Source organism: Macrotis lagotis, chromosome 1, assembly GCF_037893015.1.
Source record: "Macrotis lagotis isolate mMagLag1 chromosome 1, bilby.v1.9.chrom.fasta, whole genome shotgun sequence".
In the NCBI taxonomy this organism is placed as follows: Eukaryota; Metazoa; Chordata; class Mammalia; order Peramelemorphia; family Peramelidae; genus Macrotis; species Macrotis lagotis.
In genome coordinates this window covers 247,481,750-247,770,107 of record NC_133658.1, presented here as the reverse complement: position 1 = coordinate 247,770,107, position 288,358 = coordinate 247,481,750, and the positions used below count along the sequence as shown (strand labels likewise).

Sequence of the window (288,358 nt, the reverse complement as noted above, 5' to 3'; positions counted from 1 at the left end):
GAAACAAGGTTAATGAAATAAATTCAGGAAGGAGAAGTGTCTAGAGGAAGGGATGAACAACTATGTCAAAAGCTGCAAAAAAGTCAAGAATGAGGATTAAAAAAACTCTTAAATTAGCAATTAAGATATCATTAGCAGACAGAGAAGTTTCAACTGAGTGGTGGGATAGGAAGTCAAATTTCAAAGAATTGATGAGTGAGTGGGTTGTTTAGGAAATGGAAACAGTGAAGCACATTCTTTCTAGAGATGAAGGGGAGAGAAATATAGATTGAAAATTTGAGGGTATAGGAGTATCAAGGGAAAATTTTGGAAGGTTGGGGAGAGATGTATGTAAATATATAGGTAATGGGGAAGGAATTAGCTGGTAGAAATTGAATATGAAAGAATGAAAACTGATTGATAGGATGTGCTTCTGGAGAAGGGAAGTGAGTGGGATAAAGTCTGAGATTTCTTCAGAAGAATATTATGGATTGGAGAATAGTTAACTATGTGCCCCTCCTCCCTTCACAAAGCAACTTCTGGGATATTGGTGAAGAGTCGACTGACCCCACCTTATCTGTTTAAGTCTGGATGACCTTTCAATTCCTGGGGCTGAAGAGACAATCCGGTTTCAGTTTTAATTTTATGCTCTTTTCCTTAGATTAGTTTAGGCATCTAGATTGTAAAACCACATTCCTCATAAACGAGGGTGGGTCACTGGGGTGGGGGGATCATGTTAGGATAAATGTGTTTCTTAGGTCTTTTGTTTTTGCCTCAATCTCTGTAATTGACTGGGGCCTGTTCCTGGAGGAAATGAATAAAGCTTTCTCTTTATAAATTGAGAGATCTCCGAAATTTATTTAAGTGGCAATTGTCCCACACAGAAGCAATGGGATCTAAAAGCACAAAATGTAGGAGTTGGGCTTGGAAAGAAGGGTATCTTCATTTCCTGAGACAGGATCAAAGAATGAAAAGATGATGTAAATCATTTTTGAAGTATGGAAAAAAGGAGAGGAAGTTCAAAAAGGATAGTATCATTTTCTCAGCAAAATAGGAGATGGGCATCTCTAGTGAGAGAAAGTGGGATAAAGATGGGGAAAGGGGTTTGAAGACAAAGGATGACGGGGAATCATGACTTGAATTGAAAAGTTCAGTGCCTCAGCAGGAGAATGAAAGAAGTAGGGTGAGTAGGTGAGGATGACTCAAGGCTGAAGCTTTTGAGGGAATCAACAAGGAAAGGACAAGGGGGTAAAGGATTCAGTGACAGAATATAATACCTTGTTGAGATGGTCAAATAGTTAGCAAAATTTTACAGGGAAGAAAATGAGTTCAGAATAGGAGTGATGTACTAGACAAATAGGATGATTATTGAGAGACTATAATGACAAGGATGGAAGAATAGATTTAAAACGAGTGAGTCAGTGGGAAAGGTGAAGGAGAAGAGTTTGTGATCAGAGAGGAAAATTTCAGAGTTTATGATTTGGAGGAAGAAAGGTTATGGTCTAAATACCTAATAGATGTTTGAGATAGAGTAGCCACTGAATTCATGAGAATGCAGAAGCTAAATTAAGTCAAATCATTAATCCTTTAACTTCCAGGCATTGTGCTAAGTAATGAGGAAACAAAGAAGGGAAAAAAACAGTCCTTGACCTCAAGAAGCTCACAGTCTAATGGAGTTGATGAAATGAGAGACATTGCTTCTAGGATAACATAGAAAGATAATTGTTTTGAATATTAAAGTCCCCCAAAATGAGAAAAGGAATTGTTGTTCTTTGTTCATGAAGAGGACTGTGACATTAGGGATGTGATGCCAAGACATGCAAGTGAGTTGGATTTAAGTGAGGAAAGGTTGTGCATTATCACCAGCTTCACTTTCTCCTCCAGAACCATCTGAGTTCAGATTAGTTTTTCACAGAATCACAGAATCTTGGAATTGGAAGGGTCAGAAGCAATTTAGTCTGATACTTAATACTTAATATCAATCAGTAATAATCTGAATAAGGTAAAATCTGAACAAAAAGACATAGGGAGAAAAAGATGAGAATAGGGACAAAATCAAATAACACTTTTTTACAGTCTAAAAATTTGTTACTATAATTCTTTGAAATTTATGGCTTTATATAACATCTGTATTTTTAAAGTCACAATGCTTAGTTTTGTTGGTAGCAGCAAAATTTATCATAAAACAACAAACAGGACGAGGGAAAGCGGAAAAGGAATACACACACACACACACACACACACACACACACACACACACACACACACACACACAAGCTGCCTTGGACAAGTCTTAGAGAGAGTTTATCAGCAAGGTGGAGAATTTAGCTGCTCCATTCATGTTTATAGAACATCAGAGAAATACAAAGAATGCGACTATAGAATTAGAACTTTGGATTCCTAGAATCACAGATTCTTATGGATAGAAGAGACCACAGAGATCAAAAAATTCAATCTCTGAGATTTTTCTACAAAAACCTTGATAAATAGTTATCCAGTTTCCAGTGGGTGACCATGACCAGTGATGAGGAACTCAGTACCATTGAGTGTATGCCTTTGTGGTGTCAGATAGCTCTAACTGGTTTTGTTGTTGTTGGGATTTGGGGTCACTAAATAAAGATAGAAATCAAGGATTACGGGGCAGCTAGGTGGCATAGTGGATAAAGCACTGGCCTTGGAGTCAGGAGTACCTGGGTTCAAATCTGGTCTCAGACACAATAATTACCTAGCTGTGTGGCCTTTGGGCAAGCCACTTAACCCCATTTGCCTTGCAAAAACCTAAAAAAAAAAAGAAATCAAGGATTACTGAGAGATAAAGGAATTCACATGCTCCCTGGGATTTTAAAACTGTTCAGAATCTTATTACAAATTAAACAGATTAAAACTAGAAAAGCAGTAAGCTGCTAGGCTAGGTGAAGTTTGAGTGAGAGTGAGATTGAGAGGGGGAGAGACAGAGACAGAGAAAGAGAGAGAGCCCATGGCCATGTGGCATGAGGGCCCATGGTGAACACCAGGGCCTGACATGGGAGCACATGGCCTAGGAAGGAAAGAGAGATGCAGACATCCTGCAGGATGGAAGGTAGAGTCAAGAAAACAAGAGCCCAAGAAGAGGTGGCACTTATTCTAAATTCACTTCTGTAGTAGGTTGGACAAGGGGTGGCATTTGGGGAATGATCTAGCCCTGGGCCAGGTATTCTCCAGTGGGAAGTGATGTACTGGTCCTTCCTGACCCAAGGTGTGTGACCTCTAAGTTCAACATGTCATTTCCTGTCACACCAGCATCAACGGGCACTAAGGGTAAAAAAAGGGAAATCCTTGCCCCCCTTTATGTGAACAAAACCAGGTAGAAGGTTGGGAATGAGGAGACAGGATACAAATTTTACATTTGACAATGAAACAATAGGAGTCAATTTACTTCTCAAGAGCAAAGAACCTTCCACCCTTTAACAAGATTTAACTGCATTAAAGATTCCAGAATTTGTTCCAATTTATGCATTTTCTACATCCATAATTCTCTGCATCACTTTGAAAAAATGTTCTGTATTCTGAGCAGAAATTTAGTTTCCTGTGATTTCCCTTATTATTTCTAGTTCTTCCCTCTGAGAATAAATAGAATATACCTAATCTCTTTTCTTCATAATAGACCTCCAGATACTTGGAAAGAGCTACCTATGGTTGTCTCTAATTCTTCTTCCAGTATGATTTGGAATCCTCTCTGATCCTAGCCTCCTCCTTAGACTTGACTGAAATTCCTACAAGATTCTAAGGCATGGAGACACAATTCTGCCCCATTGTTTGCACCTCCAGAGTGAGGTACAGAACTGAGGAGTTGATTACAGGAACACCATTGCTATCTGGAAGAGGACTTGAGTGAGTCTTAAAAATTAGGCTACTTCATAGCAATGGGACTGATTCTGAGTTCATCATAGCCTTGGTCAATTAATTTATCTCCCAGCCATTACTGTGAAAGATGCATCAATACTATTTTTTTTTTACCAGAAGACGTTATCTCATTCAGTAGCTCATACTGTAGTGGATCCCTAGAGAGGGAATCAAATAGGTGTGTGTGTGTGTGTGTGTGTGTGTGTGTGTGTGTGTGTGTGTGTGTGAGAGAGAGAGAGAGAGAGAGAGAGAGAGAGAGAAGATGGATGGAGAAAGGAGAGAATGGGAAATGAGAAAGGTGGAGAGAAAGATTGGATTGAGAAAGTTTAAATGAAAAGATAGGGAAAAATAGATGATAGCTGAAAAGATAGTGAGATAGATAGTGTGATAATTTATTAATGCTTATAACTTACTATGTTGAAGACACCTTGCTAAGTTCTAAGACTATAAATATAATCAAAAAAAAGGGACCCTTGGGGCAGCTAGGTGGCACAGTGAATAGAGCACCAGCTCTGGAGTCAAGAGGACCTGAGTTCAAATCCAGCCGCCTCAGACACTTAATAATTACCTAGCTGTATGGCCTTGGGCAAGTCACTTAACCCCCTTGCCTTGAAAAATCCTTAAAAAAGGGGGAACCATTAAGGTACATTATGATGGAGGAAATTAATACATTAAAAAGAGGCTGAAGATAGGGGAAGGGAAGGGTGGTGAGGTCCCTACTTGCAAAGAGGTATCAGGAGTCTGAAGTTCCATGAGTTGAAGCAGGTTTGGAATGAGAGTGGCTGTAACAAGTTGTGTTACTGGAGATATTATCACTTGCCCTTTCTGGACCTCAGTTTCTCAGTATGTCAAATGAGAAAGTCGGAGTAGATCATCTTCCCACTATGACTGGTCCTGTCATTCTATAGTTCAAGATCTCTTCTAGTCCTCATAATCTGTGTTCTAATATTCTTTTTTTTTTTGAAGACCTAGAATTTTATGAGCCTTATTCCTCAAATTCTTTTTACTCAAGTAAAAAGTAAAAGCTGGGAGTTGCAGTGAAAAAATCAAAAGTTTTCCCAGGAGAGTTACAAATGCATACTTTGGATGTCTTATAGGGCTAGAACCTTCATCCTGATGAGCACAGCATTTCTTACCAGACACTTTCTCCCTTCTGTCTCCCTCCTGTCTTTCTCTGGTTACCTGAGTGGAAAACTTAGCATACAAAAGAAGTCACCAGTCTTTTTCCATCAGGGTTATGGACAATAGCTAGAAAATGACCCTGAGACACCTAGTGGTGGAATAATGTCAGGAGAAATTTTTATCCTTCTATATTTTCTAGAATAAAGGAGGCCCACAATGAATCTATATTAGGTCTAAAATTGGAACTGTTGAAGACCAATTGCAGGAGGAGCCTGTCTCTTCTCAGCATTCTTTTTGCTCTCTGGTTCTGATCTAAAGTACAATATCTGATAACAATGCAATCAGTCTCTGAAAGATCCATAGTCATCTCAAACCTGGACTGAGCAGCTGTCTAAAGATGTCATATTTGGCCCAGATACAAATGAAGCTAAGGAAAACTAGGGAAATTTAGAATCAGATTTTTAAAACTGGAACAGACTTAAGAGACCATCTAACTACCTGGGCTTTGCCTCCATATTCCCTCACCTTCTCTACTTGGAAATTTCCTCTGACCCTTTAAACCTTTTTGCCTAATGGTGAGTTTTTCCCAGAATTTCCACTCTGAAAAAAGACCAGACCAAGGTGCAGCTAGGTGGTGTAGTGAATAGAGCACCAGGTCCAGATTCAGGAGGACCTGAGTTCAAATTCAGCCTCAGACACTTGGGCAAATGTGATCTTGGGCAAGTCAAGTCACTTAACCCCATTGCCTTGCAAAACTGAAAAAAAAAAAAGACCCAACCAAATATCCTTCATTCCTTTCTTTTCTGTATTTCTGACTCAGCACAAGTACATTTCCCCTTTCCTCTTTTCATCTATATTATCACTGTCTATTAGAATGTAAGTTCCTTGAGGGCAGAGACTTATCTTTTTGCTGTTATTTGTATTATCAGAAGTAAGCTAGTCTAGCAATTGATATATATGATAAACAATGTTTGTTTCTGGATCAAAGGTGTAAATTGACTCACAACTTAGTGTATTGAAGAGTCCTTCCTGACTGTAGTCAGGAGAGCCCTGAGGTCAGAATTGGTTTGGGAAGATGGTGGAATGTTCGGAAGCGGTGTGGTGACTTCCCATTCATAAACTCCTCCTAACAAATGCAGAAAATGCACAGACTCCTATAGTTTTTAATATCATAAAAAGTATCTATCTAAAACCAAAGGCAAATGTCATGTGCTTTGGTGATATTTATTACCTTTTCCAGTAAACATAATAGTGAAGCAAGGATACCCCTTCCCCAACTATTTTTCCATGTAGTTATGGAAATGCCAAAAATAGCAATAAAACAGGAGAAAGAACTTAAAGGGGTAAGATAAGTAAAGAGGAAATGAAGCTATTCCTATTTGTTAATTAGATAATTGGAAGTATAGTATAGTAAAGATGAAAAGTACAAGGCAATTAGCAAAGACATTAATTAAGGCACTCTCTGTAGCAAAGTTTCAGGCAACAAAACAAATCCTCAAAAACTAATAGCATTTCCATATAATAATAACTAAACACAAGAAGCAAAAATAGAAAGAGAAATTCCAGTCTAAATCACTACAAAATGCATAAAATATCTGGGGATCAACCAACCAAAGCACACAAAAGACTTGTGTAGTTTAAGGAATACAAAGTGCTCCTTAAAGAAATAAAGAACAATTTGAATAACTAAAGCATATTCAGGGCTCATGAGTAGGTCATGTCATTATAATGAAAATGCCAGTATTACCAAAGTTAATTTATACTGTTAATGTTATAACTATCAAATTACCAAAGGGATACTTTATAGAACTTGAAAAAAATAGGAAAACTCATTTGTAAAAGAAAAGGATGTAGAATATCTAGAAAAATGATTAAAAGAAATTGGAACAAAGGTGGAATAGTTCTTCTAGACCTCAAAGTAAATTCTAAAACTACAGCTATCAAAACCACCTGGTATTGGTTAAAAATCAGAGACAGATCAATGGAACATCCTAGAAAAGGATGAATCAGAAACAAAAAAATTCATTAACTCAGTGTTTGATAACACAGAAACTATCAATTTAAATTATCATTTAAAACAACCTCTTTACCTGAGAAAAGACTGTTGAGAAAATTGGAAAGCAGTCATGCAGAAATTAGGCTTAAAGCAACTCCATACACAATACTCCATTTTGTTATTGTTGTTCTTTAGTTGTTTCAGTCATGTCTGAGTCTTAGAGACCCCATTGGGATTTTCTTGGCAAAAAATACTAACATGGTTAGGCATTTCCTTCTCCAGCTCATTTGATAGATGAGGAAACTGAGTCAAACAGTTAAGTGACTTGCTCAGTATTACATAACCAGTAAAAGTCTGAGAAGTTGAGTTCAGAATTGGACTCATGAGGATGACCACTCCTAGCTCTCTATTCACTACACCACCTATCTGCCCAACCATACTCTACAACACCTCCCAAATGAATACATGACCTTACTATTAAATACCATACTATGAAAAAGAAGAGAAGCAAATCATATACATCTCACAGCTAATTGTAAGAGGTATATTCTTAAACAAACAAGAGATAGAGGCAATTTCAAAAGATAAAACATAATTTTTATTCCATGAATCTGAAAAATTTCTGCAGGAACAACATTAATGCATCTAGGAAATAGTTGAATGAGGAAAATATCTTTGTATCAAATTTTTCTGATAAAGGCTTCATATACAAAAGGTATAAATAATATAAAAATAAGTATGATCGTATGTAAACAATATAAATGTGTGTGTGTGTGTGACTAATCACCATTTCCCAACAAATAGTCAAAGGCTAAGAATAATTTTCAAAAGAGTTGCTAAGGGGCAGCTAGGTGGAGAAGAGGATAGAGCATGGCCTTGGAGTCAGAAGTACCTGAGTTCAAATCCCGCCTCAGATACTTAATAATTACCTAGCTGTATGGCCTTGGGCAAGTCACTTAACCCCATTGCCTTGCAAAAACATAAAAAAAGAGTTACTAAATGCTTACCACCGTAAGAAAGACTGCTCTAAATCTCTAATAAGAGAAATGAAAATCAAAACAACCCTGAAATTTTACCTCATCCTCTGCAAATTGATAAAAATGACAAACAATGACAACAGTCAATGTTGGAGGGATTACAGAATGATAAGCACACTAATATATTGTTGGCAGAGCTGTGAAATGGAATAAATATTTTGGAAAGCAATTTGGAATTATGCAAATAAAAGTCCCCATATACTCCAAAATATTTATGGAAACTCTTTTTGTGATAACTAAGAATAAGAAACAAAGTAGATGTCAATCAATTGGGGAATGGCTAAACAATTGTGTTACATTGACATAATATATTACTATTCGGAAGGAAATGATGTGTGTAATGAATGCATAGAAGCATGAAAAGATTCACATGAATTGACCCAGAACCAAACATACACATATATACATATGTGTGTATGTACATATATATTTACAGTAATTTATCGTTGTTTTTGTTTTTGCATTTTATTTTCAGATGAAATCTCAGGACATTAAGGTGAAGTTCTGACTTGCCCATGAATTGTATTTGTGAGCCAGTGCTGCATAAAATCGGTCTCACCCTCTCTTCCAAAGCTGTCAAGGTCCAGTGGCAAGACAAGTCAGGACAACTGACAATTGTCCATGCAGTAGATGACCTTGGAATCTTTGATGTCTGACCAAACTTTAAGTACTCCACAGAACCTGCCTGTTTCAGCTGCCTTCATAATTATTGGAACAAATTGTTTTCATCTGCCTATTCTACCAAGTGAAGGCTTCACATGATTAGGATAGCCACTCCCCTGTCATTGGGTTTGAGGTCTATTGGTTGTCTTCAGTCTGGTTTAGCCCATCTGCTGAGATGATTTTTCTAGGGTATATAGCCCCTATATATGCTATAGTTTTTGAAGTCACAGGTGAGAGTTGAATGAAGGTGGAGACCAAAGGTGGATGAGCAGCTCCTAAAGGGACTTAGAAAGTTGTCCCATCAGAGATGCTAGTTCTCCTTGAATACATCATACACCCCCAATTTCTCAGATATACATAAGATATTACAATTAAAAGTATATATATATACACATATGTACATGTATGTACAAATGATAGTGTACATATATAATCAAAAGCAATTCCTCAATGGACAATAAGGAAAAGGATGTGAATAGTTTTAAAGGAATTGCAAACTGTAATAAAAATATGAAAAAATATTCTAGATATCTAATAAGAGAAATACAAATCAAAACAACTTTGAAACTTCACCTCAAACACTAATTGGCCAGAATTACAAAAGATAGGAATAGTTAATTCTAAAGGGATTGTAGTTAAACAGGCACACTAATGCATTGTTTATGGAACCATGAATCAGTTCAACCATTTTGAAAAGTAAATTGGAATTATGCAAATTGACTAAAATGTTCATACCTTTTGTCTCAGAGAGTTCAGTACTAGGTTTATACCCTATGTAGGTAGGTCACTTGTAGGAAGAAAATTTTCATATATATCAAAATATTTAAAGCAACTTTTTATTAATAAGAAAGAATTGGAAATAAAATAAATACCCATTTATTGTGGTATATAAATGTAATATAAGATCAATATGCTATAAGAAATAATGAATGTAATAAGTACAAAGATGCATGGAAATATTTGCATGATATGATTCAGTAAACAGAACCAAGAAAATAATATATACAATGACTATAATGTAAATGAAAAGAATAACTGGAAAATAATCAAAAGTAAAAGTTGCAAAATTATAAAGAATAAGTACAAGAGAAAAGAGCACAAACCCACACACCTAGCCCTTTGCAAAGGTGGGAGATCCAAAGGAGTGGCACATTGTATATGTTTTCAGACTTTTTGATTTAATAACCAGTTTTGTTTATTTTTCTTAAAAACCTTATTTCTTACATGGGATGGCTCTCTAGGAGTGGGAAAGGAGAGGTTATACTGGGAGAAATTCTTTTGATATGAAACATACCAATAAAATATAATTTTAAAAAGAAAAAATTAAATGTGCATATTCTTTGACTCAGATGTCACACTGCTAAATTTATGCTTGGAAGAGATCAATGGAAGGTCTCATAAACACTAAAATATTTATGATAACACTTTTGTGGTCTCAGATAACTGAAAACAAAGTCAATTTGCAATTGAGTGAATCACTCAACATGAATATAATGCAATGATACACAAAGGCAATAGAATGTTACTGTACTGTAAGAAATAATGAATATGGTGAAGACAGAGACATATGATAAAACACATGAACTAATGCAAAGTGAGGAAAGCACTACCAAGCATAAAATATACACACCCACACATAATGACTACAACAATGTAAATGAGAAAAAGAATAATATAACAATTGAAGATGGATATTATGCTTGTCCCCAAAATAGATATAAAAATGTGCCTCTTTCCTATCTTTGTGAGGTAGTAGACCATGACTATTAGACGTTGCATATATTATCAAACTTGGTTGATGTTCTAGTTAGTTTTGTTGAATTTTTTTCATTCTTTATATAAAGGATGGCTCTGGGAGGGAAGAAGAGGTCTATATTGGGAAACTGAGGTGAGGTAAAAGCAGAACTCAACACTGAGCACAAGAGCAAATGGATATATTATATAACATATAGGATATAATCCTCGACCTAGTATTTCAACTCAAAGCTGAATATTTCAAAGCCTTCCCTTTGCTTCTCACCTTGGGTAGATTCACATTTAGTTCATCTTCTGAAATCAGACTTCTGTCAAAGCGACCAGGAATAAAGAGTTTATACATATCTTAGTGATATATTTCAGTGACTAATATCTGATGTACAAATACTTTAGAATTCCATTTGCTAAAAAGATTTTGGCACTAACATTAGAACTAACTAAATTCCAGCTTCAGGTTGGATAATCAAAACCCCTTATTTGACAGAAAGGGAAACTAGGACTCAGAGAAGGAAAGTGAGTCATCTAAGGTCACACAGATAATTAGTGGCAGAGTCAAGAATGGGATCTCATGATCCCTAGTTCAATCACAATAAATATTTATTAAGCATCTAAAGTATATAAAGACCCTGAGTGGAGTGCACAGTTCTAATAAGACATGATCCCTGTTCTCATGGACATTTTGATCTAGTAGAATGATAAAACATGAATGAAGTTGAGTATAATAAAACATATTATATAAGTACATTAAAGAGTTGAGAAATAAAGAGAAATTTGAAGGAAAGAGTTGCTACTCACAGGAGAAATCAGGAAAGATTTCTTTGAGGATGTAGGATTTGATCTGAACTTCAAAGGATAAGATGGAATTTGATAGGTAAAGAGGAGGTTGGAAGACATCACTGGCAGAGAGAATGATGGTGAACAATGACAAAGGAATAGGAGCATAGGCTGTATGTGGCAAAAAGAAATTATTCTAGTTTGACTGGAATACAAAGTATGTGAAAGGAATAAAGCTGAAGGGAGATGAAGCTGAAAAGATGAGGTAACAATAAATTATAGGTGGCCTTGGATGCCAGGGAGAGGGACACATTGAATGCCTTTGAGCAGAGGAGTAAAACAACTGTTTTGAGGCATAAGAAAGATTGCTTTCGCAGGACAGTTTCAAAGAGTGATGGCAGAAGAAACTCCAGATGAAATACCCCTATAGGAAACTCTTACACTAGTTCATAAGAGGCCAAGATGGCGACAAGAGTGGATCATGTCTTAGGCGCTCTCTCATAAATCTTCAAACTAAGGACTCTAAATTTTTGAGAGACAGAACCCACAGAGGGTCCCAGTGAGACAGTTCTCCTACTCAAGATAACCTGGAAAACAGCAGAAAGGCTCTGCTCCCCAGGGTTGGAGGGGCGGCCCACCAGAGCGGTTGGGGAGCACTGGGCACAAATTGAGGGAACAGCTGGGGGACCTCTGCCAGAGCGAGCATGTGATGTCCAGCCCTCAGGGCACACAGCAAGGAGCATGGCCAACACAGGCCAGATCCAGGAAACAGAAGCAGGCAGAGCCCATAAGCAGGAGCCCCCAGGGCATGAGTCCATTGAACCTAGGGAGGGGAGTGAAGAGAGACTGCAGAGCTCTGCACCTGGAACAGGACTCTGGGGCTCTGACCACATTCAGATCCTGATCGGAGTCTAGGCCCCCCATAGAACAGCAGCGCCCCCCCCCCACCTCAGCCCCATGGCAGAGGGGGGCGCATATGGTCATTCACAGACCAGGAGGGAGGGCAGAGCCTCACACACTGAGATCCTTGTGGGAGTGTCCCAAAAGCTCAGGAAACACCCCCAAAACAGGCTTAGGCTGGGAAAATTAGCAAGTACAGAAAAAAGAGGAACACCATTGAGAAATATTTTGCATATGAGCCCAAGAAGTATCAAAACACTCAGTCTGAACATGAGGAAGCACAAGCTCCTGCATCTAAAGACTCCAAGAAAAACAGAAATTGGGCTCAGGCTATGACAGAACTCAAAAAAGACTTTGAAAATCAAATGAGGGAGTTGGAAGAAAAACTGGGAAAAGAAAGGAGAGAGATGCAGGAAAAACATGAAAATGAAGTCAGCAGCCTAGTTAAGGAAAGCCAAAAAAATGCTGAAGAAAATAGCATGCTAAAAACCAGCTTAGGTCAAATGGATAAAACAGTTCAAAAAGTTATGAGAGAAGAATGCTTTAAAAAGCAAAATTGACCAGATGGAAAAAGAGATAAGAAAACTCTCTAAGGAAAACAAATCCTTCAGACAAAGAATAGAACTCAGGGAGATTGATGAATTCATGAGAAATCAAGGACTCAATACTTCAAAACCAAAAAAATGAAAAATTAGAAGAAAATGTGAAACATCTCATTGAAAAAAACAACTGATATGGAAAACAGATTTAGGAAAGATAATTTAAAAATTATTGGAATACCTGAAAGTCATGATCAGGAAAAGAGCCTTGACATCATTTTCAAAGAATTACTACAGGAAAATTGCCCTGATATTCTAGAAGCAGAGGGTAAAATAGAAATGGAGAGAGAATCCACCGATCCCCCCAAGAAAGAGTTCCCAAAAAACCAACTGCTAGGAATATTATAGCCAAGTTCCAGAACTCCCAAGTCAAAGAGAAAATATTACAAGCAGCCAGAAGGACACAATTCAAATATTGTGGAGCTGCAGTCAGGATCACACAGGACTTAGCAGCAACTATATTAAAAGCTCATAGGGCTTGGAATATAATATACCAGAAGGCAAAAGACCTTAGAATGCAACTGAGAATCAACTACCCAGCCAAACTGAATGTCCTCTTCCAGGGGAAAAGATGGACTTTCAATGAACCAGGGGAATTTCAAATGTTCCTGTTGGAATGGCCAGAGCTGAACAGAAGTTTTGATCTTCAAATACAGGACTCAGGTGAAGCATAGAGATTGGAGGAGAAGGGGAAAATATGAGGGACTTAATGATGATGAACTGCATGTATTCCTGCATAGAAAAATGACACTGATAATACTCATATGAACCTTCTCAGTTAATAGAGCAGGTAGAAGGAGCTTTTATAGTTGAAGCACAGGAGAAAGATGAATCTGAAGATAAAATATGGTGTAAAAATGGAGTCAATAGAAAAAAGGGAAATGTAATGGGAGAAAGAAAAAGGAGAGGGGGGAATAGGCCAAGATATTTCATATAAGATTTTTCTTTATTACAATGAGCTATTTCAATGATATGGAAAGGGGGAAGGCAAGGGGGAAATGAGGGAATCTTCGCTGTCATCAGAGGTAGGTAGGAGAGGAAACAGCATATATACTCAATGGGGTGTAGACATCTGGAGTAAGAAGGGGGGGGATGGGGAAGACGGGGATGTGAGTGATGGAGTAGAGGATGGACCATGCAGGGAGAGTGGTCAGATATAACACATTTTCTTTTTTACTTCTTGCAAGGGGCTGGGATTGGATGACCTGTCTGGGACCATAGGACCAGGTGGATGCTGGGCCTAAGGGGTGGTATGGGGGCTTGGGTTCTCATGGCCCCAGGGCCAGGGATCTGTCTGCTGTGCCACTCAGCTACCCTACAGCAGAGTCAGAGTGAAAGGAGAGAGAAAATATAGTACATGGTAGTGGAGAAATACGAAAGGAGGGAGTTGCGATCAGCAATGGCAACAGTGGAAAAATATGGAAGTAACTTTTGTGATGGACTTATCATAAAGAATGTGATCCACCCACAACAGAGTTGTTGGTGTTGGAACAAAGACTGAAGCACATTTTATTATTATTATTATTATTTTGGGTGGGTGCAGGGCAAATAGGGCTGGGTGGCTTGCCTGGGGCCACATAGAAGGTTGATCATTGGGTATCTGAGGCTGGATTTGGACCCAGGTGCTCCTGGCTCAAGGGCCAATGCTCTGTCCACCACCCAGCCACCCCTACTATTATTAGTATTTTATTTTGGGTCTTTTTTTTTCTTTTTCTTTTTGGTTTTTGCAGGGCAATGGGGTTGGGGTGGCTTGCATGTCACACAGCTGGGTGATTGTTGGGTGTACAGGGCCAGATATGGCCTCTGGTGCTCCTGGCTCCAGAGCTGGTGTTCCATCCATTGCGCCACCTGGCCATACCTACAATTATTACCATTATTTTTTTTATTTTAATTTTTTCTCTCCCCTTTACTTTATCACTCAGGTGAGTCTATATTTTGGGGGGGAGGGGGTATTTTGTTTACTCTTAAACAAGAATATTTTATTAATTTATAAGAAACATTATGTGTTCAAAATGAGAATAAATATTAAATATAAAAAGTAAAAAAATAGTTCATAAAAATGATAATGAAAGTCTTCACAAGAGTGATACCAATAGGGAAAGAGGATAGAGCTGAATGTGAGAGATTTTGGGGGGATAGAATTGAGAGGATTTAGTAAATGATTGAATATTATAGATCAAGGAAAAGGAAGAAGCAAAGATAACTCCAAAGTTGCAAACCTCAATGATAGGATGAATGATGGAGCCACTGATATCATTAGCTGTCAGAAGGAAGAAAGTTTTGAAGAAAGAAAGGTCTAGAGCTTTTTCCATTGCATTATTGTTGTGGGACAAGGACTGTTATTGTTTGTCCTTGGTTTTCAAAGAGGACCAATAATATCAGGAAGGTGAAGTCTTGACTTGCAAATTAACCCAAAGCTAAGTTAGGCATAGTTGTACATCAGCCTCACTCTCACCCTTAGAGCCATCTGAGTCCAGCTGCAAGAGATAGATAGTACAACTAGAGTTTTGCCTTAGAAGGAAATTTAGATTTATTATTTGCTTTGAAAGTCCAGATTCAGGTTTCTATTCCTTTTGCTGAAAAGGGTTTGGCACTAAGATTTGAATTGGCTGAATTGTGAAATCTGTGATGCCTCCTTTACCTTGTAGATATTCACTATCTAGACTGGCAGAGGCTTCAGTGTTTTCCTACTTGTTACTATGCAAGTATCAACATCAATATGTACCTCCTTGGAAAGGATACTGCTAAGTTAAGTGAACTTATTCACAGTACTCAAATCTTCTCCATTTGCTAGAGTCGACAGTTTCACATATGGATGGTGTGGTGGTGGCTGATGGAGCACCTGTGTTTACTTGGTGTTCATTGTTAGACCAAAATTAGCACAAACAGGAGAGAATTGATCCTTACTTTGTTGCATCTGAGCTTCAAAGGCTGCATTGCACAATCATTTGCAAACAGAAGAGCATGGGCCAACACTTCCTTGGTCTTTGGTCTCGGCTTTAGTCTTTTCAAGTTGAAGAATTGCCATGATTGTGGTAGATGACCTTGAGGCTATGTTCATCCTCAGTGGAGGCATTTGATAACATGGCTGAAAACATGCTCAGTATTTGGGAAGCTCCAAACGAAAGTGTGGGAGAGAAGTATTAGATTGACTACCAGACAGAAGATCTACAGTGCCGCTGTGTTGACCTCATTGCTATTTGCCTGTAAAACCTGGACAATCTACCAGCACCATGTCAGGAAACTGAATTGCTTCCATTTAAATTAGTTTAGGAAGATTCTGAAGATCACCTGGCAGGAGAAGATACCGGACACTGAGGTCCTTACTTGAGCTAAACTACCTAGCATTCCAACATTAATTACTACAGAGAGTACATCTACATTGGGCTGGTCATGTTTTTAGAATATCAGATGTAGGTTTGCCAAAAAAAAATTTTTTATGGAGAATTCACAGAGGGCAATTGCTCACAAGGGGCTCAGAAGAAGCCATACCAAGACACCTTGAGGATCTCTTTGAAGAACTTTAGAATTGATTGTACAGCATGGGAGACACTGGCACAGGACCACCCAGTATGGCATGCCCTCATCAGTAAAGGTGCTGTATTCTATGAGGAAGGCAGAATTGAAGCAGCTCAAAAGAAGCATGACATTTGTAAGTTTAGAGTACCCACCCCAGGTGTTCACATGTACTATTTGTGCCTGACCTGTGGTAGAGCATTCTGAGCTCATATTGGTCTGATCAGCCATAGCAGGACACACTGTAATTTGTCTCAAACATAGTGATGTCATTTTGGTTTTCGTTGATAATGAAGGACAACCAACTAACTAACTAAAAAACTCACTTCTAACTTTTCCATTGTTCTAATCATTTTTTTCTTGATTTTTTAAATTTAAATAGTTTTAACCTGCAATGGCTAATTGGACCACCCCTAGGACAAAATTATCTGAATTTCTTTAGTAAGCAATATTTGCCTTTGTGTATTTATCCAAGAAGATTCTACTCAGAAAATTGGAAGGAAAAACTTTCTAACTTCCTCCAACATGGTATATTGGAATGGGACCTGTATTGGTAATCATAAGCCTTAGATTTGGGATCCAGCTTTGACAATAACTTTATGACCTTGGGGGAAGTCTTGTGACTCTCATTTTCCTAATCTATGTGTAACAAGGATAGATCATGTGCAGAGCTCCTTCCTGCTTTCTGCTGACCATGTAATCCACGGTCAATTGGTGCATCTCCCCACCCTGTGGCAGACAGATGAATCCCAAGCATAACAATAAGCAACTATTCCTGGGCTTTAGGGCATTTACACTTGTGCTTAGTGGTCAGGCATATGATAGATAATAGATTTAACCTGGGGAAACCTGACCACCCAAAAGGAGGATAAGACTCTTTTGTCTTTGTCCAATTCTGGCAGGGGAATATTATTTGATGCTTAGTTTTGGATTATTTCTAGGGTCTCTCCAAAGAAGGTAGTAGAAAGTTAATCAATATACAATATTAATCAGGTATGGGATAGTTATTTCCTTCACACAAATGAAACATAAAACATTCTCACAAATATGCAGTAAAAGGACTTAAAACAAGTAGTAGTAGTAACTATTTTCCCAGGACTTTGAGACTTAAAAATGAGAACATCAACAGTTTGTAGAACTACTTACCAAAGAGGCATTTACCTCAGTTCTGCACAATTTCCTCCAAATCCATGTTTTCTAGTCAACTGGACCAGGTGATAAACCCTTTCTTTTAGAAGTTTTTTGATGCATAAACTCCCATAAGCTACTAGAAAGCTTCAACCAGGTTCAGGGTTCAGCTTGGCTAGTTGAATGCCTTAGGTGCCAGGAAGGAGCAGTTGCCATGTTGCTAAGGTAGAAAAAGTATATTACCTCTTTCCCACCTCTTCATGGGGTTGGAAGTGTGTATGGGGAGAGAGAGAGAGAGAGACCCAGAAGCTCTCTCTCCTTTTAAACTAACACAGTATCCCTTGGCACTTTCAAGGGAGGCCTAAGATATCAACTCAGATTTGCTGAACCATACCAAAGCACAAAAGTGCTTTTCAGCACAAAGTCACATATGGTCCACTGGAAGCAGCCTATATTCCCATTATGTATAGAATGAGAAGATTGGACTAATTGAGCAATATTCTATATCTTAAGATCACCCAGGACCATCTCCAGTTGTCCTGATTCATATCTGGCCACTGGACCCAGATGGTTCTGGAGATGAAAATGAGACTGGTGACTTAGGACAACATCCCCTCACTCAAATCCAATTCATGTGCTTGTCATGCTATCACCTACCTGATGTTATGATCTTCTAAAATGAAGGGCAAATATATTTTTTATATTTTAAGATTTTATATTTTATATATATATACATATATATTATATTTTAATATTCCTTCCATCTCTGATCTTATATCACAGGTTCTAAGGTACCTGCTAACTCCGCCCATGTCTGTTTTATCTCAAACTATAAATTATGCCAAGTGAATTTATCCTCAGCATCCTTCTCCTTCCCTTCTTGAACAACTGTATCTACCATTTTATATTGTTCTTTGGTTGTTGTCTTTCTCCTGTCTACCCTACTGCGTCATAAGACTTACAGATTCAGGATCCATGTCTTATGTTATACAGGCAAGTAACTCATGCCTCACCTTGGACCAGTCACTTCATCTTAATTCCCTCATTTGTTAAGTGGAGATAATATTTAAAACATCATCACATAGAGTTGTCATAGAAATAAAATGATATAATAATAACTCCCTTTTATAGAGTCTTTAAAATTTGCAAAGTGTTTTCCATTCATTATGTCATTTGATCCATGTAACAAGACTGTGAGGTGACTATTACAGGTATTATTAACACCATTTTTCTTTTTTTTTCAGCCTTTACTCTTTTTTTTAATTTATTTTTTATTCTCATTTTGTACAAATTTTTTTTACATTAATAAAATATTCTTGTTTACAAGTAAACAACATACCCCCCCATGAATATAGATAGACTTGTTTGGGTGAAAAAAGTAAAGGGGAGAGAAAAAAAAATTAAAATTAAAAAAAATAATAGTAATAATTGTAGGTATGGCCAGGTGGCACAATGGACAAAGCACCAGCCATGAGCACCCAATCCCATATCCAGCCTTGTAAACCCAACAATCACCCAACCGTGTGACATGCAAGCCACCCGATCCCCACTGCCCTGCAAAAACCAAAAAGAAGAAGAAAAAGAAAAAAAAAGACCCAAAATAAAATAAAATACTAATAATAGTAGGGGTGGTTGGGTGGCAGACAGAGCATTGGCCCTTGAGCCAGGAGCACTTGGGTCCAAATCTGGCCCCAGACACCCAAAGATCACCCTGCTATGTGGCCCCAGGCAGGCCACCCAGCCCCACTTGCCCTGCACCCTCCCCCAAATAATAATAACAAAAATGTGCTTGAGTCTTTGTTCCAACACCAACAACTCTGTCACGGGAGGATCACATTCTTTATGATAGGTCCATCACAAAAGTTACTTCCATATTTTTCCAATGTTGCCATTGCTGATCGCAACTCCCTCCTTTCTTATTTCTCCACTACCATGTACTATATTTTCTCTCTCCTTTCACTCTGACTCTGCTGTAGGGTCACTGAGTGGTACAGCAGACAGATCCCTGGTCCTGGGGCCAAGAAGCCCTGAGCCCTCATACCACCCCTTAGGCCCAGAATCCACCTGGCCCTATGGTCCTGGGCAGGCCTTCCAATCCCAGCCCCTTGCAAGAAGTAAAAAAAAATATGTTATATCTGACCACTCTCCCCCCATAGTCCATCCTCTCCTCCTTTATTCACATCCCCACCCCTTCCCCCTGCACCCCGGGGAGCACTGGCACAAAGTGGGGAAACAGCGGGGGACCTCTGCCAGAGTGAGCATGTGGAGCCCAGCCCTCAGGGCACACAGCAAGCAGCTTTGTCTTTCCACAGCCCAGACCACAGAAGCAGGCCCCCAGGGCATGAGCCCATTGAGCTGAGGGAGGGGAGTGAAGAGAGAGACTGCAGAGCTCTGTCCTCTGCCCCTGGAACAGGACTCTGGGGCTCTGACCACATTCAGATCCTGATTGCAGTCTAGCCGCCCCCCCCCATAGAACAACAGGGCCCCCCCACCTCGGCCCCATGGCAGAGGGGGGCGCTTATGGTCATTCACAGACCAGGAGGGAGGACAGAGCCTCACACACTGAGACCCTTGTGGGAGTGTCCCAAAAGCTCAGGAAGCACCCCAAAACCAGGCCCAGGCTGGGAAAATGAGAAAGCAGAGAAACAAAAAGAAGACTATTGAGAAATATTTTGCAAATGAGCCCAAGAAGGATCAAAATACTCAGTCTGAAGATGAGGAAGCACAAGCTCCTGCATCTAAAGACTCCAAGAAAAACAGAAATTGGGCTCAGGCTATGACAGAGCTCAAAAAAGACTTTGAAAATCAAATGAGGGAATTGGAAGAAAAACTGGGAAAAGAAAGGAGAGAGATGCAGGAAAAACATGAAAATGAAGTTAGCAGCTTAGTCAAGGAAATCCAAAAATGCTGAAGAAAATAGCATGCTAAAAACCAGCTTAGGTCAAATGGATAAAACAGTTCAAAAAGTTATTGAGGAGAAGAATGCTTTAAAAAGCAAAATTGGCCAGATGGAAAAAGAGATAAGAAAACTCTCTGAGGAGAACAAATCCTTCAGACAAAGAATAGAATTCAGGGAGATTGATGAATTTACCAGAAATCAGGAATCAATACTTCAAAACCAAAAAAATGAAAAAATTAGAAGAAAATGTGAAATATCTCATTGAAAAAACAACTGATATGGAAAACAGATTTAGGAAAGATAATTTAAAAATTATTGGAATACCTGAAAGTCATGATCAGGAAAAGAGCCTTGACATCATTTTCAAAGAATTACTACAGGAAAATTGCCCTGATATCCTAGAAGCAGAGGGCAAAATAGAAATGGAGAGAATCCACCGATCCGCCCCCCCGAGAAAGAGATCCCCAAAAAACCAACCCCTAGGAATATTATAGCCAAGTTCCAGAACTCCCAAGTCAAAGAGAAAATATTACAAGCAGCCAGAAGGACACAGTTCAAATATCGTGGAGCTGCAGTCAGGATCACACAGGACTTAGCAGCAACTACATTGGAAGCTCGCAGGGCTTAGAATATAATATACCGGAAGGCAAAAGAGCCTAGAATGCAGCCAAGAATGAGCTACCCAACAAGGCTGAATGTCCTCTTCCAGGGAAAAAGATGGAATTTCAATGAACCAGGGGAATTTCAAATGTTCTTTTTGGAATGGCCAGGGCTGAACAGAAGGTTTGATCTTCAGATACAGGACTCAGGTGAAGCATGGAGATTGGAGGAGAGGGGGGAAATCTGAGGGACTTAATGATGATGAACTGCATGTATTCCTGCATAGAAAAATGACACTGATAATACTCATATGAACCTTCTCAGTTAATAGAGCAGGTAGAGGGAGCTTTTATAGTTGAAGCACAGGAGAAAGTTGAATTCAAAGATAAAATATGGTGTAAAAATGGAGTCAATAGAAAAAAAGGGAAATGTAATGGGAGAAAGAAAAAGGAGAGGGGGAATAGTCCAAGATATTGCACATAATAATATTTTTTTTTATTACAATGAGCTATTGCAATTATATGGAAGGGGGGGAGGCAAGGGGCTGCCTCTGGGAGGCTGAAGTTCTTTCGCTCTGGCGGGCCACCCCTCTGGCAGGCCACCCCTCTGGCAGGCCACCCTTCCGACCCTGGGGAGCAGAGCCTTTCTGCTCTTTTCCAGGTTACCTTGAGTAGGAGAAGTGCCTCACTGGGTCCCTTTGTGGGTTCTGTCTCTTGAAAGTTTAATTAGAGTCCTTAGCTTATGAGTTTTATCAGAGAGCGCCTAAGAGTCGATCTCTTCTTGTCATCATTTTGGCTCTATCACCATTTTTCAGAGGAGAAAACTGAGGTTCTAGTCATATATCTACTAAGTGGAAGAGATAACTACATAAGATCCCATATTTAGAACTGGAGCTTAGAGATCATCAAGATTTTTCCCTCCTCCTCCATTTTTATAGATGGAAACATTAAGGCCTAAAGAATTAAATAGTATACCTCAAATAGTCAGAGGCAGCCAATATTTGGACTCCAGATCCCAGACTCTTTCCATTGCATCTCACTGCTCAAACCTGTCTCTTGACTCCCCGGATCTCTGAAATAGTCTGTCTGCTTCAAGTCCTCATCTAATCCATCCTCCATTCAGTCACTAAAGTGATTTCCTAAAGTTATTCTTAAATGTTATTCTCAAAAAATTCAATATTCTCCTAAGACTCCCTTTTCTCTCCAGAAGCAAATGCAAAATGCTGTTTGGCATCCAAAGTCCTTCAGAACCCAGTCTTCTCCTCCCTTTCTGGTTTTCTTACACCTTATTTCCTACCATATGTATGTATGTATACACATATATATATATGTATATATGTATATATATATACATATATATATATGTATATATATATTCTGTGATCCAGTGAAACTGGCCTCCTGGCTATTTCAGGAACAAGATGTTCCATCTTTTACCTCTGGGCATTTTCTCTGGCTTCCCCCATGCCTAGAATGTTCCCCCTCCCATCTCTACCTACTGCCTTCCCTGGATTCCTTTAAGTTCCAACTAACACCCCATATAGAAGCTTTTCCCAGTTTCTCTGAATTCTAGTACTGTCTCTCTGTTAGTTATTTTCTCTTATACTGTTTATAGATTATTTGTACATATTGTTTTCTTGTAGTGTCCCCCATTAATTTGAAAACTCCTTGAATACAAGTTTTTCCTCTTTTTATATCTCTAGCACAGTACTCATCAAATAAGTGACACTTAATATATGTTTATTGACTTAGACTGGAGATTGAACACCAAGTATATGAAGAACAACAAAGTGGGCCAGTATAGTTTTATGTAGTTTCCTAGAGAGTAATGTATACAAAGAAAGGTAGGAGGGATCTTTGCTTTAGCTTTCCTAATCAGATTTTATATCTGAACTTGGAGAAAATTATTGTTGCTCCTCTCTTGAAGAGGACCTATTACATCATGAGAGTGAGTATCTTGACTAGTGAATGAATTTATATCTAAACTTGGAGATAAATCGTTGTTGCTCCTCTCTCCTTTCTCTCTCCTCTCTCTCTCTCTCTCTCTCTCTCTCTCTCTCTGTTTTTGCAAGGCAATGGGGTTAAGTGACTTGCCCAAGGTCACACAGTTAGGTAATTAATTATTAAGTGTCTGAGTTACATTTGAACTAAGGTCCTCCTGACTCCAGGGCTGGTCCTCTATCCACTACACCAACTAGCTGCCCCTTGCTGCTTCTCTTTTGAAGAGGACCTATGACATCATGAGGGTGGTACCTTGACTTGCGAATGAATTAGATATAAGTGAAGCAGAATTGTTCAAAGTCATCAGCCTCACTCTTTCTCCAGTGGCAGGACAATGATCAAGATGACTGGGAATGGGAGCAGCTAGGTGGTGCAGTGGATAGAGCACCACCCTGGAGTCAGGAGTACCTGAGTTCAAATTCACCCTCAGATAATAATTATCTAGCTGTGTGGCCTTGGGCAAGCCACTTAACCCCATTGCCTTGCAAAAAAAAAACACTAAAAAAATGACATGTATTATATATATTTAATTTAAGAAAATAATTTATTAAAAGTCTATTATATGGCAGACATTGTAGTAGATATTGGATATACAAAGATAAAAATGAAACAACCTCTGCCCTCAAGGAGTTCACATTTTATTGGAATCTATGACAAACACATATAATACATGCATACAAACATATATATAATTAAATATGTAATTTATAAAACAACAAAAATTTGTTAATTTTTCTATGTAGGCACAATGGGAATAGAATAAAAGCAAAAATCCTTCACTTAAGTTAGTCCCATTTAATGGAGAAGACATGTAAATGACTACATATGTACAAGACATATATACATATATATGGCAGGTAAGTGGAGGGAAGGCACTAGTAATTTCTGGAACTGAAGAGCAACTTGAAAGAACAGGACAGGCTCTTTGGAGGAGGTGGCATTTGTGTTGACCCTTGAAAGGGTCCTATGAAACTGAAGTCAGTAAGAAGTACCTTCTTGCAGTGAGGAAAAAAGACATGGAGATAGGAATTGGCAAGTTATACATTGGCTGATCAGCAAGCAGTTCAATTGAGCTGGAATGTAGAGTATAGAAAATGTAAATGAGAGTAATGTGCCACAAGTGAATGATTGCTGTTATTTTATGTCACTCTTAACACAGTGCTCAGTCAATCCATAGATGTACAGACAATTCTGATAAAGATGGAGTATATTGGACAGAAATTTTATCTATTGGTGCCATCTTCTGGATCAAACTACAAATAACAGGTCTGCTTCCCTTTCCCTGTTTTTTCCCTCTCTTCTGCAGATATAGCTAAACCCAAACTAATGCTAGAACACTGGGTGGATGTGGCGGGAAAAAAAACATTAAGGAAAAAAGTGGTGAATGTTGGCAATGGTAATGAGGTAGTCAGGTGGTTCAGTGGGCTACATTTAGAGTCAGGAAGTCCTGAGTTCAAATCCTGTCTCACTCTGTGTGATCCTGCACAATTCATTTAACCTCTCTATGATTAATTTTCTTCTCCATAAAATGAGGTAATAATAGAATCTACCTCCAAATTTTGTTGTGAGGATCAAAATGAATTAACACAGGTAACATGCTCTGCAAATCTTAAAGTATCATATAAATACTAGTTTTTATTATAACACCTTATGTTTTAACACTGCTTCAAGATTTAGAAGCTAACATAATCTTATGTGGTATTTCAATAGGGGCATAAAGGCAAGCTCTCAAAGATATGGTAGTATCAGATCATCTTACTTTTCTCCTGTATGTAGCCAAGAAGCAACAGTTAGAGTTCAACTTGGAGAAACTGACAGATTGATCTAATATTGGAAAAGGAATATGACAAGGCTGTGTCTCATTATCTTATTTATTTAACTTATATGTAGAACACATCATGTGGAATGCCAAACTGGATGAATGAAAAGTCAGAATTAAGGTTGCTGGGGAAAATATCAACCACCTCAGAGAGGAAAACAACACCATTCTGATGACAGAAAGTGAAGAATTAAAGAAGTCTCTTGATGAGGGTGAAAAGAGGAAAAATGTAAAAAGCTGGCTTGAAGCTTAACATAAAAAATAAAAACTAAGATCTTGGCATCTGGTCCCATCATTTCTGACAAAAAAGAGGGAGAAGACATGGAAGCAGTAGGGAATTTTATTTTTAGGTTCAAAGATCACTTTCGACTGCAGCACAGATCAACAGACAACTGCAGCCATGAAATTAAAAAACTCTTGATTCTTGGAAGTAAAACTGGCAAATTTGGACTGCATTCTCAAAAGCAGAGAAAAGACATCACCTTATTGACAAAGGTCCATATAGTCAAAGCTATATTTTTTCCATAGCAATGTATGACTGTGAGAGTTGAATTATAAGGAAAGTTGGAGTACTGTAGATTCTTTGAAAATGTGATGCTGGAAAAAAAATTTTAAAAATGTGATGCGGGGGGAGGGGCGGCTAGGTGGCACAGTGGATAAAGCACCTTCCCTGGAGTCAGAAGTACCTGGGTTCAAATCTGACCTCAGACACTTAATAATTACCTGTGTGGCCTTGTGCAAGCCACTTACCCCATTTGCCTTGCAAAACTCTAAAAAACAACAAAAAAAGTGATGCTGGAGAAGATTTGAGAGTTCCTTGGACAGCAGAGAGATCAAATTAATCAGTACTTATAGAAGTTAATTCAGGGTATTCACTGTAAGATCAAATACTGATGATGAAGTTTACATTCTTTGACCACATAATGAGAAAATGGAACTCCTTAGTAAAGACCCTAATGTTGGGTAAGATGGAAGGTAAAAGGCAAAGGAGATAGTAAAAGATGAAATGGATAGATAATATCATGGAAACAATGAATCTGATCTTGGACAAATAGTGAAGGATAGAAGGGACTGGTATGTTATAGTCTATTGGGTCACAAAGAGTTGGACACAACTGAATGACTAAACAACAACAATGTCCAAAATGAGGGGATAGTCATATTGTCCCCTTCTCTGGTCAGGCCGTGTTTGAAATATCAAGTTCATTTTCAGGGAGGACATTAGCAACATGTAATACTTACAGAGGATGATAATCAGAATGGTGACTCTGCTATAAGAGCACTGAATCGAAGAAAGCGGAGAGGTTTAGTATTGGAGTGGTAGAAGCTTATCTAGAATGTGATAGTCATCTTTACGTATCTGAAGGGTTGTATATATGCAGAGGTATTATACTTCTGCTTAGCCTTAGAGGGAAGAACTGATAGAAGATGGACTTTAGTTTGATGCAAGGAACAAATGATTTTTAATGTAATATTTTATTTATTTGCAATTGCACATTAAAATGATTTTTAACATTTAAAAAAGGTTTCAGTTCCTAATTCTATCCCTCTCTCCCTGAGACAGTAAACAATTCATTATAGGTTGTACATGTGTAATCATGTAAAACATTTCCATAGTAGTCATTTTATACAAAAAGATGCAAAAAAGAAAGATTGAAAGTAAAAAATTACATATTTCAGCCTGCATTCAGACAATATTAGTTCTTTCTCTAGAGGCAGATAGTTTGGATTATTTTGGATTGTTGTATTGCTGAGAATAGCTAAATTATTCACAGTTCATCATGCAGTGTTGTTAGTATGTACAATTTTTTCCTGGTTCTGTTCACTTCACTTTGTATCAGTTCATAAAATTCTTCCCTAATTTTTCTGAATCACCTTGCTCATCATTTCTTATAGTATATTAATATTCTGTCATGATCATATACCACAACATATTCAGTCACTATCCAATTGATGATCATCGCCTCAATTTCCAATTCTTTGCCACTATAAAAGAGCTGCTGTAAATATTTTTATACAAATGGGTCCTTATCCTTTTGTAAAAAAAAAATTCTCTTTGGAAAATAGACATAGCAGTGGCATTGATGAATCAAAGGATATGCACAGATTTATAGCTCTTTGGGTATACTTCCAAATTATGTTCTAGAATGGTTGGATCAGTTCACAACTCCACCAATAATGCATTCCCTTCAACATTAATCACTATCCTTTTTTGAAATATTAGTCAATCTGATAGGCATGATGTGGTACCTCATATGATAATAGATAGCTTTAATTTCTTTGTCTAAAATCTTCCTGTTCATTTTCTTGGACCATTTATAATTGGGGAATGACTTGTATTCTTATGAATTTGACTCAGTTTTCTACATATTTGAGAAATACGATCTTTATTTTACTTTATTCTTTTAGGTTTTTGCAAGGCAAATGGGGTTAAGTGGCTTGCCCAAGGCCACACAGCTAGGTAATTATTAAGTGTCTGAGGTCACACTAGAACTCAGGTACTCCTGACTCCAGGGCAGGTGCTCTATCCACTGTGTCACCTAGCCGCCCTGAGAAATGAGATCTTTATCAGAAATATTTGTTATAGGGGCAGCTAGGTGGGGCAGTAGATAAAGCACCAGCCCTGGAGTCAGGAGTACCTGGGTTCAAATCCAGTCTCAGACACTTAATTACCTAGCTGTGTGGCCTTGGGCAAGCCACTTAACCCCATTTGCCTCGCAAAAACCTAAAAAAAAAGAAATATTTGTTATAAAAATTCACCCCCCCCTTGTTTTGACTTTCCTTTTAATTTTGGTTGCACTGGTTTTGTATGTGCAAAAATCTATTATTTTTACACAATCAAAATTATCTATTTTACATTTGTGTTGTTCTCTATCACTTTTTTGGCCCAAATTCTTCCCTTATCTAAAGATCTGATAGATAAATTATTCCATGCTCCCCTAATTTATGTATGGTATCCCTGATTATATGTAGATAAGGTTTCCATTTTTGAACTTATCTTGATATATGGAATAAGATGTTGGTCTATACCTAGTTTCTGTTTTCTAGTTTTCCCAATAAGTTTTGTCAAATAATGTGAGTTTTGTTCCAAAAGTTTGGATCTTTGGGTTTATCATATACTAAATGACTATGGTCATTTACTATAATGCAATTTGTACCTAATCTATTTCACTAATCCACCACTCTATTTCTTAGCCAGTACTAGATTGTTTTGATAATTATTGTTTTATAATATAGTTTTATATCTGGTACAACTAGACTACCTTCTTTCACTTTTTTAAAAATAGATTCCCTTGATATCCTTGATCTTTTGTTCTTCCAGAGAAATTTTGTTATTATTTTTTCTAGCACTATAAAATATTTTTGATAGTTTGATTGGTATGACACTAAATAAATACATTAATTTAGATGGAATTGCCATATTTATTGTATTAGCTCAACATATTTAGGAGCAATTAATATTTTTCCAATTTTTAGATCTGATTTTATTTGTGTGGAAAGCATTTTGTAATTGTGTTCATATAATTCCTGCTTTTGTCATGGGAGGTAGATTCCCAAGTATTTTATACTGTCTGTAGTTATTTTAATTGGAATTTCTCTTTTGCTGAAGGATCTTTTTTGGTAATATATAGAAACATTGATGATTTGTGTAGATTTATTTTATATCCTGCAACTTGGCTAAAATTGTTAATTATTTCCCCTAGTTTTTTAGTTGATTTTCTAGAATTCTTTAGGTATACCATCATTTCATCTGCAGAGAGTGATAGGTTTGTGTTTTTATTACTTATTCCTTCAATTTCTTTTTTCTTCTCTTATTGCTATCATTAATGGATACCATTGCTTCACCCCAACTGTATTTATCCCCAATACAGATAATGCTTGTTGATGGTTTTAGATAAATATTATTTATTATTTTAAGTTCCATTTATTCCTATTCCTAGTGTGTTTTTTTTTTAAATAGGAATGGGAGTTTTATTTTGTCAACAAATTTTTGAGATAATCATTTGATTTCTATGGTCAATTATCTGATAGTTTCCCCAATATTGAACTAGCCTGAACTCTTAGTATAAATCCCACCTGATCATAGTGTATGATCTTTGTGGTATATTGTTATAATCTCCTTGCTGTTATTTTATTTAAATTTTTTGTATCAATATTCATTTGGGAAATTGGTCCATAATTTTCTTTATCTGTTTTTGTTCTTCTTGGTTTAGGTATCAGGACTGTATTTGTACCATAAAAGGAACTTAGTAGTATTCTTTTTTTGCTAATTTTTCTAAATAGTTTCTATGGTATTGAGATTAATTATTCTTTAAATATTTGGTTGAATTTATTTGTGAATCCATCTAGTCCTGGGAATTTTTTCTTAGGAAGTTCAATAATGACTTGTTCAATTTCTTTTTCTAAAACTGAGCTACTTAAGTATTCTATTTCTTCTGTTAATCTGGAGAATTTATATTTTTGTCAATATTTGTCCATTTCATTAAGATTGTCAAATTTATTGGCACATAATTGGGCAAAAGAGTTCCTAAAAATTGTCTTAATTTTCTCTCCATTGGTGGTGAATTTATCCTTTAATTTTTGATACCTATAATTTGGTTTTTCTTCTTTCACAAGGAACAAATTCTTAACATTTTTTGATTGTTCAGTCATTCCAATCATGTCTGATCCTTTGTGACCTCTTTTGGGGTTTTCTTGCCAAATATACTGGACTGGTTTGCCATTTCCCTCTCCAGCTCATTTTTCTGAAGCAAACAGAATTAAATAACTTGGTCCAGAGTCATACAGCTAGTAAGTATCTGAGGTGGTTTTGAATTCATATCTGGATTTCTAAAAGTGAGATGCAAATTTGGTACTATATTAAAAAGCTGTTAAACTATGCATAGATTTTGACCCAGTTCATATCACTACTATGTCTATATCCCAATGAGAACAAAGAGGAAGGGAAGATCATATGTAAATATGTATATTTATATGTGTGTATATCTCTCTATCTCTATCTCTATCTATCAGTTTGTTTTTTTTTGTAGTGACAAAGACTTGGAAATTGAAAAAATAAATGAGGAATGATTAAATAAGTTGTATCAGATGAATGTGATGGAATAATATTGTACTTTAAGGAATAATTAAGGGGATGGTTTCAGAGAAAACTGAAAAGATTTCCAGATGATGCAGAGGGAACAAGTATAACCAGAACAATTATTACAATTACAACAGACTTTGAAAAACTTAGGAACACTGAAGAATGCAATGCCCAACCACATTTCCAGAGGATTCTTATCTCCAGATAAAGAGATGATTAACTCAGAGTACAGAGTGAGACTTCTTTTTTTTTCTTTTCTCTCCTGTACTTTTCTTCCTTCCTTCCTTCCTTTCTTTTCCTTTCCTTCTTTCTTTTACATAGTCAAAACAGGAGAGTTTTGCTCAACTGAACATTTTGTAAAGGTACTTTGTTTTTCTCTCTTAATGAGTGTTGGGGAAGGAGGAGGGGAGGTAAGTTTCTTTGCTGGGGAAAAATTATAAATAAAAAACAATGGTCTGCTTGAGTGAGTAGAAATGGGGCAGGAAATGAAAGGGAAGTGGATAGTGGAGGAGACATACTGAGGAAAGGTAATAAGCTCCTCATCTCTAGAGGTCTTCAAATAGAGATTGCATAGATTCTTGGTAAAATATTGTAGAAGGAATTTCTGTTTCCATAAGACTTGGACAAAATAACCTAAACCCTTTCAGAGTTTAAAAACTATAATTCTGTTTACAAAATACTTTTACATCTATGAACTGATTTAACCCTCACAAAAGCCCTATGATGCAGGAATGGCAGAGCAAGGATTATCATCCCCTTTATACAGAAAAAGAAACTGAGTCTCAGACAAAAGAAGGGATTTGGTCAATATCATACAAATAAGTAAGTGAAGAAGCAGAAATTTGACTCCTAGGCTAGAGTTCTTTCCTCTTAGTTTAAAAAAAATACAAGAATTTTTATTCAAGTCAACTTTCATTTATAAACTTTCCAGTGGATTGCTGAAGATTGACCACTTTCCATTGGGAAAAAAAAAGCAGTAAAAAAAACCTTTAGAAAAAGGTTCTGTGTATTTCCCAATATTTCCAATGTTCCTTCCAAACTCTAAAATCCTATGATCCTAATGTACTATAATCAATAAAATGCTGGACTTTGAGTCAAGAAAACCTTAGTTCAAATCCTACCTTAGACATATACTAGCTATGTGACCCTGGGCAAGTCACTTAAACTCTTTATTAAAGTATAAGATATCCTTGACTCTAGCCACATGTCCAGCTCACCTTTGTCTCTAATATATCTTTGTTGTCATTAAATCATAGCCCAAAATTTAATTTCATTTTCCTCCTAGCCAATCTCATTCCTATTTCTAACTATCTGGGGCAGCTAGGTGGCGCAGTAGAGCACCAGCCCTGGAGTCAGGAGTACCTGAGTTCAAATCCGGCCTCAGACACTTAGTAATTACCTAGCTGTGTGGCTTTGGGCAAGCCACTTAACCCCATTGCCTTGCAAAAACCTAAAAAATAAAAGAGAGAGAGACTCCTCTGAGCAAAAAAGGAAAGTTTATCTTGGAAAGGGCATAATCCAAGTCTCACAAAGGTAGTGAAGATCAAGGAGCTGCCTTGAGGTGACAGTCAAGGAAGATTATATGGCCTAGCACGATTCCCCCCCTCCCTAGTCCCCTCTCTTCCAACTTGATTGGTTAAGGTTTTCAGAGTTACAATCTTTACACAAAAAAATCTACCCAGCAACAAAGAGAAGAATAAAAGGTTTTCATAAAATATTACCTCACCATCTAGATGGCTAGGGTATCAGAAGAAGATTTCTAATGACCTTCTGGTAAATGAATTAATGTCTGAGCATGCAAGGTCTTCTTAGTTTAGCACTTATCAAACAAGAGAAGGCAGACTACTGTTCTCACAGCCCATTATCAAATAGGTGGCTAACTAAGACTGCAAGGTCTCTTTTCTGGAACTATTCAACTATTTCCCTCCCTAACAGAATCAATGCAAGGTCTTTCTGGAAATAGTCCACTGTTTCACTCCCTAGCAGAATCGGGATGGTGTCTGGCTAGGAATGCAAGGCCTCTTTCCCTCTTCTAAGAATAGTCTAAGGGTAATAGTCTGTCTTTGTTGTATTGATTTTTAACCCTGAGAGGACTTCACTGGGAATGTTAACTCTTAAGAGGGAATATTCCACTCAATATGTTTCCTAATTTATGGGCATCCCCATTCTTTGCCATTTCAAAAAACTATAAATATTTTTGTCTATCCTTATAGTTTATTTGCTTAGGGCTAATCTCTACTTTAATTTATTCTTCCTATAATTGCCCCTAACCTTCTCTTCTTTCCCTCCTATTTCTTTGTTGCATGAAATGTATTTTGGTATCCAACTCTGTGAGTGTGTGTGTGGGGGGTGGTGTTTGTGTGCATGAGTATACACATTCTTCTTCCTTTGGAAGCCCAATGATTCTTAAATTGTCTCTCCTAGTTCTGTTCTCAAGGTCAGTGGTTTTGCCAATGATGTATTTTACATTTTCTCCTATTTTTTTGATTTTTTTTGGTTTTGTTTAACACATCCTTGCTGTCTCATGAAGTCATTAGTTTCCATGGACACCATTCTTTGTTTTAGAGAAGAATTTTCTTCATTTACCTTTTAGAACTCCTTTTCCAACTGGTCAATTCTATTTTTGAAAGAGTTTTCCATTTGACCAATTGTAATTTTGAGAGAATTATTTTCTTTTTGCATTTGTCCAATTGTATTTTCCAAGGATTTCTTTTCTTGTTGCAAGGTGTTTTCTCTCCCAAATTTTACAATTGATTTTTAAATTCCTTCCTGATTTCTTCAAGGCAGTTTTTCTGGACTGGAAATCAATTCACATTCTCCTCAGAGATTCTAGATCTTTCTGAGTTAGGGTCTTTACCTTCTAGGTAGTTTTCTATGGATCTTCCTTTCCACTAGCTTTTCTTCATTTCCCTGAGATCTTGTGTTGGGGGAGGGGCTGGTTCACAAAAGTTTGGTATTGAGATCCCTAGAGGCTTTACTCAGGAAGTTTAATAACTCCAAGTGAGCTAGCCAGTAGGAGGTGCTAGAGGCTTTGCTCACTGAAGGGAGTGGGTGGCACTGCTGGATACTTTTATCCTTGAACAATGTGGGCTATGCCCCAGGTAAGGTAATTAATCTCCCTATACAGCTGAGGGAGCTCTGCTGCCCACACCTGAGCCTGGTTGGGGGGGGCTGTTACTGTGTTTGTTCTGAGAAGAGGTTTCAGCTGAAATGAAGGTGTGGAGTCTGAGGTCCTCCAGACCAGAGGAGACAAGTAGATTGATGTCTGCAGCTCTCAGAGCTGGAACTTGCCCTCTGGCCCTATCAAAGTAACTCAGTCCCACAGTCAATGACTCCGCACCCCACTTGGTTCTGCCATTGCTTATGGTTTAGACAAGACAGAGGGAGAGAAAAATATCCTTGTATTTGATCTGGGTGGTGGCACCTTCGATGTGTCCTTGCTCACCATTGACAATGGAGTATTTGAAGTAGTGCCCACAAATGGTGACACTCATTTGGGTGGAGAAGACTTTGATCAATGAGTAATGGAACACTTTATTAAGTTGTACAAAAAGAAAACTGGAAAAGATGTGAGGAAAGACAACAGAGATGTGCAGAAACTTCGATGGAAGGTTGAGAAGGCTAAACGGGCCTTTGTCTTCTCAACATCAGGTTAGAATTGAAATTGAATCTTTCTTTGAAGGGGAAGACTTCTCTGAGCCACTCACTCATGCCAAGTTTGAGGAGCTAAACATGGATTTGTTCCAATCTACTATGAAGCCTGTCCAGAAAGTACTAGAAGATTCAGACTTGAAGAAGTCTAATATTGATGAAATTGTTCTTGTTGGGGGCTCTACTCATATCCCTAAAATACAACTGTTAGTGAAAGAATTTTTCAGTGGCAAAGAGCCATCCCGGGGCATCAATCCAGATGAAGCTGTTGTCCAGGTGCTGCTGTCCAGGCTGGTGTATTGTCTGGTGACCAAGATACTGGTGATCTGGTGCTCCTTGATGTATGTCTTCTCACACTTGGCATTGAAACTGTTGGTTGTGTCATGACCAAATTGATCCCAAGAAATACTGTTGTACCCACCAAGAAATCCCAGATCTTTTCTACTGCTTCTGATAATCAGCCAACTGTCACTATCAAAGTCTATGAAGGTGAGTGACCTCTGACAAAGGATAATCACCTCCTGGAAACATTTGACCTAACCGGAATTCCTCCTGCTCCTCGTGGGGTCCCTCAGATTGAAGTAACCTTTGAAACAGATGTGAATGGTATTCTTTGGGTCACAGCTGAGGACAAAGGCACCGGGAACAAGAGCAAGATCACAATCACCAATGATCAAAACCACCTTACACCAGAAGAGATTAAGAGGATGGTAAATGATGCAGAGAAGTTCACAGAGGAGGACAAGAAGCTTAAGGAGCGTATTGATAGCAGGAATGAGCTGGAGAGTTATGCCTATTCAATAAAGAACCAGATTGGTGATAAAGAAAAACTGGGTGGAAAGCTCTCCTCTGAAGACAAGGAGATTGTGGAAAAAGCAGTAGAAGAAAAGATTGAGTGGCTTGAGAGTCACCAAGATGCAGAGATTGAAGATTCCAAAGCAAAAAAGAAGAAACTCGAAGAGATTGTCCAGCCTATTGTTAGCAAGCTCTATGGTGGTGCAGGCCCTCCCCCAGGGAGTGAAGAAACAGGAACCAGAGGGTAAAGTAGTTATTGAAAGAATACACCTGCGGCAGCTAGGTGACATAGTGGATAAAGCACTGACCCTGGAGTCAGGAGTACCTGGGTTCAAATCTGGTCTCAGACACTTAATAATTACCTAGCTGTGTGGCCTTGGGCAAGCCACTTAACCCCATGCAAAAAACCTAAAAAAAAATATTGAGTTTTAAATTCTTTGTTCTCTCCCTTTTTCTTGAGAAGGCAAGAGATTTGATACAAGATCACTTTGCTGATATACAAAATATATTTGCATATTAGCCATGTTGCAAAAGAAAACGCAGACATTCCCCCACCCCCAAAAAGAAAAATAGAAGATTTTTTTAAAAGAATGCTTCAATATGCATTCATACTTCATCAGTTCTTTTTCTAGAAATGAATGGCATTTTTCACAAGTCCTTCAGAATTGTCTTGGATCATTGTAATTGATAGATATCTATTCAATTTCCAATTCTTTGCCACCAAAAAAAAGAGCTGCTGTAAGTATTTTTGTACATATTGGTCCTTTTCCTTTATTTTTTTCCCCTTTAAATCTCTTTGAGATATAGACCTAGTAGTATTGCTGGATCAAAGGATATGCACAGTTTGGTATCCCTTAGGGGATAGATTCAAGTGGCTCTCCAGAATGGTTGGATAACTTTATAACTCTACCAACAGTGCATTAATATCCCAATTTTTCCACACCCAACAACATTATTTCATTTTCCTTTTCTGTGTTATTTACTCAATCTGGTAAGTGTGTCATAGTACCTCAGAATTGTTTTATTTGTATTTCTCTAATCAATTTAGAACATTCAAAAATATGACAATAGATAGCTTTGACTTCTGAAAACTTAGTTGTATCTTTTGACCATCAGTTGAACTACATGAATTCTTATAAATTTTTCTCCATTTTCTACATATTTGAGAAATGAGACCTTTATAGAGAAATTTGTTATTAAAAATTCCCCCTCCCCCCATTCCAACCACAGTTTTATTTTAATTTTATTCTTGTTTTCATTGGTTTTCTTTGTGTAAATCTTTTAAATTCAATGTAATTGAAATTCTCCACATTTATCATCCCATACTGCTTTCTTTCTCTTATTTGGTCACAAATTCTTCCCTTATCCATGGACCTAACAGGTAAAATATTTCATTCTTCTCTAATTTGCTTATGATATCACATTTTATGTCTAAATTATATGCCCAGTTTGCTCTTATCTTGCTAGTGTGAGATATTGTTTAGTTGGTCACTCATGACTGACACTTCATGACCCCACAGACCATAATATCCATGGTGTTTTCATGGCAAAGATCCTGGAGTGGTTTGCTATTTCCCTCTCTAGTGGAGAAAGGTAATCAGAGGTTTAGTGATGTGCCCAGGGATACATAGCTAGTGGTAAATGATCTGAGGCTGCATTTGAAGTCAAGTCTTTCTGACTCCAGGCTCAATGCTTTATTTATGGACCCTATTTATGCCAAACTGCTTTTCAGTTTTCCCATAAATTTTTATCAGATAGTAAGTTTTGGGGGCGGCTAGGTGGCAATGGGGCAGCTAGGTGGCATAATGGATAAAGCACCTGCCCTGGAGTCAGGAGTACCTGGGTTCAAATCCAGTCTCAGACACTTAATAATTACCTAGCTGTGTGGCCTTGGGCAAACTACTTCACCCCATTTGCCTTGCAAAAACCTAAAAGAAAAATAGTAAGTTTTTGTCCTCAAAACTTGGATATTTTGGTTTTAAAATACTAGATTATGGTCATTTACTACTGTGTTTTGTGTACTTAATGTATTCTATGATCCAATATTCTATTTCTTAACCAGTACCTGATTGTTTAGATGATAACTGCTTTGTAATATACTTTGAGATTTAGGTAGAATTGTCATTTTTATTTTATTGACTCAGACTGCTCATGAGCAATTAATATTTCTCCATTTGTTTAGATCTGACTCTGTGTGGAAAATGGTTTGTAACTGTGCTCATAAAGTTTCTGGGTTTAGCTTGACTGGACTGCCAAGTATTTTATATTGTCTAGTTATTTTATTTTTTAAAATTTCCTGAAATATAATTTCATTATTTTCCAGAAACATTTAAGTACATTCATTAAATATAGGAGTCAGTATTTTGTTACTATCTAGAAATTTTGCCTGACCCTTTTGAACAAATTGAAATTCATCTTTATAACTCATATATAAAGGGGCAGCTGGGTAGCACAATGATTAGAATACAAGAACATGAGTTCAAATTCAGCCTCCAGCAATAGTTGACATTTACTAGTTGTATGACCCTGGGCAACTCATCCAACCCTGATTGCCTCACAAAAAAAAAAATCAAATGTCTATTGTTATTTTTTCCTTTTTTGTTTTTGTTTTTTATTTTGGCAAGGCAATGAGGTTAAGTGACTTGCCTAAGGTCACACAGCTAGGTAATTATTAAGTGTCTGAGGTCACATTTGAACTCAGGTCCTCCTGACTCCAGGGCCAGGGCTCTATCCACTGGGATACCTAGCTGCCCCTTGTCTATTGTTATTTTAAAAGGAATTTCTCTAACTCTTGATGCTAGCTTTTTGTTGATGATTTCTGAGTTTATTTTAAATCCTGCAACTTTGCTGAAGTTAATTATTTCAGCTAACTTTTTAGTTGGTTCTCTAAATATATCTGCAAAAGTGATAGTTTTGTTTCCTCATTGACTTTTTTAATCTCTTCTTTTTCTTTTCTTTTTGTTATAGCTAGCATTTTTAGGAAAAAATATTGAATAAAAATGGGATAATGTGTATCTTTACTTCACTTTAATTTTATTGAGCTTTCTGGCACATCCCCTTATGATAGATACTACTTATTATTTTAAGGAAAGCTCCATTTATTCTTTTGTTTTCTAGTATTTTTTGATAGATATTCACATTGTCATCTCCTTACTTCTTTCTTATTAATTTTTGGTTAGATTTATACAGTTCTGAGTGGGAAAATTATGGTCCTCTCCTAGTATATAGTTTTATTATTTGCTCCAGTAATTCATATAAATTTTCCTTAAGAAGTTGAGCCAAGATGGCAGCATGAAGTCAGGAATTCCTAGAAACTCATCCTCCCAAAACTCCAAAAGCTGGCAAATTATGGCTCTAGCCAAAATTTAAAGGGGCAGAACCCACAGAAAACCCGAGTGATACAATTTCCCAGTCCAAGATAATTTAGAAGTACTGCAGGAAAGGTCTGTTTCACTGGAACACTGAGGGTTGGAAAGAGCCACAGTGCAGCCAGCCCACAGTGCAGCTAGCTCACAGTGCAGCCAGCCTGCAGCACAGTTAACCCGAGCAAACCACTTCCAGTGTCCAGGAACAGAGTCTGATGTGCCTGGGTCCTGAGAGTGCCTGGGTTGGTGGTAGAGGGGGCAGTCTCCAGAACTCTTGGCCTAGGGATTGCCAGGGACAGCTTGAAGGGATGGTAAGAGAACTCTGCCACACTAGAGTGAGCATGAAGCCCAAGCCAGCAACAGCCTCAGAGCAGCCCTGCAGTGGGCCTGGGGAGCCACCCAGCAGCTACTCCCAGATCACTGAACCCACAGACAGTAATAGCGTAGGGAGAGACTGCAGAGATCTCTCTGCTATCCCTGGTGCAGGACTCTGCTGTTTGCTTTGGTTTAGGTCACAGTTTTGGGCCCCCACTACCATAGTGGAACAGGGACCCTTCTCACAGCTCCAGGGCAGAGGGGAGTGCTTGTGGTTATACACAGACCAGAGCATAGGCAAGAGAGCAGTCAGAACCTTTCAGAAGATTTTGAAGGAATTGGGGTCTCAAGGGCAGGGGTAATCCTCAAAACCCGCATAAACTTTGGAAGTACAGTAAATCAGTCATAAGCTGAGGAAATGAGTGAACAACAGAAAAAGAACTAGATTATAGAAAATTATTTTGGTCCTGTGGAGGTTCAAAATACACACTCAGAAGATGACAAAGACGAAGCTCTATAACCAAAGCCTCCAAGAGAAATAGGAAATGGGCTCAGGTTATGAGCAAATTAAGAAAAGATTTTGAAAAACAAGTAAGGGAGGTAGAGGAAAAATTGGGAAGAGAAATGAGAGTGATGTACATAAATCATGAAAACCAAGTCAGCAGCTTGATCAAAGAAAAACAAACAACTACTGGAGAAAATAACCAAAAAACAGCTTTAGTCAAATGGAAAAAACAACCCAAAAGACCAATGAGGAGAATGCCCTAAAAAAGCAGAATTGGCCATTTGGAAAAAGAGATTTAAAAAAAGCTCTCTGAAGAAAATATCTCCTTCAAATGAAGAATGGAGCTAAAGGACACTGATGACTTTGCAAGAAAACTAGAAACAATAAAACAATGCTAAAAGAATGATAAATTAGAAGAAAATATGAAATATTGCATTAGAAAAACAACTGACCTGGAAAAACAGATCCAGAAGAGATAATTTAAAAATTATTGGGCTACCTGAAAGTCATGACCAGGAAAATAGCCTAGGCTTCATTTTTGAAGAAATAATAATACAGCAAAATTGCCCTGAGATCCTAAAAGCAGAGGGCAAAATAGAAATGAAGGGAATCCACTGGTCACCTGTAAGAGTGATTCCTGTAAGAGGTTCCCCCCTTAAAAAAAACCTCCCAGAAATATTATAGCCAAATTCCAAAACTCCCAAGTCAAAGAAAATACTACAAGCTGCCAGAAAGAAACAATTCAATCACCAATGGCTCTATAGTCAGGATTACACAGGATTTGGCAGATCTATATTAAGGGCTCGTAGGACTTGGAATATGATATTCCAGAAGGCAAGAGAGCATGGCTTACAACCAAGAATCAAGTACCCAGCAAAACTGAACATCCTCTTTCAGGGGAAAAGATGGATTTTCAATGAAACAAAGGTCTTTCAAACTTTCCTGTTGAAATGACCAAAGCTGATTAGAAAGTTTGATCTTCAGGTAGAAGACTCAGATGAAGCATTGAGAGCATGAATGGGAAGAGCAAATTATGAGGAATTTAAAGATGTTGAACAGTATTTATTCTTGTATAGGAAGATGATACTGATAGTTTATATGACCTTTCTCATTTATAAGAGCAGTTATAGACAAAGCACAGGAGGGAGTTGAATATAATGGCATAATATAGTACAAAGATGGAGTCAATGGGTGATTAAGGAAAGAGTGGGAGAAAAGGAAAGGAGAGGTAGAATGGGTTAAGATATTTCACATCAAAGAGTCAAGAAAAGAACTTTTGCAATAGAGTGGAAGGGGCGAAGTTGAGGGGGAATGAACGAGCCTTCATTCTCATCAGAAATGACTCAGTGAGAGGCAGCTAGGTGGCTCAGTGGATAAAGCACCAGCCCTGGAGTCAGGAGTACCTGGGTTCAAATACAGTCTCAGACACTTAATTACCTAGCTGTGTGGCCTTGGGCAAGCCACTTAACCCCATTTGCCTTGCAAAAACCTAAAAGAAAAAGAAAAGAAATGACTCAGTGAAGAAATAACACATGCATTCAATAGGGTATAGAAATCTATCTTAGCCTAGAGAAAAATGAGAGGAAAGGAATGAGATAAGGGGGATGGGAGGCAGGGGAGTAGGTGATAGAAGAGAGGGAAGATCATGAGATGAGTAGGGACTCAGATACAATGCACTTCTAAGGAGGGACAGGGTGAAGGAGAGAGAGAGAGAGAGAATAGAATAAATGTGAGTGGAGAGGAATAGAATGGAGGGAGATACAGCTAGTAATAGCTGTGGGAAAAGATATTGAAGCAACTTCTCTGATGGACTTGTGATATAGAAGGCAACCCATCCCAGAGACAGAGCTTATGGAGTCTAAACACAGACTGAAGTACATTATTTTTTTTCTCTCACTTCATTTCTCTTGAGGTTTATCTTTGGGGGAAGGGGTATGTTTACCTTCACAACAAAATTATTGTAATAATATGAAAATAAATAAATAAATAAGACAAGGCCTGAAATGAAGAAAGGGAGTTAGGGAGGAAGAAAGGAAGGAAGAATGAAAAGAAGGATGAAACATTTATAAATGTAGAGAAAAGACAGAAAGAAATTCAAAGGAAAACAAAGATAAGTGGGACAGCTTTTAGAGCTAACACTGAATTTAGCATATATTTAAAAAAAAATAATGGGGGAAGCTAGATGTTGCAGTGGATAGAGCAATGGCTCTGGTGTTAAGAGGACCTGAATTCAAATCCAGCCTCAGATACTTAATAATTACCTAGCTGTGTGACCTTGGGCAAGTCACTTATCCCATTGCCTTGCCTCCTCCCTAGAAAATAACCCAGGTTCTATGTAATTGAACTTGCAGTTTTATATACATTTTTCTATTATTTGTATATGACAATGGTTATGTTTGTCGGTGTTCAAAATACTAAAACATTTTTAAAGTAAAAAAAATTCCTTAAGAGTGTGGATGGTATGCATATATGCTTAGTATTAATATTACTTTATTGTCTATGGAACATGTTTTAGCAAAATGTGGTTTCCTTGCTTGTCCCTGGCTTTGTTTGAGATTATGATTGCAATCCTTGCCTTTTTTTTTTTAACTTCAGTTGGAAAAAAAAATTCTGCTCCAGACCTTTTACTTTGTGGATGTAAACTCTGCTTCAAGTATGCTTCTTTTCTTTTTTTATTCTCTCTCTTTTTTTGGCCAGGTAATGAGGTTAAGTGACTTGCCCAAGGTCACACAGCTAGGTAATTATTAAGTGTCTGAGGTAACATTTGAACTCAGGTCTTCCTGACTCCAGGGCCTGTTCTCTATCCACTGCTACACCTAGCTACCCCAAGTATATATTGTCATTTTCTTGTTTTTCATCTACTCTACTATCTGCTTCAATTTTGTGGCTGAATTCATGCCATTCACGTTCCCAGTTATGATTTTACTATGTATTTTCCTTCAGTCTCCTCGCTCCCATCCCAGTTTATCCTTCTCTTTCTTTTTTTTACTCTCTCCTTCCCTAAAAGTCTGTTTTGCTTCTGACTACCAACTTCCTCAATCAGCCCTCCTTCTACGAGCTCTGTCCTTTATCTTAAACCCTTCCTCTCTTACTTCCCTGCAAGATAGATTTCTTTTCATTGCATTTTTCTTTTAGGTTTTTACAAGGCAATGGGTTTAAGTGGCTTGCCCAAGGCCACACAGCTAGGTAATTATTAAGTGTCTGAGGCCAGATTTGAACTCAGGTACTCCTCACTCCAGGGCAGGTGCTCTATCCACTGTGCCACCTAGCCACCCACCGAAGATAGATTTCTATACTCAAATGAGTATATGTGTATGTCACTCCCTCTTTGAACCAATTCTGATGAGGGCAAAGTTCAAGTCACCACCCCTGTTTTTCCATCTTACCCATAAAAAGCTCTTCCTCTCACACCTCTTTTATGTGAGATGATTTTTCCCATTTAACCTCTCCCTTTCCACTTTGCTCAGTGTATTCCTCTTTCTCATCACTTAATTTTATTTTTACCTCATCCCATCACAGTCAGCTTGCACCCATGGTCTATATGGTTTAACAATATAGTCTAACTTCCCTAATAATGAGAAAGTTACAAATATCTTCTTCTCATATAGGGATGTAAACAGTTTAACCTTATTGAATACCTTATGATTTCTCCTTTATATTTACATTTTTATTATTTTATTGAGTCATATTTAAAAGTCAAGGTTTCTATTTAGCCATGGTCTTTTCATCAGGATTGCTTAAAAGTCTTCTGTTTCATTAAATATTCCTTTTTTTTTTACCCTATAGAATTACACTCAGTTTTTCTCAGTAGGGTGATTGTAATCCTAGTTTCCTATATCTTCTAAAATATCACAATCCAAAACTTTCAGTCCTTTTTCATAGAAGCAGCTAAATCTTGTATCATCATGTCTCTGGCTTCATAATATTTAAATTGTTTTTTTCTGCTTCTGGCAATATTTTCTCCTTGACCTGGAAGGTCTAGAATTTGGTTATAATATTCCCAGGCATTTTCTTTTGGGATATTTTTCAGGAGGTGATTGATGAGTTTTTTCAACTTCTATTTTTATCTTCTGATTATAGGATGTCAGGGCAGTTTTCCTTGATAATTTTTTTGAAATGTGATATCTGGGTTCTTTTTTTGATCATTGATTTCACGTAGTCCAATAATTCTTAAATTATCTTTCCTAGATCAGTTTTTCAGGTCTATTGTTTTTCCAATGAGATAGTTCACATCTTTTCTGTTTTTGTTCTTTTGAACAAAAACATTAGATTCTACTTGTCCCATTCTACTTTTTTTTTTTTCAGGTTTTTGTAAGGCAAATGGGGTTAAGTGGCTTGCCCAAGGCCATACAGCTAGGGAATTATTAAGTGTCTGAGGTGGAATTTGAATTCAGGTACTCCTGACCCTAGGGCCAGTGCTCTATCCACTGTGCCACCTAGCTGCCCCCCCCCATTGTACTTTTTAAGGAGTTGTTTTCTTTAATGAATTTTTGAATATATTTATCTATTTAGCTACTTTGACTTTTTAATGAGTTCTTCAATTCAGTGGACTTTTGTGCTTCTTTTTCCACTTGACTGATTCTGTTTTTTAAGGTATTATTTTCTTCATTACTTTTATGTTTCTTTTACCAAGCTGTTGACTCTTTTTTTCATGATTTTCTTTCATCACTCTCATTTCTTTTCCAATTTTTCCTCTAGCTCTCTTATTTAATTTTTAAAATCCATTTTCAGCTCTTTCATGAGATTTTTCTTTGGGGCTTTGAATGTAGCAGTTCTGAATTTGTTGTTTTCTTCTATGTTTATATTTTGATCTTCCCAGTTACCATAGTAATTTTTTGTGATCAGTTCTATTTTTTTACTGTTTACTCATTATTCCAGTCTCTTTCTTGATTTTTTAACTTTATGTCAAAGCTGATTCTGTTCCTGGGATGAAGGAAATACTTTCCCAAGCTTGAGAGTTTTGTGTGAGTGTGTGTATACACACACACACACACACACACACACACACACACACACACACAAACAAACAGCTGTTTACAGAGCTAGTTCTGGAGTGTCTGTAAGTTTTTAGTTCTTCCAAGGTGGTATGATCTAAGGAGAAATGTGGTCATTGCTCCCCTGTTCTGTGAGCAAATAGAAGTATTCTTCTTCTCTGCCCTGGAACTGTGACAAAGACCCCTGCTCCCCTGTGACCACAAGTGCTTCCTTTTTTATTCTTATATTTTATTTACTTTTCCAACTGCATACAGAGATAGTTTTCAGTAATCATTTTTTGTAAAGTTTTGAGTTTCGCATTTTCACCCTCCTTCCTTTCTTTCTCCCTTCCCCCAACAGAAAACACTCTAATAGGTTTATTTGGATAACTATGTTAGGCATATATACATATTAATCATATTGTGAAAGAAGAATCAAATCAAAAAGGGAAAATATGGAGAGGAAAAACCATAATATCTAAGACAGTTTTTAAACATTGAAGATCGAAAACTTTGGTCTGCATTTAACTTCATAGTTCCTTTTCTGGATATGGACAATATTTTCCATCATAGGTCTTTTAGAATTGTCTTTGAAATGCTACAAGTGCCCAAAGGGCATCGAAAATGTGTATACCCTTTGATCCAACTATACCACTACTGGGTCTATACCCTGAAGAGATGATGAAAAAGGGTAAAAACATCACTTGTACAAAAATATTCATAGCAGCTCTGTTTGTGGTGGCAAAGAATTGGAAATCAAGTAAATGTCCTTCAATTGGGGAATGGCTTAACAAACTATGTTATATGTATGTCACAGAACACTATTGGTCTATTAGAAACTAGGAGGGACGGGAATTCAGGGAAGCCTGGAGGGATTTGCATGAACTGATGCTGAGTGAGATGAGCAGAACCAGAAGAACATTGTACATCCTATCAGCAACATGGGGTGATGATCAGCCCTGATGGACATGCTCATTTCATCAGTGCAACAATCAGTGACAATTTGGGGCTGTCTGGGATGGAGAACACCATCTGTATCCAGAGAAAGAATTGTGGAGTTTGAATAAAGACCAAAAACTATTACCATTAATTTAGGGGGGGGGAAGTTATCTTATTTTGTAATTCTGCTATCTCTTATACTTTATTTTTCTTCCTTAAGGATATGATTTCTCTCTCATCACATTCAATTTGGATCAATGTATAACATGGAAACAATGTAAAGACTGACAATTTGCCTTCTGTGGGGGGTGGGGGGAGGGAAGCAAGATTAGGGGAAAATTGTAAAATTCAAAATAAATAAAATCTTTAAAAGAAAAAAATAAAATAAAGTTGTTTTGAAATCTCAGGTGAGTCCCTGGCTTTACTCTGCCAATTTGGTTCTGTTCCATGCTTCCTTCCCATTCCCCCTCCTCCATCTGAAATATCTTAAGCAAAAGTTAGAGACTGTTCATGTCTAGCGTCTTTCCAAAAAGAATCAACAGGGTCCTTTCTAGAAAGATACTCACTGTTCAAAGTTGTACAAAACTTATATAGGACAGCTATATAAAATCCTCTCCAAAAAAGAAGTGCATAAAACCCAATAGATTCATAAATTCACATTAACAAATATTTAAAATATGAAACAATTACTCATCACCTCTTTTGTACTCTCCCAGGAGGTAAAAACTCCTGGGAGACATGAACAATTGTTCAGGGTAGACATTCACTGGGGATTTGTATGGAATGAGCAGTTCATAATTTCTTGATATTCTGACCAGTCAGATAGGGCTTAGGTTTTCTTGGTTCTTTTACCTTTAGCAATCTTCTAGGTTTCAAGAAGTTGTTGAAACAGCATTTCCTACCAGACAACCAATCCTAACCTTTAGAACTCATGAGACTTTTAGGGCAGACAGGTGGTGCAGTGGATAGAACACCAGCCCTGGAGTCAGGAGGACCTGAGTTCAAATGAGACCTCAGACACACTTAGTTGTGTGACCTTGGGCAACTCACATAACCCCATTGCCTTGCAAAAAGCAAAAACAAAAACTAACCATAGAACTCATGAGCTAGCTACCAAGAATGCAATTTCTTTTTCTCAGAATAGTTGTTGGCAGGCTGTAGGGATGGAGAGCTGGGGATTGGGGTGAAGGGGGAAATGCACATGGAAAAAAACAAAATACAGAGTAGCAAAGGCAGTTAAGGACTTGAACATCCTCTGGGCTCACCTTGACAAGTTTGTGTTGAATGACACATGATAGGCTTATTGTAACCATCACTGCAACCAGGATCAGAATAGAAAACTATCTCCCTGCTTTTTATTGGAAGTTCATGAGAGAGCTGGTCTGGATGTCTCAAAAAGAGTACCAGTCAACAAAGGAAAGGAGTTGTTTCTTCTTTGCTTTTGTATCCTACTGAAGGGGCAGCTCCTTTTGGCTCAGTAACTCAGTTATTTTTGACACAGCCCTCAATCACTATAACACATGAGGACCAATTAGGAGATAATTGATATGCATATGCTTTAGAAAGGGGCTAGAGACCAGGTCCATACCCACTGCACATGGTCCCTATGATGCTCCTCCATATATATTAAATATTGCATACACTTATTTATGTACATATTGTCTCCCCAGTGGAATGTAAACTCCTTAAGGGTAGGGACTATGTCATTATTGGCTTTATATCCTCAGAGCATAAACTGTTTCTGACAGTAAAGGCATAAATTCATCATCAAAATTTACTTTCTTCATCGTCTCAATTCCCAGTTTGTAATATGTTACAGTCAAGGTTCACATCTATACTTTGCACCTTTCCATTTTTCTCTTGGTGATATTCATTTACATTGTTCATAGATTACAGTGGTTTATTCTTTAGAGGCAGAAGGGATGCTAGAAAAATATTGATATTAAAAATGGAGGACTTGAGAACTGAGTCAAATTTATAAGTATACAAGTCATTCTCCAATATTAAATGGACAAAGGATGTGAACAGGCAGTTTTCAAATGAAGAGATTAAATCTATTTATAGCTGTATGAAAATATGCCCTAAATCATTGGTTAAAAATGCATATTAAAACAGCTCTGAAGTCCTACCTCATATCTATTAGAACTAAAATGACCAAAAGGAAAATGATCAATGTTTGAGGGAATGTGGGAAAATTGGTACACTAATGTATGGTTGGTGAAATTATGAACTGATTCATAGTTATCTTTTGATCCTGCAAAACCACTGCTAGGTTTGTATCCCAGAGAGATCACAAGAAGGGGAAAGATCCAAAAGTACAAAAAAATATATAGATGCTGTTTTTATAGTGGCAAAGAATTGGAAATTGAGGGAATGTTCATCAACTGTGAAATGGCTGAACAAATTATGGTATATGAATGTGAGGAAGTACTATTGTTCTAAAAGAAATCATAAGTTGACAGATTTCAGAAAAGCTTGGAAAGACTTGCATGAACAGATGCTAAGTGAACAAACCAGGAGAACATTGTACACATTAACAGCAATATTGTATGATGATCAACTATGATGGAATTTGCTCCTCTCAGCAGGTCAGTGATCAAGGACAATCCTAAAATGCCAACCATATCCAGAGAAAAAAACTGTGGAGTCTAAATGCAGACCAAAATATACTATTTTCACTTTTTAAAATTTGTTTTATGCTTTTTTTCTTTCTCATTCCCCCCCTTTAATTCTGATTCTTCTTTCACAACATGACTAATTTAGAAATATATTAAACATGATTGTGTATATGTGAAATAAAAATCAACTACAAAAATCTTCAGAGACTCTAAGCAAAATGGAGGTTTTAATTACTTTGCTTGAGAAAAGGACAGATGCACAATTTTTTTTAGGTTTTTGCAAGGCAATGGGGTTAAGTGGCTTGCCCAAGGCCACACAGCTAGGTAATTATTAAGTGAGTGAGGCTGCATTTGAACTCAGGTACTCCTGACTCTAAGGCCAGTCTCTATCCACTGCACCACCTAGCTGCCTTCAGACTCACAATTTCACATCAAACAGTGAGAGTTTAGGATAGTCAAGTGAGATTATATGACCTAACACAATCCCCCTCCTTCCCTGGGCACTCCCCTTCAACTCAATGGTTTAGTTTTTCAGGGTTATATTCTATTAGAGAAAATCTACCCAGCAACAAAGGAAAGACTGAAAGGTTTTTGTAAAATATTACCTCACCATCCAGATGGTGAGAATACCAAAAAAAAAAATTTCAATGACCTTCATAACTATAACTATCTAAAATGAAGTAATGTCTAAGTCTAGTAATAATAGTCTTATCATAAAGCAGGTGGCTCATGAGCTTCTCATTTGGAATGCAAGGTCTTTCTAGGAATAGAATAATAATAGTTTGTTTTTCTTAATATTTCTTAACCCTGTGAGGACTTCACTAGGAAAATTAACTCTGTGAGGATTTTACTGGAAATATTCCACTCATACATGTATAATCTACATCAGATTTTTCTCTGTCATGTGGAGAGGGGAGGGGAGGGAGGGAGATAGAAAAATATGGAATTTAAAAGCTTATCAAAAGGTGAAAACTAAAAGCTATCTTTAAATGTAATAGGAAAACATTCAAAAAATAAAGTCACCATTTCCTAATGTTCCATTTTGATTTAAAAAAATTGTGGGCCTTTAATTCAGAGAGAAGTTTGGGGTCATTAAAAGAATTTTTCCATTTTCTAAACACAACACAACTCTCATTTTCATTTTTTTTTTTTAGTTTTTGCAAGGCAATGGGGTTAAATGGCTTGCCCAAGGCCACACAGCTAGGTAATTATTAAGTGCCTAAGGCCACATTTGAACTCAGGTACTCCTGACTCCAGGGCCAGTGCTCTATCCACTGCACCACCTAACTGCCCCTCATTTTCAATTTTTGACTAAAATTGTTGTCCAATTGTAGCAGTATGGTTCCAAGATATATATGCTAATAATGACCTCTTTAGGTCATTCTTCCAACTATATATCACTTAAGGATGAAACTAAAAGGAGACTTACAAACTGATGAAAGATAGAAAATAATTATGCAAAATTTTTATAAACAAACTCTTAGCATCAAGGACAATGGAATCATCATATTTGTACTCTAACATAATAGACTAAGTTTTACTTATAGAAGATAAAGAATGGCATAGAAGAAAACAAAGATGGGGAAAAACAACTGAATTAGATGGTATATACAGAGGAAGGTGTTCTGAAGGTGATGACAGTGAAGAATTTGAAGGACTAGTTTTTAAGGTAGCAGAGAAAGATATCAAAGGAGTAGAAAGACTTAAGTACATTACTATAAGAACAAAAAGGCCATTAAGAAAACATCAATATGGACTCACTTATTCCATCAGTGCAACAATCAGGGACAATTTGGGGCTGTCTACAATGAAGGATACCATCTGTATCCAGAGAAAAGAATTGTAGAGTTTGAACAAAGACCAAGGACTATTAACTTTAATTTAGGGAATAAAAACCTGATATCTTATTGTCTGATCTTGCTATCTCTTATACTTCATGTTTCTTCCTTAAGGATATGATTTCTCTTATCACATTCAATTTGGATCAATGTATACCATGGAAACAAGGTAAGACTGGCAAATAGCCTTCTGTGGGGGGTGGGGGAAGGGAAGTATGATTAGGGGGAAAATTGTAAAACTCAAAATAAATAAAATCTTTAAGTGGAATAAAAAAGAAAACATCAATAATTTCCAATCTTTATAAATAATTTCCTAACTATAAAAATTTTTATAAGAATAATCAATGCATGCCACACCTTAGGGCATCCATAATTAGATAGTTATAAGAAAAAAACTAGCTTTCACAAACAATATCCCACACTGTAGCATACCTATATTATCATATAATAGACTGAAAGATGTAGAGAATGTAAGATCTCAGAGTAATTATTGGTTTTTGACTATAAAAAAGCATTTGAATTTGTGGAGCACAGTGCCACATTCAAGGCATTTGAACAAATTATCTCCCATGCTTATGCAGGATTCCTTGAAAAAATCCAGTAACATGATATCCTAAGCGTAAAATGGAAATTGAGGGAATTCACCAATCTCCTTCTGAAAGAGATCCAAAAAAATAATCCCCCAGGAATATTATAGCTAAATTCCAGAACTCCCAAGTCAAAGAGAAAATGAAGCAGGCAGAAAGAAACAATTCAAATATCGTGGATTTATAATCCAGATTACACAGGATTTAGCAGCATCCACATTAAGGGCTCTTAGAGCTTGGAATATAATATTCTAGAACACAAAAAAGCTTGGAATGCAACCAAGAATTAACTACCCAGCATCCTCTTCCAGGGGAAAAGATGGACATTCATTGAAATAGGGAATTTTCAAATGTTCCTGTTGAAATGGCCAGAGCTGAACAGAAAGCTTGATCTCCAAGTACAGGACTAAGGCAAAAGAATAGAGAGGGTAGACAGGAAGGGTAAATTATGAGTAATTTAATGATATAGAACTGCTTGTATTTCTGCATGGGAAGATGATACTGATAACTCATATGAACCTTCTCATTTAATAGAGTAGTTAGAAGGAGCATATTTAGACAAGGCATAGGAGGGAGCAGAATATGAAGATATAATATATTGTAAAGATGGAGTCAGTGGGTGAAAAGGGGAACATACTGGGAGAAAGAGAAAAGAGAGGTAGAATGGGCTAAGGTATTGTAAAAGAATCAAGAAAAGGTTTTTGCAATTGGGCAGAAAGGAGGAGGTCAAGGGGGGGGGGATGAGTGAGCCTTCATTCTTATCGAAAATGGCTCAAAGAGAAAACAACATTTAAAAGACTATAGAAATCATTTACCCTAGATGAAAAAGGAGAGGAAGGGGATGGGAGAAAGGGGATAGGGGGAGTGGAGGGTGATGGAGGTAATTAGAGGAGAGGGTAGATCATGGGAGAGGGTAGTTAGATACAATATACTTTTTTTTTTGTTTTTTGCAAGGTGGTGGGGTTGGGTGGCCTGCCTAGGACCACATGACTGGATGGTTGCTAGGTATCTGGGGTGGGATGTGGGCTCGAGGCCTCCTGGTCCCAGGACCAATGCCTTGTCTGCTGTGTCACTCAGCTGCCCCCAGCATACTTTTGAAAAGGGACAGAGTAAAAGAAGAGAGAGAATAAAATAAATGGGAGTGGAGAGGAATGGATGGAGGAAATTACAATCAGCAAAAGCAACTGTGGGGAAAAATATGGAAATAATTTCTCTGATGAACTTATGATAAAGAATGTGATCCACCCCAGAGACAGAGCTGATGATATCTGAACACAGACTGAAGCACATTTTTTCCCTCTTTCTTTCACTTTATTTTTTCAAGAAGTTTTTATTTTTGTGGGGGGAGTAGGGGTTATGTTTACTCCTACAACAAGACTATTTTAGTCATGTGTAAATAAATAAAATTATGATTTATCATGTAAAAAAAAGAAAAATCTAGTAACAGATAATATTGTTTCATGAACCTTTGGTTATTATCTGGAGAAATATAAAACAGAATCATATGCTCCCTAAAGATACTTTATTGTCATGACTGAGATTCATTTGAGTTGGTGAGGAAAATCTTAAAGATGGTGATGGTCTGCTGAGAGATGGCATTGTGCTATTTACATGAAGATATAGACAATTTTTACCATTGTATGTAATTAGAAAGCAAATAAAATATTTATATAATTTTAAAAAGAACTTAATGTTGCAAATAAATATGATTTTGTTTAAGATAAAAAAATAGACAATTTAAAAATACTTGAAAGTATAGTTATAAATGGATTTGTCCTTTAAATGATAAGAAGTATCTACCTAAAACCATCAACATACATTATTTGTAATGGTGACAAGTCATAAGTCTTCCCAGTTAAGATTAGGAGGGAAACAAAGATACTCATTATTACCAATATTTTTCAATATCGTACTGAAAATGTTAGCAATAGCAGTGAAAAAAGAAAAAGAAGTTGAAGGAACCAGAACAGGAAATGAGATAACAAAACTCACCCTAGTTTTGCAGATGATATAATAATATTTTTTAAAAATCCTAGGCATTTAAATAAAAAGTTAGTTGGAAAAATTAATATTTTAGCAAGGTAGCAGGATAAAAAATAAACCCACATAAATCATCAATATTTCTATATAGCACAAATAAAACCCTATAAGAAGAAATAGTAACTGTAAATAACTATAAATAAGTAACTGTTTAAAATGCCTGTAGAATGTATAAAACACCTGAGGAAATACCTGCCAAGAAAAACCCAAGAACTACAGAAACATAACTATAAAACACTTTTTAAACAAATAAAGGCAGATTTAAATAATTGGAGAAATAGTAATTGTTCATGGGTAGGCAGAACCAATTTAATAAAAATGACAATTCTACCTAAACTAATCTACTTATTCAATGCCATACCAAATAACTACCAAAATAATTATTTTATTGAGCTAGAATACATAATAATAAAATTCACTTAGAAGAATAGGTAAGAAAATCAAAGGAATTAATGGATAAAATGTAAAGGATGTTTAGCAGTTCATAGATCTTAATCTATATTATTATAAGGCAATAGTTATCAGAACTAGTTGGTATTGGCTAAGAAATAGAAAGGTAGATCAGTAGAACGAGAAGGCATACAATACGTAGTACAAAATGATGATAGTAACCTTTTATTTGAGAAATGTAAAGTTTTAAGCTTTTGGGATAAGAATACATTATTTAGTAAATATAATTGGGAAAACTAGAAAGCAGTCTGGCAGAGATTTGTGCATAGTGATCTGATGTAGCTTATATTAAGACAAGGTCAAAATAGGTAAATGACTTAGATATAAAGGAAGATATAAGAAAACTAGAAGAACTTGAAACACATTATCAGATCTATGGATAAGAAAAGAATTCATGAATAAATAAGAAAAAGTATTGTGAGATGTAAAATGAATAATTTTGATTACATTAAGTTAAAATAAAGTTATTAGTGCACTAATAAAACCAATGTAGCTAAAATTAGAAAGAAAGCAGGAAGTTAGGAAAAAATTTTTATAGACAGTTTATTGGAGAAGGGGAACTTTGTCAAATTTTTAAGAATATGAATCCTTCCCCAATTGATAAATGGCCAAAGGATATGAACAGGCAGTTTTGTAACGAAGGAATCAAAATTCCATAGTCATATAAAAATGCTCTAAATAGAGAAATACAAATTAAAACAATTTTGAGGTATGATTTTATATCTATTGAATTGGCTAAAATGATAGAAGGGGAAAATGACAAATGTTGGAAGGAATGTGAAAAAAATGGGACATCAATACATTATTGTTGGTGGAAATGTGTGGAGAGCAATTTGGAATTTTGCCCAAATTATTATAAAAATGTATATACCCTTTGACACCGAAATAGACCAAGATGATCAGCGATAAAGAAAAAAAATCCTATATGTTCTAAAATAGCTATGGCTGTTCTCTTTATGGTGACAAAGAACTGAAAATTGAAGGCCCATTAATTGAGGAATGGCCAAACAAGTTGTGATAGATGATTGTTTTGGAAGACTACTGTGCTGTAAGAAATGATGAGCTGGTTGATTTTAGAAAAATATGGACATGCATGAAATAATGAAAAGTGAACAGAACCAAGAAAACCCTGAATACAATAAAAGCAATATTATTTGAAGAATAATTGTGAACAACTAAGTTATTCTGAGAATTATGAATACTCAAATCAACTACAAAGGAACTATGAAGGAAGATACTTCTCACCTTCAGAGAAAGAACTGAAGTATGTATACTAAGGTTTTACATATATTTATAAATCTATGTCAAATGGCAGCCTTCTGTAGTATGGACCTAGATCTTTACAGACCCTTCTAGGTAAGAATCATAGGCATTCAAAAGAGTTGTGTTGAGCTATTTACCTAGGAAAACATCAAATGAATAAAGAACACCTATTCTTCAGGTCACTAATAGTACACGTAAATAAAACAAAGATTTGCAGCATTCTTTATACACAGTATCTTTCTTATTAGATTAGAGGTAGGTGATCATTATCCTCATTAGGTAAAGGAAAATGAAAGTCAGAGAGGGAAGTTATTTGTCAAAAGATTCATCTTCGGTGAATTTGATGCATCTTAGATGAAATATGAACCTAGATCTTCCTGATGATACCAAGTCTATTATCAACTGGACTTGGACAAAATGTTCTGTAAGTTCCTTTTTTAGCTTCGAAATTCAAAGTTGTAAGGTCCCTTCTAGCTCTATCAATATATGAATATCATCTCAAAGACAATAGCAAGGCATTGAAGATTTTTATTTGGTGGAAGGAAAATAGACATTTAAAGTCCTATTTTAGGATGAGCAGTGACCAAGATAACAAGAGACCTAGATTCAAATTCCAGGTTACATAATTATTAACTTTGACCTTAGGGCAAGTCACAACTTCTAAGTCCTTTGCTTTATTTATAACAATTTATCCCACAACCCCTTAGTGAGAAAAGTGCTTAGTAAACTTTAAAGTGATAGAGAAATGTGAGTTTAAGAAAAATAAAGGAATATAAACTTCATTAACTGACTGCAAGTAGAGCAAGATCAAAGGGAGAGAACTCTGGCTTTCATCATCAATTCTCGGACATTACCAGTGATCCCTCAATTCCTAGAACTAATGGCCCTTTTGCAATTCTCATCCTTCCTGATTTCTCTGCATTTTGACATTGTCAATCACTCTCTTCTTCTTGATACTGTATTCTTTCTAGGTTTTTATGAACCCTGCTCTCTCCTGATTTTCCTTGTACCTGTCTGGCCATTCCTCATCTTTTGAAGAATTTCAACCTGGTCCCTCTTATTGTGGGTAGCCCCCAATGCCCTCTTATCCCTCTATATAATTTCACTGTGTGATCTCATCAGCTTTCCTAGATTAAATTATTTCTAAGATTTCTAAGATGATTCTCAGATTTATATATCTAATCCTAACTCTCCCCTACTGACAGTCTCACATTTCCAGTTGCCTGTGGAACATTTAGAACTAGACATACTCTGCATTATCTTTTACTCAAAACTTTCCCTTCTTCCAGGTGTCCAGGGCACCACTATTCTCTCTCAGACTCTCAACCCAAGTGTGTCATCTTCAACTCCTCACTCAGTCTGTCTACTCCATAAATATACATATATATGAAATCTTTTGGGGTGGCTAGGTGGTGTAGTGGTTAGAGCACTGACCCTGGAGTCAGGAGTACCTGGCCTCATACACTTAATAATTACCTAGCTGTGTGGCCTTGGGCAAGCCACTTAACTCCACTGCCTTGCAAAAAAAAAATCTTTTGACAAACCCTGTTGTTCTACCTTGATAACTTCTTTCCCATACGTCTTCTCTTCTCTGACGCTATCCTAGTTTAGGCCCTTATCACCTCATGCCTGGATCATTGCAATAGTCTTGTGCTTGGTCTCCCTGTCTCATTCTCCACATCTATTCATCTTGCAGTCAGTTATCAAAGTGATCTTCCTAAAGCGCAGGTGTGAGTGAGCATGTCACCTTAACTATTCAGTAAGTCTCAATGATTACTTATCTTCAAGATTAGCATATATGCCTATATCTACTATACATCTCTATATAATATATATTATATATTTTATATATATATATATATATATATATATATATATATATATATATATATATATATATAGTTTTCATTAGGTCCTTTACAACCTGACTTCTTCCTACCTCTCAAGTCTTTTTGCACTTTATTTCCCTGTATCCATTCTTTGATTCACTAATACTGGCTACAATACTATTGCTCAAACAAGACATTTCATCTTATTTCACTGTCTCCCATACCTGGAATTCCTTCTCTTTACTTTTTCACCTCCTGGCTTTCTTTAAGTATTAGTTCAAATTCCATTGCCTGCAAATATCAGACTTAATACTAATGCCTTTCTTATTTCCATTTTGTCCTGTATATAGCTACTTTGTACATAGTTGTTTGCATGTTGTCTCCCCCAATGATTGTGAATTACTTGAGGTCAAGGCCAGGATCCTCCCTTTGCCTTTCTTGGTATGCTCAGCACTGCCTGACAGGTAGGAAGTTTAGTAAATACTCATTGACTTGACTTAATCATCCAACTTCACTATGCTTCTTCAGGCTTGACTGGAACAGAATGTGTTCTCAAGAGAGAACAAGGTCATTAAGTGTTGTTTCCTGAGAGTCTTTCCCTTGCCTTCCTAAAATACCCTGCACGGTCCTGAATAAGTAAGCTAGTGAGGACCTGGGTCATAAAATACAGGTTTTATTTTAATTTAAATTTAAAATAGGAGTCTTTTTGTGATTTATAGAAATCACTGGTTTTGGATAATTAATCATTTTCCTACTTTGGGGCTTGTGTTACCCTTTTGTAAAATGCTGGCTCTGTTAAGATGCTTCCCAACTCTATGTTCGAAGGTAGTTTCCAGCTAGGATATTATAACAGCTAACAAATATATATGTCAGCTGCCTCTTCAGGGCCTAGTTAGTTTGGGGTTGGAATTTGTATGAATCTATGAGGGGGCTCAATGTGTGAAGCAGGCAGCGCCCCCTCCTCCCCATGAAGGCACAGCCTTTGGGCACGTGGAACTTCCATACGTAATGGTTTATGGTGGCGGAATTACTAAATTGCAAGTCACTTTAAACCGATTTCATTTTTATCCATGTAATGATCCTGTGAGACGGGCCCCATTCCATCTGTTTTGCAGAAGAGGAAACCGCGGCTGAGAAGCGGCGACATGGCTACTGTGTGCCTGGGGCAGGTTTCTACCCCGCCCCGGACTGTGCCCGCGGCCTCATGCTCTTGGGCCTCCTCTGGCCTGGCACCTCGGCTTCTGAGATCCTGCCAGGTCCAGCGGCTTGTGCCAAGGCCTGTCCCGGGCCTGGCGCGCTCCCTCCACCACGGGCTCCCACTGCATCCCTGAGGCTCGCGGCGCCCCCGGCCCCGCCGGCCTGCCCCGACACTGCACGTTCTCGGGTCCGGCACCGGGTCGGAGTGAAGAAGCCGGTGGGCAAGGCCCGCCCCTCCCCACCCGGCGGCAGGAGCCCCTCCGCCCCTTGGCGAGTCTTCCCCCCGCGCCGCCCCAGCCGCCTCCGCGGCCTTCCACAGCGCCCCTGCACTCGGGGCCGGGCGCCCCCGCGCGCCGCTCTCCGACCCAGGGGCCCAATGAGGAGGCAGAGGGGGAGGAGGCGGGGGGAGGGGGCGGGGCAAAGCCCCGTCCGAGCGGAAGCGGCGAGCGGAGCGGAAGTGGACCCGCCGCTGCTGCCGTTGCCGCTGCCGCACCCCGGGGACCCGCCGCAGCCGCCGCCGCTGCCTGAGCAGAGCTTTGAGGAGGAAGCGGTCACCGCGCCCCCAGCCTCGCCGGAAAGTGTGTGGCCGCCGCGCCGCCAGCTGCACGGTGAGTGAGGGCCCCTCGGGGGCCCGGCCCCGGCTGCCCGCCGGGGGCCGGGCCCATGCGGACGGGCGGGGTCCCCGAGGGCCCGGGGGCCCGTCCTTGGAGCCGCCGGAGCCGACTCCCTCGCCCCTGCCGCGCCCCGGCCCGGCCGGCCCCTCCCTGCTTCCGGCCTGGGCCCGCGCCTCCCGCCTGGGCCGCCCTCCGCCCCCACCCCCTTCCTCGGGGGCCCGCGCCTGGCCCCCTCCCCCGGCTGGCCGCCCACCCCCCATCCGCCCCCCATCCGCCCCTCCATCCCCCTTCCGGGGCGCCCCCGCCTCCAGCCACTCCCGCCCGGGCCTCCCTCTCCGGCCTGGCGCGGGCCCCGGGAACCCGCTGGGCCCCGAGGTCACGCCGCTTGCGGCTTGGTGCCTGCGGCCCACGTTTCCCGCATCGAAATCCATCTAATTGTTTAATAAAACACGGCTGTTTTCTTCATTTCCAGCTCGTAGCTTGGCCCACTGCTGGTGAGTAAGGGGTTTAACCTTGGGAAACGCAAACGGAAGTGAGCTCCCACCCCCCGCTTTGCAGTAAAGCCGTTTCATCGTTCAGTGATTACGGGGTTCGGCCGGCCGGAGCACTGGATGTCCTGCAAAGCTCATAATTACCATTGGAATTAAGAAAATGCAGATCTTTCAGCCGATTGGATCAAACGCATTTTCAGTCAAAATAATTAAGGAAAGAAAATGGAGCGTTTTTCTCTGAGGATCACTAATTTAAATAGCTAGAGAGTTTGGGGGGGGCGTACGGTTTGGGGTTGGAATTTGTTGAATCCACGAGAGAGGTCAATGTGTGAAGCAGGCAGCGTCCTCTCCTGTCCTCATCACCACTTTGCCCCCTCCTCCCCATGAAGGCACAGCCTTTGGGCAAATGGAATTTTAATATGTAATGGTTTATGGTGGCAGAATTACTAAGGTTATCAGCCCACCTGTAAAAACCTACACTACTCCTCCTTCTGGCCCTGATTGTACTTTCCCTTGTTAGGAATAGGTAGCATCAGGCTCTGATTTTACTTACTCTGTGTGGGTGGATGGAATTGAACCAGATTTTGAGAGTCTGGAAAGCCAGAGAAATAACTGCTGAACCCAAGAAGAGGAGGCAAATACACATATAAATCTATGAAACTTAAATGTAAAAACCATTCATGTACACATTATGAATACATGGCAACCTGGAGCTTGAAAGTTAGATTTTTCCTTTGTCTTTATGAATTTTGACCTTGTGTGTTATGATAGATTTCTCCCAGTTTTTGTATCCCACTGTGAGGAGATTTCCTCCAGGTCTTATCATTTTCTTTGAATTCCTGCTAAGGGTAGAATAGAAAAAGCTAAAGATAGAATCATATGAATTTTTTATTGGGTTTAAACTGGGATGTGAAGTCTGACCTCCAAACATGAAAGGCTAATTTACTACCTACCACTGGATTATAATTCTCAGCCCACCATGTGAGGTTAGACATATTAACCCATTCTACAGGATAAGAATTCATGAGAAATGTGATTTGGTCTGGATAACATATCAAGCCTTAAGGGTCCTTAAATCATCTCAGGAAGTATTATCCCCAGAATTATGGTTAAAATTGGTCCATTATACAATGGTTGTGGATATTGATATTATTTTAGAACTAGAACATTGTAGATCAGGTGAAATAACCTCCACAAAGCAGACTGGTTAAATTGCTAAGTAGTCAGCCTAAAAGAGTTTCAGAACTCAAGTCACTTTCATCAAAAGATGGAGGTTACATATCATTTGCCTTCAACTATAATCCAGCCCAGTTGTAAAGATGTTGTTTTCAACAGTGGTATGTATTAATACAACTATTTCTTCTACTTCTAATACCATATCTCTTTAGATAGGGACTGACTAGAGCCTGAAAAACCTGAGTTCAAGTACAGCCCCTAAAATTAGTTGTGTGACCCTGGGCGAGTTATTTAAATTCTCATTGTCCCACATGACCCTCTAAAATTGAAAAATTGCCCATCCATCATCAGCTTTGGTTGAGAGTTTCCTCCCTGGGAGTTCCCTGCACTGTGAAATCACAAGTCTGGATTTTAGAAAAATCCTAAACCCTTCCCTTATTGTTGATGTTAGCTAATCAGAGGGAAACTTCATTTTTGGATCTTTAATTTAACCAACACATCACATGGCCAAATTAGATAGATAACAGAAATAACATTTTTTTAAAATTTGTAGGGTTTTAAAAAAATCTACTGTTCTGAAAAAGGACAATATTTGCAATATCACTTTACCTTCTGGTATATATCATGTCATAAATGGTACAGAAAATAACATCTTCATGATCAGTCAGTGAGTTTCTGGGCTCAGGAAATTATACTTGTCCAGTCACTCACTTTTTATTAAATAAGACAAGGAAGCAGCGGGATAAGTACCTTAGTTCAATGCATTGTATAGTACTAAACAGTGAGCAGCAAATGCTTTTAGTCCTTACTGTGTTCTTGTATGCTGTTAAAATAAAGAATTGTGTTTGTGATTATGGAGACAAAATCTATGGGGGACATACGGTTTTCTCTTTCATAGGTGTTCCTGAAGGGTTCTGTTGTGTACTTGGAATGGGGTCTGGGGTGGTATCAACTAACAGTCAGTTTTTCAATACTGTAATTTTCTTTTTTTTGTTCTAAATTGTGTATGATAAAGCAGCAAGAAATTTGTCAGCTATTTTTTAGGTAATTCCTAGCTTATCAGAGTGATAGTTTATTTTCTCAGGTTCTTTTCTATTGAAATTTGAAGATATGAACTCTAAGCATCAGTTTTTCTGTACTGACTTAATATTTTTTCTCATGTAAAATTTCCTGCAAATTTTTCTGTTGTGGTAGATATCCTAATAAGTGTTGTCATTTAGTGGACCAAGAACACTGTGTTCTAGGATTTACTTAGCTTTGTGATCAGCTCATTTAGATTGAAAAATTGATTCCTTTACCTAAGAAAGGATGTAGTTTCTTATCCCCTACCTTCCTCAGGGAAAGAATGATTTATGTGACATACCATAAAAATCACAGAATATCAGATTGGAAGGCATCTTAAAGATCATCAGGTCACTTCTCATTTAAGGGTGCTCTGAGTGACTTAACCTGTTGTCACACAGTGACAGTAGGCAGTAAAAGTACTAGTATTCCTAACTTAGTCTTAACACTCTTTGCTTTACAAAGTCTTTTTTTTTCTTCTTTTTAGTTTTTGCAAGGCAATGGGGTTAAGTGGCTTGCCCAAGGCCACACAGCTGGGTAATTATAAAGCATCTGAGGCTGGATTTGAACTCAGGTACTCCTGACTCCCAGGCCAGTGCTCTATCCACTGCCCCACCTAGCCGCTCCCACTTTACACAAAGTCTTCAGCAGTATATCAACTTTTAGAGAAGTAACTAACATTTGAATAATCCTTAAAGTTCTTTTCATCTATTATCATTTAGTCCTAAGAACGCTTGAAAAGTAGGGATGGAGATGGTGATGGAGTGGGAACAAGCCTTAATAATGTTCCTACTGTGTTTCCAGCACTGTGCTAAAGCACTTTACAGCTATCTCATGATCCTTATTTTATAGTTGAAGAAATAGAGGTAGAAAAAAGTTAAGCAACTTGCCCCAGGTTACAGAGGTAGTAAGTGTCTGAGTTTATATTTGAACCAGTTCTTTCTGACTCTAGGCCCAGTACTTAACCTAATTAGTAAGGGATAGCTATATTAAGGAATTTCTTCAAGGTAACATAGTTAATAAATAGAGCCAGGACTTCAACTCAGATCTTCTGACTCCCAAGATCTTTGCTCTTTCTGTCTTTGCAGAACTTCCTCCCAAGCCAGACCACCAGGAAAATTTAGCCATATTTTTGACAACCTTCACTAATTGAACCTAAAATGATTTTTTAGTCTTAATTATGTCATCTGTGATCTATTTGGTAACCTATAATAGGAAATATATAATCTTTGTTAACTTGATTGTAAATGATGCTTTCCTTTATTTGTAACTGAGCAGGACTTAACTGCCTGTCCCCTTAGTGACTTTTGTGTTAAAAACTAATAATCTCACAGCTTTTTTCCCTAAAATGTCTTCTAATGTAGACACATATATCTAGTTCTAATACTTGGAAAGAAATGAAAAGGATCAATGACCTATTTAGCATCCAGAGAACAAGTCATTCCAAGCAGACTGCAGGTCAGTGAAGATGGCTTAGTTTTTTTTAGTTTTGCCGATTTTCTTTATATAATGTAAGTTTTCTTTTTTTTAAGCCCTGTGCTAGTTAACTAGTTTATTTATTGTGGGATTTTTTTTCTCCTTCACCAAGTTTCCACAGGGAAAACTTTTCTGAGATGTCTTGACTCCCTAAAGATTTTCAAAAGTAACTCTAAAAGCAGGTATGAAGCCTGTCAGATACTGGAGTTTGCCCCCGAATGGGTTGCTGTAAACTATTTTGCCTATATATAACATTTGTTGATCTTTTATTAGATTCTCAAGTCTTTTTATGTTAAGGCTAAAGAACTGCCTTTGCCTTTACTCTGTAGGAAGTAAACTTGTGTTGTGGAAATAAACTTTAGCTGGGAGTCAATAGATCTAATTCCAAGTTTTGGCTTTATTACTCATTAGATTTTAGACAATTCATTTCTCTCTTGGGCTTCAGTTTATCTGTCTTTAAAAAAAAAAGGAGCTTCCTTCTAAAGAAGAGACTTCAGGAAGATTTCCAAGGACACTTTGAAACTGTTTGAATCAGTAGAATCTAAGCCTCTTGAGGGTAGAGGCTATTTTTCTTTGTATCTGTACTTAGCAAAATGCTTTGCACAAAGATGCTTAATAAATACTAGTTGGATTGGATTGGATTGGATTTATGACATAGCAGTTGGTAACTAATTGATCCATCTGTCAAACAATATTTCATTACTTACAGTGGTCAAAGTCAAACAATCTCTGGAAGGTTTCGAGGGTCATCCAGTATATTTGGGTACACATGTTTGTTTTAGGGACTAAATCTTTGTCATGAAAAGTTATAAATGTTTGGGTAATATATGTAAATAAATTGTACATTGATATGCAAGAGAGCATGCCTGTGTTATGAAAATCTAAAAGAAAGTTGGATTTGAAATAAGGTAGGAAAGGGTCTCAAAAAAAAAGGCAGAGTTCCACTTCTGTCTTGGCTTTTTAGATTATCATAAACTTGGGAATTAGGTATGTGCTTACATGTGAATGTAATAAGAGACAGACAGAATCTTGCTCTTAGAGGCAACTTAGTGGAAAGAGTCAACATTTAATTAATTACTGTGTGCTCCTGGGTAACCATGGATAAGTCTCTTAATCTCTTTGGATATTAATTTCTTTGTCTGTAAAATGGAGCTAATCATACCTGTAATCCCTACCTCGAAGAGTTGTTAGGAGGAACAGATGAGAGAAAATGTGGGTAAAAAGGACTTTGTAATATTTAAAGTGCCATATCAGTGTCAATTATCATTATTGTTCTTCTAGATATTCTTTTCTTCCATTGCCTTCTATGGCCTTGCTCTCTTCTGGATTTTGTTTTTTGGTGTTTTTTTTCTTTTGATTGTTTTGTTTTGCTGGATCCTCCTCCTTAAGCATGGTTGTTTTCTGAGGCCCTGACTTGAACCCTTCTTTCTTTCAAAGTGATGGCAGTAATTTCCATAGGTTCAATTGTCTGTAAACAGATGACTCCTAAACTTAGGTATTAAGCCCACCTGTTTACTGAACATCAGATGTTCCTTTAGCATCTTATGGGGTTAAGTGACTTGCCTAAGGTCACATAGCTAGGTAATTATTAAGTGCCTGAGGTTGGATTTGAGCTCTGGTCTTCCTAACTCCAGGGCCAGTGCTTTCTCCACTGTACCACCTAGCTGCCCCTCATTATCTTATTTTAAACAAACTTGCATTCCTTCTAAATTCCCCCATTTTTATTGGTATTGCCATCATCCTTCTGGTCACATTCCCCAAATCCAACTGGATGCTAAGGCTTTTCATTCCATTTTCATTTCCACGGTTTCACATACACTTCCTTCTCTTTACATGGTTGTGCTGTCCTGTTGAGATCAGCATCACTTTTCACATAATTATCTCATAATTGATTTCACTCCTCCATCTTTTACTAGTTCATTTTCTACATAACTGCTAAATTCTAAGTTAATATAACTGAGACATAGGTGTGACTACTATGTTCTCTTGCTCACAAATCCTTCTTGGCTCCCTGATTTGTGGATGATTTACAAACTCTTCAGCCTAGCATTTAATTAACACTTTCCATATCTGAATCCAATCTGTTTCCATACTTTGACCTTTATGCATTCTGGTTAAACCAACTTTACAAACAGTTCCAAAAATTCATGCTATTTCTATATGTTTGCATAGGTTATCTCCCATTCCTGGAATACCTTCCTTCCTCACCTCAACCTCTTAATATCCTTAGCTCCTTTCAAAGTAGATTTTAGGTATCACTTTCATCAAACTTTATCTTACTTCTCAGTATTCTCTGTCTCCTCAGTTATCCTTATACATACATACATACATATACATATATATACATATATATATATATATATTCTAGTTTCTCAGTATAATGGAAGTTCCTTGAGGTCAGGGACTATTTTGCTTTTGTCTGTATCCGTGTTGCCCTGGAGGTAGAAGTTATCAATATGTATTTAATAAATCATTTTTAGCTATTATGCTCTCATGTTGGGCAAGCGTATTTGAGTTTGTGTTAAAACCTCTCTTAGGGGGCAGCTAGGTGGCGCAGTGGATAGAGCACTGGCCCTGGAGTCAGGAGTCCCTGAATTCTAATCTGACCTTGAACACTTAATAAAAATTACCTAGCTGTGTGACCTTGGGCAAGCTACTTAACCCCATTACTTTGGCCCCCCCCAAAAAAAACCGCTCTCTTAACAGTCTGTCAAATGTTTTTGTATGACTCACTCTTTGCAAGGCTGATGTATTTATTTACTCATTTTTTAGTAGATTTTTGCAAGGCAAATGGGGTTAAGTGGCTTGCCCAAGGCCACACAGCTAGGTAATTATTAAGTGTCTGAGACCGGATTTGAACCCAGGTACTCCTGACTCCCGGGCCAGTGCTTTATCCACTACACCACCTAGCCGCCCCTAGACAGTCAGCGGCCCAGTGGATAGAACGCTGGTCCTGGAGGCAGGAAGAGCTGAATTCAAATGCATCTGAGACACTTGACACAACTAGCTATGTGACCCTGGGCAAGTCACTTAATTTCAATTGCCTCTTCAAAAAATAAACTAATGGATTTAAAAAAATGACTGAAATTATTACCTAGTTAATCAGCAGATGGTATTTTAAAGAACTGCGTGTAGTCTCGATGGATAGAGCATTTAGTAGCATTTTATACCATTTAATACCAAATGGGTTTTATAACCGAGCAGATCATTTAACCCCTATCTTTTAAGTTAAATTTTTCTAATTGAACACACATTTAGTAATGATATTTATTTCCTGATGGAACATGGGCAAGTATTAGGAGACAGCTTCTTCCTTGCTGAGAAGAACTTCCTATATTCTCAGTGTTCATTGTGTATGGTGGTTAGAGAAACTCCCAGTACTAGGAACTTTGTATTTTAGATGACTAACTTCTGTTTCTAATAATGTTTCCAAAATTTGAATGAAGTAACAATCATTATTAAGTTCTTAATTTTGTGTGTAGAAAGGAACACAGACATTTTGAGAGTAGGTGTTTCTGATGAGTGATTTTTTTCCCAAGTAGCACACAAAAGAGCCAGAAATTCTTCAACTTTTTCTAACACCCACAAACCACCTGGTCTTTGAGACTCTTGTACCTTTGCAGTATCATGGCATTGGTTTTTCCTCAATGTCCTGAATTTTTTAGCTTTGTAATCTTTGCTTTATAATACTGTTGATAGTTGAGGACATTAATCATTTTAACTCATTATTTACTACTAATTGCCTTTCACCAGATTGATCTCATCAAAGATTTTAGACTCACCATCATTTTTCTTTCCTATCTCTTCCTCATAGTCCTTTAACCTTACAGTCCTGACTTATGTTCTCTTCATTCTGTAGTCTTGTTTATTATAAAGCATTGTATAAATATGTTGCTGAATTATTATTTTTTCACCATTTAACTGATAGAACCACAAAAGATCTTAGTACTGATATTCAGAAAACTGGGGGGATTCAGTGGAATGAGCCAATGATACAAGTATTTGGCTAGGAATGGAAAACATCCTGGTTTGTTTGATCTGTACTTGACTTGAGATAATGGATGCTCATTTGAATTAAGTTAATATATATTTCCTTTTTACCTACCCCTGAGGAACTGTCCCTGCTTGGATTTTTTTGTTCCTCAACTCTACCAAACTAGTATTTCTATACCATAGATCTCTGCCAAGATTTATCTCTTGTATGATGAAGCATTCTCAGGTTAACCTCAGATGTCCTTCACTCTCCACTGAGTTGAGTTCCTATGTATTAGCTACAAGTAAAGTCAATTCATATTCATTCTGTGTTAACTCTTCCTTTGGCCACTTGAAAAATGGATTGAACAAGATGTATCTTACTGTTTATGATTCTATATCTCACCAGGAAAATAATTCTCTGTTGAGGAACAGGAGAAAAGGAGAAATTTAACTTATGGGTAGGTACATTTTGCTTTATCCTTTGAACTAGGTTGTATTTCAAGGAAATCTTACTTACTGGACATCACTTGAACCAGGAGTTTTTGTTTTTCTCTGAAATATTTCAGTAGAATGGCTTCTCTTTTTTTAGATTTTTGCAAGGCAAATGGGGTTAAGTGGCTTGCCCAAGGCCACACAGCTAGGTGATTATTAAGTGTCTGAGGCTGGATTTGAACTCAGGTACTCCTGACTCCAGGGCCGGTGCTTTATCCACTGCGCCACCTAGCTGCCCCAATAGAATAACTTCTTGTAACATAGTTCCCAGCCCTTTTAAGACTCCTGTTGGTGCTTTTTTAATTGACATCTTTGGGATTTGATCCAGTAGTTAACCATCACATCTGTCATCTCCTGAAAGTTCATTTTGCAGTAGATAAACAGGATTAAGTTACAAATAGTCATCAATGTGAGCATCCATTTTGAAGAGGATTATCAGTTTTAAGTTTTTATGTCAAAGTGTTGGTGTAATAGATTAAGGTAAGCTCTTTCTTTTCCCAGTAGATCCAAACTCAAATTCTGTTGTTGTCTTAGGTAGCAGAAAGATAGAATATTAGTTAACCTGCATTCTCTTTATGCATTCATTACAAATAGTCTCTATGATCTGAGACAAGATTATTTGATAAACTTAGTGCCTATTATGTGTCCAGCATTGATTGGTCAGTGATACAGGGGAGTGTGGAAGAAATGTCAAGGAAAGTGACTTGCAGGTGGTGGACTTAAGCTTGATTTTTGGGTAGATATAATTCCTTCCAAATAGTAAATGTTCATTGAATTGAAATGGGGATGGGGATTCCATGTAAGAGAAATAAAAGTAAAAGGATAGAAGTTTCTATGAGTTTGGCAGGATCATGAAACTATGAGGAAGCCTGTCTGATTAGAAGAAAATGTGTTGGAGAGTGATGGGAGATGAGTTGGCTGATTGTATTGGAACCAGATGATGGAATCTTGAAATCAGTCAGAGCTTAGGTTTATATGAGACATTATGGTATTATAGAAAGAGCAGTGAAATTTTAAGTATATAGGTTGGGTCTGCCTTGGTATCTATCCCTAGACCCAGGATGCTTGGCAGTATCTTTATGATCCCAGTGCTAAGTTGAAAGACATGTAAAACACCATGAGACAGAAATTGCCATAAGTTTTTGTTAGTCAGGCTGTGATTTTTGAAATAACTTCTCTCACTATGTTTGGGGGGGGGTGATTAGGTGAGAATTAAATTATTCTTTCCTTGTAGCTTGAGAATAAATTCATTTTTATAATGAAGGACTTATGGATCTATCATTTGATTCCCACTTGTATTTTTGTTTTGATACTGCTTGATTCCCTTGTATTTTTATTTTGCTATTGTGCCTTAATTAAATGCTTGGCTTTGGGGGGCAGGGAGAAGGGAGGAGACCTGGGGTTTGGTCCTAGCTCTGTATGTGACCGTGGGCGAACTGCTTAACCTGTAAGAGCCCCAATTTCATCATTTCTGAAATGGTAGATGATCCTACATGATTCATGTACTTGTAAAGATCAATGAGATTATAGATATAAAGGTATGGTGTTCATTTTAAAGCATATACAAATGTAAAGAATGAAGGCAGTAGAGTTTTTGAGTAGAGAAGTGACAGAATGAAAATAACAGTTTAACAGCAACATGGGGGTGTTGACCAACCTTGATGGACTTGCTTATTTCATCAGTGCAAAAATCAGGGACAATTTTGGGGTATCTGCAATGGAGAATACCATCTGTATCCAGAGAAAGAATCGTGGAGTTTGAACAAAGACCTTTAATTTAGGGGAAAAAAACACAGTGTTATCTTATTATGTAATTCTGCTATCTCTTATACTTCATTTTTCTTCCTTAAGGATATGATTTCTCTCTCATCACATTCAACTTAGATCATTGTATACCATGGAAATAATGTAAAGGCTAACAGACTGCCTTTGGTGGTGGTTGGGGGGGAGATTAGGGGAAAAATTGTAAAACTCAAATAAGAATCTTAAGGGAAAAAAATAACAGTTTAGAGTGATTAATCTGGCATATTCTTATAGTGGAGCTTTATAAGAAAATTGGAATACAAGAGGAGTACATGTGTATGGAAAGAGTATAGTAATGTTTTTGAAGTATATAGCTGCATTGAGTTTTTGTTTTTGAAAGAAATGAGTTGTACTTTGCTATGAATGTTATAATTTGGTTCTTTCCATTTGAAATTTGTTCCAATTAATAGTAGCCTCCACTTTGTGTAAGTTGAGAAGCATTATGATTTTTGTGGATTGAGGGTTGGTTTTGAAATCAGGAAGATAAAACTGCATACAGAATTTAAGATTTAAAAGGGACCTTAGCAGCTATTCTAGTCCAACCCCAACCTGAAAAGGAGTCTCCATTGTAAATAACACATTTGACAAGTGTTCATCTAATCTCAGCTTAAAGGCCTTAAGTGAAGGGGAATCTATCTAACATCTTTCTAGGCAGCCTTTTATACTTTTGTAGATAGAGTTCTAATTACTAGAATGTTTTTCCTGACATTTAGCCGAAAGTTTCCTCTTTTGCGACTTTTACCCATTGATCCTAGTTCTGCTTACTGGGACCAGCAGAATAAGATTTATCCCTGGGTTAGATTTGATGGGCACTTTATTTGCATCCAGTTTTTTTCACCTGGATTTTAACCTTTTTTTAATTTATATTTTGTGATCCTGGATCTTTCACTTTGAACTTATTAGTGCTCTAGAAAACTTTATAAAACTATAAGGTGCAGACCAGTTACTGATATTGGTAGAAGGGGTTTTTTCTCATCAGGAGTTCTAGACTTCTAGAAATCAAAGATTTTCTCTTTTCACAGAAAAAAAGGAAGTAGAGCAGATAGTTAGAGCACTGACCCTCAAGTCAGGAGGACCAGAATTCAGATCTGACCTCAAACAATACTTAACTTAGCTGGGTGACCTTGGGCAAGTCACTTAACCCCATTGCCTTGTAAAAATCCCCCAAAAAGTAATTTAAAATGCTGCAATAATAGCTTTAACTATACTCTCTTGTTGCCTTGAATGCTGATAGATAACTTGATCATCCCGAGCAAAGTAGTCTAAATTTTTCAAGATTCCAGTGAGAATGGATGTTAAATTTTCAGAAATTACTTGAGAAATAGTCAAAAAATTATAGTATTTATCGATAAAATCTAAGTTGGGGGGTGTTTTTCCACTCCCCGTCTCCAGTCTATCATGATTTATGAGTTATTTCAGAATGACAAATTAAGATTACATTCATTTAAACAATGTCATAGTGATGCCCAGTTTCAAAACCTGATGATCCTCCAGGAGAGTTTGATATAGTAGAATTAGTTTGGGTGTTAGACCCTTTGCTTCAACTCTGCTGTTTACAGTTATATGACTTTAAACAACTCAACATCCCTTTTCTTGACCTCTGTAAGTATGAGGCTTTCACTGCTTGGAATGTATCTCAAATAGATTTTTAAACGTCCCTTTTACCAAAATGTTTATGTTGGAATTTGTAGTGGTAGAAAAGAAGAATCCTGAATTTAAAGTGAGTGTCCATTCATTGCAGGGCATTAAATGTAAGGGAATATTATCACCACAGTGATTATGAATGTGAGGAATGCAGAAAAACATAGACCACTGGACTAGATAATATCAGAAGTATTTCTTGCTCTGACGTTATATGGAATCCAGTGTCATTTGACATTTTACCAAGGGTTTTAACCCTAACTCTGACGTGTAAACTTTTGGTATGTCCCTTTTGGGGAACCATGATGAGAGGGCAGGAGACAGAAGTGGAATAGAGAGATTTTAAAAAACAAAGCAAAAAATCTGATACATCTCTACCACTTGGTTTGGGATCCAGGCTTACAGCATTCTTGAATTGAGTGATTTACTTGCTGGAAATAAACATTGAGAATAGCAATGTGTACAGAGTACAAAATATCCATTATGTTTTTCTTTCCTATCCCATGGTTTTCTTTTCCCTTAGACCTAATTCTTCACTCACAAAATGATTAATATGTAAACATAAATGTGCATGTACAAAGTTTACTAGACTGTTCACCACTGAGGGGAGTGGGGTGGGAAAGAGAGGGTAGAAGAAAGTTGTGTTAGCTTATAAATATCTAAGTGGATGAATATTGAAAAACTTTTCTTAACATGTAATTGGGAAAATAAAATATTAATCAAAAACAATATGTACAGAATGTTTTGTGTAAGGGAAGGAAAGCTGACACTTGTTACATCATTCTGAGTCTTTACAGAGTGCTTTATATATTGTCCTTTGGTTCTTAAAACATTCCATTTTATAGCTGGAGGAATTGAGTACAGAGAGATTATAATCTTTCTTTTTATCTTAGAATTTCTTTTTATTTGTCATTCAGTGGTGAAGTTAGTCAAATTCTCTTAAACGATAGCAATAAAACTACATAAATTGCAAATTTTCTTTTTTTTAGAAGACTTAAATGAAATGTAGAAATTCTAAAGAACAAAATACTGGTTTTTTAAAAGTAGATCTCTAAAAAGAAAAATCAACATTTTGAGTAATAGAAGATATCTTTTTGATTATGAGCTTTCCATAATTACACAACTCATAGTTATTAGAGTCAGGAGTCTAGCTTATATATATATATTTTTTTAATTTAAGGGGCAGTGGGGTTAAGTGACTTGCCCACGGTCACACAGCTAGGTAATTATTAAGGGTCTGAGGTCAGCCTTGAACTTGGGTCCTCCTGACTCCAGGGCCAGTGCTCTATCTACTACACTACCTAGCTTCCCCTAAGCTTATATCTTCTTAAACTCCAAGTCTTTTAAACCATAGTGATACAGTTAGAAATTTATCAAATTAAGTAAATCTACTGCTAGTGTATTGTATTTAGATGTAAACACTAGTCAACAGGTATTTTTTATTAAATGCTATAGCATTATATTATGATGTATAATTAAAAATATGTACCTGGTACTGTGCAAAGGATCAGATATCAGAAAAGGGAATCATAGTCCCTACCACATTTTGCAATTAATGTGGAAATATACTTTATGTAAAACTGTCCAGAGACAGCTTTATGTAGTGGGAAAAGCGTTAAGATATAGATGAGTCAGAAAAATCTGTCTTAGAGTTTTGGCTTTGACTGGATAAATCATTTAAACCATGAGCCTCACTTTTCTTATCTACGAAGATTGATCCTGAATGTTTTTGAAACCTACCTCATGAGGTGATTGTGGGGCAAGTACTTTGTAAACCAAAAGAATTGTAAGCTTCCTGAGGATAGGGAATATTTAATTTTTGTTTTTTGTATGTTCAAAGCTATCAGAGAGCAAAAAGATTCGGCTATTGCTAAATGGGTCATTTGGTCAGTTGCCAAAGAAATGCCTGACTGGATAATTCTAGTGTCTTGCTTTTGTCACTATCTGAGAAAGTTTGCATTAAAAAATGCTTAGAACTTTGGTTTTGATCCTGGTTTTGCCATTGACTTTGATCTTGGACCATGTTACTTTCATTGCCTTCCTCTAAAAAATCTAAATCTCTGAAGTTCTTTTGAGTTCCAAGATTTTATTCTAAATTTCCATCTAATATTAAAATTCTGTGTCTGAGGTTCTTAACTCTAATGAGCCATGTTCTTTGAATCAAAGTCCCTTCTAGCTTCATTATTCAATGATTTCTATTAGCCAAAGGTGTTCAAGTTGTTCCTTGTGGTGTCTGGTTATCTAACATTTATTCTTCTGTCTTTTTATTTTTAGGGAATGACAATGGATAAAAGTGAGCTTGTGCAGAAAGCGAAACTTGCTGAGCAGGCTGAACGTTATGATGATATGGCTGCTGCCATGAAGGCAGTCACCGAGCAAGGGCATGAACTGTCCAATGAAGAGAGGAACCTCCTCTCAGTAGCCTACAAGAATGTGGTAGGTGCCCGACGTTCTTCCTGGCGAGTGATCTCCAGCATTGAGCAAAAGACAGAGAGAAGTGAGAAGAAGCAGCAGATGGGCAGAGAGTACCGTGAGAAAATCGAAGCAGAATTGCAGGATATCTGCAATGATGTTCTGGTAATAATAATACCATTTAATGTCTTTATAGAGATTAAAAGTTTATAGAGTGCATTATTTCACAACAAAATTGGAGTAGTTATATCAGAACTGGGACTTGAACTCACATCTTCTGATTCTTCAGTCCATTATTTCAGGTACATCTTGCTGTCTCCAGTAGTAATGATTTTAATTACATTTAAGCAGTCAAGTTTGGAACCTTATCTTTTTCCCCAAAATGTTTACTACAAAGAGTACATTCGATTTTACACTTTGGATCTCTTTTTCCTTCCTACCTTAAACTTACCCATCAGAAAAAGTAACCTTTCATCATCATCTCTTCCCTCTCCAATAAAGAGTTAAACCAAATAGGAGTTGAGAGAGAAAAAAAAAATAACAGGCAGTTTCCTTATCAGACTGACATTGTTACCCCCAGTATGAAGTGAGAAGTTGAAATGCAAAAAAGCATTCAAAGCCAAATAAAATTGATGTGAGAAACCCCCTACTCATGGGGTTGTCTTTGTCTACTGTCTTGGTATAGGTAATTGAGCATCTGTTCAACATTTTATGTATCCACTGTGCAAAAAGTACTATGCTAGCAACTAAAGTGTTGTACCCAAAGAGCGAGATGGAGACCAGAATTTGATAAGATCATCTTTATTCCTGGGGACTATCTGGGGGTTGAGTACCCAAATCAGACAGTACCTAAGTGTTCAGGGGATAGGTTTTTTGTAGTGTTTTTTTGGGGGGGGGTACTGAGAGCAAGCAAAATACAGAAAAGCAAAGAAAGCAGTTAGATATATAGATAGATATATATATATATAGATATATATAGATAGATAGATATAGATATATATATATTGACATATACATACGTAAACATAGGGTTCCATATAGATAGGGGTAAGAAGGGGTCAGGGTCTTTGTGTAATGATTGAACATATTTTCTGAGATGGAGGGAGTCAGGAATTTACTAACTTATGGTTCCAGCTGCATCTGGGGAGGGGGAGGCAGTCCTGGAATTTCAGATACAGCAAGACAATTGGGCTAACAAGGGTGCTTTGTAAATCTTTAGACAATTTTATGGTATATCCATGACCCCTTGTGTTCTATCAGACTATTTTCAGACCCAAAGGCACCCAGCCAAAATTATATTTCTAAGGAATTTCTCAGGGCCCAGAAGGATGTCAGGGACCCCTTTCTATACAGGAATTTCATGAACATTGACATTGTACTTCAAAAGGAAATAGAAAGATGAATAAGATATTTTCTCTGTCCTTGTGATGCTTATGTCACACAAACTGTGTTGCTGTATATAATAAATAGAAAAGTGGTCTTATAGGCAGCACTGTCTTTGACAGAAGCATAAGACCTGAAAGAAATATGATCCCATATATCCAGGGAAAATAATTTTATGACGTGGGTTCTTCGGTCATCTTTGAAAATGGCTCCTAAAACGACATGTGTAGCTCTAATGTATTTTTTTGAACTTCCATCATACATACATCATCAACTGCCTGCTGGACAGCTCCACTGGAATATTCCATAGTATCTCTAACTCAGAATGTCCAAAATGAATAATTTTTACCACTAAACTTGCTTCTCTAAATCTCTCGTTTCTGTTGAGTCACTTCTCACCTTCCAGATACCCAGGTTTCCAACATTAGAGGGATGCTTGACTCTTCCATCATCATCTGTATCCATTCAGTTGTCAGATCTTGTCAAATTGATATCCATAACATCTCTCAAGTCTTCATTATCCTAGTTCAGAGTTTTATCACTTCCTACCCAGAGTATTGCAGTAGCCTTTTAAATTTATTATCCTTTTTCTAGTCTTTCTTCCCCCAGTCTATCCATGCAGATTAATATCCCTAAAACATAAATGATCATATCATTTTTGAAAAATATTTAGTGGCCCCATGTCCTGTAGAATAAAATAATAAATACTTCAGCCTGATATTTGAATTCCTTTAGTGACTTCCACCTACTTTTCCAGGCTTATATATCCCAGCCAAACCAACTTGTTAGCAGCTGACTGAACTTTGCATTCTGTCTCCCATCTTAATGTTTTTATTTGCACAGATGACTATCCTCCATGCCTGAAATGTGCTTTTATTCCCCCAACTCTGCCTCTTAGAATCTAGGTTGAGTTCAGGTGCCACCTCCTACACGAAGTCTTTCATAATCTTTTTTATGTTACCTTCTATTTACTTATCTGTAAATTCCTTGAGATCAGGAATTGTTTTGATTTTTGTCTTATTTTGGTTCCTTAGTTGATATTTGCTAAAGGATGAATTGAGGGTGAAATTTAGGTTCAAATGAACACAATAGGCAACCCTGAAGGGAAAAAAAGAAGTCATTAACTCCCCAGATGGTCCTATCTTACTGTCCAATTATGAGCAGGGCAAGGCCTCAAGGAATTGCCCCAGTTTATTGTACCCTGGGGGAACAGCTCAACCCCAAAGGCAATATTCTTTTTCTTTGCCTTCTGAGGTATTCTAATGTAAGTATGTATATGTGTGCATGTGTATATCTATATATACGTATAATGTATCTTCTATATGGGACATTAAATTTCCTGTTAAAATTTTGCATTTTGCCCTGGGATGAAAAATTCTTTGAAATTCAAAATTGGAAGGGACTTTAGAGGTCCTTTTTTAGATTTATAAATCCCTTGCTTGATACATGAATCCTCTATGATATTCTTAATTAATAGTGCTCTAGCCTGTTTTGTCCAAAAAAATGTATCTTTAAAATAAATCACTCTACATTAAAATAACCTCAATAAGATTTCAAATCCTTAATCTTGAATTTGGTTCTCTCTTTAGGAGCTTTTGGACAAGTACCTTATTCTTAATGCCACACAACCAGAAAGTAAGGTCTTCTACTTAAAGATGAAAGGTGATTACTTCAGATATCTTTCTGAGGTGGCTTCTGGAGATAATAAGCAAAGTAAGTAATGGTTTAAAGAAAAATAACCAAAATGGGAGATTCTTTGAATATATAATGTCTTTATCAAATAGATTACATTAGATTTTAGGGAAAAGTACATATTTGATTACAGAATTGGGGGGGGATGGAGGGGCCAAGTATAGCATATGAAATACCTTGTTGGTTTTTTAAATGTACTGATTTTTCTTTTTTTTTTTTAATTCTTCATTATTAGGGATGGCGATGTAAAAACAGAATTTGTTAGTACAAATAAACATACATACATAAATAGAATGTGGTTTGGTGGGGGAAATATTAAATTTGGAGTAGAAGAGACCAGAATTTATCCTACCCTTAGTCAAGTCAAAAATTTCTGTGTCTCAGTTTCCTAACTGTAAAATGGGGTTAAAAATATATGCGGGGGGCGGGGCAGCCAGGTGGTGCAGTGGATAGAGCACTGGCCCTGGAGTCAGGAGGACTTGAGTTCAAATCCGGCCTCAGACACTTAATAATTATCTAGCTGTGTGGCCTTGGGCAAGTCATTTAACCCCATTACTCTGTGTGTGTGTGTCTGTGTGTGTGTGTGTGTGTGTGTGTGTGTGTGTGTGTATGCATATGCGTGCATCACCTACTTCCCAGTGTTATTTAGAGGAAAGTTAGAATGAAAATTCCTTTGAAGGAAATGAAAACAATCTGTTTTAGTTTTGTCCTTGTATTCTATGTTTAGCAGAAACTCTGGCATAATTAGAAGATTAATAATTATCAATTGATTTAAATGCTTCATAAAATATAAAGCACTAAAAATCTGAGCTGCTATTATGACATTAATCATTTGTGTTGTTTAAATTTTCAAATGATTCTGAACATATGTCAGGAAGATACTCAAAACATTGAAGTTCCTGCTAAGATGGTTAAGCTTATCTACTTGTTGACTTTTCAGAAATAATGAAAGTTGATGAAAGATAAAATCTTTTAAAATTATTTTTTCTTAAATCTCATTTTCTGCCCTCTGGGGGAAAAAAGACAAAATTCTTAGAGTAAATATGCATAGTCATGTAAAACCAAATTCCTACATTGTCCATGTTCCAAAAGCGTATGTCTTACTCTATCAAATAGTTCTCTTATCTATTCCTTTGGAATATACCTCATTATCAGTTCTCTGTCCTTTTGGAATTGGACATTGATGATCAGAGTTCTTAAATCTTTCATAGCTATTTGTTTTTATGGTGATTTTATTGTATAAATTGTTCTGGTTTTGCTCACTTTATTCTTTTTTCATTTCACATAAATTTCTCCAGATTTCTCTGAAATAATCCATTTAATTATTTCTTTTAGCAAAATGGCATTTTGTCAACATTCATATACTAAAATTTCAGCTGTTAAAATCTAACTAGTAACACTGCTTTCATAAAATCTTGCCCTTGAATATTTGGGTGTATCTCTTCTTAGAAGTGGAGTTTCTATGTTTTTGTTTGTATTTTTGCTAGCTTGAAACCATCGATCATGGCTGAACTATTGACTTAGTCTGTTTTTAACTGGTAGTAATACTATGACCTTATTCTCTATGTCTGAGTTCATGCCTGCTACCTAAAGTTAATTGATTTGCTTCAGTCATTGTTGTACATAATGTGAGCAATGATCCATCAAATCGCATATATAGTTTCATGAGACTGGTACACATACAGTAAAGTGGTAATTGTGCAATACTACATATATCTCAAAATCCGTAAATATGCTTGAATTGTTTAAATATAATCCACAAAAATTAGAAGCCATCTTCAAATACTCGGCTGAAACTTTTAAGTTTAATTTTAATATAAATGATTAATCTCTTAAGGACTATCAAGAATGAAAATAGTATTCATATCATGGGAGTTGTGTTCTGTGATGGTATCCTGGACAGGGATGTGACTGGCCAGATGCAGCTAGATGACTTGGATGGAATCAGGAAGACCTGAATTTGAATCCTAACTCTTATTGGAGACACTTAGTTAACTTTGTGACTCTGGGCAAGTCACTTAACCTTCCTCAGCCTTGATTTCCTTTTCTGTAAAATGAAGATAATGGATAACATCTCATGCTATTGTTATAAAGTTCAAATGACAACCTGTAAATTTTTTGCAAGCTTTAAAGTATTTATAAGTGCTAGATGCTGTTACTATTATTATTAATGTTAAGTTGGGTCCTGCTTAAGCCAGCAAAAAGTTTTGCCATAGGTTCTGTAGCTTCTACATGTTTATCAGAAGTAAACTGCAAAGTTTACAAATTATGCTCTGAAAACATGACAGTGGCTCTGATCTTGGAAACTTGATTCCATTTTTTAAAATATTATATCAAGGCAGCAACTACAATCTAAGTTTTCTTGAATCCCTTATCCAGAAATACTCAGAAAGGAAGATAGAAGTGATTGTTCGACCCTCACCCCCTACCCCCCAAATGGCTGAGAAAGCTCCCTAAGGAACTGAAATGCTTATGTCCAGAATGAGTCCAGGTACTTAGCCATATAGAACACCACCATTGTTAAACATGCAGCAACAGTAATGACAGTAAAAGGAACCTTATAACTATTCTGGACACACTGAAGAAATGCAGTAGGCTACTGGGTGCTTAACACAAAGAATCCCAGAATTGATGGTCTTCTGTTGGTTGAAGATTTATCTTTACTTGTTTTTGTTTGTTTTTGATTTGGGTTTTTTTTTTAGGGAATAAATTTTTGTAGATCATTCTGATTGTTGATCCTCAGTCATGCTCATGCTTTGTACTGTTGGAAACCAGTAAGCCTTTCTTTCTTGATCTCTCTGATTTGGCCTTTCAGAAATACAAAGAATATCTCATGAATCTATAACTTAGACACTTACAGGCCCAGCAGTCAGCTGTCCTTTTTGAAAGGAATGTATAGCAGGGGGAGCTCTAGGCTTTCTAGTATAACTAGTTCTTCCATCACTAGGCTTTTTGGATTTTACTGGATAGCTACACTGGGGGGCAAACATGTCACCAACTTAGCTAAAGTAGTTTTGACAAATATCAGACTAAATGAGAACTTAAGTTATCATGCTTTTAACCCATGAATGAATGCAGTTTAAAAATTTTTTTTTAATCTTTTCCTAGCCACGGTATCAAACTCTCAACAGGCTTACCAGGAAGCATTTGAAATTAGTAAGAAAGAAATGCAACCCACACACCCAATTCGACTTGGCTTGGCTCTCAATTTCTCTGTCTTTTACTATGAGATACTAAATTCACCTGAGAAAGCTTGCAGTCTGGCAAAAACGGTGAGTGGACCCCTTTTGTCTCCCAATAGGTCACTGAACAGCAGGAAGGATTGTTTTAATACTTTTTTCCCCCCTACCTGAAGCTTGTTTGAGCTGTTCCCTGAGAACCAGTCCTTTGAGAAGAAAATGCAAACCTAAGGGCTCAGTATTGTAGCCATGTCATTGAATCCCCTTCTCTTTATTTTTACATCTTAGTGTCTTCTAGAGTCATTTGGGACTGTTGGGGTGGAAGCTCAAGTGGAGCAGCTTGACTGTTTTTCCTTTTTTATTGGACTTGGGGCTCAGTCAAAGGCATGATCTTTTTCATACCAAAAACTGAAGTCAAATTAAGCTAGTCTAACTAGTTTTTGCATCCTCACTTATGTTACCTGTTGTGTTCTGTTTTAAATAATCTGCTTTACATATAGTTGAGATGTTCTTCAAAAAAAATGCACTGCTTCAACTAAACAGAACTTGAAATTAAAATAAATCTTGAAAAATGTTTTGTAGCTCAGTTGTGAATTAGTCTTAGGAATAATAGCTTTATAATCACTGTTTCCTCTCCCTTTAATACTTAAAAGATTTTAATTTCATATCTTTTATCCATGCCTTTGAGCATTACATTATAAAATAAACTGAAAATATTTTGTATAACTCAGAAATTTAGTGGAACCAGAAGACTTAACATGATATTAGCAGTGGTTCTTACTGACCTGCAAGGAAGAAGCTAATTCTTGAAATATTGTCCTCTAGGAACTTTGTGATTTAGCGGTGTTTTTTACCTTTAGAGAAATGATAGTTGTAAATTACATAAGGGGACATTTGATAATGGTTAGTAAGCAGGATCAAGGGGGCACAGAGCATTAACCTGGAATCAGGAGGACCTGAGTTCAAATTCAGCCTCAGACACTTGACACCTTCCTAGTTGTGTGACTTTAGGCAAGTCATTTAACCCCAGTTGCCTTGGCAAGAAAAAAAAAAGCAAGATCATAAGCGAATCTAGAAGTGTGAATGGAGAACTATTTTCTTTATTGTTTTGGCTAAAGAGAAAAATGAATTTAACTAAGAGAATGAATGCCAAGGAATTCTGTGCTAAATTCTTGTAGTTTGTTTTAGGCCTTTGATGAAGCGATAGCTGAACTGGATACACTGAATGAGGAATCTTACAAAGATAGTACTCTGATCATGCAGTTACTCAGGGACAATCTCACTGTAAGTATTGGGTCTCTATGATTTTACTCATCTTTTCTGTGCTTTGGAACACTATACTCCCCAAATAACTGTTAACTTGTGGGGTTCTTTATCACCATTTTTTCCCTAGAGATAAGAATCCTATAACATTATTTATTTTGAGTTAGTAAGATCTGTTGAATTGAAGGATACCACCTTAAAATTTTTTCTAACTTTATATATATTCCTGCTTAAAACCTTTATTTTTCTTGCAGTTAAATAGGCAGTATTTAAAGTGGTTCGTTTTCATCATACAATTATAAAATAACTATATTGAATATACTGTTCTAGGTGCTATTAGAAATAAAATGTAAGATATAAATAAAAGATATATAATAAATGTCTTTATTAATATAACTGAGACATGCTCTTTGCCGGAAAGGAGTTTGCAGTTTAGTAGAGGGGAAAATGTACAGACTTAATACAACTTAAGAGTATGGTCATTGCATAAGTAAAGTATAAATATGCTAAACGATCAAATAATTTATTTCAGGGTGAGAGGGGGAGAATAATCTAGGAAAATTTTATGGAAAAAAATTGATCTTTGGGTTTTGAAGAATGATTAATATCTACAAGTAGATTGGTAGGAAGGACATTCTGGGTGGGGGGGAATGAAATGAACAGAAAGGTGTGGAAGTAGGAAACAATGAAGGCATATTCAAGAGACTAATTTTTATAGAATATAAGGGTTAGGAGTAGCAGAAGATAAGATTAGTAAACATAAGCTAAAGCTAGCTTGTAGGGGACCATGGATGCAAACTAATTATATAAGTGAGTGCAAACAACTTTCTTTTTTCTTGTTACAGTTATGGACATCAGAAAACCAGGGTGACGAAGGGGATGCTGGCGAGGGAGAGAACTAATGGCTATCACATTTCACTGTCTGTTCAATATCACTCTGTACCCTACACATATATCCCTTTGTGCGACAAAGAATCGTACGTCGACTTTTCACAACCTCAGCATAGCGAAAACAGTTCGTAGGGTGAACAGTTGGTGTTTGTTTCAAAAACTGAGATTGGTAAAACAGCGATGGCATTCTGGAGTTTGATTCTGATTAACATTGACAGTTAGGATTACTGAGTGTTTCTCTCTCTCTCTTTCTCTCTTTTTTTTAAACTGAACACTGTGATTATAGGGTTTTGTAACTTAGCAGAACTCTCTCTTACTGGTAGGGAAAAAAAAGTAGACCTGAATTATGTGTAACTTTTTTGAAAGTTTAATCTGATTTCCAAATAGTCAAAGTACAATTCTGTTGTAAAGTTGTACAGAAAGTTATAGAGATTATATTGTGACATGGACGAAGAATGAAACACCCATCTGGTAGTATTCCAGCTCATTGACACCTGAAAGTGATTCTTCCTGTTATTTGGGTCTTCAGACTCTTCATGGCTTTGGGCTGTTTTACAGTCCATAGCTGGTGAAAATCATTGTCACAGTTTCCTTCTCCTGTGGGGAAGATGAATCCCTGACCTCTAAATTTCTTTGTGACAGTCACTAGGATTTTGAAACTAAATAAGGTCCAATGCACATATAACCTAGAATCATAGAATCACAGAATTTCTGAGTTGGAAAGGACCACTAAGCAGCTATTGAGTACCCCTTTCCTGTACAAGGTTACCAATTTGCAGCTTATGCTTAAATAGTGGAATTATCCTTTCATTGTGACAAGTGAGCTGAAGCAAGAAAAGATGCATATTTTATGAATGGCCTTATTTGTTTGCTGGATATAACCTTTAGGAATAATGTACTTACAAGATTGCCTTTCTCTAGGAAAATTTAAAACAAAAAAACCTTTAGGGTATTCCCAATTTAGAACTCAAAATGCGGTCTCCAGTAATTATTTCCACACTGTCCTCTCCGCCTATTAATGTATTTTTTTCCTTCTGAGATCTCTTTCCTTCAGTCTCCTCTTACCTTTCTCTATTTTTCTTTGTGAATTCTGTCCTTCTGTATATTTTTGCTTCACTTTTTGTGAATACATGGGCAGGGGGGTGGGGGGGGAGGGGAGTTTTCCAGGAATTGTGGACAGGCCAGAACTGCAGGTGCCACCATTCAGTCTTCCTCCAGTTCTTTGACCGAATGCTGCTTTCTTAAGTCATACTGAAGATCTGGCTTAAGTCAGTATGTAACAGTTCCATTATTTCCTCCTGGAATGCAGCCCCAACACACTTGTTAATACCTGACATCAGGCGTGCCCAAATGAGACCCTGTAATTTACAGAATGTTGCATGAACCGTGCACAGGAAAGGACTCCAAGCATCCAGGCCTATCGTCTCACAGCACCGTCTCTCCACCTTTACATTCCACTGAGCTGTCAATACCATCTGTTTGTCCATTGTCTGCTAAAACAAGTAAAATTCATGCACTGATTAAAAGAAGAAAAAAAACAAAAAAAAAACAAAAACCCACAAAAAACACTCCCTACCCTTAGCTAAACCATTGTGCAGTTAGTCCTTGGCGCTTGATCAACGCAGTAGTGAATGTGGAACCGAGCCTGTCTGTATATCTGGTAGCTCTTTTTTTGCTTTGTTTTTACTGACCAGTATTCTGCCTAACGTTTGCTTCTGTGATGGGTATATTGCGTAGCACACACGTGGTTGTGAAAATAGTATAGCAAAAACAATCCCTGGTTATTGATGTATTAGATTTGTGTCTGTCTTTTAAACAGTTCTAGTTTCACCTTAATGGAATAATCAGGAAGAGTGTAAAAGAATTCAAAAGTGAAATAAAAAATTTTATCAGTTAAATCAGGCCTGTGAATAATTATTTTCTTCTCTTTCTGGTGGAAATCTGTATTCCACTGGAACTAGCTGGTTATTTTGAATATCCTGCCTTTGATTTCATAGAACCTGTTTTCTCTTTCTTCCACTGAGGGAATGGCTTTTTTAATTTATCCATAATGAATGTTGTCTTATGCTTGGGCATTATGGTTTGTATAGCTCTTAACTCCTGGATGTCAGGACCTCTAGGATGAAATTAGGTGTAGGCTATACCTAGACAGTTATGTTAAGTGATATTATGAACTGTTAGGCACCTTTGAAGTCATCTTGTCAGACCTTTTCATTTTTCATATGAAGAAAAGGAGGCCCAAATGCTTCTACTTAGCTCTATGACCTTTGACTAGATATTTTATTTTTGTTGACCCATTTTTTCATCTGCAAAATAGGTATTAACCATAGATGCCATCTATATACCTAGATGATCTCCAGGAAATCCCCTTGTAACTGAAAAACTGAAAATAGTCATTGCTAGAAACATCAAAAACTTGAGTAATGTGTAGCTTTGTCACATAGGCACACAGAAATCCTCAGGGCCTGAAAATTTCAGAAGTCATATAGTCCAGCCCATTTCCTTTTAATTCTGGTTTCCTTCTCTCTTACATGGCAGATATCTATCTTTACATGTCATCAGGAAAACATTAAATGGACAGTACTAAGGAAATGTGTAGTATCCTGGTAGACTGCAAACTAAAGCAGTATGATGTAGCCATAGAACTAACACTGAACCGAGTATGCATTAATAAGGGACAAGTTGTCCAAAATAAGTGGGAGTGACAGCCTTTCTGCCCCATGGCCTTGGTCTGAGCCCATTTGGACTCTTCAGTTTGAGGAAGACATTGATAGACTTGAATATGCCCAGAGGAGCCTAAGAAGTATGTGGGAAAGGAAATTAAAAGTGGAAATCATTTAGCTCTAAAGAGAAGTTCCCTCTTTGCTTCCTATCTACAATAGTAAGGACGTGCCAGAACCTCTGATGGCCTATTTGAGGTCACTGTCTAATCTGAACCTCTCGAATCCAGTTCACCTGCATGTTATGGCATCATCTCCCTGATGTCATGGTCTTCCAGAAATATGACTAACATCAATCAAATGAAGCTTGATGGGAAATGAGATGGCTGGCCTTGGGGCTTTACCGATAATAGAGATTTTTCCAGCTTTCATTCAAAGGTATACCTTGAGGGAATTATTAAATAGGAAGCAGTAGGCTTGCTACTCTTAGGAAGCAACAGTTGGGAACCCTGGGGACCTATGTTTCTAAAAGTCAGAGTCCCCCAGAATTTTTGGTAACTTGCCCCAAAACCTTACCAGATCTCATAGTCTCATAGTAAGGTAGATAGAGTAGTAGTGCTGGAGTCAAGACCTGATTTCAAATGTGATCCCAAACACTAACCCCAAACAAGTCACTTCAAAATAGGACCGGCCCAGGGTGGCTAGGTGGCACAGTGGATAGAGACCGGCCCTGGAGTCAAGAGGACCTGAGTTCAAATCCGGCCTCAGACACTTAATAATTACCTAGCTGTATGGCCTGGGGCAAGCCCCATTTGCCTTGCAAAAACCTAAAAATTAAAAATTAAAAAATATAAAAATAGGAACGTCCCTATCAGGCTTGTTGTGAGGTTCAAATGGGATGATTTCTAAAGTAGCAGAGGGCCTGGTACACAGTAGGTGCTTCATCAATCCTTCCTAACTTCGTGCATTTTTTCGGAAAACTGGGCTAAGAATCAGTAAGGAGGGGTTCGAATTCTGACCCCAAGAAGGAGCAAGAGGTCCCATGCAGCTAGTTAAGTGTCCACCTCAAAATGCCACTTCCACGAAGTATTAGCTTGGAGCCAGAACTCTGGGAGAGACCTTGCCTCTTGAAATTCCGGAGACTAAAGGTCTAATTATTTAATAGGCTTTAGCTCCAGAGAGCCGGGGGAGAGTTCAGCTAGGACAGATAAGATGTAGATGATATAGGTACCTCTGTGTATCCACGCGGTCCAAACCAAACAGCATGGGACCTGGCCAAGAGCATCTCGCTGGGCGGAGGCCTTGACCTTGAGGTCTTCCGGCCTCCTTCCACCCGCTTAACAGCCTAAGTGCCCCCAGCAGGGGCGGGAAGGGCGCGAAGGGCGCACCTGGGGGCCGCGCCTCCCGAGGCGCAGGTGAGCCCGGCTGCGCCGCCCGCAGGCCCTCCCGTCGGGGAGGCGGCCAGCGGCAACGCCCCCGGGCCGCCCGGCCCCGACCCGGGATTGGCCCGCCCCACCCCGGGGGCGTAAGGGAGGGGCGGGGGCCGCATCTCCAGAGGGGGCGGCCTCCGCCTCCGCCCCGCGTGGCCACTCGCCTCCGCGCTTGGCCGGGGAGCCCTGCGGCTGGGCCTGGGGGAGCGGGCGCGGGCCCGAGGGCTGAGACCCCGGGGCTCCGGGCGCTCCTCCTCGGGTGCCCTCGTGGCGCCCGCTCGGGCCTCCGCGCGCCAGGCCGGTGAGCCCCTGCGCCTCGCCTCGCACCATGAACGCCGCCGGCCCCAGCTACCCGCTGGCGTCCCTGTACGTGGGCGACCTGCACCCCGACGTGACGGAGGCCATGCTGTTCGAGAAGTTCTCGGCCGCGGGGCCCATCATGTCCATCCGCGTGTGCCGCGACGTGGCCACGCGCAGCTCGCTGGGCTACGCCTACATCAACTTCCAGCAGCCTGCGGACGGTGAGTGCGCCCCGGCCCCGGCCCCGGCCCCGGCCCGAACCTCCCGGGCTTACCGCCAAAATGCAGCGGAATGGAGCGGCGTCGGGGGTGGGGTGGCGCGCCGAGGTGCGAAGCTCCGGCCGCCCTGGCCCGCCCTGGCCCGCCCTCCGAGGCCCGAGGCGCCTCTTTGTGGATTGAGCGTGGCCGAGCCCCGCCGGGGCCACGCGGCCCGATCCGCACTCCCGCAGGCCCCAGCGCGCGGGGAGACTCGGCGGGGCGGCCGCCCCACACGCTCCCCTTCCCGGCCAGGCCCCCAGGGGGAGAGGCGCCGCGGGGGCCCGCAGAGCTCTATCAGCCCTCCTCATGCAGAAAGCGAGAGCTGCTCCTGCTTAAAGGCGCCATGCCCGGGGGGGGGCGCCATGCCCGGGGGGGGGGGAGTGCGCCATGCCCGGGGGGGGAGTGCGCCATGCCCGGGGGGGGAGCGCCATGCCGGGGGGGGGGGGAGTGGGAGTGCGCCATGCCCCGGGGGGGGGGGTGCGCCAGCGGGGGGGGGGGCGCCATGCCGGGGGGCGGGAGAGCGCCATGCCGGGGGGGGGGGAGTGCGCCATGCCCGGGGCGGGAGAGCGCCATGCCCGGGGGGGGGGAGAGCGCCATGCGCCATGCCCGGGGGGGGGGGAGTGGGAGAGCGCCATGCCCGGGGGGGGTGCGCCATGCCCGGGGGGGGGGCCAGTGCGCCATGCCCGGGGGGGGGAGTGGGAGAGCGCCATGCCCGGGGGGGAGAGCGCCATGCCCGGGGGGGGGGGGGTGGGAGTGCGCCATGTCTGGGGGGGGTGGGAGTGCGCCATGCCCGGGGGGGAGAGCGCCATGCCCCGGGGGGGTGGAGAGCGCCATGCGGGGGGGGAGTGGGAGTGCGCCATGCCCGGGGGGGGGAGTGCGCCATGCCCGGGGGGGGAGTGCGCCATGCCCGGGGCGGGAGTGGGAGTGCCATGCCCGGGGGGGAGAGTGCCATGCCCGGGGGGGGGGGGAGTGCGCCATGTCCGGGGGGGGAGTGCGCCATGTCGGGGGGGGGGGTCCGGGGGGGGAGAGCGCCATGCCCGGGGCGGGGGGAGCGCCATGCCCGGGGGGGGAGAGCGCCATGCCGGGGGGGGGGGCGCCAGTGGGAGTGCGCCATGCCCGGGGGGGGAGTGCGCCATGCCCGGGGGGGGTGGGAGTGCGCCATGCCCGGGGGGGAGAGCGCCATGTCCGGGGGGGGGAGTGCGCCATGTCCGGGGGGGGAGCGCCAGAGCGCCATGCCCGGGGGGGAGAGCGCCATGCCCGGGGGGGGAGTGTACGCCATGCCCGGGGGGGGGGGAGAGCGCCATGCCCGGGGGGGAGTGCGCCATTCCCGGGGGGGGGGGAGTACGCCATGCCCGGGGCGGCCCTGGGGGGGGGGGAGAGCGCCATGCCCGGGGGGGGGGGGAGTGCGCCATGCCCGGGGGGGGAGTGGGAGTGCGCCATGTCCGGGGGGGAGTGGGAGTGCGCCATGCCCGGGGGGGAGTGGGAGTGCGCCATGTCTGGGGGGGGAGTGGGAGTGCGCCATGTCGGGGGGGGGGGGGAGTGCGCCATGCCCGGGGGGGGGGGAGAGCGCCATGCCCGGGGCGGGAGTGCGCCATGCCCGGGGGGGGGGGAGTGCGCCATGCCCGGGGGGGGGAGTGCGCCATGTCCGGGGGGGGAGAGCGCCATGCCCTGGGGGGGGGGAGAGCGCCATGCCCGGGGGGGAGTGGGAGTGCGCCATGCCCGGGGGGGAGTGGGAGTGCGCCATGCCCGGGGGGGGAGTGGGGAGTGCGCCATGCCCGGGGGGGAGTGGGAGTGCGCCATGCCTGGGGGGGAGAGCGCCATGCCCGGGGGGGGGGAGTGCGCCATGTCCGGGGGGGGGGGGGAGAGCTCCATGCCCTGAGGGCGGTGGAGAGCGCCATGCCCTGGGGCGGGGAGAGCGCCATGCCCTGGGGGGGGGAGTGCGCCATGCCCGGGGGGGGTGTGCGCCATGCCCGGGGGGGGAGAGCGCCATGCCCGGGGCCCGGGCGCGCAGGCCTGCCGTGACCACCCGCAGCCGGAATAGCCCTTAGGTGCGTCTGCAGAGGAGACAAGATGGGGGGAAGGGGACGTGCTGCTGCACCCCAACTGCCCGCCCTCTGCTTGGACTAATTCAGAGTAAATGGGCAGCGGAGGGTCCAGGGGCCAAAGGCAGTTGTTCGTGGAGCCTGGATAGGCGTATGGGGCAGAGAGCCACAGCTGGCGCCGGCTCTGGCATCTGGCCGCTCCGCTGGGCATATAGTCTGGTTTTTTGGATAGGAAGAGGACTACGTGTTAGCACCCACTTCACAAGCTTGTTTTGAGAATCAAATGAGATAATACGCATTGTATAGCCCTTACCAGAGTGCCTGGCACATTTATTATTATCCTACCAAAGAGGAGTGAGGTGGAAATAGCATCTTGGTAGGGAATAGGCTGAGTTGAGACCAAATAGTGAAATGTGTATGGCAGCCCCCCAGTCTCCTTGTTTTTCTTATTTTAAGTATTTTTCCCCAATACCTACATGAGTATTTTTTCCATTCCCATTTAAATTCCCTTTCACTTTTGTAGTACCCACTTTCGTCTTTCACCTTATAGGTTTGCAAAACATTCTCCAAAACCCCTGGGTTTTACAGGTAACATTATTACTCCCATATTTCAGATGAGCACAGCAAGTCTTGCAGAACATGTGAAGCATCTGAGGCAGCATTCAAGCTCAGATCTTGACCCCTTGTGCTGGGTTCTTGCCCCACAGCCTTGCTAAGGCCAATGGAGACGTGATGATATGAAAAAACCTACCGGGCTTAGAACCACAGTTCCTTTCTTTCTCTGGGCCTCCATTTTCTCCTTTCTGAAGTCACAGTTTTAGATTAGATTACAGGTAGGAAACACCCTTGGGGCAGATTCAAAATTCAAGAAATCTAGTAGCTTTTATTTTATATTTTTATTTTTATTTATTTAGGTTTTTGCAAGGCAATGGGGTTAAGTAGCTTGCCCAAAGCCACATGGCTAGGTGTCTTGAGTATTAAGTATCTGAGGTCAGATTTGAACCCAGGTACTCCTGACTCCAAGGCTGGTGCTCTATTCACTGTGCCACCTAGCCACCCCCTCTAGTAGCTTTTTAGGGGTGAATTAATCAAATGTTTAACCAAATGTAGCAGGCTAATTTTTAAGTTGATCATTTTGTGTGACCCACAAATGATATAAATATCCAGGTGGTCCTTGGTAGAAGAAAGGTTCCCTACCCCTGAACTGAATGGTCTTTGAAATCTCTTCCATCATTTGTCTAGAGTGAATGTTAATGAGGCCTCTTGGACTTGAGAACTATGTCCTTCTGGGTCCCTCTGAGCCTAGTGGGTCTTGCCCCAGGCTGAGGGAGTATGTAAGTTCTCTGGAACTCAAACCCTTTTCTCTCTGTTTAGCTGAAAGAGCCTTGGACACCATGAACTTTGAGGTAATCAAAGGCAGGCCCATCCGTATCATGTGGTCCCAGCGGGATCCAGGACTCCGGAAATCAGGAATCGGCAACATTTTTATCAAAAACTTAGATGACTCCATTGATAACAAGGCCTTGTATGATACCTTCTCAGCTTTTGGGAACATCCTTTCTTGTAAGGTGGGTTCCAGGGTTCTAGGTTCTGATGACTAAATATTGCCCAGGCCATGTCTATGTCCCGGGAAGAACAAGCCCCTATAAGCAATAGTAGGTATGGATATCAAGAGTCACCAGCCATCCATGGAACTGCAGTCTTGGAAGGGGGAAACCTTAAGGGAAGTTGATTTTTGATCTGTGAGACGGGGTTAGACAAGTTGTACAGTAAAGATCTGATGGCCTGAGAACTTAACTTGTTCAGGAAATTAATCTGATCCTATAGCTAAAAGAGCAAGCAAGCCTTTTCCTCTCTGATTCAGTTTTCTCTTTTCTCTTAAGACATGAGATTAGATGATCTCTATAGAAGGTTACCATTCTGTTCTATGAATATTTCCAACTGATTTTCTTTTTTTTTTAAATTTATTTTTATTAAAGATACCAACTGATTTTCTATCAGGATATTTTACTATGTGGGTAGCTCTCAGGTTGATTATCAATTAATTAATCATTGAGGTTTAGAGACATCATTTTGGAGTATAGCTTTTGAGGGCACATTTTATTCTACCAAGTTCATTTTTAAAAAATCAACAAACAGCAGGCTCTTATATTTGCTGCATTTTCTGCCGATTTTGAACACTTAAAGATATCTGCTAAAGAAAAAGGCCACCCAAATCCTTTTCTTTTTGGTCAGGATTGTACTGAAATATATATGTGATGGAAAGATATATAGACTCAGTGATCACTGACCAATGTCCTCCAGTGCTTTTTTTTTTCTTAATAAATTTTAGTAACCTTTATGATTTCCAGCATTTTCAGAGTTGTTGGCTCCCACTCAGGTTTCTGATCTGTTCCAATATTCTATACTACCTAGGTCATCTTAAAGTATCTCCTCCTGCAGAGTTGGGAACTCTGACTGTAGAATACTGCTTAGAATGTCAGACTTTTATTGATAAAAAGTTTTACTGAACTATTTTGTCTCGCTCCTTATTTTTTTTTTTCCTTTGTCCATAAGGAATAGCTTTCTGGGAGAAGAGAATGCAAGTGATAGTTTAAGAATTTATTTTTTTATTGTTTTTTTTAGGTTTTTTTAAAAAATATTTTTTGCAAGGCAAATGGGGTTAAGTGGCTTGCCTGAGGCCACACAGCTAGGTAATTATTAAGTGTCTGAGGGATTTTTTTAAAAAATAGAAATGGCATGACAGGTCTGGTCCCTTTATTTTTTCTTCTGTTTGTTGTGTTTTATTGTAATTTCTCTTGGATATGGCTTAATTATAAGGTCCAAGTTTTCCATAGAAATGTTTTTCCTTGCCCTGCTATTTGCTGCAAGCATAAGTCTTCCTTCTTAAAATTTTGTAAATGACTTTATTTCCAAGCAGTGCTATTCTTGGTTGCTCTCCCTACTTGACAAGAAGGTTGAATATTGACTGAAGTCATTTCTGGGCCCTTTTGGCCTTCTTTACTTTTGTTGGTCAACCTTCTGGATGATTAGTGCAGTCTATATTTTGGATTTGAACTCCTGACTCCAGGGCCAGTGCTCTATCTACTGTACTACCTAGCCACCCCAAGAATTTATTTTTTTTAATTATTTAAATACCTATTACATAAGAGCCGTGTAGTTTCTCCAAGGAGTTTCTCTAGTTCCTCCAGGAAACAACATGTACATAGAAGAGTAAATACGATAATATATTTTTATTTGTATATATGTATATATACAAATATATGTACATATATTGTATTTTTACATATGCACTGTTTATTTTTCATTTATAAAATGTGTGGTATTTACTCATCAATGTAACACATTACTGTGCCGCACATTTAAATCTATATTACCTATTTGTGAACATATGTTCATATTACATCTGTGTGAACATATGTAATATCTGTGTCACATGTAGGTGATGTATAAAGAGAGGGGGTGTATAGAGTGCACACATGTGCTTGTTTAAAGACAAAGGGATGGGAGAAAGCATGCCATGGATGTCTATTGACCAAGTAGTTCAGAATGGCTGGAAGCAGAAGATCATGAATTAAAAACTGGAAGGAACCTTAGAGGTTAACTGTTCCAACCAAGCTAGGTGGCACAGTAGATAAGAAGGGGCCAGAGTCAGGAAGGCCTGAGCTCAAATTCGACTTCAGAGTCCCACTAGCTGTGTGACTCTGGGCTAATTTCTTTTTGCCTCAGTGTTTTTTTGTCAAATGAGGGTGATGGCAGCACCCTACTTGCCAGTGTTATAAGGATCAAATGAGATAATAGTTTTAAAGTGCTTGGCACAGTCTGGTTGGTAAGTAGCAGAGCCAGAATTTGAACCCAGACCATCCCAACTTTTTCCATGATCAGAGGCTTGCAGATTTGAAAACATAGCCTGGAACTTGTTTGAAGACATACCTTTTACACTGGAGGCTGGAAGGAACTAGAGCTTCTTGAGAAGGATAGTGATGTGATAAGACCCCTCCTTGATGACTGATCTATTTGGCAGCTGTGAGGAGGAGATGACAAGAGAGACACTGGAGACATCTCTCCATTTGAGAGGTGATGACTGTCTGTAAGTTTACTGTTAGTGGAAAGAAGAGGAGGATGCTAGAGGTGATAGGGATTTTTTTTTAAAAATAGAAATGGCATGACAGGTCTGGTCCCTTTATTTTTTCTTCTGTTTGTTGTGTTTTATTGTAATTTCTCTTGGATATGGCTTAATTATAAGGTCCAAGATTTCCATAGAAATGTTTTTCCTTGCCCTGCTATTTGCTGCAAGCATAAGTCTTCCTTCTTAAAATTTTGTAAATGACTTTATTTCCAAGCAGTGCTATTCTTGGTTGCTCTCCCTACTTGACAAGGAGGTTGAATATTGACTGAAGTCATTTCTGGGCCCTTTTGGCCTTCTTTACTTTTGTTGGTCAACCTTCTGGATGATTAGTGCAGTCTATATCTTTTCTTCTATTTTAGAGTCAGTAGTTAAATGTGTCAGGTTGGAACTACTGTAATTTGTATTTTCTCATCTTTTTGGGTGTACAGCAGTTGAGGGTAAGTGACTTTTCCAAGGTCACAAAGTTAATCAGTGACAAGTATCTGAGGTCTGATTTGAACTCATAGCCTCTTGACTCCAGGAATGGTGCTCTGTTCACTGTGCCACCTAGCTGCCCCATCATTTTTATCCTTTTTTTTATTGTTGGCATAGATTCTAGCCTCTCTTCCAAAAATTACACAACTGATGTAGAAAAGGCCTTCATGTGGGTAACTTGGCAGTCAGTCACCTGTCAGGGAACCAGTCAGTTCATGTATTGTTTGGTGTTTGCTGTGTCCAAGTCCTTTTGACTCTTCTGGAAAGAATTCATGAAAAATAAGTGGAAAAACTTCTGAAGTAAGCTACAGATGTTAGACAGATCCTAATTCTTTATCCCAAACCATGTTTTACTGCATTTACCACTGTTCTTCCTAAAAGCCTGGCTTTGCTTTGAAAGGTAGAGTATCAGCATATATATTGACTTAGAGAAGCTCATCAAGTGCTGCAAACAATTTCCCTAAGGCATCCTGTCTTCTCCAGCAGATTTCCCCTTCTATTATGTCTTCTGTCTCACCTATCTTCAGCCTTTCCCAGTAGCTCAGTTGGTAGAACATTAGATATCTAGGGACAAAAAAAGTGTCACAGGAACTGTTTAGGAAAGAAGTGATCAAAAATAGGCTGTGGGCCAGTCATTTTCTGAAAGTGAGGATTAATAGATGAGACGATGATCCAAGGATTCCATTAGTGCCTATCCAGAAGAAAGGGAGATCTTGGATGGAGAATTTGCTGGCAGAACAAAATGGGATGAGAAGGTGTGGGTGAGTTTGAGCCTGCACAGCTGGAAGGACTCAATCAACATCACTGGTAGATGGGATCCATTGAAAGGGTTATCCTTGTTATTTGAAGAAATGAAAGACTCATTGAACTTTCCCTGATCCCATCTCTGTTGTGCCTTGTGGAAGGCACGTTCCTTGTCCCTAGGAGCTCATGAACATGGTGGAGAGAGAACACTTATATAAGGAGTATTAGGAAATTATGTGTTTAGGGCCACATGAGCAGGAATGCTGAAGGATTTGGCCTTTATCTTCTAGGCAAATGGGAAGTCATTGCAAATTTCAGAGCAGGATAGTCCTGGGATAAAAAAAGTAGTACCTCAAAAATTAAGTGGGTGATAATCTGTGGCTCAAACCTTTCCCAGGCCCCTTGGCTACAAGTGCATTCCTCTATGAGATTTTGATCATTGCTGTGCCTTATCTTCTACTTACCTAGTTATTTATGTAGTGTCTCCCTCATTAGTGTGGACTCTTAACAGGTGTGGTGGTTTACACCTATAATCCCTCTAAGGGGAGGTTGAGGTCCCTGAATGGATTGAGTGTGGGAGTTTTAAGTTGAGCCAGTGGGATTGGAGTTTTCTGGGTGTCTGCATTAATGTGGTGGGCCCCTGACAATGGGACTGGTCTTGGCTAAGGAAATCCAGGCTAACTGAGAAAGGATAAATTGGCCCAGGTCAGAAAGGAAGTGGGTCAGAGCTTCTATATGGAACATCAGCAGTGGGGTCAAGCCTAAAAGGAGGCACTTAATTTTTCTGAAATACCTCTTCTATCCCATGACTGCCCTACTCTAAAATCTGCAGTGACTTCCCATTACTATAGGATAAATGACCACTACTACACTTTCATTTCAGACAAGATAAAGATAATTCAATTTCTTCCTCCTATATTCTTCCCCCCCTCCAAAAAAATAAAAGTCACTGTTGGACAGGGTCTATTTTTGCTTTTCTTTGTATTTTCAAATAGTGCTTAGTACAGTGTCTGTTGCATAGTTGCATTTATTAAATAATCGTTGACTGGCTAGGGACAGAGAGAAAGATCGGCTAGATGACCGTTGTAAAAAGAATTGAATGATGCCACATTTCTTGCAAAAGCACTCACTCTTGCATCCATCATTTCACTTGATTCCGGCAACATCCCTCTTACACAGTTAGATGAAGAAACTGAGGCTCAGAGGTTAGATGACTTTAATTAGAATTAAACAAGTCAGAGGTCAAGCCAGAATGAGAATATGAGTCAGACTCCTGATTCAGGGGTGACTTCTTGTTACCAAACTGGATTTGGGTAGGGGTGTGGAGATGGCAAGAGAAAAGGGATGGTTGAGAATGAGTTATATTGTGGGTGGCCCCTGGGTGGGAGTAACCTCAGCATCTTTGCCTGGACTGAATTTTCTTTCCTCTGTCCCCTCCTTCCCCCCCGACCGTGACAGGTGGTGTGTGATGAGAATGGCTCCCGGGGATTTGGCTTTGTCCACTTTGAGACGCAGGAGGCTGCAAACCAAGCCATCGGCACCATGAATGGAATGCTCCTTAATGACCGGAAAGTGTGAGTTGCCTTTGGGGTGGGGGGAGCTTGGGGAAAAGCTGATATCGTCACTTAGCAAAGCTGGGATTGCAACCTGGGTCTAACCTGAATTTCTAGTAGAGGTTTCTTGCCAACATGGCATGGACTGTCTAGTTACAGAGGGTCCTCTTTCCACTGCCTGTGAAACAAGGAGCCTTGTAAGGGGTCTTTGACTGAGACCAAGATCTTCCTCTGGCTTAGATGTGAGGGACTTGGAGACAGTTCCCATTTTTAGAGTATTCTCTTTCTCCCCAAACCACCTTCCTAAATTCCTTGTTAGCCTCATGCGGACTGAGGAAGGGTAAATTGGCCCAGATCAGAGGAGAGGGTCCAAGCTTCTGTAGGGGTCAAGCCTAGGAGGAGGCACTTAATTTTTCTCAAATACCCCTTCTATCCCATGACTATCCTACTCTAAAATCTGCAGTTGCCTTCCCTTTGCTATAGGATAAGTAACTATTAAAATTTCATTCTAGGCAGGATGAAGATAACTCAGGCTCTTCTTCCCATATTCCTCTCCCTTTCCTCCCCCGAAAAAGAATCTTTGTTGGTCAGGGTCCATTTTCCCCTTTCTTTATATTTCCAAATAATGCTTAGTACAATGCCTGTTGAATAGTGAACTTAATAAATAAATGTTTGTTGACTGTTAGGAGCGGAGAGAAAGGAGATCAACTAGATGATCATTGTAGGAAGGATTAAATGATGCCACATTTTTGTAGCATCTTTCCAGTTACCTCTGCTTGAAATCTAGATGTCATCCTTAACTCCTGAGTCCTGCTCCCTTTCGCTTAGCCAGTCTTTTCTACTTGTGTCACATTTCTCCTTTTATCATGCCTTCTCTCCTCCAACACTGATCCTGATCCAGGCCCTTACTATCTCACACCTGGTTGGTTTCCCTGCCTCTAGTCTCTCAAGTCCATCTTCTACTTAGCTGTCAAATCTGTCTCTATAGATGCAAGTCTAACCCTATTAACTCATCATCTCCCTTTTTATTTATTTCCAGTGAGACCTTGTTACTTCTAGGAACAAATATAATAAAATCTGGTATTTAAAACCCTCTATAAATAGGTCTGTTTTTTTCAGACAAGACTCTATTTTCCAACTGGGGAATTTTTACTGTCTGTCCCCCATGCTTGAAATGCTCTCCCTCATCATTTCTTCCTCCTGGCTTCCTCTAAGTCTCAGCTAAGAAACTTTTCTCTGATATCCTTAATCTTAATGCCTTCCCTCTGTGATTATCTCCAGTTTGTAACCTGTTGGTATAATGTTTGCATGTTATGCCTCTCATTATATAGTAAACTTCCCTGAGGGCAGACACTGTTTCATTTTTCTTTTTTTTTAAATCTATAGTGCTTAAAGGAGTCTCTGGTACTTTGTTTTCTTATTTAGTTGTTTCAGACCCTTCCCTGACCCCATTTGGGGTTTTCTTGGCAAAGATACTGGGGTAGTTTGTGATTTCCTTCTCCAGATCATTTTACAAATGAGGAAACAGAGGCAGACAGGGTTAAGTTGTGTCTGCAGGTAGACTTGAACTCAGGTCTTCTCATTCCACTGCACCAGAGCTGTCCGGTCTATAGCAATCCATTAAAAAAAAAAATTAGTTCACTGATTTAAGGTTTAGTTTATAAAGATTTTTCTTCATTTTTAGACTGTGATTACATTTATATTTCCATAATACAGCTAAAACTTAGAGATGAAGTATCACAGCTAATTTTTGTATCTAGGTCTCCTGATTCTAAGTCCAAGGCTCTCTATTGTATCACACTGTCCCTTTCTAAATGGCCTAATGGGAAAGTTAAAGGATATGAAAAAAGAGGTGATGTGAAAAGTTAGTGATAGTGCAATGTGGGAGGGTAGGGATGGAGTACATAAAGAGTATGCTAGCAAAATTTTAATATCTGACTCTGAAAAATATAAGGAAGAAAGAAACATGTACTTGATATACTCATTTTTTTAAGGAAAAGCTTTAAATTTGTTATTACGCATCTTATATTTAACAACTTATTTTATTCAATAACTCAAAACCCCACAAGCTTTCTTCTGTAGCTAATTACTTTAAGTTTTTTTTTTAATTATCGTATGTCTGAGTTTGGATTTGAACTCAGGTACTCCTGACTCCAGGGCCGGTGCTGTATCTACTGCGCCACCTAGCTATCCCTGTAGCTAATTACAAAGAAAAATTATGAAATTAGTAGATTCTAATTAGTGCTATACTACAGCACTGCAGCCTTCACTTCACTTCAGCCTATAGGTTATTCCTGATAGTGACTCTCCATTGAATTAGTAACTATATATCTTGATTTGTTTATTTCTGTGGAGATGTTGGATATTTTACTTATTTACTTTTAACTTTAACTTACATTTTTTCTTTTAACTTTAACTTATATTTTTCTTTTGCAAGGCAACGGGGTTAAGTGGCTTTAATCTGCATTGTTAACAAATTTTCTTTTGTTTTCTTAAGTTTAGCCAATAAATCAAGTCTTAATTTATAACATTTGCTGATTTTTGAGATCTAAGCTGAAAATTTTAGTAGTTGGCTCTTGAGAACTGGCTTAAGTGGGCTCCAGCTCACCCCTGGAGGGGTTCCTCCTGGCTGAGAGAAATTAGACAAGAATAATGGAGATGAGGAAGTGGGGGGGGAAGGGGAAGAACATACCATGTATTTTAAGAGATCATGAATTTTCTTTTAATTTCTGGGGATTTCAGGCACAGGAGACCTCTGGAATCTTTTTGTCCAATGAGTCAAGTGACCTTTTAGTAGGAGATTGGCAGAAGAGGAGTAATGGATGTTATAGAAAGGAGGGCCAATCCTGTTCCCTTCTTCCCTGCCTCTCCTGCAATTTGAAAGTTATGGAAATATGAGACAGAACTGGGTGTGTGTGGGGGTCAACCTTGAAAGATGGAGGGGAATTCTGTGGGTCTGGGCTTCTGGGGAAGGTGAGGTTGACTTTGAGGGCTCCCTCTTGGCAGTTTCGTGGGCCACTTCAAGTCTCGGCAGGAACGGGAGGCAGAACTAGGGGCACGAGCATTAGAATTCACCAACATCTACATAAAGAACTTCAAGGAAAATGTGAATGATCATTCCCTTCAGGAACTCTTCTCCCAGTTCGGTAAGAGCCTAGGATTGGTTGGATGAGGGGGAGACTACTTGGCCCTCCCAGGCCATAGAACCTGACTTCCTATTATCTATTCTCAGGAAAAACCCTGAGTGTGAAGGTCATGGTAGATGAAAATGGACATTCCCGAGGCTTTGGTTTTGTCAACTTTGAGAAGCATGAGGAAGCCCAAAAGGTGAGGACCATCCTTCCTTGTTGGGTTGGTTTGGGGGAAGGATTCACTGGGGGCCCCTACTGGAGAGGTCTGGAAGATAGAAGAATTAGATGCTCAGCCTGCATTTTTCCTTTTGAGAGAGGAGGACTTAGCAATTGTTCCATTGTAACCAATAAGAGAGCCTAGGGATTTACCTCTTCCCATATTCTATATTCTCTACCTTGGTTTCTATAGACTCCTGGAATATTAATTGGATAGAACCTTAGAACCTTGAATGGCAGAGCTGTCTTGGGTATCCAGTCTCCTATCATTCTCATTGAAAATAACTTTCAGTGTGAAAAATGTCCTCCGTGTTTGGTATAATGGAAGGAGTCCTGGAGTCCCCAAATCTGGATTGAAATTCTGCCTCTGTTGTTTACTCAGCAGTAGGTGCTTGCGTGGGACTCTTCACTTCCATATACCTCAGTTTCCTCTTCCATAAAATGAGGGAGTTGAACTAGATGGCCTCTGAGGTATTTGTTTAACTCTTACTCAATGTGCCTACAATTCCCTTGCAAATGAGGGTTCTAGAAAGTTGTCTTGGGGGCCTTGAAGTCAGATAACTTGCCTGTGGTTACCCAGATTTTCCCATTTTCTAGACCTGCTTCCCTTGTCTATAATGCCCTACTGCTTTTCAGAGGGAATTTTATTTTATTTTATTTTTAGGTTGTCTTTTTTTTTAATTTATTTTTTTGCAAGGCAAGTAGGGTTAAGTGGCTTGCCCAAGGCCACACAGCTAGGTAATTATTAAGTGTCTGAGACCGGATTTGAACCTAGGTACTCCTGACTCCAGGGCTGGTGCTTTATCCCCTGCCCCATCTAGCTACCCCCTTCAGAGGGAATTTTAAAAGGAGAGAAGGGTTACTTGGAAATTGAAAAAGACTGAGTTGGTGACTGACCTGGGACTAGAATCTAGATGATCTCACTTCTTGTCTTATGTTCTGTTCATTATGCCATAGCTTCTTCCCTAATAATGTGGAAACCAAAGTAGGATGCTTTTGCATCCCTCTTTCTGGGAAGGATTTAGGCAGGGACATGGGGAAGATGTTGTTATGACTCTGTCCAGTTGCTGGGTACTGACCATTTTCTCTTCCACAGGCTGTGAGTAGCATGAATGGGAAAGAACTTGGGGGTCGTATTCTGTATGTTGGACGGGCCCAGAAGAGGACAGAGAGGCAGGGTGAACTGAAGCGTAGATTTGAGCAGATGAAGCAGGAGAGAGTGAACCGGTATCAGGTAAGGGGAAGCTGCACAAAGGCGAGAACTTTATCAAAAATGATAAAGATTTGTGGAAAGGTTAAGTTGTGCTATTTGGAGAGGGGTGTACCTTGACCTGAAAGACCCAACCCAAGAAATGAGTTGTTGGTGGAGAGTCATCCTCTTCTATCTTAGTGTAGATGCAGTGGTTGGGGGAATATTGTAATCGGATTTGGGCTAATTGACAGGAGACTAATGTCTTTCTAGGTAAGATGATTGGAGTACTGAGATAAGATATAGCAGGGAGGTCAAAAAATCAGAAGTCGGTTTGAATGCTTTGAATTTTCAGCACCCAGCCTTTAACCTGGCAGTCACCTTTTGCTGCTGCTGATAATGATAACTAGCTTTTATATAGCATTTTAAGATTTTCAAAGTGCTTTACAGATAAATGCCTCACAACTCTTTGAGGTAGGTACAATTATTGTCCCCCTTTTACAATTGAGACAGAGAAGTTAAGTGACTTGTCCAGGGTTACATAGCTAATAAATACCCAAGGCTAGATTTGAACTTCTGATTTCCAGGTCTAGCCCTTCATCCATTGTGCCACCTCACTGCCTCTTGATGAACATAAGTAAAAAGACTACCCATGAAAGATATGTTAGGAAATATGGTTTGGGATTAAAACTGAAAGGAGTCAAAAGCTTATAACCCATCAATAAACAATTTATTAGGCACCAATTGTATACACTGGAAATACAAAGACAAAAAATGAAAATAACTTTTGCCCTTTAGGAAGCTTACATTTCTGCTGGGGAGAGAACACATTCACACAATAATTACACAGTGAGGGGAGAGAGGAATGAGGAAAGGCATCTTGGAGAAGGAAGAACTGAGCAGAACCTTGAATGGAGTTAGGAGTTTTAAGAAGGATTGATAAGGAGGGAGCACTTAAAGATGGGTCAGGGAACAGCAAAACAGGAGAGTTTGTTTGGATTATGTGAGCTGAGTAAGGTGCAATTAACCTAGAAAGTTAGGCTGAGATCATGTTATGAAGAGGTTTTAAAGCCAAATAGCAATTTGTATTTTCTGTGTATACATTATAGGTATTTTGAGTTCCAAATTTTTCTCCCTTCTCTCCCCAAGACAGCAAGCAATCTGATAATAGGTTGTACATGTACATAAAATATTTCCACAATAGTCATATTGTTAAAGAAGAATCAGAACAAAAGGGAAGAACCATGAGAAAAAAAAAAGTGAGAACAGTATTCTTTGCATTCAGACACCATAGTTCTTTCTCTAGATGTGGATAGCATTTTCCATGATGAGTCTTTTGGAATTGTTTTGGATCATTATATTGCTGAAAAGAGCTAAGTTTCTCATTGTAGACACCTTTGTAGCAGGTTATATCTTAAACAATTGAGTGAAAGATGAGAGAATGATCTGTTTGGTCACAAAAGAATATTTTAATCAGTTAAGTAAGTTAGCCCTAAAAACTCTTCCTCAAGTAAGGTGATACAAGAATCCATAATCTTCTGCAACCTCAGAGAGAGCAAACAAGAGAGAGTTCTCTTAACTGACCAGCAAATTTTAAAACAAATTTGAAGCATGATCATGGATACAGAGCACTGGCCAAATGGAAAAGGCTTCCTTGGAAATGGTGAGATCAGATCTTCCAGACCCTCCTGTTGGCAGATGACATTGGTCTGATTCCCACAAACCCCAGAATATCACAAGACCTTAATGAGATCTGTGAGCCCCTTATCTACGTGGTAAATGGATATAGAAGCCCTACTGTCTGAATGAAGAATGTTGAGATGGTGCCATCAGTCTATGTCATAGATTAATAGGCTCTGAGTTGAAGCGTAAAATGAAGACTGATCAAAGCAGAAATTATTCTATCTTGGGAACAGGTCCCCAAAATTCCAAGTTACCACAAAAACTTTTTAAAACACCAATATCCCCTTGATGATGTGAGTTGCCTTACTTGTAATGAAGTCTTCCTTCATCTAAAATTCAAAATTTTGAATGATCAAGAGAAATGCACTCTGGATGCAAATAGTCAATGGCATGCTTCCAACAATGACTTGGACACTTTATGTGTATCTATCTTCTAGGAAATTGCAATGAACCAGTTGCATAGTGCAATTGAGAATTTACCTGATTTTTCACTGAGGAGCTTACCCTGCCAATTTACTCTTACAATATCTGGAGGAAATCTTCCATTCAGTATAGCCTGTTTCCCTTTGTGGAGAACATATGGCATGGTCTGGATGGGTCACAGTTTGTACTGTTGGGGAAAATTCCCCACCCAAACTGATGAAGCCATGGATCAGTTGAGTTGTACCTGTCTCTGCCTTTGGTCTGTTCTCCAGACTACCCCAGCACATGGGAAATGGGAAATGTTAAAAATGAAAAATAAAACGGATAAAAGTTAATTGGTGGTTTTCTAAATCAATATGCCATGGCAGGGGTTGATTTCTTTTAGACCTCTGGTCTAAACTTGAGTTTAGTTAGATGGATTTACTACTGGGTTGGATGACCAGATCCAGAATTATCGTTTAATGGTTCAACAGTGTGGAGTTGAGACAGGAGAACTTAGGGGGTCAGGACTTCCAGATCTCACAGACCATTATCTCTGAGCCTTGGTTTTCTGCTCTGCAGAATGAGGGTATTTGGATTGATTACTTCCAGCTGATTCTGTGATTGAAGAGAGGGACCACCTTTTTTTCCTGATGGTACAGAGGCCAGAGGACACAAGCAGGGAATCTGGTTCTGATAGCTGCACAGATATACCTACCGGGATTGTGCATGGTATTCACAAATTTTGCTTTCATGTCCAAATTCTTAGAAATCTCAATCTCCCCCTTTTCAGCCCTTCAGATCTGCCTACTATACACCTACCTTGGCTTGTTTCTCTAGATTGGCATATAGAAAGAGTTGGACCGGCCTGAAAAAGGATGGACTGAGATCTGGCCTTGCCTCTCAGTGGCATTGAGTACATGTTGGGGGTTGGGGTTAGCTGTTATGGACTTTCCTTAAAATCTCTGTCCTCATTTTTTCAGGGTGTGAACCTGTATGTGAAGAATCTGGATGATGTCATTGATGATGAGAAACTACGGAAGGAATTCTCTCCATATGGTGTGATCACCAGTGCCAAAGTAAGGACAACTTTAGGCCATGGGACTGAGGTGCAGTGGGGAAATGAGGGCACCATTCCCTCTACTTTCAGATTGAGGGTGGCAATAATTTAGAGATTTTTGAGGCAGAAATGACCTGGTTCAGGGCTGAGGTTTTTACCTTACAGAGGTCAAATCCTTTCATGAACCTTATACTAGTGGCCTTGGATCCCATCACCCTGGCCCCTAAAACCTGGCTAACTACCATACAGGTAGCGGTACTGGGTTATTATACATTGTTTGCTTCAAGTAAGGCATTAGGCCAGGGTTGTAGATTAGAAACATTTCCACTTTTTGTGGGGAGTGAGGGGGAGAAAGGTCCTCATGGGGTGAGTGTGGGATTCCAGTTCTAAACTGATATTTTAGTGGCCATAGTGTAGACACTCCCCTTCTCTTAGACAATCAGGTTGAGATCTCAGAGTGTTTTCACTCTCTTGGCCTCTTACCAATCAAGCCCCTTAAGCTTAGGAAGAGAAAGATCAGAGAAGGAAAAGACAAGGCCTTTGTCTTCATGGAGTTCTCCTAGTAGATTCACAGAATGTTAAAGCCAGGGTGGCATTGGGCATGGTCTAGACAGAGGTCTAGAGTGGGTAAATAACTTGTTAGGGAAAAAAGCCAAGGCCAGGACCCAACTCTCCTCTCTGTGCTGGGGTTCTTGACACTATGCCATGCTGCCTTTCATGACAGCTGTAACATGAAATGAGTAAACATTTTCAAACCAAAATTGATACAAATTCACTTACATTGAGTGATGGTGAATTAGAAAGGCACTCTTCAGTTTAGACTTACTTGGGGCTCTTATTCTTGGCTCTCACTGGTTTGATGACCCCTGAGGCAAGTCTTGTGCCCATTTGACAATGGTGAATGATACCTGCCAACCTCTGAGGATCTGATAAGATAATCAACGTGGAAGCGTAGCTCACTATGCCCTGGTCTAAACCAGATTAAAATATAATTAGGAAAATTTAATTAAATAAAAATGATAAAACATAGGTATTTTCAAACTAGATCAGTATGTGATCCAGAGGGATCCTTCTATGTGGATTAGTAGCCCCTGTTTCTGAGTTTGATACTGTGGTAGTGGTATAAGCATTAAAAGCAGAGGGGGTAGAACCAGATTAAATGAGAGGTTATTCACATAACTCAAGAATAGTGATTTTTTAGGGGTGGCTAGGTGGTGCAATGGATAGAGCACTGCTCCTGGAGTCAGGAGTACCCGAGTTCAAATCCGGCCTCAGACACTTAATAATTACCTGTGTGGCCTTGGGCAAGCCACTTAACCCCATGCCTTGCTAAAAAGCCTAAAAAAAATGGTGATTTTTGAAAAGGGAAGGCTGAAGCAGTTTTAAAGATTCAAGATAGGGGCAGCTAGGTGTTGTAGTGGATAAAGCACCGGCCCTGGAGTCAGGAGTACCTGGGTTCAAATCCAGTCTCAGACACTTAATAATTACCTAGCTGTGTAGCCTTGGGCAAGCCACTCAACCCCATTGCCTAGCAAAACAAAACAAAACAAAACAAAAAGTCATGGAGTGGGAGTCAGGAGACTTCAGCTCTAATCTCAGCTCCACTATTTTATGTCATCTTTGATAAATCATTTAGATTCTCTACACCTCAGAGGAGTTAAGCTGGGTGATCAGACTCCAAGGCTACTGCCAACTCTGATTTCCTTTGAGTCTAGGGTGAGATTTACAGATGAAAACATGCTAAGATATAGGTAAACATTGGTTTCTCTGATGATGATCTGATGATCACACTTGTGAAAAGATAAGGCACAAGTCTTGAGAAACCTGTATAGAGCCAGGTGTGATGAATCACAGAAGGGAAGGTCAGAATGCTCTCACATCATCTGAACACATGCTCATCTTTTTTTTGGTAACTGAGGTCCTTCAGCCCTGGCTCTCAGGACCATTAGAGGGGCACTGAATAAAGTCAGCCTGGGATTGGGTTGGTTTTTGTGTGTCTCCTTAGCTAGATCATTGGGGTGTAGGACTGCCTAACCTTGTCCAGGGTAGCTTTTTAGGAAAACCTTGCTGACTAATATGGTGAACCTGAGGGAGGAGGGAAGTGTGGCCTGGGACCCATTGTCTCTTCCGCACCCCCACAGTGGACTTTGTCTTGTTTTGCTTCTAGGTGATGACAGAGGGTGGCCACAGCAAGGGGTTTGGCTTTGTGTGTTTTTCTTCTCCAGAGGAGGCTACGAAGGCTGTGACAGAGATGAATGGTCGGATTGTCAGCACTAAGCCTCTATATGTGGCCCTGGCCCAACGTAAGGAAGAACGGAAAGCCATACTCACCAACCAATACATGCAACGTATCTCTGTCCTCCGGAACATAAATGAGCCCATTTTTCCCCAACCCACTAATTATTTCCTACCTGCCATCCCCCAGGTGACTTCAGTCTTCCAGGTAGAAATTGTGATCATGTATTTCTTTTGTCTTTTATGAATTCACTGCTTTTCTACTTTACTGAGTTCTCTACTTCTAGAAATGGAAGGGATCTTAAAAATCTAAAACACTGGACTGGAAGAGGCCTTAAAGATGATCTAATAAAAAAAATATGAGGAAACTAAGGTCCAAAATTTTAAAAATGTTCAGGGTTTTGCAGCAGTTTATTATTGGTAGAGTCAGATGAGGATGAAAACCCAGCTTCTTGGTCTGATGGTGTTTCCTTTCTGGTCCTTTGTTAAAATGGCCCTATATCCTGGTTTTTAAACTAAACTTTAAAGGGGTGTAGTTCAATACTTTTTAAATTGTCTCTGGTCTTAGAATGAGATACAGTATTGACAGTTGAGTCACCTGTCTCATTTTAATACCCTACAGGCCTCTTCCTGTAGTAGGTGGCAAGAGCGGATTGAGTTACATATTTACCTATTAAAACAAGAATTTTAGGAGGAAGTAAGAGTCCTGAAGGGTGGGGAGAGATAGGTTTTTATGTAATTTATACTTTATAGTATTCACCATTCTTATGAGGATAATCTGAAGTCCTACTTCCAGTGGCTTCTACCTTTCTGGAGCTTCTGGCATTTCCAGGGCTCTTTGCCACTTGTTTCTGGCCCCCTCACTTCCATTCTGGGCTCAATAAAAGACAATTTTAAATTACTACAAGATAAAGGACACTGAATTTGAACTTGAGACTTGGGTTCAAATTCCAGGTCTGCCATTTATTAGTTATGTGACTTTGATCAAGTTGATTTCTCACTATTTCCTTTCCTATAAAATAAATGCGGGGGTGGGGGTGTGAAGGTAGAGGGTTGAATTCAATGACCTCTTAAACCTAGTTCTAAGACCTGTGATCTTGTGATTTATGTTCACTCTCCATAGCCGCCTACCCCAGCAACCTTCTACAGTCCCAGCACTGTGGCCCCCATGCGGGTTGCCCCAAGGTGGACCAGCTATTCTCCTAGGTCTTCATGTGAGTGTTTCCTCCCCCCCTCCTTTCTTCACCTGGATCTCTTCTTCCCCCTGCATCCCCCAATCTCTTTTTATCCTCTTTAACATATCCTTTCTACAGTCATTGGTTTTTCCCTTTATTATTTCACTCTCATCACTGACTTCTACCAGGAGTCTCTAATTTCTGATCAAGTACAAAGTGCCTGCCTTGAATGATTGTTCTCTTCTTTTCAGCCACACCCCAGCACTCCAGTCCCAACATCAATACTGTCCGGCAGGTCTCTACTCAGGTGCCCCAAGCAGGGCCTCACATGCAGAGAGTGGGTAAGTTGAACTATCACTTCTCCCACTGTGGTCTTGTATAGATCTTCCTGGAGAATAGGGAAGTTATCAAGAAGGTTCACTTTTCCCCAAAGGTAACTGAGAAGGGCCAAGTCATCTGTTCATGTTTATCTGGGAACAGTTTGTTCCCCATCCACAAGTCTCCCCGTGAAAATAGAAGGAGCTTGGTTTTCCTTGGCATTCCTGGCAGATGGACTGGTCCCCCAGCTAGTCCTCCTTCTTAATGTTCCACCCTCCTCCCCATTCCCACCACAAGCTGCCAGGTCAATGTTAGGAAAGCCTTCTTAACTGAAACTAAAAGAATAGTCAGTCTTGGAGGTAGAAAACTTCCAGTCACCATGAGTAACTTCAGATTCAGGTTCACTGACCATTCTCAGAAAATGGAAGCTACTTGAAGCAAAAATACAGGAGCTGCCTCTTTTTGGTCCTTGTATCCACAGGGCCAAGCACAAGTTAACTGGGTGCATACAAAGTGTTTCATAACTACTCATTGACATAACTTGTCAGTGCAGGTACTAGCCTAGCTGGCTTCAAGGTCTTTTCCAGTTCTGAGATCCTTAGATCTTAACATGTCTTTTTATCTATTGCAGTCAATATTGGGACCCAGACTATGGGAAGCGGATGTCCAGACTCCCCAGGTCGAGCCATTGCACAGTACAAGTACTCCTCCACAGTGCGTAATGCACAACAGGTAAAGGGTTTTGTCCAGGCTCCTCAGACTGGTGTGAGCTCAGGCTTCCAGAGACATGCTGGCTTGCTTACATGCTTCCTACGTTGGTTCCATATCTGTAATTTGGCTATTATATTTTGTATGTTTTCTTTCTCTTGCAGTCTGTTTCTTCCAGCCAATTTGTTCAAAATTGTGTTCAAAAGTCACCTCTAGGAATTCTTCCTGTTGAAACTAACCCTGTTGATCAACCCTGTGTCCCTGTAATTATGTTAGAGCTGGGGAGGACCTTTACAACAGTGGTTCCTTTTTTTTAAATTCAGGGACCTTGGGTTGGGTGAGTTTTTGAGTCTCATCCCACTTCTCTTATGGAGGAAGAATTTGAGGTTGCAAGACTCAGTGGACCTACCCAAAAATCAAGCAATGTTATTGAAGTCTAGGTGTAGAACCTGTTTTTCCTCAACCTTAGACTTGCCTTGGTAGTTACATAGTTGATGTCTACTATTAGTCCTTTTCTTAAAATGAGGGAACACAGTACATTGAATTTTTAAAACTGTCCTCTTTCATGAGTCTTTTCGTATCACACCCATCATGAGTTTTGCCCAGTCTCCTTTTTCCTTATGGTAGGCAAGGCTTTGCAGACAGGTAGTTCTGATGTTAGTCTGTATTTAACATGTTTGTGCCGGGGTTTTTTCCCTAGGTAATGGAGCCAGCAGTACATATCCAGGGGCAGCAGCCTTTAACTGCATCTATGTTAGCCTCAGCCCCACCCCAGGAACAGAAACAGATGCTTGGTATGTGTACCACTCTTGCCTGGTAGTGTTTGGGAGCAGTTTGGGCCTGGATCTGAGCCTGAATAGGAAACTGCCTTGATATTAGCATAAAGACCTTTAGCTTTTGGACTCGTTAGCATCATAGGATTCAAAAACCAAATGCTTGGATTTGAATCCCAGTTCTGCTACTTATTACTTGGGTAATCTTGGGGAGGTTATTTCTCTAGACTTCAGACATCTATAAAACAAGGGAATTGAATTATCTCTAGAGTCCCTTCTAGCTCCAGTCTCCTGTACCTCCCACTTGGCATTTTGAGTATTTTAACGATAGATGCTTCTTGTACCCAGTCCCTATCTTGGCTACTTTAGATGCAGTTTGGTGTAGTGGAAAGAGTTTTGGGCATTGTGTGATGTTAGGCAGATCAATTTTCTCACCGGTGAAGGGAATTCTATTTATCCTGGTGATTCTGCCTGTCAAGAGTTCTCTCCCTAGTCCAATCTGTTCATTAACCTACTGAAGTGATTTAACTGAAGCTCAAATCTGACCATATCACCCCCAATCAGTTAACCTCAAGTTACTCCCTAACACTTCTAGGTTCAAAACAAAGTCCTTTATTTGGCATTCAGAGCACTTCATAATCTATCTCTTCCTCCCTCCCTTGCCCCCTTCAGTCTTCTTACATCTTGCTCCCCAACTCGTACTCTTCGATCCAGTGATGCGGGCCTCCTGGCTGTTCCATGAACGACACCCTCCATATCTCAACTTTGGGCATTTCCTCTGGCTGTTCCCCATGCCTGGAATGCTCTCCCTTCTCGTCACCACCTCCTGGCTTCCCTCAAGTCCCAACTAAAATCTCATCTTCTGCAGAAGCCTTTCAATTCTAGCGTCTTCCCTGTTAATCTGCATATCCTCTATGTCTGCCTTATTTTGTATATATTGGTTTGCTTGTTCTCCCCACCTCCATGCTCCCCAATTAGATTGTGAGCTCCCTGGGGGCAGGGATCACCTTTTTTTTTTTTTGTATATCCAGCTCTCAGTGCAGTGTGCCTGCTTAATAAATGTTTATTCACTGAATGACTGGATAGTGCTTACCTCATAGAGCTGCTGAGCCAAAAGTGCAATGGAAATGGGAACTTGTATTTTTTTAATTGCTTAAAGACCTTCATTTCCACACCTCCCTTCTCCATAAATAGCATCTCACCTCCTCTTCCAGGATGTGCTTTGGGCTTCTGGGGAGGACCCTCCTGTCAGCTCCCATCTCCTTGAATGACGGGGAGGGTAGGTCTTCTTGTCACACAATGGGCAAAGTGCTAGCCTGGGCATTAGAAGACCCAAGCTAGAGTTGTTTTGGTCACTTAGTAGCTGCTCACATGTAAAGTGGGGCTAACATCGACAGAGAAGCAAGCATGGCCTGGTGGCTGGAGAGCTGCCCTGGCTTTCCATCCTACCATAATGGGTAGGTGGCTTGGGGTGAATTTCTCTGTTTTGGAGACACATTAAGTCTAAGGTGCACAGCAATGGCTCATCTGTAGTCGGAGAAATTTCCTCCTCTGCTTTAGTGATGAAATCACAGGTTCAAACAAAAAAGCAATTAAAAAAATCTCTACAAGGTTGTTAAGATGCCTTTATCAACCTTAAAAAGGTCTCAAAATGTTAGCACTTAGATGAAATATGAACTCATAAACATAGGTACTTCCTCCACTGGTGCAGGCTTACAAAAGTATCCTACTATATCTTTTTCTTATTCTGGTCCTGATTATTTTGTGGAGCTTCCTGAATCCAGACCCTATCTTCTCTGTTCTGATAGTTCATGGATAGCAGTGGTAAGATTATTCTAACCAGGCTCTTACTATACAATTGGTTCACTTTATCTGCCTTGATCTTTTCCAATACCACTATTCAAACATTAGCAATTGCTACATACCCTCACACCACTATGTACCTTTCCATTACCTTTCAGGTCATCTGTAATTTTGGTGCTTTTGAAATTGTGGCATTCCATGATTCAAGATTATATGGCATTACTGGAAAACTATAACTATTATAAAGATGGGCTTCTGCAGCAGTGAGTAGTTTGGGATCATGAAAATGCTAATTTCCTAAATCTGATCTAGCCCAATTTCATCCTTTTATTGAACTTTTAGGCCCAGGTCACTCTCCATAAGGGATAAGATCCACATTCTGATGACCAGCTCTACCAATCTAAATTCATGCATAACCTGGGAAGATGGGAAATTTTTTTTCAAGGCAATGGGGTTAAGTGACTTGCCCAATGTCACACAGCTAGGTAATTATTGTCTAAGGCTGGATTTGAACTCAGGTCCTACTGACTCTAGGGTCCATGCTCTTTCCACTGCGCCACCTAACTGCCCCTTGGATGGGTATTTCTAAGTCTTTGCTTCTTCCTATTTGCAACTAGATCATTCTATTCAGTAACTGAGTTTCATTTCAAAGTCTCTGTATTCTTCAGTTAAGTGTAACTGGCCCAATACTATCCAAAAATGGTGAGTATTTGCTTGCCACCCACAGAAAATCCTTTTTTCATTTGAACTTCACCCACTAAATCCTTCCTAACAATAAGTGCATGCTTTTGACAAGCATATGTCTCATCTGTCATTTGCTATCCACAGGAGCATTAGTTGTTTTTCCTTGCAGGTAATAATAGACTCAAAAATATCAGACGTTTAGCTACAGTGATGAAAGGCTTCAGGGAAAGTGGTTATTTAAAAGAGCAGAAAGCCTAAGCATAATTTGACATAAACCCTAGACCTCACAGTTCAAACAACAAGGTAGTTTGAGCCACAAGGCCCAAAATTCCATAGGGAAAGAGCCTAGAAGCAATGGAGTGCTATCAGGAATGAATCGAAGAGAAGGAAAAGCAGTTCTGTGGAGGAAGAACTGAAAGTGGATAGGCAGGGATGCAGACCCAACCAAGCATTTAAAAGCATGTACCAAAGATGATGGAAGTAATGGAAGCTACCATGGTTGACTCCACAAGAAAGTGTCAAGAATGCTTAGCTTGGAATGAGTTAAGGCTGTTGAGGAAAGCTGAGGATAACCAAGAGGGACTTTGAAAGTTAACTGGAGAAAAGGAAGAGTGGGATAACACTGAAAATGGGGTCAATCCCTTTCATTTTGCTTTTGTTTTCTAAGCAGTGATCTTTGGACTTTAACAAGATAGCTAAGGAAACAAACTAAGTAAGCAGATAGTGACTGCCTAGCTGCCCTGGATAAGCTTAAATCATGTGCCAGATGAATAATGGTAGCTACAAGGTTTGCAAAGTATTTTACATCCTGTTATCTCATTTGGTCATTACATAACCCTGTGAGGTTGCTTCTACTATCCTCACTTTACAAATGGGGAAGCAGATTTGAGAGCAGTCGCATGACTAAGTCAGGGTTGCAAAGTTCTGTTTGAGGCAGGATTTGAACTTGGGTCTTCCTGAAGGATTCTAAGGCCTGCCTTAGATTACCTACCATAGATTGAATTGCATATTATCAGGGCAGACAGATGACTGAAAGAGATTATTGAGCTATTGCTATTTTTATTGAATATGTGGGTTAGATAGTGAAATAGATTCAAGATTTACTGACTAGCTAGAGTCAAAAAAGTTATCTTCAGGCTAGAGTAGATGACCTTGGTGGTTCCTTATTGGATTCCATGACTCTTGCATGATCTTGCCAAGAAAACCACTTAAAAATTGTGATCTACCAAATAGAATTTTTTTAACACATATAACCAAATTATAAATTTGCACTTCACAATCAATTGCATGACTGTGAAGATGCATTCTACAGAGCTGATTCTTCTACAAAAATTTGCCTATTTCTCTTCTTTATGAAGCATATTCTAGGGGAATGAATGAGCTAACAAGTATATGGTTTGATGTGGATACTAATTGGCTTTCTGGTAGCTAGCTTTTGGTGACCAGTATTTTATCTTTTATACTCTAGGAACTCTTTCCTTCCGATATCTCAAACCAATCAGGGTCTCTAAAGTAGCTTTCTTTTACATTCATTCTTGTAGTTGCTCCTTCCTTGGGTCTTGAGATAATGGATTGAGTCCAAAAGTCATGCTTTCATTTTCATTAATTTTATAGATTAGTAAGTAGGGGAAGCTAGGTAGTGCAGTAAGAGCACTGGCCCTATAGTCAGGAGGACCCGAGTTCAAACCCTACCTCACTTATGTAGCTGTTGTGTGACCTCGGGCAAGTCACCTCATTGCCTTGCAAAACTAAAAAAAAAATACTAAATGGCAGATGTTTGACATTCCTTGTTTTTCTCAGATTTGTTAAGTGTGCCAGGACCAGGCAGACTGAGCCTTAAGCCATGTTTTCTACAAGCTTATTTTTCACTTTTGCTAGCTGTTTCTATTTAGCTGCTACCTTTTTTTTCAGAGGCATTTGTACTATATACACATTGTCCTTTAACTGCTGTGTCTGTTTGGAAAAGTCTAAGGCAGTTTTTGAACTCAGCTTTGTTGTGCTGTTTGATCATCAGTTTGCTGTTTTTTTCAGTTTAATTTGTTTAACTAGGTCAAGTTGACTCCTGTTGTAGATTGCTTTCTTATTGGTATCCTAAGCACAGAGACCAATTCTGGAAGTCCTCTTTGCCACTAACCAGCAACTACTTTAGACAGTGTTGTCGCTACATTAAGCAGTTCCAGAATTTCACCATCCTTCTCAGGTGAAGGCCACAAGCTTCAGGTGGTTCCATAAAGGACTTCAATTTAGGGTAGGGAATGGTATTAAGTTTTAACCAGCCCTTTGAGACAGTACAGCTTCTGTTCCCAGTTTACAGATGGAGGGGTCAGGGCTGATGGTGTGGTGTGGGTTGGGCTCTCAGTTCAGGTCTGTGCATTACTCCCCCTGCTGTTTTGAGCAGGTGACAGACTCTATCCACTCATTTATGGGATACATGCCCAGCTGGCTGGCAAGATCACAGGCATGCTGCTGGAGATTGACAATTCAGAGCTGCTGCTGCTGCTGGAATCTCCAGAATCCCTCCACTGCAAGGTAGGTATCTGGGGCTCTGAGAGGGCAGTACCCATGAGTCTTGTGTGAGCCAGGTGTAGTGGAGGTGATGCCTGTGCCACTGGGAGGGGGAGGTCTGGGCACCCAGAAAAGCCCTCCTAGTCTGGTTGTGGGGGAGAGAGGGGAATAAGCATTTATCTAGCACCACACCTCAACACTTGACAAACTATCTCCTGATACCACCCTGCAAGGAGGGTGTTATCCCCATTTTACAGAAACTGAGGCAGACATTAAATCACTTCCCAAGGGTCGTCCAGCTAGAGTCTGGATTGGAACCCAGGCCCTCTTGACTCTGGGTCCAGTGTCCTCTCTACTGCACCATCGATGTGCAGGGTGTGTAACTACAACTTACCATGGGAACCTGTCCTTAAAGGTCAGCCAAAGGCAACCTTCCTAGAAAGGTTGTTGGGCTGGGCCAGGCCCAAGGGATTTTGATTTTCCTCTCCCACCTTCAGATTGAAGAAGCAGTTGCTGCGCTCCAAGCACAAGAGGTCACAGAGCTGTCCAAGACCTATGTACACTGAGGCCCCTGTGAGTCTAGGCCCAAACAAACACGGTGGAATGGCAGGGGATGGGGCCTGGGAAGGGTGGAGGGCAGAGGGGTTAAGAGTCCTGTTGTCTACCCCTGGGCAGTAACCTTTCCTGCTCCAACCCTTAGCATGGAGGGTTACAAGACCTCTTAGGTCCTGTTAGAAGTTAGGAAGGTCTAATATATACTATTATGACCCATAGGTTTCACATATGTATTCTCAGGTAGGCCCTTTCTCCACCTAGGCTGGTCCTTCAGAGGCAGGCATAGTCTTGTCTTTGCCCCACCCCACCCCCATCCTCAAGCCTTTCCAGCTTGAATGGGCCAGAACCTATGCTCACTTTACTAGATTAGCCTTTGAGAGTCAAGGGCTAAACCCTCCTTTGGAGGGAAGCTAATTATGACTTGGATTTCCATTTTGGTTGTGGGATTCATCTTCCCATTAGTCTTAGGCTTTGAGTTTGGCTTCATCCCCCATGTCCTTCAGCCAAATAAGCACAGTCCCACTGAGAGCTTCCACAGAAATTGTCCTTTCTTGGGGAACACTTTCTACATTTTTTGCTACAAGAATCCCCAATAGCTAGAACCTTATAGGATCCCAGAGTACTTGGTGTTTATCATCAAACACTGTGTACCTTTTTTTTTCTTCCCAGAAAACTGACATCTCATGACTCTGAAGAGAAACCAGCCCTTTCAGTTTTCTTGAAGCACTCTGAACTATAGCCATAACTTATTTCCTTATTTGTCTGTGTATCTGCACAATCCTGATGTAAGTGAGCAGAGGCCAGTTAGCAAGCTGGTCAAGCATCCTTTGCTTTTTGTTTGTGCATTAAAGTTTCACGGACTCTACTTCACCCAGAATCATCTTGTGTGTATGGGTTGGTCATGCTTCTGGGCACCCCTATGCACAATCTGGAAATAGGGAGGTAGAAAGCAGAATCCTGGGTAAAAAGGGCATCTTTGCCTTCAGGGAACACAGGATAAAATCCCTCCACTGTGGGCACAGTATATGTAAGCTACCCTTCCTTGTGTAGTGTATACCTGGATCTCACAATCTGCTGCTGAGAGATTCCCAGTGCTCAAGTCTTCCTGTCCTGTTCCTTCTGTGGTTTCTTGGCTTAGTCCTTGTAATCTGTCTTGCCCATAGTCCCATCTTTTAGGAAGAACAATAGCAATTGGGATCATCAAGTTCGGTCTTTGCCCAAAAAAATTAGCTTTGCGTTTATAAGCTAAATGGTTGATAGTGGCTCCTACCAGGTACTTTATATGCTCATCCTTCCTTCAATCCCCTAAACCTCCTAGGTCTGATCACCTGTGAAGAACTGTTGTTCCTTTATTTCCAGTTCCTACCAAAGGGTCTTCACGCTGACTACCTCCCCTCATTTCTTCCAGAAAGCTCAGTTCCGAGATTTCCTTGCATGGGAAGCCCTTCCTGATTTGTAACTGCCAGTGCCCATCATAAGAAATTTCAACAATTCCATGTTGAACACATAGCTGCTTTTTCATTCTTTCAATAAAGAGATTGCATGAGCCCTGCCCAGTTGGCAGCATTTACTGGAGTAAGGTTAAGAGTCATAGTGTCTCCAAAAAAAATTAGTGCAGATGTTGAGGGATCTGAGACCCAGGCCCAGCCTGTACCATGTACTAAAGGAGGTAAGGCAGGTACCTCCTTACCTCTAAGGGAAATATCCCTTTCCTGTCCTGGGGGAGGGGAGAAGGGAGAAGAACCTGTTCTGTGGCAAGGGCTCCATAGCAGACACTGGCCCACACTACAAGAGGCTTGTGGTCTCATGGCCTTTTTGTAAATGAAGGTATGACTGAGGTCCAGTAGAAGAGTACTTATGCTGTAGCTTAAACATGGAGTGACCATGTCTCTAAAAGGGACAGAGGAACTGGACTTTTCAAGATGCCTTAAAAGCTGGCATTTAGAGCTGGGGCAGCCGCAATAGGCCAACTTCCAAACTAGGGCTATGATCCCAGCCCTAGGGAGACCACACAGACATGAGAGGTTATGTACATAAACCAGTACCCCAAAGGACTGTCAGATTGGTATTACACAGAGACCCAGGCTGTGACCAGACTGCCAAGGGCTCCATCCACAATGAAGCCACCCTGGATAGAAAAGGGGAGGAGGAGAGAAGAGCTGCCTGTTCTGCCAAAAACAGCTCCGAGGGAGCAGGGCTATGGTCTGGTTTGCTAATTAATACCTGACCCATGGATTGAGCTGTCTGGCAGAGCTAGGAGCCAGAGTTGGGGGTGTGCTTAGTGGTGAAGAGATGTTGCCAGGAAAGCTCCCCAGAAAACAATTAGCAGAGGAAGTCAGTGAAAAAGGGGAGGCCTGGGCTTGCTAGATGACTTTTGGGTGAGCAAAGATAGCTAAGTGAGAACGAAGCAAGAGTGTGGATGGGTGCAAAGAGAGAAGCTGGGGACATGACCCGGGACAACCTGGCCTGGTTCAAAGGGCTCACTCGCTCTTGGCCCTGGAGCAGACAAAGAGGCCCTCCATTTCTCCAAGTGAAATCAGGCAGGTATGCTGCCCCTTCCTGGACTTTATTTATTTTAAACTCCGGTTGACTTCCTGCCTCAGCTTGGCGGCAGCGCTGTTCTCTGGCTCAATACTCAGGAGGCTGTTGATGTCTTCAAGGCTGGATTGATAGTCCTGGGAGGGTGGGGGGCAGGGATAAGGGAAGAGGGAAGGCAGGAGGCTGGGGCCTGAAGTCAGTACTTAACCCAGCCCACCTGCTCTAGGGTCTAAGCAGATAAAATGCAGCAGGCATGGTCTGCTGGGCCAATTGGGCCAGCCATGGGATCGAGCCAGCAGCAGGGGCAGTCCCTGGGCTTGAAAGCCCTGGTCAGGGTCAGGCAGGGCCTCCCACTTACCTTGAGTTCTTTGAAGGCCTGGGCACGCCTGTAAAATGCCTTGACATTCTTTGAGTCTAACTTGAGTGCTTCAGTGCAGTCCTTTACGGCCCCTTTGTAGTTTTTTAGTGACAAGTAGCAGAGAGCTCTGAAGAGAGACCAACACGAGTGAGAGTAGAGAAGGAAGCTGAATCCCAGACCCCTGGGTCACCCCTGCAGGGCAGCCTAGGGTGAGAGCAGCTGATGTCAAACAAGATCCTGAAGCTAGTGGTCTGGTCACAGTGGGTGGCAGCAGTCTGACAACAGGCTTAAGCCCAGCTTATCCTTTTAAGCATGAATTTAATAATCTAGAACTTTATATCTTCTGAGAAAAATGTGATCACAGAAAATGGAGTTGGTTCTCTTCAGACACTGGCTGCTCAAGGTTAGCCACATTTCTGAGATGAAAACTATAGGAGTCCCATTTGAGGAGTCCAGAAACTACTATACATAGTACTTATTAATGACCAAGAAGGACCTGGCCTTCTCTTTGTCTCCAGATATTTCAAGGCTGGTCATAAATTGAAATGGTTAAGAGTTAGAGGGGACTTGGAGATATCTGTCAGAACAGTGCCTGATATTGCTGATTGATCAAGAGCTTGTTACTCATGGGGGGAAGTGAGTTACTTAAACCATTTAAGTAGAAATCGGGTTTCCTTCCTTAGGGCACTGCTATATAAGGGTGAAAAGGCAAAGAAATCCAACTCTGGGCTCCTGGTTTTAGAGAGAATTCTATCACATTCACTTCCAAACCTTCAGGTCTTGAGAGAATTTATGAAAAGAAATGGTTTCCCCATGGCATGGTGACTGATGACCTCACCTTCTCCCTGCAAAATTTCTTTGACCCTCCCTTCCCCACTAGTTGGGAGCATATAGGGAGAATGCACTCTTTTCTTTTTCTCAGGGTCTATTCTATGTACTAATTCTCTCCATGAGACTGAGATCTCAAGGCAGAGACCATTTGCCATTCCTCATAGCACCCACTAAGCATAGATTCACAGAGAAGGAACTTAAAAAAATGTTTTGGAGTTGAAGGCTGTGAACTAGTTTTCTATGTAGCCAACAGAACTGGAGCCCCTTTTATTTTCAACAACTTCATCTCTTCAACAACACCGTAGCAGGTGACTGCAGCAGCTCCTGACTGCAAGATTAGGGCTTGTTAAGAAAACTGCAGGCTGAGAAGGAAATGAGGTAGAATAGAGAGTGTTGGCATCTGATTCATAAGCTTATACCCACCATTTTTCCAGCTTAGATCATCTGACTTGAAATCCAACACTCATTCCATTAGAGCAATCCCAGCTCTGCTATGCTAGCTACATAACTTTAGGCAAGCTATCCTTTCTGGGTCTCAGTTCTTTCATGTATAAAGGAAGGAATCACTTGACGTAAATGTATAAGCATACCTACCAGAGACATTGTCAATAAAGTCCATTCTTATTATGGAAAGGTTGAATATAGACAGAACATGACACTGGGAGTGAACCATGGCAAGTCATGTATCCTGTCTCTACTTGAGCTTTCTCTGTTAAAAAAATGAAGGTGATTATACGATCTACCTTACAGGTTTTCTGTGAGGGTCACATGGGAATATGTCAAGCCTTCTGTAAAATGTCAGTGGCTATTAAGTCAGATTATTATTCTCAAAATGGATGAGTATATAGCTTCAACCAAACATTTAAAAAAATCCTCAGTAAATCCTACCAAGTCTTGCTCTTCTAACAGAAGACCAATTTACACTGTGTTCCAGGGGCAGAGAAACAGAGTTGAATAAGCCCTCACTACCACTAAGCACTTAAAAGAACTCCAGTGTGGAAGGAAGTCAGTCCTGACCCTGCCTGCTCCAGGTACCTACCTGTTGGTGTAGGTTGCAGACTCCATGCTGCTGAACAGAAGACTCTCACTGTACTTCTCAGCAGCCTCCTTATGTTTTCCTTTTTTCACCAGCTCATTGCCTTCTTCCTTTAGGGCCCGGGCTTGTTTGATGTCTCCAACAGTAGGCACTAGAAAAAGATTATCAGCATTCCTAAGTTATAGGTTGTACCCCTAAAACATCTCTTGGAAGGGAAAAAATGTAGAGATACATAGAGTGAAAAATATCACTTCTTATAGGCTGTGTAACAGATGTATACAAGATAGATTTGGCAAGAAAACAGTTGGCTTCTATTTAGACTGATGTATTATATCTGGGATTAAATCTAGTTATAATATTATAATCTCATTACCCCATCTGCCTTAAAGCAGTTATAAGGATAAAATGAAATAATGATTATTAAATTGTTTTGAAAGTCATACCATCAAGAACTGGGAACTAAGAGGATGCCCTACAATTGCTAAGCAAATTATAGTCTATGCATATGGAATATTTTTTTCACCAAAAGATTAGCTGAAGTGGATGGTTTTTGTGAAACATGAGAAGATCTGTATGAACTGATGCAAAGTAAAGTTAAATATAAAAAGAATAATTCATATAACAAAATTATAAAGTCAACATTGAATAACTTGAAAATATTAATAATGAAATGATCAACTATAAGACTAAATGACTGAGGATGAAACAAGCTACTCACCTTTTGACACAGAAAAGATGGACTAATATGCAGAACACATACATTTTCAGGCACAATGTATGCAGAGATTTTTTTGCTTGGTTAGGCATATTTGTTACAAAGGGTCCATACCTCCACCCTCCTAATGGCAGGTGGTAGGAGGAGGGGGGGAAAGAAAGAGGATCTTTTTAAAAACACCTTTTTCAAAATATAGAGAGGAAAGTAAGGCCAGACATAATAGAGAAGCAGAGCAACTTTGAGAGCTGAACTTAAATCCAATAAAGATAAGTGTTCAAACTAGAGATCTGCAGGTCTATGTATGACTCTTTTTCTAGTCTACTATGTCTATGGAAATGCCCATTTTATTTGGTATTTGTTACACTTTCCCTCTTCCATCCATCAGTGTCAGCTGCCCAAAAAAGAAGTCTTTGATTTGATCTCTGCTAAAAAAAAAAGAGGGGAGGCGAGGGAACAATAGAAACAAATTCAAGAATAATTTTCTATTTGCTCTAGGACTCTGGTCTTTGCTCATCAGAAAAAAAAAGCCTGTCTATACCACGAAGTAAGAAATGATACAAAGTGCAGCTGTTTCTGTCTCAGCCCTGCTCCAGTGTTAGGACACTGGAAACAGAGCTCTGCCTCCGCCTTGATGGGAGATGCCTGAGCAAGTCAGTGGACCTTTCTTGATTGGTTTCCTCATCTAATGATTGGAATTATACTTCCTACAGGTCTTTTGTGAAAATCATCAGATAATGAGAATAAAAAAGCAATAGAAACTTAGTTACTGTCATCCAAACTCAAATATTAGCAGTAAACCTGGGCAAATAATTTCACATCTTTGCCTCAATTTCTTCTTCTGTAAAAATACACTACCTACCTTCACAAGAACATTGAAACCAATAGAGGAAAATGCTAAAAATGCTATATAATATGAACTGTTATTTTCACACAGGCAAACAAATTACCAGGCTGGCTTGCCTGTAAGGAGCCTGAGAGGAATGGTCTCATACATCTGGAGTACATGCTGTCCTAGGATGGAGAAAATACATGCAGCTAGAAATGGCTTCTTTCTTGGTCTTTGGCTCTACCAACTCAGGACGGCTCTGGGTCAGATCTCTTCTGGACTTGCATTCACAGTATCTGGTGGGCTAAAAGTCAGGCAAAAAGGCACATTCCTTGGTCTAATGCACTAAATTAAATGTACCATGATTCAAGTGCAGCTAACTTTAGGTAGACCACTATCCAAAGGAAAGAGATGGGATGAGGCTCACCTCTGTTCTTTAAGGTGTTGGTTTCATTGAGATTGCTTTTGGCTGCCTTCTCATGGTCACCCCCTGGAGCTGCTTCCCACCTCTTTTGAGCTGCAACTGGCACTGAGGGGATGGGGGGCAGCTTAAGACGCCACTCAAGCCCATCTGTGTCCATGAGAGCTTTGGTCATCCTGTAATAAAGGGCAAAGTATTAATGAAAGAGGTTTTCTTGCAACATTTCCATCATTGAGCACTCACAGTTAACATCTCTGACAGTGTTTATCAAAGACTAAAATACAAGAAAGGAGTCAATAATAAAAATTCTTTATCTTAGATGCCTATATATAAATGTGGAGCAAGGTGCACTAGAGAGTAAAGATCACAAATCAGACCTTATAAGCAATTGGTGAAATTCGGTAGGATTAAGACTCACAAATGGAATTTGGTTTTGAAAAGGGTAGGGGTGGAGGGGAAGGTTTTCCTAAAGGAAGCATTTTGTCGGTATTTCTTTATTCATTTACTCATTCTTTCCATCACTCATTCATTTATTTCTTTTTGCAAGACAATAGGGTTAAGTGGCTTGCCCAAGGCCACACAGCTAGGTAATTATTTATTAAGTGTCTGAGGCAGGATTTGAACTCTGGTACTCCTGACTCCAGGTCCTCTATCCACTGCACCACCTAGCTGCCCCAAGCATTTTGTTCTTAAAAGCTATACTTGTAAGACATCTAGGAACCAAAGAGGAAACATTCCAAAGAAAGCAGAAAGACAAATGGTAGTCAGTAGAATATGGTGGAGCACCTGGAAAAAAAAGTGAAGAATTCAAGAAACATATTTCTGATAATGTAACATAATATAATTGTAATGAGAGATTTCAAATTATCTAGACATCTGTTGACATTCTCTGGCAAAAGTGGAGAGACTGGTAATTTTTTGATTTGTCTTAATGATAATTTCATCCTTTAAAAAGTGAAGGAATCAACAATGGAGAACTCTCTTCTGCTCTGATTCTCACCAACAATGAGAGGTTGATGACTGTAGAGGAAATAATGTGAATCTTCATAGCAAAGTAACAATTCTGTCTCTGAATCTGAGAGCAAAGAGAAGAGACAAGCTAGGATATCTAATATGCACCCTAAATCTTGGGAGACCAGATTTCAAAGTGTTTAGGGAAGGGATAGGAAGGATCCTATTGCTTGAAATTCTAGAATTCCCCAAGAGGAGTAGGGAATGAAATTCTAAAGACACCAAGCAAAACAAGCCTGATAAGATAAAAAGGGGAATCAGTATATAAATAGCTGATGTGAATGCACAGAGATCTCAAACAACCAAGGTTTTTTAAAAGACAGGTTCAGAAGATGGAAGAAAGAACAGAAGGTAAATATGAAAGCAAAATATAGCCCTTAAAGAATACAGCAAAATAATCTAAGTCTATCAAGGTAAAACTAAAAACAAAAAAAAAGACTTTTTTAGTTAAATTGTCTGAGGAGGAAGAGAGAAGGAGACTTAAATAAGGGATCAGATCATAACTGAGGACAGCCATGAGAATAAAAGTCAAGAGAAGAGAGAGCTGCTCAATTCATTTTGCTTCTTTTTTTCTGCTAAGCAGAATGATGTTTATACTAAAAAGGACAGAGCAAAAATGAATAACAGTAAATTAAAACCCAAAATAAGTGAAGTGATTGAAAGAGAAGACCAATTTCTCCTGATAAAATCACCTGGCTCAGATGAGATCTTCTTGTACTCAAAGCAAAACAAACAAACCAACTGGTTGATGTGATGACTCATATACTCTCATTTGTCACTGAAAGGTCAATTATGTACAGCAGAAGTACTATAGAATTACAAAATTGTTACCAATTTTCCAAAGAGAAAACATTCCATAAACTATAGTTAGTTTGCAGAATAGTTATAGTTTTGAATGTAAAATTTGGGAAAAACTGAAAAAATTCTAAAATGCAATACTCAAAGATAGTGAATACCTTAAACAGGATGCATACTGATCACAAAGATCCAGAATGACTTCAAAAAGAACAGGTCATGATTGATTTATTTTGGGGGGGGGGTTTAATTTGAGTTTTTTGAGCAGGGTCACTAGATTGATAGATTAAGGTCTGGGTTTTAGCAAAGGATTTAACAGTCTAGAAAGTGTTGCAAAATTCTCTAGAGCTGAAGAACCAAGTTAAACTATAAATGGGAAATGTTAAAAATGAAAAATAAAACAGACAAAAGTTAATTGGTGGTTTTCTAAATCAATATGCCATGGCAGGGGTTGATTTCTTTTAGACCTCTGGTCTAAATTTCAGTTTAGTTAGATGGATTTACTACCGGGTTGGATGACCAGATCCAGAATTATCATTTAATGGTTCAACATCAGCTTGGAAGGTAGATTGTTCAAGGGTTCTATGCTTGCCTGGTCTGTTAAACTTATTTTTACTAATTGTTGGAAGATTTATCTATTCTTCAGATGACACAAAACGATTTAAGAAGACCTGACAGATTAGAACACAGGGCCATATCGTAGATAAGATGAAATTTAGTAAGAATAAATATAGTCTTACACTTACAATTCAAAAAAATCAATTTCACAAGAAGAGATGGGGGAGAGGTTATATGTAGAGAACAATTTATCTGAAAAAGATCTGGACAGACTGTGGATAAAGCAAACAACAAAATGATATAGAAGCCAAAAAAGTTTTGAACATTATCACTGAGTGGATAGAGAGGGAGAAGATCTGACTTTGCAAATTGTGAGATAAGAAAGGAAGGGAAAAGTAGATCCTGCTCTCCCAGCAAAGGCTATGATCTGTGAAACTTTATCCAGACATTTCCCAGGTTTCAGAGCCTCCCAATTCCACACAGATGGTTTCTATCTATAAAGTTATAGCTCCCTGAGAATTTTGAGAAGGGTCTCTCAAAGCTCGTAGAATACAAAATTAGCCCCTCCAACATGTCATTAAGTTTGTTCAAGGTCTGAACTTCTAAAGGAACATTAACTCTCCTAAATGGTCTCCAGATATTCAAGATTGCTTTTTATATAGGAACAGTAAACAAGTTAACATTTTTCTTTTTTTTTTGCAAGGCAACAGGGTTAAGTGGCTTGCCCAAGGCCACACAGCTAGGTAATTATTAAGTGTCTGAGACCGAATTTGAACCCAGGTACTCCTGACTCCAGGGCCGGTGCTTTATCCACTACACCACCTAGCCGCCCCTAAGTTAATATTTCTTCAGGGAATTTTCTTAGTGTTTCATATATTAGAGTATTCTGTATCTCATAAGATGAATCAAGACTTAACATATATGGAGTTGAGCCACTTCATGTGGTTAGACCTTATCTACAGTGCAGCACTGAATTCTGGATGCTACATCATTTTAGGAATGACATTAATAAACTGGAGAGTATTCTGAAGTGATTAACTAAGATGATGAAGTGTGGGAAATGGAAATGGTTAGCCTGAAGGAAAGATGAGGTCAGTGGAGGAGAGTGGAAGTATATACCTTATTATATACCCCCTGAGAGGTAGGTCATGAACCATCAGGGAGAGGTGTCATTTCAGTGAGGCCCCAAACAATATAGGGTGGGGGACAGTCATGAAGAAATTCTAGAAATAAGGATCAATGTAAAAGAAGGGAAAGAAGCCAGAAAACACCTGGATGTGAACAAGGGACAACAAGTCCAGTTTGGCTAAAATTTAGAGAATTCTAAGGAAAGCAGTGGAAGAAAAGTCTGGAAAAGTAGCTGAGATCAGATTATGAAGGGAGGGCTGAAAAGTCTAGCAATGAGGATCAATGGTGTGACTTTCTTAAATTCATGCATTGATGCATAAGGAAGATTAATTTGTCCCTTGGACCTAATACAAATAATAAATTCAGGATATGGACCTGGAAAGAGTCTCAAAGGCAAATAGACACATTATTCCCTATTAAACATAATCACTGTCCAAACTTTTCCTCCAAACAGAACTTTCCTTATGATGGACACCATACAAATTTCTATCAACCTGACAAAAGGATATAGTACTTGCATCACTTTCTGACAGCTGATTTTTATGAAGCAAAAGCTAATCATGATGCAACTGTCCCTTCCCTAAATCTTAGCTAAGTCATAAGTTGGCAGTTTTGTGCCAGAAGGTAACAAAAGTGTCCAATGCCAGCTACCTAGGTTTGATTCCTGTTTCCATGGAAATCACAGGTGGCATGGCAGGCTTACCTGTTGACTCCATCATGTGCAGCTGGCAGAGTACAGTCTATCTGCAGCACTGTCTTGTAATCCACATAGGCCAGCTGATACTTCTCCAAGGCTTCATAGGCTGCTGCCCGCCTTAGCAAGGGTTTTATGCCAAAAGGGACCAAAGATAATGCACTAGAGAAGGGAAGAAAAACAAGCATAGCTTCTTGACTTAATTCAACACCATCTTACCCATCACTCTGCCTGGTTCAACCCAGAGACCACTATAATGATGAACAGATGATTAGGAGGATAATACCTTTCTCTTTTATGGTGTCAAAAGTAGAATGTTCTTGGGTAGTATCACAAGTTAGAATTGGCACCCACCTTTTAGGACTGGACAAATCATTTCATCCCTCTAAACTCAAATTCCTCATCTATAAAATGGACCGGAAAAATCATTTTATCCCTCTAAGCCTGAAAATCCTCATCTTTAAAATGGAGACAATGATATTTATAGCATCTAACTCATAGAGCTGTTATGGGGCCTGGGATGGGGACCTGTGAATTCACTGGCATCCTGCAGATGATGTTCTCTGAAATGACACATACAGACTTGACTGGGACATAGCCTGTCAGAGGTAGGTCTTGAAACCAAGAATTTCTGGGTTCAAGACCAGTTATCTGTGATGACATACTGCTAGCTAAAATAAAAGGACAAAACTGGGTCTACCTAGTTGGAAGTAAATCAAGAGAAGAAATTAAGGAAAACACCAGAGGATGTTATGTAGAAATAGAGGAAGAGATCTAACATCCTATTTCTATCATGTTTTGGATTTAAAGGCATTTTCCCCACAACACTCCTAATAAGGTGAAGGATATATTTAGTATGATAGCACATAGATTGGTACTGGAGCAAGGACATGGCAATGTAGTCAGTGTTATCAGGTTAAAATCTATTACTATCTGTAATCTAAGAAAAGTCATTTTCTTCATCTGGAAAAAAGGGAGTAGGTTGGTAGGATAAGATTGAATGTCTTCCTCCAGATTTTATGACCACTTTCAGAGTAAAGAAACTGAGGTACAGAGGGACTAAATGACCAACTCAAAGTTAAACAGCTAATAAGGGATGGAATAAGAATATGAATGCAGGCCCACAGACTCCGAGTCCAGCATATTTTTCACCACACCAGGTTAAATAGCCTTTTAGAATATTACAATTCTGTGAGATGAAGGGCTCCTAACTAGAGGTCATGGCACACCCTCCTCCCCCAATTCCACCCCCCCCCATAAGGAACAGGGGCTGCTCTAACAATTCTGGGTCTATAGCTTCCCTTCCTGTACAGCAATCCCAAAGACCCATCCCATTTTACTACAGCTTGGTAACAATGTTGAACCCCTGATAACCAAAGACAGGGGAAAGGGCCTCTGGGCCTCTCTCTTATTTCCAGGCCCTGGCAGAAATGCTTTCTTTGACTATATTAGTCAAAATGTACTCAAGCAGGGTAGGCCCTGGAGAGGAAATGACTCCTGCCAGTTACCCACAGGTCTGAAGCTGTGGGGCCTCGAACTTAAAGATATTCAAAGCTGCTTTTAGCCTTAAGGAATACTGCTTACACAGAGCAGTCTTTAATGCAATGTGTACAATTTCCATCCTTCAAGTGGCAAGCTGCTCGGTTGGAATAGAGGACACTCTCTTCTTCAGGATTGGCTGGACCTGGAAGGGAACAAAAAACAGGTGTTAAGCTGAGCAATAATAGCCTGAGGCTACTTGCACTGTCCTTCCACATCCAGAGCTCTTCAGAACAAGGCTGAAGACAAAAGAAATACAAATATGAGTTGGCTCTACAGGCCAATCTATGTCTCCCATTCAGACATGCACACAGGTCTTCTGCCTTCAATGAATCCCAGATTCCATACACTTAAGAGTATATGAAATATAATGAAAACACACTGAACTTAGAAGCAGAGGCCCTACTTTAGGATCCCATCTCTTCCACCCAGTAACCAAGTGATTTTTGATCAATCAAGAACATCCCTGAGCCTCAGTTTTCTCTTCTGTAAAACAGAAACAATACTTGTACTATCCAGCTCACGGGGTTATTATAAGGAAAGTACTTTGTAAATCTTAAAGCATTATAGCAATGTGAGTAATGATGTCAAAAAAACACAATTTGATCCAATACAAACTGTGACCCCTTCCATCTAGTAAAGTCCTGAATATATGGTCAAAAATTCATTCCCTCAATCAACTTGTTGATAACTTCCTAACCTTTGGGAATGTTGGTCCTGACCCTTTTCCCTTTAGCCTTTTGGAATCCTTTGCTTCCTTAAGGACATAGCTCTGGTCTCACTACCCCTTAGTACTTTTTCCCCTCCAAGAGGTTATCTTTTTGTCCTTTGCTTATCTATCTATCTATCTATCTATCTATCTATCTATCTATCTATCTATCTAGTATGCTAGAGAATATAAGCTTCTTGTTAGCAAGGCCAATTGACTCTGTAGCTCTAGAGCCTGGCACAGTATCTTGTAAAAAGATTAAATTAATATTTGTTTAATTTTATTAAACAAACAAATGAAGGCCTGCAATTATTTTTCAGGCTGTTAGTTTCTGTTAAAAGTTTTCAACCCAATAATAAGAGCCTAAAGTCATCTCCTTGACATCCATGAGGCACTGGAGGAAGATTATAGTCCATGGAAACTTTTTAACTCTCACTGGTTGTTTAGAGACAGGAAAAGGGCCCAGCCCCACCCCCCAACTACTATGGAAAAATATATCTTGAGCTACGAATCTCAGAAGCCCATAATATTTAGCATGAACACAATTTTTTTTACCACATTCAGGAAATATATATATATATTGTTTTTTATTTTATCTTTTAGGTTTTTGCAAGGCAAATGGGGTTAAGTGGCTTGCCCAAGGCCATAAGCTAGGTAATTATTAAGTGTCTGAGGCCACATTTGAACTCAGGTACTCCTGACTCCAGGGCCAGTGCTCTATCCACTGTGCCAACCTAGCCGCCCCAGGAAATATATACATTGCATCAGAGTACTGAAGCACACAAAGGCAAGTGACTCTCAGGTCACAAAGCACTATTCATCACTAGGATGATGATTTACATATCCTTGATTTGATTTTATTCTCACAATTCTGGGAGGCTATCCATAAACTATGAAGGATCATCTCCATTTGAGAAATGGAAAATGAGATCCTCAGAAATGAAGCGACTTCTGTTAGGTTACATGACCACTCACAGTTAAGACAAGCTTCTGGCTCTGGGTTGAAAATATAAACTGCCCTTCTAGTTCCTTGAACACAGGGGTGGGGTCACTTTTTTCTTTGAATTCTCAGCACCTAGTATGGTCCTTGCAATATAGGAGATGCTTAAGAAATTCTTATGGATTGAATATATTCCATAATAGCTTCCAAAGTGCTTTCTGGACACTATTACATTTGACTGCCAGAGTAGCCCGGTGAGGTAGGCAAGGTTAGGTGATAATCGTGGAGGAAATTGAAGCCCAGGGAAGTGAAGAGATTTGCTCCAGGTTACTCAGTACAGCAGCCAGAACTCAAATGCAGGTTCTTTGACTTTTAACTCCATGGCTCTGTCAAAAATCCCACCAGGGAGGCACACAGCAGGTAGAAGTGGCTAAGGAGGGGATTTCTGGGAGTGGAATGCCTTTAGCTAGATGAGGTTTCTACTCAGTTTTTTCCACAAGAGTACTTCCCCATTTCAGGGATGCTCACATAGCCTGGCAGCCTAGCCCTGAAGCAACATGGATAGCATACCATTAGCTGGGTAGCATGCACCTGAAACTTTACTCTGGCTGAAGCAAAGTGAAGTGGCAGCTGGGGTACAGTGGATAGTTGTTGCACCTGGAGTCAGGAAGACTCATCTTCTTGAGTTCCAATTTGGTCTGACACTTATTGGTAGTGTAACCCTGAACCAATCACTTTGCCTCAGTTTCCTTATCTGTAAAATGAGTGGGGGAAGATAATGGTACTCTTACTATCTTGACAAGAAAACCCCAAATGAGGTCACAAAAAGTCAGATATGACTGAAGATGAATGATTAACAGCAACAATAAATGAGAGAATGGAAATAACCACAATTTAAAAATGAAAGAGATTAAGCTTGAAAGGTCTTTACAACAGATTGTCAAAGTTCATCAAGTCCAACTTCCTCATTTTACAGAAAAAGAAACTGAAGCCCAGAGAAGAAACATGTTAAGGGAATTAAGGGAAGGAAGAAAACAAGCATCTATTAAGTGCCAACAGGCTGCCCCAGTTACTGTCCTGAGGGCTTTACATATATTATTTCATTTGATCCTCACTACAGGCCTGGGAGGCAAGTACTAATATTATTGCTATACTTAGCCAGGGTCATACAACCAGAAAAGGTCTGAGTCCAGTTCTGAACTCAGATCTTTCTGACCCCAGGTTCAATGTTCCCTTTTCATTGTGTTCCCCAGGGGCCAAGACTGGCTTATCAGCATTTGGGTACTGGGTCAGACTAACTTCCACAGAACTGACGTGTCAATTGCTAAGGATACCGGGCCTTTTCTGCTCCTTCCTTCCCTCCATCACATTTTCACCCATGCAGGTAATTCATAAACTGCTCAAACATCTTCTGCAATAATTCCTCTTATAGTCTGCTTAGTCTTCTGAGATACCAAAGAGCTACAGGTCTTTTATTTAGCATTAGGGAATAGCCTTCCTTTGTCAAGCTATGAGGCCTCTAATAGGTAGAAAGCCCCAGGAGATGCTTTTTAGTCCCGGGTCAGTTTTCAACTACTTGGGACTGGTGTGCTTGTCCCTTCCTGATGTCAATCACCTAAGGCTTACTAGGATTCCTCTCTTTCTCTGGCCCAATGTGTAGCAGGAAGTCAGTCTTCTAGCTTCTCCTTGATATTCTGCTATCGCTGAAGTTAATAAAAGCTATGGGAGACTCTCAGGCTCATGGCAGGCATAATGAGGTTACACATATAGTCCTGCTGAATGGAGCTAGAAGCTGGCAAGATTGATGGGAATCCACGAGAACCAGTTTGCCAAAGGGCAGGTTGAGAAGTCTAGTGAAGTTGGTAGGTTCAAAACCAAAGGACGATATTAAAGACAAGGTGAATGGACATAGCTCAGAGCAAGGCTGTCCAAAATGCAACCCCTTGTGGCTTTACTAAATACTTTAGTAAATGAAGCTGAGCTACCACAGAGCTCTCACTAAAATGGCAAATTAAAATATATTGCCTATTGCTTCAATAAAAAATTTTGAAAGTAAGGTTGGAAAGCCCTGGATCAGAGGGTGTGTGGACAGAATGAAATAAGGTGGTGCCTGGTCCTTCCAGCCTCATTTTATCACTCTATCCAGCCAAACTAAACCTCTCCAGGTTCCTTATACTTACCATTCTATCTCATCTCCATGCCTCTGAACTAACCATTCTCATGTCTGGAATGTACTTCCTCCTCACAGAATCCCTCCCTTTCTTCAGAATGGACTACTCAAGCACCACCACCACCACCACCACATAAATGAGGTATTATTCCCTGAATTGCTAATGCCCATCCTCCTTAACTACCTCTTACTTCTCTGTTATATGATTATACTATGTACATAATGGAATGGTATATAGTGAAGATAATACACATTGCAGAAGAGGAACTGAGACATATGTGGGAAAATTTGTACCAAATGTTGACAGCAAATAAGCACAATTAAGAGATTAATATAATGCCTACAAAAATATAAATGAACATATCACTAAAAGGAAGTTGAACTAAGTAATGCAGGTGAAAATCAAGAATGGTCCCAGATCATGAAAAATATCTCCTTGTTCACAGTAGGGGGGGCGGATACTGTGAGAATAGAATAGCACAGATGTTATCAAGCAGTTTCTTTAAGTGGGTGTTTTTGAATATTTAAGATTCAAATAGGTGGAATAGAGGGAAATTACTGAAAAAAAAATGAATGGAACTAATGACACATTTTTAAGAAGAATAAACAAGGGGAGATTGTCCCCAAAAGGGTAAGGAGATTCGGACAGATAGGCTAAATCTATTCAGGTGAAAAATGGGGATTTTTAGTCTAAGAGGACTCATGAGGGAGGATGGATAGAATTGATTATATTTTAACAGACAGGAAGTGATTCTTTATTCATTTAGTAGTCAGTCTTGAACATACCTCTCTGTAAACAATCAGACCATAGACTTATTAGAGCAAAGACCAAAATAAACATAAAAGGAGAATAAAAATGAGAAAAGGTTATGGCAATGGACAGATGATCTCCAAGACCATTTCTAGTTCTGTCATCAGAGATTAGAAAAGTCCTAAGGAACAGGGTTGTTGAGACTTATGAACAAATCTCCACATTTATTAAAATTTTTTGGGAAAATGGATAATCAATTTAGCTAGGCTGGCTATCTGTGGAACAGGGGCATTGTGCTGTTGTCAGTGTAGATAGGCTATGAAATTGGTCAGGACTGGGTTGGACTATAGGACAAGGTCAACTGGAATGAGCAAAGAAGCATTTAGGAATGATAGTTGGCTATAGTTCAAGTGGTTTTGGGTCTGTAGAGTAGTAAGGGATAAAAATGTGTGAAATTAAGTCTTTGGAGCATTGTGGGATAGAGTTTGAGGCTGGCTGGGATTTGTGTAATTCAAGTTGATAGGGTCAGAATAGGGATAGGAAGAATTCTGAGGAGACAAGAGCTGGGATCATGAACTTGGACACTTGGGAGTCCTATCTGTGGAGTATTAATTGTGGGGCTGTGATATCATTTTAGAGAGCTGGTTCCTGAGTGGCAGAATGAAATCTCTGTAAGTTGGTGGGATCCAAATGGAGGGTAAAGTCTATGGAGCTGAAGGAAATCAAGGGATGGGGGATCCATTCTTTGATTAGGCAGGTGAGGCCCCTAGAGACAATCTAGTGAAATATGTAAAGGAGTTTGTGGGATCAGTGATATATAATATTCCTGAAGTCATCAACCACAGCTCTTGAGCTGGAAGATACCTTTCACTTGGTGGAACAGTGGAGTGTTCAGCCTGGAGTCAGGAAAAAGTAAGTTCAAATTCAGCCTCTGACACTAATTGTGTATTAAACTCAGTTTCATCAACTGTAAAATGGAGATAACTGCTTAGTATCATGCCTGGTAATATAGTAAGCACTACTTAAATGCTTATTCCCTCCCCTTGATTCAGGGAACCTTTTCAAAAACTCTCATTTTCCAGCTGAGGAATGTGAAGCTGATTGAGTGCCCAAGTCACAGTCACAGTAAGCTTCAGAGGTAGGGATCTGACTCCAGACTATCTCTCTATTGGATTCCTCTCTGCCCCTAAGGGACTGGGGGGATCAGAATTGGCACAGGGAGCAGAGACTAGGCAAGGTCTGCAGTTCCTTGAACCTGAGGTGGGGGATAGGGTCTGAGGCCTGTGAATCCTATTCTGTAAGGTCTTCAGGGAGTGGGGATGTGGGGGAGGGATGTGGGAAAGACCCCCAGGTTTTCTGAGTCAGAACATACATGGGGATGGGGTTTTGTGGGGCAGGTAGAATCAAGACAGCTTCATGACCCAGGGGGCAACAAAAATGGCTGGGAAGGTAGTGGGAGGGAAGGGGGTTCACGGGATCTGGGGATTGAGGGGACAAAGTCTGTAAAAGTGAGCTATTAGTCTATGCAGCCTGTGGCTTTGGGGAGAGTGACTCTGTGGAGTCTGGGGGGGGGGAGGATCCTCTAAAGGCTCAAAAGGAGGGAGAGTCTATTGGTAGCCTTGGGGTTGTGAAGGGGAGATTTATGCTGCCTTAGGCAGGACCTGCGGGGTACACATGGGTCTGGGACTGGGGAAGGGGGGCTCTGAGGTCTAGAAGGGCCAGAGTTCTGGAGAAGGTGGCTTCTGGGAGGTGAGGGGCTATAGCTTCTGTGTGGTGGGGAATGGGGTGCTGGGGTGGTTTGAGGCTCAGCAGAAGGTCTGGGCTATCTCTGGGATCCTGGGATGGTCTCTCTTGGGTATAATAGGGGGCATCCGGGTGTCCCGCAGGGTCCAAGGGCATCTGTGTGACCTCGGGAGTGGACGAGTCCTGAGGAGTCCGAGGGGCCCCGAGGGTCATCCACAAAGTCCTGGGGAGTCCCTGCGGCCCTCAAAGGTGTCTGTGAAGCCTGGGGAGGGGTCTGTGGGGGATGGGGGTGTCTACAGCGGTGTCCTCCGGGGTCTGCGCGATGGTGTGTGTGTGGGGTGCGGGGGGAGGACCGGGGTGCGGGGCCGGGGGCGCCTCGGGGGCCTGAGCGCCGGGGTGCGGGGCAGGATGCGGCCTCGGGGGCCTGAGCGCCGGGGTGCAGGGCAGGATGCGGCCTCGGGGGCCGGAGGACCGGGGTGCGGGGGGGGGCGCCTCGAGCGCCGGGGTGCGGGGCCGGGGGCGCCTCGGGGGCCTGAGCGCCGGGGTGCGGGGCAGGATGCGGCCCCGGGGGCCTGAGCGCCGGGGTGCGGGGCAGGATGCGGCCCCGGGGGCGCCTCGAGGGCCGGGGTGCGGGGCCGGGGGCGCCTCGGGGGCCTGAGGGCGCCGGGGTGCGGGGCCGGGGGCGCCTCGGGGGCCTGAGCGCCGGGGGCCGGGGTGCGGGGCAGGATGCGGCCTCGGGGGCCTGAGCGCCGGGGTGCGGGGCAGGATGCGGCCCCGGGGGCCTGAGGGCCGGGGTGCGGGGCCGGGGGCGCCTCGGGGGCCTGAGCGCCGGGGTGCGGGGCCGGGGGCGCCTCGGGGGCCTGAGCGCCGGGGTGCGGGGCAGGATGCGGCCTCGGGGGCCTGAGCGCCGGGGTGCGGGGCCGGGGGCGCCTCGGGGGCCTGAGGGCCGGGGTGCGGGGCAGGATGCGGCCCTGGGGGCGCCCCGGGGCCCTGAGCTCCGGAGCCGCGGGGCCCCCGGGGCCGCGCGTACCTCTCTCCCGCAGCGCGTCGAGGGCCCGGCCGTAGAGCTCGGCGGCCTCCGCGTACTGTCCGCTGCGGAAGCTCTCGTTGCCGGCGGCGCGGAGCTCGAACACGGAGCCGGGGGGCTTGGGCGCCATGCCGGACCGGAGCCGCCCAGAGGCTGAGCGCCGCGGGCCGCGTTCCGCGGTTGCTGTGGCGCCGGCGCCGGCTCCGCCCCCTCCCCCTCCGAACAGCCGGAAGCGCCTCCGAGGCGCTCTGGCGGGGGCGGGGCCGGGGCGCGCACGCGGCGAGGCGCGGGAGCGCGCACAAAGGGGCCCGCGCGGCCCCGCCCGACGCCGAGCTTCGCGCCTGGCGGCGTCCGGCGGCCCCGGGGCCCGGGCGTGGGGGGAGGGGAGGGCGCCTCGGAGTAACTGCCTGGCAGCCGTTAGCGGTCGCACTCCGGATCGTGGCGCATCATTGCTCCCGCCCTGCCCTTCCGCGGGTCCGGGCCCGCTGCTTGCCGGCCCGCGCTGAGCCCCAAATCCTCCAGCTTTGGGAGTCTTCGAGAAAAAGTAGCTTTTATACGACAAGGGGGGTTGGGGAAGGAAACGTGAGGCTCATTCTGCAAGTGGGCCCCGTGCGCATGCGCGGTCCTGCGGGAGAGACAGCAACGCCCGCCGGCCGGGCCGGAGGGGTGCAGGGGTTCGTGAGACTCATCATTAGAGGCGCAGCAGCCCCGGCCTCAGGAGCACCCCGCTTCCAATGCGACCCCAGGCACTTCCGAATGACCTAGCAGTGTGGCCCTGGGCAAGCCCCTTCACCCCACTGCCTTGCAAAAACCAAAAATCCCAACTCATAATTAGAACTACAAGACAGTCAGTGATAAACACCCCTTGGGTGGCACAAATGAAGCGAGAAGGAGTCTAGAGATCAGAGAGGGTACAGGGAAAGGTGGAGGAGGAGGAGGAATATGGGGAAAGAGCTGGAGGACCTGCCTTCAGACCTTGAGAGCCTCATGGCATCTCACTAGGCCTCAGTTGCCTCAACGATATAGCCGGAGACTTGAATTTAGAGACCTAGGTCTTTCAAGTTCTTAAACTGAACCCTATGATTTATTCAAGTCCTAGGGGTGGGGGTGAGAGTAGGAGAGGACTTAGGAGATACCAGGGCTCAGATTCCATCTCTGATATTTACTGACTTAATGTGACAATTTACCCATGAGCCTCAAGGTTTCCTTATTTGTAAAATGGATAAAAATACTTGTTTTAACTTTAATAATAATAGCTAACGTGTACACAGCATTCTCTGCAGGCACTGTGCTAGACCCTTTACAGTTATCTCAGTTGCACAGCAGTCCTGGGATGTATATGCTATTATTAGTGTTATTTTACAGTTGTTCAGTGACTTGAGCAGAGTCGCAAAACTAGGAAGAATCTGAAATTGGATTTGAACTCAGTTCTTCCTGACTCCAGGTCTAATAATCTGGCTGTTGTGCTTGGATTCAAATGAGATAATATATGTAAACACTTTGGAAACCTTTATAAAGCTCTTTGTAACTATAAGCTGTTATTATTCATTCAGCTTCACAATCAAGTGGATCAATAAGTTTGTTTTAGAGATTCCCTGCAGTGATCCAGATCAGAACTATATAGGAATGCCTAGTTTATTTTAGGTTTTATTTTTGCAAACCAGTGGGGTTACTAAATGTCTGAGGCCGTATTCAGATGCTCCTGCCTCCAGAGCCAACTTCTCTATCCTCTGTGCCACTTAGCTGACCCAGGCCCAGTTTATTCAATTCTTTTTCAGAGGTCACTGTGAGGTCACTCTCCCTAGGTTATTTCTATTGTGTACAGACCCAATTGCAAAATGATGTAAAGGGAGCTGTTTTTTTAAAAAGTGAAATAGTCCAAAAGAATCTTAGATTACTAGAATAATAGAGTTAAAGGGATGTTACAGATCATGTAGTCCAACTCCCTAATTTTACAGAGATAACCAAAGTCATGAACAGGGAAGTTCCTTGCCAAGATTCTGTTAGTGGCAGAGCAGACAGTGGTACCAAGGATGTCCTCTAGTTTGAAGTAAAAGTTAAAGCCCAAAGCTTTTACAAGCTTATACACTTTGTAAGAGAGAGTGATCTCTGCTGAACCTGAAGTGAAACTGCTCCCTACCTGGTAAACACTGGCCATGGGAGGATCACTTTGCATCTCAAACCTGCCAATTTACTCATCTATAAAATGGGGGTGGATATTTCCAGTAGAGGTTCAAAGCATAGAACCCCTGGCCTGGAGTCAGGAAGCCCTGGGGTCAAATTTGCTCTTCGATATCCACTTGCTGAATCACAACCTCTGATCACTTAATCCACAGGTGAAGTTTCCTTCAGTACCTTTGCTAGGGAAATAGTCTGATACAACCGAAACAACACATTCAACATCCACTTCCCAAGGCTATTGTGAGAAGAGCTCTTAACAAACGTTGATGTGTTAGAGAAATGAATTATAACAGAATCATACTTATTTGGCATTTTACAAACACATTCCCCATAGCGACCCCGTGAAGTGGAGATACCAAGTTCTGTCCCTTCTGAAGCAAGCCTTATTTTTAGTACCAGGAGACCCGGGGTCAGTTCACAACTCAGGGATTGGCCGGGCTCCTAGCAAGTTTTCCCCGGTAAAATGAGGGAGTGCAGCTCGATGACCGCCAGCTTCCTTGCAGGACTAGGGGTCCGGGTGGTGGCACAGTGGCCACTGCCCTTGCCAGGGAGGCCGGAGGAAGGCCTAGTGTCGGATCCCCGTTCTGCCCTTTACTAGCCACGGGACCTTGCACAGTGCCCTTCCTTCCAGGGGTCTGGGCCTCCCTTTCTGTAAGGTGGGCGTGTGGGCCGCGGGCCGTCTCCTTCACTTCCCGCCTAAACCCAGGCGCCTGGGGCGTCCCCGGGCGGGGCCTCTCCGGCCCTGGCTCACCCACCCTCCCCGCCCGGCCCCGAGGAGGCGGGCCCCGCCCCCTGGAGGGAGGCCCCGCCCCGAGGAGGCCGGCCACGCCCACCGGCCACTTCTTCGTCTCCGCCCCTCCTCCTCCACGGCGGCCCCACCGGCCCCACTTCCGGCCCGGGCGGAAAGCGGAAGTGTCGGAAGGACCGGCCAGGGATGGGGCAGTGAGTCGATCTGAGCTGCCGGTCGCGCTATGGAGACGGTGCAGCTGAGGAACCCGCCGCGCCGGTGAGGGAGCGAGCGCGGGGCTGGAGACTGGCTGTGCAGAGTTGTGGGGTGTGTGTGTGTGTGTGTGTGTGTGTGTGACCGTGAAGCGGGGGGAGGATGTTTGTGAATGAGAGGGGGAAGTGGTGTGTGTGTGTGTACGTGTGTACGTACTACGTGGGCATGAGTGTGTGTGAATGAGAAGGGGAAAGATGCGTGTAAGTGTGAGAAGGTGGACTGCATGTGCAAGTGTGTCAGAGGAGGCTCTATGTGAATGGGGACGGGGACCATTGTGCTCACATCCGTGTGGAGGGAAGAGTGCTGTGTGTGTGTGTGTGTGTGTGTGTGTGTGTGTGTGCGCGCGCGCGCGCATATAGGTAAGAGGGAAAGGATGTTTCTAAATGGGACAAAGCTGTGTCCAGATCTGTAGTGTATATAGTTAAGAATGACAGGGGGATGGTAGGAGGAGCCTGTGTGTAGTTGTGCCTCTGTCTAATATTGTGGGAATTATTAGGTAAACATTTAGATGATCTATGTAGGCATGGCCACTCTATTAAGAGGAACGTCATTATAATGATGTTATCATCCTTTAGATCTGGAACTTGAAATGACCCACAAACATTCTCTTTAAGGTCTCCTTAAAGGATTTAAAGTTCAATCTTTATCACACTGGGGACAGAGATGGACGGAAGAGAAAGTGGTCTCTGCAATTCTAAGTTTACAATATTGTGAAGAGCTCCTTCTCAGGGTACTATTGATTCAGGATTCTTTGGATGGCAAGTTGCCCATACTTTGTTCATGTTGGCAAAGAACATTTGTAGGAGTCGAGAACCAGGCTAGTTTAAAGGATTGATAGTTGACTAATGGAGGTGACAGTTATATATACAATATATGTGAAAAACGACTTGTAAAAATGTTCATGTTGTTACTTCGACACAGGCATTTAATGACTCTTGGTATTTTGGATCTCTGGTCTCTTTGACCAGCTTAGAGAGTAAATTGATGCCTTCTCATCTTGTGTGATTCTTATCTTGCCTCTGTAATTTCTCCATGTGCTTAAGGTCTACCTGGTGTTCTTTGAAAATCACAATATAGTGGATGGTCTGTACATCTTTTCCCAAAAGAATAGAAAAAAGCAATAGATTATTCATCTACCAAAAAAAAAAAGATGATTAAGAAGCTTTCAGTCATTGTCAACATTTTTTTGCTTATTTTCACATTTCTAAAATCTTTTGAGAATTATTCTCAAGGGTATCCTTGATGAAAATTTGGCAAAGAAACAAGTAGACTTTCAGCAAGAACTTTCCACAGAAGATCACATCTTCATAGTGATAAAATTGATTAAAAAGTACAGAAAATATATCCCAATGTTTTTCAATTAAAAAAATTGGTAGAAAAAAAGTTACCATCTTTATTCAAGTGACTACTAGGGAGATCATTTCCTTGATCTATTAAGTATCAACCTCAAGAAACAAATAAGACACATGTTCTTTAAATTGTTCACAAGTGTCTTAAAAGCTGACCTACACACATCCCAAATAGAAGAGATTTCATTTATCATTACAGGGGTGTCCAGATACTACTGTTTACACATGACAATGTTCTGATTACCTGGAACTCCAAGAATGCTACAGGGCTTTCTCAAGAGATCCATAGTCATTAATTGTTTTGGTTGTCCCCCCCCCCCCCCCCCCCATGTGTAAGGAAAAGTGACTGAAGAAAAAAATTTGCCCAGTAACATTTAGTGGAATGTAAAGTTCATTGTGATAGTTGACCATTATATATAAAATTGGGTGGATGTTATAGATGGACAGTGAAATCCTAGAATTGAGGAGGAAAAGATCTGATTGAATCATTTGGAAATTTGCACCTTCCTTTCAGTGTCTTAAATTGTTCCATGCTACAAAAGCAGTTTTTTTTAAATGCTAAAATTTTGCCATTGATGCTAGATGTAACTAAATCATCAAACTTCACTGTCTCAGTAGGTAATCCAGTTATCAATGGAAAGATGCATGGGGCATGTAAAGTTGTACATTTGCAAAGAATACTTGTGGATGAGAAATTGAATTATGAAGGATCTTTTTTGACTGAAATCATTATTGTTGATTCAGTAAAACCCAAGTATAAAAATTTCGGTCTGAAAACTTTGGGGAAAATAGAGATGAAATCCATATTTGCCTATTCTTTAAAAATAATTGTGTTTATCTTATTATTGTCAATTTGTTTAGTTTCCTCATTACCATCAATTTAGAATCTATACCTACCTTGCAAAACTCCTCTTGTGACAAAGATGAATAAAAGCAGTTCAGCAAAACCAGTTGTCATGCCACCTGTATCTGACAATTTGTGCAATATTCCTCCTCCTCTTCTGTGAAGAAGTGAGGAAAATGCATTTTCTCAACTTTTCTCTGGGGCTAATCTTGGTCCTTATAATTACATGGGATTCAGTTTCATTTTCCTGTTTTTTAGTTTTGTGTTGCTGTAGTCTGTGTATATTCATTCTTGATTGTGCTGTGCTCTACATGTCACTCTATATCAGTTTTTTTTAGGTTGTCTTTTTTTTTTTGCAAGACAAATGGGGTTAAGTGGCTTGCCCAAGGCCACACAGCTAGGTAATTATTAATTGTCTGAGACCGGATTTGAACCCAGGTACTCCTGACTCCAAGGCCAGTGCTTTATCCACTACGCCACCTAGCCGCTCCTATATATCAGTTTTTTATAAGTGTTCTTAAAGTTCTTGGAATTTTTCATTATTTTACTTCTTATGACCAGTAGTCTATCATTTAAGCACAAAATGTTTTCAGACAGTCCCTAATTTGAAATGCCTTAGAATTTTAGGAGTATCTAAGCAATTGAATAACAATTTGTCAGTCAAAATATTATCAGAGACCTGCAGCTGTTTCTACCACAGTAATGTCAGCTTCCTATGTTATGTGGTGGCATCTATCACAGATGAAATAGTGAATTTTGCTTTTTTGTAAACCACAGCCAGTGAGACTTTCAAAGGAGAATTTGTTTCATCTTCCTTTGTATAAGTTGTTTATACAACTTTAATTATACTTGATCCATGAAGTACTGTCTGTTGTTAGAGCTTTAAAATAAATATCCTAATGTCCATTGCAGATAAGAACTGTTTGGAGTATGGGGATATGTTCATTGTGATTCCACATTTCATAAATACTACATATACCATTTAAGTTTCTAAGAAGTTTCATTTCATTGTTGAAGCTTGGGAGTTTTTGTGATGTCAATGGAAATTTTTTGGTTTTAAAAGGTCATCATAGTATTTCTATTCTGTTTGTTAAAGTTTTAGTTTGGGAATTGTTTTGGGAAGACATTGTGAGGTGAGGAAACAAAACTGGAACTGGGAGTGAGAAGGTATGAATTTCAGTCCCAGCACTATCAGTGAGCTGTGTTACCATCGGCAAGTCATATTCCCTCTCTGAGTTTCTTTTCTCATAGTAAAATGAATGAGTTGGATTCTATAAGGTCCTTTTCATTGCAAGCATTCTGAATTCTAAGACTCCTTGTCTCCTCGACTTAAATTCTCTGAAGTCTCTTTCTAAGTTATAATGTTTTTATCTTCTAAGGCAGGATTTATTAATCTATGGTTAGCAAATTTGGGTTTTGTTGTTGCTTCCTTTCGTTTTTAATAACTATTTCAATATAATTTATTTCCCTTGAAAGCCTGTGGAAAAACATTATTCTGAAGAGTCCATAGGCTTCACTAGAATGCTAAAGGGGCCCATGACACAGAAAGGTTAACTCCTGTCCTAAGTCATTTCTAGCTCTAATATTCTATGTGTTAAGATCCCTTTGATCTGCTACATTAGGATTCCATGACTTTTCATTCATTTACAAAATTCTATTTGCCCTTCCTGTGAGTAAAAAGGTGTTTCTGGCTAGTAACAGTAGATAAGGTTGATACTTTCAGGCTCCCCTACTTCCTATCTTTCCCTACCACTTTTGATATTTCCAATGCATTTCTCTGAGAATTTGCCTATTTATTCTTTTCTTTTTCCCTTTTTTTCTTGTCAGAACTAGTAGCGGTCCTTCAACTTGTTTAAACCTTTTCTTTTAGAAAAAAAAGCTTTATTGTAACTACTTCCATATTTCACCACTTCCGGAGCTTACTTTTCTTTGTTGTGCTTTATTAGTTTCAGGAAACCATTGTGTAGAAAACCTAATGCACACAAAAGAAATATTCCCCTGATATGTTCCTTTTTGAATGTTCTTGCATGAAGATAGCAAGGAAAAAGAGAATGGAATTCTTTTTTTTTTTAGGTTTTTGCAAGGTAAACAGGGTTAAGTGTCTTGCCTAAGGCCACACAGCTAGGTAATTATTAAGTGTCTGAGACTCGATTTGAACCCAGGTACTCCTGACTCCAAGGCTGGTGCTTTATCCAAGGCCGGTGCTTTATCCACTATGCCACCTAGCCGCCCCTGAGAATGGAATTCTTTGAACTTTAAATTTTTAACAGACTCATGAAAATTTTTTTTACATCTATAATTTATACTCAAGTAGTTATGCTTATGGAACAAGCCAGCAGAAAAATTTTAAATATCTTTATATTTGGAAAATTTCTTCTGAACAGGTCTTAAACTGTGAACTGCCAGGATATTTTTCCTAATGATAATAGCTAAATAAATGTATGACATGTTTATTTAATTCCTTTTATGTTTATTTAGTTCCTCCTACCCAGAGATAAAAATGAGTAAAAGTCTTGGACCTAGGTAATGTGGAACTAAAAGGAGCCAAAGACATTTTACACATTCATCAAATGAAAAACTTGAGGCTCAAAGAAGGGAGGAGATTTTCCCATGATGACAGGTGAACTCATGGCACAACTGAGACTAGAAATGAAGTCCTCTGACTTCCAGTCTAGAGCTTCTCCTATTTAATTTGTCCTTTCCCACAATGAGTTTATAATCTGTGAGAGAAAAGGATAATTAGGATACAAACTAGTCTATTAAAACCAAAGTGCTATAAAAGATTGGAGGAAGAGGAGATCATTTCTCCTTGGGAAGGTATCAGAAGACTTCATGGAGGTGGTGATATCTGAGCTGACCATTAAGGTTAGTGAGTTCTTAGGGATAAGTACTTTTCTCTCTATGTTGATATGTAGGGGGGAAAAGAGCTAGACTTAGAAGCAGAAGACCTGAGTTTGAATACTGGTTTCAATACTTATTAGTTAGATGACCCTTGAAAGTTTCTTAACTTTCTTGCTGAGCCTCACTGAGCCTCAGTTTCTTCACCTAGGAAATGAGAATAGTAATCTTTCTATACCATACACATCTCACCAAGTTATGAGGAAAATGCTTTGTAAACATTTAAGTACTATGTAAATGTATACTAATAATGTAGCCTCTGTTATCCTAAGATTTATTCCTCTTTTGTCTGACACAGACAGATGTTTATGGATAGGAACAGTCTCTTCTCTAATCCTTGGAAAGAACCTTCACTTTCAGAAAGTTGAGACTCTATGTTTTGCTTCATGATTGATCTTCTCTTAGCCACAGGCAAGTCCAGTGATTAAAACATCGTTAACTAAACAACAACACTTCATGTTGAAGTTAAACAGCTTCTCACTGTACTTTTGTATTTGTTTTCAGACAGCTGAAAAAACTGGATGAAGATAGTTTAACTAAGCAGCCAGAAGAAGTGTTTGATGTCTTGGAGAAACTTGGAGAAGGGTAAGTGTGCCACCAATATGTCACTATCACATAGCATGTGGTATAGATTGAAGAAAAGATTTGCAAAAGCATGTGATACATTTTGATGAGTTAGCTTTCATTCTAGATAGGGACCCTCTTGTTCTCATGGATTATAAGCCTGAAGCATAATAAAAAAGCACCTTAATCATTTGTTTCCTTCCAAGTTAACACACCCACAGATCTATTACCACATCTGTATAAAAGATAATCACAACAAGGGTAATAAACCTCTGAAGCTCATTGTGGTTTTTGAGAAGACCCAGTGGGTTAAATTTTAAAATATTATTAGAAGCATCTTGACAAATAGGAGTCCATGGGGATAGAGGTCAGGACTTGGTTCATCTAACTCTTCTTCTGCAAAATGGAGATAGTCTTGATACAACCTCCTTTACGGGATTGTTTTGAGGGAAGTGCTTTGTAAACCAGAAATGTGAACTAACTGCCATTAAAATCAATCCATTGTTATAAACATTCATTTTATGATTTTTTTGGGGTCAGACTTAATTGAAAGTGATGGACACAGTTTTACTATAATGTTAAAGTGAAGCCCAAGTTTTCTTTTGTTCATTCATTTATTTAATTGTGTGACCTTGCTCAGGGTCATGCAGCTAGGTAATTATTAAGTGTCTGAGGCTGGATTTGAACTCAGGTCTTCTTGACTCCAGGGCCCATGCTGTATCCACTGCACCACCTAGAAGTTCCTCTTCTATTTATTTATCTATTTGTTTTTCTAGGCAATGGGATTAAGTGGCTTGCCCAAGGCCACACAGCTAGGTAATTATTAAATGTCTGAGGCCAGATTTGAGCTCAGGTACTCCTGACTCCAGGGCCTGTGCTCCATCCACTGGGCCACCTAGCCACCCCTCTCTTCTATTTATTCTTGATGGAGTGCCTATCCCTTTAGTAAGGAGAAAATGAAAAGCTGTGTCTAGTCACATTGTTTAAAAGGGAAAACCATTATGAATGGAAGACTCATTGTCTGGAGAGGGCAGTAGTATGAAAAGAGAGCTTTGTATCCAGGGTCTTGATGACTGTTCCTAATTATGGCTTGACCTCTTGTCCTTTTCATGGTGACAGTCTCAAGCAAAACATTAATGAAGTAGTTCTTGTGAGGGGAGATTATTTTAGCATATGGGCTTAACTATAAATACTTACACACACACACACACACACATACATATCTAAAATAAGAATACAACAGAATGTCATAGAAAGAACACTGGATTTGGAGTCAAAACCTTTAACCTCTCTAAACCTCAGTTTTTTCTAAGTAGAGGTTATACAACGTTATCTTATAGGCTTTAGTCAATGGGATAATAATACTTCAACTAACTACTTCTGCCCAAGTATAATCCTTGCAAAATCTATACCTGCGTGTGTAGAATGGATGTAAGATAAATGAGAGAAAGCACCTTGCAACTGTAAAGAGCTCATAAAAACAGCCATGATTCCAATGCCTGTTTTTTTTTTTTGAAGGGATAAATTCAGAAATCCTCAAACAATGGTCATCATTTGTACTATCATATTTAAAGAGGTCACAAAGTGGAAGAAATCTGATCGGCCTAGTTAGATGGTCTGGCAACAGATGGAAAATTTAGTTTTGGGAAGGACTACTTTTTTCCCTCAGGAAAAAAAAAAGTGATATTAGAAGAATGTACTGGAAATTATCCATGAAATGAATTAAAATGAAGATTTTTCTCTATTTTGGTTTGGATCCTCAGCTGTTTCTGGCAGAGTACTTGGAAGTTTCTTATAAAAGTTGACCTAAACTTAAGTGCTGTCTATCCTTGCTATAGTCTGATTGTTGTTTAAATGAAGAACCAAGAATATTGTTCTCTTCCATTGGTCAGACTGTAGCTAATGCAGAGATTTCTGTTATTGGAAGATTATTGGATTGTTATTCTGATTATTTGGAGCTACCCCCCAAATATATGATGCTCAGAAAATAAGTGGATCATTGATCCCTGCTTATAATGATGCTTGTCTTTAATTCTCAAAGAAGACCATGACATCAAGTGATTCCAGGATGAGTACATGAATTGGATTTGAATGAAGGGGTGCTGTGCTAAGTCACCAGCCTCACTTTCTCTTCCAGAGCCATCTGGGTCTAGTGGCCAGATATAAGTCAGGATGACTGAAGATGACTCTAGATGTGAGGTAGTCAGGATTAAATGACTTGCCCAAGGTCACCACAGCTAGTAAATGTCAAGTGTCTAAGACCAGATTTGAACTCCTGTCTTCCTCACCCCAAGACCAGTGCTCTTTCCATTGCTCCATCTGTCTAAAGTCTGGATGTGTTCAAATCCAGCCTCAGACACTAACAGTGTGACCTTGGGCAAGTTATGTAACCCTGTTTACCCTGAATCCAGAGTTATTTCCAATCATCCTGATTCATATCTGACCACTAGACCTAGATGACTCTGGAGGAGAAAAATGAAGACAGTGACAGCACCCCCCCCCCCCCATTCAAATCTAATTCATCTATATGTCATGGCATCACCTTCATGATGGCATGAAGATTATAATCCTTTTTTTTTTTTTGAGGAAGTAAAGGTCTAGGACAGTGGCATGGTGGAAGGGGCTCTAATCTGGGAGCCTACAGACTGAGTTTTAGGCTCAACAGCATTATGAATTTGCCACAGACTTTTGTTCTCCTCTTCCTTAAGATCGAGGAATTGGAATAATGATGGCGATGTTCATCCTTTGTAATTGAGGAGGACCATGTTGTCATATACATGATGATACTACTTGCATGATTTTATTTATTATAATGAGGGGAATGTTATGCAAAGACATCCTTCTCACTGCCTTTTCTAGAACCATTCCACTCCATAATATTCAGAAGAATATTATAAAGGAAGACCCATAAAGCCCCTGCTCACTTTGAGAGCATAGGATTCTTATTGCCACCTTGAAAACCTTCAATGAATAATGAAAATATGCTGCTCTGTCTGCAACTTTCTCACTAAAGTAGCCATTATTTGTTTCTCCTTCCCCATTGCATTTGACTGCTTAGATTACGACAGAATACCTGAGAATTTCATTGGAATTTTCGTTTTTTGTTTTTGCATTAAGTTATTATTAAACATATGGAGAAAAGATCCTTAAATGAAATTGCATGTTATTTCCTCTTCTGTCATTCTGGCTTTCTTTGAAAATGTAATTTACTATTAAACAGATTCTTAAGTGTATATGCAATGAAAAGAGTTTGCATTTGCTATCTTTACCTTATTATGCTGGCATTGTAAGGGCTTAGGTAAACTCCACATTTTGCTTGACCTAGGAACCTAGAAATATTCAAACATAGAAGTAAGAGAATTACTTGACAGGGATGTTGTGGAGGGACTTCCTCTACTGGGTGGGGTGTTGGACTACATCACACCATTAAGATTCTTCCTACTTAGAAGTCTAGATTTTAGGATAATAAAATTTTATGTACATTTTGAATATTATTGTATGTGGATTGTCAATGTGTGTGTAGGGATGCACAATGACAAAGGCTTAAGCAGTCATCTCTTAATTTTATATTTATATAATTTATTTTCAAGGAACTGGCTCTGTAGTCTAGGTATATGGCTGTTTTAAACATTATTACTTTGGCAGGTCTTTTTAATGAAGATTTATTTGCCTTGAGGGGTGACCAGCGCCATGTATGTGTTGGACACTCTGGGCTTATAATCAGATGTGGTAGGTGGTTTTTATCCTTGAGTGTTTGATTGTTTCCTGTCTCCTGACTTGCTTTGACTCCAATTTTTCAAATTGACTTTTGTCTTCCACCCTCTATTTCAGGTCCTATGGCAGTGTTTTCAAAGCTATTCATAAAGAAACTGGTCAAGTGGTTGCCATTAAACAAGTTCCTGTGGAATCTGATCTTCAAGAGATTATCAAGGAAATTTCTATAATGCAACAGTGTGACAGGTAAACAAGATATGGGTCTGGAAAGAATGGCCATTGAATTTGTTGCATTTGTAGAGAGGTTGAATCCTTGAGAATAAAACTCATATTTTGCGGAAGTGAGAACTTGGTAGTACCTCATTGCACATAAATAGGATTCAAAGTGTGTTTCAGTAGATGAAATTATCTAATATGTATCCAACTGAGCACAATTCAGCTTTAATGTTTGACCAGTTGAAGAAGCCTGTTTAAGAACTAGGAGGAAATGTCAGAGGCATATGCACATATTTCTTGTTTTCTTTGATAATGATCTTTTACATTTCCGATAGAGAAAAAATTTCTGAGTGTTCAGTTGGGAGAGTGTCAAACTAATCTTAATTTTAGGGACCTTGTGACTTTTGATAGGAAGATTAAGAAAAGATTTACCACTACCTTTCTTCTCTGTACTTATTCTCCTTTCTCAGCCCTAAAAGTTTTGGTTTTTTTTTTTTTAAATTTTGTTTTAAACTCCAACCTTTAGTATAAGTCTTCTTCCTTTTTTGAGGAACTAAGACTTGTCAGATTCTGCAGGCAGGAAATCAGCCACACAGGCAACCACAAGAAAACAGATGACTTATCATGAAGTTCCATTACCACTAATGCTTTCATGCCTAAATAGGCCACAGCAGTAACATCTTGGGGTGGCTCTGCCTTCAAAGGTGAAGTTAGACTCCAAGGGCCCAGGAGAGAGGAGAACTCTAGAGCCAGAAGTTAAAATCTTGCACCTCAGTTCCATTTAACCCTTTGGAGTCCATTTCGTTAGCAATGAGGAAGAGGAATTTTTTCCTTGGGGAACCTAAAATAATATTAATAGCTTGTATGACTTCAAAGCTGCAGTTCACTTTCATATCTGTTATTGCATTTGCTCTTTCTTTCAGCCCTGTGTGGTAAGCTGGGCAAAGATTATGATATCGATTTGAGAGATGAGCATCCAGGCTCTGAAATACTAATGATAATAGTTTGTGCTTTACACTTTATCATCATCATCATCATCATCATCATCATATAATATTGATAATTATTGTAAAACTAACATCTGTGTAGGATCTTTTGTGGGACAGGTACTGTGTAAAACTCATCTACATATATGTCATTGGTCCTCACAATAACCTTGGGAATTAGATGCTATTATTATCCCTGTTTCACAGAAGAGGAAACTGAGGCAAACAGTTTATGTGACTTGTCCACTATCACAGAGTTAGGGAATGTCTGAGGCTGGATTTAAACTCAGGTCTTCCTGACTCCACAGACCCATGCTCTAGCCATTGTACCACCTAGCTACTTCAGCTACTCCAACTACAACAACTACTTCATGATAAATATTGTTTTTCTCATTTATAGATGAAGAAACTCAGACTCAGAGGGGTTAAATAAATTATTTGGATCATATAGTCAAGACTTTGACTTTTCATTTTTTTGGTTCTGTTCTTCTTTCCCCACATATTTAACAGAGGCTGCAATTGAACTATTTTTTTTCTTGTTATTGCTTGAATGTCAGATAAAACTTATATTTTTTAGTATCATTTAATCAACTAGATCACTTCAGTTCATCCTACTCCTATCCTACCTTTCCCAAGACAAATTATTGAACTTGTTCCCGGGTTATCTGTTGGGATTTCTGTGTATTTAATATAAGGCTGCCTAAGAATCTGTTCTGAATTGACAGGATGTATGTAATCAGTAGATTTTTGAGTAACTATAGGGCCTGGTGATGGATGTAAAAAAAGCAGAGAACACTTTCCCTTTTCGAACTTCACAGTCTTAACTGGAGAAAGAAAACATGATAACAAAGATAACTAACAGTCCAGGATGGTCTTTGATAAGTACTCTGTGAATGATGCTGTAGGAGCTCAGTGCCTTATATAGGATGATCTGAAAAATATTTAGATTGGAGCTAAGGGAAGGGAAAGAAGACATAATGTGATGATCTGTCCTTATTTCTCTCACACAGAGGCCAGAATAAATTGCAGAGACTTAATTAGTATTTATTCTGGTCTTTTCTTTTGTTCCTGGCATGTTTCCCAGGCATACCTTGTCATTTATATTTCTGAGTTAGGAGACTGGATGTTAGCTACTTTTCTGTTACCATGCAACATTATTTAGACCAATTAAAACTAGAAATGGTTGCGCTCAGAGTTGATTGTTTCCTCTGAATGAGAGCCTTAAAAACTAACTCCCTGAAAATTCTGAGAGATAAATCTCTTTTTTTTAGCTTAAGACCTGACATTGCATCTCTGATCCTGAATTTGAATAATTGAACTTTGGTGCTGTGTGAGTGCCTTCTGTATGTTTGACAGGATAATAAAAAGGTGGTGTTCTAAGACAGCTGCTAATTTTATTTTCTCTGATTTCCCCAGCCCTCATGTGGTGAAATATTATGGCAGTTATTTTAAGAACACAGATCTTTGGATAGTCATGGAATACTGTGGTGCTGGCTCTGTGTCTGATATCATCCGATTAAGGAATAAAACAGTAAGTTTTCCTCCTGGAACAATGCCATTTGTTCCTGCATTTCTGATAACTTTTTTTTTTTTTTTAGGTTTTTGCAAGGCAAACGGCGTTAAGTGGCTTGCCCAAGGCCACACAGCTAGGTAATTATTAAGTGTCTGAGACCAGATTTGAACCCAGGTACTCCTGACTCCAGGGCCAGTGCTTTATCCACTACGCCACCTAGCTGCCCCGTGAGAACTTATATTCTCTAGAGCTTTTTGTTGTTTTGCATGCCTATGACTGCCATGTCTGTGAAGAGGACTGTCAAATTTTAATTTCTCTTCTTTCCCTTTGGCTCTTTTCTTTAACTTCTCTCTATACATTATCCTCCACATTTGTTGATGCTTCCCAAATGTGACTGTTATCGATCTTAATACCAATCTTTTGGATTTTTTTTTATTGTATAATGTTAGAGTTAGGAAGGTACTTTATAATATAGAATTTTGTAACTTGGAATTATATAACAAGTAATTTTATAACTTAAAGCTATCAACACTTTAATCTAGTACAGTCCCCCTTTTTTTTATTAAAGATTTTATTTGAGTTTTACAATTTTTCTTCCAATCTTACCCCCCCCCACCAGAAAGCAGTCTGTCAGTCTTTGTTTTGTTTCCATGTTGTACATTGATCCAAATTGAGTGTGATGAGAGAGAAATCACATCCTTTAGGAAGAAACAAAAAGTCAGTCCCCTTATTTTAAAAAATAAAAGATTATCTTGCCCACAGGGTATAGGATCATAGATTTAGAGTTGGACTAGACCTTTGAGGCCACTGACTTCAACCTCCTCATTTTATGCATGAGAAAACTTAGATACTAAGAGATTAATTAACTTGCCCTATTGAGTGTCTTGAGAGGTAGTATTTGAACTCAAATCTTCTTGACTCCCAAGTTCAGTGTCCTGTCCCCTCTAGGCAGAGGGCAACAAAGAGCCAGGATTCCAACTGTATCCTCTTTCCAAGTTCGTTATTCTTTCCATCTTATATCTATTTACTAAATCTATAACAAATGTTAAATTTTAGCTAGCCTTCCTCCTGCCAACTCTCTCTACCACCTAAACAGCATATGATCAAGGAATGAAATGTAATTTCTTTTATTTTTAATTTTTATTAGGTTTTTTTTTTTGGAAGACAAATGGGGTTAAGTGACTTGCCCAAGGCCACACAGCTAGGTAATTATTAAGTGTCTGAGGCCATATTTGAACCCAGGTACTGCTGACTCCAAGGCTGGTACTCTATCCACTGTGCCACTGAGCCGCCCCTGAAATGTAATTTCAGTGCAACAAAATGTAAAGGAGATGGCTAGTTTGTTACTATTTTAGAAACTACCATTTTGTGTTGCTTTCCAAGTGAAAAAAAAGTCAGTTCAGCAAATTTTTACTAAGACAAATTTGTACAAGATTTAACTCCTTTCCCTATAGCAAAGGATCTTATCTGGATCTGAAAGGAATCTTAGAAGTCACTTTTTTTTTAAGGATTTTGCAAGGCAAATGGGGTTAAGTGGCTTGCCCAAGGCCACACAGCTAGGTAATTATTAAATGTCTGAGGCCGGATTTGAACTCAGGTACTCCTGACTCCAGGACCAGTGCTCTATCCACTGCGCCACCAACCGCCCCTAGAAGTCACTCTCTAATTTCTTTTTCTGAGGTTAAGGAACTTGCCACTTAAATGCTATTTTGATTGATTGCCTGAGGTTAACATCACTGGTATGAGGAAGAGTTGGGATACAAACATATATCCTTGAAAAATTTTTCCATTGCACCCTCTCATGAAGCTTATAGTCTATTGGGGTGATATGACATTGACAAATAACTATTAATCAAAACAAAATAAAGAAAATATTTAAACTGAGGAGATTTGAAAAAACTCCACAAACTAAGTGGTATTTGAGATAGGTAGGAATTAAATGTAAACAACTTTTTTATGAGCTAGACCCTGTTGCTTCACTTCAAAACTTTTAGCAGCAATAATGCTTGCCTTATTCAAGGTACAAATTCAGTGAATGGGGCAGTATCTTAATAAGGTTTTAAAACTACATTCCAAAAGTACGAGAAAATGATTGATTTTAAGAATTTGTTCCAAGTTTCTTTTTAATAAGACATATATTTAATCAGGTTGTATGAGGTAATATTTACCATCCCCCACCCCTCAATCATTTGAAGTAATAATGTCAACATATGCATCTTAAAGTTTCTAAAACATTTCACACATATTATCCATCTGAGGCTTACAGTACTTGTGATAAACTATCAGTACAAGTATAACCATATCCATTTTGGGGGGGGATGTTTTTCAAGGCTTTGGGGTTAAGTGACTTGCCCAAGGTCAACACAGGTAAGTATCAAGTTAATAGAGTTATTTTCCATCTATAATTATTTGTGATCTATGATCCATTGTTATGGGCACTCCCTTCAATGATACAGATTACAACAAATCTAGAATCTTTAATCCTGTAGGACACTTGTCCTAAAGCCTCTTAGGATGTTCACCTACAGGATGGGGACCTTCTTTTGAATCTCCTGACCTTCCTGGGGAATTCCATCTAGTGATGATGATGATGATGATGATGATGATGATGATGATGATAACAACAACAATAATAACAATAGTAATAATAATGAAAACTACATTTCCAGAGAGTTTTATGTAAACTGTACATATCTCATGGAATCTTTACAGTAATTCCTGTTCTGTCTACTTAATAGCATTGTCTTCACCTTATAGATGTTGAAACCAAGGCTGAGAAGTTAAGGAAATTAACTGAGGATCATATATGTAGTAAGTGTGAAGCCTGGACATGAATCCATGGCTTTTGATTCCTAATCCAGTATCCTGCTGTTGTCAAAAATCATCTTGATTGATAACTTTATACAATAATTCATTTGGCCAATTAAACAACAAGCATTTATTAAATATCTGCTATATGGCAGGCACTGTTCTAGATCTAAGGTACAAAGAATAAAATAATTTTACTCATTCTCAGGAGAATCATATTAATGGATCACTCAAAGAATAGATGTGGAAAGATATATGATAGACATAAATAGATTGCAGCATGTTACTAATCATGACTTGTGCAAGAAATGTAGGAGATCATGTGGTATAGTGAGAAAACCCCTGACTCTAGACTCAAAGGAACTGGATTGAAATCCCACTACATCCTTTGTGATTTGGGGCAAGTCACTTTATCTATACCTCAGTTTCCTCATTTTTAAAATGAGAGAGTTGAATTTGATGGCCTCCAAAGTGTTTTCTAGCTTTAGAACAATGATCTCATTTCTAATGATCTCTTTTATTGTGATCTCTTTTATTGGTGTGAGCATTTTTCTCACTAATGTAAATTATAGCTCTACCATACTTGGTTATCCTCTACAACCTCTTGCCATATTTTCTTGTAATCTTTCAAGAACTCTTTATATTCTTATCTCTCAAGATCTCATGTTCCATTAGAATTATTTGTTGCTTATCTTTCATGCTTGCTACATTGCTTTCCTACCTCCACCAAGATGGGAAGAACTTATGACAACAAAATCCTATTTTCCCTCAAACTTATCTGACACCCCTTCCTTCCTTATGATGGGTAGGATAAAGACCCTTCTGTTGCTGCTGAGATGAGATTAAGCGCTAGGCTACTGTTGCTCCATGGGTTTTCTGTTCCTACCTTGTCTGAATTTTCTTCCACTACAAGAGGAAGTCCCAGGCTAGGAACAAAAATGCCAAGACTCCAGATGGTTGAGAACTAGCTAGATGTTGATATTGATGATGGGACAGTTTAACCCTTTAATTATCTATTGTCATAGCCTAAAGATTGAAGAATTAGATCTTGGCCAGTATTCCTAACCTCATCTTTCCTTCCTGCCTTGGCTGTGGTAGATGGTCCTCTAAAGAGAAGAAGCCTGGTTTCAGATTTCTCTGACCATAATTGAGGTGCAGTGATAACATACAAAAAGATGGCTTCTATGGCCAACAGCCATGTCTACTGACAAATAGGCATTACTTTTGAGCCCAGAGTATTGACAGAAGTTGTAGAATGAAGTTAGAAATGTGAAAGGGAAGGTGGTGGTATGAATTTTAGCCTTTCTATATTCCATCCTCTAGGAGTGGACTTTCAATCACTCTTCCTACATGTTTCTAATTCCTAGATGTTGGGGTTAAGGATGGTGTTGGATAATCTGAGACTTTGGAAAATATATCTGCCTACTATATAGGGCTCTCAGTTATTGTTCTTGGAAAAGTATGGTAATATATTAGGAGGAATGCTGGATCTGGAGTGGGAGGACCTAATTCCAAATGCTGTGAGTTATTAATTGTGTGATCATGGAATTAGGCATTTAATCTCTCTGGACTTCAATTTCCTCATCTTTAAAAGGTTAAGTTGGACTAGATTTTTTTTTTTAGGTTTTTGCAAGGTAAATGGGGTTAAGTGGCTTACTCAAGATTATACAGATAGGTAATTATTAAGTGTCTGAGGGCAGACTTGAACTCAGGTACTCCTGGCTCCAGGGCTGATGCTCTGTCCACTGCACCACCTAGCCACCCCTGGACTAGATATTTCTAAGGTTCATTTTGTCTCTGAGTTTGATTTAGGACAGTTTACTATTCATAATATTATATTTATCATAATGACTATTTTCATTTTTTTCTCTTTCCTCATGTCCTGAGACTATGCTATAGTACTTATTTAAATTTTTTGTTCTCATTTTTCATAGTTGACAGAAGATGAAATAGCTACAATATTACAATCAACTCTTAAAGGACTAGAATACCTTCATTTTATGAGAAAAATACACCGAGATATTAAAGCTGGAAATATCTTGCTAAATACAGAAGGACATGCAAAGCTTGCAGATTTTGGAGTAGCAGGTCAACTTACAGTGAGTATAGTAATTATTTTGATAGCTCTTATCTATACATCTATACTATAACAACCATTTAGTAAGTGTATCCTCTCTTTAAATACACCATCAACCAGGCATAGGAGGGATTACAGATTTTAGATGAATTTAGATTGACCATATGTGGATTAAAGTCTAGAAGGAATAAGACACCAACACAAATAATTTATTTCCAAATAGTATTACAATGAGAAAGTTTCCCAAAGGGATGTGTGAGATCTTAGAGAAATGGTGTTTATGAATAAAGTCTGAAAATTTGGAGGAGATGATCATTGAATTGGGCTTTTCAAGAATGAAGAAGAGAGGACTTATGATGGTAGAGCCAAGATGGTGGAAATGGAAGAAGCACTTAAAAGTCAAGCTGTCCTATCATCCCCCTCCAAACAATTTAAAAATAATGCCTTTAATTGAAATCTGGAATGACAGAACAAACAAAAAGTTGGGGCAAGACAACTTAGAAGGTTAGAAGGAAAGATCTATGACAATGGGGTAGGGCTGACCCAGGGGCAAGACCAGCTTTGGGCCTTGGAGGTGGCAACACCAGCAGCAGCTTCAAAAGCTCATGGGCTAGATAGAGATAGTAAGGAGAACAGAAAGCTGGTCAGAAAGAAATTACAGGGCATGCCCTATGTTAGAACTGGGTAAAGGACTGGTGTAGTTTGACATCTCCATTGCCTATATCCCCTTTTGGGTCACAGCTCCAGGTTGGAGAGAAGCACTTTCTGTTACAAGGCAGTATGGACTTGAAAAGCAGTAGTGCTTGTGGGTACAAGGTATCAGAGATCTTTCTTGAATAAGAATCAGAGCATAGACCAGATGAGCAGGGACCATATCTCTTTGGATCACACCACCTTGGGAGCATTAAAAACTCCCCAAACCGCAGAACTAACCCTGAACAGAGTGATGCAAAAAGGCTAAAGCTTAGGACAGTTCCTCAATCACTCTGTGCTCCTTCTCCATTCTACCTTCCAGTAGTGGACTTGCAGCTACTTCTCCCACACATTTCCAGTTCCTCTTTCTCTAATGCCTGATGTAGATCAAAAAGTTTATCATAAAATTCAGATTCAAGAAATGTGCCAGAAAAATTAGTAAACAACAACAACAAAAAAACTTGATCAAAAAAGTTTCTATAGTGACAGGAAAGATCAAGACACAAACTCAGAAGAGGGTAATGATGTCAAAACAGCTATAAACATAGCCCCAAAGGAAAACAAAATGTGACTTGGACATTAACTCAACAAGAATTCCTGGAAGAGCTAAAAAATTATTTTAAAAATCAAATACAAGTAGTAGAGAAAAAATTGGGAAAAGAAATGAGAGCAATGCAAGAAAATTATAAGTCAATTAAAAGACTTGCAAAAGATGTACAAAAATGTTGAAGAAAATAACACTTAAAAAAGATAGAATTGTGGGGTGGCTAGGTGGCTCAGTGAATAGAGCACCAGCCCTCGAGTCGGGAGTACCCGAGTTCAAATCTGGCCCCAGACATTTAATAATTACCCAGCTGTGTGGCCTTGGGCAAGCCACTTAACCTCATTTGTCTTGCAAAAACCTAAAAAAAAAAATAGAACTGACCAAATGCTAAAAAAAGATACACAACTTCACTAGCTCCTTAAAAAACAGAGTTGTCCAAATGGAAAAGGAGGTACAAAACCCTCACTGAACAAAATAATTCCTTAAAAATTAGAATTGAGCAAATGGAAGTTAATACCTCTATGACACATCAAGAAACCATAAAACTAAGTCAGAAGAATGAAAAAATAGGGAAAAAAATATAAACTACATCTCACTGGAAAAACAACTGATCTGGAAAACAGATCATTTAAGAATTATTGACTACTTGAAATCATGATAAAAATTTGTATTTCAAGATATCAATGAAACTGCTCAACAGCAAAAAAGTAATTATTAAGTATTTTTTGTCCAATTATATGTCTTAAAAAACTGACAATCTAATATAGATGAATATTTATAAAAATATAAATTGCCTAGAATAATAGAAGAAAAAAATAAAGTACTTAACTTCATCTTAGAAAAAGAAATTATAAAAAAACCATAAATAAACTCCCTAAGGAAAAAAATCCCCAGGACCAGATGCATTTATAAAAGAATTCTACCAAACATTTAAGGAACAATTAATCCTAATGCTATATAAACTTTTTGAAAAAATAGTTAAAGATGTCTTACCTAATTCCTTTGATAACACAAATAAAGTTTTGATACCTAAACTAGGGAGAGCAAAAACCAAGGAAGAAAACTATAGATCAATTTCCCTAATGAGTATTGATGCAAAATTTTAAAATAAAATGCTAATAAGGAGATTACAGCAATATACCACAAATATCATACACTATGATTAGTTGGGATATCAGGACCCACAGGGCTAGTTCAGAATTAGGAAAGCTGTCAGCAAAATTGACCATATCAGTAACAAAAAACAATAAAAATCATAAAATTATCTCAGTAGATACATAAAAAGCTTTTTACAAAATACAACAGCCATTCTTTTTTTTTTTTAGGTTTTTTTTGCAAGGCAAATGGGGTTAAGTGGCTTGCCCAAGGTCACACAGCTAGGTAATTATTAAGTGTCTGAGACCAGATTTGAACCCAGGTACTCCTGACTCAAGAGCCGGTGCTTTATCCACTGTGCCACCTAGCCACCCCTACAGCCATTCTTATTAAAAAGATTAGAAAGCATAAGAATTAATAAAACCTTTATCAAAATAAGTGCTTTTTATTTAGCATTATTTGTAATGAGGATAAATTTGAGTCCTTCCCAGTAAAATTAGGAATGGGTCAAGAATGCCCAATATTATCATTATTATTCAATATTGTACTAAAAATGCAAGCCATTACAATAAGACAAGGAAAAGAAATTGTAAGAGTAAAAATAGGCAGTGAGGAGAGAAAACTAATCTTTGCAGACAGTCTGATGATATACTTAAAGTGCCCTAGAGAATCAAATTAAAAAGTAGTTGAAATAATTCAACTTCAGCAAAGTTTCAGGATATAAAAGAAACCAACTTACATCATCACCATTTTGATATATTATTAACAAAATGTAGCAGCAACAGATAAATTCTATTTATAATATCTGCAAATGGAATAAAATACTTGAGAAACACAGGGATTCAGAGAAATACAGGACTATAGGAACATAACTACAGACCACTTTTCTACATATATATATGTGATATATATATATATATATGTGTATATATAATTTTATTTTTCCAATTAACATGAAAGGCAATCTTTAACTCATTTTTTATAAAATTTTGAGTTCTAAATTTTCTCCTCTCTTCTAAGATGGTAAGCAATTTGATATGAGATATTATGTGCAATTATATAAAACCTATTTCCATAATAGTAATGTTGTGAAAGAAAAAAAGTTGGCAAAACAATTGAAGTTTGCAAAAGGAAAAAACATGAAAAAAATAAAATGAAAAATCATATGCTTTGATCTGCATTCATACTCCCATCATTTTTTTCTCTGGATGTGGATAGTATTTTCCATCATTAGTTTTTTGAAATTGTCTTGAATCTTTCTATTGTCAAGAACTAAGTTAATCATTGTTGATCATTGCACAATGTTACTGTTATTGTATACAATATTTTCCTGGTTCAGATCATTTCATTACATCAGTTCATGTAAGTCTTTCCAGGTTTTTATAGAACACTTTTTATGCAAATAAAGATAGATCTAAACAGAGAAATAGTAATTGCTCATGAACAGACCAAGCTGATATATTAAAAATGACAATTCTACCTAATTAGCCTATTCAGTTTAATTAAACTGCTAAAGAATTACATTATAGAGCTAGGGAAAAAATAACAAAATTTATGTAGAAGAACAAATGTTCAAGAATATCAAGGAAATCAATAAAAAAAATGAAGAAAGGTGATTGACCTAACAAAACTAAGTTTCAAACTACATTGCAAATCATCAAAACAATTTGGTAGATTGGGAAATAGAATTAGTGAATCATGAGTTAGATTTAGTACATAATACGTAGTAGTAAATGATAAGCCAAAGACCCAAGCTTTTGGGTTTGCATTTGGCAAAAATTGGTGAGAAAAATGAAAAGCAGCTTGGTAGAAACTTGATAGACTAACAACTCATATGTTATAACAAAATACAATGAAAATGCTTTTGATATATAAAGTATCATTTTATAAGTAAATAGGGAAGCATGGGAAAATATGTCAGATCTGTGGATAAAGGAAGAGTTTGTGAATAAATGAGATAGGGAGGCTCATAGGAGATTAAATGGATGATTTTGATTACATGAAATTACGTTTTGCACAACAAAACCAATGCATCCAAAAATTAGAAGAAAACAGGAAACTGGGAGGGAAGGGCAGGGAAAGAATATACAACAAAAAATCTCTCATAAAGGTCTCATCTTTCAAATATATATAGATAACTGAGCCAAATTTATAAAAATAATAGCTCATACCCTAGTTGATAAATAATTAAAAGATAGAACTGGCAGTTTCAGGAGAAAAAAATGAAACTATCAATAATCATATGAAAAAATGCTGTAAATTATTCCTGATTAGAGAAATGCAGGTTAAAATAACTGAAATATCACCTTATACCTATCAGATTGGCTAACCTGACAGAAAAAGAAAATGATATCCTGGAGGGAATGTGGAAAAATGGGTACATTGATATACTTTTTTTTTTGTTTGTTTTTTGCAAGGCAAATGGGGTTAAGTGGCTTGTCCAAGGCCACACAACTAGGTAATTATTAAGTGTCTGAGGCCAGATTTGAACTCAGGTACTCCTGACTCCAGGGCTGGTTGCTTTATCTACTGCGCCACCTAGTTGCCCCCTACATTGATATACTTTTTTTCTTTTTCTTTTTTTAAGGTTTTTGCAAGGCAAACGGGGTTAAGTGGCTTGCCCAAGGCCACACAACTAGGTAATTATTAAGTGTCTGAGGTCGGATTTGAACCCAGGTACTCCTGACTCCAGGGCTGGTGCTTTATCCACTGCGCCACCTAGCCGCCCCCATTGATATACTTTTAATGGAGTTGAGTACTGGAGAACAGTAAGTAATTGTGTCCCAAAGGCTATAAAACTATGATCTAGCAAACCACTAATAGGTAGCTCAAAGGGATCAAAGAAAAAGGAAAAGGACCTACGTGTAAAAAAAAACAATAGCAGCTTTTTTTGTGATGGCAAAGAGTTGGAGATTGAGAGGATGCCTATCATTTGGAAAATGGTAGAACAAGTTGGTATTTCATTATGATGGGAGAACATTTGGAACTCAAAATTAAAGAAAATGAATGCTAAAAACAAAGTTAAAATAAATTATATAATGGGGCGGCTAGGTGGCGCAGTGGATAAAGCACCAGCCCTGGAGTCAGGAGTACCTGGGTTCAAATCCGGTCTCAGACACTTAATAATTACCTAGCTGTGTGGCCTTGGGCAAGCCACTTAACCCCGTTTGCCTTACAAAAAAACCTAAAAAAAAAATTTATATAGATAGAGAATAATAAGGTGTCCATACGATAATTTAGTGATAGAGCTTCTCGCTTCTAGGTGGTCTGCTTTCTACTACCCATACCAGTATTATAAAATTGGTTAGTCATGAACACATAAATATAATTCAAATTAGAATGGAATAAGTATTTAAAATGCATGGAGTGCTGTGAGATCAAATGAGAATGAGAAAGTTTGGATGAGAAAACTTTATAATTCAACCGGAGCTATTGAATGAATCGTTTATTTTTTAAATGGAAATACAAATATGGAGGGAAAAAAACCCTCCTATTCTTTTCCTGTTCCCAACTCCATTTCTGCTATTGTTTCTATTATTTCATATTTTTTTCTTCTGCTTCCTATTTAGGATACAATGGCAAAACGGAATACAGTGATAGGAACACCATTCTGGATGGCTCCAGAAGTAATCCAGGAAATTGGATACAACTGTGTGGCAGACATCTGGTCATTGGGAATCACTGCTATTGAAATGGCAGAAGGAAAACCACCATATGCTGATATTCACCCAATGAGGGTAAGGAAATTAATGGAAAACGAATGAGATAGTTTCTAATCGGTTCATAGTTTCATAAGTGTCAGAGTTAGAAGAGACTGTAAACCACACTATAAAGCTATAAGAGAATTGAGAGCATTTAATTCCATGCCTTCATTTTACAAAGAAAGACCCTTTTGCCTATAATGGATAAGTGAATTCTCCAAGCCACATATTAGGTTATTGCCAGTGAATATTAGAGCCAGATAGAAGTGAAGGAAGACCAGGAGAGGCAGTACTTTGGATTCTAAGTTAGCATAGATGTCTGATTTACATTAGAAAGCTTATCCTTCAGGTTCCTAACTTATATACATTGTACTTTCAGTGGTGAGTAGCACACCAAAGGAATAATTGATGTTGGTCAATTTCGTTTAAGGAGAGTTTTTCTCCAGTGGATCTCTATATTGAAGTAAAGAGTTTTTCATTGTTTGATATTTTAAATATGAGAGGTTGAGAGAAGAGAGATGGGAAGGGAGGTCTATACTTATATGAAAACTTGATTTAAGACTAAAAAATTTTGATCATTTCTGCCAAAACTTTTATTTTGGAAACTCACAGGATAGCATTCTTTTTAACACTGAAGAATTTAACTGCAGCATAAAATAGTACTGCTTCATAACTAAGCTTTGTCATGATTTTGTTCAAGTATTTCTGACTGACAAAAAATGTTCAGCTAATCTCATTAGTTTGAGGCATGTAGTAGTGGGACCAACTTGAACTATAAGCAGCCTCTTAGCAATTTTGGTAAATGCCAGTGTAGAATAAAAAAAATTCAGGAAGTGGAAAAAAAATCTTAGAAACCATTTATTGCAATTTCCCCCATTTGACAAATGAAAAAAAAAACAAATCTGAAAAGGAAGTGACCTAGCTAAGGCCACCCCATGAGAGAGTAGTCCTATTAGAACTAGTTCTTTGTTCTTTTCCACTACTTGATGGTCAGAGGGAACCATAAATGGTGATGGGCAGTATGAGAAGGTGCTCTGGGAATCTCCAGGGCATTGATAACCTTTGGAATTGACTTCTGACTTTCAGGGGCCATCAATAAAGACCACCAGGAAGCAGCACATCTGAAATGAGTCAAAATTAATTCTGGATGGGATAATATAGGTTTCTGAAAGACATGAATAAGGAAATTCAGAAAATGACTCCATTGTCTCCCTGCTTTGAAATATTCAGACTTTTATTTGTAGTTAGTGAAGCACATTTGTGAAAGGAATAAAGTCTTTTTTTTTTAAAACATTCACTTATTTACTATGATTCATTGTAAAAATGCCTGGTATATATAATGTGCTATGCTTGGTAGGTACTGGAATGGGCACTAGTCTAGAATACCTTGTCAATTTTAAATTTCATTTCTCAGTAGCTTTCCTAGTAAGATTTCTAATGAGGTGTAAGATTTTCCTTTTTGAAAATTTTCTGTTTCAGGCCATCTTCATGATTCCTACAAATCCCCCTCCTACTTTCCGAAAACCAGAGCTCTGGTCTGACAGCTTTGCTGATTTTGTGAAGCAGTGTCTTGTGAAGAGCCCTGAGCACCGAGCCACAGCAACTCAGCTCCTTCAGGTATGAAATTCACCTGGTCAGGATCCCTGGTGACAGACTGGAATATATGATGGAGACAAATATGGTAATTTATCTTGGCAGGTAAATGGAGGCACCTTAAGACTAAGGAGGTTAACTAAAGTCTTAAGTGATATTTGAATAAATTTAAGGTGTAGTGACTAAGGAAAAAAATGACCAGTATAACTTTTTAGAGTGGACAAGCTACTACCTTTCCAGTGCTCTTTCTTAGAGCACCTTTGAAGAGGATGATAATTTGTTCACAAAATATTTTCTTTATAACATTATGTGGATTATTATTTCCATTTTACAAATGAGGAAGCTGAGTCTTACAGAGATTGGAATTTGTTTGTGATCACCTGAATAAGATAGTAATTGCAGAACTGGAATTTGAAACTGGCACTTTTCCTATAGAACCACCCTGCCTCATTGGTTATTTTGTGCCTATATATGTGAAATATATGACAGTTGATTGTAGACTTCTAAGTGATTTTGATTTTATTTGCCTTTAGCATGTGTCATACAAGTTGGAAAATAGTGAGTTGGCATAAAAATCATTATTTGCTACATGTTCCATAATTAATTATAAAGCTGAATAAAATAACTCTTGCTTACAAGAAAGTGCTTCCTTATAGCTTTACTACCATAGAATGTTGAAACTATAAAGAAAGGACCTTTCAGTCATTGAGATTACATCCCTCATTTTCTAGATGCAGAAACAGACCCAGAAAGATTAAGGAACATACCAAAGGTCATAGGTCAATTTGGAGCAAGGCCTGAATCCAACTCTTCTGACTCCTACTTAATTTAATTAATCAAATATTTATTAAATGCCTTCTTTGTGCAGGGAGATGTGCTAATCACTGGGTATACAAATTTTAGGTACATGTATAGAAAATCTCTTTACTATCATTTGTCCTTCTTGTACAATTCTTTTTTTTTTTTTATTAGGTTTTTGCTAGGCAGTGGGGTTAAGTGGGCTTGCCCAAGGCCACACAGCTAGGTAATTATTAAGTGTCTGAGGCCGGATTTGAACTCAGGTACTCCTGACTCCAGGGCCAGTGCTCTATCCACTGCGCCATCTAGCCGCCCCCCCCTTGTACAATTCTTTTGTAAGACACAGTTACTTTTATTTCAAGGATTTGTTTATTGTTCTTCCATATCATTGCCATTCATTTGTTGAGAACTATTTTTATGGTTCATTCAGACTACTGTTAGTACTAAGAAGTTACACTTATGTACTACTTAAGAGTTGACAGGGTGTTGATCTCACAACAATCCTGGGATCTCCATTTTACAGATGAAGACATTGAAGTTCACAGAGGTTTAAGTGCCTTGCCATCACACATCTGCCAGTTTGATGAATCTGTTTTCAAGGTCTGGTGTCACTATGTCTAGTAATTGTGATAGATTTTAACATGAGACATGGGCTTTGCACCCAACCTACAGAAAGTTTCTCTGAGGAAACAAGAATAAAAAGAATTCACATTTATGAAGGACTTTAGAGTTTACAAAGTGATGGTTTCACATTAGTCCTCTGAGTGAGGTTGTGCTGCTATTATTATCCCTAGTTCATATTCAGATGAGGAAACTGAGGCCCAGAGAAAGGAAATAATAACTGTAATCAAAGTCGCAAAAGGAACATCAGTGGCAGAGGCCAGCTTGGTGGTGCAGTGTACAGAGCACAGGTCTTGGAGAAAGGAGGATGGGAATTCAAATCCGACCTCAAATGTGACTTTGGGCAAGTCACTTAACCCTGATTGCCCTTCTCCAGGGCATCTCCAGTTGTCCTGATTCATATTTGGCTACTGACTCTGGAGGGGAAAGTGAGACTGGTGACTTAGCACAACATCCCCTTACTCAAATCCAGTTCTTGTGCTTATCTTGGCATCATCTCCCTGATGTCATGGTCGTCTTCGAGAACAAAGGACAAGCATCATCATCATCATCATCAGTGGCAAAGCTGAAACTGATCTCAGTTTCCAGACTACAAGACTGAGGCTTTTGCCAGATAGACAAAGAGATGTTAAATAATCACACAGAATGGCAATGCACAACTTTATCCCAAGCTGGTAGTATATCAGCAAATCTTTGGGGGCATGGTTTTGAAGCCAAAAGGATAGAAGTTCAGAGATGGAGAGCTTATTGTCAACTGGAGGCATCCTCCTGAAGAAGGTTGCCTCACTCTGGACCTTGTGGGTGTTGGGGGAGGGAGGAGGGTGGCATTCTGGCAGAGAAACTTTTGAACAGAGTAGATGTGGTCCTCTACAATCCAGGACTGTGCAGTAACCAGAGTTTAAGTGCTCTCAACAGCATGATATTGATGGTGTGCTGCCCTTGCTTTTTTTCAAGCATCCATTTGTTAAGAGTGCAAAAGGAGTGTCCATACTACGGGACTTGATTAATGAAGCCATGGATGTCAAACTGAAACGTCAAGAAGCCCAGCAGCGAGAACTAGATCAGGATGACGATGACAACTCTGTGAGTCACTGAAAGCCCCAGGCCTTTGAGCTTTATGGTTAGACCCTATGGGATCTCTTTTTGAAGTGGAGAGGGACTTTAGACAGGTGACTTATCCTTGGTCTCAGGCCACACTCTTTTCCTTTCTTGTTCATTCCTTTCTTGGTCTGTCTTTTCTAAATTTGTGGCTGGTTTTGTTTTTCTCTTGGTCCCATGAAGTATTTCTGTTTTAGCTATCTTGTCACATAATGATAGAGCTAGAAAGGCACCTTGAATTATGGAAAAGGAGTTAACCTTAGAGATAATCTAGTTCAGTGACTTTCAGACTTTTTTGGATTTATACCACTTTATCCTCTTAAAAATTATCGAAGATCCCCAAATTGCTTTTATTTATATGAGTTATAGCTATCAGTATTTACTGAATTAGAAATGAAAATTGGTAAAATTTAAAAATATTTACTCATTTAAAAATAATAATAAACTTATTACATATTAAAATGGATAATACATTTTTTCATGAAAAATAACTTCTCCAAAACAAATTTAATAAGAAAAGAAATTATTCTAAATATCTTTGCATATCTCATTAATGTTTTCTTTTTTTTGTTTGTTTGTTTTTTGCAAGGCAAATGGGGTTAAGTGGCTTGCCCAAGGCCACACAGCTAGGTAATTATTAAGTGTCTGAGACCAGATTTGAACCCAGGTACTCCTGACTCCAAGGCCGGTGCTTTATCCACTACGCCACCTAGCCACCCCTCATTAATGTTTTCTTAATGGAAGTTCACTGGATTCTCATGTGATCTTCTGCATTTATTCAGTTTTATTATGTTGTTCTTATTGAAGTAAATGAGGAAAATTTGGCCTTATCCAAATATATAGTTGGGGGAAAAGAGGGGTATTTTAAGAGCAAAGTAAAGTCTTAATGGTGACTTTTCAAACTATCTGATAGGATTTTGAAAATCTCCAGGAAATTCTTGGGACACACTTGTTCAACTTCCTGGACAAGAAGAAACTGAGGTCCAGAAAAGAGAAGTGGTTTTCCCAGGGTTAATAGTAGAGGACCCTCAGGTCTCTTGACTCCCAGTTCAGAATTCTTTAGACCCCTTTATTTGATAGGAAAAAAGGAATGATATAGATCTGTGATTTTATCAGTGGGGGAGAACTTTCAATGCATTAATGCAGATCAGTAACTTGTCTGCCATTTAGTCTTAGAGAGGAACTTGGGGCACTGGATGATGCTCATACCACATATGGCATGGGAACTCAGGTCCTAATTTCTTTTTTATTTTTTTGCAAGGCAAATGGGGTTAAGTGGCTTGCCCAAGACCACACAGCTAGGTAATTGTTAAGTGTCTGAGACCAGATTTGAACTCAGTTACTCCTGACTCCAGGGCTGGTGTGCTATCCACTGCACCACCTAGCCGCTCCTTCAGCTCCTGATTTCAAGAATAGCATTCTATATACTGTGCCATACTGCCTCTCTGTATATAGATCATATTTATAGTTAGTGGGAGACAGGCATCACCTTGGAAATTGTGTGTGTGTGTGTGTGTGTGTGTGTGTGTGTGTGTGTGTGTGTAATTTATGGGAATGGGTATGCTAGGTAATCTAGAAGCCAAAAGGCCTTAACTTTTGAGGTAAACTCACTATAATGGTGAATACCCGAACTATAAGGCCCTGAATCTTCCCTTACCAATCATGGTGCAATGGAAAGAGCATTGCATCTGTAGTCAGAGGATCTGGGTTCAAGACAGATTGCTTTCCTAATTTGTACAATTACCTTCCTAATTTATACATCCAAGATTCCTTCCATTTCTGCATCTATGATCTTGATGTCCCAAGTCCTGAGAGCCCCTTGGTGTTAGTATTTTTTTCAGTACCTGAGTGAACATCAGACCTTTTTGGCCAGCCACAGCATCAGTTTGTAAAACTGTTTTCTCTGACCCTCCTTTATATACCTTTGAGGCATCCTTTCTTTGTGCCCTTGGGGAGCCCAGGGACTCTCATCTCCTCTGACTCTCTTCCTTGATTGACAGATAGGAAGGATCTTAGAGACCAGTCCAACCCTTATTTAAAATATGAATCTCTTCTATTATATTCTGACAATTTCATTTAGTTCTATATTTTAAGATGTTCTGTGGCAGTGTCCCATTGAATTTATGACCTGGTTGTTGTTGGGACATAATTAGAGGAAGATTTAAAGTGCAGAAAGTCATGTATTTCTAGCATAGAATCTTAAAACTCTGCTGCTGATTTATCTTTATGACACAGGCAATAAGGTGAACAAGCCACCTTATTTCCCTGAATCTCAGTTTCCCTATATGTAAAATGAGATGATTGATTTCTTAGTCTTCTCCAGCACTAACATTTTGTGCTCTGTTTCAAGTAAAGGATATAGGATTTAGAGTTGAAAGGTACTTGAGGGATCATTTACTCCTTTCTCAACCTCATTCCTCTCTGTTATTTTATAAATGAAGAAACTAATGTACAACTAGGGCATGTGACCTAACTAGATTTTTTTATTTTTCAGAGATATTTATTAAAGTCCCCTTTCAAGACTGTCTGCTGCCCTCGTGTAATTAAATACATTTTTAAAGTTTCATATTTTGCCTTTTTTTTTTAGAAAATAGCTATTTGGTATTTATCTTTTTACTTAATAATAATAACAGTAGCCAACATTTTCATAGTACTTGCTTTGTGGCACCCACTGCTCAGCATTTGCTAATTATTACCCTCTTTGATCCTCACAACGGCTCTGGGAGGTAGATACCGTCATTACTCACATTTTACAGATGAGGAAACTGAGGCAAACAGGTTAAATGACTTGCCCAAGGTTACACAACTAGTATGTGTGCGAGGTCTGGCCTCAAATCTATTTAAACTTGCATCCTCTTGACTCCAGGTTCAGTGCTCTATCTACTTTGATACCTTTTTGCTCCATACTTTACTTAGATCATATAGCATAGTTCTTCTCTTATAAGTCATCAGGGCACAGAGGTGACTCTGGGCTCTTGAAGGCTATTCATCTATAATGCATAAGCCTCAGTGAGTCCTACCAAGCTGAAAACCCTTTTCTGTTTAGGCCCAGGAAATAACTGTCATACCAGGACCAACTTAGCTAGGTTTCAAGAGACTCTTCCCCAGGTTATTTATTTTGCAAGCTCAGGTATGATTAATTGTAATGTAAATTCACTTTTTTTTCTGGGCACTGCACTCTTATAGGAGGAGGATGAAACTGATTCAGGCACGATGGTCCGTGCTGTTGGAGATGAGACTGGCACAGTACGAGCTGCCAGTACCCTGAGTGATGGAGTCAATACTATGATAGAGCATGATGATACTTTACCATCTCAGTTGGGCACAATGGTGATCAACACTGAAGAGGAAGAGGAGGAAGGGACTATGAAAAGTAAGTGATTGCTAGACAAATTGACTCAGAAAATAAGTTGTGAAAATGCTTCAATGAAGAGCTGCTTCTTATCAAATACATTGCTAGTTCCTTGTCTGTCTTCTTCTAGTTCCATCCCATAGAGAAAAAAATAGTGGTGAGGGCCTTCATAATATATTGAGTCTTAGCTTCTTCCTCCAGTCTCTTCTAACTTCCCTAATGATATTGCTTTTATATCCTTCCTTCTATGTTTTTGTGATTTAATAGAATGTCAGAACAAGAGGGAACCTGAAAAAATAGTTTAGCCAGCCCCTTTGTTTTACAGATGAAATATTTGAAGACCAGAGAAGGTAGATGACTTGTCTAAGATTACACTGAAAGTGTCAGAACTGGGACTAAAAGCCAAATCTTCTGATTCCCAGGTTGCTCTTTTTCCTTACTGCCATGGCTTTCTTAACTTTTCTGTGAAGAAGTCTGTGAACCCCTTCTCAATAATGTTTTTAAGTTCATATAATAAAATATATAGACTTGCACAATCATCAAAGTATTTTTTAATTTCTAAACCCCAGATTAAAACCCTCTGCACTAAAGTAATATAGAGACCATTGTGCTTTCTTTGATGTACATATTGATCTGGGACCAGTAGAGGGAGCTCTGTTATAAACTTTAACATTTTCTATTTTTTTTAAATAAATAAGAGAGCATTGGTGATACTTCAGGAACATGCTCTTTAAAAAATTATGGTCACAATACCAGGACAATGATTTTATTTTGTTCTAGGAGGAAATTAGCTAAACTTCTACCTAAGAGAATGAGAAGATGCCTAAATTTTTGATATTCCTTCTTAAAGACAGTATATATAGTTAGTATGGCAGTATATATTTAGTAGTGTATAAATTTAGTATGTAGTATTTTTAGAGAATTGCTCTACATCTGCAATTTAGTAATTTTAGACAAATCGACCTCCAGCCTTAATTCACTTGATAGTGAAATGTTTGTTGAATTGGATGAATTGACTTGAAGGAAAACAATGATTTTTCCACGGAACTTGTTTGGGAAAGTCATATAAAGTTAGGAACAGGAATTTTATAGGATCTTAGAACATAAAAAGAAAATAAATATACTCACAAATTCACACTTATAACAGCCTTATTTGTGAATTGATTATTTAAGTAGTGTGAGTCTCATTTTATAGATAAAGACAGAAGCACAATGATTTGCCCTAGATTGTAGAACTCATAAGTATCAGACCCCAGAGTCAAACTTAGCTCTTGTACTAAAAGACCTTTCTTTACCATACTGCATACTTAGCTGGAAGAAATAGTGCATATAAGCTAGTAAAACTCTTTCCTTTTTTATATTGGGAAAACTGAGGTCCAGAGGAGGGAATTGTCAAATTAAATGAAGGAGCTAGGATTTGAACCCTAATCTTTTGACTCAGTCTTCTTTCTGTTCCTTTTTTTTTTTTTTTTTTTAGTTTTTGCAAGGCAGATGGGGTTAAGTGGCTTGCCCAAGGCCACACAGCTAGGTAATTATCAAGTGTCTGAGACCGGATTTGAACCCAGGTACTCCTGACTCCAAGGCCGGTGCTTTATCCACTACACCACCTAGCCGCCCCTTCTTTCTGTTCTAATTAAGTAGTTTAGCAAACAAATTTCCTTGTTTGTCTTAAGACTTTTCTTCCAAGAATCTTCAGTCACCCTTCCAAGGAAAATTGATCTTCCCAAAGCTGCTGTGGTATTTGCTATTATTCTCACAGAAGAGACAGTGTATAGCTTGTCCAGGGGCTCAGATAGAAGTAAAACCAAGAATCCTTCAACTCTCCTAATTTGTGTCATTTTAACAATTGTCATTGATTCATTTAATCTAGTCATAGACCTTGAGTTGGCAGCTTGTGACCTGCCAGCTAAAACTTGCAAAAAATGATTGCTGCCACTTAACTCAGGGTATTGCCTTCCCTACCTCAGTTAAGAACTGCTTCCTGTGAAGAGATTGACAGTCCCTTTTTATGAAAGTCCTGGCTTGTATGCTGCCCCATAAATATCATTTTCCCAATCTTAGGTTATCTAGAATGACAGAGATTAGAACCTTGATATGCAAATTTGGAAAGGTTAAATCTGACCTAAGTTTTTAAAATTAGTTTTAGTGAGATAAAGCAGCTGAGTTATTAAACTCTCTTGTCTCTTTATCTTTTCTTCCCTCCTTTCTTTCTTTCTCTCTCCTTCCCCTTCCCCTACTTTTCTTGGTTCATGGGTATTAGAGGCCTCTATTCTAACCAGTAACTAATTGGGCATCCCTTCTATTCTATCCCTGATAAATGATTCCAGTCACCACTTGAAGTCTTTAAGTGACAGTTTATTACTTCCTATGGCAGCCCATTCCACCTTTGAAAAGGGATCTTTTTATCCTTTCCCATTTCTAAAACTATTGATTCTTGGTATTCTGTTCCCTCAAAAGATTCACTAAACCATTTATTCATTGGTTCATTGATAGTGTCATTTCGTACAAATAAGACCTGGTACTGCATTTCATATTCCCTTATTCCCCACTCTGTCATAGTCATCCCACATGATGGTACTTGGTATTTACCACTGATCTCCTTTTAGGGTTATATTTTTGCTTCAGTGATCTTTTTCTATTGCAGTTTCATGATGTAGAAACGACCTTGAGTTCTTGAAGGCCAAGCCCAGAAAGAGCAGGTTCTAAACCATTTGACCTTAGAAACCAGAAAGACTCTTTAAATACTAGCGTGGAAGTAGACAGTATATCTGCCATCCAAGGACCCAAGAAGAAAAATATTATCATTATGATAGGATCATAAGATTTAGAGCTAGAAAGGATGTTAGAGGTTATTGCGTTCTGCCTCTTCATTTTTCAGTTGAAGAAACTGAGGCTCAGAGAGATTTAGTGAGATTACAGAGCTAATATTACCATGGTGAGATTTAAACTCATGACTTCCTGGCTCCCAACTGCCTATCCATTATGCTACTTCCAGTGTATGATTAAGTTTTTAACCAACGATATAAGAAATATGAAGAAATTTCAGTGTATTTTGTTGGAGTGAGTACACATGCAAATGAAATCAGATCTTTCAAAGAATCAAAGGATATGTCTCCTCCACCACATTGGAATTTCTCTAAGGATGTTAATTGTAATTTCTGTTTTTCTTATAGCCCTCTAAATTTTTTTTCCTTTAGAACTATTGCTACATTAATCTCTTTAAAAATGGTAATTTGAAACATAACAAATATTTTTCAGGATAACTCAGACATGTTTTAGATGAATCATTGTTAATGTTTTAAGATATAAAAAGTTAGGTATGTGAGTCGTTTCATAGAAAGTACTGACTCTAAAGACTGCGATTGTTGATGTGTAGTTTCATTGTATTGAAACCAAAGGCACAGATCCTGTTGAAATTTCTTTATTTCAACACTGTTCATCAGATACTGATTTCTTTGCTGCATAGTACAGGAATTCTTGACCATTAGCCCTTTTTTTTTCCTAACTGCAGCTGTTTGAAGAGAGTTCTTGTAACACTACTTCCCTTGTGTGTTATCATTTTCTCTCCAGCTCACAAAGAGGTTATAGCATTTGTAAGTAATTAGGACATAAAGTACTACTGGTATTTTAGCACTTCCTTTACCACAATACCATTACTGTGCTGTTTCTGATTTCTTTGATTCTCATGAAATCTTAGAACTGCAAGGAATGTCAGAGGCTGTCTTGTCCAACCTCTACTTTAAGCATGAATTCCTTTTACACTAATTCTGGCAAACCCAGTTTCTGGTCAAATATTTCCATTAATGAGAAGCTTAGTTTTTTTTTTTTTTTTTTTTTTTTTTTTTTTAGGTTTTTGCAAGGCAAATGGGGTTAAGTGGCTTGCCCAAGGCCACACAGCTAGGTAATTATTAAGTGTCTGAGGCCGGATTTGAACTCAGGCACTCCTGACTCAAGGGCCAGTGCTCCATCCACTGTGCCACCTAGCCACCCCAGAAGCTTAGCTCTTAAGGAGATAGCTGATCTCATTTAGGACTGTCTTTTTAATTCTCCTTTAGATTGAGCTAAAAATCTGCCTCCTTCTACCATCTATGATTCCTTGGACCAGATACAATAAGTCCAATCCATCTTCCACATGTTTGCCCTTCAAGAATTATGTATTTGGGGCGGCTAGGTGGTACAGTAGATAGAGTGCCGACCCTGGAATCAGGATGACCTGAGTTCAAATCTGGTCTCAGACGCTTAATTACTTAGCTGTCTGACCTTGGGAAAGTCACTTAACCCCATTGTCTTGCAAAAAACCCCCAACAAAAAACAATTATACATTTATAGGATTGAAAATTTACAACAGGAGAGATATTAGAGATCATCTCATCTGCCCCCCCCCCCCCCCCCCATTTTTCAGATGTGGAAACTCAGACCCAGAGAGGTTGTCATCTGCTCAGGTTACCTAGGCACAAAGTAAAAACGAATACCCAGCTCCTCTGATTTTCTGATCTTGCCCTTCACTTTTTTGTGGCTTCTCAGAGATTCTATGAGAAAATTTTGAGTAAGCTGTAAACAACATAAATGAGAATTATTATTATTCTCATTTTCAAAATTGCAGTTATGTATATCTGTATCCTTTGAGGTGTCTTTTACCTCAATTAAATGGAATGGAAATATGATGTAGAGGAAAGAATATTGGATTATGAGAGGTAGAAAGCCTGGAATTGAATGATAACTGACATATATAAATGGTGAACTTCAGTTTCCTCATCTGAAAATACTTATACAACTTATAGAACCTTTTGAGAAAGTGCCCTTAGGTAAAGTGATGGGTAAATGGTGAGTATTTTTATCATGCTTAGTTTCTTGAAAGGATTTTCATGACATGGTTTTAAAGTTTATACAGTTATCAAAGTATTATGTACTTGATACTCCATAATCTCTCTGTTCTATAAAAGATTCAAGTGACTGGTATAGACATATATAAAATGACATATGTTTTTAGGAAATTCAAGAGGAAAATGGAAAGATAGGAGCTAGAATAGACTGAATTTATATCCTTTCAGTTTTAAGGTATTTATTCGTGAAAAATAATTCATTTTTAGACTTGAAAATTTGATTTATTTGTGGCTGCTTGTTAATTTAAACAGATTCTGATTCCTATGGACCTACTAGTGAGATTTTTTTCTCTTTTCCCTTGATAAAAGTAGTATTCATTATATGAGCACAGACTGTACATCTGAGTGTCCACCTCATCTTATGATTTCAGAGATAGAAAGGATCTTCAACTTTCCTATTTTATTAAGGAGGAAATCAGGGCCAGGAAAGTGGAAGATGCTTGCTTAAGACTAGACTTAGGGGCGGCTAGGTGATGCAGTGGATAGAGCACTGACCCTGGAGTCAGGAGTACCTGAGTTCAAATCCTGCCTCAGCCATTTAATAATTACCTGGCTGTGTGGCCTTGGGCAAGCCACTTAACCCCATTGTCTTGCAAAAACTAAAAAAACAAAAAAACAAAAAAACTTAAAATAAAAAGAGGACTTAAATCCAGGTCTCTTGATTCCAAGTCTGATGCTCATTATACTACCTTATAGCCATTATTATTAGACAAGATAAAGGCAATATGACTATTTTGTTAATGTGTTGTCAATGTTCTATGTTTTTTGAGTAATTCCTTGGCAGCAAGGTAGTGGGTATCTTAAGTGGGTTGGGGGTGAGAAATGCTAGACAAGAGGTCTATTAAGCATCCTCTAATAAAATAGAGCAGATTTGGGAAACAGTAGCATTTCTCTGTGAAGTTGAAAACCTATATCTTATGCTTGTAGCGTCCATTGCTTTTTTTTGAATGCCTTTTTTTTTCTTGGTCACAATAAGACTGTCTTCATATTTTCTTCTCTGAAAAATAAAATTCTTAGTGAATTGGTGTTTATTGAATGTTCTCCCTTCTGTGAGATTTGTGGAAGAGTAGACATTTTGGCACTTGGTCTATCTTCATAGTTGCACAAATAATTCAAGGTCACCTTCCCAATGATGAGACCAAATCCAAATTGTATATTTAATTTTTTCTAATTATATCCAGATGTTGGGCCTCATCTTATCTTTGGAAACTGTTGATGTTCTTGGTCTTTATGGGATGAACCAAAAAAGCACAGGCTCTTGGTACCTGAAAATATATTCACAAAATCTCTCCAAGCCGCATATTAAACGATGAATTTTCACAGTTTCAGTGTGATTGGAACTAGAGTTCATAATCTGTGTTTCTAGCAGTTATACAAGAGAGCTGAAAATCATTGTGGGGCACTGTTTTCCAGGAGAGGGCAGTAGCATAATGGTAAAGGAGAGCAAAAAAGAGCCTGAGAAAACAGTAGCATCATAGAATTTAGAACTGGGCTGTTTAGACCTTAAAAGTGAATGTAATACACTCCCTTCATTTTATAAATGAAAAACCCAAAGCCCAAAGAGGTGCAGGAACTTACCTGAAATTGAATCTGGAAGTAAATAGCAGAGTAATAGTCAGGCTTATGTCTTTGACTCCAGGTCAAAGGTTCTCACCATTATACAATATGGCTTCTGTGACAGGGAACATAAGTTATAAACTAGATGAGATGAGTTTGCATGGCAGTTAGGTTGTTTTGAAGTTTATTGAGCATCTGTTATGTGCAAAGTCATTTGTTAGGCACTCAGGAAAAAAGGCATGATCTTTGTCCTCAAAACTTATAATATATGGATAGACTGTACATTGTGATACTCTATGATATATAGTAATTGTACAGTATTATAAAATAGAGAAAGATAAGTATAAAATACCATGTGAAATACCAAGGAAAAAAAATACCATCTAGAAATTGGCATTCAAACTGGGTTTCTGGATTCATAGATGATTAGAGTTAAAAAAGGGCCTCTGGAGGTCATCTAATCCAACATTCTCATTTTACAAAGGAAAAACAAGTCTAAAAAGGTTCAGTGAAAGATCTTTTCTGATTATCTGAGAATTGGCATTTGAACTAAATTTTATGGATTAACAGATTATTAGAATTGAAAGGAAATTTAGAGGTCATCTAATCCACTTTTGAAAAATGGAAGCCAAACCTAGAAACCTTTAAAAGGGTTAAATCATTTGCCTCAATTAATTGGTTAATGCAGTAGCTGGGACTGGAATTTCTATTCCTAATCTAGTGCTCTCTCTCTCTCTCTCTCTCTCTCTCTCTCTCTCTCTCTCTCTTTCTTTCTCTTTTATTTAGTTTTTGCAAGGCAATGGGGTTAAGTGGCTTGCCCAAGGCCACCCAGCTAGGTAATTAAGTGTCTGAGGCTGAATTTGAACTCAGGTCCTCCTGACTCCAGGGCTGGTGCTCTATCCACTGCGCCACCTAGCTGCCCCATCTAGTGCTTTTTTTTACTACATATAACTGCCTAAACCAACTGTTCTCAAACTTTTTGGTCTTAGGACCTCTTTATACTCTTAATATTTATTGAGGATCCCAAAGATTTTTTTGTTTATATGGATTATAGTTATAAATATTTATCATATTAAAAATTTAAACTAATAAAATTTTAAAATATTTATTCATTTAAAAATAATAATAATAATAAACCCATTACTTGTTTTTAAAAAAATCTTATTTATTTAAGGCAATGGGGTTAAGTGACTTGCCCAAGATCACACAGCAATTATTAAGTATATAAGGCAATTATTAAGTATCTGAGGTTGGATTTGAACTCAGGCCCTCCTGACCTCAGGACCTGTACTCTATCCACTGTGCCACCTAGCTGTTCCAAACCCATTTCATGTTAACAGAAGTAGCACATTAAAAAAAATCTTTCAAAAATAGCAAAAAGTGACATTTTATTTATTTCTGCAAATTTCTTTAATGTCTGGTTTAATAGAAGACAGCGGGATCCTCATATTTACTTCTACGTTTAATCAGTTTTAATATGTTGTTCTGGTTGAAGGATATGAAGGAAATCTGACCTCACACAGTTAGGTAGTTGGGAAAAGGAGGGATATTTTACTATACAAATGACATCTTAGTATTATTATGAAAATAGTTTTGATCTCATGGACCTATTGGGTCCCAGACCACAAAGCTGTCGTCCATAGCCTGAATTTTGGAACATAACAAAAACGACCAGTTTTCAAAGGGGGAATAATATTTTAAAAATTGCAGATGAAGAGATGAAGGGTTACTGAATCCTTCTAGTCATAGGGAATGGCAATGTGAGCAAAGGCATGAATGCATAATGTGTACAAAGAATGACAAGAATGATTTTCCTGGCACACAGTACATGTTGAGGGAAGTCATTTGAGATGAGATGGTAATAACAGGAGGCCCAAGGTTATAGGGCCTGGAAACCCAAACCTAGAAGTTGAGACTTTATTGGCAATATAATGAGGAGCAAAAATAGGTTCTCTATCTTATCTAAGTAGTAATCTTACCTGTCTCACCTAAACTTTATTATCTTTCACCTGAGCCAAAGCAATTCTAGCAGATACTTAATAATGTTGATTGCTTAAAGGGAGAACAGATCCAATCATGATGAATCAACCACTCAATATTATTAAACATCTACTTTATACCAGTAACTATGCTATAAAAATGAACAAAAAATGGAATAATGTCTCCCTTCAGGGAACTTCCATTCTATCTGAAGAGAAAATATATTCACATAAAATTAAATACAAAATATATACAAAATTAATACTACTTTGTATTGTACAATTGTATTTTATATATAAAAGTGTATAATATATAATTATACAAATGCAATATACATAAACACAAAATTAATAAATGACAAATTTGCTGAGGGAAGGGGAGTTACTAGCAGTCCTAGAAGGTCTGGAATGATTTCATACAGGAATCAGTGTTTGAGTTTACTATTGAAGTATTCATAGAACTAACACTTAAATGCTGCCTAAACAGCTCATGTTTAGATAGCACTTTAAGGTTTGCAAAGCATTTTTACAAATATTATGCCCTTTGATTTTCACTACAACCCTTAGAGATAGGTACTATTTTTTGTTTTGTTTTGTTTTTTGATTTTTGCATGGCCATATGGGGTTAAGTGACTTGCCCAAGGTCACACAGCTAGATAATTATTAAGTGTCTGAGACTGAATTTGAACTCTGGTCCTCCTGACTGACTTCTCACTGCCCTGATAAGTACTATTTTTTTTTATCCCCATTTTGCAGATCAAGAAACAGAGATAGACAAATATTAAATGATTTGCCCAGGATTACACATCTAGGGCAGAGAGGTAGGAAATGATACACGTTCCAGGCTGGTAAATAGGAAAGTAGGAAAATATTCTAAGATATATTTGGAAAGGTATGTTGGAAACAAATTTTAAACTTCCTGAGGACAGGAAGGATTAGATTTTTTTAAATTTACATTTTTGCTAGAACCTAGCATAATATTTTACAGATTTTAAGTACTTAAATGTTGACATGAAGGATGGTGATACACCTTTAGTGTCAAGCTAAGGAGTCTGAATTTCCTCCTACAAGCAAAGAGGAAGCTAGTGAAGATGTTTGAAATCAGGAAGTGTCATGATCAGAGCTGTGAGAAGATAATTTTTAACAGTGGTACCAAGGATGGTTTGTAGAAGGGAATAACTAAAGACAGGGGAGGCAGTTAATATAACAGTTCAAGTGACAATTATGGTAACAGTGGGAATGGTCAGGAAGGGACAGGTGCTAGAGATAGAGGTAAGACAAATAAGAAATAAAGTTCCTTGAAATTTAAGGGATGACAAATAAACTTTCCAGAAAAATTGTCCTACAACAGTTTGGATTATAGGGCATATTAATACCCAAACAAAAGCAAATAGGCAGAAAAAGAAGCTTCTCCCTCTCCATGTCTGTTCCCAAATAAAATAAACAGGGCACAGCTGCTCATCATTTCAGTCCATTTAATGACTTGGAAAGATGCTCTTTGAGACTTTTTTTTTAGGTTTTTGCAAGGCAAATGGGGTTAAGTAGCCTTCCCAAGGCCATACAGCTAGGTAATTATTAAGTGTCTGAGACTGGATTTGAACTCAGGTACTCCTGACTTCAGGGCTGGTGCTTTTTCCACTGTACCACCTAGCTGTCCCCTTTAATTGGTTTTTTTGATTTGTTTTTGTTTTTTAGGAGGGTCCATTCTTTCTACCGAAATTCATAATTTTTTTCCTAATGGTAACATTAGTGACTATTTTGAAAACACAACACTCTTATTCATTCCATTCAACAAACTTAGATACAGGTAGGCAATAACATGAATTGCTTTCATTTCGTTTTCCTACCAATCACAGCTAATTTCTCCTTCACCTGGGACACATTAGAGAAGATGCTTTAACTTCAAAATGAATGTTACAGGCACCAGTTGGCTTCTTTTTTTTTTAATTTTTATTAAAGATATTATTTGAATTTTACAATTTTCCCCCAATCTTGCTTCCCTTCCCCCACCCCCACCCCACAGATAACACTCCGTCAGTCCTTACTTTGTTTCCATGTTGTACCTTGATCCAAATTGGGTGTGATGAGAGAGAAATCATATCCTTAAAGAGAACAGAATTCTCAGAGGTAACCAGATCAAACAATAAGACATCTGGGTTTTTTTTCCCCCCCAATTAAAGGGAATAGTCCTTGTACTTTGTTCAAACTCCATAGCTCCTTATCTGGATACAGATGGTACTCTCCTTTGCAGACAGCCTAAAATTGTTGCGCTGATGGAATGAGCAAGTCCTTCAAGGTTGAACATCACTCCCATGTTGCTGTTAGGGTGTACAGTGTTTTTCTGGTTCTGCTCATCTCACTCAACATCAGTTCATGCAAATCCCTCCAGGTTTCCCTGAAATCCTGTCCCTCCTGGTTTCTAATAGAACAATAGTGTTCCATGACATACATATACCACAGTTTGCTAAATCATTCCCCAATTGAAGGACATTTACTGGATTTCCAATTCTTTGCCACCACAAACAGGGCTGCTATAAATATTTTTGTACAAGTAATGTTTTTACCCTTTTTCCTCATCTCTTCAGGGTATAGACCCAGTAGTGGTATTACTGGGTCAAAGGGTATGCACATTTTTGTTGCCCTTTGGGCATAGTTCCAAATAGCTCTCCAGAAGGGTTGGATGAGTTCACAGCTCCACCAGCAGTGTAATAGTGTCCCAGATTTCCCACATCCCTTCCAACAATGATCATTATCCTTCCTGGTCATACTGGCCAATCTGAGAGGTGTGAGGTGGTACCTCAGAGAAGCTTTAATTTGTATTTTTCTAATAATTAATGATTTAGAGCATTTTTTCATATGGCTATAGATTGCTTTGATCTCCTCATCTGTAAATTGCCTTTGCATATCCTTTGACCATTTGTCAATTGGGGAATGGATTTTTGTTTTAAAAATATGACTCAGTTCTCTGTATATTTTAGAAATGAGTCCTTTGTCAGAATCATTAGTTGTAAAGATTGTTTCCCAATTTACTACTTTTCTTTTGATCTTGATTACATTGGTTTTATCTGTGCAAAAACTTTTTAATTTAATGTAATCGAAATCATCTAATTGGTTTTTAGTGATGTTCTCCAACTCTTCCTTAGTCATAAACTGTTTTTTCCATAGATCTGACAGGTAGACTAGTCCTTGATCTTCTAATTTGCTTATAGTATTGTTTTTTATGTCTATGTCCTGTGTTGGTCTAATCTAAGTTTCTTCCATACTAACTTCCAATTATCCCAGCAGTTTTTATCAAAGAGGGAGTTTTTATCCCGATGGCCTGACTCTTTGGGTTTATCAAACAGCAGATTACTATAATCCTCTCCTGCTTTTACACCTAGTCTATTCCACTGGTCCACCACTCTATTTCTTAGCCAATACCAAACAGTTTTGATGACTGATGCTTTATAATATAATTTTAGATCGGGAAGTGCTAAGCCACCTTCGTTTGCATTTTTTTTTTCATTAAACTCCTGGCAATTCTTGACTTTTTATTTCTCCATATGAATTTACTTACAATTTTTTCTAACTCATTAAAGTAATTTTTGGGGATTTTGATTGGTAGGGCACTAAACAGATAGTTTAGTTTTGGTAGAATTGTCATTTTTATTATATTAGCTCTACCTAACCATGAGCAGTTGATATTTGGCCAGTTATTTAAATCTGATTTAATTTGTGTGAGAAGTGTTTTATAATTGTTTTCAAAAAGATTCTGAGTCTGTCTTGGCAAATAGACTCCCAAGTATTTTACACTGTCTGAGGTTACTTTGAATGGGATTTCTCTTTCTAGCTCTTCCTGCTGTTTCTTGCTAGTCATATATAGGAAAGTTGTGGATTTATGGGGTTTATTTTATAACCTGCAACTTTGCTAAAATTGCTAATTGTTTCCAGTAGTTTTTTAGATGATTTCTTGGGATTCTCTAGGTAGACCATCATGTCATCTGTGAATAGTGAGAGTTTTGTCTCTTCCTTCCCAATTCTAATTCCTTTAATTTCTTTTTCTTCTCTAATTGCTGATGCTAACATTTCTAATACAATATTGAATAGTAGAGGTGATAATGGGCACCCTTGTTTAACCCCTGATTTTATTGGGAATGCCTCTAGCCTCTCCCCATTGAGTATAATGCTTGTTGATGGTTTCAGATAGATACTGCTAATTATTTTAAGGAACAGTCCATTTATTCCTACACTCTCTAGTGTTTTTTAATAGGAATGGATGCTGTATTTTGTCAAAAGCTTTTTCAGCATCTATTGATATGATCATATAGTTTCTGATAGGTTTGTTACTTATATAACTGAGTATACTAACAGTTTTCCTAATATTGAACCAACCTTGCATTCCTGGAATAAATCCTACTTGATCATAATGTATTATCCTAGTGATGACTTGTTGTAGTCGATTTGCTAAGATTTTATTTAGGATTTTTGCATCTATATTCATTAGGGAAATAGGTCTATAATTTTCTTTCTCTGTTTTAATTCTTCCTGGTTTAGGTAACAGTACCATATTGGTTTCATAGAAAGAGTTAGGCAGAGTTCCATCTTTCCCTATTTTTCCAAAGAGTTTATATAGGATTGGAACCAATTGTTCCTTAAATGTTTGGTAGAATTCACTTGTGAATCCATCAGGCCCTGGAGATTTTTTTTTTAGGGAGTTCATTAATGGCTTGTTGAATTTCTTTTTCTGAGATAGGGTTGTTCAGGTATTTAATCTCTTCTTCATTTAACCTGGGCAACTTATATTTTTGTAAATATTCATCCATTTCACTTAGATTATCAAATTTATTGGCATAGAGTTGGGCAAAATAATTTCAAATTATTACTTTAATTTCCTCATTAGTGGTGAGTTCACCTTTTTTCATTGATAATACTAGCAATTTGGTTTTCTTCTTTTTTTTTTTAATCAAATTGATGAGAGGTTTATCAATTTTATTGGTTTTTTCATAATACCAACTTTTGTTCTTATTTATCAATTCAATAGTTTTTTTTGCTTTCAATTTTATTAATTTCTCCTTTAATTTTTAAAATTTCTAATTTGGTATTTGATTGGGGATTTTTGATTTGTTCTTTCTCTAATTTTTTTAGTTGCATGTTTAGTTCATTGATTTCCTCTTTCTCCAATTTATTCATATAAGCATTTAGAGCTATAATATATCCCCTGAGAGTTGCTTTGAATGAATCCCATAGGTTTTGGTATGTTGTTTCATTATTATCATTATCTAGGATAAAATGGTTAATTCTTTCTATAATTTGTTTTTTGGTCCACTCATTTTTTAAGATGAGGTTATTCAGTTTCCAATTTGTTCTGGCTCTATATCTCCTTGGCCCAGTATTGCATATGACTTTTATTGCATTGTGATCTGAGAAAGATATATTCACTATTTCTGCCTTTCTGCAGTTGATCATTAGGTTTTTATGTCCTAGTACATGGTTGATTTTTGTATAGGTTCCATGTACTGCAGAGAAAAAGGTATATTCCTTCCTATCCCCATTCAGTTTCCTCCATAAGTCTACCATATCTAATTTTTCTAACAATCTATTTACCTCCCTAATTTCTTTCTTGTTTGTTTTATGATTTGATTTATCTAGATCTGATAGCGGGAGGTTGAGGTCTCCTACTAGTAGAGTTTTGCTGTCTATGTCTTCCTGTAATTCTTTCAGCTTCTCCTCTAAGAATTTGGGTGCTGTCCCACTGGGTGCATATATATTCAATATTGAAATGACTTTATTGTCTATGGTACCTTTTAGGAGGATAAAGTTTCCTTCCTTATCTCTTTTAATGCTATCTATTTTTGCTGCTGCTTTGTCTGAGATAAGGATTGCTACCCCTGCTTTTTTTACTTCAGCTGAAGCAAAATATATTTTGCTCCAACCTTTTACCTGTACTCTATATGTATCTCTCTGCTTCAAATGAGTTTCTTGTAAGCAGCATATTGTAGGATTCTGTTTTTTAATCCACTCTGCTATTTGCTTACGTTTTAAAGGAGAGTTCATCCCATTCACATTCAACGTTATGATTACTAATTCTTTATTGCCCTCTGTGCTATCTTCCCTCTGTTTGTATTTTTCCCCCTTTTTCCCCCTTTTATCCATATTCCCCAGTATTTTGTTTTTGAATACCACCCCCTTCAGTGTGTTTGCCCTCCTATATCACACCCTCCCCTTTCTTTCCCCTTTCCCTGTTCCCTTCCCTTCCTTTTGTTATTTCCCGTTATTTCCTCCACTCCTCTTCCCTTTCTCTGTCCCCCCTCCCCTTTTCCCCTTTTAATTCTTGAAAGGTTAGATGTTTTATAAGTTAACTGTGTATGTGTAGGTTGACTTTTAAGCCAAGTCTGATGAGAAGAAGATTCAGGTTTTTCTCCTCTACTCCCTTCTTCCCCTCTATTACCATAGGTTTTTTGTACCTCTTAGTGTAATGAGATTTGTCTCATTCAATCCCCTCCCTCCTCCCATCTCTTTCCTGTCCCCCTTTTTAGGGAGGTAGTGTATTTTTTTTTTAGATCATTCTATTTAAGTCATAGAAAATTCTGAGTGTCTGCCCCTTCTAGTTCAGTATATTCTGTTCAATAGAGTCAAAATTCCTGAGAGTTATTAGAGTCTTTCTCCCAAGTGGAGTTAAAGCCAGTTACATCCCATTAGATAGCAGTCTCATGGATAGGTCATGGATGTCCATCATTTCTGGCTCAGTATATTCTCTCTGTTAGAGTTACATTTCTCAGGATTTATGAGAGTCTCCCCCCCCCCCCCATGCTGGGATATAGCCAGTTTCAACTTGCTGGATTGCATTTTTTTCCCTTTTACCGCCCCCCCCCCTTTATTTTTACCTTTTCATGTGTCTCTTGAACCTCCTGTTTGATATCCAAATTTTCTGTTTAGCTCTGGTCTTTTCATCAGAAATTTTTGGAATTCTTCCATTTCGTTAAATGTCCATCTTTTTTCCCTGGAAGAGAAGGCTGGGCTTTGCAGGAAAGTAGATTCTTGGCTGCATTCCAAGCTCCCATGCTCTTCAAAATATCTCATTCTAGGCCCTTCGATCCCTTAAAGTTGTTGCAGCCAGGTCCTGCATGATCCTTACTGTGGCTCCTTGATATTTAAATTGTTTCTTTCTGGCTGCTTGCAGGATTTTCTCTTTTATCTGATAGTTCTGGAGTTTGGCCACAACATTCCTTGGTGTTTTCATTTTAGGATCTTTTTCTGGTGGGGATCAATGTACTCTTTCAATAACTACTTTGCCCTCCGATTCGATGATGTCAGAGCAGTTTTCCATCACTAGATCCTGTAATATTAAGTCCAGGCTTTTTTTCTCTTCAATGTTTTCAGGAAGTCCTATAATTTTCAGGTTGCCCCTCCTCGATCTATTCTCGAGGTCAGTGGTTTTGTTGATGAGGTATTTCACATTTTTTTCTATTTTTTGATTTTGTTTAACTGACTCTTGTTGTCTCGTGGAGTCATTAGTTTCTGTAGACTCCATTATTTTTTGGGGGGAGGAGTTTTCTTCATTAACCTTTTCCAGTTGGTCAATTCTACTTTTGAAAGAGCTTTCCATTTGATCAATTGAGGTTTTGAGAGAATTAATTTCTTTTTGCATTTGCTCATTTGAGGATCTGAGAGAATTATTCTCATTTTTAATTGTCCAATTGACTATCTGAGAGATTTATTCTCCTTTTGTGTTTGTCCAATTCTACTTTCTAAGGTTTTGTTTTCTTGCTGCAAGGTATTAATTGTCTCCCCCAAATTTTCCAGTTGATTTTTAAACTCCTTCCTTATTTCTTCAAGGAAGTCTTTCTGTGCTGGCGACCAGATTGTATTCTCCTCAGATGTTCCAGGTCTCTCTGGGTTGGGCTCTTTCCCTTCCAGGAATTTTTCTATGGATCCACCTTTCCGCTGACCCTTCTTCATTATGCTAAGACCTTGAGTTGGAGGGGGGGGAGGCTGGTTCACCTGGGCTTGGGATCGCTGAAGGCTTTACTGTGTGCAGTTTCTCTGGCTGGCCAGTAGGAGGTGCTGGTTGTCCTCTCTGGGGTGTCTGTGACCTTGGTTGGGAGGCCTCCCTTTGCTTGAGGGAGGGAATTGGAGCTATTGAATTCTTTTGCCTTTAATCAGTGGTGGGCTTTACCCTGGCCTGAGGTCATTCCTCAGCTGGGCTTGGTTCTTCTGCTCACACACCTGGGCCTGAGGCAGAAGTAATTTGCATTTGTTTGGGAGGAGGCATCAGTGCAATGGAGGCGTGGGCTCAGAGTTTCTCAGACCTGAGGAGCCCAGGGATGGTGTCTGCAGCTCTCCTGCACCAGACCTCTCCCCACAGCCCCTTCCCCAAGCTCCAGGGGGAGAGCCCCAACACCAGTGCCTCTGCTTCCCTGCGGACCCAAGCCCCCTTCGTCCAGCCCCACCGCTGATCCAGCAGGTCCGGCTCTCGGGCCCTCAGACTCCTGGTTCCGATTCAGCTGTTGATCTGGCTGATCCCGGGCTCAGACTCACTTGCCGGTACTCAGCCAAGGCTGCTGCGGGAGACGAATCCTGAGCTAGATTTTCCCCTCCTGGCTTTTCTTTCTGGGTTTCCTGGATCGGATTTCTTTTAAGAGGTTTGTTTCATGTGATAGATGGGGAAGAGATCAGGAGACTTTAGAACTGTGCCTGTCTTCTCTCTGCCATCTTGGCGGGAAACCCACCAGTTGGCTTCTTGAGGGGTTCATTGACTTTCTCCTGTATTTCAGTAGTGATAGGCCCTTGTTCAGAGCACATGATTAATTAGTTCAGTGGAACTGGTAAAAAAAAAAAAGACAAGGTCACTGGGAAATTTTCACTTTCAACTCCTACATTTAATCTAATGGTAGCTCTGACGATTCAAATAAAGTACCCTTAGGCAGCAAAATGTTGGAATAAGAATCCTCTATATTACAAAGGTTTTGCCCCTGGTTTTATGAATTACCTCGTGCTGAATATTGTGACTTTGTTTTAATAAATAAATAAGTTGTCAACAAGGCATGTTGAATCAATTATCACTGAGTCTGAACTGGAGTTAACTGGAGAGGTTTTATAATCCAGTTGCTACTTGAATTGGTATCTCTTTAGTAACATCTTTGACAAGTAGTCATTCAACCTGAAAAAGAATTTACTACTTCCATTCTTAGCTTGTAGTTGGTAGGAAGTTTTTTATGCTAAAGTGCTATTTTGTAACTTTTACCTTTTACTTTTTAAGTCTCTTCCTTGTGTCTAAACAGAAAAAGTTTAATCCCTCTGATGTGATAGTCCCTTGAATACTTGAACACAGTGATCACATACAGCTCTTCTATACCAACCTTCAATCTCAAGTCCAAATCTTTTTTTCAAGTATGCTAAATATTTCCAATTGCTTCTATTGCTTCTTCTTTTTTTTTTTTAAAGTTTTTGCAAGGCAATGGGGTTAAGTGGCTTGCCCAAGCCCACACAGCTAGGTAATTATTAAGTGTCTGAGGCCGGATTTGTACTCAGGTACTCCTGACTCCAGGGTGGGTACTCTGTGTATTGTGCCACCTAGCCACCCCGCTTCTATTGGTCCTTGATGGAAGTTGGATATGTTTTAATTTGTCAATATTTCACTCCAGTGGATCTATGATCTGACTGATGCTAGTATTCTCTCCAATAATATAGATTGGAAACTATCCATGACTACCCATCCTTAGCAACTCTGGTCCATGTCCTCCCATCGGTTTACCCCAGAGAGACTATAGAAGGAACCGGGGCCTTCCCTAAGTTTTCTCCACATCTTGGAGCAGTGCTCCACATAACATTGGAATATGCAGACTCCCACTGATTGTCTCTTCCTGTTACCACATGAGCTCACTTTCTTTTTAGATGGTACATTTCTTTGACATCCTTTATACTATTTCTCTATCACAATTTTTATTGATAGTGTTTGTACTTTGTTCACACCCTCAGTGAGCTTTTCATTGCTGTCAAATCTTTAGAACTCTAAATTATTGTTCTAGGACTCATAGTCATAAAGCATTATTGGAAGACTATAGTGTTAAAAAAAATGGGCCTTTGTTTCAAGAAGAAGCTTGGGACTGTTTGGAGAACTTTATAATTTCCTAGAGACAAAGCAGCTTGCTGTCTTCCTGTCTTCCCAGTGTTTACTTTTGGGGCTAGGTAATGCTCTATTTATAATATCTATTTTATATATATATATATATATATATATATATATATATATATATACACACACACACACACACACACACACATGCACAATGCACATACATGTATATGAACACATTTTTATGTGATTATGAATATATACATATATGTATGCATATACATATATACACACACCCACATATATACACACACCCACATATATACACAAACTTAGACAAGAGTAGGTAAGCTTTATATAAGTTGTTCATCTACTTGTATACCATAGAACAACATTCTTTATCTACTTTGCTTTTCCTATATGGTGGGTAAACCTACTACTTTAGAATAATTATGAATCTTGGGAGATCCTTCAGCATTTCCATTAGTTCTTCAGATTACTTGGTACAGTAAAATCTGCATATAGCTGCATTAGAGAACTTTCATATAAATAGGGAATCACTATTTGATTTCATCTGTGCTAAATCTCTTTCATGTCAGTGGCAAACATCTTTGGCAACCATAAGTCTCCATGTTTCATGCTTTGCTTAATAGTAAAAATCCCTGCATCATATGTTAGAGGCAATGGTGGTATGCAGTAGATGGAGTGCTGGACTTGGAGTCAGGAATACTTGAGTTCATATCTTGCCTTAGATAGTTAGAATGTTATTTAACTTTGTTTGTTTGACAAGTTATTTAGCTTTATTTCACCTTAATAATGTAATAATAATAATTATTATTTACATCTTTTAGGCTCAGTTTCCTCATCTGTAAAATGAGGATAATAGTGTCTACTTCACAGGGGTGTTGTGAGGATCAAATGAAATAACGTATCTAAAGGGCTTTGCAAATCTTAAGCTCTTTGTGAATTTTAACTATTACCTTTCAGAGAATTATGTAATTTGGATGTATTGTTGGAGGAAGGGCCTTTTATTTTACAAAGCAAAATCTTTTTTTTTTTAGCTTTTAAAGATATCTATTATTATGAATACAATATACATTTAAGAAAAACATTTCAGTATTAAAAAAACAGAATAATGAAACTGAACTGCTTTTATGAAGGGTTTTTTGAAAGTGTCCATTTTAAAAAATATATTTTTACTAGTATCTTGTTTTTCTATCAGTTATATTTCCTTGCATCCTTCTCTGTCCCAGAGGAACATCCCTTTTTAACAAATAATTATTTAAAAGAAAAAGGATATAAGAATTAAAAAAAAATCAGCAGAACTTCTCAGTACATCAAAAATAATCTTACCTAATGTTCAGTGTTCGGCACTTGTGGATTCTCCCACTCCTACTAGTAAGTGGGGTAGGTGTCTTATCTCTTTTTTGGCACCATACTTTTTATTTGTAGTTTTGCTGCATTCATTTTTGTTTTATTTACTTTTAGGGTTTTTTTTTGGCAAGACAATGGGATTAAGTGGCTTGTCCAAGGTCACACAGCTAGGTAATTGTTAAGTGTCTGAGGCCAGATTTGAACTCAGGTTCTCCTGACTCCAGGGCTGGCACTCTGTCCACTGCACAGCCTAGCTGCCCCTGTTTTAATTTTTAATTTTTTAAGGTTTTTGCAAGGCAGATGGGGTTAAGTGGCTTGCCCAAGCCCACACATCTAGTTAATTATTAAGTGTCTTGAGACCAGATTTGAACCCCAGGTACTCCTGACTCCAGAGCCGGTGCTTTATCCACTGGGCTACCTAGCCACCCCTTAATTTTTTTTTTTAAGAAAGATTTTATTTTGAGTTTTACAAATTTCTCCCCATTCTTGTTTCCCTCCCCCCACCCCCCACAGAAGACATTCTTTTAGTCTTTACATTGGTTCCATGTTATACATTGATCTCAGTTGAATGTGATGACAGAGAAATCATATCCTTAAGGAAGAAAAATAAAATATGAGATAATAAAATTACATAATATAACTTTTTCCCCCCTAATTTGATAGCAATAGTCTTTGGTCTTTGTTCAAAGTCCATAATTCTTTCTCTGGATACAGATGGTATTCTCCATTGCAGATAGCCCAAAAATTGTCCTTGATTGTTGCACTGAAGGGATGAGCAAGTCCATCAAGGTTGATCATCAGCCCAATGTTTCTGTTAGGGTGTACAATGTTTGTCTCGTTCTGCTCATCTCACTCAGCATTAGTTCATGAAAATCCTTTAGATTTCCCTGAATTCCCCCATCCCTCCTGGTTTCTAACAGAACAATAGTGTTCCATGACATACCTTTACCACAGTTTGTTAATCCATTCCCCAATTGAAGGACATTCACTTAATTTCCAAATTTTTGCCTCCACAAACAGGGCTGCTATAAATATTTTTGTACAAGTGATGTTTTTACCCTTTTTCATAATCTCTTCAGGATATAGACCCAGTAGTGTTATTTCTGGGTCAAAGGGTACACACATTTTTGTTGCCCTTTGGGCATAATCCAAAATTGCTCTCCAGAAAGGTTAGATGAGTTCATAGCTCCACCAACAATGTATTAATTTCCCAGATTTCCTGCAACCCTTCCACCATTGATCATTGTCCTTTCTGGTCATATTGGCCAGTCTGAGAGGTATGAGGATGCTTTAATTTGCATTTTTCTAATAAGTAATGATTTGGAGCAATTTTTCATACGCTGCATTTATTTTTAATTGTTTTGTGGTGGTTCTTGTCACACATTGTTATAATTATTAGATATATTGTTTTCTTGGATTAGTTTACTTCATTATGCATGAGTTAATGTAAATGTTTCCATGTTTCCCTATAATATCAACTTTACATCCAGGTAACATAATATGTTTAACCATTCCCCAATTGTTGGACACCTTTTTTATTTCCAGTTTTTTGCTACCACAAAAGCTGCTATAAATATTTTGGTTCAAAAGGAACCTTTATTTTCATCAGTGATTTCCTTTAGGATTTATTCCTAACAATGAAACCTCTTGGTAGGAAAATATATATTTGTTTGTCCTTTTAAAATACCTTTGGTGATGTTCTGTGTATTTTTAAATATTTCATTGATATAGTTTTTTCTTTTTTTTGGTTTTTCTATTACTATCATTGCTCATCAACTCCTTCATGCATCCAATATAAGAATCCTTTTTTGTTACCAAATCAGTCATTCAATCTAAAAAGAAAAGAACATTCAGGAGAAAGTCAGATGCTTTGGAGAGATCAAGAATGATAAATATTGAAATAAGATCATGAGATTTGGCATTTGAGATCATTGATAATTTTGAAAAGAGCAATTTCAGTAGATGCAGTTGGAAGGTCAATTGCAGAGGATTTAGAAGTGAGTTAATGAGAGAAGTAGAAGCACCTAGACAGCCTTTTCTGTCTTTTTAGACTCACTAGAAGTATTTAGCAAAATAAATCTTCACATTTACTCTGTCTGTAAATGTGTGTCTCATTCTACACCTCTAGTCCATCACTTCTTTGTCAAAAGTTGGGAAACTTTCTTCATTAACAGTCTTTTTAAGTCGTAACTTGTCATTTCCGTGACCAGAGTTCTGAAGCTTTTCATATTTGTTTTCCTTTATGTTACTGAACTCATAATATAATTTATTCTCATGTTTCTTCTCATCTCCCTTTGAATCAGTTTCTGAATTTTCCCTAGTTTTCACTGAATCTGACATCTTCTTTTGGTATAGAAATTAATATTCCATTACATTTGTATATTAAAAGATATATAGGGGCAGCTAGGTGGTGCAGTGGATAGAGCACCAGCTCTTGAGTCAGGAGAACCTGAGTCCAAACCCAGCCTCAGACACTTAAAAATTATCTAACTGTGTGACTTTTGGGAAAGTCTCTTAACCCCATTCCCTCCATTCTCCAATTGATAGGTATCTATTTTTTCCATTTCTTTGAGTTTTGGGGGGTTTGTTTATTTCATTTGTTTTAAAATCCCTAATTTCCTTTTAAAAAGTAATTTTTATTTTTACTTTCAAATCCTCTCCCTCCTTCCCTACCCATCAAGAAGGCAAGAAATATGAAGCCTGTTATATGTATGAATTTATACAAAACACATCTTTTCCACATTAGCTACGTTGCAGGGAGGGGAGCAAGAAAAATAAAGAGGGGAGAAATGCTTCAATCAGTACTTAGAGTCTATCATACCTCTCTTTCTGGAGGTGAATAGCATTTTTTATCATGAGACCTTTGGAATTCTTAGAGTCACTAAGTCTTTAACAGTTAATCATTGTTATATTAGTCATACAATATTCTCATTTCTACTCCCTTCACTTTGCATCAGGGCTTACAAATCTTCCAAGATTTTTCTGAAACCATTCCTTTCCCCATTTTTTATGACAGCAGTATTCATCACAGTCATCTACTATAATTGGTTAGCCCTTCTTTAACTGATGGGCATTCCCTCCATTTACATTTCTTTGCCACTATAAAAAGAGTTTTTAAAAATATTTTTGTCCATCTCTTTGTGGTAGAGATCTAAGTAGTGGTATTGCTGCATCAAAGAGTATTTACAGTTTTATAGCCTTTTGGGCTTGGTTCCAGATTCTTCTCCAGGATGACTGGACTGGTTCACAATTCCAGTAACATTAGGTTGGTGTACCTATGTCTATTTTCTGATATCCTCTCTAAAATTTGTCATTTTCTTTATCTTTTATTTTAGCCAATCTGTTGGTTGTGAGATGATAACTTTTCAGTTCTTTTCAAATACAAAAGTACTGCTAAAATTATTTCTGTGCCTATAGGGTCTTGCCTTCTGGCATTCACATTTCAGTGATTTTCTTGGCATCATTCCAAATTGCTTTCTAAAATTATTGAACCAGTTCACAGCTCTGTCAGTACATGAATGTTTCTTTTTTATTTTCCAACAATTGCCATCTTTATTGATTTGATGGGTTTTAGTTTGAACCTCAGAGTTGTTTTAATTTACATGTCTCTTATTAGTGATTTGGAACATTTATATGATTGATGATAGCTTGCATCTCTTTTCTTTTTGGAAACCTTGCTGTTCATCTTTTTACTATTTATCTACTAGAGTCAGTAAACACATTGGGACTCATTCTCTACAACTTTCAATCATTATCAAGTTGTATAATGGCAAGGATGTGAGTTACTGTGAAATATCACTTATATATCTTTCTTTCTAATATCCTAATCAAGGAAGTCCTTGATGTGTACAGAGATTATTGTCATAAAATTTTATCTAGAAGAGAGTAAATGTATAAGTCAATTATTGAATCAATCTTGGTTTTCTTCTTTTAAAAATAATAAGGTCTGAGATTTTTGCCTTATCTTTGGTATATTTCTGTCCTTCGAATATTGAAGATCCATCTTTCATGGTCCTAAAATTTTTGTTGCACAAGTCTTTTCTGTATATACTTTCTTTATACTGACTTCGTTTGCTTATTTTGTTTTCTTTTTTTGGCATTTACTTTTTTTGAGAAGTAACATTCAGGACTATTAAGTGAGAGTCCATATGTGGTGGCTCCACTGTTTTTGTTTGTAGACCTCTTTCACTGTTCATCTGAGTGTTGTCCATCTTCTGGTTTCATCCTTAAATGTCTTAGGGATGACTTTGATTAATTGATTCACTGGCTAAACTTTCTTTGTATTTGCTTTTCCTTTCCTTGTTTCTCATTTTATGAGGGGACATAATTCTCTGTCATCCTTCTCTACAGAACTTTACAAATAAGTTCATATTTTAAACTTATGTCTCCCTTGGCCACCATATGTCCCATTTGGTAAATTGATCCGATTGCTAAGGTGATTTTTTTTTGACACTTTTTAAATTTACTGTGGAAACAGCTGGATATCATTTAGATTCTTTATGAAGTTGTTATGTTGCTGTCAGTGTTCTTTTCTCCATAATTTTCCTATTTTTGGAATCAATAACTTAATAGTCATGTTGGAGATATCTTAAGTTGAATGCTTTTACATTTTTTTTTATTCTCTTAGTTTTGAACTGGTTCAATGATCTAATTTTAGGCCAGTGGTTGATTCAGGAATGATTCTGTTTTCACCATTACAATATATATATAAAATATATATCATTTCTATTATATTTTTTGCTTGACATGCTTAGTACTTTTGTCAGTTTTTTTTGTAGAATTTTTCTACTTCTCTGATGGAGCAAAGATTGGTGCATAAACTGAAATTATTTTCATGATGGTCTTTTTGGCAAAGATTAAACATGAATATAGCAACATAAAATGAAATGTTTCTTGTTGCCTTTGGATGCACAATGAAATTTACCCCTTTACTTCTCAAAGGAGACTCTTTTTAGTTAGCCTTCCATTTTATTTCTAGCTTCCTTTTGTTTTCTGCTCTCATTTATAGCAATAATGTGGAGATTACTAACAATTCCATTCCATCATTCATTACTCATTGGATAAGGATGTCATCTTTTAAGTACTAACAGCTAAGTTAATATTTGTAGTCAGTCAAATACCCCTGAATTTGAGAATTTGTGTTAGAATTTCCCCTTTTAAGCCACTCTGCTCTGACATTGTTACTGCAAAAGTGGAAAAGATTTATACAGGTCTGAGTGCCATATTTTATTTGTATTTGTTTCATTGGTAAACAACTAAATAACCAACTTTTTTTTATTTTTTGGGGTTTTTTTCAGAAGGTGACTATTGAATTCTTTCTGTTTCTGTTTTGCCCTCTGGTTCTACTATATCTGGGCAGTTTTCTTTTGTAATTTCTTGAAATATGATATCCAGGTTCTTTTGTTCATGACTTTCAGGGAATTCTGTGATTCTTAAATTATCTCTCTTTGATCTGTTTCCCATGTCAGATTTTTTTTTCCTGAGATAGTTCTTATTTTCCTGTTTTATAGTCTTTTGTGTTGAATTTATTATTTTTTGAAGTTTCATGGAGTTATTAACCTATTCTATTATTTAAGGAGTTATTTTCTTCAGTAATATTTTGTACTTTTTTTTAATAAAGCTGTTCATTTTCTTGTCCATATCCTTCATTTCTTTACCCTTTTTTCCTTCTACTGCTCTTTGGTTTTTTTTAAAAAATAATTTTTTTTGTTCTTTTTTTTTTTTTTGCCTCTTTTGGATCTGTGTTGAATTTTTCTTGAGGCTTTGCTTGCAGTTGTTTTCAAGGGACTCTATGCCTGGGAGTGGCTATAGCAAAGAAAAATATCAAACACATAAAGTTTCATCCTTCAAAAGGAACAAGAACAAAAGTGAGCATAAGCTGTGTGATTAACCCTGCAACAAGATCTTAGTCTCCCATCTCAGTCTAAATAGGCAGAACAAGTACCTTAAACCAAGTGCTTTGCAAAGGGAATAATTCTATTTCTCTAAATCCACAGAGACTTCCAGCTAGCTGACAAGGTTTGAATCAGCAGCAATCTATTGGAACTACAACTAAGGAAAAGCCTATAGTTATATTGTCCAGACCCAAACAAGAATCAGGAGCTTGCAAAGCTCAGACAAAGGAAATAAACAATCAGACTTCTTCTTCTATAAGATGACTTTGGATCCACTTCACATTCCTAGCTTTAACTGTCCCTTAGATTCATGAAGAACACATCATCCAATACCCAGAGCAAAACAGAGTCAGGTCTCAAGAGAATACAGAGCTAATACCAAGCAAGATCTAGCCATGTTCCCCAAAAAGTGCACATAGCCTGGCCCTAACACAAAGTTCCAATTCAGGAAGGCAGGCTAGAAAAACAAGTAAACCAAAACATTGCTTCTAGAATGAAGGGCTATTTTGGTGACAGGGATACTTAAGAGACAAACTTTAGAAGAAGAGATGATTCCAGAACATCTAGCTACAATAAAATCTAGATACAATTTCAGCTAGAGTTCTTTTTTTGTTTGGTTTTTTAACAAGGCAGTGGGCTTAAGTGTCACACAGCTAAGTAAGTATTAAGTGTCTGAGATCACATTTGAACTCAGTTCCTCCTGACTCCATGGCCAGTGCTTTATCCATTGTATATCCACTGTGCCATTTAGCTGCCCCTTTGGTTAACATTCTTAGAAAAAATGAAGTAAGAGTTTAAAAAAAGATTGAGTTTAAAATAATTTTATAAATGAAATGAGAACATTAACAGGAAAGGATTGAAAGTAAAATGAGAGTTTTGGTAGAAACACTTTGAAAGAGAATGGTTTAGTCAAATAGTTACAAAACCTTACCCAAATGACAGCCCTTGAAAAATTGACTGGGCTCAACAAAAAGCTGCAACTCTAAAACAATAAGAAATATTAAAACAAATTTGAAAGATGGGGGGAAGAAAAGCAAAAAGCAAAACATATTTCATATTTTAAAAAAAACTGACTTGGATTACCTGAAAATCATGGCTAAATAAGAGTCTAGACATCATATTTCAAGATATTGTGAAAAAAAAAAGCTGCCCTCATCCATTGGGCTGCCCATATCCATACCAGAGGGCAAAGTTATGGTCAGTTCTGCTGTGTTGCTTGTTTTGAAAAATACAGATTTTTTTCTAACACTTCTGATTTATAGGGAACTATTTGAATTTAATACATATAGCAGTTTTGTCCACAAGAAACAGTGACAACACAGAAACTTGTATCACTTCACAATAACTCACAAGCTGAATCTCCCACTTCTACCTGTAAATTTTACTATATCTTTCTCAAGGTTAAAGCCTATTATTTTATATCTTCTTGTGTATGCAGAGCTATGGGTAAAGGAGGCTGTTATATACTTACAAACATTAAGCTACCCACCCTCTCTCCCAAAGTCCTCTTGCCCATAGCCATAGACAACCGTCCTGATGATTGGGGTACAAGCTGAGCAGAAGCCACCACTATTTATTGTAATATTTTTGTATTAATCATTTAGCATGTATAAAATTGTCATTTTTCTTGAATTACTATTGTTTTTTCATGTTACCAATAAAGTTTTTGAGTGCTATACTACTAATTCTATTATTCCTCTAGGTCCCATAGCTTTTATTGCAAAATTTTGCTTGGTGTAGTTCCAAACATGGAGTTAATAGAACTGACTAATAGAAAGAATCCACTGGTTACCAAGATCTTGAAAGAAACCCCAAAATAAAAATTTTGAGAAATATCATGTCTGAAATTCAATGTTTCCAGGTCAAAGAAAAAGTACTGAAAGTAATCAGAAGGAAAGAATTCAAGCACAAAGACACAATACTGTCTGTAATCCTGAGGAAGGGAAGAAATAAACCTTTAATAAAATAGAGAACTTCTAATTATTATAAAGATCATACAAAGGCTAATTTAGTAGGAACATTGAAATATAAACATGGAAATCAAGAGAGGTATAAAAAGAAATTGGAAGGGACAAAGAAGGATGAAATGGCTCCATTCTAAAAGAGTTGATAGAAATGTCCCCTTCAAGCCCAAAAGTAAACAGAGAGCATAAAAGAAGTTAAATTAAAAAGAGAGTCTTCAGTGGTTTTTTTTCTTTTCTTTTTTTTTTTTTTAGTTTTATTTGCAAGGCAAATAGGGTTAAATGGCTTGCTCAAGGCCACACAGCTAGGCTGGATTTGAGCTCAGGTATTCCTAACTCCATGACTGGTGCTCTATCCACTGCTACCTAGTCGCCCCCTCTGCAGTGGTTTTGTTAGGTTTTGATCATCTTAAAAGATGAAAGGGAAGGGAAGGGAAGGAAGGGAGAGAAATTATCTCACCTAGTCAGGAAGCAACAGTAGATCACAAACCAGAAGGAAGGGGTGGAGGAATGGGTGACACTGAAACCGCACTTTTATCAGCACGGATCAAAGGAGTATAAAATACATACACATGTACACAGTTGGATGTAGAACTACATTTCAACACAAAAACAGGAGAAACTGGGGAGAGGAAAGGCAGAGGAGGAGAAGAAAGCAGGTAGATTCATGGAGGGATCTAACTAGGATCAGATCAAGGAGGGAAGGTACTTATGTTTGGATTCTTGATGAGGGAAAGAGAGAAGTAGGAGAAGAGAAGCAGCTTTCATCCAGCATAAAGTGTTGGTGCTGGGTGCACTTCTCTTTTGATCACCCTCTTTTTCTTTGTAAACAGGAGAGGAAACAAAAAAAAAGAGGAAAAAAGTAGAGGACAATAATATTAAGAAAAATCTACAATTAAAACTCAGCATAATACTAATAGAATAAATTCATCAAAATAGGAAAAGGATAGATTAAATTAAATTAAATAAATTAAAGTAGATTAAAAACAGAATCCTATATTATATTGTTTATGAGAACTAGAAACATTAAGATTTATACAGAATTAAAATAAGAAATTGGAACAAAAACTAATATTCAGCTAAACTCCACCTTGATCTTTTTTTATTTAATCTTTCCCAGTCTAAAGCTTTACCTAGAATAGATAAGAGAAGCAAAGTAAGAGTTGAGTTCTTGCCTCTTCTCCCTTGTCCATAATTATTGTCCTATGCTCTCAGACAAGTAGTACTAGCCCATCTTTGACCCTCTTGCGCTAATAAATACCCTTTTGTCATAGCTTCACTAATTCTTAATTTCACTGTTCCTTTGAAGATACCTACCTTTGCTTTCATCTCCACTGTGTGTGTGTGTCTTTTAAAAACATGTCTGCTAACAAGTCCTCTTTATTTATAGCAGTACTTTTAGACCGTCTCCTTTTCTTTCTTATTATCTATATGTATATATATATATATATATATATATATATATATATAATACATATAGCTTGCATTTTTATGACATTTTAAGATTTACAATGTCTTTTTCTCATAAGAAACCCATTAGGTAAAATGGTGCAAGTGTTATTATACAAGCCCATTACTATTTTCCCTATACCATTCTGCCTCTCAGGATTATATGATGACATACTTTAGCCGAATTTAACAAACTATCTATTATCTGCTTTGTGTGGAACTTTGTTCTTAGCTTGGGGAGGAAGATGAGAGTTATACCTGGTAGCTCTAACATATCCCCCCAAAATGACATAGAAAGGTATTAAAGCACTTTGAGAGGTGGTAGGGAAGAAGAACATTCTCCAGACATATTTAAAATTAGGAGACCTATGCTTGAAGTCAATCCCTTATGAACTCTGTGACCTTAAGCAAATCACTTCTTATTTCTGAATTTGTTCCTTATCTGTTAGATTTGTTTTTTTTTTTTGGTTTTTTTTTTTTTAGTTTTTTGCAAGGCAAATGGGGTTAAGTGGCTTGCCCAAGGCCACACAGCTAGGTAATTATTAAGTGTCTGAGGTGGGATTTGAACTCCGGTACTTCTGACTCCAGGGCCAGCACTCTATCCACTGAGTCACCAAGGGCCCCTAAAGGGATGTTTTGATCCTGGAATTACATAATAGATAATATGCAGAAAATTCTTTATAAACAGAAAGTGTTACAAAAAGTGATTATGATTTGAGTATGTTTTACACATTGCTATGACCCTCCCTCCAGATTCCCTCACCCCCACCTCCACCTCCACCCCCAGTTGTCATTCTTGGATGATCAGCTTTAATTACAGACCATAATTTTGGAGCTTTCTTCTGTAGAATCTATTAAGTTATTTGAGACTGAAACAGGTTTGGTTACCATTTTATTCTGTTTTAAAAAGCTGAGTAAAAGACACCCCTGAGACTGATTTGTTAATTTACTCTTGCAACATTTTTCCCTGTAGTCTGACCTTCTTTTCAGTATGTGATTACACAGACCTAATTGGTGGTTTATTCTAGATTTGTGGAGATCATATATCACAACCCTGAGGGGATACAGCTACCTGCAAGATTAGTGATAACTGGAGCACAATTGTAATTTTGAAAGTTACTGTCAAGTCATAGAATCCTTGAATGCCAGACCACTGAATCATTAAATAACAAAGATAGGAGTGAACTTAACTATCTTATAATCTGAGCCCCTCATGTAATAGTTGATAAAATTAAGACTCAGAGAGTGACTTACCCCAAGGTCACAAAGTAGTGACCAAATCTAGACTAGAAATAAAGCTTCCTCTCAGTTTTTTCTCTCTCCACTTTATCAAGAGGTTTCTAGTACCATTAGAGCATACCTCCCAGCCCTTATGAGAGTTGAATTCATATAGTGCAGACAGCATCTCCCTTCCCTTAAATGTATTTTTGAATTTCATCTTAATGTTGCATTGCTTAAATATATAATTCCTTAGCAATATTGTTGGGGAAAGGATTTACCAGTTTTTCTGTAGGTTTTTTTGAAAGGCAAATGGGGTTAAGTGGCTTGCCCAAGGCCACACAGCTAGGTAATTATTAAGTGTCTGAGACCGGATTTGAACCCAAGTACTCCTGACTCCAGGGCTGGTGCTTTATCCACTGCACCACCTAGCCGCCCGATTTACCAAATTTTTGAAGGATTTTCATTGCTGATAAATACATCAAGCATTTTCTGAGTCTCTGAGGTTTGTACACAAGTGAACAAATAGAAAATCAAATCCCTGACATATTGGATGTAATCTTTCTTCTGTGACCTTTAGGCATGAAAAGATAAAAAAGGGCAAATGCATTTCCAAGACCAAAAAACATTAATCTTTGTATGTCACTGGAAAGGGAAATTATCAAGCAAAAGAAGAGTTCAAATGTGAAAGTGAATGGTCTCACTGCTTGATGATGACATGGACAGAAATTGAACAATGAATAAAAAGAGCTTGTATATAGTACTTTCAGGCCACAAAATTATTTATGTATTTTATCTGATTTGGGTGTCACAACTCTGCAAGTTAAATATTATTAGTCCTGTTTTACAGATGAAGAAAGTGAGATCTAGCCTAGCACAAGTGTCCTATCCACATTCACAAAAAAAGGAACTAGGACAGTAGATTTTCCCACTTGCCTTGACACTGCTCCATTATTTGTGCCTATCTTCTATCCCTAGTAGTACCTCACAGCATCATATATGTTTAGCAAATGTTTGTTAAGTGAATTTGAATTTTTTTGAAAATGAAGCCCTTTTTGGTAACTACTAAAAAGAATTAATTACCACATTTGATTGCTTGTTTGCCAACTTGGTGGTAGACACACCCTTTCTACTGCTGCGTTATAAAGACTGATTATTCAGGGGTTTCTATTAATAATTTCTTTAACAGCCATAATTTTTTTTATTATTAAAAAAATCTGATTCAAGGTCACTGCTGCTTTGTTGGATAGTTGAAAGTAGACCCAAATTCCATAAATATTAATTATTCTACAGTAGAAGCCCTACATTTGAGTAATATTTTTCTTGAATTCAGAGTTAAATTTTAAGTCTAGACTGAGGAAAATTTAAACCTCAACTCATATCACATGGTTAAGATTGAGATGCTGGTGATATTTCTTTTTTATGTCTGTCTGCTCTAATGATTTTTCATTTAGCAGTCTTCCTGTGACTCACTTGCAAATAATAAATTGTTAGATAATTTAGTTTTTAATTTTCTGTATAAGGCACTGAGGAGCAGTGGAAACAGCAGCAGATACTGTTTCTGAAGACCTGTGTTCTGTTGTCTGCTTTGCCACTGTGTAGCTTGCCTGGCAAGCCACTCCCTTCTCAGATCCTCTTTCCTCATATGTGAAGTCGGGGGAAGGGAAGGCTGAAGTTATTTAGAATTGTCCTCCACTTTACCCTCTAACTCTAACATTTGATATCTAAATACTAATAACTCTGCTTTAGTTTGATAGTCTCTGTTTTCAAGTTCATCCTAAGTCCAGAATTCTGTGATTCTGTGATATAAAGCATTCAGTTTTAGAGATGTTTTCTAGTCTTCCAGATTTCCATAAATGATGTTTAGATCTGGATTTTGTGAACAGTTTTGGTGACATTTATATTAGCTCCTGGCCTCTGATGATAGTTGTATGAAATAACCTTATAGGCATGGGGGGGGGGTTATTGGTTTTATTTTTGAGATTAAGAATTATGGCTTCTATCTTGAAGAAAATGAGTAAGTTTAACTATAATCAGACTGTATGATACTGTATGCTATGGTATGTTTTCTTAGTAAAAAAAAATAATCTAGGTCGGTGGGAAATACTGGAAATAAGGATTTGTACTTTTCCCTTGCTTTTATTTTCTGTTTCCTTTTTAACAGCATCTGATAGTTGTATCATTAGAGTTCTCTGCACAGAGAAGCTTTTAATGGTGATATTTCTATTTTTGATGATTTTTGATGGAAAAATTTACAAACTTAGACGTTGCTTTATCAAATTGTTAATGTCACAAATTACTTTTTTTCAGTTCAAGGAAACAAAACACAATATTGGAAGATCCAGGATCAGTTTCTGGTAGGAAGTGGCCCTTGAACTGATCTTTGAAGGAAACAGGTAGAAATGAAGGAGTACATTCCAAGTATGAAGAACAGACTGTGCAAAGGCACAGAGAACAGAGATTGGATGGATGGATGGATGGATGGATGGATGGATGGATGGATGGATGGATGCATAGATATGTGACAAAAGCAGCAAAATTCCAGTTTGACTGGACTGTCAAATGGTGGAAGGAATAAATAAATTATGATTAATCTAGAAAGATATAGAATCAGAGAATTAGAGCTAAGGGATGGGGGAGGGGGGAAGTGAGGAAGGGAGGAGAAGCTTAAGGGCCAGCAGATCTGAACTCTTTGTTTTGTACTTGAGGAAACTGATGTTGAGAGTGGTTAAAGGATTTTCCAGGGGTCACACAGCAGTGTCTGAATCAGAATTTAAACTCCGGTCTTTTTAACTCTAAGGCTGATATTCTTATCCAGTATACACCTAGGATAAAGCCAATTGATGGGAAGCTCTAAAAGCCAGATAGAGGTATTTTTATTTGAACCTAATGGTTGTAGGGAACCATCAGAATTTATTGAACAGTGGAATGAAATGGTTACACTGTGCCTTATGAACACACCACTCTGTCAGTTGTGTGAAGTGTGTAGTAGAGGAGAGAACTTAGAATCAAAGATGTAAACCAGGTCTTTATCAGAGAAACTGCAAAGATTTTTCTCAGTGAGCTCTTTACCTTCTAATTTTAACTTTACTGATTTGTTTCTTGTCAAGAACTCTTATGTCCATAGATACGTGTTTATGATGTGACTTTTTATATCTAGGTTATGTATCAACAAGCATTAAATGCTTGCTCTGCTATGGGTGCTGTGCTGAAGTCTGGGAATATAAAGACAAAATTATGAAATAGTCTTTCTTCTCAAGGAGATTATATTCTATCAGGGGAGGTAATATGTCCATATAGAAGTACACGTAAAGTAATACAAAGTGGTTTAGGGAGAAGGGGTGCACACTAATAGTTGATGAGCTCAGGAAAAGCTTCAGGAGAAGGTGGTGTCTGGGCTGAATTTTGAAGGAACTAAAGGTTTCTATGAGGAAGGGATGAAGGAAGAGAACCCTTCTAGTGTGATGGATGGTCAGGACAAAGACATGGCCTGTGCTCTGTGAGAGGAATGGCAGCAAGGTCAGCCCAGGTGCACAATAGAGTCAGGAAAGGAAGTGATGTATACTGAGGCTGAAAAGGTAAGCTAGTGTCAGGTCGCATAGCAAAAACCCTAATTCATAGTTGATCTTAGATGCAATAGGGAGTCACCAGTACATTGAATAGATTCATGACATGGCAAGACCTGTCCTTAAGGAAAATCACTTTGGCAGCTATGTATGTGGAGGATAGATTGGAGTGGGAGAAATCTAAAGCAAGGAGACCAATTATAAGGCCATTGCAGTAGACCAGGAAGGTGTATTGAAGGTCTGAACTAAGCTGTTGGTTTCATGAATAGTGAGAAGGGAATGGATGCGAGAGATAGGAAAATAGATTTGACAACTTGATTGGAGATGTGGGAAGCAGTAGATTAAGGAGTCAAGCAATGCTCAGGTTCTGGACCTGGGTTGAGAGGAAAAGTGAAATTGGGAGGAAGGTCAGTTCTGGGAGAAATATACAGAGTTCAATTTTGGACATGCTGAGTTTGAACTGTTCATGAGATATCCAATTTAAACACTTTAATAGATGGTGAGGACTCTAGAGCTGAGAAAACTAAGGTTTTATATATATATATATATATATATATATATATATATATATATACATATATATATATATACATATACACACACACACACACACACACACACACACATATATCTGGTATTCATCTAAATAGAAATGATAATTAAACCCATGACATCTGAAAAGGTCATGTAGTGAGAGAAAATAGAGAAAGAAGAAAATAACACCCAGGGCAGAGCCTGGAAATATACTCATTTAGGGAGTATGATATGGATAAAAATCCAATAAGACTGAGGAGTGGTCAAACAAGTAGAAAGAGAATCAAAAGGGAATAATGTCATGAAATGTATTGAGTTTGATTTTAGATATGAATTCAAGTTAGGAGCAAAACATTAGATTAAAATTTTTTAGAAAAAAGAGGTTCAAATATTGAATATGAGGGAATATCCATAGGTGTCAGAGAAGAAACAAGATCCAGGGAAATAAATTTCATACTTTGTAAAAGTTGAAATACAAACCACAGCTATAAGGATACAAATAAGTTTTAGCATTTAAAGTTTTCTTTACTGCCTTTTAGGTTTATGTAAAGGATCTTGACTATACCTTCCGCTTTTCCATAAATATTTGGAAATTTGAATAGCTTTAGATGCCATGGCCTAATGCCCTGTTACAGCCAAAAGTCAGTAATTCATGAAAATCAGAGAGTGTCAGAGATTGATGGGATTCCCCCATTTTATAATAAGAAAACTTAGGGTCAGACAGAGAAAAAATATTAAAGGAGGATGGGCTCAACAGAAATACGAAATCCTTATAACTGCAAATTTTCATTTAATCAATAGCATCATCCTTCCTTTATACTTAGCCTTTTTTCCCCCATAGCTGATTAACAGCTTAATTAGTGGATTTTGCCTCCTTCAGTATTATTGCCTACTATCATTTGAATGTTTTGATGACCATCAGAATGGCCAAGAGAGACAAGGAATGGGGGAAAATACTTGAAGGACCTGGGTAGTCTCCAAATTGAGTATTTTCTTTCTGTATTGGGCATGGTGTTTGATCTTCTTTTTACCAGCTGGTTATGGTAGAGGAGTGTATAGGACTTCATCAGGAGATCTAGAATGAGCAAGTCACTAATCCCCACTTTAATGATGAGGCTAAGAGAAGATAATAAGTTGAATCACTTACCTCACAAAGTCATTGTGAGGCAAGTATTATATAACTTATAAATCTCTGTAGCCCAAGTATTTTTTTTGTTTGTTTGGTTTTTTTTAGGTTTTTGCAAGGCAAATGGGGTTAAGTGGCTTGCCCAAGGCCACACAGCTAGGTAATGATTAAGTGTCTGAGACCGGATTTGAACCCAGGTACTCCTGACTCCAGGGCTGGTGCTTTATCCACTGCACCACCTAGCCGCCCCCTAGCCCAAGTATTTTTAAGTTTTCTTTTTATTATAAAATGTAATAGTCACAAAAAGAAAAAAATTATGTACATTAGAACAAAAGATTTAGATATGAAACCATGGACTTTGGTTAAGTCTTATTTGTTTATAAAAGTTTATAAATTTAATAGAGTAGTAACAAAATTTCCATTTGTGTCCCTCTTAGATTTCTTAAAAATCTTTCAATAGGTTTTTAAAAAATTTTATATTGCCAAAATTTCTCCCAGTATATTTTCCCCTTTTCCCTTTTAGAGAGTGATCCCTTACAATAAAAGAATTTTTCCAATAAAAAAGAAAGGAGTAATAAAAATTCAGCAAAACCAATTAGTATATCAAAATTTTCAATCATATGCAATGTTTCATATACCTGAGAATCTTCTACTCCTGCACACAAGTGAGGAAAATTATTGTTCTTGCACTTTATCATATTACAAGACCTGTTTTCTCAGTTTTATGTGATGAGCACTGCAAATGTTAATTATTCAAATTATAACAAATGAGAATACAGAGTCCCAGAAAACTGAAATGACTTGCTCACAGTAATATGGCCAGTAAGTACAGAAGCCTAGGACTTAAACTTAGATTCTGATTCTTGGTGGTAAAAATTTACCTTTGCAGTGAATAAATGATTTAGGAGATACACAAAGAAGCACCAAGAACCCCATAGGAAAGAAAAGTTGCTTTCTAAATATGACATAGAAATAGGTAAGTGGAAGCAACTTGCTTAGCCCAGAAATGGAAAGACCTGACAAGAGAGAATCAGGAAGGCATAATTTCTTGTGTCATAGTGAATCTCTTCTTGCTGGGACTTCAAACTCTTTCTCCTACACCAAGCTGTCTGCCAAAAGTCATCAGATTATCTAAGCAAGTTATATCCCTTAGGGCAGGATTTGTTATAATCCTGTAGATTTCAGAGCTGTAAAAGACCTCCATGATCTAGTCCAGCAGTTCTCAAAGTGTGGTTCATGGATTTCTGGGGATTTTCAAGACCTTTCAAGGTGATATGTAAGGTCAAAACTATTTGTATAATAATACCCATTTTTTTTTGCCTATTAAAATACCCCTTTCCCAAGTACATACCTATGTGAGATTCTTCTTCATAGATTTCAATCAAAACAATATTTCAAAATAGATTGAATGAATAAACAATGTGAGAATCCAACTATCTTCTATTAAGCCAAAATTAAAGAAATAAGCAAAAATATGTAAGACAATACTATTCTTACCACCAATTTTTTTTTTTCATTTTGGAAAATCTGGTTAACTATTAACATGTGATGGGTTTATTGTTAATTATAGGGGCAGGTAGACGGCTCACACCTAGCGGTGTGACCTTGGACAAGTCACTTAATCCCATTGCCTTGCAAAAAATAAATTTAAAAAAATGAATGTTAAAATTAGAAAAAAGGGGGGGGAGCAGCTAGATGGTGCAGTGGCTAGTGCACTGGCCTTGGAGACGGGAGGACCTGGGTTCAAATCTGGCCTCAGACACTTAAAAATTGCCTAGCTGTGATCTTTGGCAAGTCACTTAACCCCAATGCCCTAAACCTAGATAGATTGTTATTTATATATGTGTTAATAAAAATAAATTTATCAGTTTTAATTTCTAATATAGTAATTATCAAAAATCTACATATGAACTCTTTAAGGTCCTCAATAATTTTTAAGCATTATAACTGATTTCTGATACCATAAAGTTTGAGAAATGCTTCTCTAGTATTACTCTTTCATTTTACACATGAGAAAAACTGAGCCTCAAAGGAATGAAATGATTTGCCCAGTGTCACATAGATATTAAATTAGCAGAACTAGATTTGAACTGAAGTCCTCTGACTCTAAATCTGGTATTCCTTCCATTCACCATATTGTCCAACTTTGTATGATCCCACAAAAATGATTTGCTTTATCTTTTCTTCTTTTCTGTGTTTTCAGGAAGAGATGAAACTATGCAACCTGCAAAGCCATCTTTCCTTGAGTATTTTGAACAGAAAGAAAAGGAGAATCAGGTCAACAGCTTTGGCAAAAATGCCCCAGGTCCACTGAAGAATTCTTCAGATTGGAAAGTACCACAAGATGGGGACTATGAATTTGTAAGTAGATTTGTATTTATAAGGGCAACTCTTGTTTCTAAGAATGTTATTTGAAATGTTTCAAATACAAAATGATTTATGTAGCCAAAAGGTTTCTAATCATTTCCTATTAACACTTGTTCTAAATGTTATCTAGTACTAATAGCAGCTTCTAAATTTGAGTTTGGTATTGTGACATTTTTATTGACATTTGAATTTTACTCTGTCTTATTGTATTTTTGCACTTCACTCATCTAATAATATTTCCTGTCAATCTAAAATTTAGAATGTTAAAGAACAAGTGAACTATCAAATGAAACTACTCTGGCTATAATAGCTTGTGGGGGGAATGAGATTTAACACATAAAATTTGGAGAAATAATAGCTTAATTTTGTAACAGTTTTTATTATTATTCTTTCTATCTTAGCTTCTTTGAGAGAGTTTTACTGAATTTTGTTAGAAGAAGAAAGAATTAATATTTCAAAAGTTCCTTGTGGAAAATACCATAGTCCTGCCTAGTTCCTCTTCCCATCTTGCAGGACTGTTACTTTGCCTGACTAGGTATTCTGCCAAAATATTTGTACAGTGAGTGGCACGTATATATCAGGAAGTACCAAGAGCTACCACACCCCACCTTCTGTGACCCCCCCCAAAGTTGATTTCTGAAGATGATAGGTAGAGGGAAGTAGAAGCAACTTATCAAGAGACCCCAGAAATAGGAAAGAAAGGCCCATGGGGGAGAAAGGTGTGATGTGTTGCCTTGTAAGGAACCAAACGCAATCTGGTATTGTGTGATCAGGTGGACCATTTGTCTGGGTTGTTGTAGTGGGGATTTCTATCCTCTCAAATTCTGAAGTTTTGAAATTTACATGGTACCTTTTCTAATCATAGGCTTAATTTATGTTCAGGAGGGAATGATGAATAATAAATAATCAGAGTGAGAATAAGCTATGAAATCTTGGGTATTTTATAAAAGAATATTTGGTCTTAAAATTTTAAAAATATTCTCATAGAAATTTATTTCTCAGATATTTATATGAGCATGACCTTGGTCTCTAGATTCTTATCCAGGGACTTCTGCTTACATAAATAATGACCTTGAATGCAATTTTTCCTTGACCTATGCTTCAGTTTTCCATTTTGTAAAAAAATTAGTCATGCTTTTAGTTTGCAGATCATAGTACTGGAAAAGGGCCTTAGAGATAGATGTCTCATTCATTCTCCATATTTTGCAGTAGAAATTGAGACCTAGAGATGTTAAATCTTGGAGTGATTTAATGGCAGGGCTCTAACTGAAACTTCCTGACTCTAAGCTAGTGGTCCTTCTACTGGCACAGTTCTGCTGCCTCCTAAATACCTCTTAAGGATATTTTACTGCAGTCATAATCCATGCATTCTTTCTTGACCTTGAGCATAGCCAGAAATCATCTGTAAAGGGTAGAGCCAATATAAACTTTTTTTCTTTCAATTCAGGCCTTTTCCTTCCTTCTTCAGTATTTTGTTAGTATCAGTACAGCACTCAAGCTGTCTGATAACCCTCATTCTCTGTTGGAGTCTTGCCCACTCTTTTTTTCTCTCCAGTTTTACATTTTCCAGATGATATCCATTCTGTCTTCTTAAACCCTATATTTCATTGGTAATTTGCTATGGCTTACTCTGCATTTTTCTGTTGGCCTTTGGGTCACCCAGGATTTTGGTTCTTCAGAGATTGTGATGTTCTTTTATTTATAGCCCTATAGCATCACCAGCAGAATACTGATGTTCAGTGATTTTTTTTTTGCTTGTGGTAGGAAAGTCAAGGAGTAGCTTGGGAACTGTAAAAATGCTATATAATTTCCCAGTCTATTCTCAACCTAAATTCCCAATCTATACTTCTCTCTCCTTATTAAATTATGTTGTACAGCACAGTTTTTTGGGTTTTTTTTTTTTTTTTTTAGGATTTTGCAAGGCAAATGGGGTTAAGTGGCTTGCCCAAGGCCACACGGCTAGGTAATTATTAAGTGTCTGAGGCCAGATTTGAACCCAGGTACTCCTGACTCCAAGGCCGGTACTTTATCCACTATGCCACCTAGCCGCCCCCTTCTTATTAAATTATGGATCCAATTCATATTCTTTGATGAAGCTTTGCAGGTAGAAGTAAGGCTATTATGTGTAATGAATGATATTCTCTTCAGTAGACTTCTTTTAAATGAATGTAAAATATTCCCTTTCAGTTGTTGTTCTAGAGTTCCTTTTAGATTTGTTATTCTGCAGTTCTATCCACACAATTGTGTTCAGTGCTTTAAGGTTCTTCCCATCATTGTTATTTAGTGATAAATTCAGTGTCTCTTTCAGCTCTATTGTAGTTTTCTGGTTATATATCTTTTGTCAAAGTTATAAAGTAAATAATTGAAAGCACTATTTCAATTGCATTCCTGATTCTTTGGTGATAGACTCTATAAAATTCTCAAGGAGGTGACTTAAAATTCCACAAATATTGTACAAATCCGTGATTTTCTTTCTGCTCCTGCTTGGAATCACAATTTATTGAATACACTAGAGCAGACATCAAAATAAAGAAATGAAGCAGTTAACAAGCATTTTTCCAGTACTGCCTATTTGGGAGTTATTGTGATTTGTACTAGAGAAACAGACAAAACAACAAAACAACTCTTGCCCTTAAGCTCATATTCTATTGAAGAAGCATATTTGTTAGTGAAATCAATATAGACACATAAGTCTAACTATTGAAATAATAAGATTCATATACATACTCCAAGCTTTTTGTAATGAGATTTAAATGTTATTCAGTTTGGGGTATTAGTCTAATGGACTAAATAGTTTTCCATGGATATCTTACACCTCTCCTTGCCGCATCAGTCTCAAATAGAGACTTCTGGTTTCCAATGAAGCAATATTTAATTATAAGAAAAAAGTCTCTCTTCCCTCCCCTGAAGCAAGTTGCCATTTGAAATGACCTTTTTGCCTAAAGCAGGCAAATGGGAAATTATTTAGTCAGTAAAGATAACCTTTCATCTTGGCAAACAGTTTTCTATTTCCATCTAGAGCTGAGTTGCAGACTTAAAACTGAGTTGCCTTGTTTGCCAAATTCAAATGGCAACAGAAATTTTTTTTTTTAACATCTAAGATATGTAGTGATTGAAACCTTGAAACCTCTTTAGAAATATAGCAACACAACACCTCCTTTAAAATTGATGTTTCATTCAGTGGAAATAAATTAGGTTTCTGGAAGCAGTTGTATACCTCCTATAAAAATTTGGATAACCTCCTTTTCTATGTTTGATGCATATATAATCTCAATCACCTGCAAAAATCCTAATCTATTTGCCTCATTGTAATTTGGAGGATTTTTCTAGCTTCTTGAAACCTATGCCAGGAGCACAAATTCTAGCAAGATTCATGAAGATGAAAAGTCTGAGTCTCTTTTAAGATCTAATTCAGATGTTAATTTGCTCCTTAAATTCTTCCTTGACCCCTATTCTCTCCTAATTCTCACTCTGGATGAAATAACCTTTTATTCCTCAGATTTCTCATTTTGCTTTTCCTAGACCTCTCTTTTGTATTTATGTCATTATCCTTGCAGGATACTTGCATTTTTCCTTTAGATTGAGAGTTACCCAAGAGTGGGGTCTTTATTTTCCCTACATGAACTGTTAAGGTGTGCTTTGTTTCTCCCCTCCATCTTATATTAATGAATTGCTGTTTGTATACAAGTAAAAGATTTTATATCTATTTTATATTTTATGTTTAGCTCATTAGTCTATCCCATTCAGATCCTTAGGAGATCTTGAATCTATTGTTTGACACATCAGCCAACTTTCCAAGTTTTGTGTAGTTTGTAAATTTCATAGGCTTTCCACCTATGCCTTTATCCAAGTAGTTGACAAAAATGTTAAATAGTACTGGGCTAGGAACAGATCTCTTGGACACACTATTATTTCTTTCTTTCTAAGATGGGTTCTTACTCTTTTTCTGTGTGTGTCATAAGACCTCTTTGGCAGTCTGGTGAATTTTATGAAGCCCTTCTTGGATTAATGTTTTTAAATACATAAAATTCATGGGATTACAAGGGAAACAAATTATTTTGAAATACAGTCAAATTATTTTTCAGAACAAGTTTGCAGATCACAGGCAAATGACATCTACTCTAAGGAGATTTTGACTAATTAATGTCTAATCTTTGGATCTAGTTTCTCAAGTTCTAAAAGTCATTTAAGTATGTTATACCTTGCCCATGTCTTTCCATCTTCTTCACAGGGATTGACTTTGTCAAATGCTTTGGGTTTTTTTTTTACATTTTTTCCAATTATATACAAACATAGTTTTTGATATTCATCTTTTTTGAAAACTTTTGAGTTCCACATTTTTTTACCATTCTCCCTTCCTTCCCCCCGCCCCATGGCAGTGGGCAATCTGATGCAGATTGTATATATACAATTATATTTAGCATATTCCCATATTAGCCATGTTGTGAAAGAAGAATTAAAATTAAAGGGAGAAAAATATGAGAAAGAAAGAAAAATATAAAAGAACTTTTAAAAAGTGAACATAGTTTGCTTTGCTCTGCATTCAGATTCCATAGTTTTTTCCTTTGGATATGAATGGCATTTTCCATCACAAGTCTTTTGGGATTGTTCTTGATCACTAATCTGTTGAGAAGAGCCGAGTCATCACAGTTGATCATTTCACAATGTTGCTGTTAAGGTTATAGTGTTCTTGGTTCTGCTCACTTCACTCAGCATCAGTTCATGTAAATCTTTTTTTTTTTTTTTTTTGCAAGGCAAACAGGGTTAAGTGGCTTGCCCAAGGCCACACAGCTAGGTAATTATCTGAGACTTTGAACCCAGGTACTCCTGACTCCAGGGCCGGTGCTTTATCCACTACCTCACGTAGCTGCCCCTCATGTAAATCTTTCCAGGCTTTTCTGTCAGATGCTTTATTGAAATCTTGATTTATTGTATGCATAGCCTTTACCTGATCTGCTGCTTAGTAAAGCCTATCATAAAAAGTAATAAAATTAGTGTGGCACAAGCTGTTCTTGCTGATAATAGAAAGTATTTGTGGGATCTTTTGAATCTGTACTTTAGTTATCATTTTTAGTGTTTATCTGTCTAAGTACTCACAGGCCAGCCCTCTAATTATGTGTTCTAGGATTTTGTCAGGAATCAGTCAAACCTACTGATCTATAATTTGTAGACTCCTTCCTCCTCCCATTTTTGGAAATTGGGACATTTATATCTCTCTTACCTTTTGGCTCCTCTCCTGTTCTTTGCAATCTTTCAGAGATCACTGATAGCAGCTCAGTTTTTAACCTCCAACTCAGTATGCAATATACCATAACAACTGAAAGAGTATATATGATTTTAGGCAGCACTGACAGACATAGTATCTATAATAAGGGAAATGGCTATCTGGCTATAATCTTCCTGACAATTGTTCAGACCCAGAGGTATTGTGTTCTTTTGGGTTTCTCATTGTAGGGAAAACAATGACAAGTTGGAGTTTTTCCACAGGAATTTCCACAAGAAAAATGGACTTTGGAGAGAATGCTTAAGGGCCTCATGACAGTTGTTTTTATGTCCCTATTCAGCTCTATCACCCTTTATCATTTTATCCTCCAGAACCCCATGCTGTTAATAACAAACTGATTTTTTCATATTAAACCTTTTTTTCTCATTTTTTTTCCTTTTGTAATAATGGAAAACCTGACTAATTCAGAAAACATTGCCTCTCTGAATTTTCCTTCTCTTAGGTCCCCTGATGAACTGGACCAGTAACAAGAATAGAAATAATCCTTGCTTTTCTCACTGCCCCTAATAGATCCTTCCTCTGCCATTGTCATTCAAAATCCTTTACTCATCTGAGGTTCCACCATTATTTAACCAATCTAGGGGCTGGTAGCTGTTGACTATTCTGCCCCCCCCCCATATCATTTTCCCTTATTTTAGGGAGTTCAGAACCTAATTCACAGTATTCTTTTCCATATCCAAGCCTTAGTCTAGCACAGTGACTTTCAAAATAAAGGAGCTTGGATCATCCTAGATCCCTCTTCACTAAATGCAGAGTAATGCATCACTAGAGGGTTGTTAATCAAGTGGCATATTTTTCTTTTTGGTCACAGTAATTAAATCACTTACTCTGAAGGCATGAAAAGACTATAAACTATACTGATCAAAGAAGGATCCCCACTGGGTAGAATAACATATTCTAAAAGTATATCGGGAATCTGTGGAGGTAAAATGAAAAGATGTGCATTTCAGTCAGAGGTCTGAGCCCTCTGGTGAAAAATCACATTGTCATGTTGACACATTCTTGGTAGTCCTTGATAGAACCAGGTAGTTACCAGGTAGTTGCCAGGTAGAGGAACTTTTTTGCTGGCCTTAATAATTTGGTAAACAATGATAGAGTGACTTTTTTGTCCTAAATAAGTCAGTTTAGGACTGAGCAGATCCCTTCTGAAGTATTATGTTCACTTTGTGGTACCATGTTTTAGGAGGGACAGCTTGTCAGTACAAACAGAAGCTGCCATAGGAAAGTGACCATGAAAGGGAAGGACTTGGAGACATTTAGCCTGGAGATAAGAAGATTGGGGCTGGGGATGGAGGAGGAGGGGAAAAATTACTTATGTCTTCAGATTCCTGAAGATCTATTTTAAAAATGAATAGCACTTCTACATAAGGAGAAATTTTCTAACAAAGTTGTCTAATAGTATAATGTACTTACTTCTTCAAGAAGTGATGAGTTCCCTGTTATAAATGAATGAAAAGGAAAACCTGCTAGAGTGAGAGAAAATTGTACATTTGAGAGAAAATTGTACATTTTATTCACAAACCTTGCAATATACACCTTACAGGATACAGGTACCTCACTCCTAGGCGTGAGGCACACCTTAATCTCAGGAGTCAGATAATTTATTGTCCTCAGAAACTCTTTCCCCTCCCTCTTGGATGTTCATAGGCTCTCAGAGTTTGAGTTACAATCTACAAGGTCCGCCCATTCCATAATATGCCCCTAATATGACACCCCCCACACACACATCATCCAAGGCATGACATGCTAAAGAACCTCAATCGTCACAGGGGGTGTGTGGGTTAATATTCAGTTACCTAATTGCCCAAACTCAGTAGCATTAGGTCAAGATCTCTAGGTCACTCTTGACCATTGGGGTTTGGTATTTGGAATGGGATTAGGAAGACTCTTCCAGTCTTGTGATTGGCTGGGCCATTCCCCCTTTGTAATGGTTTCCCTAAGGCTCCCCTCCACACCCTGTGAAGACCAGCACCCTACATTTCTCACATCCCTAACACAGGAGGTCTTTTAAACAGATGTATGATTAGTTTTATGGGACTGTATGAGGGAATTTATATATCAGTCAGGACTAGATGGACTAAATGGCCTGTGAAGTTTTCTTCTAGCTCAGAATCTGAAGTTCTTTGCACTCTGAAATATTCTTTTTTGTCCATCATTTTCTCTTTTTTTTAATTTTTAATTAAACATTTTATTTATTTTGAGTTTTACAATTTTCCCCCAATCTCACTCCCCCCCCAGAAAGCAATTTATCAATCTTTACATTGTTTCCAAGTTGTACATTGATCCAAATTGAGTGTGATGAGAGAGAAATAATATCCTTAAAGAAGAAACATAAAGTTTAAGAGATAACAAGATCAGACAATAAGATAGCAGTTTTTTGTTTCTAAATTAAAGGGAATAGTCCTTGAACTTTATTTAAACTCCATGGTTCTTTATCTGGATACAGATGGCATTCTCCATTGCAGACAGCCCCAAATTGTCCCTGATTGTTGCACTAATGAAATAAGCGTGTCCATCACCCCCATGTTGCTGTTAGGGTATACAGTGTTTTTCTGGTTTTGCTCATCTCACTCATCATCAGTTCATGCAAATCCCTCCAGGCTTCCCTGAATTCCCATCCCTCCTGGTTTCTAATAGAACAATAATGTTCCATGTTTTGTGCATCATTTTCGAAAAAGACCATGACATCAGGGAGGTGATTTCATGACAAGCACGTGAATTGAATTTGAGTGAGAGGGATGCTGTGCTGTCACTTTCTCCTACAGAATCATCTAGTTCCAGTGGCCAGATACGAATCAGGATTACTGGAGATGACCCTGGATATAGGGCATTGAGGAATAAGTGACTTGCCCAAGGTCACACAGCCAAATAAGTGGCAAGTATCTGAGGTTGGATTTGAACTCCCATCCTCCTGAGTCCCAGGCCAGTGTTCTATCCACAGTGCTACCTAGCTGCCCCCGCACTCTGTAAAGAATCATGTAGTATGTTAGGCCAGGTGGATGGAAGATTGAGTATAACTAGATGTTTGTTTTGTTTTGTTTTGTTTTGTTTTGACCCTGGACAGTGATTTCATTAGTGTGGAGGATTCTTGTTATATAAATTTTTCCCCAGCAATACAGATAAGTAACTCATCTGTAATTCAGTAACATCTGTAACTCAGTTTTGGGGGAACCGCTTCAAGTTTAAATGGCATAGTCACATAGTATGGGTTAGAATTAGAACTTGAACTTAGGTCTTCCTAACTTTAAGGCCAGCCCTCTATTGATACCACACTACTTCTCTGATGGATATCATATTCATGTTATATGTGGGGGATGAGCTGGTGAGAAACATGAAAGCATATTTCATTTGTTCCTATTGCAGATTGTGTAAAGTGACACCACTGTCCCCTATGTAAAAAACACATTCAAGCTCCTACTATATATAGAACCCTGTGCTCAGCATGTAATTCATACAAAAAATAGATAGGATAGGAAATTGACTGTATCTTTAAGAGCTATTAGTTTAATATGTAGAGCCAATTATAAATTACTTTCTGTCAGGGTTTGGAGGAGAAGGGAGGGAGGGAGGGAGGGAGAAAAATGTAAAACCTTGCCAAAAAAAAAAAGATTGGTGAAACTCATCATCAGAAAGCTGTGAGTTATGTGCTGTTTACCAATCTGTCAGGAAAGAAAATGCATTCAGTCCTTGAGTTAATTGTCCATTTTATTGCAAGGTGAGTGAAAAATAAGAGAACAAATCCATAAATACACTAACTTCCATTTATATAGTGATTTAAAAGTTCATTGCTTTATTGAACTATGGAAAAGTAGAAAAGAGAAACTTTACATCGGTCAACACCTATTTCTGAAGTTCATTTATTTCTGTCTTTCTCTTCTCCTGGTATTGGAAAAAGAGACCACCTATAAATGGAACACAGTAAAAAAGCACTTATTAAAGATTTCTCTGGGCCAAGTACTTTGAATATACATAGAAAATTGAATCATAATTTATATTCTCATGGTATTTTGAGACTTTCAAAGTAGTTTTATGCATTACTTTTTTGATCTTACAACCATTCTTGTGAGTTTGGGGGTAAGGTAAGGGAAAAGTATTCTTATTTTACAGATGATGCAATCCAAAGGGGTGAAGGAATTAATTAACCTAGCATTCAGCAGACTTAAACTAAGATCTATGCCAGTTTCAAAGAATCAAAACATTTCAGAGTAGCAAGAGATTTTAGTGATAGTCTAATCCAACCTTCTTTGTGTTTCCATTCTGCCATTAAGAAACTTAGTCTCAGAGAGGGCTCTGTAATTTGTCCAAGTTTATACACTTTTCCCTGCCACTACATATTTCAGTCACATGGAATCTTGAGAGGCATGATTACATATTTTTTACATATTACATATTTTAACAGTCAGGGCCATTTTGGCCACTATTCCAGGTTCTTCAGTGTTTTCTATCTGAATGTTTTAACTCAGCAATGATGCCTTTGCAGCAGCCTGAAATCAAGCAATTTAGGGTTCAAACACACAGTGCAATATATACAAATGCTGTGGGTTGTAACCAAGAAAATTCCTGGGGACAGAATTCCTAACAGCTCAAATCAAAGTTTTAAATTCCTTGTTGGAATTGCCTTAAAACCAGATATGTAATGCATTTCACATATTACCACAGATCTAAAAGATTTATTTCTCTCTATTACATTGAAATTTACAGAGAAAAAAAAATCCCTATAAAGTTTAAGTTGTAATAAGAAAACTCAAGGAGATAGACTTCATATTTTTATCTTGATTAGAAAAGCCTACCTTTTCATTTTCAGTTCATTTGAGGTTTAAAGTTATATTTTATCATGAGCAACTGGTCCTTCATTATAAAAAAATTTTTATTGCCATTTCTTGCTTTTACATTACTTTTTTAGTTTTTGCAAGGCAATGGGGTTAAGTGGCTTGCCCTAGGCCACACAGCTAGGCAATCACTAAGTGTCTGAGGCCAGATTTGAACTCAGGTACTCCTGACTCCAGGGCCGGTGCTCTATCCACTGCACCACCTAGCCACCTCCTACATTACTTTTTAAATATATCCTGCTCTCCCTCACTCCGAGAGCTATCCATTATAATAAAGAAAACAATTCAGCAAAACTAACACATCCTTTCAGAAGTATATCAGACAATCCATCTGCATTGTCCCCTCTCTTTGCAAAGAAGAGGTGGGTGCATTTTCATATAGATTCTTTAGGACCACAGCTGGTCTTTTAATTAAACAACATTCAGTTTGAGAGTTACTTTTTAAAAAAAATTTGTTTTTTATATGTAGGCATTGTGCACATCTTTTCCTACACTTTGTACCAATTTATACATCTTCCCATGTTATGCAGCTTTGATAATAGTTCACATATATGTAGAGTGATAAGGTTTACCAAGTGCTTTGGTATTATTATTCCCATTTTACAGATGAGGAAACTGACTCAGCTACCTGTTAAGTGACTTGCCCAGAGTCACACAGCCAATAAGTAATCATCACCAGATTTGAACTTAGATCTTCTTGACTCCAGGTCCTTTGTTGACACCTAGCTGTCTATTCTGTATTGTTTTATTTCCAGTTCTTTGCTACCACATAAAATGCTGCCATAAATATTTAGGTTTATAGGTCCTGTCTTTCTGTCTTTGACATCTTTGGAGCATATGCCTATCAATAAGATTGCTAAATCAAAAGGTATGGATATTTTAGATACTTTCTTAGCATAATTTCAGATTGCTTTGCAGAGTGGTTAGACCTCTACACAGATACTTGACATCTCTTTGGCATGTTATATAGTTCAGATCCATGTGATATAAAGAGTAAAAGTATTATTTCCTGTCATCCTTCCAGTCATAAGAAGAAACAACTTCAAGGGCTAAATGATTATGCCACAGTTGTATGGTTAAGCATACAATAGAGATGTTTAATGAAAATTAACATGTATGTTTCTGTAAGATTTATTGTCTTTGAGGGCTAATGACCTGAAATCCAAAATTGTATATATTCTCAAATCTCTGGGTAAGGATGAAGGATATATATATATATATATATATATATATATATATATATATATATATATATATTGCATTCTATTTAAATAATTATGAGGGACACTTGAATGCCATTTTTGTAGTTATTAGGAAAATATATATGAGACTTTTGTCAACTTTCCTTAAAAACACTGGAAAGATGGAATAGTCTGGCAAAAATTATTGATTATTTCACTTTGTTTCAGCTTAATACTTATTAAATATGCATTACTTAAAAAGAAAAAAAGTACCCAGATTTGTCCAGCTAAGCTTTTAAAACCTTTACAGCTATCGAATTGAGAACAAAGTACCAGGTAACAATCTGACAGGAATTGAAAAGCACCATATCCTCAGTGTTTTCAGAAACTATTTGGTGTTTCTGTATTTGACTTTACCTATTACTATGAATGGAACTGCTACTAACATAAATCTCAGAATTTGAATGGGAAGGGACTTCTGTGGCCACTGGGTTTAAGCTGTCCTAGCAAGGAATTCTTTCTTTAAGGTATCTGACCTGTGGCTGTACAGCTTCTGCTAAGAGATTGCCAACAAAATGGACTTGCCCAGTTCTGATGGTTAGACAGTTCTGTCATCAAGCCCAAATTTGCTTCTTTGTAACTTTTACCTATATTCTTGGTTCTTCCCTCTGGGGCCAGATAGAACAAATTTAATCCCTCCATCACATCACAGCCTTTAAAATACTTGAAGACAGCTATCAGATTCCCATAGTCTTGTGTTCCCCAGGTTAAAAATCCCATGCAAGGGAGCTACGGTCAAATAAACTCTTTATGGTTCATAAACATAGTGCTTGTCTGTTGAACAAAAGGCACCCTGTTCAATTTTCTTATCAGAAAAAAAATGAGGTAAGGTAGATTTAATGATTTCTAAGGGCACTTTATGCTTTAATAATCTATGTTCCTCCATTTGTTCCAACAATGACATTTTATGTCAGGCAGAAGGCATTATTAAAAGCTTTCCGAGTGCTGTGTCTTAGGGAAATGAAGGATGCAAAAAGGATTGTCCCTGCCTGTAAGGAACTCATCTTTTGTTAAGTGAATTTTTATTGATCACATTAATTTTCAAATCACCTAAAATTCTCTCAGTATCCCTTTCTACTTACTCATAGAGAGGATTCTATATTTCTATATAACAAAGAAGAGTTTTGCAGAAAGTGGGAGGGAGAGTTAGAGAGAGAGTTAGAGAGAGAGAGAGAGAGAGAGAGAGAGAGAGAGAGAGAGAGAGGAGATTGGTTCTTCAAAAAATATAAAAATGTAAGCAGTATTTTATACCTGCTCATCTCTGCCAAGGAGTGGAAGGTTTCTTTTTCTTCTCATAATTCTTAGGGACTATGCTTGTTCTTTGTTATTTTGAACATTCACTTTCAATTGTCTTTTGAGAATTGTTCTTTCCATTTGCATTGTTGCAGTTATTGTGTATATAGTTTGCTTGATTATGCTTTCTTTCCTACAGTAGTTCATGAATATCTTTTCATGTTTTTCTGGAAGCATGTATTCTTTATATTCATCGTTTCTGACAGCACAGTAATATTCCATCACACCTATACCATAGTTTGTTTAGTTATTTCCCAATCAATAGGCATCTGATTTGTTTTTAATTCTTTGCTACAACAAAATGATTTATGCAGGGACTTCCCTTGTTATCAATGACCTCCTTGGAATGTACTTCCAGTAATGGAATCTCTGGATTAGAGCATATGGAAAATTTATTTTCTAAATTTGCATAATTCCAAATTACTTGGAACTCACATTCTAATGGAAAATACATAAATAGCCATATGCACCCAATATATACAGATAGATGGAAGGGAAGACACTAGTAGCATGAGGAATCAAAAGAGTTCTGCAGAAAGTAGGACTAGCAGGGGTGGAACCAAGATGACTGCGTGAAGGCAGCATTTCCCCACAACTCCTTCCCCCGCAAAAACTCCAAAAGCCAGAAAAAATTATGACTCTAGCCAAAATTTAGAGGGGCAGAACCCACAGAAAGATTGAGTGATACATTTTCCCAGTCCAAGGTATCTTATAAGTTTGGCAGGAAAGCTGTGTTTCACCAGGACCAGTGGTTGGAAAAAAGCTGTGGCCTCAGTGCAGCCCAGTCCAGCACAGTCCAGAGATCACCGGTTTGAAGGTGCAGTGAGATAACTCTGCTATACCAGAATGGTGTGGAGTGAGGAGCACTGACCACAGAATCTGTAGCAAGACTCTGGAGAAAGCAGCCTGCATTGCACCCCCAGAGAGAGTAAGGGAAGTCTGCAGAGATTTCTCTGTTTTCCCTTAGGGAAGGATACTGTTGTTAGCCTGCACTCAGATCCAGCTTGCAGTTTGGGTTTCCATACTAAGTAGCCAGGCTGTATCCCTCCTTACAGGGGTCATCTACATATCAAAGCACAGGCAAGAGAGCATAAAACCTATAAAGGTCCCAGTGGGTTGCCCCTGCAAAAAAAACCAAACAAATCCAAAGCCTTGTGAGTGCTGTCTTGGGTTGAGGAAATGAGTAAACAACAGAAAAAGAAGAATCTGACCATAGAGAATTACTTTAATCCCATGGAAGACCAAAACACATACACAGATGATGACAAAATCAAAGCTTCCATATCCAAAACCTCCAAGAGAAATAGAAAATGGGCTCAGACTATGGGTAAGCTCAAAAATACTTTGAAAAGCAATTAAGGGAGATGGAGGAAAAATTGGGAGGAGAAATGAGAGAGATGCAGAAAAATCATGAAAGCCAAATCAACAGCTTGGTGAAAGATATACAAAAAAACACTGAAGAAAATAATATGTTAAAAACCAGTTTAGGCCTAATGGAAAAAGCAAAACAAAAGGCAAATGAAAAGAATGCCTTAAAAAAGCAGAATTGGCCAGCTGGAAAAGGAGATAAAAAAGCTCTCTGAAGAAAATAACTCCTTCAAATGCAGAATGGAACTAAAGGAAGCTTGTGACTTTGTGAGAAATCAGGAAGAAATAAAACTTACAAAAAAGTCAAAAATTAGAAGAAAATGTGAAATATCTCATTGGAAAAACAACTGACCTCAAAAACAGATCCAGAAGAAATAATTTAAAAATTATTGGGCTATCTGAAAGCCATGATCAGGAGAAGAGCCTAGATTTCATTTTTCAAGAAATAATACAGCAAAATTGTCCTGAGATCCTAGAAGCAGAGGGTAAACTAGAAATCAAGAGAATTCACCAGTCACCTCCTGAAAGAGATCCCAAAAGCAAAACTTCCAGGAATGTTTTAGCCAAATTCCAAAACTCAAATCAAAGAGAAAATTCTAAAAACTGCCAGAAACAAACAATTCAACTACCAAGGCTCCATAGCCAGGATTACACAGGATCTGGCAGAATCTACATTAAGGGCTTGTAGGGATTGGAATATGATATTCTGGAAGGCAAAAGATCTTGGTTTACAACTGATAATCAACTACCCAGCAAAACTGAACATCCTCTTTCAGGGGAGAAGATGAACTTTCAGTGAAACAGGGGACTTTCAAACTTTCCTACTAAAACAACCAGAGCTAAACAGAAAGTTTGATCTCCAAATACAGGACTCTGGCGAACCACAGAGGGGTTGGAAAAGAAGGACTAACTATGAGGAACTTAATGATATTGAACTGTTTGTATTCCTGCATTGGAAGAAGATATTCATAACTCATATGAACTTTCTCATTTATAAGAGCAGTTACAAGGAGCATATATAGACAGAACACAGGAAGGAGTGGAATATAAAGGTATAATATAGTAAAAAGATGGAGTCAATGGATGATAAAGGAAAGTACTGGGAGGAAGGGAAAGGAGATGAAGAAGAAGCTAATAAATTTCACGTTAAGAGTCAAGAAAAATGAAGTGGAAAGGGGGAAGGAGTGAGCCTTCATTCTCATCAGAAATGGCTCAGAGAGGAAATAACATACACACTTAATAGGGTGAGGAAATCTATCTTACCCTAGAAAAAAAATGAGAAGAAAGGGATGGGATAAGGAAGAATGGGGGGAGGGAAGGGGGAATAGGTGATAGAAGAGAAGGAAGATTGAAGGAGAGGGTATTCAGATTCAGCACACTTTTGGACAGGTCCAGGATGAAAGGGGAGAGAGAGAGAGAGAATAGAATATATGAGAGTGGGGAGGAATAGAGTGCAGCTACAGGTAGTAATAGAAACTGTGGGGAAAATATTGAAGCAACTTCTTTGGTGGACTTCTGATAAAGAAAGCAACTCATCCCAGAGACAGAGCCATTGGAATCTGAACACAGACTGAGGTATTTTTTTTTCTCTCTATTCTTGAGGTTTCTCATCTAATTGGGAGTGGGGGGGGATCTAATGTTTACTCTTATAATATGTTCAATTTACATTAATATATAGCATGGAAACAATGTAAAGACTATCAGACAGCCTTCTGGGGGGGGAAGGGAGGGTGGGGGAAAATTTGTAAAATTCAAAACCTTTCAAAGAATTTATAGGTAGATACTACTATTGTATTTAATTGAAAAACAAATAAAATGTTAAAAAAAGAAAAAAAAAGTAGGACTAGAACTGAGTCTGGAAGGAAACCAGAGAGGGAAGGAAGCAAGGTGAGGAGAGATAGTATTTCAGCCATGGGCCATAGGCATTGCAGAGACACCAAATTAGAAGATGAATCATTCAAGGAATATATCATGGGCTATTACATCTAGACTATAGGAGATGTGGGAGGCGGGGAATAAAATATTAGAAAATTGGAAAGGTAGGAGGGGCCTAGGGTAAAAGGATTCTAAATCCTGAACAGAAGATTTTATATTTGATCATGGAAGTAATGGGGAACTACTGGAGTTTGAGTAGGGAAGTGACATGGTCACTTTGCCAGCTGAATTGAAAGATGGATTAGAGTAGATGGAGACAGGGCAGGGAGACTGATTATTAAAGCTATTTGTAATAAGCCAGTCCTGAGGTTATAGGACCTGTGATGAGCTGGTAATTATGAGTGGAGACAAAGGAACATATCCAAGGGCTGTTGTGAAAGAAAAAAAGGAGAAAATATGACAACAGATTGAGTATATGGACTGAGTGCAAGGAATTGAGAATAAAACTGAAGTTGCAAGAATAGGAGATGGAAGTACCCCTGAAAATAATTGGGAAAGTTGGCAAGAAGGGAAGATTTGGCACAAAAGATGAGTTATATCTGTATAGGGATGATCATTCGACCCATTGAGATTAATAAGAACATAAAAGAGATAGTATATAAAAAGAGAAGGCCTACAACAGAGCCTTGGGGGGGGGGGGATGACACTCAAGTTACAGTGGGGATAACCTGCAGGAAGATCCAGTCAAAGAGTCTTAGAAGTAATAGTTCAGCAGGAGGAAAGCAAGGAAAGTAGTATCCTGAAAGCCTGTAGAGGAGACTGAATGGATGATTGAATAAAGCAGAACAGTCTCTGTTCTCAAGCTCTTATTTTAATGGGGGAAAACAATACACAGAGGTTTCAACTGCTAGTCAAATGAAATGGTTCATAATATACAATAGGAAAGCAGATGGAAGTACCTCTTATTTAATATAATTTCCTTTGGTTATATCTTTTCAGTTTCTGATTTTGAACCATTTGACAGTACCAAGAATTTTGGTGGCAAAAACTTTTTTTTCTGGGTCTTCACTAACTGTAGCACACTACAATAGCTGTCACCAGGCTGCATCATAGGAGTTGTTTCCTAGAACATTGGCTGTGAGCAGTAGGTTGGAAGCATTGCTATTCCTATGGCTCTTGGGTTTAAGGTCTTGAACATGTTTCTATCAGGACCTGAAGGGAGATGGAGGTCAGGTTAGTAATGGTGGTGGCAGTGATGGCAGTGGTAGCAGAATCCCAGTGGAGCAAGAGAGGTCTGCTGAGAGAGGTAGGTGATTAGAGTGTTCAAGTACCCCTTTAGGAATCTATCCTCTTGACAGTTGGTGATTTGTGTTCTGTGACCCCAGAAAGCCCAACTCACAGAAAGTAAGAGTAGGTAGAGGTAAGATTTTGGGGAGTCTGGTGTGAAGGCAGGGCTCTTAATTTGAAGTAGTCACAGTCCTCCAAAGTCTATGAATAGATTTCAGGGATAAAGTTACATCTTTATTTTACCTATTTCTCTAACTGAATTTAGTATTTCCTTCAGTTAAGAATTTTTAAAAGAAAAATATTATTCTGAGAAAGAGATCCGTAGATTTTAACAGACCACTAAATGAATCCAAACATCAACAAAAAAAGTCATCAAGGAGGGTTTCATGGGGGAGATGATATTGAACTGAGCCTTGAAGGAATGTTATTAGGATTCTGAGAGGTAGAGATAAGGAAGTACATTTAGCTTCGATGGATGGATGGATGGATATAAGCAGAAAATGGTCCTGTTCTGGCAACAAATCAATTTGACTGGAACATAAATAAGATTAGAATATTGTTTGGAGCCACATTGTGGAAGGTCTTAAATATTAGTCCCAAAAGTTTATGTTATCTTAGGTGAAATAGGGAGCCAGGGAAGATTTTTGACAAGAGAAGTCCATAATTGCTGAAGTAGAAATGATGTGAAAATTAAGAGCAAGTGACCATTCCATCATGGAAGTTATGATAGAGGAGAAAAACCATGCAGTTTGAAATGCACCATGGATTTGGGCTGAGAAACTTACAGAGGATTTAGAGAATTCTAAGTTGGATCCTTTGGCTTCCTGTTTTGAAATCGTAATTGGCACAGGAGAGTTGAGAAGCTCTAAGAATTCAGTTCTGGCATGGGATGCCTTTTATGAACTATTGCAGAATGAAGGGAAACCAGGAAAACAATATACACAATGACTGGCAGTGTCAGTGAGAACAACAATCAAAAAACTTCAAAGAACAAAAACTGAACCAGATGGCTGAATGATTATAATGATGAAGCTTGACCCTGGGTCATCTTCCTCCTTAACGACTGTGAAATATTGCCTGTTCAGTCATGCAGGGTTTGAGTACTTATTAGTTTTGCTGGATTACTTTTTTCTCTTTAGTTTTTCAACTTTGTTTCAGGATATAGTTCTTTGAATAGGGGAGGTGAGAAGGATACAGATGTGATTGAATGTGGTGCAAAAACAGATAAATATAAATGTGATTTAAAAAATTTTTTTAAAGAAATTTAGGGAATATTGTGAAGATTCAAGCAAAAAAAAAGCTATCCGCGTAAAGAGATGTTAGGTGCATAGAAAATTCATATTTTTAAAAAGACTCACAAAGACAAAGACAGATAACTATGAATAGAAAAAGGAAGCAAAGCCTGGAAGAGCTGTATCAGGAATCCAGAATGTACAGAGTTTCAAGGACAGCAAAAAATGGGTAAGTTTTTAAAGCTGTGTTCAGAACAAGAGGAAGATCAAAGCATGGATAGAATCATTGCAGAGGGTTGATGGGGGTGGGGGGTGGGGTGGAAAGGGAAGAGAAGTGTATCAGACTTACTCTGAGCAAGGTACTGTTCTAAACATTTTACAAATATTATCTCATATAAACTTCACAGCAACCTTGTGAGGTAGGTACTGTTACTAACCAAATTTTAGAGGTGAGGAGACTAAGGCAGCTAGTAAGTGAATGAATTTAGATTTGAACTCAGATTTCTGCATTTCTAGGCCCAGATCACTACTTACTGTACCCAGCTGCCTCAGTTTATAAGGATAGTATGAAGAAATCAAATGCCAATGAGAAAGGTCCAACTATTCAGTTCTTATTTTGTTTGTTTTTACTTCCAGTAGGAATGATTTCTAAACTGGGAAGGATATATTGAAAATGATTAGCAGTAAGTGAAAACACAACAGAAGTGAAAAAATGTCTACTGACACCAGTGAGTTCAAAGCTCCAGTCTCCAGGCCCCAGGATCCAATTAACTTCTTCCTGGGTACCTGAAAGAAAGCAAACAGACAAAAAGATGAAAGGAAAAGAGATTATTTTTAGAGGGGAATTTCAAAATTCAGCATCATAGATGTGAACAATTAGGGATCATACTAATATCTAAAGTGCTATTTACACCTGTGAATGGTTCAGAAAAAAATTAGGATATTGATTATGGGAACTGAGGAGGTTAGTGAAGTTGGAAGCCAGCATTTGTGTGGGGATTACAGCTTGTATATTAAGTACCTAAATATGACTACAGATGGTGGGGTGGAGAGGAAGACTGTAAACAAGGAACAGAATTCTCTAAAAAGGAAGGAGAATGACCTGGTATGTCTTCAGTAATGATTTGGACTGAGATTTGGAAATGGAGGGAAGAAAAGATGTGCATTGATGGTGGCAGTGGGAAGCGTTCTCCATGAATAAGTAGAGAGCAGAAAATATTCCAGCTTCTCCTGTTCTAGTGGGTATCCATCAGCATGAGAGGAGCAACTTGCACTGAAGGGTCTGGATTTTGGAATGAGCCAAAAAAGAAGAAGAAGAGAGTATAAGAAGAAAACATCATAGGATAATATATTTAGATTCAAAGGGACCTTAAAAGTTATCCAGTGTGACACCTTTATCTTTCAAATGAGAAAATTGACCCAAAATGACAAAGATGGCAAATGGTAGAGTGGAAATTTGAATCCAAGAAACTTAGCAGTAAAGTAGAGGGGTAAATTTGTAGAACCAGGAAAACATTGTGATTACAACAGTATAGAGAAGAACAATAAAATAAAACTAGCTGCTCTGTAATTATGACGACTCAGTTGTTCCTAAAGAAGGAAATGTACTTCTTTACCTTTCATTGTAGAGGTGGGGAACTAACAGTGTGAAATGTTTATACTTTCAGACATGGCTGATATGTTAGAATGTTTTATAGATGACATTTCAAATTAGTAAATAAGCTTGAAATTTTACTCAAAACATCCCCAGGATGCCTGGGGATTAGGACAAAGGAGTGTTAAGGTTCTAGTCAGCCATCTGGGTCAAAAAGTTTCTGTAATTTGGTTCTTTGCTATCAGACCAAAAACCTGAAGCACTAACTCTGGCACCTCTCCAAGATTGGGGAGGGGTTAGGAGGCAGGGTGGGGAGCAGAGAAAACAAGATATCACTAGAACATTCATCACCTATGGAATGTGCACTTGGGTATAGGTTAGACAGGCTTTAGAGTGGCAAGGTGATTCAGAGATGAGAGGCTCTGATTTGGATACTGGGGCATTTTTTAGTTTGATGCCTTTGGATTGGAGTGGGGAAGGGGGTGTTTTTTGTTGAGTTTCGCTCAGTTCTGTGTGAATGGAAGGAAAGGAGAGAAGATGGAGCAGAAGCAGAGTATCTGCTCATGTTAGTAGTTCCCATAAGACCTCCTTTAATCCTGGTAGCCATAGCAGCACTTTCTGCTCTCAGTTCTACTCCCTGATTCTAGTGGACTATGTCATCCCAAAAAACTTTTCTCAGTTTCTTCATGTGTTAATTGGAAATGATAAAATGAAAGAAGTTCTAGATTGAGAATCTGGAAATTGGCATCCTAATTTCAGTTCCTCCACCAGCTGTTAAAGAGTCACTTCACTCCTGTTGGCCTTGGTTTTCTCTTATTTTGGTCTAAATAGTATCTTAAAATCTCATCCAACTGTTCCCAGAGACTCTGGACTAGGCCTTTGAAATATTTGTCCTCTGAACCTCACAAGGAGGTGGCAAGATTTTAATGAAATAATAAAAATGGAAACAGTCTAAAAGCTATAATGTGGTATATAAATGAAAACTATGTATAGTAATTATGAAGCTTGAGGTTTTCCTGCCTTTTAATTATTTTTTGAAAGTGCAGAAACGTTTTGTTTTGAAGAAATAAACTAGCAGTATTTTTCATGTATGCATATGTGTGTATTTGAGCAGGGTTTTTATTAGAGAAGTTAGGTATAGATTTATCTTTAAACCTAACTCAGACAGAGCTTATCCCTTTGTAGCAGCTAACTCCTGCTGCTTATAGACTGTTTCCTTAGCCTTTTTTTTTTCTGTGCTTATATTGGGGCAGATTTTAACATGGAACAGAAAAGTGTTAATGTCTTGTGAACTAGAACTTATAGGGCCACAGTATAAGACATTAAAGCCATCTAGTCCAAAGCCCTCCTTTTACATATAAGGAACCAAGATATATAAAGGTTTAGAAATGTCAGCTCCATCATAGAAAAGATTGAAGACTGTAAGTGGTCTATTATCCTCAGTGGATATGGAGTCGTGATCTTGTTTGAAATGATTTATTGGGAAAGACCTCTGAAAAGGCCAAGAGGTTTATTATTTATCGATCACTGGAAATAGAGTGAGTGTTTATCTGAACAGCTACTTTCCATTTTCCTTTGTTTAGTTGTCACTAGTTCTTTAAATAGATTGGAATTTAGAACCTCTTTTGTTTTAATGTACTTTGAAGCAGGATGACTGTGGGTTCTTTTAGCTTGATGCAGGAGCTAGCTTTCCATATTTTAAACCAGTACAACTAGTTTAGAGGGCTTTAAAGAATTTAATAATGTATAGATTCTTTCCTCTTTCATGATGTAAAAGGCAGCATGAAATTGAATGTGGTGACATCCACACAACATGCAGATAACTACATACAAGCAAGCTATGCATGATAAATTTGAAGTAATTAGTAGAAGGAAGACACCGGAATTCAGGGAAAAGGCAGAGATTAGAAGATGCTTCTTCTGGTCTAGAAGGTTAGATTTTATCTAGGATTTCAGAGCAGCCAGGAGGTGGAGTTGAGGAGGGTGGACATTCCAGGAACAGTCAGGGAAGATGTTCCATATCAGGAAAAGGAGTGTCTTGAGTGAGAATTAGCAAGTATGCCAATTATTGGATTGTGGAGTATGTGGAGAGTAGGGTGGAGGGGTGGAATGGAATGTTTAAGAAGACTTCAAAGGGGGTGGTTAGGTGGCACAGTGGATAGAGCACTGGCCCTGGAGTCAGGAGTACCTGAGTTCTAATCCAGGCTCAGACACTTAATAATTACCCAGCTGTGTGGTCTTGGGCAAGCCACTTAACCCCATTGCCCCCCCCCAAAAAAGCAAAACCTAAAAAATAAAAAAAAATGAAAAAGAAGACTTCAAAGGTGAGAGGGAGGAAGGTGAGGAAGGACTTTTGAATGACAAAGGATTTTCTATTGATCCTAGAGGTGATCAGGGAGCCATTGGAGTGTATTGAGCAGAAGGGTGACATGGTTAAACCTACACTTTAGGAAGTTCATTTTGTCTGCTGAGTGGAGGTTGGACTGAAATGGAGATGCTCAAAGCCAGTGGGGACCTTAGAAGTCTATTCTTCCTGGCCCTCCATTTTACAAATAAGAGAACTGAGGTACAGAGATCATCTACTGAATTAATGGTAGAGTGAGATTAAAAGTGTTGAGACTCAACAGTATTAGCAGTTATATTATTCTTATGTTAGCAACATAATATGAAAGATGAAAAATAATAAAATTTCAGGTATATATTTCTTTAGCCTACATTATGATTACCAAAAAGAATAAATTTACCTATTTTAGAAAATATGGAATGTTAAAAAATTTAATGACTTAAAATTTTAATTTTTAATTTTCTAATTCCTAATATTGTCCTTTGCATTTTAATTTCTACCTTTTACCTTCACACATTGTTTCAATTTGTAATCTCATGGTTTATAGTGATTCTGCGTATGTAAGAAAGATGCTAGTTAAAGAATTTAGACATGGATTCCAGGCCCACCTCTATAACTGGAATGTGAGATCCTGGGCAAGTTTCTTCCTTTTTCTGGACTTTGATTTTCTTCTCTGTGAAATTAGGTGCTTGACTTCTATCTTTAAGGTATCAACAAGGGAATTTTATGCTTTACTGTATTCCCAAAACTTGAGTATGGAAAATTCTATTCTGACTCTAAAAGATGTCATTTGGAAATACCATGTATTTAGTTCTTTGATTAAAGAGGCAGTGAAAAAAGCACTGGACTTGTAATTGAGACTTGGCTTTGAAGGGCTTTACTATTTAAAAGTTAATGTGACTATGGACAAGTCATTTCTCTTTGGACATTAGTTTGCCTTTTTTGCAGAGTGAGAAATTTGGACTAGAAGATCTCTAAAGTTCCTTCCAACTCCAACATGCTGGAATCACCTTTTTTCTTCTTCTAAAAATGGCCTTTCTTCTTGTGTAGTTATGTTAACAAAGAAGTTTAATCCTAATGTGGTCTGTGACAGATCAGTTCTCAACTCTTCCTTTTTTATTACATAGGCTCTCATGAACCCTGCTCATCTAAAAATGAAGAATAAACTTTGAGCTACCTTACATAGCTGATGGTCACTTTCAACTATTATTTATTTTGAAGAAAATTCAAACATTGTGCTGAAAGGGGAAAAGGATTGGATTAAATAACTAAAGTTATTTCCATCTCTACTAGTGCATGAAGTTTTAAGTCCTTAATTTTCCTTTCTCAGGTCTTTTTCCCCTCTATCTTAAAAAAATGAAGAGATTACACCAGATGACCTATTTTCCTATTCTGAAATGTGCTGATTAAAAAAAAATGTCCCTTTTCTCCTAGAATTTAAAATTTAGAAAAAAGTGCAATACATTATTCCTGATCCTTAAAACAGCCCTTCAAAGTCATTTTTAGAAATAATGTTATCTCCATTTGATAGATATAGAAACTGAGACAGTGATGATGATGATGATGATGATGATGATGATGATGACGATGATGTTGTTTGTCCTTTATTCTTTTTAAATTTTTTATTTATTTATTTTTCCAGTGTCATACAGTGGTAATTTTTAATCAGTCTTATTTTGGGTTTATTTATTTTATATTATTGCAATAATGTTATTATAAGAGTAAACATAAACCCTGCTCTCCACCCCACCCCCACCCCCAAGAAGATGAGAAACTTAAAGAATAGTGAGAGAAAAAAATGTACTTCAGTCTATGTTCAGATTCCAATGACTCTGTCTCTGGAATGAGTTGCCTTCTTTATCATAAGTCCACCAGAGAAGTTGCTTCAATATTTTTCCCACAGTTGCTATTACCAGCTGTATTTTCCTCCACTCTATTCTTCCCCACTCTCCTTTCATCCTGTCCCTGTCCAAAATGTATTGTTTCTGAATACCCTCTCCCACAATCTTCCCTCTCTTCTATCACCTATTCTCTCCCCCCCTTCCCCCTTATCTCATTCCTTTCTTCTTATTTTTCTCTAGGGTAAGATAGATTTCTATACTGTATTAAGTTTATTTACTTTCCAAGGCATTTTTTTTTTAGGTTTTTGCAAGGCAAATGGGGTTAAGTGGCTTGCCCAAGGCCACACAACTAGGTAATTATTAAGTGTCTGAGGCTAGATTTGAACTCAGGTCCTCCTGACTCCAGGGCTGGTGCTCTATCCATTGCACCACCTAGCCAACCCTCTGAGCCATTTCTGATGAGAATGAAGACTCATTCATTCCCCCTTGCCTTCCCTCATTCTATTCCATTGAAAATGCTTTTTCTTGACTCTTATGTGAAATAACTTAGCTCCTTCTTCTTCTCCTTTCTCTTCCTCTTAGTACTTCCCTTTATCATCCATTGACTCCATCTTTTTACTATATTATAGCTTTATATTCTGCTCCCTCCTGTGCCCTGTCTATATATGCTCCTTCCTTCTAACAGTCTTATAAATGAGAAAGTTCATATGAGTTATTGGTATCTTCTTCCCATGCCGGAATACAAACAGTTCAACATCATTAAATTCCTCATAGTTAGTCTTTCTTGTCCACCCCCTCTATGGTTCACCAGAGTTCTGTACTTGAATATCAAACTTTCTGTTCAGCTCTGGTTGTTTCAGTAGGAAAGTTTGAAAGTCCTCTGTTTCATTGAAAGTTCATCTTCTCCCCTGAAAGAGGATGTTCAGTTTTGCTGGGTAGTTGATTCTTGGTTGTAAATCAAGATCTTTTGCCTTCTAGAATATCATATTCCAATCCCTACAAGCCCTTAATGTAGATGCTGCCAGATCCTGTGTAATCCTGACTGTGGAGCCTTGGTCGTTGAATTGTTTGTTTCTGTCAGCTTTTAGTATTTTCTCTTTGACTTGAGTTTTGGAATTTGACTATGAAATTCCTGGAAGTTTTTCTTTTGGGATCTCTTTCAGGAGGTGACCAGTGAATTCCCCCAATTTCTATTTTACTTTCCGCTTCTAGGATCTCAGGGCAAATTTGCTGTATTATTTCTTGAAGAATGAAATCTAGGCTCTTCTCCTGATCATGGCTTTCAGATATTAAAGATTTTATTTATTTTGAGTTTTACAATTTTTCCCCCAATCTTACTTCCCTCCCCCTACCCCCACCCCCCAGAAAGCAATTTGTCAGTCTTTACTTGTTTCCATGTTGTACACTGATCCACATTGAGTGTGATGAGAGAGAAATCATATCCTTAAGGAAGAAACAAAAAGTATAAGAAATTACAAGATCAGACAATAAGCAATGTTTTTTTTCCTAAATTAAAGGGAATAGTCCTTGAACTTCATTCAAACTCCACAGTTCTTTCTCTGGATACAGATGTTATTCTCCATTGCAAACAGCCCCAAATTGTCCCTGATTGTTGCACTGATGGAATGAGCAAGTCCATCAAGGTTGATCATCATCACCCCTATGTTGTTGTTAGGGTGTACAGTGTTTTTCTGGTTCTGCTCATCTCGCTCAGCATCAGTATGCAAATCCCTCCAGGCTTCCCTGATTTCCCATCCCTCCTGGTTTCTAATAGAACAGTAGTGTTCCATGACATACATATACCAGAGTTTGCTAAGCCATTCCCCAATTGAAGGACATTTACTTGATTTCCAATTCTTTGCATAGCTTTCAGATAGCCCAATAATTTTTAAATTATTTCTTCTGGATCTGTTTTCAAGGTTGGTTGTTTTTGCGATGAGATATCTCACATTTTCTTCTAATTTTTTACTTTTTTGGGAAGAGTTTTATTTCTTCCTGATTTCTTGCAAAGTCATCAGATTCCTTTAGTTCCATTCTGCATTTGAAGGAGTTATTTTCTTCAGAGAGCTTTTTTAATCTCCTTTTCCAGCTGGACAATTCTGCTTTTTAAAGCATTCTTTTCCTCATTTGCTTTTTTCCATTAGGCCTAAACTGGTTTTTAACATATTATTTTCTTCAGTATTTTTTTGTATCTTTCAACAAACTGTTGATTTTGGTTTTCATGATTTTTCTGCATCTCATTTCTCCTTCCAATTTTTCCGCCATTTCCCTTAATTGCTTTTCAAAATCTTTTTTGAGCTCATCCATAGTCTGAGCCCATTTTCTATTTCTCTTGGAGGTTTTCGATATGAAACTTTGACTTTGTCTTCATCTGAGTACGTGTTTTGATCTTCCATGGGACCAGAGTAATTTTCTATGGTCAGATTCTTCATTTTCTGTTGTTACTGCCATCTTGGCCTGTCCTTTATTCTTTTTTTTTAAGGGTTTTTTTTTTTTTGCAAGGCAAATGGGGTTAAGTGGCTTGCCCAAGGCTACACAGCTAGGTAATTATTGAGTGTCTGAGATGGGATTTGAACCCAGGTACTCCTGGGCTGGTGCTTTATCTACTGCGCCACCTAGCTGCGGCCCCCTGTCCTTTATTATTATTATTATTTATTTTTTATTTTTTATTTTTTAGAATTTTCAAGGCAATGAGGTTAAGTGGCTTGCCCAAGGCCAAACAGCTAGGTAATTATTAAGTGTCTGAGGCTGGATTTGAATTCAGGTACTCCTGACTCCAAGGCCAGTGCTCTATCCACTGTGCCACCTAGCTGCCCCTCGTCCTTTATTCTTGAAGAAGACCTGGGACATCAGGGAGGTGATACCATGACATGCATGTGAGAGAGCCAAAGTCTTTCCCAAAGTCACTCAGCTAACAGGTTGTTGAGCAAGACTTAAACCCAAGTCTTTAAGTTCTGTATCTGGTGTGCTTTACGTCATTTGTGTCAAGTTCAAATAGAAATATGGGCCACTAATTCATACATTAGTATTCCTGAAGGCTGCCCATTGACTTAGTTTTAAAATATAATGTTTTATGTATTTTATTGATTTTTGCTTATTTTACTAAATATTTTCCAATAATATATTCATCTTGTTAGGGCAGCACTCTAAAGAGTTGTGTGTTTGGCACTTCTGCTTTACACTACACTTGGCTCCCTCTCTATTGTTCACTTCTCATTTCCATCCATAGAAGTGACCCTAACACAGGAAAAACTTTTGGTTTTCTGTTTTCTTTCAAAATCTTACATTTCTAATCATAAAAGAATAGAAGATCAAATACCAGGTGGTATTGTTAGTAAGAACTGTCAGTACAGAGGAGAGAAAGATCCCTGTGGGTTGACATGAACTGGGACCATCTATAGGAAAAAGAGAGACTTAAGTTAGAAATTGAAGGCAAGATAAGATTTTAACAACCTAGAAGTAATGCTGGACTATCTTGTCATATCCTGAGTTTAGCAAACTGGATTTCTGTGACTCAAACTTATTTATGATATTGAGATAAAAATATGAATTGTGCAGCACAATATACTGAAATGAAGATGTATTTGGGGGGAAAATACCATTTTCTGAATGCGAAAAAATGTCACATGCAGCTGACAGCTCAATATCCTCTTGAGAGTTGCTTTGGTGAGTGATGAGCTTGTAAAGTTTTCTATGATAAATGGTCCTGGGAATGTTTACTTGAATAATAATTTGATTCCAATGAGCATCAGCTGTACAAAGAAAGTCTTCATTGAACAGTAATGGATGAGGGTACTAATTCTGGTACTAGAAACTTACTGAGATATTTAGATTTTGAAAAGTTTGAACTCTGGATTGAATTTTACCTTCATTATCTCAGCTGTTGCATTTTTCTAGGACCCTTCCATCCAGTAAGAGCTTTCTTCCCTTTATTGCACTTAAAAGATACACATACAAAAGAGCATTTCCTTATTTACAGTAGAACATAAGAAGAGCATTCTATATGAAACCTTGAATCTTCATTTCATCCCACTTGCTTTCTTTTAAAAATATATAGTTATATATATTTACTTTCAAAACTGTCCTGCTTTATTTGTACTTTATTCTTTTTACTTCTGTGGAGCAAAGCTTCCAGAAAACCCAAAAAATTCAAACTTCCAGGGACTTCATCACTTATTAATAGTATTACACCAGTAAGTACTTGATTATAGTATATAAGGATTCTGCACATACATTCTCCCCTTTCAACTCTTACCATGACCTTGTTAGATGCAACCACAGGCCGTTCCTCCAGTATACAGATAGGAAATTGAAGCAACTTATTCTAGATTAATGGAATCTAGATTGGAAGAAATTCAAGGGATCATAAGAGTTCAACCTGGAGCTAAAATGTGAATGCCTCTCAATAATAACCCGGACAAGTATAAGTCTGTAACCAGTCAAGCAAAAGCTCACACTTAGAACTTCCACTTTTACATTCATTACTCTTTTTCCCTGTACCATAGGGCCTCATAAGGGAATGAGAGTGCCAGGGGTTTTTTTGTTGTTAGTTTGTTTTTAACTTTCTTTTTGATTTTTTTTAAACTTTCTTTTAAAGGGGTGAGAATGACTGAATAAAGAAAGATATTTGAAAGTTGTTTTTCCCCCCCTACAAATTTAGTTCAAGACTCCAGATTTTTAAGTTTCTATTCTATGCAATTTATTGTGGGTGGCACTGGTGGAGGTACAATGATAAGACATATTTATAGAATTCGTTCAGCTGTCATCTTCTCTATGAAGCCTAGTCTGATAGTTGTTGGTGCTTTCTTCCTCCATAATTTACTATGTATTTACTCATCTTTGTATGTGTTGGGAGGCAGTTATTCTAATCTAGACCTAATCTAACTTGACATAAGCAATCACTTGTTTTTTTTTGGGGGGGGGACTCCATATTTGTGAATTCATTGGTCCAAAGAGTTCATTTTGAACACCAGCAACTCATCTGCAATATATATTTAATCAATCAAATATTTTTAAGTACCTACTCTATGTTGGGCACTATACAATTATATACAGAAGAAATCGGTGGGTGAGAGTAGATTGCAAAATAGAGCCAACAAGGAATTCCAGAGAAAGATAGGAGAAAAGAATGTCAACAAAGAATTATTTGAAAATCATGTAACAGGGGTAAAGGGGTAATGGGTAGGCAGACAGAGTGGATTGCCTTGCAGTACTGAGATCCTATAGAGGTTCTGTATCATAAATTTGTAGTGCACCCTACCAGCACAATTGTGTGACTTCCTGCAGTTACATTATATAGCTTGTGAATAGGTTCAAAACAGATTGATGGTGAGAATAATTCATGAACAATAGCTGTAGAGAATTAATTAAGATATTGAAATATCAGGTAACATGCTTAGGATCACGTAGCTGGTATGCATAAATGGTAAGACTGGAACCCAGTTCTTCCTGATTCCAAGTCGAGTTCTTGATCCACTAGGTCACACTTCCTCTAAAGTCCCCATTGCTGCTATGAAAGGAGAATTATTCTTTCTCCATTCAAGGACAGCCGTGGTAGAGGACTCTTTTTTTCAGCAGTCATGCTTGTGTTCACATAGTTAGATGTCCAGTTGAAATGGTTTGACGAGTTTGGGTGTTTGCCATTTGGACCATCGTTGCTCCTTTCATTGGTAACCTCTCCTGTAACTGACATTCCTTTTCCGAGGAGCAGACTTTGTGGGCATGGTTGGCCATGGCATTTTAAAGAGGTTGATTATCTTGTTAAATAAACTGTCATCAGCAGAATTGAGTTGACCACTCATTCTTTGTGGCTTTAGAACCGGAGAGCCTGCTCTCTAATTTAGTTATTCTTCAAAACTATTCAGCTATGACAGTTGAAAACCCCTCAACCTTCAGTTTTTACTCAGCAGTCTAGGACTTTTTTCTGTTCTGGAGAAGTTGTATGGACTTTATTTCTCCTCATTTATAGTTGGAGAGATTTTCCTCAAATACCAAAATCCTTTGCATTTTGTCCCCACACAAAATGCTGCCTTGTGAGGGGTTTCAGTAGGCATAATAGAAGGTATTGGACTAGGAATGACACTACCTGGATTTAAAATATTGTATTTCAGCATTTGCTTGTTGTAGATCTTTGAACAAGTCACTTTCCTTTTTGAGGATTCCATTTCTTCTTCTTTAGGGAATAAAAGGTTGAACTAAATGATTTCTATTTTCAAGTCCTGTTTGTGAATGTTTGAGCACTTATTAAGTGCTTACACAAACCAGTATTGTGCTTAGTAGCAGAGTTAACAAGAAAAAAATCTCTACTTTGAGGGAACATAGATTTTAGTAGAAGACAGTCCACATAAGATGACTGGCCAGCAAGGACTGTGGAATGAGTAATCCTTTTCAGAAGCAATGGATTGATTTGATTACTACTCCAGAGAGGAGTTGGAAAGGAGTATGAATATGACAGGTGGTTGGAGTAAGTTAGATGTAGTATATACTCTTACCAATCTCTTTAAAGGAGGAACTGGAGACCTGAACAGGAGGGAGCGGTGGCTGTCCAGATATCATGTTTGGGTGCTAAGGTAATGAGCCTTCATTAGTTTCTAATGTTCTGTGTTCTAAGGTTTCATTTAAACTCTTAACATCCCGTGATTCTTGATGAAAAAAGACATAAAATTCCATTGAAGAATGAAGACAAGATAATAAATGGTAGAAGGTCAGTTCATTTATGAAACTGAGAAATCTAGGTGCTAAGCATCTTCCATGTGGAGTTATCTTAACTTGTTTTTGGCAACATATTCTTTGCATTTCTCAGCTTTGGGAGACAGGTATGGAAATCACATGTGCTTGGATGTTTGGATGTGGGTGAGGTTAACTGACCCTGCCTGTGTCAACAGTAGCTGTAACTAATGGCTATTTATCATATTCAGTGTGCTGAGCAATCTGTGCAACAGGTTTTCATGAAGAAAAATATTACTGATTGTTTCCATCCATCAGATTGGTATATTTTCCCTATATGAGACATGCTTGATTTCTGGCCTTCAGATGTGCTGAAGCCTAATTCACTGGTGTATTGGTTTGTAACAAGATCTCATGCTCTTTGATTTTAGAACAACCAGCCGAAAATAACAATTTGTAAAAAAAAAAAAAAGACCATGCATCCAAAATCACCAGAGAAGCATGCTGCTTAGATGTATATTCGGCCGGGGAGTGGGGGGGCGGGGGAGGAGACAAAAAAATCTAATAGAAAATGAAGACCTAATATGTTTGAGTTCCACAGGGAACTGATTTTTTTTTAGTGGTCCATACTAGCTGACTTCAACTAGACCTTGAATTCACTTATTGAAATGGCACAGCAAGGGACTCTTAAAATGTTTGTGTTGCTGCCCCTGATGAAACCTAGTTTTAAAATGAGCTAAACACTATATTGAGCTGATGACACTATTTCCCATTTCCTTATAGAATATTGGACTTGGTTGGATCCTCCTAGGTCACTTAGTCCAGTTCCCACCTGAAGCGGGATCCCCTCCTCAATGACATTTCTCACAGATCACCATTCAACTTCTTTTGAAAAAGAAGCACCCGCCTCCGGGACTGCAGCCCCTTCCGGCTTAGAACACTACACCACATGTGGCTCAAACCTGCTTATCTGTGTTCTCTTTTTCACAACTGTTCTGTGATAGTAAAAGGAGAGGTGGTTTCAGATAATAGACACCTGGTGCTAGAGGTGGTGTGGTGAATGGTGAGCTCCTCACTTCACGAAGATGCTTGGGAAAGGGCCCAGTCATGTGTAAGGTTCAGAGTAGGCATACAGAGCCACCTGCAGGTGACATTACTGAAACTGCTCTAAGAAGGTGACTGTTTCCCTCAGGATCTTTTCTCTTGTGCTGGAAAAATACCCAAGAAAAGCCATGCTATAGGGTTCCTTTCCCTCCTCCTTTCTTTAGCTTGATTCATGGAAATATTTCTATTCTTTTAAAAAGCTGCCAGATTCTCTATGACAGCAGTATCCAACTTATTTAGAATCAGGGACTATTAATCATATAGAAGGACTCCTGTGGGCCACATATTGACAGTGTAATAAGGTCTGTATTCTATTGGCTATTTCCCAATTACATTTTAATTTTTTAATAAATAAATTTAATCTTTAATTAAGCCTCACTTGGAAGTATCATGGACATTCTCCTTGACAACTCTGTTCTATGAAGTTTTACCCAAATTTTTCCTGGGTCTCATGAGTAGAAGGTGCTCTCTCCCTTCTTGACTAAGAGCCCCCCCAATCTCCCCCCCTTTTATCATAGTTTCATTTGTATTGTAGTTCTCTCTAAGTCTTTCTAATTAGTAGATTGCAGATTCCTTGAGGACTGAGATTATGCTTCATTTCATCTCTCTATCCTCATCACTTAACTAAATATCCTGCTTATAAAATCATGGTTTAAAACTAGTAGCAGTCTCTGAGGTGGTCCTTGTTCAGCCCCCTCATTTTCCTTGAGGGCTGTCTTTGCATCTTTTTGCATCCCTAGCTCTTAACATCATGTCCATACATAATAGGTGCTTAGTAAATGTTTGTTGTCTGACTACTGAAAAGGAAGCTGAGCCTGGGATTAGAGACTTAATAAGTGGTCAGTGCTAATGCAGCATTGTAGTTGATTCTAAAGTATACTCATGAGAAAGAAATGTATTCTAGATTGTCAGGCATAAACCTTTTTTCTCCCAACCCCCAATAACCCAAGCCTAGCTTTTAAAATTAATATCCTTTACAAAAGAGTTATTTTAAAAATTGAAAGGCAGTTTGATATAGTAGAAAGAACAGTCAGAAACCCTGGGCTCTTGTTCGAGCTCTTCCAACAAACCAGCTATGTGATTTTAGTCAGCTCCCTTGATATGGTAGCAGAATCTCATGTTTGCACAGTGGTCAGATTAAATAGCTTTCCAGATCTAAGAACCTGGAATTCTATGATTCTATTGAATATTTTTCCTCTAAAAAGTAAGAGTTGAACTACAAGATCTCTGAGATCTCTCCCAGCTCTAGTTTTGTATAAGCTTTTTTTCTTATGTTAAGAAAGGTTAATACCATATCTAAAAATCCAGAATTCAGTAACAACTTCTAAAAAACATTTTTAATTTTTATTATGTTTTTTGCAATGAAATTCATTTCTCCTCCTTTACCCAGCAAGCCATCACTAATGATAAAAAAATTTAAAAATAAGAGAAGAAACATATAAACAAAAGTAATAAGCATATCAATTGGATCTGTGGGAGGCATATTTTCTCAGTTCTCCAGGGAGCATAGTCATAATTACACAATGATCCATGTAAATCGTCCCATGTTTCTGAATAATTTCTCCCTTTCTTATGACACAGTAATAGTCACCTACATTAGAACTTGTAAACAACTCACTTGCAGTTTATTAAACAACAATTTGTTTAACTATTGTTCCCCATTAAATGAGGACCAACTTTGTTTCTAGGTCTTTGCTACTATAGAAAATACCACTGTGAATATTGTGCTATGTAGAAGAAATTTGCTTTCTGTCTTTGAGCCCCTTGGGGCATAAACTTCTCTATATGCACCTTTGAATCAAAGGATTTGAGCATCTTAAGACACTTTTTCTAGTTTTCATTGAATATTGTTTTTCATTCATTAGTGTTCATGTCTTCTAACAGTCCTACCATATGGTATTTTCATCTTTTTTTTCACCTCTTGGTAAAACACATGTTTTTAGTATAGAAACTGAAATGGAAAGATCCCATAAATGTCCCCTAGTTTAGCTTTCCATCCAGTGTAGGAATCCTCTCTATTAAAGAAAGGAAGGTAAACTTTTAGTTCAATCATCACTGGTGACTTCTTCAGACTTTTTTTGAAGGTTGTGCAGAAGCCAGGACTTTTCCCTATCTCGGAAATTTCCAGTTGAAGCAAGGCTGAAAACCACAATGTGAAATTGTATTCCTGTGGGCACTCCATTTGAATTATTAAGTTACATTAAAACAGAAGCTTGGTGCTATTGATGGCATGGTTTTTCATATCCCCTGAAAGATTAATTTCTCTCAACAAGAAAGATCATAGTGTTTTTCTTCTCCTTGGTATATCTGACTATTAAGAATTCCATCCAAAGACCTATTCTTGAACTTAGACTTCTTAAGGTAATTCAGGTACTCAGAAGAGGTAGGGTCATATGTTAACCAATTGCCGAGGAAATTTTATGCTGTGATTCATTCAATCTGTAACAAATGAACTTTACTTATATCACTTAAAACAACCTTTTAGAAGTAGGTCTTTTCCTAATGAGCTTTTATGAAATATGTAACCAAGAATTGCTTTCTTAATGTCTTGCCCCACTTTAGAAGGACCTTTATCTTCTGACCATAACTACATTTGGATTTATCCTTTGGCATTTAGAAGAGGGCTTTTTGAGAGACAGGTTGCCTGTGACATTAAAGTCAATGATCAGATAGCTCACAGAGCACAGAGGGAGTAGTTATATGACTTTGCCTGTGATTATTATGAATTAGTCACTTAAGAATACTATAAAGGTTCCAGGGATGAAGGTTAGACTCATTGTCTGAGATCCCTTCCACTTGAGTCTATGATTATCTGATTCAGGAATGATGTGTGATAATGAAAAGATTATATGAAAATTAAGAGATCTAGGTTCTAGGGCACTCCTATCACCCACTTATGGTGTGATCTTGGGATTCCCCTCCCCTCTCTGTTTCTTGTTCTCTAAAATAAGGACTAGATATTTAGTAAAGGCTTTGGACTATAATGAAATTGTTGTGCTTGTTTTGTGATTATAAGGTATTTATTTTGCCAATTTGCACATACAATTTATTGATTCTAAGCAATTGATTTAAATGTACTTAAAGGAATGTTGCCCTCTTTTGACTTTGAGTGATTTGTTTTTAGATAATTCTCTTGAAATTGATTTTGAAATTAAATGTTCATTTATGCTGCACTTTTTCTTTTGAGGAGGGGAGTTCTTTTTTGGGTAATGCAGTATACTTAAGTGACTTGCCCAAGGTCAAACAGCTAGGTAATTATTAAGGTAGAATTTGAACTCAGACCCTCCTAAATCCAGGCCTGGTGCTCTATACACTGCCCCATTTATGCTGTACTTTTAAAGCTACCAAGGGGTATAATTTAAGTTTTGTCACTGCTCAAGAAGAAATCCAAGTTTTGTTTGTGATTTCTTCCATATTTCTTTAGACCAATGAAAATGAACTTATATGACATCCTAATAAGTATACAGAAATGAGTATACAAATACAAATAGTATACAAAAATAAGTATACAAAAATTTACATAAGGGGAGAATAGTAGAATCAGAATAGCAAAAGTGAAAGGAACCTAAGAATGTTGGAATATAGAACAGAATAATAAGTTCTGAAAGGGTTCCATAGAACATAGATTGTGAGAATACAGAATATGTAAGGTTGAAATATAGAACATAGAATTTTAGAAGTAGGACTCTTGGATAGCATCTGATCCATTGTCTTCCTTTTATAGATGAAGAGACTAAAGTTCATAGAAGTGACATACTCAGGTTAAAAACAGAACTGGGGGCGGGCAGCTAGGTAGCACAGTGGCTAGAGCACTGACCCTGGAGTCAGGAGGTTCAGGAGTCAGTTCAAATCCAGCCTCAGACACTTAATTATTACCTAGTTGTGTGAACTTAGGCAAGTCACTTAACCCCACTGCCTTAAATAAATAAAAAATAAATAAAAATAAACTAGGACTTGTAAATAAATTCCAGCTTATAAATTTGAAGTGATCATAATTCAGAAAAAGAGAGAATTCAAAAATAAATGAAAAAATAAAACTAAAGGTTATAGAGAAGTATTTTAGAGGAAATAGATCAATAGGTAATTGATAAAACCATTTATTAGGTGTTTGCTAAGTACTAAAGATAACCACATAAGCAGATAAGCAGAGAAGACCAACCCTGTCTTTAAGAGGTTTATATTCAAATGCATGAAACTGCATATGCTGTGGCCCTATGGTAGGGAGGAGATAATTGTGGAATCGTCCAGAAGTGGGGTGGAAGCTGGGCCTCAGAAAGATAAAACAAACACTAACCTTTCAGGAGACTGAAAGAAATAGCCATTGGCCTTTCTCTTGAGTTTAATGAAATGAAATTTTTCACCGTATTGCTGACAATTTAAAGTACTATTAAAAGACTATGCTGTCTAATTAGACTAATGTCATCTAATAAATATGTATACTTCCTCTGTGTTGCCTTGCCTTGGGATCCCTTCTATATTTCTGCTCCTCAGATTTAAAGAAAATAACATCAAAGATTAGAGTATATCCAGAGGTGATTGATCAGGACTATTTAAAGAATCCAAACCATTTGAAACTGAATGATGTGTAGCACTCAACTTCTTTAGCAGTAAAGTTTAAGTTTTAATGCTTTGTTTCCTGGTTTCTAAACTTAGTTTCTTCTTCCCCAGGGGAGAAGTCACCATATCATTAAGAATCTTAAATCACTTTCTCTCAACCTATAAAACTCCTTTTAAGGTAAAGAAGATTTGTTATGAGAAAGTTACACTTTGCTAAAAGAAACTAGATGTCTTCTTAGGGAGCTTTGGTTGTATTTAAAGAAGGAGCAGTGTTAAGGAGGAATGAGCATTGGACTTAAGTCAGAAGATTTAGATTTATAAACTAGCTCTCATACTTATTAGCCATGCCACTTTGGGCAAAGAAGGTCTTTGTAAGCTATGAAGCAGTAAAGAAATGTAAGCCATTACTTTTGTTGCATAAACTGTACTTTATCAGAAATAATTTAACCTCCTTAAATGACCAAATGGTGAGGATATAAAATTGTACTTTAGTGACATAATTCATCCCTTTGAATATCATTCCACTAAAATGCCAAAGGTAAGTCTTTCCTCATTTTCTGGGTTCATAAAATATTCCTTGTGAGAAGGACTTTTTGTGACTCATCCTGAAAATAGAATTATACTTTTTCTGAAATGAGTACATGTTGGAAAAATCATGACTATGACATTAGTGGGAAGAAAGTAGTAAATAGGTGGGCCATGTACATAGATGAAATTTTTTCTTAAAATGTTTGATCAGAGATATTTCATTGAAAATAACATCTCATGATACTATTTTTGCCTTAGGATTATCATGTGATTTTTGAGTTGGAAGAATCCTCAGAAGTCACTGAATCCAAGAGTTAGGGAATAGTCTACTTGAGCCTGGACAGATGAGTGTTCAGCATCCTCATAAGGGCCTCCTAGATTAAGTTGCTTGCTTCTTATCAAGGCAACCCATTTCATTGTTGTCAGCTTTGATTGTTAGTAAATAGTTCTTTGTGGAGTCAACTCTATCTTCCTCTAAATTGTCTACTGGCTTAGTCCTGCACTTTTGAATCTTATAAAATCAATTGACTCTTCCTCATCCACATGACAAACATTCAGATATTTGAAGAGAATAATTGTCTTTTCCAACCTCCCTCTTTTTCCTTCTCCTCCCTCCATTTGCCTGGCCAAAGATGTTTTCTTCTCCATATTAAGTATCCTTATTTTCTTCAAATAATTCTATATAGACCCATGTCCCAGCTCAATCCTGATCAACCACCTGTGGATATACTCTAGTCTTTGATGTTATTTTCTTTAAAGCTGATGAGCAGAGATATTGAAGGGATCCCAAGGCAAGACAACACAGAGGAAATATACATATTTATTAGATGGCATTAGGCAAGAAAAGAGATGAAATATGAAATTGAAAGTGCCACTTTGCCTATATGAGGTCTGTATAAATGCTTACTGAAATAATTTTGAACTATCCCTAAATAAAGTAGTAAGGAAATTGTAAATGAGTGCCCATTAGAAAGCTCTCTTCTTTTACCCCATTTACATTTGCTTTCTCTAAGAAATAAACTGCTAGGTGGTGCATAAAGTATGAGACCTGGAAGACCTGAGTTCAAATATGACTAAAGATGCTTATTATTATTATTACCTGTGTGGCCCTGGGCAAGTCACCTAATCCCATTTGCCTCAATTTCCTTAAGAAAACCCCAAATGGGGTCATGAAGACTTAGATACAACTGAAATGACTGAACAATAACAAGAAATAGACTAGAAATCTTTTCCCATTTTTTCTTTTCATTGAGATGTCTATTGTAATAAGCATATAATTCTTATGCTGAAAAGAAAATTCTCCATTGTTTCCAAAGCATGTTCCTATCATAAGTCTAGTGAAAGAGACCTTTTCATCCACTAAAAAATTAAGGACATGCTTTTTGGAAATGATAACATCTAAGCATTTTTGAATTGCTCTTTAATCATTAGGTATTGGTCATGGAAATTATGAGCTCAAAAAATTCTTCCTGAAGATTTGTAAAGAGAACTGAAAGGGACTTCTCCAAAACAGAAACATAAGACTATATTCTTTTTATAGCTTTACCCGAAATAAAAGCCTGAAAGTCACTGTGTATTATGGAAAGAACACAGGGCTTGTTTTGAGTCCCTTTGTCATTTGGCTTCTAGTAATTGCTCAAGTGCCCTCTTTATTTGGAATACTGTTTTTTTAATGATGTCACATAAATGGAGACTTAAAGAGATAAACCCAAATAGACATTCCCTTCCCTTTCCTTTCTCTCATTACCTCTTTGTATTGCAGTGACTTTCTAATTGATATTTCTACCTCAAGTTTGTTTCCACTTGAATGGGGAGATTCATATTCTCCACAAGGCTGTCAAAGTGGCTACCTTAAACTCAGATTCATAAGCTTACTCCCCTACTCAATAAACTTTATCAACTTTCTACTAGCTCTAGGATAAAATATAAACTCTTATTTTTCATTTTTTAGGTCCCTTGCAACAGTCTGTCTTTCCAACCTTATTTATTTCCCTCCCTATATTCCAGATTGGTCTTCTCTCATCTTCACAGATAGCACTCCATCTCCCTTCCCTTATGCCCCAAATGGAATCTCATAGAACTCTGCTCTTTCCTTCAAGATGCAACTTAAGAACTAAGTTTTCTTCCTGAAGTTTTTCCTCATTAGTAAAAACTGCTAGTGTTCTTTCCTTCCCTAACTACTTTTTTGTCTAACCAACTTGTATTTATTTTGTATGTATTCTGTAATTACTCCTTGAGAATAGGGATTGGGTTTTTTTAATTTATCTACCCAGCACTTATTGTCCATGGTGGAGGCTAAATATTTGTAAATTTTATCTATTAATTGTCCAATTCCCTTCTCCCCCAAAGCAATGTTTTTGTGACCTGGAGTTTGTCTTTTCCACCATGAGCCTCTTTCTAACAAACTCTCTTATCCTGAGACTTATTGTCTCCCCCACCCCCAAAAAAAAAGAAAACTAAATTTGTCTTTTAAAGTTGGTTTGAAGGCATCCAAGTCTACTCTGGACAACAGACTCACTAGTTCTGTGAACATATCAACTTCAAAGAAGCATTGGATCTTAAGACTCATGGGCTAGACAGTTCTCCAAGATCCTTTCATCTCTAAATCTTGCAATCATATGCACTGTCAAACCCAACTTTTACTCCTTTGCACTTCACAATCTGTCTTCCTATTTATACATCACAAAGAAATGTCCTGTTTGACTGGATTTGATTCTTAGCAATTTTGTGACTGGACATTTAACTTTAACTCTCTGGACCTCAATCCCCTCATCTGTGGAATAGAATAATAGTACTTTTTATGCTTGCTGCATAGGGTTTACAACAAGGGGAACATTTTGTAAACTAAAGTACCATAGAAACGTGAGTTACTATCTACCAAAATCATCCTAAGCTACTAGTGACCTTTAGAATGGACAAGAAAAGGACTGAGGTTGGTTTGAGAATTATATTTTAATCTATTAGTTAATACTTTGTAAACTTTGTAAACTCCTGGCCACAACAAAGCACCCTCCAACATGTCTGCTTAGTTTATTTCTGTCACTAGGAATAGCAAGGTAAATTTTACACTTGACTTCATAATTGCTTTCTGACTTGCATTTCAGAACATCCCTATCAGATTATGTGGTTGAAGCCCCAGTAATGATGGCTGGCTGCATTATTATAGATCAGGTGTAATCTGAGTCCAATGTTTTAGAGAAAATAAATCAAACTGAAATCATCTGAAACTGAGAAAGGATGCTAAGCTTTTGCTTGGAACTAACCCCCAGATCAGGTTCAAGGACATCAATGTAGCTGTGAAAATTGAGAACTACAAAGAAAGTTTCTACCAGTAACAGGAAGGAGCTTCTTGTGAGTATTTGCCGAGGCAAAAATCAAACTTGCATCTGCACTTAATAGCCATGCGATGACCTTGGACAATTAAGTCTTTTTCCTGGGTCTCAGTTTCCATGTTCTATGATTCTATAAAGTGTTAGAGCTGAAAGGAACCTTAGAGAACCAACCAACTTAACCAACATCTAATTTTATAGATGAGGAAATTGAAACCTAAGAGGGGGGAAATAATTATCCAGGGTTATACAAGGTCATATTTATAGACGAACCAAAAATCCATTTAGTAATTCAGTTGCTTCAAAAAATTAATATTGAGAACAGTAGACTGAACAGTTTCACTAATTTCATTTACCTCCTTTTTATACCTTAACCATCCTCTGTTAAGTCAGTAAAGAATAGATTTTTGATTTATTTTTAATTAGGCTAAAAATTCAGGATGAAATTTTTTAAATGGTATACACCAACTACATGAAAAGCATTGAGGATAGAGTAGATGAAAACTTTAGTTTCTGCCCTCACTAATTTACATTTTAATAATGGGTGGAAGGAAGAGAACATGTATAACACGTATAAATATACAAAGAATTTGATAAAGAAAAAGGCAGTAGCTAAACAAGATGCTGCTAGTGTTAGAAAATAGGAATCAGAGAAATCTTTGTGGAGGAGGTAGCAGTCTATCTGAGCTTGAGAGCAAGAGAAAGATTCGAACAAAAGAATGGAGGAATGAACTGTAGACATGGGGCATAAGTAGCAATGTAAGGAGATGGGACAAGAATGGGAAGCATCTGGTGTCTCAGTTTAACCTAGAATTTAGGACTTGCAAAGGGCAATAAAGTGACAAAAGATTGGAAAGCTAGGGTGAGTTGCATGAGCGGGGGGGGGGGGGGCATAATCTGCTCTATGCTAGACATTGCCCAGTGCTTGGCATATAAAGATAAGGTCCCCAGGCCTCAAGGAGCAGATTTGGCCTCTGAAGTATTTGTAAGTAGCATGATCAGATTTTTGCCTTAAGAATATTAATTTGGGACAGCTAGGTGGTACAGTAGATAGAGCACTGGCCCTTGGAGTCAGGAGGACCTAAGTTCAAATTTGGTCTCAGACACATAATAATTACCTAGCTGTGTGACCTTGGTCAAGTCACTTAACCCTACTGCCTAAACTAAAAAAAAGAGAATACTAATTTGACACTCTGGGAAGGATGAACTGGAGAGGAGAAAGAGTGGAAGCAATCTTAGGAATTTTAACCAGAAGTTGAGAGTAAGAGCTGTTTGAGTAAAGCTTTGATCTTTTGTTTGTGTTTGATCTTGTTTAGGGATGGCAGGCACCACTTTTTTGTAGATGATAGATTGGGGACCTTTTTTTTTTTATTAAAATTGATACCAGTCTGACACTGTTCACTTCTCTTGACTTCCAGTAATTGGCACAATCTCTCTTGGGAGTCTGTTTTTCCAAACTCCTAAGTCTATAAGTAGAGACTTTACTAAAAGAAAAATTAAAGAGGCACTGCCCTCCCAGGTCCCTGGTTATGGTGCTAAAATAAGCTGAGAATACCAACCTATAAAGTGTCATTAAGACCTTGATGAAGATGGAGGATTGTAGGTTGAAAAAAGTATGCCTTGTTCAGTCCAACTTTCCATCTTTCTGTATTAACTTCACAAATTACAAAAAGCCTTTAGTCTTATACCACTGACCCTTTCTGAATTCTCAGATGACCTCACAAAGCAGGCCAAGGAAAATTACATGGTGCCAGACCATAGTGTTGAGTTTCTGGGAGTGAAAGGCTCCTACATGACATCTTGCTCCCTTTTACCCTAACCCAGCTCCCATCAGTGAGTAAATTGCTTCATTTCATCTCCTGCCAAGAGATCCTATCACCCCCCCTACCTCTGTACTTGTACCATTTTCATTTTAAAGCAAGAGGGGGCAGATGGGAGGTGATGATTTTACTAGTCTGGCTCAACTTCTTACAATACCTTGCTTGTAAAATTCATTATGTGCCATTTCCCAGTAACACTGTGTCTGTTAAAACCCCTTATGAGCTCATGAAAGAATTAAGTATTAGTTACTAGCCATGTTAACCTTGGGACTCTCACCAGCTGCCATGGATAATATTTTCTTTCATTCATTCATAATTTACTAGTGTATTTGATTTTCTTCCACAAATTGTGACATTCCTTGAAACAGTGAAGCATCATACCCGATGGCAGCATATGCACATTGCTTGTATGATGATTTACTACTGGGTTTCTGTGAAGAATCTCCCTCAGGAAGAAGGCTGGTTGAATAAATATGTAATAAAAACCAAATGTCTAATATGTGTGTTGTTTTTTTCCTGGACCTGCTCATTTCATTCTACTAGTATTTGACCAACATCCTACTTGGCTTGTTTATTTGCAAATATGAAATGGTGCAGTGCGGGGGTGGGGGGGAAACCACTGAACTGTCCCATGATCAGGATTCTTGTTTGGGTTTTCTTGTTAAACTATGTGTCTTTTGGCAAGTCAGCCTTCCCTCCAGTATTCATAGAGCTTGTTTTCTTATGTCTAAAATGGGAGTGGGGGGAGAATCAGTCTGAATTTTAAAGCCCCTTATTATTCTATGTTCTGTAGTGTGTGTACCCTTCTGTACATGATATTTCATGTTCTATGGACCCTTCCAACTCAAGTATTCTGTGATTCTATGAAGTAGATAAAACTTTAGTAAGATTTTGTTTTTCGTTTTTCAGAAAATGCTATGGCTGTATTGTTTGGGCATGATTGTTTGAGAATATTAAACCTCATCACTCACCTCAGCATTTATGTCAGATATTTTAATTTACTTAATTACTACTTTATCTAATTGCATTTGTTGCAGGGGAAATAGAATTTCCTCCTAACTCTTCTCACAAGGACTTGGAATGTGACTGTGCCTCATTCTGGATAAATTCAGTTATTTTTTTAATCAGCCAATCGGTAAATATTTATTGGGTGCCCACCAAGACCCTGTGACAAATGCTGTTTAATCAGAGAGACCATCAGTTGAACCTCTGCCAGGCTATACCTTTCTCTCCATACTTAATTCCAGGCTTTGGAATGTCACTTGATGGTGTGAGGGGCAAGTGAGTACTAGCTTTACATTCACTTCCAAAAAAAGACTCTGAAGCTCCTCATAGATAGAATCTCAAAATTTCTATGCTAAAGGGACCTTAGAAGTCATTTAGCCTAAATTCCATGGGAATCTTTTACATATGATCTATAATTAATGATCATTCTTTACTCATTTGAACACCTTTAGTGATGGGGCATTTACTATCTCATAAAAAAGTTCATTCCATTTTTAGATGATTTGAATTGTCAGCTTGTCCTAAAATTAAGCTAAATTTTATTTCCATGGAACTTTACCTGTTTAAACCTGTTTCTACCTTCTTTCTACATTCTACAATACAAGGATTCTTGGTCTCAGATTGACACAAGTGAGAAAGCCTAAATAATAAAATGCAAGAAATGATACAAGAAAACTTCTCAGAATTAGACTTATTCTGTTTGGTTCTGAAAAGTAGAACTAGGATTAATGAGAGAAAGTTACAAGGAGATATAATCACATTATAAATTCCACTATTAACTGGGAGTGGGAAGATATTTTTAAAATTTATTTTTAAATGTTTAATGCCTTTTACATCCTTTTATTTCCCAAGAATTTCCTCCCCTTCCCCAAAAACCCTTCCCTTTAACAAATACATACAATCAAGCCAAAATAATCAGTGTAATGTCTAATAATATATATTATATGTTATGTATATATTATATTATTGTTATATTATTATATTGCATATATATATATATATATTTCATCTCACATTTGCAGTCCACCACTTCTCTATTGAGAAGTGAAAAGAAAGCTTCAATTTCAGTATTTTGAATTATGATTGGACATTACATATCACAGGTCTGAAGTCTTTCAGTGTTGTCTTCCATTATATTAATTAACCAAGATAAGTGGCATACAAAAAGAAAATTAGCCCCTCAAAGAACTTAACATACATTACATACATACATTGCATACATTAGACTTATAGTACTGTACAGGACCCCTCTTCCTTTTTAAATTAATCTTTCATCCTTCAATTTGTCTCCTATTAAGGAGAAACATTGTATGTTTATATGATATGGTCATCCTATAAATTGTTCTTCTGGATTTTTGATCACAGAACTAACAAGGTAGAGAACTAAAACATTTTCTCCAATTTATCATTACTTCTTAAGCCTCTCCAAAATGACAAATATCAGCAAGTGGTAAATGTCTTTATAATCTTAAAACACAAAAAATTTTAGTGAGGTGACCCAGTGAACTAATGACAAGAAAGGCTACTCCCTAATTTGCTCAGTCATTCTCCCCTCACCCCCACCCCTTCCACCAACCACCATAATGGCAGGGGGCCAGCAACCATACCTACCATCTTATATTCTGCGATCTATTCAGCAATTCCATTGATGTTGCATTCTCGGCTAGCCAACACAACATCAACCCCATGACCCCCACAAATTCCCTATTCTCATTCTACCATTCTGAGACAACAAGCAACAAAAGTCAATTCTACCCACCATTCCTGTTGCAGAAGGAAGCATAGGAAGGAGGGAAGCTTGTACTACCTGAAGTGGCAAGGCATCAGTGTGTGTAGGGTTCCAGCAGACCTGAAGGAAAAGGGAGCAACATTCAGTTAAGACTAGTTCTGTCCCTCTAGCATTAGAAGTGTCTGAGACAACTGGAGTTCTAGCACTTGAGGGAACTATCTTCAAAAGGGAAGGAGTTAGAAAGTGAGTAATAGAGAAATCTGAAGAAAAAAAGACTAATTACTGAGTTTCAGGAAGAAGGAAACTCCTCGAACCTTGAACACAGATAAAGTAAAAAGGAAGATACTAATAACAGAAGGGAATATAGAAGAGAATAACTGAAGGCCTCCAGACCATCTAAATGAGTCCAATTATGTCTGAATAATTATTGCAAGACAAGAAAAAAATGAATCAGCACATGATGAGTCAGAGGAACCTGTTGATTCCCAAGAGAGCATGGCACCACAATAGTTAAAGAGAGAAATAAAAATCATAATAGCACAATTTAAGGCCTTCACATCAGAAATAATTTGCAGGGGAGGAAAAAACAGTACAAACTATTGAATCCATGATGACACATCTCATCAAAGAAGCAAAAAAGAGAATTGATTGGGGAATGCAAATATACAGAGGCAAAGGATGATATGGAAGAAGAAAAGCAAAAAAGTGATAATGTTAAAAGAAAATATGATCTCTAAACAAGTAAAGCATATTAATCCTCAAAATAGAATGAACTGAGACAGATTAAGGATTTTAGGTCTCTGAGAAAAGTACAAGTCAAAAAAATCTAAGCATTAAAATACAAAAAAAAAAATGGTTCAAGAAAACTTGCCAGAATTTCTGGACACAGAAAACATTCAAAAGCACCCATAGATCTACCTGGAAAGTTGGGGTGACTAGATGAAGGACTTTGCTGCAAACTTTAAAACACATAGTACTTAAATTTCACAATCCCAATGTCATTCAACAAATTCTGCAATCAGAAGAAAGAAATTCAAATACAAAGAAAAAATTAAGATAGCATCAGACTTTTCTAAAGAAAATTGGACTGAGATATTGTATCTCTGGTTCAAATTGATATTTTTAAAGTGTAATTCCAAATTGTTTTTCAGAATCTTAGAGCCAATTGACAACTATACTATCATTGTGTTACTTAGGTCTGTCTTCTGACTGTTGTTCTGATGGTTGCTAATTTTGTCATTTGCCATCTTTGCCAATACGGTAGATGTGAAATATTAAAATTGTTTTGTCTTTTTTCTTAATAATAATTTCAAGCATTTTTTCATGTCGTTATTAATTTCTTGCATTTCTTCTTTTGGAACCTACTTATGAAAAATTCACCTAGGCAACTAAGTATCCAATAGGTAGAACACTGGGCCTGTAGTCAAGACATTTTTCAAATACAGCTTTAGACTAGCTTTTTGACCCTTGGCAAATAATTTCACTTCAATTTTCTCAGCTGCAAATGGCATCTACCTCCCAGGATTTGTTGTGGGGAGGTCAGATGAGGTAGTAATTGTAAAGTATGCTTAATAAGTGTTTATTACCTTCTTTTTGACTATATTTTCTGGCAAATGTTTTTGCTCATACATTATTTATATCATTATATATATTTCCTACAAAACTTGTTTTTCTCAATTAACTGATTCCAACTTTGTTGATTCATAATTAGGCATCTTTTCCTTTAAAATTCTTGATTTCTTTTTATAAGGGCTTTATTTACAATCCCTCCATATAGTTCTTTGGTAATTTTTCCCCTCTATATAAGATTGTTCTTATATAGAGTCACAAATATTCAACAAGATACTATGCCTCTCTTGATCTGAGTTTTTTCATGTGTAAAACCATAGATTCTTTGACTGTAGTGCTAGAAGGGCCCTTGGAGATTATCTAATCCAACCTCATTTTATAAAAGAGGAAACATTCATAAAGGAAAAGTGACTTGCCTAGATATAGAGCCTATTTATATCCTGGAAGTAATCCAGAATGCCATCATTGGAAAGGCCATAGAATGTGGAATGTGAATTCTGGAAGGGATATAAGCACAAGCTTGTTGGATTTTAGAGACCACCTAATCCAACCCTTCATTTTATAGGAAACTTAGAGGGAGGGGAATTAACACATCTAGCTAATGTCAAAATCAGACTAGACCCCAGGTCTCTTGTCATTGTTTCACATGTCCTCACTCACAAAATGGAATAAACACTAATTAAAGATGAGTTATGATAAAGATGATAACTCATTTGTTTTTCAGTCTTGAAAGATCATACTTCTATTTATTATTTTAATTAATTCATTGCTTTCTGCACTGTAACCAAACCGAAGTCTTTGGAGGCTGTGAATTGATGTATGGTAGAATTAATCTTGGTTATCTTTTTGTATGCTTGGGGAATAAATTTCCACTGTAATTTGTCTCAATGCTGAAGTTTAGGTGGGAATTAGGGACTTTTAAATGTAAGAAACATATGCTAAGTTGAATTGGAAAAAAAAGGTTTACCAAGTAACATTCAGAGGAAATCATCCCTGTTTGAGTTTTGCCTTTTTTTAAAGCTTTCTGAGGGGAATCATATAAATTGTCCTATTAGAAAGCATTTGAGGTGACAATAAAGTATAAGGCAGAGATCATTGGGCTTAGAATACAAAGTTCTGTCTCTGGCATTCATTAGACAAGTAATCCTGGGCAAGATACCATCCCTCTCTTGATCTGAGTTTCTTCATATTTCAAATCATAGATTCTTAGAATGTAGTGCTAGAAGGGCCCTTAAAGATTATCTAATCCAATCTCATTTTATAAAAGAGGAAGCATTCATAAAGGAAAAAGTGACTTTCCTAGATTTGGATTAGATCTCCAACATCCTTTCCAGCTTTATGATTTTGTGAAGCTGTAGTTTCCCCTTAGCTCTCATTTTATAAGACTGCAAGAGAAACCTTGTTACCCCGAAAAAAAAGGCAAATAGAGTGAGGTTTCTGACTAATTGGCAAAGGTACTTGTCCAGTTATTGTACAAAGGTAATTTAAATATTTTTATTTATTTGTTTTTCCAACTATATGCAATTGTTGTTTAGGCCAATTTTTTTTTTTTTGCCAAGGTTTTGAGTTTTACATTTTTCTCCTTCCCTGACAGAAAGCAATCTAATCTATATGGGTAACCTATGCTAAACACAGATCCATATTAGTCATGTTATGAAAAAAGAATCAAATCCAAATGGAAGGGGAAAAACAGTAGAGAGAGAAAAAATGACATAATAAAAAGAGAATTTTTAAAAATTGAAGATAGTAAATTTTGGTCAACATTTAAACTCCACAGTTCCTTCTCTGGATATGGATGGTTTTTTCCATCACAAGTCTTTTAGAATTGTTTTTGATTATTGCACTGCTGAAATGAGCAAGAGTATCATAGATGATCATCACCCAATGTTGTTGTCGGTGTGTATCATGTTCTTTTGATTCTGTTCATTTCACTCAGTATCAGTTTATGCAAGTTTTTCCAGGCCTTTCTGAAATCCTGTCCCTCATGATTTTTTATAGAACAATAGTGTTCTATACATTTATATACGACAGTTTGTTCAGCTGTTCCCCAGTTGATAGGCATCCCCTCAGTTTCTAATTCTTGCTACCACAAAAAAGAGATGCTATGAATATTTTTTTGTACATGTGGGTTTTTTACCCTTTTTCATGATCTTTTTGGGATATAGACCTAGTAGTGATATTGCTAGTTCAAAGGGTATGTCTATTGGGCCTAGTTCCAAATTTCTCTCCAGAAAGGGTAGATTAGTTCATAACTCCACTAACAATGCATTAGTGTCCCAGTTTTCCCACATCCCCCTCCAACATTAATCATTTTACTTTTTTATCATACTGCCCAATCTGATAGATAAGAGGTGGTACTTCAGAGTTAATTTTAATTTGCATTTCCCAAATCAATAATGATTTAGAGCAATTTTTAATATGACCATAGATAACTTTAATTTCTTGATTTGAGAATTGCGTTCCTATCCTTTGGGGAATGACTTATAATCTTATAATATTGATTCAGTTCTTTATTTGTTTTAGAAATGACTCCGTTGTCAGAAACACTAGTTGTAAAAATTGTTTCTCGACATATTGCATTTCTTTTAATCTTGGCTGCATTGTTTTTGTTTGTGCAAAACCTTTTCAATATAATGAAAAAAATTCTCCATTTTGTGTTTTATAATATTGATATGTAATCATATGATTTCTGTTAGAGTTGTTATTGATGTGGTTAATTATGCTGATAGTTTTCCTAATATTAAACCAACCCTGCCTTCCTAGTATAAATTCTCCCTGATCATAGTATAGTATCTTAGTGATAACTTGCTGTAATCACTTCGCTAATATTTTATTTTAAATTTTGCATCCATAATCATTAGGGAATTGGTTTATAATTTTCTTTCTCTGGAAGAGAGCAAAAGACCTTGGAGGAATAAAAGTCCCAGTGGGGTGACCCCTCCCCTAAAAAAAACCCAAACCCCAAGCCTTGGAAGTGCTGTGGATTGGTCTTGGGCTGAGGAAATGCATAAACAGCAGAGAAAGAAGAATCTGACCATAGAGAATTACTTTAGTTCCATGGCAGATCAAAACACATACTCAGATGATGACAGAATCAAAGTTCTGTACCCAAAACCTCCAAGAGAAACAGAAAATAGGCTCACACTATGGAAGAAAGTTCAAAAAAAGACTTTGAAAAGCAATTAAGGGAGGTGGAAGAAAAATTGTGAGGAGAAATGAGAGTAATGTAGAAAAATCATGTAAACCAAATCAACAGCTTGGTGAAAGAAATATAAAAAAATACTGAAGAAAATAGTATGTTAAAAACCAGTTTAGGCCTAATGGAAAAAGTAAAACAAAAGGCAAATGGGGAGAAGAATGCCTTAAAAAGCAGAATTGGCCAGCTAGGAAAGGAGATAAAAAGCTCTCTGAAGAAAATAACTCTTTTGAATGCAGAATAGAACTAAAGGAAGCTGATGACTTTGCAAGAAATAAGGAAGAAATAAAATTCTTCCCCAAAAGTCAAAAATTAGAAGAAAATGAAAAATATCTCATTGGAAAAACAACTGACCTCAAAAACAGATCCAGAAGAAATAATTTAAAAATTATTGGGCTACCTGAAAGTTATGACCAGGAAAAGAGCCTAGATTTCATTCTTCAAGAAATAATACAGCAAAATTGCCCTGAGATCCTAGAAGCAGTGTCAGATAGAAATAGAGGGAATTCACTGGTCACCTCCTGAAAGAGATTCCAAAAGAAAAACTCCCAGGAATATTATAGCCAAATTCCAAAACTCCCAAATCAAAGAGAAAATTCTAAAAGCTGCCAGAAACAAATAATTCAACTACTTATAGCTCCATAGTCAGGATTACACAGGATCTGGCAGCATCTACATTAAGGGCTTGTAGGGATTGGAATATGATATTCTAGAAGGCAAAAGATCTTGATTTACAACCAAGAATCAACTACCCAGCAAAAATGAACATCCTCTTTCAGAGGAAAAGATGAACTTTCAATGAAACAGGGGACTTTCAAACTTTCCTGTACTTGGAGATCAAACCTTCTGTTCAGCTCCAACCAGAGCTGAACAGAAGGTTTGATCTCCAAGTACAGGCCTCTGGTGAACCATAGAGGGAGTGGAAGAGAGGGACTAACTATGAGGAACTTAATGATATTGAACTGTTTGTATTCCTGCACAGGAAGAAGATATTGATAACTCATATGAACTTTCTCATTTATAAGAGCTGTTAGAAGGAGCATATATAGACAGGGCACAGGAAGGAGCAGAATATAATGGTATAATATAGTAAAAAGATGGAGCCAATGGGTGATAAAGGAAAGTACTGGGAGGAAGGGAAAGGAGGTGAAAAAGAAGCTAAAATATTTCACATAAGAGTCAAGAAAAAGCTTTTTCAATGGAGTGGCAAGGGGAAATGAATGAGCCTTTATTCTCATCATAAATGGCTCAGAGAGGAAATAACATACACATTTAATAGGGTGAAGAAATCTATCTTACCCTAGGAAAAAAAAATGAGAAGAAAGGGATGGGATAAGGGGAAATGGGGGGGGGGGGGGGGAGTAGATGATAGCAGAGAGGGAAGATTAAGGGAGAGAGTACTCAGATACAATACACTTTTGGACAGGGCCAGGATGAAAGGAGAGAGAGAAAAGAATAAATGAGAAGGGGGGAGGAATAGAGTGGAGGTACAGCTAGTAATGGCAACTGTAGGAAAAATATTGAAGCAGCTTCTCTGGTGGACTTAGGATAAATAAAGCAACTCAACCCAGAGATAGAGGCATTGGAATCTGAACACAGACTGAAGTACATTTTTTTCTCTCTCACTATTCTTGAGAGGGGAGGGAGGGGGGGGTTTGTTTACTCTTATAACAAAGTTATTGTAATAATAGTATTAATAAATTAAAGTTCACTTGCAAAAGGATGGGAATTCAGGGAAGCCTGGAAGGATTTGCATAACTGATGCTGAGTGAGATGAGCAGAACTAGAAAAACATTGTACACCCTAACAGTAACATGGGGGTGATGACCAACTTTGATGGACTTGTTCATTCTATCAGTGCAACAATCAGGGACAATTTTGGGGTATCTGTGATGTAGAATACCATCTGGATCTAGAGAGAGAATTGTGGAGCTTGAAAAAAGACCAAAGACTATTACCTTTAATTTAGGAAGAAAAATACCCCATTATCTTACTATATAATTCTGCTATCTCTTATGCTTTATTTTTCTTCCTTAAGGATATGATTTCTCTTTTATCACATTCAACTTAGATCCATGTACAGAATGGAAACATTCTGTAGGAGGGAGGGGAGGGAAGGAAGGAAAATTAGGGGGAAAATTATAAAACTCAAAATAAAAAACTCAAAAAATGCTAATTAAACTTAAAAAAAGATAATAAAACCAACAAAATTTATATTGAATATAGTTGATTATCATTTTCAGAATAGACTTAGAGATCAATAAGCTTATTTTTATCTAACAGTTTTCTGGAGACTAAATAAAGTAATATGTATATGTGTGTGTGTGTGTGTGTGTATATATATATATATATAAATTTTCTTTCTCTGGTTTGACTCTTCCTGGTTTAGGTTTCAGCACCATATTATTGTCATAGGAGAAATTTGGTAGAGCTCCTTCACCTATATTTTTTCAAATATTTGATATAGAATTGGAATTAATTTTTCCTTGAATGTTTATAGAATTCACTTGTGAACCTATCTGGCCCTGGAGACTTTTTCTTAAGGAATTCATTGATGGCTTGCTCAATTTCTTTTTCTGAGATGGGGTTGTTTACTTTCTTCTTCTTTTAACCTGGGCAGTTTATATTTTTGTAAATCTTCAGCCATTTCACTTAGATTGTCAAATTTATTGGCATATTGTTAGACAAGATAGCTCTGAGTTATTACTTTAAATTTCTTCCTCTTTAGTGGTGAATTCACCTTTTTGCTGATTTTAAAGAGATTTTATTCTCCAGAACAAGAATAGCATTTCTACTTGTTTATAGTACTTATAAAGTGCAATGTTGTTTACTTCTCTCCTTCTGCACACATTCATATATTCAGAATGCCCAGATTTACCCAGTAGTTTAATTGTTACTTTCAAACTGCTATTGCCTTGGCTTTTTGAGTTCTTCATTTTTTGAAAAGCTGTGTGGATTACCTGCCTTCTATTGCATTTAACCTCTTTAGTGGTGGGTCCAGAAGAAGCACTTCCAGATGGAACTGCTCCATCCCCTGGAAACCCACTAGGCATTCCTCCTCACATTCCCCCTGCACTCTGACACAGCTTAGTAATGATGGGTTTGCAGATTCCTTCTGCTGATGCTCAGATTCTTCCTTTTCATCAATATAGTTTTTATCCAGCCAGTTGATTATCTCATGACATTTGTTAAGGATCTTCTGTTTGTCTTCATCACCAGTTTTACCTTGCACTTTTTCTGCAGTAGCCTTCGTGTTGAAAGCATAAGATTCAAGGAAATACTTGGGAAGAAGATACATTGTCTACCTGCTTCTCGTCCTCAACCTTGTATTTCTCAGCCTCCTGGACCATTTGTCCAATGTCTTCTTTGCTCAGACAACCTTTGTCAGTGGTGATGGTGATCTTGTTCTCCTTGCTTGTGCTCTTATCCATAGCAGAGATGAGAATGCCATTTGCATCATTGTCAAATGTTAGTTCAATCTGAGGAACATCCCTAGGTGCTGGAGGGATTCCTGTGAGCTCAAACTTGCCAAACAGGTTGTTATACTTGTCTTGGCTCTCTCATCTTCATAAACCCGAATAAGCACACCGACTGGTTGTGCAAAAAGGTGATAAAGTTCTGTGTCTAATTGTCATCACTCCACCAGTAGTTTCAATTCCAAGAGAAAGAAGAGTGGCACCCAAAAACAACAAGTCCTACACATTTTCAGATATATGTTCAAAATGGTAGCCTGGACAGCTGCACCATAGGCAATAGCCTCTTCAGGATTGATATTCTTGATGAATACCTTGCCATTGAAGAAGTCTTGCAGAAGCTTCTGGATTTTGGGATGTGAGTGGAGCCACCCATCGGGAAGATGTCATGAACCTGTGATTTATCTAGCTTGGCATCTCTTAGTGTCTTTTCCACAGAGTCCAGGATGCCATGGAAAAGATCAGCATTCAGTTCTTCAAATTGTGCTTGGGTGATTGATGTATAGAAATTGTTATCTTCATAGAGGAAATCAATGGCAATACTGGCCTGGGTACTGGAAGAGAGGATACACTTTACACATTCACAAGCAGTGCACAGTCAGCAAATAGTCCTGCCACTGATGTCCTTGTGCTTTTACTTGAAATCTACAATGAAATGATTGATCATGCTGATGTCAAAACCCTCCACTCCCAAGTGGGTATCCCCAGCTGTGGACTTAGTCTCAAAGATATCATCTTCAGTGGTAAAAATGAAGATATTCAAAGTACCATGTCCAAGGTCAAAGATCAACACATTTCTCTTGACACCTATACTTTTTGTCCAAATCATAAGCAATAGCAGCAGCAGTTGGCTCATTGATGATTCATTTTGAGACTAGCAATAGTTCCAGCATCTTTGGTGGCCTGATATTGCGAATCATTGTAATAGGCTGGTACTGAGACCACAACATTTGTGAGTCTTCCCAAAGTGTAAATATCAGTAATTTCTTTCATCTCAGTCAAGACCATTGAGGATACTTCTGTAAAAACTTTTGGTTTCAAAAAATAAAAAATAAATAAATAAAAACTTTTGGTCTCCCCTTTGTACTCCATTTGGACCTTAGACTTGCCTGCATCATTCACCACTGTGAAAGGCCACTGTTTCATCAAATCTTCAATCAATCAGACATTTGGCATCAAAAACCTTGTTGGTGGGGTTCATTGCAATTTGATTCTTTGAAACATCGCCAATTAAATATTCTGTCAGTGAAGGCAGCATAGCCTGGGGTGGTCCTGTTTCCTTGGTTATTAGCAATAATCTACACTTTCCCATGTTGGAAAACTTCTACATAGGAGTAAGTTGTGCCAAGATCAATGCTAACTTTGAGTCCCTTAGACATGGTCACTGGGGAATTGGGGGTTGACTGCTATGGAGGGAAAAAGGTCCTATTCAACTGCTACGTTGAGTAGGACCTTTTTCATTTTTGATACTGGTAATTTGATTTTCTTTTTTTTATTAATCAAAGGTTATCTATTTTATTGTGTTTTTCATAATACAAAACTCTTAATGTTATTTATTAGTCAAATGGTTTTCTTACAATTTTATTAATGTCTCCTTTGATTTTCAGGATTTCTAATTTTATATTTAATTGGAGAATTTTAATTTGTTCTTTCTCTAGCTTTTTTAATTGCATGACCAATTCATTGATCTCCTTTTTCATTATTTTATTCATGCACATTTAGAGATATATTATTTCTCCTAATAACTGCTTTGACTGTATCCCACACGTTTTGGTATGTTATCTCATTATTATTATTGTCTTGGATGAAGTTATTAATTATTTTTATATTTGTTGTTTGATCCACTCATTCTTTTAAAAAAATTATTTATATAAGGCAGTGGAGTTAAGTGACTTGCCCAAGGTCACACAGCTGGGCAATTATTAAATGTCTTGAGGCCAAATTTGAACTCAGGTCCTCCTGACTCCAGGGCTGGGTGCTCCATCCACTGTGCCACTTAGCTGCCCTGACTCATTCTTTAAAATTCGATTGTTTAGTTTCCAATTAATTTTAGGTCTGTCTCTCCATGACCCTTTATTGCATGTGATTTTTATTATAGCATGACCTAAAAGAATGCATTTATTATTTCTGCCTTTCCACATTTAATTCTGGGGTTTTTTTTTATACCCTAATACATGGTCAATTTTTTGTTGTTGCTATGTGCCACAGGAAAAAAAAAAGGTATATTCCTTTCTGTCTTCATTCAATTTTTCTCCAGAGGTCTATCCTGTCTAGTTTTTCTAACATTCTATTCACCTCCCTAACTTCTGTCTTGTTTATTTTATGGTTAGGTTTATATAATTGTGAGAGAGGGGGATTGAGGTCCCCTACAGAATAGTTTTGTTCTCTGCGTCTTCTGGTAATTCATTTAGCTTCTTAAGAATTTGGATGCTAAATCACTTGGTGCATATATGTTTGGTATTGAAATTACTTCATTGTCTATGGTATCTTTTAGGAGGATGTAGTTTCCTTCCTTATCTTTTAATGAGATCTATTTTTGCAGTTGCCCTGTTTGAGAAAAAGATTGCTACCCCTGCTTTTTCACTTCAGCTGAAGCAGGATTTTTTTTACTGGTCAGTTGTTTTACCAATGAGGTCTTTTACATTTTCTTCTATTTTTTCATTGTTTTGATTTTATTTAATAAATTCTTGGTTTATCATGAAATCAGTAGCTTCCATTAGTCCTATCCTATTTCTCAAGGAGATATTTTCTTCTTTTAGCTTTTATATCTCCTTTTCTATTTCATCAATTCTATTTTTAAAAGAGCTGTTATCTTTTTCAATTGCCCAATTGTATTTTTAAAGGATTTGTTTTCTTCCTTCACTTTTTGTTGTAAGTTGTTAATTTTCTCTTGCAATTTCCCCCCCAATTTTTCCATTTGTTTTTTTTTAAATTTTTATTTATTTAAGGTGGTGGGGTTAAGTAACTTCCCTAGGTAACACAGCTAGGTAATTATTAAGTGTCTGAGGTCAAATTTGAACTTAGGTCTTTCTGACTTCAGGGCTGGTGCTCTATCCACTGTGCCATCTAGCTGCCCCCATTTAATTTTTAAAAATGTTTCTGAGCTCTTCTAAGAAGTATTTCTGGGCTGGAAACCAATTCATCCCTTCCACTCTCCTTTTCTGAGTTTGTGTTTTTCAACCTTATCTCCAAGGTAACTTTCAATAGACCCTGCTTTTCTCTGTTCTTATTCATTTTGAGATTTGTTACCTAACCCTAGGTTCTTGTGTTGGGGATAGGGCTTGCTTACAGATCTTAGAGGTTTGCTAACTTCCCTGGGCTGTTGATATTAAAAACTGGGAGGGTTGTTCAGTAGACTGACTTGAGTGGGATGCCTGAGGCTCTCTCTGCTGGGGATGCCAGCCTCCCAGGAAATGTCTGGGGCTATCTTGAGGTTGTCCACAGGCAGCCCAGTGACTGGGCTAGACCTCTGCTAGAATATATACCATGATGGTAGCTATCAATTTTTAACTAAACTTTGTTATATCCTCTGGTGCCTAGAACATCTGTACATCTACATTTAGTAAATGTTTTTGGTTTGGGTTTTTTATTAATTAAAGTTTAAAGAAAAAGAAGCCCTGCAAGTGTTAGAGGTGAGTACAGAATGGACCCCATAGCTTTCTTTAAGCCTGGACCTCTGTATTACAAACACCTTATCCCCCTTTAAATTAATTATTCATCCTTGAATTGATTTAATTCGTCATAACTTTTGTTATGTCATTTCTCAGCAATATTCCTCCCCCTTCCTCTCTACATAAATCATTCCTTGTGACAATTTTTATTTTTATTTTTATTTTATTTTTTAGGGTTTTTTTTTTTTTGCAAGGCAAATGGGGTTAAGTGGCTTGCCCAAGGCCACACAGCTAGGTAATTTATTAAGTGTCTGAGGCCAGATTTGAACCCAGGTACTCGACAATTTTTTAAAAGTTAAAAAAGACATTTCAGCAAAAAAACAAAAAAACTGTAAATGTTGAAAATAAAGGATTAAAATAAAATGATAGAAAATGTAGATTAGACATGAAATTTTTATTCTCTAAGATTTATCATGAAAGGTAAATGGTGGAGGTCATTATAATAATGACCACCCTGAACCTGAGAGAGAAGGGAATATTTTCAAAAAGAAATAAATAAATGAATGAATGAATGAACAAATGAATAAATGAATGAATGAATAAGTAAATAAGTAAACAAACAAATAAATAAAGGCTAAGGGATCTGTCTATGAGGTTGTACAATATTAAGTTGTATAATTGCTCATCAAAAACTCATCCTAGGAGGTGGCTAGGTGGCGCAGTGGATAGAGCACTGGCCTCGGAGTCAGGAGTACCTGGGTTCAAATTCGACCTCAGACACTAATTACCTTAGCTGTGTGGCCTTGGGCAAGCCACTTAACCCCATTGCCTTGAAAAAATCTAAAAAAAAAAAATCCTCATACAGTACTATCTAATGAATTGGTATCTCTTCCTGGATTTGAAATATAGTGAGGACAGGAAAAGTTTTCTAGCTTCCTGGTCATTTGTTTTTCTGAATTTGTAATTACATAGTGGGAGATACCCTCTGTTCTTGACTTCTTACCCTTTGGCAAAGGTGACTGTGAAGTGAAAGCTGAGTACTTAAAGTAAAAATCAGTCTTTTTACCAGGAGTATATATAGTTTAAAATTCTTAGTAAATTTTCTCAAAACATATCAACTAAATCTAGTAGTGTAAGCATTATTCTGTACCCCAAAGGGTATCAGGTGATATATTTTTCCTCAATCATTATAATTAGGGCATTCTTTTTTCTTTACATTTGTATTGTTGTAGTCATCATGTATATGATTTTCTTATTCAACTTCATTCTTATCAGTTCATAAAAATAACCTCATGCTTTTCTGAGTGCTTCATACTTGTCATTTCTTATATCTATCATTTTTAACACTTTTATACCATTTTTAAAGCAAATTCCTAGTCATTAACAAGTGCTACTCTGAATATTTTTAAATTGTAAAATCATTCCTTTTGTCATTGATATCCTTGGGACATATACTTGGCTTTAGAATATCCAAGTCTAGTCCTTCTTCAGTTTAAACACATGAGCTCTTTATTTTTTTCACATTTATCCATTCTTCTCATCATCAGAAAAGTATATCAAAGCCTAGGACTATAATACCCTTGTTTATCTGGTGGAAGATGAGTCTAGTAGCGAGGTGAAGTGGGAAGTGCAATGCTTGTATTTGAAGTGTTCTGATTTGAATTTGAACCCATGTCCAATGGTTACTAACCCTTGTAATCAGACCAGTTATTTCTTCTCCCCTCCCCTCCCCTCCTCTCCCCTTCTCTTCCCCTCCTCTCCTTTCCTTTCCCCTCTCCTTCCCTCCCCTCCCCTCTCCTTCCCACAAGAGTTTTGAATGAGATAATCTTTTTAACCCCTTTCCTGAAGTAGATTCTGTATTTGATATGACTCTATGTTCTTCTCCCCTAGCTCAAGAGCTGGAGTGTAGAAGACCTTCAGAAGAGGCTCTCTGCACTTGACCCCATGATGGAGCAGGAGATTGAAGAGATTCGACAAAAGTACCAGTCCAAACGACAGCCAATTCTGGATGCAATTGAGGCTAAGAAACGGCGGCAGCAGAACTTCTGAGCAAATCCCAGCCTGGTGGCAAATCTGGGCTTGATTCGCGTCTAAAGGATGTTCTGTTCCTAGCTTTCCACAAATCCTGCAAGTTGCTCCACGTTGAGAGCAAAATAGTGGGGCATATGGTTCTGCCCTTTCATGTTCCCATAAGCACCTTTGTGAACTTCAGGAATACAAATGAGCATGAAGGTCATTTTTGACAGTCACGGCTCCATTTTGATGTCCTATGTATTTAAAATAATGAGGGATCTTAATTCAGAGGGTCCATGTTAGCATTTTTAATCTTACGGTTTTTAACTCAAGGAATAAGGAAATCTCTAGGCCAGCAAGAGTTTGGGAATGTTTTATGTTTAGTTTTTCCTCAAATAGCTTTCAGTAGTTCTTGCTGATAAATTTTTTAAATATGTAAATTATAAATATGTCTACATATGCTGTGACATTGAACTACTGTACTCTTGGTACAAGTACAGCTCGAAATAGTTTAACTGTACCCTCTTCTGACTACGGTACTGTAGAATGGGTTAGCACGGGTCACTGGGAGGCCACTGGGAAAAAGAACAGGACTGAGGGGGCGGGGCCAGCCTGTTCTTTGATAGGATATTATAAAATTAAGTTCCAGCTTATTCAGCTTAGGGTGATTTGAACCTGGTGCTTGCTTAGCACTTATGACTGTCTGTTAGAAATAGTAAATCTTTATTTACTATTTGATCTTCAGGGAGAAAGAAGCCTGCTTCATGGCACCTTCTCTATGGATCATTTTAAAGCTTGTCACCCACTAACTTCTACTTATCCCCAGACACCCTGAAGACACTGGAGGCTAAATAGAAAAAACCCTGGTTTGAGTTGGGTTGAGACATCAAAAAATTCAAATGTCTTTCTTGGCTCTGTGACCTAAACATCCTAAGCCTAAACATCCTCACTTGTAAAACAAGTTTGGACAGTGTAATTGCTTTGATCATCTTCAACTCTGACATCCTCTGTTCTAACATTCCATGGCCCTTGCAGTGGTGCCTCTGCACCCGTCCATAATAGGTAATCAGACCTCTCCTTCCTTCTGGAAGGGAGACAGATCCTACTCCTGCCACCTCCCCCAAAAAGGGAATTCATTGTCCTTATGTAGGAGAAAAGCACTGGTCTGTGGAGCTCCTCCCAGCTCTGATAACTTGATATGTGACTTTAGGCAAGTCACTTCTCTGAGCCTCAGTTTCCTCATCTGTAAAATGAGGTGGTTGGACCAGAGCTTAAGGTTCCTTCCAGTTGTGATATTCTATGCTTCTGAATCCACATGCTTAATTCATTCTCTACAAGCACATTGACCACAGCCTCTGTTTCAAGTGGCACATTGTCAGATTGCTTTCATTTGCTTTTGGGTTCTTTGTTCACTTGTATGTTTAGGGGTGCTAAACACTCCTGCCTGCTTCCTTTCTTCCTTCCAGCCAAGCAGGAAGGGAAAGCTCACACCATGGGTGTGATATGCAAGCCGAAGAAGTAGCTTTAAAACTTTTTCTACCGGAGGACTTTGACACCCCCATCTAAATTCTGTCTTGAATTGTGCTGTTGTCATATCTGGTTGTACATAATAGAACTAAGTCCTTTATCTGTATATGTGTGAAGCGGTTGGGGGAATCTTTGAAATTTGAGATGATTCTTTGATATTTGGATTGTTCTTCTTTATCCAGCACTGGCCTTATTTGTTCTAAATAAACTATTCTAAAAACTGCAGTCATTGTTTCCTTTAGTTTTCTCATAGAGCAATGATGGAAGGTTTTGGTTTAATGAATGAGCTTTTCTGGAGTAGTTCTGAATTCCAATTTTGAGTTATTAAATGTTTTCATTTACCTTTGTTTCATTCTGTCACAAGGCACAGAATTTAGTGATTTAGATAAGACTTGATTAGACTCTCCAATAATGTCAGTCTGGAAAACTTTATTAAGTGATTGCTGTGAGTGAGGCACTGTGCTTAGCCTTAGGGATGTCAAGAATTGAAAAAGCTCTGTACCTGACCTCAAGGAGCTCACAATATAGTGCAGACATGCAAATATCTTTGCAGATATGAAATATAGACAGGATAAGTGGGAGACAATCTGGGAGGAATAGCAGAGGCTTTCTGCAAAAGCTTGAGTTTGAACTAGGAGTAACTGGGCCAATGGAGCACAGACTATGAAAGATCCTCCCAGGCTCAGAGGCTTTTCTTAGTCATTCTTTTATCCAAAATCCTGCTAGGTTTATCACCAAGTTGTCAGCAGATTGCACAGTAACACTCAGAAACTGGCATCTAGGTCATAAAGAGGATGCTTTTGAATAGGTGGACTTGATGGCCTGTTGGAGGGAATACAATATAATGAAATTTTCATTTCTTGAAACACAGAGCAACATATCCCAAACCCACCAGGCAATCAAGAGATTTCCTGATTGGATCAACCAATGAGCCTGATATAGTACTTGAACCAATCTAAAATCAATGGGAAAGTGGGTGTTCTGAGGCAGAGGGTGCTACAAGCACACTAGATGGGGCAGTGTGGCATTCCCAGGAAAAAAAAATATCACCAGCTTAGTTTTAGAGACTGAGGAACCAAAAGTTTAGGACTAGATGATAGTTTTGTTTTTATTTATGCACAGTTGCCATGCTCAGGGACCAAAGGTTAAGTTGCTCTGAGTCTAGTGTTAAGGATTGAAGAAAGGTCAGAAATTAATATAAAATATGGGGTCAAGGACAAGGGTCCTCTCCATGAAAAGCATCATTAAAATGTAATCGGATGGTCCCATGTATTTTCTTGATTTGCCTGATAGAGATGTGATGGACTAGAGGAACAGAATAAAGCATCATTTAAAAAAATGTAATTGGATAATATTTAACAAAAAAAAAAAACACAATAAAGTTTAGATAAGGTTAATATGTGATTTTCTGAGTCAATGTGCAGCCCTTGTGCTTCCTTGTGAATGGTTTAGTGCCCTCTCCACTCCCCTTACTCCTATTTCTTTTTTGAGTTTGACACTACTGCCCTAGATCAGAGAGGCATTGTGGAAAAATGGATAGAACTTTGGACCTGAAGTCAGGAAGACTTGAGTTCAAATCCCATCCCAAACATTTTCTCTCTGTGTGACTCTGAACAAATCACTTAACTGCTCACTCTATGCCCCTTTTTCCACATTTGTAAAATGAAGGTTATGGACTCAATAGCCTTAATGCCTCCAAATCTTATGCTCTTTTTCATAAGCTTTGTCCAAGGAGCCAATAATGTGCTGGGAAACAGATTATCTAAACCACAAGGTGGAAGCAAGATGATCCCATCACTGGACCTTATTATCCCCATTCTCTGGTTCTAGATTCCCTTCATTCCTTAATTGTAAGTAAGGCAGGGCATGGTGAAAAAAGCATTGGATTTGGCCTTAAGAGGACCAGGACTCAGATATCATTTCTATCCTTTTCTGGCTATATGATGATGGAAGCATGGTGTGCAGTTGAACCTTAGGGTTAAGTTGGGGGCAAGTCACAACCTCCCTAGGTCACCGTTTTCTCATCTGTAAAATGAAGCAATTGGCTTTGGAGATTCCTTTAAGTTCTAAATCCTTAGATCCTTCTCTCTCTCTCTCAGGTCCTATCTTCCAGTTCTAAGTACTGGGGTACTCTTCCCCAAATAAATATCATTGTACCTTGGCTTATTAATAAATATGCTATGGGAAATTATGGGGGAAGGAAATTCTCTGCATTACAATGATTACAGTTGGGCTCCAGGAAATGTATGGGAAGGCAAAGCCACAGGGGAAGGAAAGGGAATGGGCATTTATTAAATAAGCACCTACTATGAGCCGGGCAATGTGCTGAGTGATTTACAAAAATCATTTGGTCTGGTGCTGCCAGCACCCCAGGTCAAAGGTCCTGCTCACCCCAAGATGTAGAGGACTGGTCAGAATATTCACAGAACAGGGAAGCAGCTACACTCATGGTGAAATCAATTTATCATTTATTGGGAACCTACTAGGTATGGATGAGACGGTTTGATGATGGTCATTGGACTTATGGAGCTCACATTCTAGTGGGGTGTTGGGGAGTCTGGTAAGATATGATTATATACATCCATATATATCACAAACTAAATCCATTAAAGACACAATGAAGGTCTGAGGTAGGGATCAGAGAAGGCTTTATAGAAGAATTTTTTAATTGGGCTTTAAAGATGAGTAGCAATTCTACAAAGAAAAGGATAACATTCTAAGCCTTGGAATCTACATGAGCAAAAGTGAATTGAGCCCAGCTCAACCCTGCCCTCCCCCCCACCTTCCTCTGCCCATAAGCTGGGCTGTGAGACCCAGCCATAGAGACAAATGACTCCCTGGGCTCAAGTTCTTCATTTGTATAATGCTTTTAATTGATTCAAGCTTTTGCTGGAAGGGTTTGCTTCTATTGCCAGAATTGGAGGCTCCTCCAATGGGTGATCCCTCCAGCAAGCCCACAGTAGAATTTTCCATCTTTTGGTTTTGTTACTGAGAATGAGAATCCCTGTGTCCCAGAGTAGGTTGGTTCCTCTGAATACCTTTAGGCATCTTCCCTCTAGAGCCTCAGGTCCCTGCCTGACCTGGGACCCAGGCTTAAACCCTGGGAGCTGGGCAGTGGACCAAAGGACACTCATCCCAGGCAACCCCTCCAATATGGAGCTCCTACATCCAACCATCCAGCCATCCAGCCATCCATCCAGCCATTCACCTATTTTTCCATCTACTCATCCATCCATTAGTTATCTATTAATATTAAGAATGCTATAGGGAACCATTGCATTCACATAAATGATTCTATTTGATGCTCACAACTGAGAAGGTGCATTTAAAAAACTTTAAACAGTGTGGAGGAGATTGATTTCAATAAGGGGCCCTACATCAGCCATGTGAACACAAGCAAATCACTTTCTCTTGCTAAGCCTCAATTTCCTTTTTTGTAAAATGGGAATAATACATAACTACCTAGATGACAGTGCTAGTACGAGGAAAGTATGTTGTAAAGTACTATAGGAGTGTAAACCCTAAGCGAGATTTGAGTAGGATCTTGCTTATTTACAAAGGTAAGGTAGGAAACAGTGAAAATAATGGCATACTTTTCAATGACCTGGTTAGTTTTGCTGATTTTTTAAAAATTATCATCATCATCATCATTATTATTAATCAGGTGGGATAGTGCTCTGGGAGGAGTTGACAGATTGGAAAATAGGTGATGTAAAAACTTTCTTAAATTTTCTAAAAATACGAGTAGAAGCACTACTGTTATCCCTACTTTACAATTTGGGAAACTGGGAAGTAGCTATCTGAATGTTACCTAAAAAGTTAACTGTAGAGCCAGGACTCGAACAAATGCCTCTAGTCTTCCTGCAGACTGCTTACCTTCTTAAGTGCAGCTAGCACTGGGCCTGGAAGCCCCAAGTTCAAATCCAATCTTAGACACTTATCTGCATGACCCTGAGCAAGTCACTTGACCTCTAACTCAATTTCCTCATCTATAAAAGTGAGGATGGTAGCAATAGCACCCACCTCCCAGGTGATTGTGTGGATCAAATGGAATAATAATTGTAGAGTGCACATAATAAGAATTATATAAATTAGCTATTATTATTATTGTAATTGCTGCTATGTCAGCTTTGCACCTCTGCATTACCTAGAATTACAATTAGATATTTGTGGATTAACAAAAATCTCACAATCTTGCCCAAAGTTTGGGATCAAGAATATCTCCTTTTAGACTGTGAGCTTCTCAAGAGTAAGGACTATTTTACCTTTCTTATCTCTGGCCCTTAGTGCCTAATAGGTATATTGACAACCTCAATAAAGTCCTTCTTGGCCCCCCTTGTGATTCATTAATACAAGAATGATCCTTTAATAACAGGAATTCTTAACCTGAGGCTCATGGACTAACTCATTTTAAAATATAATATATACATATATATATATATATATATATATATATATATACACACATACATACATCTCTCTCTCACGAGAGAGAGAGAGAGAGAGAGAGAGAGATAGAGAGAGAGAGAGAGGTTTCAATATTTTTGGATTCTTTTGTAGTCCTGGGTATTTTATCTTATGTACTTAAAAATGTTCTGAGAAGGGGTCAGTAGGCTTCACCAGACTGCTACAGAGCTCCATGACTAAAGGGTATAAGAAGCCCTTATTAATAGGTCCTCCTGCTATCTCTGAATCCTCTGGAACAAGCCTCCTAAGAGGCTCCTAAGAAAAGGTTTGAACTGGTCTCCTTATTGGAGAAAATCATACCAAAGGTTGGATAAAGTGAGTTTTCAAGTAACAGAGGAACCAAAAACTTAGACCAGAAGAACCCAGCTAGTTTTCTCATTAGCACATAGCTCTACAGTATAAGATTGCATGATTTCAAGATAAGGAAATTCCCATTTTATAAAATAGATGTAATTCACTCACTGGCCTTTTTCCAGGTCAGATACATGAAAAGACACCAGTGCCTATAGAATTGCTTAAGAGAACTGGAAATGTGTAGCCTGAAGATACAAGATAGAAACATGTCTTCAAGTACCTGGAAAGTTGTCATGAGAAGATATCTATTCGGTTCCAGAGGAAAGAACAAGGACTAGTGATGGGAATTTACAGGGAATGAAGATTTCAACTCAATGGAAGGAATAACCTTTTAACAAATGAAGATCTTGCAATGATGGTTCCCTGTCACTTGGGATTTGCTGCATTAAATGGAAGACCACTTGATAGAGATTCTGTAGAAGGAATCGAGGTGGGCAATGTAACAATCATAGTTTATCCTAAGATGAGCCTTGGTTCTGTGTTAGTCATCCTGTTTCTTGTGATAATGGTAGTGGGAAGTGGCACATTGAGCTGAGGTTTTGGGTGATTGGGAGGAAAGAGAAATGAGCCAAGCACATGGGAGTGGAGTTGTGGCAAGGGAAGAGAGGCACAGAGATGAGTTTGACTGTGGCAAAGTACAGGTGGAAGGAAAGCGCTAGAGGTCTGGGGCATTGGAGTAGAAATGTCAGAGCCAGATAACAGTATTTGCAGTTAGAATCATCTGACATATGTCTAGCATTTAATAATTATGAAGTACTTTACAAATTATCTCCTTAATTGGTGTTTCAAAAATTCTGTGGGGTAGGTTGGGCAAATATGATTACCCCTTATTTAAAGGAAGAAACGAGAGCTCGGGGAGCATTAACCTGCCCAAAATCAACTAGTATCAGCCCAGACTTGGGCCCAGCTCTCCCATCTCTCAGTCCTGGGCTACCTCCTCTACCACATAATGATTTAAGACCCCCTTCCAGTTTGAGGTGTAAGCACAAAGAAGTTGTTTCACTCAGACTTAAGGGATAGTTGCAGATTGTGCCTGACCCTTGGAGTTGCCTGGAGAAGCAAAAACGGGAGGAAGGCCTGGCTAAAGAAGCCTGAGCTCAGACTAGGAAGGTAGGCAAGGACTGACCCCTCTTACCTACCAAGCAATAGCACTGACTTAAAAATGGCCAAGGTCAGGGCATCCCTAAAATTATCTAAGGATAGGATCATAGGAACCCAGAGTTGAAAGTGACCTTAGAATACACCGGAGTTGAGTAGACTTTAGACACCCTCTGGTCCAACCTTTTTTGACAGATAATCAAGGCATAGAAAAGTAAAGTGAGTTGCCAAAGTAACATAAGGAATTCATAGCAGAGTTGGGATTCAAACCCAAGTCTTCTCTCATTTTAAATCCAATGCCCTTTCCACTCATTCCATCAAGCTTCTCATTTTGATACCATAGCTGCTACAATTTGGAACCAAAGTGAAGTGATCTGAACTCTGAAACTGGGCAGGGAAACCATGCCTTATCTCAGAGCTCAAGGGCAGGTCTGAGTGAATGTGAGAGTGGGCAGGGAATGATGTGTGCAATTGTGAAGCTTGACCAAGAGGAAGAAGGTAGGAGATGCAAGGCCTGACTTTAGAAAGACTGGCTTAGCTCAACTAAGAATCGGAGGGTGCTTCAAGTCATTGAGGACAAATGAGGAGAAGGGAATGCTATCCAGAGCCACATCAAAGCTGAAAACAAAAAGCCTAGAATTCTGCCCTTCTGGGTGCACACATATGTGTGTGTGTGTGTGTGTGTGTGTGTGTGTGTGTGTGTGTGTGTGTGACCAGGCAACACAGACTTAAAGAAGAGGGATTTCAGAGCTGGTAGAACCTCAGAAGCCAGACTTAAGACCACAGACCAACCGAGACCTAAGAAAGAATTCCCACCACTACTTGACCAAGTAGCTCCTGTTCTCTAAGCCCTCCAAAGAGGGAGCTGCCAATAGCAGCTTATTCTGTCCACTAACTTCAAATAACATTTGCCTCTTTTGCAACTGCCACCCATTGCTGCTAGTTCTGTTGTCTAGAACCAAACAGAACAAGTCTATTCTTTTTCCATATGTCAAACTTCAAACACAGGTAACCCCTTCCTTCCCACATCTTTTCTTCTTCAAGTTAAATATCACCTTGGAGTGGCTAGGTGGCACAGTGGATAGAGCACCGGCTCTGGAGTCAGGAGTACCTGAGTTCAAATCTGGTCTCAGACACTTAATAATTACCTAGCTGTGTGGCCTTGGGCAAACCATTTAACCCCATTGCCCTGCAAAAACCTAAAAAAAATGTTTAATATCACCAGTTCCATCAATATGTACTTGACAGATCATTCCCCATACTGCCTGCCATTGTCTGGGATAAAAAGAAAACAGCCCTACTTCAGAATGGTTCCATGAAACTTGATGCTTTCAGGCTTAGAAATGATCACCTACCCACACTCTACCCAGTTCTATTAGGTATTTCTACTCTAGGATTCAGCCCATAAAATTTCTCTTTTATACTTGCCTGTTCTTTCTTAACACCATGATGGGAATTACTCTGAAAAGCAGTTGGAAGCCTCTATGAATAATGTCTAGAAGAAAAGTGGGAATTCATCCAACCTTGGTCCCATTGAGGCAGAACCCTGGCCCTTCCCTCTCTGATTTGCTCAGAAATGTCCCTTGGGTAATGAGGGATATGATTTCTTCCCACTCCAAGCCTTCAAGACCACTTGGGAAGGGATATATCTCCATGCTTTTGGTCAGGTAGGTGTGAGCAGCTAGAAGGGTAGAAAAGACACATCCTTGTGTCTGGAGCTCTGTTTTTAACAGATTTGAGAGAGCAGCTGGGAGAAGTGGAAAGAACAATAGAACTGTAGTCAGAAGACTTGGGATTCAAATCCTGGCTCTGCTGTTTAACAGGATAAATCATTTAACTCCTTTGGGCCTGAGCCCCCTTATCTATAAATGAAGACCAGATGGTCTCTAAGGTTCCTTCCAACATAGGTTCTCTATAATGTTCTATAATCTAAATTCTATAATCTATGGCATGGAGGCCACATCTGACATTCGAGACCTGGGCTCTGGGAAGTTCCCCTCCCGAGAGGTCTCATTTGAAGCCTGAGATGCCCCATCTTCTGTGCTGGAGGCATCCACAGAAATGCTGGGTTCACGCTGGTCACTGTTCCGCACGGCCGCCTCCAGGGCTTTCTGGCGTCGGTAGAAGTGGGAGAATTTATTGAATATGATGGTGATGGGGAGGGCCACCACCAGGATGCCCCCTAGGATGCAGCCTGAGGCAGCTAGCTTGCCTGCCACGGTCACAGGCACCACATCCCCATAGCCCACAGTTGTCATGCTCACTGTGCCCCACCACCAGCAAGCTGGAATTGTGTCAAAGCCCACATCTTCTTCCTTCTCAGCCGTATAGGCCACTCCAGAGAATACGGACACCCCCACAGCCAGGTACAGCAGCAGGATGCCCACTTCCCGGTAGCTGTGCTGGAAGAGAAAGCAAAGTTATTGAACCCTCTCTCTCCCATCACCCATCTCCAGAGCACTCAGCTTCATTCGGACCCACTCCTTTCCATCTTTGGGCCTCAATTATATAATCTGTAACTGGATAATTTCTAAATTATCTTCTAGCTTCTTCAACACTCTCTTTTCTAATGTCCTCCTTGCTCTTACACTCTATGATTCTAATCTCATGTCTTCAAGTCCTTCATGGGTCCCCACCTCCCTTCACAAAGAGGTAATAAGGAGAGAAGTCTTTCTGGGCTTCAGTTATACCCCCTGAGGTCTAGACTAAAGCTTCTCCTGCCCTGGAGGAAGCAATTGACAGCTGTGACTAAGGACTGGCTCCTGGATCGATCAATACTCTTCTCTCCTCTTTGGAGCCATCAGCCTCTGCCTCCCCTGGCCCTCTGCCTTGAAGAAAGCAGATACTGCAAAGGGAGGGCCCTGAGACACAGCTCTCTAAAGAGGTACAAAGCACAGGGCCTCTGGCTAGCAGGTTTTCAGAATTTTCACAATTCCCAACAGATTTTTTTCATGCCCCCAGGGTCCCCATCTTCCCTCAGAGGCAGTAGAGGGACCAGTCAGTCTGTCACTGGCTAGCTGTGTCTTTGAACAAATCACGTAATCTATGAGTCTCGGTCCTCTTCTGTAAGCTGAGGAGACTGTGCTAGAGAACCTTAGGGTGCCTTTACCCCCCAAATTGAGTTTATTAAATACTTGTTAAGTACCTATCCAGGTGCAAGTGATGGTTGATAAGGAAACATATAAACACACACACACACACACACACACACACACACATACACACACAGCTACTACTGCCCTCAAGCAGTTTAGAATCTAATAGAAGGAATAAAATTGTACATAAATATGTATGATTAGGGCAAAAGGGGGCAGGATTTAGATAAAGTAAGGAAAAGAAGGAGAGATAACTCTCAGATACAAGGGAACAGCTTTGGCTTCATGGAGAGTCACAGGTTTATAGGTTCACAGTTAAATGGAGCCTTAAGAAGCTATCTATTTTTAATTCCTTTATTTTATTTTTTCATTTCATTTTGGTTTTATTCTGAACTTAGCAAACACCAAATAAAGCAAGCATTTCCATGTACACTATAGAGCAAGTGAGAGCTGCCTATGAAACTGTGAATTTCTATTATGGAAAGCTTGCTTTTCTTTTATCTATGCAATCAATTCAACATGGAGCTTCCAAAGATGCCCTGTTTTGTCAGTGATTCCTCTTGCCTTCCTCCTATTTTTTGCTCTTTTTATTTCAGATGTGTGGAGGTGGGTAGAGTAAGGGATAGAAAGAAACCTTGTCCTTAGCTCCTTTTTCCTTCTCACCTTTCTCCCCACATGGCCCCTTCCAGATGCAGCCTTCTCTGTGAAAGGGGGTGGGGAATAATAATGCCAGACCCTGGGCCATGTGCAATGTCCTGTTAGTACATAGAAGAATGTGAGATCCAAAAGGGGAATCAAGGTTAGAAATTGCACCCTACTGAGAAATGTAGGAGACCTGAAAATTTTCAAGGTGCCCTCAGGAAGGCAAGAATAAAACAAAACCACTTGTAAAGAAGAGGGAGTTAGGCTGTGCAATGAATAAAGACCTGAGTCTGACAGCAAGACTCATCTTTCTGGGTTCAAATCTGGCCTCAGACATTGACTAGCTGTGTGACCCTGGACAAATCACTTTACCTTGTTTACCTCAGTTTCCTCATCTGTAAAATGAGCTGGAGAAGGAAATGGCAAACCCCTCCAGTATCTCTGCCAGGGAAATCCCAAATGTAGGCACAAAAAAAGTCATACATGACTGAAACCACTGAACAAAACTGTAAAGAACACTGTGATCTAATGACAGTTCACAAAGTGCTTCTTCATAATCATTCTGAAGTCAGTAGGGTACTGGTGTCGCTGTCATTATGCACAGTAATAACTTATAATAAAGCCCTGAAACTGAGCATGTTGTCTCCCACCTGCATACACTTGCCTAGGTTGGTCCGCATGACTCACCTGCACTCTAGTCACTGCTACCTGTTAGCATCCTTATCCTCCTTTAATGTCAACTTTAAGCAGCCACCTCCGAGGTCTCATCAGTGCTCTGTTCTTGCCCAAATTATTTTGTACCTATTTGTCTTTGGACCTTGTGATATCCTGACAATAGAATGAAAGCTTCTTGAGGGTGGGGACTTTGATTTTTCCCTCAGCACCACACTCTCACTCTAATCCTTAATAAATGTTTATTGAATAGAATATCAGAGATAAAAACGATCCTAGATCTTAGATCTCCATCCATTTTATGGGAAAAGAAACTAAGTCATCAATGGTATAGTAAAAATCATGCAATCAAAGACCTTGAGCTCTCAGAGGCAGCCAGGTGATGCAGTAGATGGAGCCCTGGGACCTGGAGTCAGGAAGATCTGAGTTCAAATGTGACCTCCACTTTCTGGCTGTGTGACTCTGGGTAAGTTACTTACACTTTGTCTGCCTGAGTCTCCTCTACTGTAAGGTGGGGGTAATAACAGCCCCTTGCTCCCAGGGGTATTAGACACCTGGAAAACCCTTAGGTTATGTCCTTGGAACATGCTGCTTAAAAATGCTTATTGACCATCCCCCTTTCTCTTGTACTTTCTTTTCCCAAACCCCTAATTTTAGCCTCAGATTCCCATTTGTTTTTCCTCCTTCTCCCCTTTTTCTTGCCTAGTTCAGTTATAGAATAAAGGAGGAGAAAGGGAGGAGTGTCTGTTGCTTCATCAGGATGTACTGATCACAGTTCTCTAATGTTTAGAGTCAAGTCACATCCTGATTTTGATAATTAGTTAGCTATGTAGCTATGGATGAGTTACTTTAACTTTATGGTTTCAGTTTCCTCATCTGTAAAAGTGGATAATAATTCTTCACCACCTTCTTTACAGAGCTATTTTGAAGGAAACACCTTATAAACCTCAAAACCTATACAAATGTGAGCTTTCATTACAGCTCTGTGTAATGAGAAAGAAGAGCAATGGGTTTGTCATTGGAAGATAATAGACAAGGGTCCCAACTCTGCTAATTACTAGCTGAGTGAGGTTGAGCAAGCCATTGTCCATTTCTAGACATGTTACCTTCTCCTCTGGGAGGGTGGGCTAGATGGTAATTCCTGCAGGTTCTTGATGACCAGATCTCTAGGTATACTGACCTAGAAGACCTAAGCAATTTCACTTCTTGATGCTGTTAAACAAAATAGTCCAACATCCATTGTCCATCATCACAGGACTCTTTGAGGGGAGGAGCCCTGGTGAACTGGTACTTTTACATGACTGAACAACTTCCCTTCCTAATAATCCCTATGAACCAAAATTGTGAAGTGGGAATGAAAGTTCCATTTCCATATTACCACTGCTCTTTCATTCCCCATACATATTAGACCTCTCCATACTGAGTTTTTCCATTTTCCTCTATCCTCTACCTTCCATTTTGCCTTTTAGATCCTGTTCAGTTGTTAGATTTCTTTCTTCAGTCTCTTCCTTTAACACACTATCCACCTTAAAATTCAACTTGATCTTCCCTCCAAAGACACTGCTTCCCTGGCCACTCTCTAGTATTTAATGTATCTTCATGCTCCCAAAGATATGAGCAACTAGAAGAGGCTATATTTCAGACATCAAGGTGATCTAAGTGGATGGAATACCTGGTCTGAACTCAGATCTGACCTCAGACACTGAGTAGCTGTTCAGTCCTGGACAAGTTGCTTAAACTCTACCTATCTCAGTTCCCTCATCTGTAAAATGGGAATAGTAATTGCATACAGTTTTCTGAGGATCAAAAGAGATAATTATAAATGCTTAACATTGTATGTCACATATAATAAGCACCATATCAATGTTGGCTATTCTTATTCTTTCCTTTTAAAGCCCCATCCAGACTTTTTATCTGATGCTATCACATAGCAACCTCTCCTCATTTGAGGATCAGTGATCTATAGTGGGAATTCCAAAACTTTGTTGTAGTTATCCAATTATGCCTCAGTAAATCTTTCTTTTTCAAGAAGCTCAGTACATCACTCTACCCTAACCCCTGTCTTTACACTTGGAACTTCAAAATATGCTACCATATCCCCCTGAAAACCTGGGTCACTCGTTTCATCAATTTTCTCAATTCCTATGACCAACTCCTTATTTTACCTCATCCTCACATAAAAAAAGGGAAACATCAATCCTCTCACTATCACTCATAAATGGGCTACCTCATGATCTTGAACTTTGAAATTCTTTTCTTAAACTAAGTCCTCATCTTTCCTTTTGTTTGACTTCTCACCATGATATCCATTCATCTGCTCTCCAAATCTATCACTTTTGCTCTGGCCTTGAAGTCTCAACCTTTTAATTAGCAAGTTCAACTATCTACTGTCCTTCACCCTTGAAGGCTTTCCTCCTATCACATTGCTCAGGCAATGAAGTGAAGGTCTGCCCATACCATCTGCCTTTTCTGCTGAACATGAATGAAAAAAGTCACAAAACCATGTTTCCTGGGACTATTACAGACTTTTGTGACAGAATTAGCAACTAGGTCTTCACTGTGCATGGCAACCCCTTTTCCTCCCTCTTTCCTCCATTGACCATCACACTCTGTAATGTTTGATCTAAACTTTCCCCCTTGCAGTTTTTCCACACTACTTTCCCCCCTTCCTATGAACAAGAATTTAGTTCCTATTTGAGTAAACAAAATAAAAGAATACATGTACCATCTTCCCCTACAGGACACCTCAAAAGCCCTTCTGTTATTTCCCATTCTCTCTTCCTTTCCTCCAGTTTCTAACAGAGAAGTCATCCTTCTCCTTGACAAGGCAAACTACCTTTACTTAGACCTTTTATTCCATCTCCTCCCAACTGCTTCATTAGTTTATTCTTTATCTTTTCTCTCTTATTTTCAGTTTTTTCCTTTTACAGTGCCTGTCTGTTAAAGGATAGCTTAAGTGACACCATGGATAGAGCACTGGCCTTGGACTTAGGAAGACTGGAGTTTGAAACCAGACTCAAATGCAACACTAGCTAAGCAACCTGGGGCAAGTCATTTAAACCTGATTGCTTCACCTCCAGGGCCATCTCCAGTCCTCCTGATCCATACTTGGTAACTGGACCCAGACTGCTCCAGAGGAGAAAGTGAGGCTGGTGACTTAGCCCAGCTTCCCCTCAGTTAAGTCCAATTCCCAAGCTTGTCATGGCATCATCTATCTTCTTTGAGAGCAAAGGACAAACCACCATTGCCAATAAAAGCTTTCTCTATTCCCTAGTTTTCTCCTTCCTTTAAAAAAACCTTCACTTGACCCTCCCATCCCCTCAAGCTATCATTGCATTCCACTTCCCACCTCCCTCCCCAATCCAAAAAGAAAAGAAAAGAAAAAACAATGGGGCACTTAGGTTGTGAAAGGGATAGTATGTGACCTTCAAATGTGACCTTAGACCCGTGCTAGCTGTGTGTTCTTGGGTTAGTCCCTTATCTTTGAGGTAGGCAAGTTTTCTTCATCTGTGGAAACACATGAAGAAGGAAACGGCAAACCACCTGGGTCTGTTTGCCAAGAAAACGAGATCACAAGGAGTCAGACACACTGAAAACATACCCAAAGAAAGCAACTTGAGGGCAGGGACTGTCATTTTTTGTCTCCAGGGAGGCCCTGGGTTCATGCTCTGGCACATGCTAGCTGTGGGGGTCCTAGGCAAATTAATCTTAATGTCTTGCTTCAAGCACTCCCTAAGACTGAAGAGGCACATTCAACTTCTTTGCTAAAGTTCCTTCCAGGATGGTCCCTGGCCCTTCTCTCTCCCTGGGTCTCACTCCTACCTTTTAGCTCTACAGTTAAGGCTTCGAAAGTGGCCCGGGCCTCGGGGCCGGGCCCCACTGCCGAGGCTGGGCCCCACTGCCGAGACTCGGGGCTGCTCCCACAGCCGGGCCTGGGGCCGGGCCCCACTGCCGAGACTCGGGGCTGGTCCCACTGCGGGGCTCGGGGCCGGGCCCCACTGCCGAGGCTCGGGGCTGGTCCCACAGCCGGGCCTGGGGCCGGGCCTCACTGCCGAGACTCGGGGCTGGTCCCACAGTCGGGCCTGGGGCCGGGCCCCACTGCCGAGGCTCGGGGCTGGTCCCACGGCCGGGCCTCAGGGCCGGGCCCCACTGCCGAGGCTCGGGGCTGGTCCCACAGCCGGGCCTGGGGCCGGATCCCACTGCCGAGGCTCGGGGCTGGTCCCACGGCCGGGCCTCGGGGCCGGGCCCCACTGCCGAGGCTCGGGGCTGGTCCCACTGCGGGGCCTGGGGCCGGATCCCACTGCCGAGGCTCGGGGCTGGTCCCACAGCCGGGCCTGGGGCCGGATCCCACTGCCGAGGCTGGGCCCCACTGTCGAGCCTCGGGGCTGGTCCCACAGCCGGGCCTGGGGCCGGATCCCACTGCTCCGGGGTCCCGGTGGGGGGGGGGGGCATTACCTTGAGGGTGGCCCCCAGGGAGCGCAGCCCCGTGGAGTGCCGCGCCAGCTTGAGCACGCGGAAGATGCGCATGAGCCGGAAGACCTGCACCACCTTGCCCACGCCGCCCAGCTTCCAGGACTTGCCCGGCATGGCGCTGACCAGCAGCGTCAGGTAGAAGGGCAGCACGGAGACGATGTCGATGAGGTTGAGCGGGTGCCGGAAGAAGCGGGGCAGGCTCGGGGCCAGCAGCAGGCGGGAGGCCACCTCGAAGCTGAACCAGGCCATGCAGCAGTACTCCAGCCGCAGGAGCAGCGGCGGCGCCGGGGCGGCCTCCTCGCCCCGCTCCCGGTACTCGGGCAGGCTGTGGATGCACATGGCGGCGATGGAGAGCAGCACCACGCCGATGGAGACGCAGCTGAAGAGCTTGCTGGGCAGCGAGTAGCCCGGGTTCTCCATGGTCAGCCAGAGGCGTTTCCGCAGCTGGCCGCAGCGCACGGCGCGGTAGCGCAGCAGGTCCTGGTTGAAGTCGGAGATCTCGTCGGGGGACGTGTCCACGCTGCTGACGTCGCTGTCCTCGTCCCAGCTGCGGCGCGGCCGCTCCAGGCGCCGCTCGTGGTAGCGGCCGCTGCAGCAGGCGGCCAGGAAGCGGTCGGCCAGGCCCCAGTACTCGGCCTCCTGGCCGAAGGCGAAGACGCACAGCTCCTCCAGCACGTGCAGCCGCCCGGTGCGGTAGAAGTGCAGCAGGCACAGGAAGAAGCCCGGGTGCCGGTCAAAGTAGAACTCCCGCTCGCCCGGGTCGTAGTCGTCGCACAGCTGGCGGGCCTGCTCCTCCGAGGCGGCGGCCTGCAGGCGGCCCAGCCGCGTGTCCGGGAACTGCGCCAGCGCCCGCGGGCTCAGCCGCCGCCGCACGCCGCCCACGTTCACCTTGAGCGCCCCGCCGGGCAGCCCGGGCCTCCAGGGCCCGCCGCCGGGGGACTCGCTGACCATGGTGGCCCGGGGCCGCAGCGCCTGGAGACGGGGGGGGGGGGGGGGGGGAGAGAGAGAGAGAGAGAGAGAGAGAGAGAGAGAGAGAGAGAGAGAGAGAGAGAGACAGAGAGAGAGAGAGACAGAGACAGAGAGAGAGACAGAGAGACAGAGAGACAGGCAGAGAGAGAGAGAGAGAGAGAGAGAGAGAGACAGAGAGAGAGAGAGAGAGAGAGAGAGAGAGACACAGAGAGAGAGAGAGACAGACAGAGAGACAGAGACAGAGAGAGAGACAGAGACAGAGAGAGAGACAGAGAGACAGAGAGACAGGCAGAGAGAGAGAGAGACAGAGAGAGAGAGAGACAGACAGAGACAGAGAGAGAGAGACAGAGAGAGAGACAGGCAGAGAGAGAGAGAGAGAGAGAGAGACAGGCAGAGAGAGAGAGAGACACAGAGAGAGAGAGAGACAGACAGAGAGACAGAGACAGAGAGAGAGACAGAGACAGAGAGAGAGAGAGAGAGACAGAGAGAGAGACAGAGAGACAGGCAGAGAGAGAGAGAGAGAGAGAGAGAGAGAGAGACAGAGACAGAGAGAGAGAGAGACAGAGAGACAGAGACAGAGAGAGGCAGAGAGAGAGACAGGCAGAGAGAGAGAGAGAGAGAGAGAGACGCGGCGTCGGGAAGGAGCCTCCCGAGGCGCCCCCTCTCCCGCAGGGAGGCTCGCTGGGTCTTCGGTGTTACAGACGGGGAAACTGAGTCCCGGGAGGTTGCCTGAGGCGGAGTGGCCCCGCGGACTCCAGACCTAGGGCTCCCTCAAGGGGAGGGTGGCCGCCGGCAGGGGCGTCGGGGGCCGGGGGCCGTCGCGCTTCCTCGGCCCAGGAGTGGAGGCTTCTGGAGGGGCGAGGGAGGTCCGCCCCAGCCCCGCCATGCCGTCCTCCCGCCCCCCTCCCGGGCTCCCGCCGCCGCCGTCGGGGATTCGCCGCAGCCGCCCGGACGACGCCCCCCGCCCGCCCGGCTGTCCCCCCGCACCCCGGAGCCCCGGGCGGGCCGCCTCCCGGAGGGCTGCCCCGCAGCCCGAGGGCGCCCTTACCGCGGTCCGGCGGAGCACGCGCCTCCCCGCCTGGCCCGGACGCGGGGACCGGCCCGGACGCGGGGACCGGCCCGGACGCGGGGACCGGCCCGGGAGTGGGGACCGGCCCGGGAGTGGGGACCGGCCCGGACGCGGAGACCGGCCCGGGCGCGGGGACCGGCCCGGGCGTGGGGACCGGCCCGGACGCGGAGACCGGCCCGGGCGCGGGGACCGGCCCGGGCGTGGGGACCGGCCCGGACGCGCTGCCTCTCGGCCGAGTGAGGACTGTGCAGAGCCGAGCGGGACGCGGCGCTCCGGCTGCCCGGCCGGGAGCGCCTGCAGCCTTCTCCCCGGGCGGAGCTGCGCCCGGGCCCGCCCCCGCGGGGGGCCGAGCGCGCCTCCTTAATGGACTCTGGGGCCGCTGCGTAACCCCCCCCCCCCCCCGGCCGGGCCGCATCGATCGCTGCGGGTTAGGGCGCTGCGGGGGAGGGCGGAGACGGCAGGAGCGGCCCGGCGGCTTCTGTTCCTGACTTGGCCCGGGCCGAGAGGAGCCCCGGCTCGGGGGGATGCTCGCCCGGACCCGCGCCTCCCGCTCGGCCTCTGGGCCCGGGAACCCGACGGTCGGGGACCCCCCGGGCCGGGCGTGCACGATGCAGGGCCGTTTCCCCGGGATGAAGACCCTTGGCCGGGGGTCGGGAAAGCCGAGCAAGGCTCCCTCCTCCTGCCTCGGGCGGGCCCGGGGCACTCTCTGTGCCCCCCCGCCCCAGCAGAGCCATAGCCGCCTTCTTAGCTTCGCACAACTTAGAAAGCCCTTTCCCCGCAGCAACCCCAGGAGGTAAGCAGTGTAGGTATTTTTATCCCCATTTTACAGATAAAAGGAAATCGGCTTACCGAGGGGAAATGGCTTTGTCAGGGTCACACGTCTAGGAAGTAGAGAACAACCTCTTGAACCCAGGACGCCCCTCTGCGGTATGGCTAGCTTTCAAAGGACCCTGCCCAATTTTTACCCTTCTGAGCTAAGTGTAGCTTGGGTTTCACCAGAGGAAAACTGCCCGTTCATATCCTTTGACCATTTTATCCATTAGGGAATGACCTCTTGTTCTTATACATTTGAATTAGTTCCATATATATCTTGAATATGAAACTTTTAGCAGAGAAACTTGCAACAAAGATTTATGCTCCCTTCCCACCCCACCCTCCTTAACTGTTCTCCTTCCAACTAAAACTGCACTGTTTTTTTGTGCGCAAAAACTCAATTTTTAGATAATAGAATTTGTACATTTTGCTTTCTGTGATTCTATCACTTATTTGGTCATGAATTCTTTCCCCTTAGATCCAAAAGATATTTTCTTTCTCCTTTCCATGATTTGTTTATAATGTCACCTTTTAGGTGACATTTTTAGAACCAAGAATCTATTTAAAGGGAAGCTTAAGAATGTAGACAGTGTCAGTCCACAGTAAAAGCCCAAGGAGTATCACGTAGGCTATAAAATAAAGAGGAGTTTATTCAATTCAAGAAACACTTAGTTTGCACCTTCTCTGTACAAGACACTGGGTTGTGCACTGGGGATAAGAAGAAAATAGTCTCGTCCTTCTAGAAGCTTATCTTCTTCCAGGGAGGGCATAATCCAGCAAAGAAGCAAATTCAAGGCATTTTGAAGGGGAGGGCACTAATGCCTTGGGTGATTGGGAGGAAGCACAGGATTCTAAAAATTGAAGGTGAGCCCATGCATGCAAAGTTGTGAAGGAAGAAAATAGGATGTGGAGTACAAGCAACAGCCAGCAAGCCAGTGTAGCTGGGATATAGAATTCATGAAGGGAGTAATGGGAACTGAATTTGGAAAGGTAGACTGGGCCCACAATGTGAAACACTTTGGATAAAAACTGAATAATTACTATTTTATCCTAAAGACAATAGAACTACAAAGATTTTGTGACTTTGCTTGACCTGTGTCTTGGGAATGTCACTTTGGCAGCTGAAAAAACCAATTTGGAAGCTATTGCGATCTTTATTCTGGATTACTCCGAACTTCTCCACTCCAATTCACATGCTGCTAAATGGGGCAGAAGGAAGTAGCAACACTGTGCCTACTGGTCACATTATAAATGCATGTAAACCAACTACAACTGGACTCTTTCAGTGCAGCAAAGTCATCTGGTATTCCTCCCTCACTGATCCTCTGTGTCATTCTTGACAAGCTTTACCCAAACCTCTTCTCTCTTCAAACTCTTCACCTTTCTCCCCTTCATGTCCTACTTTACAGAGAAAAATGAGGTGTTCAATGTGAACTGCTTCTTACCATTGTCTACTCTCTTCTTTCTCCATGAGGTAAACCCTCTCTCTCTTTTCTAACTCTCAACTATGCTCTCCTCTCTTCTTCAGCAAACTGTCACTTTAGCCATCCTTTCTAATCCTTAAACTCTCCCAATCCATTGGTTCCTTCCCAATATCTTCAAATAGATTCAAATATCCCCAATTCCTTAAAAAAAACCCCAGTTCTTAACTAGACCCTACCCACAAGCTATCATACTAGATTTCTTCCCTTTTCTGAGCTAAACTCCTAGAAAAAAAAGCTGTCTACTTTCCCTGCCTCTATTTCTCCTTTCCTCAACTCTTGGTAGTCTGACTTCAGACTTTCTCACTCAATTGATACAACTCTCTCTGAAGTTTCCAATGGTCTCTTCTTTATAATATTCATCCTTCTTGCTCATGGGTTCCTCATAGGCTTTCATGATACTATTCTCTCTTGTTTCTCCTTATGCCAATCTGCCTGTATCTCACTTTCCCTTACCACTTCATCATGCAAATTATACTCTCCCAATTAACTAGGTGACACAGTGGATAGAACATCTGACCTAGAGTTAGAAGACCCCCAGTTCATCTCTGGCCTCTAATACTTACTAGCTAGGTGCCCCTGTGCAAAACACTTAACCTCTGTTTCTATCTCCTCAATTGTAAAATGGAAATAATAAAACCTACTTCACAGAGTTATTATGAGAATCAAATGAGATAAGATTTGTAAAATCCCACAACACAGTTCCTAGAACTCAGGAGGTATTCAATAAATTCCCGTTTAGTTCATTCTTTCCTTCCTACCTACACGTAAATGTTTCCCAAGCCTCTGCCCTAGGTCCCCAATTCTCTTTTTTACATTCTCTCTCAGTGACCTTATAAGGACCCATAGGATTAATTAGCACTCTGTGCAAGATGACTCACAAATCTATATGTCCAGCCTACTTCTTTCTATATTTAATCTTGCTTCACTAATTAACAATTGGACTTTTCAAACTAGATGTTCTAGAGACAACTCAAACTTGACATGTCCAAAGCTGAACTTACTAATTTTCCTCCCCAAATTCTTCCCTCTTTGAAATTTCCTTATTTCTATTAAAGGTAGCACCATTTCCCCAGTCTCAAGGGGTCATCACCTTATTCTCCTTGACCTTACATTCTCCCTCATCTCCAAAATTCAGTTAGTTGCCAAATCTTGCCCTTTCTACTCCCACATTCTCTTGTTTGACCCCTTCTCAGTTATCATCTTAGAGATGACTCTCATCACTTTTTGCCTTGATTGACCTCCAAATTGCCTCAAGTTTTTCTCCATTCCAGTCTGTCTTCTACGCTGCTGGAAAAACGATTTTCCATAAGGGCAGATTGGACCATGTCACTTCCTTCTTCAATTGTTTATTCAGTGGTTCTATTGTATCTAGAATCAATTATAAGTTCTATTTAGCTTTTAAAGCCCTTCCCAACTGTACTAATCTATCCTCCCAGCTTCATTGTACAGTATTTTCCCTACCACATTTTTCAATTCAGTCAAACTGTTCGTCTCTCATAGGTTGCTAAATCTCCCATCTCCATGCCTATGTACTGACAATCCCAGCTATGTGGATTGTACTCCCTACTTGCTCTCATCTCACTGAGGCCTCTGTTCCTTTAAGATGACCTTTTCCATGAAGCCTTTCCCAAATCACTCAATTGCTAGAGCTGTCCCTCTTCAACCATCCTATATTTAACTTTTGTATTTATTCTCTTTGCACTTATCCTGTATATATTTATATGTGTCCTTGTTCTCTCTTCCCTTACAATGTCATCTTGTGAGTAGATACTGTTTTATGTCTCATATTGTTGGTATCCCAAACAAGGATAATAAATTCTTGTTTGAACTACCATTAATGTTTGGATAGAGAGGTTAGGCAGGCAGTTGAAACAGGTCTGGGGTTAAGTAATGAAATTAGGTCTAAATACTAGGGCAGCTGTATGGCATAGTGAATAGGAGTCCAGACTTGGAATTAGGGAAATCTGGGTTTAAGTACTGCTCAGTTAACTAGTTATGTGACCATGGACAAGTCACTTAGTTCAGTTTCCTCATCTATATAAATGGGGATATAATGACACTTTCTGAGGCTGACCATTCCATGAAATAACATGTAAAGTGCTTTAAAAACCTCAACATGCTATATAAATAATATTATAATCTATATGGCAATGATAACTGAACCTCTGAGGGCTACTGATATCTGGAAGCAGATTTAGAGAGAGGAGGTCCCTAAAACTTTGGGGATGCCCACTGCTAGTGATTCAAGCAAGGCAGACTGAAAGGAAGAGAGTCCAAAGGGAGTACCAACAACATCATGAAAACTAGGGGAAGGAAATGGTTAATAGCATCCTAAACTGCCTCAAAGTCAGGAAGGATGAGGACTGAGAAAAGTTCATGAGATTTAGCACTTAAACCTTGGAGAGGGCCATTTCACTCTAGTGATGGGATTGGGATCTAGATTGAAAGTGGTGAAGGGAGTGGGAGGTGAGGAAGTGGAGGCTGTGAGCATAGATATCTTTTTCTTGGAATTGGGTAGGAGTGATATAGGAAGACAGCTGGAGAAGAAGGCAAAGTCAAGTGAAGGTTTTGTAAGGATAGAAGAGACCTGGATATGTATGTAGGCCTCAAGGAAAAAATCAGGAGATAGAGATGTAGAAGATGAGAGCAAGAAGGACTGGCTAAAGGTAAGAACAAGCTCATGGAGGATATGAAAGGGGATAGGATCAAGGGCCCAAGTTGGCAGGGGGGAAGGTTGGCCTTTACAAGGATATGACCTCTTTGATAGAAACTGGGACATTAGAAGAAAGTCCAGGCCTATTACCACTCCATACTCAGTGGAAGAATTTTCCCGAGTACCTCCTCACATCTTTAGGATCCACAGTCTCCTGGTGAATGATGATGGTACAAATACTTATGATGGTGAATGATGATGGTAAAGCACTTAGGCTTTAGGCAACTCTCTAAATTGCAGAGAATTTGCACTTTTAAGTTACAAATTTGTAGCTTATTACAATTATTTATAAGCTGCAATCTGCAATATAAGTGCAGAGAAGTTGCAAAGAAAATGGCATTTTATATCAGTAAAGAATCAAATAGAAATTCATCAGAATTCCCTATACCAGTGAAATCCCTTCCAAGACTGTTAGAGCTAGAAAGGACTTGAGAAGATAAGCCACAGAATGGTAGAACAGAGAGGGAATTTAGAATTCAATCTGATCTTTTATTAAATGCCTACTAAATGTAATGTAATGGGATATTTTGGATAGATGACTGTCTTTGAAATGCAACAGACCTGATTTTAAAATGAGTCTTCAATACAACTGTGTGACCTTGGGCAAGTCTCAGTGCCCTACATAATAATCTGCCTTTAAATTACATATAATCAATCAATAAGAATTTATTAAGCATTTACTATGTGATGGGCCTTGGAGATATAGTTGTCATTCCTTCTCTGGCCCTTTTTACAGATGAGGAAACAGACAAATGCTGGTATAGGAGGTCAGATTTTTTTTTTTAGCTTTTTTGTAAGGCAAATGGGGTTAAGTGGCTTGTCCAGGGTCACACAGCTAGGTAATTATTAAGTGTCTGAGGCTGGATTTGAACTCAGGTAACTCCTGACTCCAGGACAGGTGCTCTATCCACTGCATCACCTAGCCACACCTGAGGTCAGATTTTAATTCAGAAATTCTAGCATTCTATCTACCCCACCACTTGGCTGCCCCTACTATCTATTACTGATAAATGACTTAATTTGAAAAATGTTCTATATAACTCTAGAAAAGGTTGTCTACTGACTTGCATTTGTAGAGTGAATTTCCCTATTTGGAAGCTCATTTGCTCAAAGAAAGCAGGTTCAGTTCCTATTATATACAAGGTAATTTGGGGAATGAAAAGGCACTGACCACTGGAAGAAAGAGATCAACATCGTCTAAAGAGTTGTTGTTAAGGGAGAGAGTTTTTCTACAATAAAGATTCCCTACTCCAATGGAATCACAGGTCTAGGCTCTTCCTCCAACTCCCAGATATACAGTAGCTAGCTAAGATTGTGCTAGATTTTCAGTTGCAATAATGGAGATCACTTAAACTTGATCAACGGAGAGGCCAGGGAAGGAGAAGTGACTTGCTCAGAATCACCAAGTGAGTTATTGTCATTGGAGATTGGCATCAGGACCTGGTCTCCTAGTTTGCATTGTACCATGCTCACTCCTCAGAGAATCTATAGGATGCTAGTCCCAAGGCCTTTAGGAGGGAGAAAGCTGAGAAAGACAGAATGGTAACTGTGGGAAGAGGGCCTCAAATGGAGCAGCTGGCCATCAGAAAAGAGGAGGAAATGTCTTGACTGCTGAGTCATGACTGGCATTTTGCAGACAGTGGCTGACACAAGGAACCCAGAAGAGAGATGAGTCAACAGAGGTGAGAGGCTAGGGGTGGGGGTGAGGGTGAGGGGGAAAAGGGTGCAGGGCATAATGATTCACCTGCCTTAACAGTGGAGACAAGGCTATTGAGACTCCTAGCTCTTCTGGAATGGTCCATCCTAGCCCCTGGTGATACCATACCTTTCTAAGAGGCCCAGTTCCTAGGATAAGCATCCCAGGCATGCCTCCCTGCCTCTTCCAGATATGCCCAGGGCACCTTCCACTTTTAGCTTCCATAAGAGACCATAAATTTAGAGCTGAAAGGGACCTCAGAGATCACTGAGTCCAACCTATTTATTTAACAGATATGGAAACAAGCCCAGAGGCTCTTTCAGGATCTCACAGCTAAAAAATGTTTGAAGTAGGATTCTAACTTCTCTTTTAGACAGACACAATTTCTTTTTCTTTTTTGTTCATTGACTTTTTTTGTTTTTATATACCAAACATTTATAGATTACCACCCTTGCCTCTGTGAAAGGTCTCTTGTAATAGTAAAAGAACAATTCTAGTTTCAAGGATAAACTGTTTATATCCCTGAACATGATTTAACTGTGCAAATAATACATACTCACACATACACATATATAAATGTCCTTATGTTTATAATATATATGTAATATATTTATATAATATATCCATCCATGGTTAGTACTATGAATATCATAGGCATTTAACCAATTTTTAATTAAATTAGTTAGAGCTTGTCTTGGTCTAATGTGGAGGGAATCTTTATTAGTGAGAGAGATTTTTGGACTTTGGACAGATGAACAGAATTTAGAACTGGAAAGGATCTAAAGAGACTTTCTAGTTCATCTACCTCATTTTACATAGGAGGAAACTGAGGGCCAGAGAAGCTAAGCAGATAGCTCAAAGTCACAAAAATAGTAAGTATCAGGGGGATCCCCCAGAGGCCAGAAAGGGCTTTTCTGAAGAGTGTGCTGGAAAACGTTTAAACAACTGGCTTTCTGGTTTAATCTACCACAATGAATATTTTCTCCCATTACTTTCTTCAGTTAAAACAATTAAGCCTCTGTTTTTGATTTGCTGATAGATATCTGTGGTATATGAACATCCACACCAAAAATTTAACATACCTTTGGAGCTGGCTCCAGTACACTCAGTCTCCCCTGCTAGCTTTGGCCTCTTGTCCTCCACCTGGGGACTGAGGGAAGGGAGGTAGCACTCACTCCTAAACCTCTTCTCTCTTGTGTGCAGGGTCTGAGCTTATCTAACTGGTGGACCCTAAAGAAGACTGGGGAAGGGAAAAAAAAGCAAGATGTAGGAAGAGTGCACTCTGGAAGACCCAAGTTCTAGTCCCAACATAATTCATCATGTGACATTGTCCACTATAAATCCTCCTGAATCTTAACTTCAGTGTCTGTACAATGAGAGGCTTGGAGTGGATGACTTTAATTTGCTTT

At 38.8% G+C, this 288,358-nt stretch overlaps 5 protein-coding genes and 1 pseudogene across 8 annotated transcripts; 4 read left to right on the top strand and 2 right to left on the bottom strand.

Moving 5' to 3' along the window:
* The first annotated feature begins 33,083 nt into the window (after positions 1–33,083).
* Positions 33,084–34,445, top strand: LOC141488769 (endoplasmic reticulum chaperone BiP pseudogene; annotated as a pseudogene).
* Positions 34,446–56,569: 22,124 nt separating this feature from the next.
* Positions 56,570–81,564, top strand: YWHAB (tyrosine 3-monooxygenase/tryptophan 5-monooxygenase activation protein beta). 3 transcript variants are annotated; one of them, XM_074210120.1, is made up of 7 exons: positions 56,570–56,724; positions 57,203–57,224; positions 71,121–71,423; positions 74,231–74,354; positions 77,442–77,605; positions 78,701–78,796; positions 79,621–81,564. In XM_074210120.1, exons 3-7 carry the CDS (start codon positions 71,124–71,126, stop codon positions 79,675–79,677), a joined length of 741 nt encoding a protein of 246 aa, XP_074066221.1. In that variant the 5' UTR covers positions 56,570–56,724; positions 57,203–57,224; positions 71,121–71,123; the 3' UTR covers positions 79,678–81,564. The 3 variants fall into 3 exon arrangements, with proteins under 3 accessions (XP_074066221.1, XP_074066219.1, XP_074066220.1); XM_074210119.1 differs by lacking the exons at positions 56,570–56,724; positions 57,203–57,224 and adding exons at positions 57,249–60,917; positions 65,317–65,368; XM_074210118.1 differs by lacking the exon at positions 57,203–57,224 and having other exon boundaries at positions 56,571–56,724.
* A 2,367-nt stretch (positions 81,565–83,931) lies between these two features.
* On the top strand, positions 83,932–111,740 carry PABPC1L (poly(A) binding protein cytoplasmic 1 like). Of its 2 annotated transcripts, XM_074210115.1 has the most exons (14): positions 83,932–84,277; positions 87,730–87,923; positions 93,161–93,276; positions 96,262–96,401; positions 96,488–96,582; positions 97,699–97,836; positions 100,860–100,955; positions 103,104–103,379; positions 104,295–104,385; positions 104,598–104,687; positions 105,296–105,396; positions 106,073–106,166; positions 111,031–111,161; positions 111,635–111,740. In XM_074210115.1, exons 1-14 carry the CDS (start codon positions 84,085–84,087, stop codon positions 111,701–111,703), a joined length of 1,824 nt encoding a protein of 607 aa, XP_074066216.1. In that variant the 5' UTR covers positions 83,932–84,084; the 3' UTR covers positions 111,704–111,740. The 2 variants fall into 2 exon arrangements, with proteins under 2 accessions (XP_074066216.1, XP_074066214.1); XM_074210113.1 differs by lacking the exons at positions 111,031–111,161; positions 111,635–111,740 and adding an exon at positions 106,818–107,525.
* A 2,483-nt stretch (positions 111,741–114,223) lies between these two features.
* Positions 114,224–131,720, bottom strand: TOMM34 (translocase of outer mitochondrial membrane 34). Its single transcript, XM_074210117.1, has 7 exons — positions 131,486–131,720; positions 124,188–124,287; positions 122,613–122,765; positions 118,424–118,593; positions 116,459–116,606; positions 114,589–114,715; positions 114,224–114,367 (listed from the first exon to the last, which is right to left on the bottom strand). Exons 1-7 carry the CDS (start codon positions 131,610–131,612, stop codon positions 114,263–114,265), a joined length of 930 nt encoding a protein of 309 aa, XP_074066218.1. The 5' UTR covers positions 131,613–131,720; the 3' UTR covers positions 114,224–114,262.
* Positions 131,721–133,696: 1,976 nt separating this feature from the next.
* STK4 (serine/threonine kinase 4) lies at positions 133,697–265,420 on the top strand. Its single transcript, XM_074210116.1, has 11 exons — positions 133,697–134,669; positions 140,259–140,339; positions 144,150–144,278; positions 146,651–146,765; positions 151,490–151,654; positions 157,534–157,701; positions 159,145–159,282; positions 161,632–161,760; positions 164,962–165,148; positions 202,926–203,083; positions 261,755–265,420. The coding sequence occupies exons 1-11, from the start codon at positions 134,635–134,637 to the stop codon at positions 261,911–261,913; spliced, it is 1,464 nt and encodes a 487-aa protein (XP_074066217.1). The 5' UTR covers positions 133,697–134,634; the 3' UTR covers positions 261,914–265,420.
* A 5,560-nt stretch (positions 265,421–270,980) lies between these two features.
* KCNS1 (potassium voltage-gated channel modifier subfamily S member 1) lies at positions 270,981–279,156 on the bottom strand. The gene is made up of 2 exons (XM_074227337.1): positions 278,188–279,156; positions 270,981–271,725 (listed from the first exon to the last, which is right to left on the bottom strand). Exons 1-2 carry the CDS (start codon positions 279,154–279,156, stop codon positions 271,267–271,269), a joined length of 1,428 nt encoding a protein of 475 aa, XP_074083438.1. The 3' UTR covers positions 270,981–271,266.
* Between the last annotated feature and the right edge of the window lie 9,202 nt (positions 279,157–288,358).

Bases quoted from the DNA above. Each gene is read 5' to 3' on its own strand.
- YWHAB (XM_074210120.1), top strand. From the start codon at position 71,124: ATGACAATGGATAAAAGTGAGCTTGTGCAGAAAGCGAAACTTGCTGAG. The intron at 71,424-74,230 runs GTAATAATAATA...TTCTCTCTTTAG, and splicing joins ATATCTGCAATGATGTTCTG to GAGCTTTTGGACAAGTACCT. The intron at 77,606-78,700 runs GTGAGTGGACCC...AGTTTGTTTTAG, and splicing joins CTTGCAGTCTGGCAAAAACG to GCCTTTGATGAAGCGATAGC.
- PABPC1L (XM_074210115.1), top strand. From the start codon at position 84,085: ATGAACGCCGCCGGCCCCAGCTACCCGCTGGCGTCCCTGTACGTGGGC. The intron at 104,688-105,295 runs GTAAGTTGAACT...TATCTATTGCAG, and splicing joins GCCTCACATGCAGAGAGTGG to TCAATATTGGGACCCAGACT. The intron at 105,397-106,072 runs GTAAAGGGTTTT...TTTTTTCCCTAG, and splicing joins CAGTGCGTAATGCACAACAG to GTAATGGAGCCAGCAGTACA.
- TOMM34 (XM_074210117.1), bottom strand. From the start codon at position 131,612: ATGGCGCCCAAGCCCCCCGGCTCCGTGTTCGAGCTCCGCGCCGCCGGC. The intron at 124,288-131,485 runs GTACGCGCGGCC...GTTCCCTTCCAG, and splicing joins CGACGCGCTGCGGGAGAGAG to GTCCAGCCAATCCTGAAGAA. The intron at 114,368-114,588 runs GTAAGTGGGAGG...CCACCCTCCCAG, and splicing joins AGGCCTTCAAAGAACTCAAG to GACTATCAATCCAGCCTTGA.
- STK4 (XM_074210116.1), top strand. From the start codon at position 134,635: ATGGAGACGGTGCAGCTGAGGAACCCGCCGCGCCG. The intron at 134,670-140,258 runs GTGAGGGAGCGA...ATTTGTTTTCAG, and splicing joins CTGAGGAACCCGCCGCGCCG to ACAGCTGAAAAAACTGGATG. The intron at 144,279-146,650 runs GTAAACAAGATA...TGATTTCCCCAG, and splicing joins ATAATGCAACAGTGTGACAG to CCCTCATGTGGTGAAATATT.
- KCNS1 (XM_074227337.1), bottom strand. From the start codon at position 279,156: ATGGTCAGCGAGTCCCCCGGCGGCGGGCCCTGGAGGCCCGGGCTGCCC. The intron at 271,726-278,187 runs GTAATGCCCCCC...TTTCTCTTCCAG, and splicing joins CCCTGGGGGCCACCCTCAAG to CACAGCTACCGGGAAGTGGG.